This window comes from Mytilus californianus, unplaced genomic scaffold, assembly GCF_021869535.1.
Source record: "Mytilus californianus isolate M0D057914Y unplaced genomic scaffold, xbMytCali1.0.p SCAF_7, whole genome shotgun sequence".
Lineage (NCBI taxonomy): Eukaryota > Metazoa > Mollusca > Bivalvia > Mytilida > Mytilidae > Mytilus > Mytilus californianus.
In genome coordinates this window covers 52644366-52932723 of record NW_026262723.1, presented here as the reverse complement: position 1 = coordinate 52932723, position 288358 = coordinate 52644366, and the positions used below count along the sequence as shown (strand labels likewise).

Genomic DNA, 288358 nt, shown 5'->3' with positions numbered 1-288358 from the left:
CCTATATACATGATATATATTTTCCGTCTCTATTAACATAACTGTTTTCTCTTGCTAACCTTGTCTGTACCTTTAATTCATCCTTTAACCGCAGACAATTTATAATTATCTCGTTTATTTCATGTAAATTCTCTCTTGAAGCATCAAAACTAATCTTAAATATTCCAAATACTTTTCTTCACATCTCTTTTCTTTAACATTAATATATATATTTTTCTCTCTCAAAACTATTGATCATGCATGGACGACCCTTCATTAATCATTTTCAAATTAACCACATATTTTTTCACTTAAACGTAAAATCCTCTTTTCACAGTATTTTAGTTACCAATCTTGCATCCCAATTTTTTCCATTTGTTTTTCTTATCTATTGCCTCATTTTGACTTTTCCTAATTTACTTCATTTTAACATAATTATGACTAAATTTTCTCGTTTCCTATATAATTTTCCTTCTTTAATAACATATCTGTTTTCTCTAGATAACTACATCCACATCTTGTTTAACCTCAGACATTTCATAATTATCTCATGTATTTTATATTTATTTTATTTTTCTCTCTCTTGAATCATCAATAAAAATTTCTAATACACATTTCTCTCTTTTAGGCAGTTCGTTTCTTTCTTCTTTTTTTTTTGTATGCTAAAACTTAAAATCCTCTTTTCATCATTCTTAAAGACATTTTATTTTTTCTCTCCTTTTTAATTATTTTTTTTTCTCTCTTGCATCATCAATAAAAATCTTAAATATTTCGAGGAAAACTTTTCTTTACATGTCTCTCTTTCAGACATTTCATTTCTTTTCTTCTTTTTTATGTGCTAAAACTTAAAATCCTCTTTTCATCATTCTTAAAGACTTTTTTTTTTCTCCTTTTTAATTATTTTTCTCTCTCTTGAATCATCAATAAAAATCTTAAATATTTCGAGGAAAACTTTTCTTCACATTTCTCTCTTTTAGACAGTTCATTTCTTTTCTTCTTTTTTTTTTTTATATGCTAAAACTTAAAATCCTCTTTTCATCATTCTTAAAGACTTTTTTTTTTTTTTTTCTCTCCTTTTTTTTTTTTCTTTCTTTCTAAATTGCAACCTTTTAACAAAACTATAGCTAATTTTACTCATTTCATATATATTTTCCCTTCTTTATTAACAAACCGTTTTCCCTGGATAACCACATCTATACCTGTAATTCTTCTTTTAACCACAGACGATTTATAATTATCTCATGCATTTTTTCCTTCCTTTTTCTCTTGAATCATTAATAATATGTCTTTCCTTATGAATAGTAATATACACTTTTAATCTTTGTAAGAAATTCTTTAAATCATTTCCCGGTGATGTGCTAATTTGGTCATTAATAATCTAAGCCTTTTAATATATTAATACATTTTTTCTAATGTAACCGCATTGTCATTTATCCCATAGATCTGAACGTAATAATTATTTACAGCACTGAACAAATCTATAAATAATATATTCTTCCATTCACCTAAAAAATTTCATTTAAATAACCTCATTCAATTTTGAATGTGTACTTAAGGTAAATAACGCCAAAATTAATTTACGTTAACCAAAACCATTTATAACACGAGACTCTTTTCGCATACACTTTGACCAAATACACGATTCTGTTTAATGCCCGGATCAAATGAAATATGAGCATTTAACTTCTAATACCATAACAAAATTCCTCTTGCTTAACAAGAAAACTTTTTTTTTACTGATTAAACTGTTCTTACCCCAGTTGTATCATTTGCCTTTTTCTTTTTTTTAGGTGGCTCCGGACGTGTAGATGGCCCAGCCTCCTCATCATCTTTTCCCTCCTGAATCATGTCACCACACTGTAGTGCAAAATGCACCAGTTTGCAAATGTTTTCCCTGGAATCCTGGATTCCACCCAACAGCATAATTTCCTCCAGTTTGACACCTTTTGAATTTGCGATGTTGAACAGTTCTAGTTTGCTGAATGTTGGCAAACACTTCCCTTCATACTCCTCCATTTCAGGATCTTCTTCTTCCCGAAATTTCCTTAAAACTTTTACAATATCCATTTTGCGTCTGATTAGGACCGCAAACTCCAATCAACTGACCAGAACACAAGATGACCGCGTTATCTTTATATTCGAGGCACCCAAGGGTGAACTTGTAATAGTTCTTTAGTTTATTTATCATGTATCATTGTCATTTTGCTTAGTGAAGTGTCTTTTGTTATCTATTCTGACATCGGACTCGGACTTTCTTTTAAACTGAGTTTTACTGTGCGTATTGCTGTGTTTTGTTTATTCTACATAGGCTAGAGGTATAGAGGGAGGGTTGAAATCTCAAAAAACATATAAATAAAAGCTACAGAAAGGCAATATCATAAATATGACAAGATGTACATTACTGTCAATTTTAGATTTTATTTGATATGGATAGGTCACATGTATTCGATATTGACATTGTATAAGCCAGATGTATACTCCATGCTGAATTTTATTTGATCTAGGTAACACGTAAAATCATTAACACCTGTGGATTAAATTGTAATATTTTTCTGTCCACTAGGATCATAAAATTTACATAATTCACTACCCTTAATTAGACATAGATATCAGTAAATAAAACCGCAGACTTTCTCCTTAAAGTTTAGTGGTTTGTACATATATTGAAGGTGTGCATGTGGTCAGGGTTTAATATTTGCTCTTTTGGGAGATAGTTGAAGTTATTTTAAAATAACACCATGCATCTGCGGGGGCATCATTTGTGTCTCCCAGACACAATTAAATCTCAGATAAAGTTCTACATTATCTTTGTTATGATACAGTTACTTCAGAGTGAAGTGCGGGGCATCACTTTGTCTAGTTAATTTTATAATTTTTTGTTGTTGTAATTAATCTTATTTGAAAATATTCGTTCATATTTCAGCCGTATCTCAATTTTATTTTGACTTTATAAAATTAGTTTATATGTGTTACCCTATATTCGTATGTGTAGAATACTCTTAAACATAAGAATAGAGAGCAACATACATACATTATTATTGTTAAATCGCATTGATAAGAGTTTGAACACTTTAGACAAGGTAAAAAAGTTGATGTGAAAAGACTATTTTGGAATTATATATTGATATCAAAAAATAAAAAAGGGGGTCTCCCAACAAGCTCTTGTGCATGGACTACTATATTTTCAATATAATACTTAAATGATAAGATAAAATAGTAACATATGGTATTGAATAGTGATACAGCACCGGAAAGGATTTGCCGTGGCACCATGGGACGCTTATACAATATACTATGTAAATATTGACACATTCGTGTTTATATGTTAGCTAAGATCGATAATTATGGAGCTTTTCTTAAAAAGGACTTCGATGTTGTTCGTCATTTGTATTATTTAACGACATTTTATGAATATACTAAACAAGGATTTGTATAGTACTATACAAATCCTCCGTCCTGAATATGCATGAAATATTTGCCACTGGACGTTAAGCAACCAACAATCAATCAATCAATCAATCTATACAAATCCTTGTACTAAACAATAAGATTAATGTATGAAGGAGAACATAAAGATAGCATATCTAGCATCAGTTTTCAAAATCGCCGAAAAAAAGCTTTTAATGTGTTGAACTGATCGACAAAAATTGTTACTATCTCGTTTGTTTAACAGTTAAAATTTCAACATGAAACAAAAATCTGGGAGACATATGAATAAATTATAATACAAAAAAATTAACTTTATAGTAAAAAATTGTTTCTCTACAAGAAAAGTTGACCTGTGCGAATTATGCGACGAATTATATTGACATGATCGACAGAAAGTGTTCAAAATTTCTAAAATTTCAAAACATCTTTTTTTAAATTGAGATACATTTGAAATAAACTTATAAATTGTTTGAAACAATAAGTCCTATCCGTTAAAACTTATATCTTTGATCCCAAAATGTTGACCTGATTGAGTTCACCGGCACAATTTAGAAGTACAGATATTTAATTGTAATTGTAATAAGTTTATTGCAAATCAGCATATAAAATAATGCTATAGCATCAACAACATATAAAATATAGTAAGCGACATAATATAAATGAAAACAGAAAGCATAATAATAACAAAAAAAGACTCAAATTAAACAAATAGTACCATATAATCTACTTTATCAATTGTGACCGTAGTTGCCAGGAGAGCGTCTAAACACCACCTATGCCGCCTTGGTGCACTAAGATCCTGAAACTGCACTAAGCCCATGATGGGATGGTGTTATGAATAAAACAAACATACAATCGGATGTAGTTTTTCCTCAAGATAACATATCTGAAATTTTTTGTCAGTACATTTTGTTGTTTTGTCGTAATATGATTTTTTTCTGTCATCAAAGGTTTTGTCCGACGGCACATGCCAGTAATTAACAGGTAATAAAACCACTGATCCATGAAGAAATAAAGAAAGGTTATTATATAATAACGGTGTCTTCCTCAAATGCCAACATTTTATATAATACCTATACCTTAAATTTTTTTTAAAAAGTGATAATGGCAGATTTTGGGGTTAAAATTAGTATGAATTTTAAAGAGATAAAGAAAATCAAAACATTTTAAAATCTGTTAATAAAAAAAATTTGGAATGAAATTTTTATTCTGACACATAAGAAATTCGAAATATTAAAGACATTTAAGTTAAATATTTTAAACTTTAATTAAAGTGGGTTGTTCGGTGTGAGGCAAGGCTCCGTGTTGAAAACAGTACTTTGACCAATATTAAATGGTTTACTTTTATAATTGTGACTTGCGACTTCGATGGAGATTTGTCCTATTGGTTTTCATACCACATCATCTTATTTGTATAAAAAGGCCCGAAAATAAGAGATTTTTTTAATTCCATATCATCATGATTAAGGCAGTGGCTATTTTGCCGACTCTGATTAAATATATTTAGTTCGGTAAAATACAGGGAATTTGTTATTTTGCAGGTTCTTTGTAAACAGCTAACAACATTTAAAACACATATAATCGTTTAAAAACTGTTATCAGTCAAATTTACATTATGACAATATTTCCTTTAAGTTTTTAAACTTTTGGAACAAAAAATAAACCAATGAATATACATAAAGATGACTAGACGGTATGGATTTTCTCGTCGTTTAAGGTCGTACTGCGACCTGTCATTGCTTAAATCTTCGTCATTTCAACTCTGGTGGATATTTACATTTCTCAACGGCAATCATATCATAACTCCCAAATTATATCATGTATATAGGAAATACAGATTTAATTATAATTACATGTATCCCTTGTAGTATTACCAGCGATCTGTCATACTTGTTGATAACCCAAAGGACGCCACATTTTACACTCTTATAATTGAATTTAGTCTATTATATCTATAATTTTAAGTCTTGAAACAGTAAATTGAGAAGAATAAAAAGAAACAGAATACAATACACTTGGCTTCGTAAACAAGCCAATCTCCATTGTTTTTACTGTTATTTTCTCAAAATTTTATTTCCAACACTTTTTTCCCCCAAAAAAAAATTCTAACAAAACATCAAAGAAAAGATCAACAGTCCTTTTATCATTAATGATTATAAACAAAGAAGAATGATTTACTGGTGAAAAGTTAATCCTTCAAGATTGATTAGATCAATTATCAAGGTATTCATACATTACAGAGGGGGCATTACACAAGAAGAGCGCGTGTCATGTTAAAAATGTTAATAACTTTTAAATCTATCTAGATCTTCGAACCAACTTTGACCATAATTTTTTTTATCATAATAAGAAATCTTAATTTATGATCTTGGTGCATATTTAACCTTTCATTCATCTCCTTAGTGCAGTTTTTATGAATTCGTCAAGCTTCAGTGGATCCAATTAACACTATAATAACTGGACACATTAAACAAAAGTTGGCGCGTGCCACGTACAATGTAATACACGTAATAAGTCTTTAATTTCTGAATATATTTACACCAAAATTTAAATATATGCTCTTTATTCAAAACTTTATCGTACTGAATGACCTTGGTGCTTATATGACTGTTCCATCATGGGCTTAGTGCAGTTTCAGGAGCTTAGTGCACCAAGGCGGCCTAGGTGGTGTTTAGACGTACCGGTTTCCAGTTTTCATTTAACAAACAACAAAGTTTTAATAACAAAGTTTGCATTTGCGCCAATTTTGACAAAATCCAATCTTTCATTTGCGCCACAATGTTATATTTTATTTGCGCCATTTCACAGGTAACATATAACAAAGAAATTTGAAATATCCATTGCTACATCGTGAATAAGATGAGTTTCTTTAAGTATTCCTCCCTGTGTAACTAATTTAAAAAAGTTCATACTTATTGTTTAATATAAAACAGCGAGTTTCATTATGGTTACGATGACTAATTTCGGTGGAATATATTTTTTTATGCGATCAAAAACTATGTTTTAGAATTATTACTAAAAGTCTCTTTTGAATTAAACTATTTTTTTGTACTATTTACCTGTATTTTCCTGTATCATTGGCGCTAATGAAATGTTGTTTTTTTTGCGCAAATGAAAGACTTTTTGGAGCAAATGAAATGCCAATTGGCCCAAAAGCAAAGCATCGCTTGAACATGTTTGAATAAGTGATAAACATTTTGACATATTAGGCCAAGAACATTTAGTTAAATAATCTAATTTTGACACTTGTCGAAATTACCAATCAAGCCAAATAACATGTCATTTGAGTTTTCACACAAGAGATCAAATACATTTAATAATTAAATTGACTTATATAATCAGTTTTAACAATTCAGTTAATATTTTCATAAAATATCATTTTAACAATTATTCCTCATAAAGATTTATTAATTTCAAAATATTATTAGATATAAGAAATGTGTTACACTTATGTCGATCAGCTCATTATTGTTTGTGGCGAAATCCGTCCGCTCAATTTTTTTTGTTACAAAACATTTTTTTTTTCTAGTTTTAGTTTCATTAAAAAATATTGTAAAACAATAGCTATATTAACACTTTTTGTCGTTCATTTCAACTATTTTTGCTTAAAAATATTGTAACTTTATTTTGTTAGATTTTCATAAAATATAGTTATGTATCTCTAAGGTCTTCAAATATTGAAATAATCTATCAAATAACAAAAAGTTCTGACTATTTATATCTCATCCGGTCAATATATCCTGTCCCAATCCGGGTAATCGTCCTGTCGTTAGTGCAACCCGGATATATCGCCGAAAACAATGCAGGGTCAACAGGTGGACGAATTCCGATATATTGATAAATTCACTTATCAATTATGATTAATTGATTGTTTTATTTCAAATATAATAGTCCATAAAAAATTTTAAAGACTTAATTGATTTTCTTGATTTAAGATTTTTCCATATTTTATTAGCAATTGACCCGTCCCTGTTTTCAAATCATGTGACACGCCACACTTCCGGTTAATCACGGGAACCACATCCACATAATAGAAAAGCTCATCCACATAATAGAAAAGCTCATCCACATGATAGAAAAGCACCTTCGTATAATAGAAAACCACCATCGTATAATAGAAAACCACCTTCGTATAATAGAAAACCACCTTCGTATAATAGAAAACCACCATCGTATAATAGAAAACCACCTTCGTATAATCGAAAACCACCTTCGTATAATAGAAAAGCACCTTCGTATAATAGAAAAGCACCTTCGTATAATAAAAAAAAACACCTTATTATAATAAAAAAGACACATAAGACAGCTATGGCGTTCCATACATTATGGATGGGGGAGTGTTATATGCCGCCACTGACGTCCGAGGGCCTGTATCCTAGGTGTTAGATAATGGACCGCCATTTCACTGTCTTACGACATTGGTCCTGATAAAGCTTCCTGTCATCGTTATTACTATGTCCGAGACTCATCGACCAGTACTCCGTCATCGTGGTTAGCGGGCTGCACAGCTGACCAACCTGGCCCTGAAAGCAGCCGTTTTGAAGGAAGTAAACTAACCAAAATATTGAACAAACAACTGAAAAGATCATACCAAAACCAAAATGGCGGCCGTCCTTTTCAAATTTTCCTGCATTTTGTCAGCAAAATATTTAAACGCTCACCAAACGCCTACGGGCACCGAGCCGACCGTGCGAGGGCTTAACAGCCAGTCAAGGTCTTTAAAAACCACCCCGATAGATATATACCATTTTTCACTGTTGTAAGCTAGCTGAGACTACTATAAATTATTATAGTAGTCTCAGTTGTAAGTAAATATTGGTCTGACTAGTGAGTTAACTAAATGGTTTGAAAAAGTCACAGATGTTTGATAAATTGAATTACAGTATTTTTTTATAGAATACATAGTTTGCATAGATTTTTTTTACTAATTCTTGTGCAAAATGAATAAGATTTCAATTCTGACTAATGATATTATCAAGAAATTTAAACTTTTGCATTTGCTCTAATTTCTTACGATTATAATCAAAAGAATGGATAAGATGTTTCCCATTATTACTTGTACTTAAAATCATAGTTATAGTTGTTTTTACAATTTACTGTTAACTCTAACAAAGTATAAACATAGAATTTGGGCTATTTATATGATAAAAAATGTTATATTTAACATAAAAGTATCCTTTATACATTGGTGCATTTGCAAATGAAGTCCCGTGCTTAAATTGATTTGATGTAAATTTTAATTTCTTCTTCATCATGGTCATTCTTTTTTTTTAATCAAATCTTCATAAATTCAGTAAACAACTTATTCATCCGTTGATTTAGTTCCATATTAATTATATTTGTTTCTTATAATCTCATTTCATTTTATCTAGTCATGACAAGGACGTATTTATGTTAGTTATACGTCCTTGCCTCATGATAATTAAATTGAATTAAATTAACGATCGGAGTTGTTTATTTTCGACATTTTTATAACAAAAACGGGCTTCATTACTCTCCCTTTATTCTTTGCCTTATAGACGGTCCAACTTCTCTTCAGATACAGTGTTTTTCGTCGAAGACACCCATTAAATCATTTATATAGTCAAAACTCTCCCTTTATACTTTGTCTGATTTGGCATTTTAGACGGTCCGAGTTGACTTATAAGACAGTCCGAGTTAATTTATTGACGGTTCGAGTTGTCTTCATAGACGGTCCGAGTTTTCTTCGGGCCGAGTTGTCTCACACCCAAAAGGACGACATGGTCAAGTCGACACATAGACCAAAACAGTACAAATCATTCAGTACTTTTTTATACTTTTATTTAGATAGAGTTATGAATCGACCCGAAGACAACTAATAAGTCAACTCGGACCGTCTATAATGTCAACACAGACAAAGTATTAATAGAAAGTTTGGATTATTTACTGATTATAAGTGATTCAATGTTATATTTCATATAAAAGTATTCTTTAAATGTTGCTCATAATAATTTGTTCAATGTGAATCCAAATTTCTACCTATCTTTTATTTTAATTTATTGTAAAACTTAATGTATGCCCCGGAAAAAAAGTTGATGCTAAATATGTCTTATTTTTGTTGTTGTTGAATTCGTTCTTTATCATATTTTTAAAATATTCCAAACTCATTGCATATTTATTTTATATTTTACCTAAAGTCCGTCAATAAAACAACTCGGACAGTCTATATATATATATAAAGTAAACTCGGATCGTCTACAATGCCAACTCAGACAAAGTATAACCATAGAAGTTGTGCTCTTTCAATGATTAAATGTCACAGTCATTATTCCTATGGGTACTTATTGTGTTATACTCATATGAAGCAGAATTCACACAAAGTCGACTCAAATCGACTATAATGGTTTACTTTTATAAATTTTGACTTGGATGGAGAGTTGTCTCATTGGCACTCATACCACATCTTCTTATATCTATATCAAAGACAAAAAGAAAAAAAACATCTTTCAAAGTTTTAATTTCACCCTCAGATATAATATTAATGATGTTCTACTTCATAATCCACATTTCAATGAGCGCTAACATTCATATACTATTATCTTACTGAACTTGAGATTAAGGATACTATCGAAAGTATAAGGTCTGCTTCATATCTTGATATTTTTCTAGATATTGATACAGATGGACCGACTATGACAAAGGTTATTATTTCAACTATCCAAATGTCAACTTGCCATTTCTCAGCAGTAAAATATCCCAAGCTCTATCGCATGGTGTTTACATATATCTGTTAATACATTACGCTCGTGCATGGTCACACCATACGACTTCCTTAACAGGGGTGTGCTCCTTACACAAAAACCGCCCCAACAGAGTTATGAAGAACATCTACAGGAGATCGACATTACATAAGTTTTACGGTCACCATCACAACACGAATTTGGTTGAACGGTATGATGTGTCGGTGTCTCAACTCACTAGCGAAACGTTTTCGCGGTTTAAGATCTATACAATGTAAATACCAATATAGTCGACTGATCTGTATTTTACCGTTTGTGGCATTTGTACTGAGTGTGAAATCGTATGGCAGCCGATGCATGCATATCAAAAGACGCTTAACCTGTCGAATCACCCAGTGTCACTCAGTTGGGGACCATGCGATGCCCTCAGTTTTTGTTTGTCACTTTGATTTGTCTCTTCGTAATCGATTTACAAAATTTGAACATAAGTCAAACTACTGCCATCTTAATTTACTACAAATGGGATACCACATCCTTATTGTTACAGTGGCATCTTGGTAAACATGATTTATCTATTAGTTATTATAGGCTTAGCAATAACTTCTAGTACTCTTAGATCGGTACTTTTTGTCTTTTTTAGTAGTTTGATGTGCTTCGTGTCAATCTGTTGAGTCAATCCTTTCCCAACAGATTTTTTACATTTTGCTCTTATGTTGTGCTGTTTCCCCACTGTCCCAGGTTACGGGAGGTCTGAACATTCACAAACATGTTTTACCCAGCCACATTCTTTAGGCGCCCGTCTCAAGTCAGGAGAATGTAATCCAGTGGTTGTTGCTGGTGCATTATGCCAAACAATTGTTTATCTTTTTATAGTTTTGTTATAAATAAGGCCGTTGGGTTTCCATTGCATTCTTAAAAAAATGTACAAGTTATGTTATAGTATTATATTTTCTTTATTGATTTTATTGTTGTTTTTAACTCTGAATTGGCGAAAAGATTTTGTTTTGATTGATTGCAGTGCATTCTTCTCCCCAATAAAATAAACAGCTGCGCCACGAGCGCATGATACGCCCGTCGTCTTGTGTGTGAGGTTTTAAGCAATAATCATAAATCGTTTCTGAGATACGGTGCGACATGTGAAACCCCCCCTTTTTTTATAAAAAAAATCAATAACTCTTAAATAAAATTTTGAATCATCACCAAAAAGTATACAGATCTTTAGATTAATATAATTAAGAAGTGTGTAAAGTTTTAAGCAATAATCATAAATCGTTTTTGAGATACGGCGCAACATGTGAAAAACCCTTTTTTTTACAAAAAAAACTCAATAACTCTAAAATAAAATTTTGAATCATCACCAAAAAGTATACAGATCTTTAGATAAATATAATTAAGAAGTGTGTAAAGTTTTAAGCAATAATCATAAATCGTTTTTGAGATACGGCGCGACATGTGAAAACACCCCCTGTTTTTTACAGAAAACTCAATAACTCTAAAATAAAATTTTGAATCATCACCAAAAAGTATACAGATCTTTAGATTAATATAACTAAGAAGTGTGTAAAGTTTTAAGCAATAATCATAAATCGTTTTTGACGGATACGGCGCTACATGTGAAAAAACACCCCCTGTTTTAGTTACAAAGTCCCGTAACTCAAAAAGTTGTAATCTTATTTTCACCAAAATGTATACAGATCGTTTGACCATCATAAGAAACAACTATGATAAGTTTCATGAAATTTGGATAAGTCTTTCTCAAGTTACTGTGCGACATGCGGACGCCGGACAGACAGACCGACGGACAGACAGACAGACTAGACAGACAGACAGACAGACAGACAGACAGACAGACAGACAGACAGACAGACAGACAGACAGACAGACAGACAGACAGACAGACAGACGGACGGACGGACGGACGGACGGACGGAAGGACGCCGGACATTTGTATACCATAATACGTCCTGTCAAAATTTTGACGGGCGTATAAAAACCAAAACAAAATACATATTTGTCATTAATGTGTTTTTGTTTCTTTTGCAGTTGGAAATGTCTTTACATTTACCTTTATTGATTTCCCTTTCATGATCATTGAGTGCATGTAACGGGTTCCTCCCAAACTTAGTTGTGTATAAAGCAAAACAAAATCTCTGCTCTATAATAATTTATTTCTTCATCTAGAGCTTCATCTACCAATTACCAATTTCCTTGATGAGTACAAAGCAGTACACTACACATCTTTGCATCAAAAAGCCACAATTACAATTATGCATGCTATACAGTTACACGATAATATATGATTCGTTGCAAAACAATATAGTCATTGAACAAATCAGACAACTTAAAGTAAAATAAGGTTCCAAAAACGATCAAATTCAGTCTAACGAATTTTAATTTGTCCAAAAGTGTTTTATACCTTAAATTCAACTTTTGACATCCTCTTTGTTAAATTTAGAATTTAAAAAGAATACAAGTAGAACAGGGAATTTAGTAGTTGCGATCTTAAATTGACCGTATTGGAACCTCACAACATTTCAGTTGTTATTTCTCTTTCTTTACGGGTTCATCTAAGTATCCACCAAGCACGCCGTCTCTGATCTTCTCACTTGACAGTAAGTAACCAATAGGATAAAGAGCGGTGCTTCCTTTGGCGAACAATGGCGGAAGTGATGCAGCCAACATAGATACTTCCGTGGCATCAGTTATAAGTGACCAGCACATGAACATTCCATATGGACCCCATCCAATTATTACGAAGACAAGAAATCCGATGCAAATCTGAAACAAGACAACAAAACAATGCAGTCTATTTTGATGTGTGATATTTATTTTGTTTAGCACATTCTGTTATTTATGGAGAACAGTATTGATGCTTTAATATATTTTCCAACGGCAACAATATTTAAGTCAAATTAAGGGTAATATTCCTCGTTTACAGTGATTTATATTTGAATAAACCATACAATATTAAATGGGTCAATTTTGGGATATTACCAGATTTCTACTGACGCATTTGTTATGTCTCTGGTATATCGCCTTGGACGTGATGGTGGATACTAGTACAGCTAACACAAACGTTTTCCTCGAAAACGATCAAAAAGATAGATAAAAATCGTAGTGGCTTGAAGGAAACAAAAACGGATATATTAGCGACTTCATATAAAAACAGTTTCCGGGATAAGCCTACATCATTTTTGTTATATCTATAATAAACATATTAAGTTAGTTGATTACCTGTAGACGAGAATAGTAATATTTTTACCAATACCGATTCTCTATAAATGTGTCGGATGTGTCTGATCGAATAGATATACAATATTCGTACAGTGTAGGATAATACAAAATTAATATGACGAGCTCTAGAAACAGAGAGAAAGCAAGACTCGCCGAGCTTTCTCCTGTTTCGTAGCAAGTACAAATACATTTTATATATTACTACACTACGATTTTTTTTTATCCTACAATTTAACATTGAGCTTAAACGTATATATAGTTTTCCCCACTCAAATCCTTGTTGAATGAAACCGACATGACTTAAACACGGACTGCAATGAGTACTATAAATTGAACTGTTACGTAAAACATTTATTTGAACATTTAAAAAAAAAATTCAAAAATAATTTTTATTGTGACCTGTCAGTGGGTTCGGGTTAAAAAAAGCAACTTGTTTTTATTTATAAGTATAAAAATAAGATGTGACATGATTGCCAATGAGACAACTCTCCACCAGAGACCAAATGACATAGAAGTTATAAACTATAGGTCACCGTACGGCCTTCAACCATGAGAAAAAGCGCTGACAAACCGTGGCATACGATTTTTAATGTTGATTGTAAATACAAGAGTTGTCAGTGAACGTTACGAACGAATATTTGCCTAATAATAACCAGTCATGCAATGAACAACCACACTTAAGCTGTTTTGTAATTGATAATATAATATATAATGTATTGGGCTTGATTTAACTTGTAACTAAAAGCACCCAAAAAGCTGCATTTTTGAAACTAAACAACTTTTGGTAAGGAAAAACATATTTAATCGTGAAAGTAGAGTAAATACAAATATTGATATAGCATTACTTTTAGCAGGTCCTTAAGATACTCTATCATGCTCGACCGTACTTTGACCTATAATGGTTTAAATATATAAATAAATTTTGACTTGGATGGAGAATTGTCTTATTGGCACTCATTCCACATCTTCTTGTATCTAATCAATAAACTGGACCCAGTGCTACTCTGGGAATTTAGATTGGTATTTTAACCTCCTAAATCACAAACCGAAATATTAACAATGGGTCCAGTTTGTAACTTTGTGGTTTAACATTTCTCTCTAATGTCAAATATAGAAACTGATAAATTAAATACATACCCAACGTAACTGATGATTGCTCAGCCATTCATACTCCTGGCCACGGGTAACAACGATTGGCTTCTCTTGCTTGGTTCCGGAAATGCAGAATGCTGCGACAACGTACCAAAACAGACTTCCAAGACAAATACACATGCCATAGGTCAAGTGACTGGTATCTTTTTTTAGCCAGTTTAGTCCGCATGCTACACCAGAAGCTTCAGGAGCATAACTGTAAAACATGTTATTTGAAACGTTTGGTGGAAAAATCTACAGCCATTTTAAAAGTCTTTAAAAATAAGATTGTTTGCACATTAACGAATTTGAGTTGAATTTTTGATAATAAAAAAAGTAGTCACGAGGATTTGTGGTTGTTCTCAATTATTAAAAAAGTCTCATAACTGGTAGTAAATGGTTCTTATTACCTTCTAGCTCAATTTTAGGTACCGTATATAGCCTTCCCATTTACTTTTAAAAGTTGTCTCAGTCCGACACATGGCCAAAACAAGTCTCCTAAAAGGCCGTCAGATGTCATATGAATCTCTGACTAAAACTTCTTTGAGCATTCATGGCCCAGACAAATTGAGAAAATTGCATCGGTCTTATTAAAAACAAATATATTTAATTCTAATTCTCAATGAAAAATCGACATTTTCTTTCAAGACTTTAAATGCATGCTATCTATTTGGAAAAGCATGTAAAACAAAATTGAAGAAAAAAACCCGTGTATACCGATTTAAAAAGAGAGTAAGATAAAATTTCTAACTTTCCCTGGATCAGATTAGAAATCCAGAAAATGAATAAAAGAAGTGTGGTATACGAAAATGAGACCCGCAACACAACACACATATCAAAAGACTGTCAGAGGTCCACACACTGTCTTCAACAATTGACATGCATAATTACTATTGTACATAAACTTACGAACTCCATCCAAATAAAGGGAAGAGAGCCCAAAGTAGTGATGTAATCCATACAACGAGGGCCATCATCCACCATGTCATTGTAGAAGACGAATCGTCTGCAGAGAAAGATTGATAAATACATAATTTTTGTTACCCGACCCCAATAACAGACCAAGTTAAGAGATTTACTTGTACGACACTCTAACAACTTATTAGTTTTGAATTGCATTAATATGACTTTTTTGTATTATCTCCTCGACTGTTATCTCACATGTCCTTTCATACATATATGATAAGCTTTGGATGGTTTTTATAGTTTGTTCTTATGTTGTGCTGTTACAACACTGTCCCAGGTTAGGGAAAGTGTTTGCGCGCCCGAAAACATGTTTCATCCCGCCACATTCTGTATTTGCCTGTGCCAAGTCAGGAGCCTGTAATTCAGTGGTCAGTGTCGTTTGTTGCTGTATATCATATTTGTTTTTCGTTTATTGTTTTGTACATAAATCAGGCCGTTAGTTTTTTAGTTTGAATTGTTTTACCTTTATCCTTTCTGAACTTTTTATAGCTTGCCATGCGGTAAGGGTTTTGCTCATTGTTGAAGGCCGTACGGTGGCCTTTAATTGTTAACCTTCTACGTCATTTGGTTTCTAGTGGCGAGTTATCTCATTTGCAATCATTCCACATCTTCTTATTTTTATATTTTCTTACAAATAATAATATATTTTTAATCATATATACTCACAAAATTCTGTGTAACGCACAGAACAGTATCGCTCAATACAAAGGGCGATAACAAACCCTAACGCAGCATATCCAGCCGTGTAGGACTCTACTCCATAAGCCTGGCATCCAAACGTTTCAAACAGCCATCTTAAAAATATAACATAGAGATTTTCAGAGATACACGAATGTTTGAATGTTTCAAACAGCCAACTAAAAAACATAAGCGACACACAAATGTTTAAATGTTTCAAACAGCCATCTAAAAAATATAACATTAAGATTGTGAGCGACACACGAAGGTTTGAATGTTTCAAACAGCCATCTTAAAAATGTAACATTGAGACTGTGAGACACACACACATTGTATATATGTATACATAGAAGGTTTTCTCCAATAATAAGGTTTAATAAAATAAGATCTTAGACCTTGATAAGTGGGACATTTTAAAATGAAATGTATCTCATCTTCAATGTCATTCTTACAAATATAAATGGGGAATGTGTCCATATAACATTATAAAGGAATATTACTGTAAAAGTGACGCTACCCAAATTTGTACTTGATCTGAGTTTTGTGGTAATAAGTATTGTTTATAAGTTTCATATCAATTAGTTGGGGCAAACTTAAGTTAGAGAACAGAAACGAAAAATTCAGCAATTTTTCCATTGGTAAAGGTGCATAACTCTAGAACGGTAAAAGTGACACCATCAAAATTCAAACTTGATTTGTGTTTTGTGGTAATTAGCATTGTGCATAAGTTTCATTACATTTGGTTGAGGCAAACAAAAGTTAGAGAACGGAAACGAAAAACTCAGCAATTTTTCCAATTGTAAAGGGGCATAACTCTAGAACGGTAAAAGTAACGCCACTAAAATTCAAACTTGATCTGTGTTTTGTGGTGATTAGCATTGTGTATAAGTTTCATATTACTTGGTTGAAACAAAATAAAGTTAGGGAACGGAAACAAAAAAGCAATTTTTCCATTTGTAAAGGAACAAAACTCTAAAACGGCAAAAGTGATACCACCAAAATGCAAACTTGATCTGTGTTTTGTAGTAATAAGCATTGTGTATAAGTTTTATAACATTTGATTGAGGCAAACTAAAAGTAGAGAACGGAAACGACAAATTCAGCATTTTTTCCATAATGCGGCGGTGTTAAACATGTTTTGTGAGATCTCAACCCTCCCCCTATACCTCTAGCCAATGTGGAAGAAACAAATACACAGCAATAGGCACAGTAAATCTCAGTTTAAACGAAGTCCGATTCCGATGTAAGAATAGGTAACAGAAGAAACTATAAGCAAACTGACAATGATCAATATAAATTAACAAAGTACTACTAGCAGTTACTGACATGCCAGCTACAGAACTCAGTTGAACTGATTGAAATAGTATGTCTTCATCATATGAAAATCAAGCACAATCGTTAGGGGTTTAATATCGTACCATCATAAAATATACGAGAAAAACATAACCCGTATCATGCCAAAAGCACCCTCGATTCCCCATTGCCAGGGTAACGGCAGCCATTTTGAAAATTCCAAAGTCAAAGAGGGCATCTACACATGCCAATTAACACTATTCTAAAGTTTCATGGAAATTGGAGCATTTTGAAATTTTTGACATTTTTGCTGTTTCCATGGTAACGACAGACATTTTGGAAATTCCAAAGTCAAATGAGATATCTGCATATGCCAGTCAATATTTGTTTGACGTTTCATTAACTTTAGAGCATATTGATTTTTTGGACATTTTTGATGTTTCCATGGAAACGGCGGTCATCTTGGAAATGCCATACCCCGATTGCAAATCTGCACATGCTGGTTAACATTATGGTTAAGTTCCATTAATATTGGTTCATACAATTTCGAGATATAAGCTGGACAAAAAAAGTGGAAGAAAAATAAGAAAAAAAAGAAACGTAGAATAACAATATGTCACCCCAACTCCGTTGAGGGTGTCATAATTACTCAGTTGGCTGTCAAAACCTTGCTCAATATATAGAGAAGTATATGGGTTTGTGCAACGATACTGATATAAGATATATACCAATAAGTTGAATTAATATTGTATGCCAAAACGCTTGTCTTTCAATTCGATATATTTCATCATTTAAGTATATCTTTTATTAGTATCGGGGCACAAATCTTCAGACTTGTATATTTTTTCCTCTTTGTGTGGTGTTTTCTCAAAGACTCATCTTGTATATGAATGTATATGGCTATCTGTTGTATATATTCCTTATGCAATTAAGTATTAAACCCCCGTAGTATGTTTCTTTTAGTTTAAACATTTAAAGTGGTTAAAGAGTAATACAAAAGCGACTAGAACTTGTTCTTACTCTCATACCACGTGCTTATTGGGAAAGCAGCTTTGTCACATATGAAGCTAGATATGAGTTTTACTTTTCCGACTTTAAAATCTAATTAACTTTTCATCGGAATAAATTCCTCTTAAAATAATTGATATCTGATATGCAATTCTATCAGCTTCCAAGCAGCTTATTGTTCATGTTTTATGTTTTCCGATTATGTAAATTATGTGCATGGTGTTGTATAGCATTCATGTTTTAAGCAGATTATGAAGATCCGCTGCCTTTGTCATGCTTTAAATATTTATTTTGTATTTACATTGTATCATAGGTCAAATTTATTTGTTCAGTGTATGTTCAATGGTGTTAATATGTCCTTTGATTGAGTTAAGCTATTTCAGTTGATATTTTATAGTGTGTCTTTCTATGTTGTGATGTTACACTATTGTTTCAGAAAAAGGGTGAAGGTTTGGTACCATTAAAACGTTTAAACCCGCTGCATTTGTTTGCACCTGTCCTAAGTCAGGAATCTGATGTTCGGTAGTTGTCGTTTGTTGATGTGGTTCATAAGTGTTTCTCGTTTCTCGTTTTTTATATAGATTAGACCGTTGGTTTTCCCGTTTGAATGGTTTTACACTAGTAATTTTTTGGGGCCCTTTATAGCTTACTGTTCGGTGTGAGCCAAGGCTCCGTGTTGAAGACCGTACTGTGACCTATAATGGTTTACTTTTATAAATTTTGACTTGGATGGAGAGTTGTCTCATTGTCACTCATACCACATCTTCTTATATCTATTTGAATCTTCTTACGTTGTAAAAAGCCATATGAAGATACTATTCAGATGACTGGTATTTTAATTTGGCATGAATTGAATGACATTTTTACTTCTAATTTTCTGAATTGATTGATTATTATTAAAAAGTGCAAACACCAAGGTTGCTCAAGCAACAGTTGACCTCAGACTGTTTTGGCTGTTCTATTTCGACTCTCTTTATTTTGATGCTTCTATTAACATTTTTCGCATTTTTGGTATGTAGTGCACCTTTTGAAAATTAATAAAGAAACATGTGTCGTGCGTACCGGTTAAAGATTACTCAAGAAACACGTGTAGTGCTCTCCTGTTGAGGATTATTAAAAAAAAAACACGTGTCGTGCACATCTGTTTAGGATTATTCAAGAAACACACATCGCGCACATGCTGATGATTATTAGAAAAACACGTGTCGTGCACACTTACGGAAGATTATGCAAGAAACACATATCGCGCACATGCTGATGATTGTTAAAAAAAACACTTGTGCACACTTATTGAAGATTATTCAAGAAACATGTGTCGTGCACACCGATTAAAGATTATTCAAGAAACACATATCGCGCACATGCTGAAGATAATTCAAGAAACACTTATCTTTCACACTTATCGTGCACACTTATCGAAGATTATGCAAGATTTAAACACATATCGCGCACATGCTGATGATTATTAAAAAAAAACACGTGTCGTGCACACTTATTGAAGATTATTCAAGAAACATATGTCGTGCACACCAATTAAAGATTATTCAAGAAACACATATCGCCACATGCTGAAGATTATCCAAGAAACACTTATCGTGCACACCTGTTGAAGATTATGCAAGAAACACATATCGCGCACATGCTGAAGATTATTCAAGAAAAACTTATCGTGCACACCTGTTGAAGATTATGCAAGAAACACATATCGCGCACATGCTGAAGTTTATTCGAGAAATACGTGTCTTGCACCACTGTTGAAGGTTATTCAAGAAACACGTATCGTGCACACCTGTTGAAGATTTTCAAGAAACAAGTGTTGTGCACACCTGTTGAAGATTATTAAAGAAATAAGTGTTTCGCACACCTGTTAAAGATGAATCAAGAAACAAGTGTTGTGCACACCTGTTGAAGATTATTCAAAAGATGCTTCAAGAAACAAGTGTTGTGCACACCTGTTGAAGATTATTCAAGAAATAAGTGTTTCGCACACCTGTTAAAGATGATTCAAGAAACGAGTGTTGTGTACACCTGTTGAAGATTATCCAAGAAACGTCGTGCCTGCATTAATCGTAGTTGTTTGTCCTTGTTTGTACGTATTGTTTCTCTCTCGCAGGGATTAGATGTTGTGGTCTGTTTTACTATCATAAAATTTTTTTGTTTTTTTTGTTATCATTTTTCATGTAATATAAAAATCAATAATAAAAAAATTAGGTGTTATTTTGTTTGTTATCTTGAAAGGTGACAGTTTTTGGTTCAAATAAAACGCAAAACTTTGTTCGCTGGGTAACACATTCTGAAAATGTCTGTTTCATTTCATTTTTATTGATCAATAACATATCTTAATAATTCAACTAATTGAAATGGATGGCATTTTATTGAGACAAAAGAAAACTTATATGGATATTAATGAATCCAGTCAATAGTATTGTCTACCCATAACCGTGACAAGCTTAGAAATTAATATCAATATCAATTTCGAGGCGAAATGAATAAAGAATGGTGGTTTATACGTCAACGAGTCAGCAGCAGAAAATCAAAGACATCTGATCTGGTCAATATAGTTTACTGCCTTCAGCAACAGACAATTGTCTATACAATATGTTAAGGTCTAAATCGTCAGAGTCCAGAATATCAAGATATACAGAGATAAACAAGCATGTCAAAAGCAGATACATTTATCATTTTAAACCATGACATTTTTTTATAGATGCCGAGTGTAAACAAACTGGTAAAACAGGTGTACAGTCGTCCTTTAGTTACTCGTCCCATTTTTATGTCATAACTATGCATATTCTTTCAGTGGATAGTCAACAAAGCCGGGTTTGATATTGATATTATAGTTCACTGACCTAGCAAAGAGTCAACATTATTTTTATGTATATGTGCTGTAAATGATATATTGATTTTCTTACTTTCCTTTGAACGATGACAATCCAGCAAACGGGAATCCAAGGCACACCAAGACATTACTGAAACACAAGTTGATGTGCAGTACCTTCTTTGGTGCAGACACTACGTTTTCTCGAATGAACACATTCATTACCAAACAATTGGACAAGACTCCAATTGAACCTGAAAATAAAAAAATAAAAAAAAAGAAATAAAAGAAACAGTCAACCACAAAGTTTAGACGTGGTTGAGCACGGTGCCAAGAATTTTTGTTTGTAAAAGAGTTACAATTGTACTTCAAAAGAAAGGCGAAATATACCAAAGGGATATTCAAACTCATAAATCGAAAGAATCTTAGCAAAACACGAAAAGACAATAACAGTACACAAACACAAACACAACATGGAAAACTAAAAACTGAGCTACACGAACCTCACCGACCGACGGTAGTCTCGGGTGCTCCGGAAGGGTGAGCAGATCCTTCTTCGCTAGTGGCATCCATAAGGAAGCTATTGAACCAAGAGTTCCAAGTGGTGAAGTTGAAATCATCCTTTCGAAAATTTTACGGACGCCATCACGAGTTGGATGACAGTTATGAAATATCTGCTTCACATATGGCGACGAGTATGTACCATTTGTCGTAACCACTATTTCATCCTCTTTTCCTCGAATGCGACCTATCGAATAAGACTCATCTACGAGCTTGTACTTGTATGAGTAACACGATGGATGCCACATGTGGAGCAAGATTCGCTTACCCTTCCGGAGCACCCGACCACCCCGATTTTTGGTGGGGTTCATATTGCACAGTCTTTAGCTTTCTATTTTGTGTTTTGTGTATTGTTGTTTGTCTTTTCGTTGCTTTTTGTTTTTTACCATGGCATTGTCAGTTTGTTCTCGACTTATTTTTTCCCTTTGTTATATTTCGCCTTTCTTTTGAAGCTTTAAGGTACACCAACATTTTCAATTACTTTTGACTCGCGATAAAAAATTTGACACACATTTTGACACAAGCACGCAGTAATTGCTAACATTGGATAACCTTAAAAAGAAGAAAATCGATCTTTTGGGATACAAAATACAAAGAAAAACAAAAACAGAGCAGGGAAACCCAACAGCTTTCAAGATATGAAGCTTAATTAATTCTCTCTGTTCTAAAACTTCCTTAAAAATTCAGCGGGATTTCCTGTTATTCAAGCAAATATGACACGTGTTTTAATCATCATTTATAGTTTCTAATTAAGGTTTCCTACTTTGAGCAAGAAGTAAATAGGATTACATTTCCAGAACGTGATTAACCTTGCTGCCTGTTTAAAGAGAAGCGAAGCAATCGGATTCCATCGAACTATTCGACATAGATGACATTATGCATTGCACTAGGAGATGAGTTGACAGTGAAGCTTACTGCATTTTCCAGTAAATGTTAACGGATCGTTAGATATTTCATCTGATTATGAAGATTAAATAGGCGGAGAACATTACAACGATAGTCTTACTGTATGACTAGCTTTATGCCAATTAAGTACTTAGTATAGGTGCATGGCTAAAATTGGGAATATTCTACAAAAAAAAATATCACTCTTACATTTGAAGTGTTGTCAACATCTATTGAAAAGACATCTTCTAGTTAATTAAGGGTTTAAAACTGACCTTGATAAACAGCCAGTAGAAAAATCTTATGAAAATATCCGCAATCTTATATCTAGATAGATTGAATACTTTTACATAAAACCATTATCATAAAAGAAAGTCATACATTATATATATGCAAGGAATATATGAATGTTCAACTTTTATCAAAGATTCCTCACAAATAATATTGCAAAAAGTAAAACCCTGATGGGTTAAAATGCAAACAATGTACATGTACATAAGAGACATACAACCGACGAATAAAGTTTTAAACGAGTCAAGTTTAGTAATTATATATGAATATAGAAAATTGACCAATATGGACCTCATTTACGAAACTCCATGGATTGCTGTATATAGCCCACAACACTACAAAAAAATAGTTTGCTGTCAAACTATGAAAGAAGTAAAAATACTTGGAATACAAATATATAAAGCAACTTTGTAAAAGCATTAAAGTAAAACAAGATCAATAATTATATTTAAGATATCCAAATTCTGAAACTAGACACTTATTTACAAAAATAAGAATTAGGGATCATAATATAAAAGGGCAGATAACTCAATTTATCTCGAAACTTAAGAACGTGTCTTCCTATATAACTAGTTTTATATACTAATTGACTAGTGGTCCTGCTAAATTCATCAAATCAGAACTAGCTGAATAACATGTTCGTTTATAAAAATGTCCTTAAAACTAAGGATCGGCATTTACAATTTATCGATGGGTATAACAGATGTGTTTAGCTGTTCCAGACTTTGAAAGCTCGATCTCAATTGTATTTGTGATCAACCGTGGTTTCTCCTCGTGTTTGCTGTTATATATATTGCTGATTTGATACTCAGGTTAGTTAATGATTTTATAATAATCGAACAGAAAGTACATTTTGAAGGCACAGCTTAAAGAAAAACCAATTTTTTTACACGAATGAACAACTGACTGACGCATATATGTTATGTAACATTTCAAAATGAAAGTAATCATTAATGTAAAGTAATTAGCTGCAAACGTAGAATCATGAAATAGAAAATAATTAATCGGTTTAAAGAAATTTAATTTTATAAATTACCAGGATCTTTACACATGACAATAATTATCGTCATCATGGGCTCAACAATTACAGAAAAAAAAATTGTGCGTCATCATCAACAACATCCCAGGCGGCTCCTACAGATCCGTGTCATTATTTGGCAGGTAGTGGAACATTTTAATACTCTTATACCAACAAAGTTTTACAAAATATTGTTATAATCACAAATGAAGCAGTTTTAACAGAAACAATGTACATGGAATATACAAAATATCAAAACGGAGATAAAGTAGATGAAGGGGAACATTTGGTTCACAGTACACAAGGATATTGAACAAGACAAACCTTTAACAGTTTTCTATTATTTAATTCAAATCTTTTCATTATATGTCTGAATATTGAATCTAGAGTTGTACTGGTTTGTTTGAGACTTTTTCTGCGTTTCTGAACTCATTTTTTTTTTACCTCGCACATATAATAACATATACCGGTATAGTATTTAGCATATTCCTCTATATGTCAATAAATGCACAGTATAATAACTTTTCAGTAAAAAGGAGGCAGAAGATATACGAAAGGGACAATCAAAACTCATCAATTATAGAGAGACCTACACAACTATCAAGAGATTCAGTTTACCAGATATTGAGTTTGTTCATGTTTTTTTTCTCTTCTGTTTTTGCGTTTTGTTTGTTATTAATTTAGTACATCTTCAATAGCAATATGCATATAGAAAAGTAATAACAAAATTTGAGCTCCAGAATCCTCGAACACCTGTAGAGGAAGGAAAGTAAGATTACATTGGCCCCTAGGCGAAGGAAGTTCCTTCTCAATGCTGGTGTTTTTTTTTTCTCGCAAATTCCGCTCCTTAACATGATATATCTGTATTTTACCTCGAACATCAATGGGAATGGTTAAGTTAAACATTTGATTCAATTCCATTATTTCTTTGCTATCAAAACGCGGCATTTAACGAAACGCACAAATGATAAAGCGTCTCCGTGAAGTGTCAAAAAAAGGCATAACCATTTTGGCAAATACCACGACAGAGAGGGAAAAAAGGCATATCCTTGTGCATACTACTAGATCGGTGATATATGAACGATGCTCATTAGATAAAAGAAAACAAGAAAAAATACACCGACTATTAACCAATCACTTGTATCATCAGCTCAATGGTCAGTACTTTGGTACTGACTTTAGAAATTAATAAGAAACTACGGTTTAAACTCCGTCAAGCAAAGTTGACCGTCGATAGATTTGGCTATAAGTTTTATGTCTTTTTTGTTCACATTGCTTTTCAGCTGTTTCGGTTCTTATATATCATTGGCTGTCAAATAATCGGCTTTTAGCCTTCCTGATGAAGGTAAAAATAACATGTTCCTTTATAAAACCATCCTTATTACATTATTCTGACTCCGAGCCTACCAGGCTTTGACATACCTCAAATCTTAACCAACTGAATGACATAAAATTGAAAATGGAAATGGGGAATGTGTCAAAGGGACAACAACCCGACCATAGAGCAGACAACAGCCGAAAGCCACCAATGGGTCTTCAATGCAGCGTGAAACTCCCGCACCCGGAGGCGTCCTTCAGCTGGCCCCTAAACAAATATTTATACTAGTTCAGTGATAATGGACGTCATACTAAACTCCAAATTATACACAAGAAACTAAAATTAAAAATGATACAAGACTAACAAAGGCCAGAGGCTCCTGACTTGGGACAGGCGCAAAAATGCGGCGGGGTTAAACATGTTTTTTGAGATCTCAACCCCCTATACATCTAGCCAATGTAGAAAAAACAAACGTACAACAGTACGCACAGTAAAACTCAGTTTAAGAGAAGTCCGAGTCCGATGTCAGAATAGGAAACAAAAGAAAATAAACAAAATGACTATAATACATAAATAACAAAAGACTACTAGAAGTTACTGACATGCCAGCTCCAGACCTCAATTAAACTGATTGAAAGATTATGTCTTCATCATATGAATATCAGGCACAATCCCTCCTGTTAGGGGTTTAGTATTATACCATCATAAAATATATGAGAAGAACATAACCCGTGTCATGCCAACAACTGGTTTTAGAATAAATATGTTTAATTCCGATGCAAAGACCCTATAAGTGAATCAATATTAAAGCCAAAATATGCAATCTTTAATGACCTGACAACAGTATCGTAACTATATCCCTTCTTAATAAGTCTGTTTAAAGGTTTTGTTAGCTTTTGAGGTGAATACTGACATTTTTGTGCTTTGTAAAGAATATTACCATAAAAGAATGGATGTGAAATACCCGAACGTATAAGATGTCTGCATGTTGAGTTATATTTACGAATGATGTCCTTATACCGATGATAAAATTTAGTAAATGTTTAACTAGTTTATGATATCGAAAACCCTGGTGTAATAATTTTTCAGTAATACATACATGTAAATTTCTCTCATTAAAATCTAATACGTTGTTACATACACGAGCGAATCGTACAAGTTGAGATATATAAACACCATAAGATGGTGACAAGGGAACATCATCTTCTAAAAACGGATAATTAACGATAGGAAATGAAAAATCATCTCTTTTATCATAAATTTTTGTATATAGCTTCCCGTTAATGATACAGATATCAAGATCGAGGAAAGGACAGTGGTCATTGTTAGTATTAGCTTTATTTAAATAAGTTCTACATGATAAATTTCTTTAGTATACATACTGAAGTCGTCATTATTGAGAGTCAATATATGTTCCTTTATAAAACCGTCCTTATGACATTATTCTGACTCCCAGCCAACCGGGCTTTGACATGCCTCAATCTTAACCAACTGAATAACATGTTCCTTTATAAAACCATCCTTATTACATTATTCTGACTCCGAGCCTACCAGTCTTTCACATACCTCAAATCTTAACCAACTGAATAACATGTTCCTTTATAAAACCATGCATTCTTATGACATTATTCTGACTCCCAGCCTACCGGGCTTTGACATGCCTCAAATCTTAACCAACTGAATAACATGTTCCTTTATAAAACCATCCTTATTACATTATTCTGACTCCCAGCCTACCAGGCTTTGACCTACCTCAAATCTTAACCAACTGAATAACATGTTCCTTTATAAAACCATCCTTACTACATTATTCTGATTCCCAGCCTACCAGGCTTTGACATTCCTCCTAAATGTCACGTGTTTGATAGTGAAGCACAGATACCAATCTTCGCCTTTTGTCTGATCCGGTTGAGGATCGAACAAACGACCACCCGCACTCGGTGTGGTTGAAGGACCTTAGTGGACGGAGTTTCAATACTTTATTCATTGCAATATTCGTCGTACTTAAGAACCGTCAATGTCCTTTTATCTTTACAAGCAAATAAGATATAACACTAAGACTTTTGTCAGAATTTGAAATTCACGTTTTTTGGTTTTTTTTTTTTTTTTTGTAGTTAGGCTTCAATTAAATTATACAACATTTGTAGATTAAGCCAAGTTAAAAAAAAAATTTAAGATTAAATGTTTAAAATTTCGAATTGCAGTCGAAATAACTTTGTCTACTAGTAATATGCTTATGTAACAAGTTTCAGCTATGCAGTATAAGCATATCTTTTCATCTTTTATCAATCATACGTCAAAGATAAATGGAAATCTTGTATGGTAAACAAAATGTTGATTCTCTGGAAAAAGCAAACAATTCCACTTGAACATAATTATGAAATTCTGATACTCAAGGTAACAGTCGTCACCATTATTCATTTTATTGACCAATTAAAATAAGATATAGATGTACAACATAAACTGTAAGAAAAAAATATTAAAATTAATTAATGAAAAATAACTTACCAAGAACAAAATAAAGACATCCTATGCCTCGATGTTCCAAATCTGAAAAATGTCCACCAGATCTGACAATTGCTTCCATCTTTGCTGTTCAATCTGTAGTGTCAGTTGTATTTGGCTTTGTCGCGAAATCTGCTTAAGAGTCACCTGTCACGCAATTGGTTAACATCAATAGGGCTGTTACATACGGTATTTTGTAAGAAAGGACAGAACTGTGATCTGTCAACGAATAACTGTTATTCTATTTAACACCTTGCATCAAGTATCACAAATCGTTAACTATTGATTGCATGCTCGTCTGGACTATAATTAGTATTCGACTATACAGACACTTTCTTATAATTCCTTAGGATTAATGGATTCTGTAATTTTGTAATATTTCCTCTGATTTTCTACTTTAAAAATCGAAAAAGTCAAATATAAATTGACATAAAACAATTTAAACAGTCTTTGACAAATAATAAAAATAAAATATAGAACAATATACAGTTAGTATAACACAAAAAAAACCAAATATCAAATATTACTGGATTTTTGTAAATTAAGGAGTGAATAACATTGTTGTCTAAACGATTGATTGATTGTTGTTTGCTAAACGTCCAGTGGCAAATATTCATGAATATGCAAGACGCGAACAAATTATTGTAAATTCAATAGGTAGATTGTAAAATGAAGGTTGACTGGAAAGAAGAACAGTGCATTTTGATTGTCTTGTGGAAAAAAGGCCCGAATGTTGGATAGGGTCGAAAGTTTGCCTTGCAACAGGCAAATGAACAAGCATTGAGTTGTTGCAAGATTATTCAACGTGCAGAGAACTTCGTACTTTACCCACAAAATGCATCTGATTTTTAAATTCTCTTTTTGCTGACTACAAATAAAATCATTTATAACGATCTAAGTCTACCACACCAAGCACTCTTCCCAAGAGAACGTTTGATATAATAAACCATAATGATATCTTAACGGATATATATCTTTACAGTTTTATAAGCCTTTAGTGATTCTAGTAAATGAATAATGATTGTTTCTGTACGTTTTAATTATTTAAAGAACAACCGTTTTAGTCATCACACAATTATTGATTTGATCGATTTTCCTACATTTAAAACTCGAATTCTAAAAAAATACATACTGAAGAATAAAAATTATTTTAAAAATCAATAAAATAATAATAGAATCGGTTTGGTTTTTGAAACTTGAAAATGAAATGTTGACACATATGTCTTTAGTTGGTGGTTACTCATACTGTCTCATTGAGGAATATCCTATATCAACTTTTGTTCATGTAGAAGTCTGTGCCGACCAGTTGATCATTATTTATTCATTTGATAAAAATAAATTTACTCAACTTCTCCATATATAAACAGTGACTTTTATTAGAGTTCGGAGCAAAATATAATAATGTGAAAATAATGTATTCATGACTAAAAAAACCTTTTACAAGTGGGATAAAGATAACATGAATTGAATCCATCTAGCTACAAGAGTTAAATAAAAACCAGCATTTACGAAAATAGTATTTATAATGTTAGCAGATTTAGGGATTAAGCTTTTTAAAATCTGTCCGTTTTTTTAAATGTTATAAGCAGTTACACCAACCTGTTGTTTTCAATCATGCGTTTGTAATTTCTGTTACCTATTCTTCACGGGTGTCATTCAGTATATCGAGAAAAATGATCGTGAAAAAATAACTTAGTTACGGTGGTTAAGCAATGCGATCGGATCGTGAATTCAATTAAGTGTAATTCTACTTCAATATCTGTGACAAATCTGCTGTATTTTCAAAAGGTGGAACAAATCAGAAAAAAGAAATATGTCTGTCAAAATGATTCAACTTCCTGAATAATACCGTGCAATAAATTAAAGGGAAAATGCAGTACTTATTAAGAAAAAACAAAAGACGACACACAATCCTATGAGAATCATTAAGAATCAAAGTACTGAAGTACTGAACATCGGATGACCACAAGTTCTTGAGGATGGTCAAAAGCACTTGTCTCAGAAAAAAAACAACATATCTCTTTACCTGAAACTGAGGTTAATGTACAGAGATATATTTTTTTCTAGACAAGTGCGTGCGAGTATGATGAATAAATGACAGGAAATTCAACTTCACCGTAATAACTATTATATTGTAGTGATACAAATCAGTATACACTGATTTGTTGTTATATATTATATTAAAATAACAGTTACATATATATATGATTTGCATCCGTTTGTATATCATTCTATTCTACTGTTCTAATAATAGTGCAATGCAAGTGCATGGTGGACACTTTTCTGTAAAAATTCGATTTTTCTAAGATTGGATACGAGTAGGCATTCATATTTTCCCGCAAAAACAATTACAGAGTTACCGGTCCTGTCGCAAAACGTTCTTTGAGATATTCTTCCGCATGCTTTAACACAATTTTTCGGTACGTGTGCATTGATATTATCAATGATTTTTTACTTATATATATATATATCTAACTACAAAACATTTTCACATTATTAATTTATGTTGTAAACAAAAATATTTTTATCAGTATTCATTGAAGAGATGTATTTATATCAAATGACAAGGAATGTTATTTTGCACTCGTTTATGTGCGCATATTTATCTTTTTTATAGATCGGTTACAAACCCAAAACTAATTTACATAATGGAAATCTAGGCGATAGCAATACATCGGAATGACCTCAAGGTCATCGCGATGTAAAAAAAATCACGTTTTGAATCTAAGTATAATGGTTTCATTCCAATATATCAAGATATATTTGAAACTTAATCTAACTTTGTGTCAGATAGTCCAGTAAAATGGAAAAAAAAATATGCTATTACTTGAAAAAGTTCATATTATTTTTGAAAAAAGTATATTTTTGTTGATTTTCCATCAAAATTGACCGTGAAAGATTGTTCAACGCATTATTTTGATCGCGAAAGACAAGGCGTGACCAGACTTGATCAGAAGACAACATTTCTTTTGTAAATTGATATATATGTACTTGTAATTGGTTGAAGCGTGTAATTATGATATACTTGTAATTGGTTAAAGCGTGTAATTATGATATACTTGTAATTGTTTGGAGCGTATAATCAATTACTAAGAAACGTAAATTAATGCTTTCATTTTTGTTGTTGTAAAATATGTATCTTTATATATATATATCTTCATACAGACCCATATTTAGACCTGTTTTCATTTAAGAAACAATGCTAAATGTAACTAGGCATCCGAGATAATAAGACCTCCAGGAGCGTGAATTGTCGAAAAGTAAATATTTTTGTATATTTAATGCTAAATACATCCACGAATGAATGAAGTAAGAGGGGTCTGATGGTCTTTCCCTGGTAATATCTTAATGTGTACTTTTTTGTTTTCGTAAGTGTAAGCCCAAAGAAGCTGTATCATTTAGTTTTTACATAAATGTGTATCGAAGATGTTCTTTCCATTAGCAATACAAAATTTTCTGATTGGGTCCCATTAATAGTCATAAACTAGAGATTACAGACATCACATACTAGTATACAGCTTCCTCATTTTAAGACATATATCCCGAATTTGACTACAGCGGTCATCTCAATACCACTATTAAAATTATAAACTTTCCTCACCTTAGCAGCGATTTACCCATTTCATCAGCGTATATAGTATACATTTTTCAGTAGCTTGCAGCTGCTACTCCGAGTTTGTTAAACGTTGTCAGTGCCTGATCAAACAAAATAATGAGCCAAGGTTTTGTGAAAGAACGTATCGTCCTTTTTCTCAAAATGTCATTGGAAAGTTCCAACACTTAATAGATAAATATTCAGTGTCTGCTTAACAAATAATACAGGATGGTCTTTTGTTAGAGATTCCATGTTCTGACTTTGTGTAGCATTTTATCTACTTTACAGTTTTACCTTTATTTGTCTTTGTACTATTATGTTTCATTTAGTCGTATGCTTCTTGACGTGGGTAGGTATATATATGCATCCAGCTTTCAGGTTTTTGGCTTTTGGCGTTCCATTTGCGGGTGTGTCCAAAGTGCGATTCGGACGCATGAGGTTTTTATAGTGTTGTTTTCATTTTGTATACCCTTGTATTTATAATTTACTTATTTTGTATTTTATCGGGAAAGTGTATATATCATCACGTAAGGAGTCCCTTAAGTGCCTTGTTAATACTAATATTTTCGTTTGCGGTAGATTTAATCTGGTGCGTACTAGTTTGAAAAATCGTGCACACGACCTCGAAACTCGTGCGCACGACATTTAAAAGGTGGTGCGCACAACTTTAAAAACCTGGCGCGAACGGATTTCAATATATGTGCGCACGACTTTCAAACTGGTGCGCACGACTTTCAAACTGATGCGCACGAGTTGCAAAAGCATGCGCACCAGTTCTTGAAAGTCATGAGCACCATTTTTGAAAGGCGTGAGCACGAGTTTGAAAGTCATGCGTACCATTTTGAAAGTCGTGCGCGCCAGTTTGAAAGTCATGGGCACCAGTTTAAAACGGTCATGCACACAAGATTGAAAGTCGTGCACAAGAGCTGAAAAGTTTTTCAAACTGGAGCGCACCAGATTAAATCTCCGGCAAACGAAAATATTTATATTTACATTGCACCCAAGGGGCTCCGTAATTATGATTTACTATATTCTCTGTATTAGCAACTACAAAACTTTTTTGTTGGCGTCTTTGTTTGATTTAATTGTAAGTGTTTTTCTCATAAGTGTGTTTGAAAAATCAACAAGATATGACTTTGCATAAAAAATATTAAAAATCAGATAAGACAATCTTAACTTTTCAAAAGACATAAAACTTATGTAGGACGGACAGACGGACATATATTGTTATAACAAAACTAGTCGGTGTGGTATTATCAAAGAGTCAGATCCAATGACAATGAACCATCATAGCCCTATTCACAAACAAAAGTGAAGTGGAATAAGTTATGCAAATCCAATCTTTAGTTATACCAATTTCAAATATTAATTATCACGTGTTTAAAGAAAGATTTGATCGTTTTTGTGGAATTTTGCAATAATGAATAAGCGGAAGCAGAACTTTAACGATCCTTTTCACGATCATCAAAATGCGGTACCTAATCTTTCACGATCCGAAATATCAAATTTTCACAAATATTGTCATTTCTGCAAAGTTTCTGATTGAAATAAATCAAATAACTTTAAGAACTATTTTAAACAGTAATATTGAACGACATTTTTAATAGAAAAGTAGTTTATGCATTAAAAATTTGAAAAAAAATCATGTTTGTTTACATTTTCATTTCTTTGAAATTTCGATGAGCAATCTGTCTTTTGTAGTTTTGTAAAAACAATTTCCTTTTAAGCCTTGATTTTTCACGGATACTGATCATGATGTTGAACCACTTTGACAGACCGTTTTATTTTCCAACATTTGTCATTAATTTAATTTACTGACGTTGTATGTATCTTCTCGATAAGATTTCATTCACGATCCTATACTAGATCTTTTTCATGATCCAAATGCAATAATTGAGCACCGTTAATTATTCTCCCACTATCATTTTTCTCGATACACCGAATGACAGCCGTGTTCTTGGGTAGGGCATAGGCGGATCTAGGGGACCCTGGGGGCCCGGGCCCCCCTTTTGTGGAAAAAAAATTGTTGATTATATAGGGAATCACTGAAGCATGACTGGAGCGGGCCCCCCTTAGGTCAGTCAGCAGGCTTCCCTTATGAAAAGTTCTGGATCCGCCACTGGAGGGTAGCAAACATCAATTCGCTATATTTTGAAAATAAAGACATGTTTCTTTTATTTTTTTCAGCGTTTCCGTTTTGCACAACTTTTTTTAGTCGTTGCTCAAGATTGTTTCCTCCTGCATTGTTTATGTCGTTGCTGTATGAAATCTCTTCAGAAGTACAGCGACCAGTATAAGAATGTAGACCGGTATTATTTAGTTTCTATAGGTTAATTATTTACTTTGAGCTTGCCTTCAGAACTTTGAATTCGTAATTTCCATTTTATTTAGTACTAAATAAGGCATTATTTATTTCTGGTATTATGTGGAAGGATTGTTAGTTTTTCTTTTTGTTTTTAACAAGCCAGTTGTATGTCTACTACACAGGTTGTAATCAACTATATACATACAATCTATTTAATAGTATGTATTCTTTTTTATCAGTTTTCAGTTGTCGTCCATTCACGGTGACTTCAATTGTCCTGCGAAAGAATGTTTTCTGCTGGTGATTCGGTAATGGTTAACTGTTAAAAAATATGTAAACACAGACAATACTGATGATTTTTGACGTTTGGTGGGTTCTAATTTTGTTTCTTACGAGTTCACAAGCAAGCAACTTAAAATGGACCTTCAATATTGCTTCAGTATGAGTGACACAAATAAATAAAAATACTTTTGCAAAACCGGTCATTATGCCCTAATCAATCAACATACACATTGTAAAAAAAATCCAAGCGCACAAGTTTAAGCGACATTGAACTTGTGCTCTTCTTTTCTTTAAGCTGTGTCTCACCCAACTGTATACTTTTCCTTGGTAATAGATCTTACGATGCCAGAGGGCCAAAATACGCTAATGCTATCTACGAACTAGTGTCGCACCGGTTGTAGTGCAGCGATTCATTTGTCGGCGATTACTTCTACTAATTGGTCTATTCCAAATGAATTCAAGAGGCAAAAAAAAAAAAAACCGATACACTACTGTTTCCTCTCATTTCATCTTTGATATATATGTTGTCTAAGGTAAATGTCAGGACAAAACAACTATAAATAGACTTCTTTCAGTCATACATGACTGATAAGAACTGACTCATTTGCGACTTTCATACCAGAACCAAACATTATTTCAATACCGTTTCAAAGCTTTTCAAAATACTGGAAGTTTTTGACGATTATGAGCGTCAATACAAACATTTTCGAATTTAAAACCGTGTCGGGTGTGTGTGTGTGTGTGTTAAACGACCTGTTAAGCCCTCGCACGGTCGGGACTAATTTGAAACCCTTGAGAAACATTCCATTTCTGAAAATTTAATTGTTTATACATTATTGAATCTCTGAAAGAAATGCATATCTCTTTGAAACTCTAGATGTAAAGAAGGGAGACTCACCAATAAAAAATAGCTCTTTCTGATAACTTGTTGCTTTCACAAATTTTAATTTGAGAGCCAGAGAAGAAATGTAATTTAGAATTAAACTGTCAATTGTTCTTGAACAATTGAGAGGTCTTTCCTTTTCGTCATGTAAAATATATGTTTCAATAGGCGTAGAATGCATTGAAAAGCTCTAAAACACACATAAAACCCTTAGAATATGGCAAAAAACACATAATCCGCTATTTGGAACATGACCTTGACTTTGACCTTGTGACCTTTTTCAAGGTCAATGGTCTACGATGTCATTGCAAAAGACCCATTGGGTATAGGACCTTTGGTTCAAGAGTTAAAGCTAATTTTGTATTTCCAGAAACCGTTAATGGGGGTTATGCCCCTTACGTACAGGTCAAAACTCTTCTGTCAAACTATAACAAAGTTGCGCCTTAATGTCACAAACATTATTTACTATTCAAGATTTCTGTAAGTATAATGGTTTTTGAGATATCCCATGAAAAGTTGTAAGGTCAAAGGTCAAGGTCAAACCTAAAAAGCTTTAAAACACACCTTAAACCCTATAAACAAGGTCAAAACACATAATTCATTATCTGGGATATGACATTGACTTTTGACCTTATAACCGTTGTCAAGGTCATTAGTCCCCAATGTCATTGCTGAAGACCCCATGGGTCTAGGACCTTTGGTTTAAAATTAGTAGTAAAAGCTGATTTTGTCTTTTCAGAAACCTAAAACAGGGGTTACGCCCCTTACAGAAAGGTCAAATCTCTTCGGTCCAAATGTAACAAAGTTGCCTTAATGACCCAAACATTTCCCACTATTCAAAACTTCTATTAGTATAATGGTTTCTGAGAATATCCCATAACAAGGTGCTAGGTCAAAGGTTAAGGTCAACATACAAATTTAACCTTGAGGCATTTTCATAGTCACATGAATTGATGTTTATTGGTGAAGATCCTAGGTGGCTACGACTTACGGTTTCTGAGTTAAAGTGGCCAACCGACATCGGTTAATTTTGAATTTCAAAGGGCCATAACCGTTGGCCCTACCAATGAGTCGTTGAATCTTTTCGATCCAACTGTAACGAAGAACCAGGGTCTGGTCCTGAACAAATTCCACCCTACGGTTTTTTCTACCTATTACGGTTACGGTGTTTGAATGATAACAAGGTTTTTAGGTTTCGGGCAGATAACTCCGGACCGACAAAATTTGGAAAAGGAAAGACCTTAAATAATGCGGACAGCTTTTATTTTTATTCGCCGAACTTTTAAAATTAAGCACACAACACACCACAGTAAATTTTGTGTACACAACTGCCAATTTCATGCGTATACATCAGGCATTCAAAAGTCATGCGTAAAATTGCATTTAACAGTTCAACAAATTCAAAACAATTAATTCATCAAACGGATGAAGATTGTAGGTCTGATTTACATAGCCCAAGAAGAAATGATAATTATTGGTGCAAGACTTGTGTGAACAACCTTTAAAATGTCATTCTGTTACAGTTAGTAGTAATTACCTCAACAAAATATCTTGTTTAAGCTCTCCTGGCCTATGGGGCCATATAAACAATTAGCATCCTCATGTATCGATCGTCCGTAAACTTTGATCTTTTTGTGGCAGGGATGAGCAACTGAGACATTAACATGATTAAGTACCCCACCCTTTGTACATATTTTGAATAACAAAAAAAACATACCCTATCATATATTTTTTTACAAATAATATATCGATAGCTATCATGCTTTCGCTTTTTCACGAAGAGATAAATAGCTTTGACAAATATCCGATGCATTTACGACTGTAGCTTTAATCGCATAGATTTGTAAAAAAAAGTCGACATCTGATTGGTTTTAGATACTAATGATTCAATCAACAACCTTGTAATATTTTCATCTCGACCTTATAATTTATCATGAGGCTCAATAAAGTGACTTATTCCAGCGGCTCATCCCTACCATACAGTACATAGTAAGTGGTCCTCCTCCCCCCTCCGAGTAAGGTTTACGAGATTGAACTTCGAGATTAATCGGCTATACGACAACTGACACGCGGCAAAGCCACTATAATTCATTACAATTTACAAATTATTCAAGCTTAAACATAACATGCCGTTAACGAGCTTTTATATGCCTTTATGTCAGACTATACAATCAGACGCAAAAGGATATTTTTGTTTAAATTTTACTTTAAATGTAACTTAAAAATCTCTTTTGTTTATTCCTGATATTTCAGATGAGAATCACGTTGAGAAACACGAGACAAAAACTACTTTAAAATCAATTTCAGGATTGAATATTGGAAGCTTCAATAATTATATTTCCTTCTATGCTAGTGTGACAGGGGAAAATGCAGCTTCGTTTATTATTTTGGACTTTAATATCAAAATTGAGAATTTTATATTAAAGTCCAAAATAATAAACGAACGATTGCTCTGAATAGCAATGACACTTCTGAGACTGAAACTCTGGTGAAAACTAACTCTTGAGACTCTGGAACTAGCGATGAATAAATCAATAATTCAGCATGGATACTTTTATTACAGATGGACTGTGTTCAGTGTAAAGTCCTGAGTCCAAATCTTGCTTATAAAAATTATAAACAAGTATTTATACACAATTGAATTGACAAGTATAGACATAACAAATAACAATTAATTTGAGTAATATTGTTCACTGACAAGGATTAAACTATTTTTAGAACTTGAAGAATAAAGTTAATTTACTAATTTGATTATGATATTTAAAAACATATAATTATGAAAAAGGTAAAATGTCACTAATTAGCTAACGGAGTGAAACATGTCACTCAATGTCCAAACTGAGAACTAAATGCATATCAAAGCATATTGATTTAAGTCCTGGATATGAAATGTAAATAGAAACGAAAACATAAATTAAAAAGAATTATGAAACATAGAGAATTAAAGTCCAAAATATCAAAATTGAGAATTTTATATTAAAGTCCAAAATAATAAACGAAGCTGCATTTTCCCCTGTCACATATGCCTCTCCTCCCAATTAAGTCCGTCCTCGGACTTAGCACTATCTAAATCGGCCCCCTCTGCGGTTGTTATAGTGTCTGTTGTTATGATTGGGTCGCTGTTGGTTTTGGCGGGAACATACAAGTTGGTATTCGTGGTTAAGGTCCTGAAGTTTATAAGTCAGCTGAGAAATCGAATCAGCTTGAATTTGTACCTTGGAACATAGGTCTATCATTTCTTTTTTCAATGTTTGTATCTCATCCGTAAATTCGGTGGAACGTAAATAATAAAGATCCTGGACCATTTTCACAGTCTTGTCTTTTTCAATAACCTGGTCTTGCAATTCCTGAATTTGATGTACATATTCTTGTACGTTTATAGGCGAAGCAATTTGTTCTTTGTGTTGCCGAATGTTTTCAAGTTCTTGTTTTAACTGGTCTCTCTCGGATTTAACACTCTCTGTATTGTTCAATTGAAATTTTAAGTCCTGGATGCACTTTTGTTGATCTGAATTTTTACGTTTTTCCTCTGATAATTTCAGCTTAACACCATTTAGTTCTGTTTTAAGCACATTTGCAATATCCAAATATTGAACGAAAGCTGAATTTCTCATACCAGAGAACGGTAAGGCTCGGATAATATTTTTGCGCTCAATGTAGCTGGTCATTCTAGCTGTATCACGCTCCTTTTGCTTTCGAGATTTTACATGAACTAGTGTACTTTGTCTGTTCTTTGCTGCTTTTGAAAAACACTTACTCGAATAATGTCCGAATTTTCCACATGAAAAGCATCTCTGATTGATGGAATTACATATATAGTGTTTATGAAATTTACCGCATCTTCCACATGCTGGACTATAACCTGACTGGAGGTTCCATGGTCTCCATTGTGGTTGAAAGCTGTACTCCATCGCTGAATATTGTCTACGCTACTTGTCTGGGGAACTCGCTTGGCTGTTTGAGGTCTCTGGATCGTGTGCTGAGCTAAGAAGTCAGCACGCCGTCGTCGTCCACCAATCTGTCACCGGGGAAACTGGGTGACTTTTAAGGTTGTGTAACAAGAGCCGGACTGAATGGCCTCTTGTTACTGAAACTGTGTGATGTACCTGATCACACAACGAACGATTGCTATGAATAGCAATGAGAACTTTGGCACTGAAACTCTGGTGAAAACTAACTCTTGAGACTCTGGAACTAGCGATGAATAAATCAATAATTCAGCATGGATACTTTTATTACAGATGGACTGTGTTCAGTGTAAAGTCCTGAGTCCAAATCTTGCTTATAAAAATTATAAACAAGTATTTATACACAATTGAATTGACAAGTATAGACATAACAAATAACAATTAATTTGAGTAATATTGTTCACTGACAAGGATTAAACTATTTTTAGAACTTGAAGAATAAAGTTAATTTACTAATTTGATTATGATATTTAAAAACATATAATTATGAAAAAGGTAAAATGTCACTAATTAGCTAACGGAGTGAAACATGTCACTCAATGTCCAAACTGAGAACTAAATGCATATCAAAGCATATTGATTTAAGTCCTGGATATGAAATGTAATAGAAACGAAAACATAAATTAAAAAGAATTATGAAACATAGAGAATTAAAGTCCAAAATATCAAAATTGAGAATTTTATATTAAAGTCCAAAATAATAAACGAAGCTGCATTTTCCCCTGTCACACTAGTAGCATCACGAACCTGTTCACGTCGTGATATCGCCCGCAGAGAGTAAGATTAGATTTATCTCTATATGTCATGACGATGAACTCAGTGATTGAAATTTCTTTTATATTTCTTTAGAAATCAAAAAATAATTTCTTTAAGAACAGAATGACCATTTTCCCATGCAGTTTATAAACCATACTAGAAGGGATTTAGAGCCTGTTGGAATTAAATATTTTAACTCGTATTTTTTATGATCAGCATTTAATGAGGATAGTTTGTAGAGAGTCAACGTTGGGAAGGGCAACCTTCAATCCCCGAAGTTTTCAAAAACATTTCGCCTTGTACTTTTAAGAGGAGTTTGGCATGTAAAAATGAATGACTGATTTATAGGCCATCATTCTCATCTGACCGAAACGAAGTAAGAACCATTCAGTGAAGTTTATCGAAAAATAAGATTCGTCAAACGATGCCTAGTATTTTCTGAGAAAAAAAGGAAACTATGATTTTCAACACGGTTTCAATAGGAATTAGGTTCCACTTATGCCGTCACATCTGCACCCGATCAAAATTAAATGAGGATCGCTTGTAGAAGATTTTGTTACTAACCCCATAAAGTTTCAGGCATATTTATCCCTACAATTTGAGATAAGATGTTTTAAAATTGTCCAATCATAAAAAAGATTGCCTTTGACGGTTATTTTGTTTCCATGAAAGGCAAACCATATGAGGAATGTATCTAGAAGACTTTTCATTCATAATTCCTGATAAGTTTGATTAAGATTTGATAAGCGGTATCAGCTGAGAGGAAGTTAATATGTGAGAATATTTTGCACGTGATTTTTACTAAAACTCGCAAGATTTTTACTATAACTCGATCACATGATTTTTTGGCAAGGTGGGCTTAATGTAATATTTATTCAATTGCATGTTCCTACTAGTAGTATGTGAAAGACGTTTTAACAAGTTCCTTCAGAGGGAATTTCTATTATGAGCTAAGCACATGCATTACGTATTGTTGAGCATCGTGATGGAAACCTTTCTGTGTCGATTTCCTTAATTCTGTTGAAAACAATTTTTAGTATCTACGTTGGTCATTATTTTTAACACAATAGGCAATAGACTTTCCTTTTGACATGTCTTTAAAAATTAGGAATGCTTGCAATTGGCTGATATTTTTGTTCGAGCATATTATTTTTCTTAAATTGTTTAACATTTCATAGCGGTATAACATGTTACTTTTATTATTCTTCCCTCAGTTTATTTATTTTGTATTTACATTGTATCATAGATCAAATTCATTTGTTCAGTGTATGTTCACTGGTTTTAATATGTCCTTTGATTGAGTTAAGCCATTTCAGTTGATATTTTATAGTGTGTCTTTCTATGTTGTGATGTTACACTATTGTTTCAGAAAAAGGGTGAAGGTTTGGTACCATTAAAACGTTTAAACCCGCTGCAATTGTTTGCACCTGTCCTAAGTCAGAAATCTGATGTGCAGTAGTTGTCGTTTGTTGATGTGGTTCATAAGTGTTTCTCGTTTTTTATATAGATTAGGCCGTTGGTTTTCCCGTTTGAATGGTTTTACACTAGTAATTTTTGGGGCCCTTTATAGCTTGCTGTTCGGTGTGAGCCAAGGCTCCGTGTTGAAGACCGTACTTTGACCTATAATGGTTTACTTTTATAAATTCTGACTTGGATGGAGAGTTTTCTCATTGGCACTCATATCACATCTTCTTATATATCTATTGGATACTGTCGTGTGAGGATATAAACTTTGATTGTATGATCTTGTTGAAATTTATGCAGAACATATTCTAATGGTCCCTATAGTAGGAAGTTTCACAGTACCTCTGAACCTTGTCTTTAACTATTTTAGTAATGTACCAAAAGGGATGTATTGTTTATAAAAGATGATTTACACACAAAACAATTTTGGTTTCGTCTTTATCTGCAGGGACAACAACATGAGCCAGGCAGTAAAGGGGTCTAACAGCATTCTGTTTTTTGGAGATAGACGGAGCATAGTGTTCATAGACACGTTATTTTTTCAATTCTAACTTGTATCAAAGACCTTAAACACAATTGAAAACAGCATCTTCGTCTTTTATTTCACGTTTTTGGTCAACCTAATATATATGTACCTAAATCTAATTAGTAAGATCAAAATACAAAAATTACTGCAACTACACTACTGACTAGTCAGATTAGTTTTTGAATGCAGCTATATATATATACCAAGTATGACAAGTAGCAGATGCAATGGACTTCCATAGGCTAGACAAAATCCAAAGAAAAGCGCTTACTCTAGTCCTAGATATGCCAACAACCTCAGGAAGGGAAAACTCAGAAGTTAAAGAAAATGCAAGAATCGAGGAAATAGCTTTCCTAGAGGCTACAAATAGATAGCCAAGGTCAGTGCGAGAACCTATAAAATAGCGGTATGCAAAATATGAATAACAAAAGAGATAAGAAATAAAAATTACACAAATAGGTAAAGCAATGAACCAAGCTGTAGAAACGGAAAAGGGAACAGAAATAAACATAAACCTAATTGAACCAGAATTCACATACAGGCTAGACGAAATAGCCATGACAAAGACAAGAAATACTTGGTAGCTCTAAATCAAGATCATAGGAACAACAGAGAAATGCACAAAAGAGGTAATGCATGAGCTAGAGCAGAAAAATTGTCAAAATCATGCAGTGACATTCACAGACGGATCACGCATGGGAAATCCAGGACCAATTTGGTTCTGGTGCAATCTATACACTGAAGACAAAAGACCAGCAAATATGTTAGCTATAATGATGGTTTTTGAGTTTTAAGATTTAGTTCGTTGTCCTTTCGTGAATATTCATGACATGTGATCATTTGTTTGCACTTAAAACCAGTGCGGTCATCTTTTTGGCCATCAATATATAGCCCTAAGAAGAGACACGTTTATTCATGGACATTAAATGAGCATTTGTATTTATAATATTTATTATTATTATTATAATGTGTTGTATTTGATATAGTATAAAAAGTTTATAGCGAGTAGCACAGGTACATTGGATCTTTGATCTTTGTAAAGGCCATAGAATATAATTATACGTTATATTCGGAAGAACGTAGTGAGAGAGAATAAAACTTTTATAGCAGATCACATATATATATAATAGGTCACAGAACTGAAATTATTCTCAGGCAGTCAGTGCTCTTTCGGTCTCCTCGTTTTGAGCTTGGCAGCAAAGCACTATATCGATGTATTCTTAAAGTATACAATATACCATCAAGCAGGCTGCTGATACTGTTGAATGCGTGGCCAATTTACAAAAAATAATCAATAAAGTAAAATAAGGAAATTCAGTACTATTTTGTACAAATTATTGTGTAGTGCAGATGAACGAATTAATTGGTTTAAAATAATGTACAAGTCAAAGAGGTTTAATATTTTAAATGAGAGTTTAAATAACAGCAGCAGAGAGTTGTACGTTCTCTAAAGATGTCTACTGGGGGAGATTGAACTATTGAAAAGGGTAATTTGTTCCATTGCGGTATTGTAAACGGAAAGAATTAGTGCCAGTATGAATCTTTAGATATATATATACATTATGTGTCTAAAAGTAAATTGATGGAATGATTTAGGTAGCCATGAAGACCAAAAATTAGACATTTAGTTTTTTATGAAGAACTAATACTAAAAAGCCGTAACTTAGTATATTGATAATTTGACCACCAGAGCATGTGTATGTCCAGGGAATGACGAGACAACAGACATCGTGGCAAAAAGAGTAGAAGAAGCTAAAATATTACAACCAGAAAATAATGTTATTACGCTCCACGACATGAAAAACGGGAATCACATCAGCGAAAATAGAAGACAACTATATGAACAAGTACAATCGGTTAAGCAGACATAAACTACTAAACACAACTAAAACACATTTTTAAATATTGACACAACTTAAGACTGGATATGTGGATCTGAACTACTACAAATAGTGTGAAAGTGGAGAATGTGAAACAAGACGACACTTTCTCATAGAAAGTCTCTAGTATGACTGAACCATACAGAGAAATCATGTTTTAAGAAAAAATAACAGCAGAACAGGGGATACGAAACACCAACAATAGTGACGTTATTAATCCAACTAGATGGCCAAAAATCAAATCATACACATAAAAACTAGAAGCAGTTGCCGATTTCATTAACCAAACAGAAAAATGTTGACATCCGATACCACCTAAACCTCAATGTTTACAGAAGCCATATCAATAGTTATCAAAGGTATCAGGCTTATAATTTAATACGCCAGACGCGCGTTTCGTCTACATAAGACTCATCAGTGACGCTCAGATACAAATAGTTATAAAGCCAAATAAGTACAAAGTTGAAGAGCACAGATAGAAATCACATTCTTGTTTACTCCACATTCGCGAATGGTCACATTGATACCATTAAACCTTACTATTGAGGATCGATGATGATCTGTTTGTTCTGAAACGAATTGTTCTACTGTTAATTTCACCTAACTATTTTAATTACAGAATTTTGAAAAATTCACATACTCTAGTCAGGATCATTGAGACTTGGTACTTAAACTTTACCAGTATTTTCCTTTGCCAAGGATGATCTATTTTATTTATTGTTCACGGTATGCCTCGTGTGCAGTGGAAAATATTTCATGCAGATTCATGAGAACAATTCAACAATGAAAGTAAACAGATAACTTTTGTGAGTTTGTTTTCGACTTATGATATCTCAAGAGTATGGTATAAATAAGATGTGGTATGAGTGCCAATGAGACAAAGTAATCAATTACAGGTCAAAGTATGACCTTAAAACACGGAGTCTTGGCTCACACCGAACAGCAAGCTATAAAAGGCCCCAAAATGACTAGTGTAAAACAATTCAAACAGAAAAACCAACGGTCTAATCTATATAATAAACTGTTAACACAGAGATATGTCTCAATTAAAATAGCAATACTTTAAAATATAAGTTATGCAAATATTCAAAGTCAATGAACCATGACTGAAGGTACATGGCAAAACAATCTCCATGGAAATGAGATGTGTCAATGCTAATACAACTGCATACCAAATACCATAGACTTATCATAAGTCGTTCCCTTTCAACAAAACTAAACACAAACATTGACTTGTAAACTATGTAAAAGTTTCAAAGTCAATGAACCATGATGAGGGGGTCGGGCTATATAATCTCCATGGAAACGAGACTTGCAAATGCCAATAAATTTGCATACCAAATATCATTGACTTAACATAAGCGGTTCATCTTAAACTGATCTTATCACAAACTAATACATGTAAACTAAGCAAAAGTTTCAAAGTCAATAGACCATGCCTGAGGGGGCGGGACCAAATATTCTCTATGGAAATGAGATGTGCTAATGCTTATACATTTGCATACCAATTTACATTGGCCTACCACTAATGGTTCCCCTTGAACTGACCTAATCACAAACTAATACATGTAAACTAAGCAAAAGTTTCAAAGTCAATAGACCATGACTGCATGGGCGGGACCAAATATTCTCCATGGAAATGAGATATGCCAATACTTTTATACAACTGCATACCAAATATCATTGACTTACCACTAGTAGCGGGTTTAAACGTTTTAACAGGCGCCAACCTTCACCCTAACCTGAAACAGTAGTGTAACATTACAACATAAAAAGACGCACTATAAAATATCGATAGAAATGGCTTAATTCGATCAAAAAGACATATAAACAAAAAACAGGTAAACATACACTGAACGAATAAGTTTGATCTATGACACAATATAAATACAATAGTAATAAAGAGTTTGAATAATATCCCCTTGGGTATCTTTTGCCTCTCCTTTTCAGCTCAAAGTAGTGGAGACCATAATGAAGACCAGGAAATTCATACTGCTGCTGGAAAAAGAAGGCACGTTGAATAGCAGCAGAACTTTCGAGGCTTATTTTGGGGTGTGTGTCAGGATGAAAAATCAATCTAATAATACTACTGATGCTTCCTGATTATTGTTACTTGTATGTTGTCCGACGCTCTGTTTTCCCAACACTAAACATTAAAACTTGTTGGCTGTGGGGTGATTAAGATTAACTATTCTAGAGTATGTCTTCATATTCAGAAGTCTTATATGAACTAGCCAATCAATAATCCTAAGCTTTGAGGAAATTGCTGAATTTTGCACTAACAAAACATATCCCCCCCAAGCATTTTTTTATTCTATTGACAATATCCAAAGTACACAATTTAGTTCCTTTATATCAATAAATACAAGTTGAAAACCTAAAACATGAAGATCAATATAAACTTGGAAGGTACAGTTTTAAAACAGGATGCTCCAAAGAGCCCAAATCGCTCACCTGTTAAAGTGTAGCTTGTATAGATCATTTTTGATGTTTACCGCTTCTACCTTTAAAATCTATTATAGTTCTAAGAGATTAAAAGCCAAAACTAAAACAACTTGTCAAAAGTGGTCATTTGAGAACAATTACTATAAGAAGTCATTCAATGGTTTCTATCAGCATTTTTGTAGACCTTGTATTGCTGATCATTTTTGCTGTTTATAGTTTCTACCTATCTATCATAGTTATCAAGACAATAGGCAAAATGTTTTCATTAGTGAAAAATTGTCATTCAAGGGCAACAACTTCTACAATGATTTATGTCATATCATAATCTTTGTAGATCTTGTGTTGCAGATCATTTTTGGGTGTTTAAGGGTTCTACCGATCTATTATAAAGATTGAGAAAACAGGCAAAAAACTAGAAAATTAGTCAAAATTTGTTTTTAAGGGCAATAACTTCTGTATGGAGTCATATAATGGTTTTGGTCAAATTAGCATTTTTGTAGATATTGTTCTACTGATCATTTATCTACCTGTCTATTCTTTCAGTTTTCAAGATTATAAGCAAAGACTCAAAAAGTTATTTGAAAACTGTAATTTATGGGAAATAGCTCCTATAATGGTTTCGATCATGAATCATTTTTGTAGATTTTGTTTTGCTGATCATTTTTCATTTTTCACTTTCTTCCTCTCTAATATAATTTTCTAAATACTTGGCAAACGAATCCTGGTTCATACATACCAATGTCAAGGAATTCGTAAAAGTGATAATATGCTTGTTTTCCAATCCTAATTCAACTGTCTTATTTCTAATGTTTATGCTAAAATTTTCACAATAAAATATTTTTTTCACTACGTAAAATGATTGATTGATTGATGTTTGCTTAATGTTCAGAGGTAATTATTTCATGCATGTTCAGAACAAGAAAAGATTTTACAATAAAAACAATAGGTAGGTCCTGTAATAGAGGCCGTCTGTGATGGTCTGGGAAATTTGGATAGGGACAGAAATTTTGCCTTGCAATAGGCCGCCAACAGACCCTCAAAGAGTTGTTGCAAGGGTTTTTAACATGCAAGGAGTGTGGCACTCTCTCTACATAAGACATCAGATTTAATGTCCCCATTCTGAACAGACGTGGCTGTGTACTTATAAATCCTGCACAGCCAAATAGACACCACAATTTGGCAAGGGTTTTACTGCTGATCATTGACCATATGTCTATTCCCCTATCACCCTTAGGATGAATCCCCAGTATATCTATAGATCAATAAAATCCAAGGGAGATAATTGTGTTCTCAAACCTGTAAGTATCTGTTGTAATTGGCAGGTAATCATATTCACCAAGAAATACAACTAATAGTTTATCACACCTTTATTGCAAAAATAGATTTTATAATATAAAATAAATACACAGAAAAACTACAAACTAAATACAGTTTACTGTCAATGAAGAACTATAAAAGTATTGAAAATGTTTACACATGATAAATGCTACAAATTTATTGATACAATTTCTATTTATAAATTAACTTCCCATAAATTCCCCACACTTTTCTAATTTATATGCAATGTATATTTTAAATTATTCAATTATTATATGGTATCTATGGTTTTGAAAACAAGAGGGAGTTTCTTTGCTACAATCTCATTGAAGGGCTATAGTCCTGAGATGAGATGTAGCGCAGAAATTTCCTTGAGCTGAAAGATCATAGATAATCTGTCTATCACTATTTTCCTAGGCAATGTTAATGACCTCGGCATATGACGTCATTGTGTTCACACTCTGATTGAGAAAAAAAATCACAGTGGATCGAATAGCTTAACATTGAAAATTATCACACAAAAAGATCAAGCAAAATTTTTAAAAATAGCGATAAAATAGAACAAGTCAATTACTACTTTCCATATCACACTGTTGATTTCTTTGTCAACTTCGTTTTCTTTATCTTTCAAAATTGGTGTAATTCTATCAATTGGGGGAAAAGTCAAGGATATGATGACACAAAAACTATTATACAAACAATAAGAAATAATTCCAATTACACATAAAAGATTTATGTGACAGCAACCCAAAGGATTCATTAAACCAGAAGACTTATGTGACAGCAACCATAGGACAGATTAAACCAGAAGACAATGGATTCAGAGTTGGATTATAGAGTTATTGCACCAATGCTTGGGAAACTGGTAAGTGAAATTAATATTCTACCAGGAATATTGTTCAACAATACCGATGCAATAGCCCTTGCATTGTATATCACATCTTTTAAATTTACATTTTGCATGAATGTTATATTTGCCATTACTTTAAAATTGAATGCTTCTTTTTGCAATTTTATATTATTCATACTTTGATCAGCTTTCCTTAGAATCTGATGAAATTTGAAGAAATTTGTCAAATCATTTCAACTTTTAAAAGGGAGTGACATTTTAAATAAAGAAGAATGTGTCCTGAAACAAAGAAAACACTGCCAAATCAGATGAGAGAGTCAGACAAACTTAGCCATATGCAAAATAAGGTTGAGATTGAACTAGAACATAACTTTATCTATTTATTCTTATAACTCCTTGGAGGAATATCTGTGAAATGAAGGAAATTCAAACTGGACCTGTGTATAGAGGTTCCTTGTATTATGTATTTAAAGTTGTTTTCAGCAATTTCATTAATGTATAATAGTTTCATTAAGCATACTCAAGTTATTAATAAGCAGAAACATCAGATTTGGCCATTTTCTTGAACTTTTCGTCATTTTAAATACCTTATAATAAAAGAATTGATAAGAAAATTTAAAGCTTTAATCAGACTAGACAATATTGCTTGCGGATTAAAAAAAAAACATCATTAAGGGACATGTATCTGCACAAACAGTTATTTGCTGTAAAATTATATTCATAAAATAAAATATCACAATTTGTATCACCTTAATCATGTTATATGTAAAATATTTCTTTTAGATAATTTCTTGGTGTTTAAGAGAGACCGTATTTCCCTTTACTGCCTTTGGTATTTTTGTTAATATCAAAATATTGATAAGATCTTTATATTAATTATTGCCTTTGATATTTTTTAATATTGGATAAGTTATTTTGTCTTTAAAAAAAAATAAATTATTCCCTCAAGATTTATATTTTTCAAAAATCTACTTCATCCTAAAAACAACAAAAATTTTTAGATGTTTAAAATAAAAGACTTGCCGAAAATTTCATTGTCTTGCAAGGAGAAATATCTTATCACACTCAAAGCAGTGATAGAAACTATATATAACAATTTTATGACAGTATAATGTGTACATATAAATGCTCAGAATTTAGCATATATTCATTATCAACAATTAGGAAATCTCATGGTGAGCATGAATACCAATATGGTTGGGATTCCAAATACATTTCTATCTTTCATGGCCGTCATGATTACTTGTGTAGGAAATCAGACTGTCTGGATAAAATCATCAACACATTCTATTTCATAGATTAGTACACACTATTAGAAATCACCCTTCCTGGCATTTAGTGAAACACAGTGAAACAGGGTGCTTGTTGGAGATTTAGAGTGATAACACTTAGATTTATGACCTTGTCATATAATATCTATTGAATATACAAAGAGGTTTTTGAATCCCAACCAATCATGAGCATTGAATAATCACCACTAAGAAAGATTTTTTACTGAATCAACTTGTATGTACTGTACCAGTAGATTTTACAAAGTATACTGAATCAAGACTCTGACTTTATTTTGGTAATAGGCCAAAGTGATCTCAGAGTAGGTGTCAATCATATTCACATTTTTTTATCTTATGTCAAATCTAATGTTTTTTTTATGTTATTTGTAGAATTTGGTGTTGATGGCAGATGTTGGATATTTTCTTTTTAATTTATATACATGTACAATGTTTTAAACTCTGAACAATTTGGTTATTGATATTATTGTACAGACAACTGTTTATTGTTGAAGACTGTATTGACCTCTATATGTCTTTTAGTTATTTGTCTTGTTGGGCTGCTGTCTCAAAAATGTATACCCACATCTCCTCTCATTTGATTCATACTTTGACAATGCTGTCATGAATAAAAATTTATGTTCAAATACATGTAACAGCCAAAAATAGTTATGATGTCTTGCTATGTTGGTCAACAAGAAGACCAATACAATTTACAGAACTTTAAAAAACCCAATTAATTGATATTTTATGAAGATATTATACTTGAATTAAGTTTTGAGCTGCTAAATATGGATCTTTTGCATATGGTGGTCTAAATCTCAAAAAGTTTATAATGTTCCAAAACTTTTCCTCAGTTGTGAGAGCACTTTGCTTTTTAGTATAGACATGAATGGCAGTAAGCTGTCCTTTTGATACTACTGATAACTGGAATCGGATCAAATTCACCCCCCATAAAATTGAAACTGCATTAGCTAGTGCTAGACTAAATGTCCAAGCATCATCATAAAATAGAATATAAAGTATTCTACCCCATGTAATGTCTATTGTTACCATGGAGATGTATATTGAGATATGAATTTCATAAATGATCATTGATAAGACGCAAACAATCAGGAACCAGATGAACAGGACATGGTTGTTTTTAGCCACACATTTGAGAAGGAACAGGCAGTGATGATCCATCTCTTCAAAACATTGCTCACATAAACGACAGTGCTTTGTTCTCATTGGTTTAACAATCTAAAAATAGAAATGACAAAGGAATTTGCTATGGAAAATGGGAAATTTTCTTGTTGTTATTTTAATGTACATACCCCAAATTATAATATAATGTTATGATTGCTTGAATTTTTATTGATTGGAACATATTTAACAAATCATAATGCTTTCTTGTAAGTTTTTTTAAAATGTTTTTACCCAGAATGCTTCCGATTCTGAAATGGTAAAGTATTGAATTTTGCAAGTCATGTTTAAATGTCACACAATACAATTTTTTCAAATACTTGTTTGATTAATAAGTGAAACCTATTTACAGGACTGAAGAGAAATCAATTATTAACTAGGTATTAAAAAAAAAACAGAAATCAACACTTACTTAAGAAATGAAGCTCACCTTTTATCACTACTTAAGTTCCTGTTTTTTTTGTAATTTGATACTTCATTCAAATTTTTTCACAAATTTCTGTTTGATTGATATAAATCAATCATAAGGTCACCAACTTCATTTTGGGTGTATTAACGAATCTGTTACTTAGTTGGTCAAAAATGGATTTTTTTAATGTACTCATTACTGTATTTTCTAGATTAATTTCTTTCTTTAAGCATGTTAAGTGTATTACTTTTGCTAAAGATATATGTTTGTGGAAGATGGATCCCATTTGACCCTTTAATTGGGACAGTACAAATACATTTTTCAAAATGTAAGATGCGGGAAGAGTATTTTCATAACAAAAATAGGAGATATGGGATGAACTCTAATGAAAGATCAATATAACTGAACACAACATGATGCTTCTTTGAGCTTAAATCATTCATATGACAAAAATATGCCATTGAATTTCATTTGTACCTAGTTCACTATAATTTTCAGTTTATATCTACCTATCATTTTTGTCAAAAAAAAATCAAAACAAAATATACTGAAACACTTAATTTGATGAGAGAATTGTCATTAAAGGGCAATAACACCCTGGGTTTAAATATTCACAAAACATGACCCAGTTTAACAGAGTGCTGGTAATATGGTTTCAACATAACAACCGATACACATATTTTTGATAACATAAAAGAAAGAGGGTAAGAATATAAAGGTTTTAACAATGGTGAACACAGAAATGTTAAAATTATTTTGTTCTCCTGTCACTTTTATCACAGCCCATTATTCTCTATTCTTTATCTATATTGCCCATTATTCTCTATTCTTTAGCTATATTGCCCATTATTCTCTATTATTCAATATTCTTTATCTATATTGCCCATTATTCTCTATCTATATTGCCCATCATTCTCTATTATTCTCTATTCTTTATCTTTCTTGCCCATTTTTCTCTATTCTTTATCTATATTGCCCATTAGTCTCTATTCTTTATCTATATTGCCCGTTATTCTCTATTCTTTATCTATATTGCCCATTATTCTCTATTCTTTATCTATATTGCCCATTAGTCTCTATTCTTTATCTATATTGCCCGTTATTCTCTATTATTCTCTGTTCTTTAAGGAATGACTGTAATATTTTTTCTGTTTATGAAGAAATAACATCAAAAATGTGGTGCACACTGAATAACCCGCGTAGCGGGTTATTTTAAAGTGTGCACCACATTTTTTATGTTATTTTTTCCATTTTAAGTCGGAGTAAATCATGAAAAAACGTTGATGACGTTACAGTCACATGACAAATTTATGTCTATGAGCTGATAGACAAAACACTGTCAGCCAATCAGAAGACGCGTTACATCCAAAATTAAATTATTTATCTATATTGCCCATTATTCTCTATCTATATTGCCCATCATTCTCTATTATTCACTATTCTTTATCTTTATTGCCCATTAGTCTCCATCCTTTATCTATATTGCCCATTAGTCTCTATTCTTTATCTATATTGCCCATTATTCTCTATTCTTTATCTATATTGCCCATTAGTCTCTATTCTTTATCTATATTGCCCGTTATTCTCTATTATTCTCTGTTCTTTATCTATATTGCCCATTATTCTCTATCTATATTGCCCATCATTCTCTATTATTCACTATTCTTTATCTTTATTGCCCATTATTCTCTATCTATATTGCCCATCATTCTCTATTCTTTATCTTTCTTGCCCATTTTTCTCTATTCTTTATCTATATTGCCCATTAGTCTCTATTCTTTATCTTTATTGCCCGTTATTCTCTATTCTTTATCTATATTGCCCATTATTCTCTATTCTTTATCTATATTGCCCATTAGTCTCTATTCTTTATCTATATTGCCCGTTATTCTCTATTATTCTCTGTTCTTTAAGGAATGACTGTAATATTTTTTCTGTTTATGAAGAAATTTATCTATATTGCCCATTATTCTCTATCTATATTGCCCATCATTCTCTATTATTCACTATTCTTTATCTTTATTGCCCATTAGTCTCTATTCTTTATCTATATTGCCCATTAATCTCTATTCTTTATCTATATTGCCCATTATTCTCTATTCTTTATCTATATTGCCCATTAGTCTCTATTCTTTATCTATATTGCCCGTTATTCTCTATTATTCTCTGTTCTTTATCTATATTACCCATTATTCTCTATTCTTTATCTTTTAACTCCCTATGATTCTCTATTCTTTATTTTTTTGGCCAATTTTTCTCTATTCTTTATTTCTTTAGCCCTCTATTCTGCTCTTTTTGCCCATTATTCCCTATTCTGTAAACCCAATCCAAACCCTCGTAATACGGTCTTGATTTTCCTTTAAAAGTACTGAAATGTTAATCAAGTGTAATTTATAATATTGTAGTTTCAAAGGAGAGCAATAATAATAGAATTTATCATAAAGTGAACTCTTTTTATTTTTTTTAAGACACGAAACACATTTACTGGTATGGAAAAACACCTGAATATAACTTACCTTATATAACCCAGAGAAGTATACACAAGGGGCCTTGTGTTTACATAAATTCTTGTTAATTCAGGACAAAATCCACTGTAATTACTATTTATTTTAAGTCTTACTTTTATTAATTTAAAGCACATAGAACGTCAGAAATTTTAACTCCAATAAAAATCATTGCTACTGAGACATTCGGTGCAAATTATTACATATAAAATAAATTATAATTGTAATTCATACAAATGTACTATAATAAAATTTTTTGACTTATGCAAAATTTAACAATAATGAAATAATGAGACCTCTAATTATCTCCCTTGATAAACAACGGAATATTAAAATCAATAAAAGCACCGAATTTAGTTTTGATATGACTAGTATTCCTATTTTATGGCACATCTGAGACATATATTCTATGCAAGTGTTCAACTTTTAATCTTTTAATTCACTGCAAGATAGGAATTTAAGACGTTTAGGGGTATACATCAGTCATCAATGAGACAACTAGAGTTCAAGATTGGGTCTTCAACTAACATCAAACAGTTGTCTTTACAATGTGTTAAGCTTTATATTACCTTGGGTATAACTAAGCTATTTATAAATTTAACAGAAGCAATCAAAGTTCTGATATAGACAATAAACTTGTTGAATGAAAATAAACATTTATTTCAGGGCCTTTAATAGTTCACTACATGGTATGGGTTTTGCTTATTGTTGAAGGCTGTACAGTGACCTTTAGTTGCTTACATCAACATCAGTTTTACTCTGGTGGGAAGTTGTCTTATTGGCAATCAAGCTTACCACATCTCCTTATTTTCATATTAAGCCTATCCCTTTTATGAATTTAAAACATTTTTATCTTAATAAACTGTTTATACAGAGATATGTATTGCCTTTTTGTTATTTCCATAGTAAAATGCAAATGTTGAAATTAAAATAGCAATAATTTAACATTAAGTTCTGTAAAAGTTTCAAAGTCAATGAACCATGACTGAAGGCACAGGGCCAAACAATCTCATAGAAATGAGATGTGCCAGTGCTAATACAACTGCACACCATATATCTTTGACCTACCGCTAGTGGTTCCCCATAAACTGACCTAATCACAGACTAATAAATGTAAACTAAGCAAAGGTTTCAAAGTCAATAGACTAAGACTGAGGGTGTGGGGCCAAATAATCTCCATGGAAATAAGATGTACCAATGCTAATACAACTATACACCAAATATCATTGACCTACCACAAGTGGTTCCATAAACTGACCTAATCACAAACTAATACATGTAAACTAAGCAAAAGTTTCAAAGTCAGAAGACCATGACTGAGGGGCCGGGCCAAATAATCTCCATGGAAATGAGATTTACCTATGCTAATACAACTGCATACCATATATCATTGACCTACCACTAGTGATTCCCCACAAAACTGTCCTAATCACAAACTAATAAATGTTGACGACAACGCTGATGCCATGGGAAACAGCATACCTTTGTCTCCGTCAAGGCGAGACAAAAACCATGTCCAAGTTTAAACGTTTAAATGAGTGTAACATTGAAACAGATTGCATAGAAAAGTCTATCTTTGTTTGATTTAATTGACCATTTCTTAAACCTTTAACCACTTTTTGTTTTGGGGTGGGGGAGTGTATTTGTTTTCCAAATGGCATGTGACTTGACCAAAAATAACAAATTCTGCAAAAACAAAGATCAAGGAGTGTTGGTAGCAGATATATCATGTACACCACAATATATGGTGAAAAACAAATGCCTGTAATATTCTCAAAAAGTTGGCTTTTCAAAAAGTTTAATCTAGCCTATGTAATGACTGACACCATTTTATGGAAAACCTTCTAGTCATTGATACAATAAACTGCTTCGCTGAGCGCAGCTGGATACGCCCGCAGAGGTCCAACCCTGAACAGTTGGGGCAAAAATGGACACAATATTCAAGCTTGATACAGGTCTGAATTTGGATTGTATTAAATATTTTATGACATATTATAGGTTTCTGAATAAATGTAGTCAAAGAACTTGCAATTGGTTATATGAATTGAATTTATACTTAATTAAAGATTTCTTGCTGTTGTGCAATACACTGTCCTGTTGCGCAATACTTAGTAAATCTGTTGTCAGACTATAAACAAATAAAGTTCAATTAATTCTCAACGTCTTATTAGAAATTTATGAAAATGTAAAGGGAGCTTACATCAATAGATATAAACAATTCACCAAAGTTTCAAGAGAATTGCTGACAGCATTTTTGAGTTGTTGACAGAAAACTGAAAAATCCCCCCTTTTTTAATGAATAAAACCCCATAACTTAGAAATGTAAAATGTAAAATTTATAAAATTCTAAACGGAGCTTACATCAATAGATATAAACAATTCACCAAAGTTTCATACAAACTGCTGAAAGCATTTTTGATTTTTTGTCCGAAAACTCGAAAATCCCCCTTTTTTTATGAATAAAACCCTGTAACTCGGAAACGTAAAAACTAAAATTTATAAAATACGAAAGGGAGCTCAGGTCAATAGATATAAACAATTCACCAAAGTTTTATGCAAATTGGTTAAAGCGTTTTTGAGTTAATGTCCGACATGTTGACGACGGACGGACAGACGGACAAGGGTATACCATAATACGTCCCGTAAACGGGCGTATAAAAATGAAAATACAATATGTTGTCTTTTATGTCCAAAGGACACCTGCAGAAAATTGTGGTTTAAAGGAAAGGAGAGGGTGCAGTTAGGTACAAAAATTAATAAATTTATGTTTTTTAAATTTCTAATGGTCTATTTGATCAGGTTTGCTATTTGAAATTTAATTCAATATAGGGGAATAACTTTTTTTAATTTCGAGCAGCAGGTTTTGAACTAACAATCCCTATATTGGTAGCAGGTTTGAACTATTATCTCTGTGTTGGCAGCTCCAGAACTAAACCATTTGACTATTAAGGACACTATTCAATTGTCAATACTTATCTCATTGGGATGAGATGAGAAAAAAAAAACATACAAAAAAAGACCCAAACAATTAACAAAATATTAAAGTTAATTACATTTGGTTTAAATTGGAAAGTTAGGAGCAAACAAGCAGATTGTAATGCAGAATTTAACATTGTGTTTCATTATCCAATCTTTTCTTCACCAAATCATTTGTCCATGAAGCAGAGGTGGGATAAAAGCTTTTCAGTTTTGGTTACCGTACTATTTTTATTTTATTCCTCAGAATTTAATTCCTTTTGCGCAAAATTCAGGAGAAATGCGATCAATGTTTAAGAGGGTTTCAAATTTTGCATTAAACTAGAAGTTGTGATTAAAAAAATTGCATATGAATGAGTGTCAAATGAAAAGTAAAATCACAAAAATACTGAACTCCGAGGAAAATTCAAAACAGAAAGTCCCTAATCAAATGGCAAAATCAAATGATAAAACATATCAAACGAATGGACAACAACTGTCATATTCCTGACTTGGTACAGGCATTTTCAAATGTAGAAAATGGTGGATTGAACCTGGTTTTATAGCGCTAAACCTCTCACTTGTACGACAGTCGCATCAAATTCCATTATATTGACAACGATTCGTGAACAAAATGTCACAAATAGGGGTACAACAACAACACGAACCCTACCAAAAACTGGGTGTGATTTCAGGTGCTGCTCCACATGTGGCACCGGTCGTGTTGCTCATGTTATTACAAAGTCGGTAAATAGTCAAATTCGGTAGGTCACATTCGTGAAAAGGGAACAGGATTGTAGTTACGACATAAGGAACATATCCGATATCATCTGTATAACGGATATTCCATAACGGTCAACCAACTCGTGATGGTGTCCGTAAAATCTCTTTTGTCGTAAAGTATTGTTTTCAACCGACCCTCATAGTCAATTTCTAGATATAAGTCCTAATCAAATGGCAAAATCAAAAGCTCAAACACATCAAACGAATGGATAACAACTGTCATATTCCTGACTTGGTACAGGCATTTTCCCATGTAGAAAATGGTGGATTGAACCTGGTTTTATAGCGCTAAACCTCTCAATAGACACCATATTCATGAGAAAGAAATATCAATATACCAAAGGAAGTATTAATTTTTTTCCAGATTTCCAGTTTTCATTCACGACTTTCAGTGGATATTTTTGTTAAAAAAAATAAGACTTTTTAACAGAGATCTTATGTCTATTAATACACCAATTAATTAAAAAAAAACAGTGACCAACAGAAAAATGTTACCAAATGCTGGTATTCATAAAGTTAATTTGAGCTCGTTAGAAAAGATACTCTTTGTAAGACAAAAATTTCATGTCTATTCTACTGCCCATTCAAATAGGACACCTACTAACAGAAGGCATGGTTGAAATTGTCACTTTACTGAATTTTCTTATGAATCTTTTCAAATAATTGATTTTTTAGGGGTCAAAGATAATTTGATATATAATATTAACAGAATTACAAACAACTGATCAAAAAATAAATGGGGAATGTGTCCATGGGACACAGATGATGCCCACGCTTGCATACAACATTATAAAGGGACATTACTCAAGAACAGTAAAAGTGATGCCACCAAAATTCAAACTTGATCTGTGTTTTGCAGTTAAGTTAAGGTATGGAAAGACCTTTTTAAAATCTTGGAATCAGATTTGGCTGACTTGTATGTTGTTTTAGTTTATATAATTTCAAATGTGTTAGAAGTATGGGTGTCCTCTATTACCAACATAACCTGATGAAGAATACTCCAGAAACATGTATTGTGTTTACAGAATGCATCTTAAGTCAAAATTTGGTAGCAAAGGGCATTCAACACACAATTTTTCAGAGCTGGATTTTTGCGTTCTTTTTTCAATACTGTAAATTCAGAAATTTATTTGTGCATTTATTATTGCGATTTGAAGAATGGACAAGAATGCCAGATTAATTATTGTGATTTCAGGAAACTCTGTATACAGATGCATGTATCTTATATCAAAATGTGAGTTCTTATCATTATGAATCTCAGCCAGTAGCATTATTCGCATTAATAAAAACATTGCAACAATTCTGAATTTACAGTATCCATCCTTCCCTTCTTTCATAGCAAAAATATCTTACCTCACAAAATGTACAATAGTCGTCCAATTTTTGCTGTGGTATACACAAATCTACAATGGTCATCTTCCTGTTACCGACTGAATCAAACTTGGACTGTGTTACTACACCTAAATATATATAGATAAAACACCTTATTGTACATACTCAACTATCCACAAGGGAATAGACAAAGTCGCACCTTTCAAAATAGTTCCCAAATTCCAATTTGAAGTATGCTAAGTTCTGTCCCTAATAGTATCTGAGAAACAGATCAAACCATGAAAATGAAGTCAAGGTCATATGAACCCTGCAAGACAGACATGTACACCATAAAATCACTCCATACACCAAATATAATTGACCTATTGCTGATAATATCTGAGAAAAAGACCAAACCACAAAAACTAAACATTGTCCAATGAACCATAACTAGAGGCTCTCAAGAGCCTGTGTCGCTCACCTGTATTTACTGATGGTTAAAATTATAATTAATAGTATTAGATATTAGATATTATAACAATATCTAAGATAACAAGAAATGATTGTAACAGGATGCTGTTACGAAGTCTCCCAAACGAAGCTCCCATAATTCGTAATTCCCAGGGTCGCCTGACATTGGGCAACGTCCAGTGAAAATTGGTTTGGTCCAGTAAATTTATATGCATTAGTGATGCCTTGGGACTAACCTTGTATATCATTCAAATCATCTTGGCATGACAAACCAGAATATATATGGTTTAGGGGTGGGGATCTCGACCATTTACAAGATACTAGAACATTGGGGGTGGGGAGGAACCCCTGGGGATCCTGGCCCTATACATCATTCAAATGTTCATTACATGACGAACAGGAATATATATGGTTTAGGGGTGGGGATCTCAACCATTTACAAGATATTAAAACATTGGGGGTGGGGGGAACCCCTGGGGACTGACCGTATACGTTATTACAATGTTCGAGACATGACAAATAGGAATATATATATGGTTTAGGGGTGGGGATCTCAACCATTTACAAGATATTAGAACTTTCTCAAATGGCAGGGGGTCGGGATGACCCCTGGGGACTAACCCTGTATTTCATTTGATGTGCTTTATCATGGCAAACCAGAATATATGTGGTTTAGGGGTGGGGAATTCGACCATTTACAAGATATTAGAACTTTCTCAAATGGCAGGGGGTTGGGATGACCCCTGGGGACTAACCATGTATATCATTCAAACAATCTTAGCACAACAAACCAGAATATATATGGTTTAGGGGTGGGGATCTTGACCACTTACAAGATATTAGAACTTTCTTAAATGGCAGGGGGTGGGGGTGACCCCTGGGGACTAACCCTGTTTTTCATTTGATGTGCTTTATCATGACAAACCAGAATATATATGGTTTAGGGGTGGGGATCTTGACCATTTACAAGATATTAGAACTTTCTCAAATGGCAGGGGGTCGGGATGACCCCTGGGGACTAACCCTGTATATCATTCAAACCATCTTAGCATGACAAACCAGAATATATATGGTTTAGGGGTGGGGATCTTGACCACTTAGATATTAGAACTTTCTTAAATGGCAGGGGGTGGGGGTGACCCCTGGGGACTAACCCTGCATTACATTTGATGTGCTTTATCATGACAAACCAGAATATATATGGTTTAGGGGTGGGGATCTCAACCATTTACAAGATATTAGAACTTTCTCAAATGGCAGGGGGTTGGGATGACCCCTGGGGACTAACCCTGTATATCATTCAAACCATCTTAGCATAACAAACCAAAATATATATGGTTTAGGGGTGGGGATCTTGACCACTTACAAGGTATTAGAACTTTCTCAAATGGCAGGGGGTGGGGTGACCCCTGGGGACTAACCCTGCATTTCATTTAATGGGCTTTATCAAATAGAACATTTTCAATTAAAAAGATTGTGTCTATCACAAATGGTTTTCAATTTATAATCATTTGAAAATTTAAAAAAATAAAATCCCATAGGGTTCTATAGTAAAACCCTCTTTTCTTTTTGCCCCTCATAGTACCCCTTTATAAACCCCATTCCACAAACAAAACCCTGATTGCACCACTAGACATGTTAGTCTAACATATTGTGAAACCCTAAGTTAATCTGACAAGCGGTTTTGGAGAACGGGTGCAGACAAGTTCAAATTTAAAAGCGAAGGAAGAAGAAGAAGAAGAAGAATAATAATAATAATAACAAGTAATCCTGTGTTAGGATGCTTACACAAAAGTCGCCAAAACGGCCCCCAACCATTGTTCTGCTGTTTCCATGGTAAGCCAAGGGAGCCATTTTGAAATTTCAAAGTCGGATATCACATCTACACGTGACAGGTCACATTACTGTCAAGTTTCATAAAGATTGAACCAAATCTAGATTTTTCGCATTTTTGTTGTTTCCATGGCAACAGTGGCCATTTTAAAAATTCCAAAGTCGAAATACAGCTATATATGGTGCTACCTGTAATAATCTATCATTATATAACATAAAAAGTACATAGGAATAATTCAACACTATCACATGACTGATCACATGACTATTGTTCTAGAATGTTCCATGAAAATTGACCCCCTAAAATAATGCCAAGATGACCCCGGGCTGAAATAAAAAATGTGGAATGGACACCTGGACATCGGTCTCTTGTATTCCACAAAACTTAAAGGTTCTACCAGTAGCGAATCAATAGTCGAAAAATGACCCCACCCATGTTCCGGCCCCCAAATAGTGCCAAGTTGACCCCCATTTGAAATAAAAAATAGTGAATGCACCCCTAGAGATACTACCCCAACATCATACCAAATATAAAGTTTCCATCATTTAAGGCTTGGAAGAAAATGGTCTGACAAATTAGGGTTAAGAAGAATAATAATAATAACTAGATTTGTAATTGCTAGCAATAACGGATGGCACCCTTCCCCCATTGCCAGGCGAGCAGCAGCCATTTAGAAAATTCCAAAGTCAAAGAGTGCATCTACTCATGCAAATTATCATTTTTGTAAAGTTTCATTAAGTTTGGAGCATTTTGAAATTTTGGACATTTTTGCTGTTTCCATGGTAACAGTGGCCATTTTGAAAATTCCAACTTCAAAATGCAACTCTGCCCATGCCAGTTACTATTTCTCTAAAGTTTCACCCAGTTTGCATCATTTTCATTTTTTTGGAAATTTTGGACATTTTTGCTGTTTCCATGGTTACAGTGGATAATTCCAAAATTCTAAAAGCAGACATCTCATTGCCTCATGTCATGTTATATATCAATACAATTTCATTGACTTTGGTGGAATACTCCTTAAGAAAATGCTGATTATATGCATTTTCACATAGGGTCAATGTTAAACTTGCCCCCAGTTTCCATGACAACGGTGGCCATTTTGGACTATCCAAATATTGTCTTGACATCTTAGCATACTGGGTAACATTTTCATAAAGTTTCATCCAGTTGGTTCTTATAAAGAAAGAGTTAGAATTTTTGATATTTTAGCTGTTTCCATGGTAACGGCAGCCATTTTGAAAATTCCAAAGTCAAACTGCAAATCAGCACATGCCAGTTACCATTCCTGTGGAGTTTCTTCCAGTTTGGAACACTTTTGACATTTTTGCTGCTTCCTATGGTAACAGAGACCATTCCCAAAATTTAATGACAGATGCCACATTGGTACATGGGAGGGAACATACCATCAAAGTTTCATGGGATTTGACCTACCATTTTAAGAAAGTAAATGCTATTTTAAGGTTTTTGTAGCATTTTGACCATTTTTGCATTGTTTCCATGGTAACGGCAGACATTTTGGAAATTCCAAAGCCGAATTCCACATCTACCAATGTTGCTCATCGTTACTGTGAAGTTTCATTAATTTTGGAGCATTTTGATATTTTTGAAAATTTGGTGTAGTTTCCATGGCAACATAGTAGTTCGGATGTTTGCCAAAATCATCCAAAACCAGTATATAGTGGACACCTACATTGTATTAAAATCTAATGATTTTAAGTTTATGCATTCTCAAATAATTCACCAAACTCTAAAATTTTATTTTTTCACTATCTTTCGGTTTCCATGGTAACGGCAGCCATTTTTTAGTGCCAAAGTTCCACTGCAATGCAAAAGTTGGTGTTCCTTGTTATAGAGAACAAGCATTTAGATTGGTTCCATTGGCTCTGAGAAAAACTCCCGGACAAAATTAGGTGGAAGTATAATAATAATAATAATAATAATACAGAAAAAGAAACAGAGGAAAAGCAATATGTCACCTGACATTGTCGATCGGGTGACATAATAGATAACGGGACAAAAACATAAAGTCCCCAAAACTCCGTTTTGGCGACTTAACAAGTAATCCTGTGTTAGGATGCTAACACAAAAGTCGCCAAAATGGCCCCCAACCATTGTTATGCTGTTTCCATGGTAATGGCAGCCATTTTGAAATTTCAAAGTCGGATATCACATCTACACGTGACAGGTCACATTACTTACAAGTTTCATAAAAATTGGACCAATTTTCAAATTAAGGCATTCTATGTTGTGATGTTACACTATTGTTTCAGAAAAAGGGTGAAGGTTTGGTACCATTAAAACGTTTAAACCCGCTGCATTTGTTTGCACCTGTCCTAAGTCAGGAATCTGATGTTCAGTAGTTGTCGTTTGTTGATGTGGTTCATAAGTGTTTCTCGTTTCTCGTTTTTTATATAGATTAGACCGTTGGTTTTCCCGTTTGAATGGTTTTACACTAGTAATTTTTTGGGGCCCTTTATAGCTTACAGTTCGGTGTGAGCCAAGGCTCCGTGTTGAAGACCGTACTGTGACCTATAATGGTTTACTTTTATAAATTTTTACTTGGATGGAGAGTTGTCTCATTGGCACTCATACCACATCTTCTTATATCTATTCATGTTTCCATGGTTACGGTGGCCATTTTGGGAATTCCAAAGTCAAATGCCACATCTACATAAGACAGTCAACATGTGTGTAAAGTTTCATTAAGTTTGAAGCATTTTGAATTTTATGACATTTTTGCAGTTTCCATGGTAACGGCACCCATTTTGAAAATTCCAAAGTTGGATGGCACATCTACACATGACAGGTCACATTACTGTCAAGTTTCATAAAGATTGGACCAAATCTAGATTTTTCGCATTTTTGTTGTTTCCATGGCAACTGCAGCCATTTTGGAAATTCCAAAGTCAAATTCCAAATCCACTCGTTAACATCTCTGTAAATTTCATTAAATTTGAAGCATTTTAAAAAAAATTCACATTTTTGCAGTTTCCATGGTAACGGCGGCCATTTTAAAAATTCCAAAGTCGAATTACAGCTACATATGGTGCTACCTGTAATAATCTATCATTATATAACATAAAAAGTACATAGGAATAATCCAACACTATCACATGACTAATCACATGACTATTGTTCTAGAATGTTCCATGAAAATTGACCCCCTAAAATAATGTCAAGATGACCACGGGCTGAAATAAAAAATGTGGAATGGACACCTGGACATCGGTCTCTTGTATTACACAAAACTTAAAGGTTCTACCAGTAGCGAATCAATAGTCGAAAAATGACCCCACCCATGTTCCGGCCCCCAAATAGTGCCAAGTTGACCCCCATTTGAAATAAAAAATAGTGAATGCACCCCTAGGGATACTACCCCATCATCATACCAAATATAAAGTTTCCATCATTTAAGGCTTGGAAGAAAATGGTCGAACAAAATAAGGGTTAAGAAGAATAATAATAATAATAATAATAATAATAATAATAATAATAAGAAACGGGACAAAAACATAAAGTTTTGGCGACTTAAAAAAACATAAAGTCTCCAAAACTCCGTTTTGGCGACTTAATAAGAACTGAGCAAAAACAATAAGTCTTCCCAAACTTCGTTTGGGAGACTTAATAACAAAAAACTGCAAAATTTCTGTAAAATTACTAACTCAGGGGCAGCAACCCAACAATGGGTTGTCGGATTCGTCTGAAAATTTCAGGGCAGATAAATCTAAATCTGATGAACATTTTTGCCACCTTGTCAGATTTGCTCTAAATGCTTTAGTTTCAGAGATATAAACCCAAAACTGCATTTTACCCCTATGTTCTATTTTTAACCAAGTTGGCCATGATGGTTGGAAGGCAGGGTCATCGGACAAATTTTTTAAACTAGATACCCTAATAATGATTATGGCTAAGTATGGTTAAATTTGTCTCAGTAGTTTCAGAGAAGAAGATTTTTGTAAAAGATTACAAAAACTTTCGAAAAATTGTTAAAAATTGACTATAAAGGGCAATAACTGCTAAAAGGGGTCGACTGACAATTTTGGTCATGGCGACTTGTTTGTAGATCTTACTTTGCTGAACATTAGTGCTGCTTACAGTTTATCTCTATCTATAATAATATTCAAGAATATAACCAAAAACTGCAAAATTTCCTTAAAATTGCCAATTCAGGGACAGCAACCCAACAACAGGTTGTCAGATTTGTCTGAAAATTTCAGGGCAGATAGATCTTGACCTGATAATCAGTTTTACCTTGTCAGATTTACTCTAAATGCTTTGGTTTCAGAGATATAAGCCAAAATCTACATTTTACCCCTGTGTTCTATTTTTAGCCATGGCGGCCATCTTGGTTGGTTGGCGGGGTCATCGGACACATTTTTTAAACTAGATACCCTAATGATGATTGTGGCCAAGCTTGGTTAAATTTGGCCCAGTGGTTTCAGAGGAGAAGATTTTTGTAAAAGTTTACGGACGACTGATGCCAAGTGATGAGAAAAGCTCACTTTGAGCTAAAAATAATCATTACTTAAACCAAATTTGGTAGACCTATTGCTTATAGTATCTGAAATATGGACTTGATCACGAAAACTTAATCTTGTTCACTGATCCATGAAATGAGGTCGAGATCAAGTAAAAACTGTCTGACAGGCATGAGGACCTTGCAAGGCACGCACAAACCAAATATAGTTATTGTAATACTAATAATAAGAGAGAAATTAACATTACAAAAAAACTTTTTTTCAGGTAGTCACTGGACCATGAAAATGAGGTTAAGGACAATGGACAGACAGAAACTTCATAACATAAGGCATCTATATACAAAGTATGAAGCATCCAGGTCTTCTACCTTCTGAAATATTAAGCTTTTAATTAACAAGTTAACGCCTCCATTGCCACCGCCGGATCACTATCCCTATGTCTCGAGACAAAAAACAGGATATCACATCCTAATTTTTACGGTATGTTGTTAATAAAGCACAAAAAATTAATACAGTATATGTAGATTAATTCTCTTTTTATCAATAGACTATCATATCAAACAGCCATTTCTAACTATAGGCATATTAAACATATAGGCCAAACAGAGTACAATTCTGTTGTTAATGCATTTTTTGATGAACCAATCAGATTATACCTTAGCGATTATAGGAAAATCTGAGACGTAATATTGATAACAATTCGAATTCTCCTTAATATTGTCAATTTTAAAAACCTTGAACAAAAGTGAAATAAAAAAAGATTAGAAAATATATATATATATATAAATTTAACCCTGATATTTATTTATGAGCTTTCTCAATGTTAAGCAATATTTTCTGTTGGTCAAAAATATCTGACTTCAGTTTCAGTATCAATCCCAGATTAAACACAGGGGTCCAGGAAAATTATCGTGTTCCCACTGTTTTTTATTGGAAAGAGCAAATTTCGTTCCAAAATATAATTCCAGAGCCTTTGTGATTTAAAATTGCACTATAGCTAACTCTGGGACGTTTTTGGGGGAAATGCTGGAAAAACTGAAAGCTGAAAATGATGAAACAAAATAATAAAACTATGAAACAGAGGAATATAAGATTTATTGAATCCTGGAAATATATTTTGATGGAAATAGATAGTGTAGATTGGATTATTTGTAAATACTGTACAGGACAAACAATATTTCATGACAAAATAGACAAGTAATAAAATAAGAATGTGTCCATTGGACACAGGTGCCCCTGCTTGTAAATATGCAAGGTCAATTTACTAATTAATACCTTTTGACTTTTTGTTTTCTTTGAAACTTAATGACATTTGTTTCTGTATGTTGTCATTAGATTGCTTGGGTGTTGGAGTGCTCTCATTGTTCAATAATAAACAGTAATCTGGTAACTCGAAAACATTGTAAGCTACACCACCCAAATTTGAATTTGATCTGTGTTTAGTGGTAATAAGCAATGTGCATAAGTTTCATAACATTTGGTTGAGGCAAAATACCGGTAAAGTTAGAGTATGGAAATGGCAAATTCACCAATTTTTCCATTTATAAAGGGACATAACTCAAGAATGGAAAAAGTTACGCCGCCCAAAATGGGAACTTAATCTGTGTTTAATAGTAATAAGCATTGTATATAAGTTCTAGAATATTTCTTTGTGGCAAAGTAAAGTTAAGAGTGCAGAAACAGTAAATTTGCCGATTTTTTCCATTTATAAAGGGACATAACTCAAGAACAGTGAAAAGTGACGCCACCCAAACTCAAACATGATCTGTGTTTGGTGGTTATAAGCATTATGTATAAATTAAGAAAATTTGGTTGAGGCAAACTAAAGTTAGAGAATGGAAACCAATTTCTGGACATATGGATGTACAGATGGACAAGGGTAAGCGGGGGCATAGAAGTCGACACAGAAATTTATAACTTTTTCGGACAAGTTATAAATCATGGTGGCTTGCCCAGGTCAAGCTGTTAAAAAGTTAATGTCAAACCCTAAATGGTTGCAGTAAGACCTGCTTTACACAGCATATAGTTGACCTATTACTGATATCATAGCCTGGCATCCTGGCCAAACCTCCTATTCATGTCAGTAAGGCAAGGCATCATACAATACACTAGACCACTTTTCAGTGCGGAACCTGACTGAATAACTGTGCATGTGCATGTTATATAATCAAATCAATTGGTAAACCTAAGTAGAATCTGCTTCCCTACATCTAACTTTAGATTGTGACGAATGAACAATGAATATATTGATTGGATCATAACTGAACCATTGACCAAACCAGTAAGGTTTAGATTATTATTGCTGTATTCTTCATGAAAATTGCATTTTGCATGAATTTAAAAATAATTTCAACAAATTCATGGCTATAAAAACATTTCCTGCCATGTATTAAGAAATGATGTTATCCCACAATGCATCATTCTTACATCCAATAAACAATAATGTTTCCACCTGGCTCTACTGTCAAACAAGTGAGCCAGAATCCCAGGCTAATAGTATCTGAGAAACTTACCTTATCACGAAACTTAACTTAGACCAATGAACCATGAAAAAAAGGTACAGGTCAGATGAACTCTGTCAAACTAACTTCATTCTATAAAGTTTTATTAAAGATACCAGGCTTATAATTTTGTACGCAAGATGCCATTTCTTCTAACCAAGACTTAATATCAGTAACTCCCAAATCAAAATAATTGGAAGGCCAATACAGTGGTCTACAATTGCTTACTACCACTTCATTTTAACTCTGGTGGATGGTTGTCTCATTGACAATCATACCACATCTCCACATTTTTATATTGAAGAGTGTAGAAAACCAAAAGTTCCATAAAGGTAATACAAATCTGGCAAAGGCTATCTATAACAAATATACTTGACCGATTGCTTACCAGAAAGTATCTGAGCAATCACAAAAATAGTAAAAATCTTGAAATAAGGTCAAGGTCAGATGAACCTGTCAAATGGACAAATACACCTTACAATCAATCTATAATCCAAATATAGTGGAACTATTGCTAATATTATCTGAGAAATTGATTTAATCAGGAAACTTAACATTGAATAATTAAACAGACCAAATCATAATAATAATAATAATTATAAGCAGTCATTGAATTTGAACTATGAAAATAAGTTCAAAGACAATGGACATATGCAAAAAAGAAACTCCAGACCATAAGACAACTGTATACCAATTGGCCTTTTCAGAATCTAAAAGACTATGGGTAATCTCATTGATTATTCACCAAAGTGAAAATAACATTATATCACATCAATGATTGAATTTCCATTGTTTAGGATGTTTTAAACCAATCACAACGTCTTGATGTACCCTTTTGAAAATATTACCCAGAATGCATTAGATTCTGAAACAGCCAAATTCTGTATGATTACATAGATACATATCATCTGCTTACCTGGATTTCTGGTAATTAATAAATAATACATATAATATGTAATTATCATTAGTATTACAGACAGTATACTTAAAGTGGTGTAATTTCCAGTAACTGTCAAAAGGTTAAGGTCAAAGTTTATGTTACCATGAATAAATAACTACAAATTCAGAATATGAAAATAATCATCTAATAAATAGCAAATTACAAAAAGACACACTAAAATGATTGACTTCTGCAATATTGGAAACCTATATTTTTATTTGGAGATTACAAGATCTTTTCCTAATTTAATTATTGAAATAATTTGTTAAAGTTTTATTGATACTTTGTTATAATAAATTCTGACATGTATAGGCACTGATACAGTGGCATAAGCAATTATCATCCTTTTTTCACATATATCACCCTTCTTAGTCTCTCTATAATTCTCATATCATGACTCTGAGACATGAGCAGGAGTTATCAACATCACAATGACTGAGGAGAAGTTATAAGTGATGTCACAATGTGTGAGGAGACGTTATCAAGCTTACTTTTGTCAATCGTAAAACTCTCTTAGAATGGCTGCGGAGACCAGAAATCGTATGATAAACAAATAATTGGATTTTCAGCCACTTGACACAATGTGAAGGCTTTTCGCTCACTTGCCAAAAAAGGTTCACAATGTGGCTCCTGGCTGATATTTTACAATATCATTGTTCAGAAAACCTGATAATTGAGATCCATGAATTCACCTTATCAATACTTTAAATCAGGCACATGAGAATGCTTTCCTTTATTCTGGCAAGAACCTGGTTATAGAAATCATTTGGTAAGATAATGGTATTCCAAAATAGTCAAAGGATGATATGTGGTTGTAATTATCAACACTCAGATGAGAATTGTTTTGTCTTATCAGGTTTTTAACTATTACATACTTTTAATATAGAAATTATTGCAATGTTTTCATTAATGTGAATAATGCGACCGTATCATTCATAATTTCAGTAGTAATGTTCCGTCATCCAATTTTTGCAATAGCATTAATCAGATATCACATTTTGTCCGGAGGTCAAGGATTCTCAATAATAAATGCACACATTAATTCCTAAACTTTCAGTAATAACTAAGATTCTTTAACCAGAAAAAAAATCTGTGTTATATTTTCAATCATGATTTTACTAGCATTCTGATCAACTGTCTGGAAAAATATTTATACAGTTTCAGTCATTTTAAGAGGACTTTGAAGTTAGGATAATTGTTTTTGAACTGTCAAATTCATATCAGAAGATTTGTAGAAAAAATGTAAGGCTTTAGAATTAAAATCAGTTTAATGACTTAAAATAGCAACCATGCTAATTTTGATTTTATGAAACAAAACAAAAACAGAGGTTTCAAGTTAATCATAAATTATATATGAAACTGGATTCTTCTACATGTACTGGATTTGATGGCATGAAATCACCATTTCAATATAATATCCTGTAAAACTGTTTAAACATGACCAATACTTGTTTCACTTGTTCAATTTAGCATGTTAAGATTGTCAATAGCCTTTGCTGAAACATTACTATATAATGAAGTGACCAATCTGAACTTGATCAATATATTCTCCTGTCTGGTGTGAAAAAAATAGTGATCATTAGCAAATATTGCCCTTGGCATAAAAAAACATTTATTTTGAGAGCCCCTTGGATTATTTTACAATACTGAGTGAGAGTTTTATAACCAGAAAAGCAGTGCAAACAATATTAGTGCAAGATGGTGATTAATAAACCTGATCTCAATAATATAAATAACTTCTGTACTTTTTAAAAAAATCCCTAATACCATTTTAGTCATTGACCTTTCTGTTTCAGATAAGGTCTTGTCTGCCAAACATTGTCGTTTCCAGATCATTGATTCTGATATCTTATGAGGATAATTTAAGGGTAATCCATTTAGAACTTTGATGGACTTTGACAAAAAAAAAGTTAAAGTTAGCAACAACATAGTACCAGTAATGATATATGACTGGGAAAAAAACATGATACTGTGCATTCATTTATTTTTGTGGATACCAATTTTTTGTGGATTAAGGAAAAATTGTATTTTCATGGATATTTGATTTTGTGGTTTTACGACAGTCTGCATAAAAGCCTATAAAAATTTGTACTTTGTTAAACATTTAAATTCATGGTTGAACAGTACAGTCAAACCTGCCTTAACGGTCACCTCGTTTCAGCTGTCACCTGCCTTTAACGGTCACTTTCAGACCCTTCCAAACATATTCTCTATATAATTTAACTCTTATAAGCGGTCACCTGTCTTACGCCTTCAGTGGTCACCTATTTGTTACACAAAACCTTCATTTCAACTTCTGACAACGGTCATTTTAATGTTTTTTTAAAACTACTGAAATAATCATGACGAAAAATATATGTGTTCAGTACCGAAGTCAAAGTGAATATCGGAACCCGTTTGCAACGGAGATTCTGCTATAGGTGAATTCGTGAATTCCTCGTGTTCCACTCCTTTCCATTTCCATTGAAAACTGTTTGACTGATTATTTCTACAAATATTAATATATTTGAATGTTTTCTTTACGTTTACATTGCCAGAATCCACCATTTTTTATTTCATTGACACGAGAACCATAACTCTATCAATTGAAAAGACTAAATCAATTTGCCCCAATCTCAACCATAGTTGATCTCGGATTCAATATTTTTTTTCCGGAACCTCATTTCAAAGGTCACCTCTCTTGATTGGCTACTTTTAGTACTTCCCAAGAGTGACTGCTTAATACAGGTTTGACTGTATACATGAAATCCATGAAAATAGGTATCTCACGAATAATAATGAATCCACAGTATTCTACTCATCTTGCTTTTTTGGTTGAAACAATAAAGTTCTACACAGTTTGCATACAATTACCCACAACAATAATTGACTATAGGTTGGTTACTAAAGTTACTACCCACAACAATAATTGACTATAGGTTGGTTACTATATTTACTGTCATCATGTATTGGATTAAATAAAGGATACGAGGACTGAGATATAACCAGTAGTGTGCAGTTGTGTGTACTAAACCAGCACCAAATGCTCCAGCAAATATTGGATTAGGCATTCTGAAAAACCAAAAAATAACATAAAGAATTGTAGCACTGTGATCATTTTGTGCGTGTGTGTTTTCATTATCATCATATTTATGCTATACCTTTAAATGTGATCTACATTTTTGATATTATTCAATGGAGTTTAATAGTAGAATCTAAAACAAGGGTAATCTTTAATCACCTTTTTCTGCATAAAAGATGTAAACAATTTGTTTCAGAAGAGCAGGAATAAACTAGAACAATCAGAGCTGTCTGCAGAGCAGGACAGATACCGTTACTGCCTGCTTTAACTTTATGTAAGCCCCAAATAATGTCAATTCAGAAATTATTGCGTGCAAAAAAAAATGCACGTTTAATTATTACGATTTTTGCGATTTCGAAAAAAAACTGCATAAAGGTCTATGTTTCAGTTATCAGAATGCGAGTTCTTATTATTGCGATACCCACCCAGTCGTATTATTTGCATTAATAAAAACCTAGCAATAATTTCTGAGTTTACAGTATCTTTTTTGGTGGGGGTCAGGAGAGGTTATAAAAACCATTAATTTGTTTAACATTAAGACACATTAGTTTACATGAATATATATATTTTGTACAGTTTTTGTGATTTGAACTTGGATGTAAACAAGAGTGCACACGCTGAAATGTCTCGCCTTCTTTACTAATCATTGATATTATGTTGATAGTCCTAAATATAAAGCTTTACTACAACTTTCACAGACACTTAACATGATCCAAGAAAATGAGGTCAAGGTCATATAAACCAAACAAGAAATACATGTACACCTTACAATCATTCAATACACTAAATATAGTTGACCTATTGTTTATATTTTCTAAGATACAGGCTTAACCAAGAAAACTAAACATTGATCAATGAACCATGAAAATGAGGTCAAGGTCAGATGAACCATGCCAGGCAGACATGTACAGCTTGCAATCCTTCCATACAACAAATATAGTTGACCTATTGCTTATAGTATTAGAAAAACAGACCAAAACACAAAAACTTAACACTGATCAATGAACCGTGAAAATGAGGTCAAGGTCAAATAAAACCTGCAAGACTGACATGTACATTATAAAATATTTCCATACACCAAATATAGATGACCTATTGCATATAGTATTAGAAAAAAAGACCAAAACTCAAAAACTTAACTTTGACCACTGAACCATGAAAATGAGGTCAAGGTCAGAAGACACCTGCCAGCTAGACATGTACACCTTACAATCATTCCATACACCAAATATAGTAGACCTATTGCATACAGTATGGGTTCCACGGAACCCAGTGTCTCGCCTACTTTTGCTGTTAATCGCAGGCTCAACAAAAATGAGGAAAAAAATTAATAAAAATATTCCTCTCTATACTATCTTTTGATTGTAAGTAGCTTCTGTCCAAGTTTGGTAAAAATCCAGGATAGTTAATGAATCTTATAAATGTTTTAAAAACTTAAACATGTTAAACTGCAGACTGTGTGTAATGTTAACTGGAAGAAAAACTAAGTCCATTTATAAGTAAAATACGGAAAAAATGGAACAAAATTTTAACAAAATTTCCTTCTAGATACTATAGCTTTTAATCATAAACAAGCTTTTGTCCAAGTTTGGTACAAATCCAGGATAGTTTAAGAAAGTTGTTAAAATTTTAAAAACTTAAACCACAGAGTGAATGTAATGTTAACTGGCAGAAAAACTAAGTCCATTTATAAGTAAAATACGGAAAAAATGGATTTTTTTTTTACAAAAATTTACTTCTGGATACTATCTTATGATCTTAAACAAGCTTCTTTCCAAGTTTGGTAGAAATCCAGGATTGTTTAAGAAAGTTATTAAAATTTCAAAAACTTTAACCACAGAGTGAATGTAATGTTTCCTGGCAGAAAAACTAAGTCCATTTATAAGTAAAATACGGAAAAAATGGATTGTTTTTTTTACAAAATTTACTTCTGGATACTATCTTATGATCATAAACAAGCTTCTTTCCAAGTTTGGTAGAAATCCAGGATAGTTTAAGAAAGTTATTAAAATTTCAAAAACTTAAACCACAGAGTGAATGTAATGTTTCCTGGCAGAAAAACTAAGTCCATTTATAAGTAAAATACGGAAAAAATGGAATTTTTTTTTTTACAAAATTTACTTTTGAATATTATCTTATGATCATAAACAAGCTTCTGTCCAAGTTTGGTAGAAATCCAGGATAGTTTAAGAAAGTTATTAAAATTTCAAAAACTTTAACCACAGAGTGAATATTTGTGGACGTCGCCGACGGAATGTAGGATCGCTATGTCTCGCTTTTTCGACAAAAGTCGAAGGCTCGACAAAAAACAGACCAAAACACAAAAACTTAACTATAACCACTGAACCATGAAAATGAGGTCAAGGTCAGATGACACCTGCCAGTTGGACATGTACACCTTACAGTCCTTCCATACACCGAATATGCTACCCTATTGCTTCTAGTATCTGAGATATGGACTTGACCACCAAAACTTAACCTTGTTCACTGATCCATGAAACGAGGTCGAGGTCAAGTGAAAAACTGTCTGACGGGCATGAGGACCTAGCAAGGTACACACATATCAAATATAGTTATCCTATTACTCATAATAAGAGAGAAATTAACATTACAAAAAATCTTAACTTTTTTTTCAAGTAGTCACTGAACCATGAAAATGAGGTCAAGGACAATGGAAATGTGACAGATGGAAACTTCGTAACATAAGGCATCTATATACAAAGTATGAAGCATCCAGGTCTTCCACCTTCTAAAATATAAAGCTTTTAAGAAGTAAGCTAACGCCACCGCCTCCGTAGCCGCAGCCGGATCACTATCCCTATGTCGAGCTTTCTGCGACAAAAGTCGCAGGCTCGACAAAAACTAACCAGATTCAAAGAAGCAGAAAATGACTGGATGCTAATCTTCACTTCAAGATGCATCATTACACGATCTTTCTATGTAAAAATTAACTGAGACTTGAAGCAAAGGTTTCCCTTTTCTGAAATGTGTACAATAAGGTTTTTGACTTTTTGGTTTTCTATAATGGTGGTGGTAGTTTTATAAAAAAATTCAATTAGGATCATAAACCAGAGGAGTGAAACTACAGGATTCAATTCATATGGTATATTATGGGGTCTACTTGACATGGAAATCATAAGTTTTATACTGCAACCAATTTAATAATATCTAATAGCCTGAAAGACGAATACTCTGTTTATCATCTTAAACATATATTTAAATCTTCGAATGCTTTCAACAGCTGTTTGTATGTGAAATATTTGTAATGCTCCTCTAAGTTTCCATGGTAATCACTGACCCCCATTTACTATACCCACCTGCTTATATGATCAAGTCTGTGGATGTTTTTCGACATTGTCCACAAGAGATAACATATTCCCACTATCATTATGAAACCTTGGTACCCTTCACCATACGCTGCATCAAAAATAGTTATCAATATCAAGAGGAACAGATAAATCAAGAAAGGTTTTAGTAATGTCCAGTACCATAGCCATCTTGGATCGGTCACCATGAAATTTAAAGGTTTGTGTTTCCTCAGATCTCGTAGGATTGGAGCTATAACTTTGTGTCTGGAATAACAAAAATCAATTTAGTGGTTCTAAAATTATGAAAATAAAAAAATCAACGAACTAAATAATACAATTTCAATTACTTACACAGACCTGCCAACTTTCAAGATTTATAGGGGAAATCCCCAATGAGAGGTGTTGACATGAATTTTGAAATTCTTTATCATTTAAACTCAACACCTCAAAGCAGGCACTGCAATAAAATAAAACATTATTTAAGCACATACATACTCTTTCAAACAATATAGTAGTTGATTAAAAATACTTATGACAATATAAGAGGACAGTTCCTCTTGAACTTAAAATCCCCATAGAGATTTTGAAAAGTTGGCAGGTATGTTTACATTTGCACAATTTTTGTGGATTAAGGAAACAAGGGGCACACAAGTGCCTGTATTGCTCACCTGGTGAAAAAATTGCCAGTTGGCTAATAAGGTCTTTTATATGCACATTCTACAGTTACTGTTTGTTTTGCTGATCAATTTTGCAATTAACATGTTAAACCTAGCTCCTACAGATTTTAAGATAAAAAAATAAACTGTTGACACAGAGATATGTCTCGCCTATCGACATAAAATTCAGAAAAAGACAATCTGATGGACAGCAACATTGCTTATCAATTCAGTCACTGGACTATGATCTAGTGGGCAAGGCCTGAAAATGGTTGAAAAACTGAGATGTACAGGCGTTAATATAAATATAATACAGACAGTATAAACAAAGAAAAATATTGTTGTTTATTGTAAGTGTTTCCAATCAATATAACTTAAGCAGAAAAACTTAACAGTGAAAATTGGAAATTAATTAAGTCACTGGACAATGTCCAAGGGGGCAGGGCCTCAAGATAGTCGTCAAACTGATGTGTACTGATAGTAATGCAACTTTATACAAAATATCATTGATCTATCACAAGTAGTTCTTATCAAGTTGACTTAAGCAGAACAACTGAACATTGAAAATTGCTAATTAATTCAAAGTCACTGGACCATGTCCTAGAGGTCAGGGCCTCAAAATAGTTGTCAAACTGATATGTACTGATAGGAATGCAACTTCATAAACAATATCAGTGATCTATCACAAGTAATTCTTATCAAGCTGACTTAACAGAAAAACTGAACATTGAAAATTGCTAATTAATTCAAAGTCACTGGACCATGTCCTAGGGGTCAGGGCCTCAAATTAGTTGTCAAACTGATATGTACTGATAGTAATGCAACTTCATACAAAATATCATTGATCTATCACAAGTAAATCCTATCAAACTAACTTAAGCAGAAAACTTAACATTGAAAATTGCTAATTAATTCAAAGTCATTGGACCATGTCCTAGGGGTCAGGGCCTCAAAATAGTTGTCAAACTGATATGTACTGATAGGAATGCAACTTCATAAACAATATCAGTGATCTATCACAAGTAATTCTTATCAAGCTGACTTAACAGAAAAACTGAACATTGAAAATTGCTAATTAATTCAAAGTCACTGGACCATGTCCTAGGGGTCAGGGCCTCAAATTAGTCGTCAAACTGATATGTACTGATAGTAATGCAACTTCATACAAAATATCATTGATCTATCACAAGTAAATCCTATCAAACTAACTTAAGCAGAAAACTTAACATTGAAAATTGCTAATTAATTCAAAGTCATTGGACCATGTCCTAGGGGTCAGGGCCTCAAAATAGTCGTCAAACTGATGTGTACTGATAGTAATGCAACTTCATACAAAATATCATTGATCTATCACAAGTAGATCTTATCAAACTAACTTAAGCAGAAAACTTAACATTGAAAATTGCTAATTAATTCAAAGTCATTGGACCATGTCCTAGGGGTCAGGGCCTCAAAATAGTCGTCAAACTGATGTGTACTGATAGTAATGCAACTTCATACAAAATATCATTGATCTATCACAAGTAGATCTTATCAAACTAACTTAAGCAGAAAACTTAACATTGAAAATAGCTAATTAATTCAAAGTCACCGGACCATGTCCTAGGGGTCTGGGCATCAAAATAGTTGTCAAACTGATATGTACTGATAGTAATGCAACATCATAAAAAATATCATTGATCTATCTCAAGTAGATCTTATCAAGCTGACTTAAACAGAAAAACTGAACATTGAAAATTGCTTATTGATTCAAAGTCACTGGACCATGACTTAGGGGGCAGGGCCTCAAAATAGTTGTCAAACTGATATGTACTGATAGTAATGCAACTTCATAGTAAATATCAATGATCTATCACAAGTATTTCCTATCAAACTAACTTTAGCAGAAAACTTATTATTTGTTGACGCCGGATCAGGAGCAATCATTGACATCGCCGGAAAAGCAATCCCTATGTCTCACTTTCCGTGACTTTCGTCACAGGCAAGACAAAAACAGTAACTAGAGGCTTTAGGTATATGTGCATCTTCATCAATGGACACTCTCCAACATTTAAGACTAGAATATTATTCATGACTAAAACCTTTTTTTTGTAAGGAATGTGTATTGCTGATCATTTTTTTTTCTGTTTACAGTTTCTCTCTATCTTCTATAGTTTTTGACCAAACACAAAAAAGTGTCAATTAAGCCTATAAGAAAACAAGACCAATATTGGGTCTGGACCTGCACTGCTGCATTTAATTGATTGAGGCCACACAGAATACTGGAGCAAAACTGATCATTACCTTTCACAAAAGCCAATTAAAATTTGACAAAAATTTTCCATGTACAATGCATGTTTCAAACTTCAAACTATCGACAGGAACAGGTAGTGGCTAAACAGCAGATGTAAAAATAACTTACTCGCTACAAGTTAACATTATTAAGCTGCAGACCAAATATTAAGTTAATGCATTCAATAGGAGCCAAGAAAACTTTGACAAAACTTTCCTTGTACAATGAGTGTTGTAAAATTTAACTATTGGCAAACAGGAAGTGGATACATGGCAGATGTGAAAATAACTTACTCGGTACAACTCAACATTATCAAGCTGCAGACCAAATATTAAATCATTCCTTTCAATAGGAGCAGAGAAAACTTTGACGACACCTTTCCTTGTACAATGACTGTTGTAAAATTTCAAACTGTCAGGAAGTGGATACATGGCAGATGTAAATATTGCTTACTGGCTTATAAAGCTTCATCCAAATATTAAATCACTCCTGTTCATAGAAACCAAGAACACTTTGATGAAGATGAAGAATTATATAAATTCTCCACACCATATTTTGAATTTCTATGCCCTTGATCTTATCCCCAATACAATCTGCTGAGTGCAAATCTTTCTACTTTTTTGGGGTCCTCAGTGGCCTAGTGGTTAAAGTAGTTCAAATACTGTATCACTAGCCTGCCTTGTGAGGTTGAGTTCAGAATGTGGAAGGTGCGCTTGACTCCAATCTTAATTGACTTGGATTGTCAGTTTTTCAAAGATAGGTATTTTTCTCTGGCTTCCTCCACCAATAAAAACTGGCTGCCACGAAATAGCCAACAGTGCTGAAAGTGGCATTAAACATCAATCAATAAAAGCTTTTAGAATCCATTTTAAATGTTTTAACTTTGACATACTAACCCATACTTGTCCCTTTGAGATGCCAGATCTGCTGGTGTATAGCCATCATTGTTTTCAGCATGTATGACTTGACCGCATGAAGTTTTCAGGATATCCCAACATAATCCCTGGTGTCCCTCTCTGGCAGCAATGTGTAAAACGTTGTTTCCATCAGCATCAGCTTGTTTCAGATCACTTTTCTAAAAATTACATTTTAAATTCAAAGGAATTCTACAAAAACAGGAAACTTTCTCAGTGATTTATCTTCATTTGTTGTTTTAAAAAAAAATAATAATAAGACCTATTTAAAAATCAAAACACAAGAAAAGAAATGCCGCTTCATAATACAACACCATAAAAAATATTATCACAGGTAGCAAATAAAACTTCAAAAAAGTTCTCATCAAATCTGATATCCTGTTTTTATAATAGAATGCACCGTATGTATAAATACAGATTTGTTCTTAAAATTTGGAATGGAATAGTAATGCTAACAGTGTTAAAATATTCCCCACCCACCCCCCAACCAAAGATTTGTTTGAATTTTTTTGTCACAGGCACAACACATCTAATCAGAAAACTTTCACAAGAAAAACTGTAGAAATTGGCAATTCATTGAAAAATTATTGAGGAGAAAGCATTATATATTCCTTAAACATTTTAATATTGTAATCTTCATATTCAATGGACAAAACAGGTAAACATCTTTAGATTTTAGTATCGTTAATTTTATTACTGGACCAAATGTAAAATAAAATGTTTGTAGAGTTCAGTTGCTTTATTGGTGGTCCCGTAGAATTTTGTTTGGCCCAGTAAATACTGAATGTTAATTGGACTGAATGTCCTGTAAACCAAACCATGTTAAAGACGTGCATCCAAATGCAACAGAATATGTATATCAATGGACTATCATAAATATTTCTACAAAAACACATATACTTACTCCATCAAGTACTTAACACTTCAAAAAATAAAATAACATAGAGACCTAATGGGTAACTTATTTAATTACAGACCAAAAATTTTGAAATCAATAGTCAGAGTTCGTATATACTATATATTAACATACATCAATAAAAAATGTTGATTCAAAAATATGGATTTTAAAAAAAAATTTGGCAAATATATTGAAGTCAAATGGACAATACCTAAAATACAATTCTTTAAGGAATAAATTGAATTATTGCTGCATACAGAAGAGTGGATATTTATAAGGTGGTGTTGTATCCAGGTAAAAGGAAAATACTAAAAAGAATTTCAGAAAAATACAAGAACTTGTAGTATTAACAATTTCGTTTTATTTAATCTATTGAAAGTATAATTATAATTGTTGAATTTGAGATTCTTTGAAACTTTTTTGTTGGGATGCAGAAGATTTATTCTCTTCTGGTTGTGGTCTGTTCTCAATTTCCTGCATGAAGAGATATTTCTCGTATCACACTGCATGGAGAGTGATACAAAAAAGAGATAGGAAAATCCAGCATCATAAGACGTAATTACAACATTTTCATTGGCTATTCGTTACGTCATTGATTACTTTCAAAGGTTAAGACGATGTACATTTCGTGCATGGAAATGGAAATATGTGATTCCTTTAATAATATACATAACACTCTTTTTGTCAAGTTTTATTACATTCCGAGGCGTAAGAAAAGTTTCAAAATGTCTGATGTTAAAGTTTGACACTGTAATAGGACATATGCTATCATACTAGTATGTGCAAAAGACTAGATCAAAGATTCGTTGAATTTTTTAATTTAATACAATGAGAGTGTTGACCATAAAGGAAATTGGTTTAACAACTCGTGAGAATTGGATATCGCTTGATATCCATTTCTCACTCGTTACGACACCTATAATTTGCTAATAGTATATTCAAGTGGTGTCGTTACTTGTTTTCATTTCTACTTTTGGTATTTTCTCCAAAAACAGCTTTCAATTGTAGTGTAAAATAAATAAACAGCTGCGCCATGAGCGCATAATACGCCTGTCGTCTTATGTGTGAATTTTTATGCAATAATCATAAATAGTTTCTGACATACAGCCTGACCTGCGAAAACCCCCTTTTTTTTACAAAAAACTCAATATCTCTAAAATAAAATTTTGAATCAAAACCAAAAAGTATACTGTAACAGATCTTTAGATTAATATAACTAAGAAGTGTGTAAAATTTTAACAATAATCATAAGTCGTTTTTGAGATATGGCGCGACATGTGAAAACCCCCCTTTTTAAAAAAAAAAAATCAATATCTCAAAATAAAATTTTGAATGAAAACCAAAAAGTATACAGATCTTTAGATTAATATAACTAAGAAGTGTGTAAAATTTTAAGCAATAATCATAAATCGTTTTTGAGATACAGCGCGACATAAGAAAAACCCCTCCACTTTTTTTACAAAATACTCAATAACTCAAAAATAAAATATTGAATCATCACCAAAAAGTATACAGATCTTAAGATTAATATAAATAAGAAGTGTTTAAAGTTCTAAGCAATAATCATAAACTGTTTTTGAGATACGGCGGGATATGTGAAAAACCCCTCCCCCTTTTTTAACAAACTACTCAATATCTCTAAAATAAAATTTTGAATCATCACCAAAAAGTATACAGATCTTAAGATTAATATAACTAAGAAGTGTGTAAAGTTTTAAGCAATAATCATAAATTGTTTTTGAGATACGGCGCGACATGTGAAAAAAAACAAACACCTGTTTTAGTTACTAAGTCCTGTAACTCAAAAAGTTTCAATCTTATTTTCACCAAAAAGTATACAGATCGTTTGACCATCATCAGAAACAACTATGTTAAGTTTCATGAAATTTTGACGGGCGTATAAAAATGAATTTTATCTACAGATAAGGGTAATTGTGTGCTAAATTTTTTGTAAAATTGGTACATGTACTATATATTTTATAACCTAGTGGTGTAAATTAGTTGTGACGCAAACAGATTTCTCCCTCAATATCATGTAAACAAGCAAATAGATATACATTGAAGGGGAGAAAAGCAACAAAATATCATAGCACCTGTCACAATCACACATACATTAAGCATAAATATATTCAAAATTCACTGAAAGATCATCTTTCAAAGTTTACTTTTCTCAAATAAATTTCATTTCGGTACTTTTAGAAACAGCTATAAATGCAACTTATTTCATTTGTTAGATTCCATTTATGTTATTTTAATTCTAAGTTTTCATACTATTTTTCCTATCATTCCATTCAATTTCAATTAAATCTTATATTGAAAAAGTGATATTTCTCATCATCATGTGCAAAATAATTTTTACCTTTAAACTACCCATTTCCTAATAATAAAAATTTTGTTCTAAAACAACACCCATTCACTGAAATATCTATTCAATTTATTTTGTTGCTTTCGAGGAAGATATATTTTATCAAATGTAGGAATTCCATACACCATTATAATAAGCTAAGAGAAACATTTAACATTTGATATTTGATTTATGAACATTTTTTTATCATGTATACATACTTCTTTTTTCAAAAGGTATCTAAATGCATCTACATGTCCAAAGTGACAAGCTATATGGAGCGGAAGCTGGAATTTTTTGTTGACGTGTGGATAGCTTGGCCTTAACGTGTACAAGTAAATCAAAGCAAAGCTGAAAATAAAGCAAGTCCAGTTGTAATAATCATAAGACAGACATGCAATACAGACCAATGTACTTTGTCATTTCTATATCAGTCCACAGATGGTGGGTGTGAGCAACAAGATGAAGACAGACAATTAACAAGCTGCTTTGACAACTAATTTGAATAAAATAAAACATTTTGACAATAAATCTTAAATAAAAAGTTAATCATTGTATAAATTATAGAAATCCTTTAACTCAAAGTGCTGGTTAGCACTGCAGTGTAAAGATTGCATTCATTTTCCAGTGGAAACTAGAAATTAAACATTGCATTGGAAGGCAATACTATGAACTGGAGATATCTTCCTCTGTCTAATTGTAGCTACAATTATGGACAAAGGAAGATAATTCAAATTTAAAAAAAAAATATCAGTCCAAAGATGGTGGGTATGAGCAACAAGTGTGAAAAATAAAAGAAAGACAGTCAATTAAAAAGCTGCTTTGACAACTTATTTGAATAACATAAAACATTTTGACAATAAATCTTGAATAAAAAGTTAATCAGTATATAAATTACAGAAATCCTTTAATTCAAAGTGCTGGTTTAATAGCATTGCAGTGTAAAGATTGCATTCATTTTGCAGTGGGAACTAGAAATTAAGCATTGCATCGGAAGGCAATACTATGAATTGGAGATATCTTCCTTTGTCTAATTGTAGCTACAATTATGGACAAATGAAGATAATTCAAATTTTATATCATTTTATCAGTGACATCAGTGATTTTTAGAACAAATAAATATATGCACCAAGCACAGCTTATGTAATTTTCTTGACAAGGCATCATTTCGTATGGGGATAGAATGTATAGAATGTTGTACTCCATGTTGTTATTTTTATCTCCTAAGGAGTGATAAGGTCTGGCCTTGCGGTCATAAAACTTTTGAGCACGATTTTCGTACTCAGACTCGGAAATCAACCGATCAAAATCCTGGATTTGGTGTTTCGAGCACAAATTTTGTACTCTGAGTACTGAGTAAAGTTTTATGACCGAGAGTCAAGGTCTGGAAACTATCAAGCCAGTCACAAAATGGTTTTGATTGCATTAATTGCAAATGTTAAAATCAAAATGGCAATACTTTAACATGTAAACTATGCAAAACATTCAAAGTTCAGTTTCAAAAAAGGGAAGTCACTTCTCACTATGATTCTGAAGTAGTGTGAAACCTGTGTTTATGCATTTGATATATATAAGCCTATCTATATATAAGCAATGATTTTATCATTGCGTTTTATTTTTATATACAGTAAGCAATGATATTATAATTGATTTTTATCTATCTATAAGCAATAATGTCCAAAATTGCAGTTTAATCGGATGGACCTGACCTGCCATCTGATTTTAAAATTTACCTTGTTTTGCTTAGGGGGATTGATACTGTTTCACACTGTATTGTCATTTAAAAAAAAAGATATTTTAGAAACCAAAAGGAGATTTTAGAAATTAAACTAGATGTGTTGGAACGACACAAATGGCATAGTTCGCAAAAAAAGCTTTAGAAGTGAAATTTGAGAATGAAAGTCTGTATAACTATTATTTTCACCAAATTTTCAAATTCAAATGCCTAATATTTATGCAACAAGCATTCTGTGAGTATTGTCTGGCAATACATAGTCCCCTACCAGTTAAAAATTCTTTGTACTGGAACAAAATGCTAACTTGATCTATAAATTGTCATGGTGTAAACTATTTATCAAATATCAAGTCCATATCTTCAAACATCAAAAAAATGTGGAAAATTGATTATTTGATTGAATTTTCTAAGTCCAAGGACCATAACTCTGCACAAAATCATCAGACAGGAACAAAATTCGAACTTGATCTGTAACTTGTCATGATAAAACTATATACCAATTATCAAATCAAGTTCTTCAAGCATGACGAAAAAAATGTGAGGAAAACTAATTATTTGAGTGAATTTTCTAAGTCCAAGGACCATAACTCTGCACAAAATCATCAGACCGGACCAAAATTCTAACTTGATCTGTAACTTGTCATGATAAAACTATATACCAATCACAATATCTTCAAGCATGACAAAAAAAGTGTGGAAAACTGATTATTTGAGTGAATTTTCTAAGTTCAAGGACCATAACTCTGCATAAAATTGTCATCCCGGAACAAAATTCGAACTCCATCTGTAATTTATCATGATAAAACAATATATCAAATATGAAATCAATATCTTCAAGCACGAAGAAAAAGAGTGTGGAAAACTGATTTGCCGGATTGACGGATGGACAGACAGACGGACGGAGTGCAAACCTAAAGTCCCCTTCGACTTCATCGGTAGGGGACTAAAAATCAATGGAGCAGAACCAAACTAAACTCAATCTGTAACTCATCATGGTAGACTCACATACTAAAAATCAGCTCAATATGTGAAGGTATTCAGAAAAAAAGTCTGTATAACTGCTATTTTCATGAAATTTTCAGTCCAAAGCCCATAATTTTGGCAAAAAATCAGCGGAGCTACTGACCAAACGTAAACTTTATCTGAAACTCATCATAGTAGACTCACATACTAAAATTCAGCTCAATATGTGAAGGCATTTAGAAAACAAGTCTGTATACCTGTTCGTTGCAGAATGACATAATGACGGATAAGGGTAAAACTATATATGGTCCAACAACTTTTGTTGCAGGGCCATAAAAAGTAAAACAAAAGTTATTGTGCTTTTTTTTCAAGAAAAATTAGACTCAAAGCGAGAAATTTTTTAAATTTCATCAAAATTTTTAAACAATTTCAAAATATACTAAAACTGGAATATTTTGAAATAGAAGGTAAAATTTGGTTTGATTGAAAAGTTCTGGTAAATGTGCATTAGGGAAAAATAAAATCACATGTCAGCTATTTTATTTCACTTCAAAACTGGATTGAATTTACGTATTGCATAAAGGACAAGGTACAATAAGGGCCATTTTTGGCCCCCTCTTCAAATCAATTGAATTTTATAATTTCAATAGACTAGGCATAGAAGCTTAAAAAAATGACAATTTTTTGTTGTTATCATCATTTTTTGGTTGCCTAGCAACAGATTTAAAACCTGCTAATTATATGCTATTTTAAACCTTATTTATCAAAAAATTTGTCTTTTCTATATGAATCAAAATGTTTCATTGTATAATACTTATATGGAAATCTCAAACAACAATGTCTTTTTTATCTAAATTATTTAAACGAGTATTTATCAGCATCATAACCGCCAGAATGACCCTTAGCAACAATACTGTATTACTAAGCACCACAGACTTTGATATCTCTTCAAGGTTTATGCAATCAATAATGTGTTACCAAAGCTATGTTTCTATTGTTAGGTGATTAAATGACAATTGTAAATATCTTACAATTTGTTAGCTTTTTTATGCTTAGAAACTACCTAGCAACCGTACCCACTGCATAGCAACGACCTTTTTATATATGATTTACGTTGATATTGTACTTTTCTGATGGTATTTTGACATCTACGATATTGATCTTTTGTAGATGTATCTCTATCCGACTATGGATAGAAGAAGCTTGGTGTTCACTTGAAGAAAACACCCCCCCCCCCCCCCCCCCCCACCCCCAACCCAACAAAAAAATGGACTTACGACAAAGTTTTTACCAAAAATCGAAATTATAATGACCTTCATGCAAAGTTACTCATCATGACATCATAAGCATTATGATAAACCCTTGCCCCATAGCAGTTACGTTAGAAAACAGAATTCATAACTTGAACTATTGTTTTATTCTATGATCAAACAACAATTATATAAACAATGAACCTAATGAAATAACAGGCAGTTTTCTTTGACAAATATATAAAATTACACAATATTCTGTGAATGTTCGTCGAACCAATGAGAATCATTCTATATAAGGAGTTCAACTGGATGAATAAAGCTTCCCCCTATATATATATCATAAAAATAAAATTGAGAATGGAAATGGGGAATGTGTCAAAGAGACAACAACCCGACTAAAGAGTAAAACACATCCAAACATGTATAGCTTACTAGGTTTAGTATATATTACGCAAAAAAGGGTAAATAGCATCTTAAAAATATATAGTCTGATATGGACAACAGCATACACGCCATTAGTGAAAATCTGTGAAAAAAGCTAAAAGACAAGACTAAGAGTCTGAATCTAAACTGAAGGATGTCAATATTAAAAGTTAAGGTAATTAGATAAACCTATCATAGTGCATAATTATATATCAACCACATTCCATACAGTAATACTCGTGTACCACACAAAATGTTTAATCTCCAAAGTGACCAAAAGATACATAACATCACAAATCAATCAGTTCCAACTAGGAAAACCTTAACCACATTTGCTGACAATGTGCACCAACGATTTTTTATTTCAATATAATTGTCATTCATTATTTATATTTCTATACTGTTTTATGTAGAGTATGTTCAGTGAGAGTAAAAAGATCAAACATTGATATGTACAATGCACCAGACTGGAACCTAAGCTATGACTAAACTCACATGGATCGAACCTCTGCCATGTGACCAAAAAATGTGTGCAAACATATTCTTATCCTTAATTAGAGAGCAAATAATTAACAGTATATGTGTTAAAGTATGTGCCATCAGCGAGAAAAAAACGTATTTAACATTAAAAGCTACATTGTAAATAGAATTTCGCGAGACAAGAACAATAATCGTATGCTGAAGTCCGCAAAATAGTTTGTTTAGACAAAAATTAAAAAACCCACCCCTCCTTTTAAAATAAATAAACCACTACTAGTATATCAATGTATTTGCATCTTAACCTCTGTCAATAAATATATGTGAAAGAGAGTCACTCCTCAATGAAACCGTCACTATCAGAATCTGAATCTGTTTCAAGTGGCACATCTTTTGCATTCAAAATTGAATCTGAATATTTACACGAGCTTGGTGTCTCTAGTTCCCACCTGCTGTACCCAAGGTACCACATTGTAGATGCAATATGCGCACAACAACCGACCACCCGGGCGCCAACTTTACAGGTGCAATACCAGCCGGTGACTTCTTCTCGACTAAATTCAATCCATAAACTGTACACTCTTGAGGCGAATGTCTGGATATTAATTTTACTCGTAGTAAATTAGGTCGGTCACGGCAAGTCTGGAGCATGTAATTGTCATCAGACAGATGGCTTTCTGTATATCTTGGGGCCTGCTTCAGTTGATATACACCCATTGTTATATCTCTGATTTGTTGGAGCGTAAGTTTAGGAAAATCTAAAACGTTTTCCGTGCCATTAACTTCTGAATAGATAGCCTTTTTTCGAATTAGATTATTGTCCTCAACATACTTCTGGACATGGTTACCAAGCTGTGCTCTATCCAGCATAGTTTGGCCAAGCTCTTCATTGCAAAAGTCATTAATCAGTGGTGCGCGAAAGCAATTAATGAATGCAGAAACAATTCTGACAAAATCTCCAATATAGGGAACGAAGTGGTTTGAGACTACTTTGTCGAGAAAGCGCCACTGTTTAATGCGTCCATTGGCGCTTTCAACTACCCACCGAACTTTTGTTATTAGGCGAGAAGAATTTGCCTCCTCGGTAGTATGTTGTTTTTCTCCCTTCTTGATGAAACACGGCATCTCAACTTTTAAGTTCAAACTCTCGAGGAAAGCTTGAGCATCTCTGAAACCTCTGTCGACTACTAATACGTCATCATCCTTTATCCATTGCTTAATATCTTCTGCATTTGTTTTAAATAAATGTTTGGTAATTGATGCATCGTTGTTGTGGGCATTTGCATAATATGGACCTAAGACACTCAAAATGTAGCCATCTGATCCAACTATAATCATGGGCTTAACTAAAGGTCGGTTTTTGTGCATACTGTAGGTATTCTTCTGAAACTTGTGGTATGAACTTTTCTGTATGTATATATAAGTCCCATCTAGGATCAAAACAGCTTTGTCTTCATTGTTTCCTGTAAACAATGTTTTTGCTGTTGGAGTTGTATGGCTCCGGGCGAAGACGGAGTGGCTCATATGGTTAAATCCTAAAAATGAAGGAACAAAATTTTTGATGAGAGATTCACGTGCTGAGTGTACGGATCGTCGTATATTATATGACTTAAGGCTGAAAAGGGTTCCCAAGATTGAGTTTGATAATCCAGTGCGTAGTTTGACAAGAAGAATAGCTAGACAAGTTCTTATTGAACGTACTTCAGAGTTTCTCAAGTCTGTAACGTGTGTGGCAACAACGTCAAACTGTTGTTTGGTTAGTCCAGTGAGATTAACAAAATCGTCATCAGACATTGATATCTGAACATCAAAATTAAGTTTCCCGACATCTTTTAACATTGACCTGGTTCTGCCTAACAAGTCATTTATATCCGTGCGGTTGAAGAATGTCGATGGAGAAGTATGCTTTAATGCTTTCAAAGCCTCTTGCTTGAAGTATTTCCCAATAAGGTGATCAGAACAACACCTACTGTTCGTGGAAATAAAGATGCCCTTGTCTATAAATGTTTGTGTCTTAGCTTCATTTGAAACAACAATAAGTTTATGCCTTCATGAATTTTCCTTCTTACAAACTATACACCTACGGTGCGATTTTGTGGTACAGCATATTGGCAGTTGTATTGTTTTGGGACTAAGGACGCCTCCAGAGCTTGGTTGCTTTTTTTCATTGCTTTTAATATTTTCTGCAGCAGTAACATTGTTGACTAGTTTGTTAGCCTGAATTTCTCGTTGGATTCGTGTTCTACATTTCAAGCAAATTGTGTCATGTTCGTACACATGTCTCTTTAAAATGGACTCAACATAGTTTCGCAGACCAGAATTAAATATTGCTCGCCGATTGTTCTCTTTTAAGTGCGTTTTCATACATATAATGCAACTGAAATTGCGTGGGGTAGGCATCTTAACAGCAATGCTGCATTACCTAAAAATAAATAAGAATTTATTTTAATTATTCAATCAAAAATGACCATTCCTCTTTTATTCTCATTTAACCTTTATTTTCATTTGTATTATTGATCTAATTGTAAACAACAATGCAAACAATGTCTTGCTTAGAATACCCCCAACAGTAATCAAATGTATCGGCAAACAGGACATAGTTGTCAAACAATCTTAAAAGTGCACACACGTTACCTTTGATTAATGTCAAGCTGCTAACAAATTCATTATACTCAATAGCACTTGAGAAAAATGTGACGAAAATTTGAAGTTCATTCAACATATTGAATCAAATGCTCCGTAGGGTGCAGCTTGAAACGACTGCAGGACCACACCTAAAATATTTTGGTTTGCCCAAACCCTACCAAAAGGATGAGACAGCGGGTAGGTAGGTAGGCATTGTTTTTGCCACAAAGAAAAATTGAAGAATCGGATTTTTATGTGCTTCATGCCTTTCTGATTAAAAAGAAAACGTTTTCACATCAGGACAATAACAGATTTTGAGTAGGCAGCTATTTTTTGGGTAGGTAGGGTTAAGGCAAACGCACATATTCTTTTTGACAGTGGTGTAGCTAGACTTATAATGATCTGCACGCAGAAGTTGCTGAGCGTAGCCAGGCAAAAAAATTTCGCCGAGCGGAGCGAGGCAAAAAGAATTTGGACCCCTTTTCTACAGAAAATGAATCTTTTTTCGATCTAAGATGGTTAATTTTGAGGTGAAGTATGCACAGTTGAGTGTTTTGCTATACTAGTATATCAAATCAAAGACCTAAAACTGACTAAAAATTCTAAAAACTTTGCAATGCTCGCCAATTTATTATGCTTCAAAGAAAGAAAGGGCTAGAGAACTGGATCCTCTCATGACATATATGTCAACATACGAAAACAAAGCAATTCAAACAATCAATTTTTAATTTGGTGATATATGAATGTGACGTTCGTATGTAAGACCGTATGTAAGACTGAAGCTAACAACCGAGGTCCTTTAGGAGAGTAACATTTTCATTTGCCTAGCATTGTTAAACGTGTCAATAACTTCTTTAGTGTCAATGTCTTCTTTAGTGTCAATGTCAAAATCAGAATGAACGTGCAGCAGTGCAAGTGAAGAAAGTCTTTCTTGTCCCATGGTTGATCTCAGATACGTTTTTACGCGTTTCAGAGCGCTGAAAGAGCGTTCAGCAGTAGAGGTTGAGGGTGGCATGGTGAGAAGTATTTGCAGAATACAGAATATATTTGGGCAAAGTTCTTTCGGCGTCATCTTCAATGTTGCACAGAGATGGCCTGGTTTCTTAGATGGATAAATATCCCATCGCGCAACCCACCTTTTAATTTTGAGAAGAAACTGATCTTCTGATTGAAGATCGGACTCGTAGGCGCGAAATATGCGAATTTGATGGTCCCGATTCAAACTTTTCAGATTGTTTGGAAGAAGCATCTGGGCAAGAAAACGTTCTTCCGAATTGACAAGACGATCTTATAGTTCGTTTTAAATTAGTAGATGGTCTAAAAATTGAATATATCGATGAACGCACAACAAAACTGAACTGATAGAAAACACGGAAACCTTTCTGACAAGTTGAAACACCTATATATACAAAGTGACAGTCAATCGCACTCTTTCTTTTTTTGACTGCTATGATTTTTTAATTATGATTTTTTTTGGGGCCATTTAATTTGTGCACGCAAGTGCGTCGTTGCGTCAATGGTAGCTACGCCACTGGTTGGGCAAGTATGGACACAACTTTCAAGCTTGATACAACTCTGCATTTTTATTGTGATTTAGTGTTTGACACAGCATAGATTCCAGACACCGAATGAATGTGGTTTAAGAACTTAAAAAAAATAATGAAATTGGACATTTACCTAAATGGTCTGATATCCTAAATGTATATATAAGGTTAGATTCAGCATATCAAAGAACTCGAAGAATTTATTTTTTGGTGGAATTAAACAAAATTTGATTTTGGCCACTTTTTCTTAGCAATTAGGGTCATAACCCCTAAAATCAAGCCCAAACTTCCTTTTTTTGGTATTGAACCTTGTGGTATCAGAGGCGGGTTAAGGGGGAGGGGTAGCACGGGGTGCCCGGTCCCCTTTTTTGAAGAAATGTTGTTGATTATATAGGGAATCACTGAAGCATGACTACAGCGGGCCCCCTCTTAGGCAGTCAATGGGTCTCGCCTTATGAAAATTTCTGGGTCCGACACTGGGTATATCTTCACAGAAATCCATTGAGTGATACTCAAGTTATAGTCCAGCTAATCCTGTTTTCCCCTTTTGGCACCTGTTTCCTAAACGGTTCGACCCATAACCCCCGTAATCAATCCCAAACAGTAGTATAGTCCGGACAGTATGACTCCCAAACCTCGGACGCCCGATGCCGACGCTATATTTGGGCCTTGACGCCAACGCCATATTTAGGTCTGGACGCCGACGCCATATTTGGACCTGAAATCGGGACGCGAACCTAGGGTTGGACCATGTGACTCGGACTTGGACGCCGACTCCATATTTTTGCTGGACGCCAACGCCATATTTGGGTCTGGACGCCGACGCCATATTTGAACCTTAAATCGGGACGCCATACCCTAGAGTTGGACCATATACACCCTGAAATCGGGACGCCGACGCCATGTTTGGGCCTTAACTCATGACGCCAAACGCCAACGCCATATTTGGACCTGAAATCGGCACGCGAACCTAAGGTTGGACCATGTGCCTTGGACCTGAACGACGACGCCATATTTGGACCTGAAATCAGGACGCGAACACCATACCTTAGAGTAGGACCATATAAGACCCTGAAAACGGGACGCCGACGCCATATTTGAGCCCAAACTTTGGACGCGGATGCTGACGCCATATTTGAGCCCAAACCTTGGACGCGGACACCGACGCCATATTTGACCCTTATGTTGGACCAGAATACCCTCCAAGTTGGACACTATTAGTGACGTCATACCCTTGAAAGTGGACGGCAGACCCTCGAAAACGGACGCGAATTCTTCTTAGCTTAACCCTAACCCTTTAAACCCAACCCCAGAAATTTGGGTAATTCTGAAAAGGAATAATTTGCACATTAACCTGGCTAGTTCCCATACACCACTTTCTTCGCTTCATTAAGTTACATAGTGCCTTCGTCCCTTGCATGGAAACAGAGTAGACTTTCAATTACTACAAACTTCTGGGGTTGGGTTTAAAGGGTTAGGGTCCAAGTCACATAGTCCAACATTAGGTTCGCGTCCCGATTTCAGGTCCAAATATGGCGTCGGCGTCCATGTCCGAGTCACATGGTCCAACCCTAGGTTCGCGTCCCGATTTCAGGTCCAAATATGGCGTCGGCGTCCAGACCCAAATATGGCGTTGGCGTCAAGGTCCAAATATGGCGTCGGCATCGGGCGTCCGAGGTTTGGGGGTCACACTGTCTGGACTATACTACTTCAAACTTTCTTATCAGGTATGGAACCATGTGGTTCAATTTTATAAAGATCTATACACTTATATTAAGTTATTGTCCTGAAATAAATATTTTAGTATGACGACGACAACGTCATACCATTATACGGCCGCGGTAGTATGAATATTCAAAGTATTTACAAACGGAAAGAAGTTGTTCGACATATTGGATAAATCCTCACACATTACAAATGAACACTGTAAAGCTGCTGACAATATAAATTAATTCCAGGCAGCAGTAACAGAGAAAACATGTGACGTAAATATTTACAAAACGAACGGACAATGAGAAGGCAATAAATATAGTCCCCTTTTAGACTGGGGTACAATATGCTGTATACGACCAATTTTGATATTTTCTAGTATGACATACGAGATGCATCTTGATGCAGCATATTTTTTAACATACGGTATCATTCTTGGAACATTTTTGTTGTTTGAATGGTAGCTGTCTCATTAACATGAACCCAACATTAAATTTTATTTATATCATTATTTCTTTTAAATCTTTTCAATAGCGGGTCACCATAATTGCAAAGTTATTTCAATCCAAACGGACACCAGTGCTCATCGTATGTTCTTCTGCGCGAGGGAACCCTTACAACCGGTTTTATTTAGTATGCATAAAAATGAAAAACATTCTTGTATATTTACCATTCCTTATGTTTCTTCATTCTCAGTGATATATCAATTCTGTAATCTCTTATGTATCTAAAATAGATATCGAAATATATTTGTAATATATAATGAGCGGCTACAAAGTTATTTATCTATAATAAAAAGATTCATTCGGTATTCTTGTAAAATATATATTAAAAGAAGGTATTGGCTGCAAACATGTATTTTGCATTCTGAATTATAATACCCTTATTAAAAACGTGATCTAGAAGTACGAAATTGATGATGCTGATTTCGAATGTATACTGAGCCAAAATGAAATCTGAGAAAATTTTCATGAATCAAAACCGGTCTATTATCAAGTCTCTAGTGTCGTAGTAATGATAAACAACAAAATAACTATACCATTTTCGAGAACAGGCATAAGAATGTCCATGAATTTCATTATGTTGTGTCCATGGTTTACATAATCAGGATGTCAATGTTATATCTGTAATAAGACAGAAAAAATGTTATATATAATGTTTTACACTAAAACAAAAAGGATGGAAGTATCATATATATATTATATATTAACCTCACGCATCAGGTTGTCCAAGCATTTTGTTTACCTTTTAATTATGTTATGATTTTTTTTTCATTTTAACTTTAAAAACCAAGGACCGGAAAATCATTTTGTGCGAACATGTTACTGCTATCTGTTGACACAATTTAAATCTTGAGAACATTCGTGTGCGTCTGAAACACCTATATATGAAATCTATATATAGCAACTTTCTTTAATATTATTTCTTCGAATGACTTCTATTATACTGCTCTTGTTAAAAAAATGAATCAAACGGCAATGAAAAAAATTAGATTGAATGAAACTCGAACTTTGAAGAAAATCCTTTAACATCGAATGGACTAAAACTATATATTTAGACATCAGACTTAATAATTCAAAATGATACTAGTAAAAAAAATATTGAAAAAAAAATTCCGGTTTGAGATTCGAACGTCAGTCGTCAGGACAAGAAGCGGACGCGTTACCAATACACTACGTTGTCAACGTAAGTGAAAGTGTTAAAAACGATGTACTTATTCCTACTAGTACTGCTTTTCATACATTTGTTATTTTTCTCCTCTTTTCTATTTGTACACCGAAATCATCTGGGAATTTGACACTTTTTTTCTAGCAAAACTGTTTACTTTTCATGTTAACTCATAAGAAAAATCTCCCGTTAATAATAAGTAAAACTAGTTGTTTTCGGCGGTGCCGGTGGTCTGTTTCTCAAAGTCGTCTGCAACCGGCCAGATATTTTGTCCAGAATTTTCATATATTCTGAGTATTTTTTACTTGAAACGAAAAACAATTTAATTATTCAAACTATTTGTCGCTTCTATTTATATGGCGACTCAACCGGAGGGACAAATGCAAAATGGCTGTTTATCGTGTGTGCCAAATGGCATATCCATGCATACGTTTTCATCATGTTAGGTGTTGATCTAAATCGATAAACAAAATCCAGCTTGATAAAAAGAAAAAAAGGACAATTCGAAGAATGATGGCAAAATCTAAAAACTTAAAACCTTACCTATGGAAATATTCTTGATGTAGTTGATGGTGTCTTGTAATCACAGCCGAATGCGGAGATTGTTAGCCCTTTCTCCGATTTCGCTCCGATATTACTATTCCGACGAAGTTGTTGTTATTTAGGAGAGAGTTTTTTTTCATATTTGAGGGCCTCCGCCAACGTGAGCCAATAATTTCTTTTCTTTGTCAGAAAATCCCGTTTAAATGCAATCTTTATCACCATTCTTTTCTCTGGCTCACGTTGGCGGAGGCCTTTAAAAACGAAAGATTTGAGTCCAAAAATCAACATTTTGCTATCTTTTGACGTAATCAAACGACTTTAAGCAACCCAAAATCGTATTTCTGCTTTACTAAAAGATAAAATCCGCATGTGCTACTAAAGAACAGATGTATGCAAATTACTTCCGATATTAATTTCATTTATTTCATGAAAATTATTTTTTGACAAAAAAGGGGGCCAAATACGGCCCTTAGTGTACCTTGTCCTTTACATGCCAAAATACGTTAAATATGTTAACCTATATGGGAACTTTATTACAAGGTTCTTGTAATGTCTTTTTTTTGTTAATATCAGTACACCAGTTGGCTTTTATTGTGCATTTTAGGAAAAAGAAAAAAAAAAACAATACCGTGCCATGCTTGTTTATATACAGAAATTTTTTTTTACCATTTAAAATCTATGTTTTTTTGTAAGAGAAAATGCACAAAATCATATATAAGGAAAATATCTATTTAAAAAGTTCAGTCTTATACCTCTATATAGAAGCTTTAAAATGAAAATATTTATTTCTAAATGAGCACAATTGTTCTCTGATAAATGAATTCAGTTATTTTAATTAAAAGTTCCATTAAAAAGTACTACAAATGTTTTTTATATGTTGATCTATTTAATGCAACTCGATGGTGACGCTAAGTTGATATAATGCTGTTTATATAAAGCTGAGTACATGTACAACAATTACTAGCACTGAGTACAGTTTACATATGAACTATGTTATAAATTAAGCCTTAATGTACAATTTTGATATATAACACTTGCCAAACATACAAACCCTGGGCATCCCATAAATAATTGCCATGGAGTGATCTAGCATCTACCGAGCTCAGTAAAGAAAACATGTGAAATGATTAGAAATTTAAGTCACTTTTTTAAATTCAGTATGCACCTTCTAATCAAGTCTAACAAACTTTCAAAATGAGGTAGTTGATATTGTCATAACATATGAAAGAATGAATCAAAGCTTAAGACTTAAATGACCAGGTTGCACAAAATGTTTAGTTATCACAATCACACTGTTGCTCTGTCAAATTTTCAACCAGAAAAAGACTGATAATGAATCTAATCTCAAGTGTTTTCAAAGTTAAAAAAAATTTTCTCAATCACTAGTTTATTATATTTTCACTTGCACATCTTAACTTACACACTTCCTGTCTGAGCAGCATGATGACACATGTTCATTCCATTTTTATCCACACAATCCAAGTTACCTCCCTTTTGCACTAGCAAATGTATTACAGTTGGAACACCCCTTTTGCAGGCATAATGTAGAGGTGTTTCATCAAAATCGTTTGGAGCATTTGGATCAGCTCCACTGTCCAGTAGGATAAAACACATTGAGTAGTCTCCGATGAGACAAGCTTTATGTAATGCTGTCTGTCCATGCCAACCTGAAATAAAAACAAAATACTAAATTATACCAAATTCACAAACCATGATTTAAATTAAACTAAAGTTGTGTGTGTCTTTTCCAAGAAAACCTTAATCTAAATAACAATAAATTTTAAGTACATTTCCGACTCACCAATTTTTTATTTTCATACATTTTTCATTTACATACAACTAATCCATATTAAAGTTCATGACATTACCATTCTGCCAACCATTCGTAGGACATATTTCTGTCAATAGAGGGAACAGTCATATGTATGCCTTAGGCCAGTGGTTTACTGGCCTAACATGTACACTTGTTTCTATCAAACAGTCATGGGTACTACATATACAATTGTTTGTTTTTTTTATTTACTGGTAAAGGCAAAATTTAGAGGTAGCGTTATATCCCTTAGATATTCAGATTTTTTTTGAAACTTGCATGTTACTATCCACAAGAATTCCAAGCTTATGAGGGAAAGTCTAAAATGAGCTTTTTGCATGTTTATTCAAAACATTCTGTAGGAAAAAACCCTATCAAAATTATTATGACAGATTTGTTGTATATACATGGGCATCAAAAGTATTTGATGGCAACTTATTTTTTAATTAATTATAAATGCATTAATTTACCATTAATTTTTAAAGTACAAATGTATTTCATTAGTGCTGTTAAATCTTCAACAGCATGTTTGAACACAAATTTCAAATGTAGTTTTCAGAAAGCTTGTTGCCTATCTCATCTTTAATATGGATGTTTTTTTTTTTACATTTGTCTTAAACATATCTTTTTTAATGACAAAGTTTAGCTATAAAATACATGTACAACCAACCTCAATTTGACTAAATAATATATAATAAGGAGATAATTAACTATCCAAATATAATCCAAATGATGTTGATTTGAGCAACTATAGGTCATTGTATGGACTTTAGAACAACAAGAAAAACTCATACTGTCTTGTCAGATATATATAAAGACCTCAGCATGTCAAAATGTAAAACAAATCAATCGACAACCACTGAATTAGAGGCTCCTTACTTGGGACAGGCACATATAGAATGTGTCTGGGCTAAACATGCTTGTGAGAGCTCAACCTCCACCTAACATAGGACAGTGGTGTGACAGCACAACAAGATCAAACTGTAACAATTACCCGGTAACATGATTAATTAGAAATTGCTTGTCACATCAGATCAGCAAGAAGCACAATATACAACTAACTTAAAGACAAAAGACAAAAAGTACTTAACTGCATTCAGTTCATCAGTTGAGAACTTGTGACAGATATTCTTGAATAAACTGCTCTGTCGAGAGCAGCTGGATACGACCACAAAGGTCCAACCCTGAACAGTTGGGGCAAAAATGGACACAATATTCAAGCTTGATACAGGTCTGAATTTGGATTGTAATTAAATATTTGACACATTATAGATTTTTGACACAAAATAAATGTAGTCAAAGAATTGGTTATATGATTCGAATTTATATTCAATTGAAGATTTCTTGCTGTTGTGCAATACACTGTGCTGTTGCGCAATACTTAGTAAATCTGTTTTCAGACTATATACAAAGAATTAGCAAAATAAATTGTGACCCCCAATTTTTTTTGGAAAATTGACAATTTCTTTAATCTTGAGGGGAAATAATTGACACCCCCCCCCAAAATTTTTTTTTTTTATTTACCCCCCCCCCCTTCTTTTCCAAAAAAATAACATTTGAAGAAATTTTCTTTTTGTAAAATATGTTACAAATTAAGAGACATCCATACACTTAAACACAAGTTAATGTCTTAAAACTAGAAAAATGGTTGTTTTAGACCCTTTTTGGCCCCTAATTCCTAAACGGTTGGGACCATCACCACCATCAAACAATCCCAACCTTCCTTTTGTGGTATTGAACCTTTTGCTTAAATTTCACAGAGATCCATACACTTAAACTAAAGTTATTGTCCGTAAACCAGATGTCTTCGGAAGACGACAAGGATGACATGATAGCAATATACATGATATATGACCCCAAAATTTTTTTGCGGTCGTATAAAAATAAAACATACTTTTACCAAGTTTGAACAGCTCAATATAGGACTGTCTATCTTCCTTAATGATTTTCAACAAGCATTCTGAGAGTATTGCATGCCTACCAGTTAAAAACTCATTGTACTGGCACAATATGCTAACTTGATCTATAACTTGTCATGATAAAACTATATACCAATTATCAAATCAATATTTTCAAGCATGACGAAAAAAAGTGTTGAAAACTGATTATTTGAGTGAATTTTCTAAGTCCAAGGACCATAACACTGCACAAAATTATCAGTCGAGAACAAAATTCGAACTTGATATGTAACTTGTCATGATAAAACTATATACTAATTATCAAATCAATATCTTCAAGCATGATGAAAAAAGTGCGGAAAATTGATTATTTGAGTGAATTTTCTAAGTCCAAGAACCATAACTCTGCACAAAATCATCAGACCAGAACAAAATTCGAACTTGATCTGTAACTTGTCAAGATAAAACAATACACCAAATATCATATCAATATCTTCAAGGACGAAGAAAAAAAGTGTGGAAAACTGATTTGCCGGACTGACAGATGGACAGACAGACAGACAGACGGACGGACAGAGTGCAAACCTAAAGTCCCCTGCCACTTCATTGGTATGGGACTAACAAGTTTAACTACATAAATGTATCAGGAACTGTTAAATGTTTTAACTTTCCCATAAGAATGCAAGTGTTTTAAGAGGATTAGTCTGTTTATTCAAAAAAAGAAGTATCTGACTATATAGGGCCTGTCAGTTAATGTAAAATGATGGATTGAAGATATGTGATGTATAATAATTATTAGGAGTCCAAATCTTCAAAATATCCATATATAAGTTAACAGAAAAAACAAAAAGAAAATTAGATATTTAACCTAGAATTCCCAAGAAGTAGTAAGATACATTTACATGATAAAATTGAGAATGGAAATGGGGAATTTGTCAAAGAGACAACAACCCGACCAAAGAGCAGATAACAGCCGAAGGCCACCAATGGGTCTTCAACACAGCGAGAAAATCCTGCCCCCGTAGGTGGTCCTCAGCTGGCCCCTAAATAAAATTGTGTACTGGTTCAGTGAAAATGGACGTCACACTAAACTCCAAAACATATAAAGGAACTAAAATTAAATAAATGGAGAATGTGTCCCCATGGACACAGATGATGCCCCCGCTTGCATACAACATTATAAAGGGACATAACTCAAGAACAATAAAAGTGATGCTACCCAAATTTGTACTTGATCTGAGTTTTGTGGTAATAAGTATTGTGTAAAGGTTTCATAATGTTTGGTTGGGGCAAACTTAAGTTACAGAACGGAAACTAAAATTTTTTCGATTTATAAAGGGGCATAACTCAATAATGATTAGAGTGACGCTACCAAAATCCAAACTTGATCTGTATTTTGTGGTAATAAGCATTGTGTATAAGTTTCAGAACATTTGGTTGAGGCAAACCTAAGTTAGAAAAAGGAAACTAAAAATTTTGTAATTTTTACATTTATAAAGGGGCATAACTCTAGATCAGTTAGAGTGACGCTACCAAAATTCAAATTTGATCTGTATTTTGTGGTAATAAGCATTGTGTATAAGTTTCAAAACATTTGGTTGAGGCATACTCAAGTTAGAGAACGGAAACCAATTTTGGGATGTACATACGTACAGACGGACAAGGGTAAAACTTAATGCCCCCTCCGCTACGGCAGGGGCATAAAAAACATACAAGACTAACAAAGGCCAGAGGCTCCTGACTTCGGCCAGGCGCAAAAATGTGGCGGGGTTAAACATGTTTTGTGAGATCTCAACCCTCCCCCTATACCTCTAGCCAATGTAGAATAAAGAACCACATAGCAATACGCACAGTAAAACTCAGTTTAAAAGAAGTCTGAGTCCAATGTCAGAATAGGTAACAAAAGAAACTAAGCAAAATGACAATGATACATAAATTAACAAAGGACTACTAGCAGTTACTGACATGCCAGCTCCAGACCTCAATTAAACTGATTGAAAGATTATGTCTTCATCATATGAAAATCAGGTACAATCCCTCCCGTTAGGGGTTTAGTATCATACCATCATAAAATATATGAGAAGAACATAACCCGTATCATGCCAACAACTGGTTTTAGAATAAATGTGTTTATTTCCGATGCAAAGACCCAATTAGTGAATTAATATTAATACCAAAATATGCAATCCTTAATGATCTGACAACAGTATCGTAACTTTAGTACGATAGTAAATTTAAAATATAATGTACTTCATAACTTGAAGCCTTGTCAAATTAAAATATAAATTGAGGGTAAATCAAACATTCACAAAATTATAACTTAACTCTCAAATAGTTTCTTCAATTTACTTTCTATTTAATTGAATAATCTTTGTCGTTTCACAGTATTTGTGAAAAGAGTATTATAATACTAGACTTTGGTTTTATTTTTTGCTAGTACAAAAATGCAGAAGATGTTTTTGTTTGAAGAGGAAGTTATTTGGTCCTGCATAACTTACCAAATAAACAATTTTTCAAGGTCACTGGTGTTTAAAATTCATAATTCTCTGTCCAACTAGACTAAGAGTTTTCATAGATAAAACCTTTTTAACTGCAACAAAATCAATATACATCCATGCATATACATATGAGACGTCATTTGGTAAAAAAAAATGTTATGCTTCACATGTCATGAATTAAAGTCAAGCTTTAAAAAAAAAATACTGCATGCCAATTCATTGAGACAAACTTCATACTAACTTCACTGAATCAAGATCAAATTACATTTTTTTAAAAAAGAGCAAAGAACTATAAAATAAAATACTTAAAAAGATTTAAATCTTATTCAAATACAATAACCCTTAAAATCCAGACTATATGGAACGTGTATGACTGTATTCTTATTATTGTCTGTTCCCATGTTACACATCCTTTGTTTTGTGAATACACTGAAAGTAAAGTACATGTATCTCATTGGTGAGGTTTTAATGACCAAAACAATGTTAACACATACAACAACCTTTTTATAATCATTTTGAAAAGAAATGTATCAATAAACCTAGTAACTATTGAAGTGATGAAAGTGATCTCTTAAAATATATCAAACGTTTTGGAAAAGGGGACATGAGGGGATATGAGGGTCTAGATGGTGATCCTTCATGTCTTTATTCTTTAATATTTTAGATTATTATTCTCTATTCTTGATTATTTTGCCCATTATTCTCTATTCTTTATATTTCAGCACCCAATTATTCTCTATATATTCTTTTTTTCCCCCTATTTATCTCTATTCTGGTTTTTTGGGGCCCTTGATTCTGCACATTTTGCCCATTATTCTCTAATCTGTAAACCCCATTGTATTTTTCAATGATACAAACAGCATGTAATTCTTCCACATCTTATGTTTACTTAGGGAAAACATAAATTGCAGTGGCTGCAATTACTTATTGATCTTCAAATTCCAATTATTTTGTTCAAAAAATATCACATATAGTATGTAACATCTACAATGATTTTCAAAATAAGACAATTGCTTATCATAGAAAAGAAAGGAACCCAAACTGGTTTTAGACAGTTATCAAATGATACAGTGAGCATATTTCTATATTTTGCTGAAAAATGTTCACAGCATAAAAATAATCCCCTGCCTATTTCTAAGTACAAGTTTTACAGAATTTAATGCTTTCTGGACCCATCATTTAAAAATTTTAATCAACATGTAGTTGCTGATGATCTCAGTAGATGATTGGCTAAGTTAAAAGGTCATAACTTTTATCAGCTCTCTGGATGAACCAAAATGTGCTAACAGGTGTTAAAGAAATTGACATTATATTTGTATGACGTAGAAATCAGGAATTTGGAAGTTCTCAAAGGGGTTTTTCATCATTTATATCAAAAATGAAAATTCATTTGGTAATCATTAAAGAAACAGATTCTTGCATAGTTACTCATAGATTATCGGATTTAACCAATCTTGGATACTTGAATTATTGAGTTTTAAAGTCTTCTTTGAGGCTCGGACTTTAAAATTGGATAATTTAACTACCACGATTGGATAAATCCAATAATCCACTGGTACCAATGTAAGAATCTATATGTATATAATCTGGGCAGATATCTTTAGTAGAAACAAATTTGGGAATAATTTGTATAATGGCATTATTATTTTATGAAAAAAGTACAGAAATTCCAAGGAAAATTCAAAACAGAAAGTCCCTTATCAAATGGCAAAATCAAAAGCTCAAACACATCAAACAAATGAAAAACAACTGTCATATTCCTGACTTAGTACAGGCATTTCCTTGTGTAGAAAAATGGTGGATTAACCCTGATTTTATACCTAGCTAAAGCTTTCACCTGTATAACAGTCGTATAAAATTCCATTACATTAATAGGGGCCAGTTCATATTGAAATGAGAAATTTGAACTGACAGTATACAAGTTTGACTTAAAATACTGCGGTAATGTTTTATCAACAATGCAAGATTCCAAGCGCCATACTTAAAATTTTGATTTGGTGTGTTATTCAAGAAGTCATCTGAAGTGACAAGACAATGTCAGTGAATGTTGAGCAAATGTTCAGGGTCAGTCTGGGAATTGTAGTCAATGTTGGCACATCAAAGTAAATTGCCTAAATCTCATTAATGCTGTGTACATTCGATTATCAGACATCAAAAATAATTTTTGCATTTTTGTGTGTGTCCTATTTTTTGCTAATTTAGCGGAAGGCATTTTTATACGACGACTTTTACCCTACTGGAACATTTAACAATTTGTACAAAATCATGAAATGTGAATAGTGAACACTGTGTACAGATTGATATATTAGTCTTAGATACATGATTTCTTTTATTTATCAGTAAAATACAGAAAAATGAAAATAAATAATTTCAAAATTTTGCCCTGGATACTGTTGTTGAAGGCCATACAGTGATCTATAGTTGACCTACTTTAGTTGTAAACTTCTATGTCATTTCATCTCTTGTGGAGAGTTGTCTCATTGCCAATCATACCACATCTTCTTATTTTTAAACATGCACTAGTGCTAATTTGTTTTGTTATTTCTGTGTCAATTTTCAAAGTTAAAAATAAATGGAGAATGTGTCTGATGGAACACAGTTGACGCCCTGGCTTGCATATAATGTTATAAATGGGCATTACTTGAGAACAGTAGTGATGCCACCCAAATTCGAACTTGATCTGTATTTTATGGTAATAAGCATTGTGTATAAGTTTCATAACATTTGGTTGAGGCAAACCAAAGTTAGAGAATGGAAACCAATTTTGAGATGTACGTACAGAAGGATGGACGGACGTACATACAAGGGTAACACTTAATACCCCCTTCGGTGTAAAATTATTCTGGAACCGGTTAGAACTTCCTATTTGAATGGTGACATTCTCAACTGCATGGCAGACAACTTTAAGAATGACAGGTGTTTGAAAAGCCAGAGTTATTTTGTTTCTAAATGCTTTCTGTTGCTCACTTTGGTAACGTTCATTTTTGTATATTACCAGCAATAAAACCACACTTCTATTTTGAACGGTAGTTCACTGGGGCTGTCTGGTGACAAGTCCAAGAAATAAAAATCAAGAAACAGTTTTAGGTTTTCAATGATACTGTGTCCACCAGGGTTCTTGATATCCAACTCGGAGAGAACAAGAGCTATACTAAGGCTAGGTCCATAAAGTGTCGGTTGTTATTCAAATTGGGGCTTATTTATGGCTTTTTATGAAGAAAAGGGGGTAAAACATAAGTAGTCAAAATTTGAAGGAAATTTATATTAGGTGGGTATACATGTAGGCTTTAAGATCCTAAAAACAATCAGAACAGATGACATTGGCAGCATAGTATCAAAACATTAATGTTTGGGGGAAATCAAGCAAAAATGTTTATACTTTTAAATATTAATATACTTAAATTACTTATCTGAAGAAAGAAAAACGGTCAATATTGAGAATTGTCTCTTCTTTCTCAAACCTTCACACAGGAACCAAATTTGTAATTATTTATAATTGGTAATTAGTTACATGTTCGTTAAAATTATAAACATGGCCTTTACCCTAAAGGCTAAAGGTAAATCTATTGTATTGGAAATAGAATGACAACTTTATTATTAGTGATAGATTAATTCAATAATTGGTATAATAATCAAAATTCTAATTATACTCTATATCATGTGCATCATTTTAGCAAACTTCATCAAGTTCATGCATGGGGGGTGTTATAAAATGTACAACTACATGTAGGTGTACCCAACATGCCTAATGACACCCCTGCTTGGTGTATATTAGGGTGTTTTAAGTAAATTTGTGGAGCCTATAAGTGTTAAACCAACCTCTTTCATGGACAATCTGGGGATTCTTTTGAATAAGCTGTTGTACTAATTGTCCGGCACATGTACTTATTGCCTGCATAAGAAGCTGGTGCTCCGAGCTCCCGGTTGGTTTTGCAGTAACTCCTTCATTATACGTAACTTTGGGATAATCATCATTCTTTGATGTCATTCTATCTTCGTGCGTTGCATATGACCTAGCTTCAGTATCATGCCGTATCAGCGTATGCTAATAATTGTGCGATAGTTGATGTAGTTACGGGAATTTCATTAGGCGGACTCTATTCTGACCACAACGGTCGTCCTGTCACTATCCGGGCAATCGTCCTGTCATTAGTGCAACCCAACGGCATATCGTCGTGTGACCGGCGAAATACAAAATCAAGCAAAATCGGATAGAAAATTTAACCAAAAGTTTTGATAGGAAAACTAGTATTATACTTAAAGAATAATATATGCCACTTTGAAAATCCTTTAAATCCTTGATTTAACTGAATGTGGGCTACTTAAGAAAATTCCGCTTAAGCTGTGAGGGAGAATCGAGTTTTACCAGAGGTCCTTGTGAAGAAATATCAAATCGATGTTGATTGGTAAAAGAAGAAAATTAAACCAATGAAGAAGTGTTTAACATTTTCGTTTTTTGTACAGTTAATTCCCTTATTTTTTAGAAGGAAATTTAAAAGAAGGTATCTCATAATTCAATTGCAGTCAGCAAGGATTTGTATAGTGTACACCAGAGACATATATACACAAATACACTATATTACACAATATTATACATTTATTTCCCGTGCCGGAGGGAGATATGAAGATTTGTTCACCCAAGAATATTCATATTTCACGAGGGCTCTGCCCGAGGGAAATATGATTTTTCGAGGGTGAGCAAATCTTCATATCTCCCGAGGCAAAGGGAAATGAATGTTTTATTCCACTGCCTATGCTTTGTTTACTATCAATACATTAAATATTATTTTGCATACATTTTTTTTCTTATCCGCTTGTTTTTGTAAGTCAAACCGTAAACACGACTTACCCATTGATAAACAGTAAGGATCAAAATTTAATTATAAGTCTTTTTGTTTTATCGTCTGAAATAAATTTGAACGTGATCATGATTTTTGCTATCGCTATTTTAAGAAAAGAATAAGAAGTTCAAAACGTTATGTACATTAACCGCGCGTAACGTCGCACGAAGTAATCCCGACATTTCAGAGGGGAATATGATCCTCAGAATGGAATATGAAGATTTGTTCAATGACACGTGGGATAGTATCAACCAATCAAATATTGATTAAACTATCAATATGTTTAAACAGTGGAATAATAGAATTTGTTTTCCAAGTGAATTTTGCCACTCATGACCTGATGACTGCAGTGCATTTGCCCTAAAAGAGCACTGTATTTTTGTACGTGCTGTTCTGTTTTTGTAGCCCTAAACTGCTAAATAAACATATTTACACTTTTGGTATTTAGCTATATTTTGCCTCCGAATGACCTTAGATCTACTCCGAATCACCTTTTGACGTCAGGCAACAATCACTTTTTAATTGTGACGTCAAATGTTTTGAATTATGATGTCAAAGTTTACGGGAACCTGTGTGATTTTACGTAATGGCGGACGAATTTGCATACAAGTGTAAATATGTATATATAGAACCCCCTAAATACTCCTACAAATAAGTTATAAAATCACACAGACATTGAAATTTTAGCAATAATTAAAGGTCTATGTCAAACTCGACTATCACAGAAGAGAAAATCGACAGGAATGCAATGTATTTTCCAACTTTTTTGTATCAGCGGACATCTTTGTCTTTGAGTTTGATCGGAATAAACGCTATCCATCAATTAATAAACACACGATGCAGTCCGGTAAATCCTCCCACTTAAGGCTTTGACCGTATGTATTTCTGCTTAATTATATACAAATTGTATCAAATTTAGTATAAATCGATTCATTGACAAATCAACTTTGAGTAGTTTATCTCATTTCCCAAAAAATATCTGAAGTGAATTTTAAAATCAACAAAACAAGTGGGTCATCCGTGTTTTTATTGGAAATGTGTTTTCCGGTAAATCCGTCCATGCACAGTAAATATGTATGGAAGGCCAGTTTATCACAAATTTATGAAAAGAAAAGGTGATCTTTTTATTAATAGACCACTTATAAAGAGATTCCAGATAATCCAAAAAAAAATTTCAAGTCAGAAATGAGTTTTGTAAGCAATATGATTATCGTTAGCTTAAGGAACTGTATTATATATATCACTAGATATTTTCGTAATAAAGGATTTTTTTTTTAAATTTGGCATACAGCGAGTGATAAGTACAGTTCCTATGAATAAAATAGTAGACGAAATATTCACGGAAGTGACAATAATGGAAGAAATGGGAGTGGGCGGGATTACCGGACGTGTGGAATTACCGGACACTACTGTAGTTTTACTTCAATTATGGTCAGATTATATGTTGTCATACGTCATATGAATTCGTATTATGTGCAGGGCCTAATCTAGGATTTTGGAGAGGGAGAAGTGGTCAATTTCTTGGAGAAGTGAGATTCCATTACCGTTTCGGTTACATAGTGTTTTTGTGCTTATCAAATTAGGAAATTGTTTTAGATGCAATAAAAAATATACTTGCAGTTTTTTCATGTTATTATACAAAATGTATATAGAAAGTTCTTGATAAAAAGTTTTAGACAATATAGTTGTTATTTATTTATTGATACTATTTGTACTGTCAACAATTTTAAGTTTCAATAAAATTTGTTGCTTGGGACATGAGGGAGTAGCCTAGTAATATTATGATGCATTAAATTCATGTGCATCTGCCTCAATTTATTTTTAAATGTCCAGAAAAATATGACTCCCTGATGAATTTCACATGACTGGGAATTTAATTTATATCACCACTTGTCATTGTTTTGTAAAACATTATTGAATGTCCAGGACATCATGTTACATGTAGTTGAAAATTGAGATTCTTGTTAAAGATTGTAAGCCTATAAATGAAAATATCTGTCAATCACATATTAATTAACCGATAAAGAGCTAATTTCTATCATTTTTTAAAGATATCTTCCCTATCAACGAAATGGTTGTGAAAAAAAAAAATCCACTGCTGATCACAGCTGGTCGAGTGTTGTACGTTTGCAATCACATTATCCATAAGCTGTCTTTCTACCTTTTATATTTCAATTTTTATTCAATGAATATAATAAATCTACCGTTAATTCCCACCCTCAACCTACCGAATAGTACAATTGAATGACTTGTAATAAATAGAAATAAAACAAATCAGCTGAGTGATTACGCAACATCCTCAGATGAAAATCATCATAAAATGATAACTTTAGCAGACGGTCAGTTTTCCGTTTGAATAGTTTTGAATGTTATATCCGAGGATGTTCAAAGTCGCCGTTGTATTTATTTAATTTGATCGTCGACAGTATTAGTCCTGGGTTGTTTCGAAAATCTCGATTTTCCTTTTCAGTCGTCATTTTTTTTTACCTGGGAGACTTTTAATTCACAAGTTGTCTCCCTTTACCAATTTTGATAACGATTTGACTTCGCCATGAAGTCAGTCGGCCGGCGAGATTTAGCGATTTTCAAAATTCTTTGGTGACTTAAATTGTCATTTCACCTGCAAGATTATGGCCTGCTATGTGTACTTTTTCAATGAATATTGTGACGTCACAATGGGTTCTTAATAGCACATAAACCCATAACATGAGGATAACAACTAAAACTATGTTGCATGCCACTAATTATTCATTTTCAGCTTCTGTTTACGTCCTGACAGAACTGCAGATTTTCTATCACACTGAAAATCTTATGGATGCCAGTCCACACTGAATAAATCATGAATAAAATTGCATACCATCGACTATGTTTATTAATTAAGTGATAGCGTTTATTCTGATCAAAAAGGTTCCGATTCAAAAAAGTTGGAAAATATGTTGCATTCCTGTCGCTTTTCTATTGCAGCCATATTGAATAGGGGCAAATTTTTTGGATAGAGGTGGGAATAGTATGAAAGTAAGGGAAATCCTATACATGTTTCCAAGCAACTGTTCTGTTTCAATGATGTTTTCCCGTATTTTTTAAATCATTTTTACCTCCATTATGAAAATCTGCCACTATTCAACATGGCTGCATTAACCATTGAAGGGCATATTAGGTCATAGTTGTTTGGCTGCTAGTTCCACCATACATTGTAAAGTAGTTTTAACCATGTTTTTTTTTTTTTTAAGGAGGAAAATATAATGTTTCAACAAACAGACGAGATGAAACAAATGGAAAAATACATCATTTATATTCATTGATAAGAATTTATATCAATTTATAAATGTTATAAGAATATTGTTAAAAGGGTGATTATTAAAAAATAAAGTTTTTAAAATGTACTGAACAAAATAAGATTGTGAAGTGCTTATAGTTATTATCCCTCTGATATATTGATAATTGTTAATTAATATTTCTTTGATATATCTGAGGTTTTAATTAGGCTTTTATTAAGTGATTGTTGAGGAAATTACAAACAAGATACAATGTAACTACAAAACAATAGGACCAAGTCTGAGTTCAAGCGTATATATATATCTATATATAAAAGTCTAAATTGAGAACAACGTTCAAACATATCTATATATATGCACACATTCAGTTGGTGAATATATTCTTATGACAATACAAGCTGCTTGAGTAGCCTTTTGAAATAATGATTTTGCAGCATGAATGGGAACCCCAAATGACTGATTCAATCAAAATATCATTCACAGTAGATCTAATATATGCACACTTTTACATATGACAAAATGATCTTTTCAAAGTAATAGTTCTTTTCAAAACAAACATGCATTAAGATCTTAGGTAAAGAAAATTGATTCACAGTACAATCTCAAATAACAAGGCAAAATATCTAAATTCAAGATGTGAAGTATTTTTCAGACTGAGTAATCATTTTTGTTTGAAATTTTAGTGTTATGGAAGGAGCAGAAACATTAGACACAGAGACTACAAAGGACAAGAAGCCAAGGAAAAGAATGAAAGCTTTATATGGTCGCATCAAGCAACAGGTTTGTTGAATACACAGCTACTTTTGCATAGGTACTATTTCTGTACCAAAAATCTATAGTACTGGAAATCTATTTTAATATTCAGTACTATTTTGTTACTTTAAAATTATTGTAATATTTAGGTACCTGCATTTTACAGTACTTGATATGTACTTGAAATTTAAGTACTACAAAATTTTGGTTACACCGTTACATTTTCAGCATTTTGAAAGTATGTTTGTTTATTTCAAATCTCTTAAAGTTATGATTTTCAAACATGGAATATTGTTTTCACTATTGGTATTACTTCTGTACCAAAAATTTCAAGTTTAAATCAAGTAATGTAAAATATAGGTACCTAAATATTACAAGAATTTTAAAGTAAAGAAATAGTACTTAATATTAAAAGTAAATTTCCAGTACTACAGATTTTTAGCACAGAAATAGTACCTATGCAAATGTAGCAGTGTAAGTCTCAAGATCATAATAAATAATAGTATCATTTGAAGTAAAATACTCAGTCATAGATATACGAGGAATTCATAAAAGATAAATTTCAATGTTACCCAACAACACAAATAAACCAAAAAAGGTCAGCAGACAAGCTTTAGAATGAACCCGATCTAATGAGTTAATGAAATAAAGACAACCAATTATCTTAACAAACACCAAAGTTTTGATAGACAAAAAAAAAGGAGCATAAAAAGTGATTAAAATTTTTTGACAAAATGCATGACTTTGTACAAGCACATGGACTTATGGGGGTTAAAATACTGTTATAAGTATTTTATCCTCCCTTATTATCTTTAATAATGAAAGAACAAAAAATACATTCATGTGGCTTGATTGTTGGTCTTGCAGTCCTATTTATGTTTTTGGATAAGAAGGAATTGTTGGGTATACAGCAATGAGACAGCAATAGAATGACCCAAAAAGGAGGAAATATCTGTTGGAGATTTTTTTTTATCTAAACTCTTCCCTTTTTAATCTGTATTACCCAGGGAATTAACAAAGTACTCAAAAGACCTACTAAATATTTTTTTTGGGGGAAAAAGGGGGGAGGTGAAAACAAAATTGGGGGGGGGGGGGGTCAATTCGCAACAGCATAGTGTATTGCACAAAAGCAAAAATTGAATATAAATTCAAATCATATAACAAATTCTAAGTTCTTTGACTACAGTTATTCAAATATTTAATTACAATTCAAATTCAGACCTGTATCAAGTGCGAATATTGTGTCCATTTTTGCCCCAACTATTCAGGGTTGGACCTCTGCGGTCGTAGCCAGCTGTGCTCGGCAAAGCAATTTATTCATATGTGATGAACATTTATTTTAGATGGAATTTTACTTCAGTGACTCCAATTTGAGCAGGGACAGATACATGAAGAAACAGATCCAGGAAGCAGAAGATGGATGTAAGGAGTTCTTTATAGAAACATTAAAAGACACAAAAGGGGGGGATTTGGAGTCAAAAATCATAATTGGTAGAAGGACAGACACCACCCAAGGGAAAAGATGAAACAGTAAATTAAGAATAAATAGTCCTAATAACATTACCCTGAAATTTTAGTCAACGAAGAAGATACATTTTGTAGATTACCGGTATTAAAACACAAATAATAATCTGAGTAGCTTTGTAAAATATTCAAGACTTATCTTTCAACTATTTAACTTTTAGAGCCCTCATTCAATATGATCATTACTTTTACATGGTTTTTCACATTCCTTATTAAAAGTTTGAAATACATGAAGAAAAAAAGGATTATTTTTAACTTAAAAAATTACATATAATAATGGGGAAAAAAGCAGTTTTAGGTTATATCTTGAGAGAATTATGTTATTAAAAATGATTTTACTGATTATTTCCAGATATAAGCTTGGATATTTTCTTGAGATTCAACAAAATAAAGGATCTGACATTAGACTCTAGTGTGATAGCATCAGCTCTTAAAAAGTCTAAACTTTTACAGGTAAGTGTTATATGGAGTAAACGTTTACAAGTTAGTGTTATATGGAGTAAACTCTTACAAGTTAGTGTTATATGGAGTAAACTTTTACAAGTTAGTGTTACATGAAGTAAACTTTTACAGGTTAGTGTTATATGGAGTAAACTTTTACAAGTTAGTATTACATAGAGTAAACTTTTACAAGTTTGTGTTATATGGAGTAAACTTTTACAGGTTAGTGTTATATGGAGTAAACTTTTACAGGTTTTTCTGACGACCGCAACTGTATTGACATCAGTGGTCTCATTAGCCTAAAATAGAAGGGCGCCGCACCCTTGGCTGTTTCATATTAAGATTATTTTGCCTCTTTTAGTTGATAATGATGTGATGTATGGATGTTTATTGCCATGTATTATGACAATGTATGAATGACTTATCTAATGCAAATTTTATAGAATAAATAATCAAAACAACAACTTATGCATCTTTATTGTCAACATATACAGTAAAAAAGCAATGTGAACTTGTGATAAAAAGCCAAGATGGATAAACACAGAAACGTAGACTAAAAAATATGAGCAGTGCCTTTTCCTAACCCCAAAAAGTGCCCTGATATATATATAAAAGTGAATGCAAAAAGTGTTAGAAATAAATCCCTACAATATATAGATGTTTACTCTCCTTCTGGTAAACTGATGCCTTGTGAAACATACTTAACAGTACAGAAAAATATGCTGCATGAAATTTGTCAGTTTTTATAAAAGACTGAAAACATTTATAATTTTGATGTTAAATTTTAGGTCAGCAAAGATGGTACAAATGTAAAAAGAACTAAACCTGTCAGCAGTGCTAAGGATATTGATGATAGAACAGTTTATGTGGTAAAAAAATTATCAGAAAACATCCATTTATTTATATTTTCAAATTGTTATGGGCAGTACTCAATATACACTTGTTCAACATTGCCTTGTCTGCCAGTTCTTTGTATGTGCCAATCTGTCTGAGAATCAAACAGTGGTGAAAACATGGAAAACAAAAACCGTCTCAAGCTTACATTGATTTAAGTTCAAAATGTATAATGGTGCACAAATATAACATTTGTTTCCCTTTCCTGTTCTGGTATTTCAAGATATAATTTGGTTGAAATGCACTAGAAATTAATAATTAAGGGGAGATAACTCTGTAATTTGATATAATTCTTTCCAAAAGTTATCTAGAGATTTCTTGCATTACCATTTCTAACTCTCAGTAACTTATAGAAAAAAGGATGGTTAGGTCGAAGGTGTTTTTCCAACCATGTTTTGAAATTCTTCTACATTGCCCGATTCTTACAAAGACTGACGCTTTAGTAGCATTTGCTTTTGAAAACACAATTAGTTCCGTTATCTATCTGAAGTCTCCCATATATAAAATAAGGGTTAAAAATATCTTGTGTAGAAATTCTGAAAGGGAACATACTTTATATTATTGTAGTAATAAAACATTTTCACACATTTTGGTCTCTATCATTTTTTGTATCTCTGTTATCATGGTTATGTCTTGTCCTGAACTTGCATGAAATATTTGCCACTGGATGTTAAGCAACCAACAGTCGACAGTCTCTATTATGTCTCTAAAGTACATGGTAGTGTTTACACTAATTGAGCTTTCTCTCTTGAAATAAAAATTATTATTAATATTTTTCTTATCTCTCAAAAGGCATTCAGATATTATATATTTAGACAATGACTTAATAATACTTTTTTGTAACAGGAATGTCTACCACACAATGTAGACCATGAATATATAAGGAGAATCTTCGCCAGCTGTGGTTCAGTGCTATATGTTAGTATACCTAGATATAAATCTACTGGAGATTCTAAAGGCTTTGCATTTATAGAGTTTGATACTGTTGAATCAGCACATAAAGCTTGTGAGGTAGGTATATACTAATCTAATTTGGTTATGTTTTTGACTTTAAATGATTGAAAAATCTTTAATGCTGTGTCGGTGAATATTAGCTATAGTAGGGGGAAAATTCAAAAGGGTTCTGAACAAGATATTAATTTAAAATAGCAGACAAGGTGTGTTAGTGAGCAAAAATATTAATCTGAAAGAATTAGGATGATATGTTCAAGGCTGTACCGTTGCCTATAATTGCTAAAATCCACTTCATTTGAACTTTGGTGGATAGTTGTCTCATTGGCAATCATACCTCATCTCCATATTTTATTTTAAAATGATAAACAAGTGAACTAATAAAACATTGTCAACAAAAGAGTACATTTTAATTTCATAGTTATAAATTGTATGATCATTTCAGATGTCTTTTAAAAGATGAAAATATTTTTCCCTTAAAACTTTCATGTTTGGTTTGTTATTTTGATTTTGCTATTGAAAGCACATATTTACTTAAATTATAATAACACACAGAGGATTAATTCATCTGTTGTAGTGAAAATATTTACTTTAGTCGGGTGAATTCTTCTTTGATCATCACATGAACTCGTTTTATCTAATTTCCTAGGAACTGAATAACCCACCTGCTGAGGCTGGTGACAAACCTGGGAAATTCCCTAGGACCAGTAAACAGATGACTCATTTACAGAAAGCTCTTCAACTCAAAGGTAATTTACGAGACATTTTTTTGGATTGATTTGAGACTTAATGGTAAATTTGTACACTCTTGATTTCCCTTATTCCAGTTTTGAAAATAACCAGATATGAACTTTTATGTAATTATGTTTGTTTCACCTGTGAGGAAGGTTGGGTGAGTGGAAATAAGGTGTGCTGTTTCTAGTAGTATTATTGACAGCATCAATAATTGCTCAAATTTGTGATTAGGTCATTCAGGCGAGATATGTCTATGTGTTAAACTTTTATGATATCCCCTACAGAGACAATTTTTTTGGGGTATATAAGAATCACTCTGTCTGTCCATGTGTCTTGTCAGTGCATCTCCTCCCAAATGCCTACACAGATGGGAACACTACATGAAAATGTGCCTAAAGAAATATAATCCTGACCCTTCATATTAAAGGGGAGGTAATTAAGCTTATGTATACTAATGTTGCCATATGTAATAATACTAGTAGTCTATTGTAAGAGCAACTCCTCATAAACCACTACACAGATATTTCTACAACTAAACACAGTTGTTGAATATCAGAGGATGTGCATCAAGATTATAATCCTGGTCCAATCATATAGAGGGGAGATAATTGACTTTGCAGGGGGAAAAGGGGTGGGTGGGAGTGTTTTGTGTAAGTTTTATCCAATGTACATTTATTTCTCTTGTCTTGCATCAATCAATATTGAAAATTAATTGAAAAAGAATAATGCATAAATAAAATGATGTGGTAACTTCTGTAGATTCATGTAATTTTTAGTTGGTACCAATTTTCATGGATTGAGAAAACATTGTATTTTTGTGGATATTTGATTTTTCGGTTTTTGCCAAAATCTGCATACATGTTTATAGAAAATTTGAACATTTGAATTCATTGTTCCTCTATTCCCATGAAATGAAAGAAAATTGGTATCACACCAATAATAATAAATACAAAGTGGTAAAGAAAGAACTTCTATGTTTATTTAAGAGGATGTGCACATATCACCAGAAAAAAGCATCACAGAATCACCATCAAAATCAGCAAAAAAAAGAAAAAGAAGAAGACAAACTAGTGAAGGTAGTGTTGATGGAGGTGAAAACACAAAACAAATAAAGTTAGAATATGATAACAAAGACCAACCTATAGATGTCTCTCATTCAGAGACAGATAATAAAGATTTAAGTGTATCAAAGACAGATGAAAGTGGTGAAAAAGAATTAGTGAAGAATAAAAGTAAGAAAAGAAAGAAATCAAAAGGTGAAGGACAGATTTCAGTGACAGAATCAGAAACTTCAGATCAATGCTCAGAAAGTGACAGAGAGACACGCAAGCGTAAAACACTAGAAACTGTTGATGCAGAAATAGAACCTCCACCAAAAATTTGTAAAAAAGAGGAAACTTGTGACAATAAAGAAAATACTGAAAGTGAAATATCTTCAGTGAGTCAAAGAGATGAAAAATCAGTCACAAAAATTATAGAAAAGAAAAAGAAAAACAGACATCATAAAACTAAACATAAGGATATACCAGAACTAAGAGTGATTTCTAAGTAAGTTTTTAACAGAATAAGATATGGTGTATTGATTCATGTATAAAATACCTAAATGATATTGACATAACCATAAGCAAAGGATCAGCAGCCGGTTGTACGAACGTGTCATTAGTCTAATGAGTCATTAAGTCTTCATTAGCCTAATGCATCATAAAGGCTTAATGAAGACATAATGACCCATTAGGCTAATGCCAAGTTCGTACAACCGGCTGCTGAGCTTTAATTCCTGTTTTTCATCTCAGAAGTTTTAGTTTGGTTCATCATAGATTCAAGGTCATGATGCTATGACTTTAAAAGACAAAGTCTTAATTTAATAGCCTTTAAAATTATTTATTGGTTTTCAGTTCTTCCCTTTCCCCAGAAATCCCCCGGCTATAGGTGTGCAGAGACTATAATAAGATTTGCCATCAACATCAAATTATCTTAAGGACAAAACTCTTAAAGATATAACAACAAAAGATAGATGAGATTTCTGACTTGGAACAGGCACATAAAACATAAAAGTTTTTTCAGATAAGTTTGAAAATATTTTTGATTACCTGACTTTTTATTTAATGGTGAATATTTTAGGAAAGAATGGTTGGATTTGAGAACTGAATATCTTAAATTACAAAAGGAGAGCATGAACAAACTGAAGAAAACATTAACAAAAGTAAAGAAAGAAGAAAAAGACAAAGAAATGAAAGAAAAGGAAAAGGAAAAGGAAAAAGAAATGTTTGGTAATGAAAGGAGAAGTTACTGCTTTATTCTAATTTTCCTTTATGTAGAAATACATCCCCATGTTTGAGAGAACAGTCATTTCAGGTTGAGTCAAAAAGTTACCAGAAAAATTGTAAATGAATTTTAATGGGAAAGTCAGATAATTTACTGATGCTTTATGTATTCCATTTATCAACTAAAAGTGAGAGTAGATGGTGATGTTTAAACAAGAAACAGGACATAAACATAAACACTACCTTCTGATAATCTTACAAAGCAAATTTGTAACAGTTTCAAATACATGTACTTAAATACAAGCACCTCTTATATTGGGATTAATTTAAAAGAATTGAATGTCCAAGATTAAAAGATTTTTTTGTAATGTTAACAATAAAGTTATTTAAATATCTTCACAGTCTGTAAAAATAAATTCCAGTTTAAGCACTTGACTAGAAGTAATATAGAATAGAATATTTTCTTTGGTCTACCAAACTTATCAGAACGAATGGATAGTATTTTATAGTGAATTTAGATTTCAACAATCTCTAATGATCTTTCAGATGATAAGAAATCCACAAATAGACCAAAAATAGAGTTTGTAGCAGATGTGATAGTTTATATAACATCAGGACAGCCTCTTTACAGGAAGGAAGTCAAGGTATATATATTTACATGATAGTTTATATAACATCAGGACAGCCTCTTCACAGGAAGGAAGTCAAGGTATATATATTTACATGATAATTTATATAACATCAGGACAACTTCTTTACAGGCAGGAAGTCAAGGTATTTACATGCACCTTGTAGTTGTCAAATAAAGTAGAGTCTGCTTATATACTTTGATATAAAAATAAGAAGACCTGGTATGATTGCCAATGAGACAACTCTCCACCAGAGACCAATTGACGTAGAAGTTAACAACTATAGGTCACCGTATGGCCTTCAACAATGAGCAAAACCCATACTGCATAGTAAGCTATAAAAGGCCATTAAATGACAAATGTAAAACAATTCAAACAAGAAAACTAACTTGAGCTTGCTCTCAGTAAATGGCAGCATTTTTTTATGCATGCAGTATTGTTTATCATTGTTTTGCTTATACTTGTGTTTTTGATATCTTCTTTGCCAATGTTATACAGTTGTCTTTTCCTGTATTTATTTTTCTTTTACTGTGTTCTATGATTTGACTGACAGCCAAGCTGTAGCGACTTAAAGGAATGGTTTTAATTGTATTCCCCTCCTGTCTGTGTTGTCGTCATGTGAACATATTCTGTTATTCAAAAACTCATTGAAAAAGGTTTAGCAGAATTCAACGGAACATGCACTAATTTGTCTAGAGGATATGAGATTGTACATTTGCTATTTATGTCTCCACCTTCAATGAAAACAGTTCTTTCTACTGTGGATCCATTTATTTTCATGGATACCATTTTTCGTGGATTGAGGAAAAAATCTATTCATGGTTTCTCCAAAGTCTGGATTAAAGCATACAGAATAATTGTTCTTCATATAACATTTAAATTCATGGTTTACCTTTATCCATGAAATACACAAAATTTTGTATTCTTCGATTAATAATGAATCCACAGTAGTTTAATTTATGAACCTTTATTGGTGTTTGTTTTCCATGTTAAAACATGAACTTAGCCATGCTAGCCATCACTGCTTATATCAGTTTGTTAATCTGCAACTCTAATCCATATGAAAGCGGCTTAACAGAATCCCACTTAATTTGCACAGATTCTTGTACAATGCATGAAGTGTTTCACTTTTTATTGTGATTGTTGATTGTTGTATTTTGACGTCTATGACTTTTTGTCTTTTGTGTTTTTGGATGACTGTAACATATTGAATTACCAGTCAAGTTTAGGTAAAGCTAGGAAAGGTCTGAACATTTTATAAATACTTCACAATATATCTAATAGGGGATTAGGACATTACATGTAATACTGAAAAGATGTACCTCACAGAATGGTACTCAAACACATAAATGTCAACAGCTTCTTGTAACATTTTCACAGGCTTCAGTAACGTTTTGTATAATGGATCTGAAATCTAAGAAATGATCCATTATGTGCTGCATTTTAACATCAGACCCAATGAAAAATGCCTGTGAATAGCGTCCCCTCTGAAAACTACTTTACAGGATGCACAATTATGCATCAAAAATGATTTGAGTATTCCTAAATACAAATTTTGATCATGGTGCATATCTCAACTATTCCTATAAAAATAAATGCAGATAAGAGTAGTTTTATGTACGGATGTTAACATGATACTTTGTGATAATGTTGCTGATCTGAAAACCAACATGGCCATTTCTGTTGAACACAGTAAAAGACTGTTTCACACATAAATAAAACAGATTGCTAAATAAAATGCTATTTTTATATAATTTACAGGAAGATTTAGGTACATGTTACCAGATAGCCTATATTGATATTAAAGAAGGTGACAAGTCAGGTCATATTAGAATGGAAGACAGTGATAGTGCTAAAAGACTAGCTGAGGCTACTAGTGGATCTTATTTCTTTACTCTCTTAAAAGGTAAGAGATTAAACATGAAAAATAAAAGATGTTGTGTAAATGTCAATGAGACAACAACCCAACATAATATAAAACTACAAGACATCTTGAATTTGACATACAGTGTTCCATAATAAACAGGAAATAAAATTCATACAAAAGAAATAATTAAAAACATGTTTTTTCTCCAACCCTGGAATTGCAGGAATGGTTTAAGCACCAGTTTCAAATTTACTGAATCCATCAGTCCATCCATCAGTCCGTCCGTCCCATGAATATTTTTCTCAGGAACTACTTGACAAGGATTTCTGAAATTTGGTTTCAGGGTTTATATAAGTAAGTTACACCGTGTGATGCGTTTTCAGATTCATCACTCAACAACTTCCTGTTTACCAAACACTTTATTATTTTGCACATGATAGCCAAGTTGAAAATTTTCGTCACATTTTTCTCAGGAACTGCTTGACAAGGATTTCTGAAATTTAGTTTCAGGGTTTATATAAGTAAGTTACACGGTGTGATGCGTTTTCAGATTCATCACTCAACAACTTCCTGTTTACTGAACACTTGTATTATTTTACACATGATAGCCAAGTTGAAAATTTTCGTCACATTTTTCTCAGGAACTACTTGACAAGGATTTCTGAAATTTGGTTGCAGGGTTTATATAAGTCAGCTATACAGTGTGATGCGTTTTCAGATTCATCACTCAACAACTTCCTGTTTACCGAAATATTTCGGCGGGGTATCATTAGTGTACTTGTTAAAACTGTGTCAAAATGTAGTTTTCATGTGATTTTGAAAGTATGTCAGTGGACTTGTTTTGAAATGACAGATTGTTCAAAATTATGTATAGTGTTATGCCCAGGCTACTGCCACAAGCAATTTGAAAAAAAGGTAACATATGCAAAAATTGAGCTTGAGATGTTCTCACTTTTTATATTGATTTTACTTATTGACAGGACAAGACGAAAAAGACTACTGGAATAAGTTATTCATATTGTTGTTATTTATTGACAGGACAAGAAGAAAAAGACTACTGGAATAAGTTATACATATTGTTGTTATTTATTGACAGGACAAGAAGAAAAAGACTACTGGAATAAGTTATACATATTGTTGTTACTTATTGACAGGACAAGACGAAAAAGACTACTGGAATAAGTTATTCATATTGTTGTTACTTATTGACAGGACAAGACGAAAAAGACTACTGGAATAAGTTATACATATTGTTATTACTTATTGACAGGACAAGATGAAAAAGACTACTGGAATAAGTTAAACATATTGTTGTTATTTATTGACAGGACAAGAAGAAAAAGACTACTGGAATAAGTTATACATATTGTTGTTATTTATTGACAGGACAAGACAAAAAAGACTACTGGAATAAGTTAAACATATTGTTGTTATTTATTGACAGGACAAGAATAAAAAGACTACTGGAATAAGTTATACATATTGTTGCTATTTATTGACAGGACAAGAAGAAAAAGACTACAGGAATAAGTTATACATAATGTTGTTAATTATTGACAGGACAAGAAGAAAAAGACTACTAAAATAAGTTATACATATTGTTGTTAATTATTGACAGGACAAGAAGAAAAATACTACTGGAATAAGTTATACATATTGTTGTTATTTATTGACAGGACAAGAAGAAAAAGACTACTGGAATAAGTTATACATAATGTTGTTATTTATTGACAGGACAAGAAGAAAAAGACTACTGAAATAAGTTATACATATTGTTGTTAATTATTGACAGGACAAGAAGAAAAATACTACTGGAATAAGTTATACATATTGTTGTTATTTATTGACAGGACAAGAAGAAAAATACTACTGGAATAAGTTATACATATTGTTGTTATTTATTGACAGGACAAGAAGAAAAAGACTACTGGAATAAGGTATACATAATGTTGTTATTTATTGACAGGACAAGAAGAAAAAGACTACTGGAATAAGTTAAACATATTGTTGTTATTTATTAACAGGACAAGAAGAAAAAGACTACTGAAATAAGTAATACATATTGTTGTTAATTATTGACAGGAAAAGAAGAAAAAGACTACTGGAATAAGTTATACATGTTGTTATATTATTGACAGGACAAGAAGAAAAAGACTAATGGAATAAGTTATACATATTGTTGTTAGTTATTGACAGGACAAGAAGAAAAAGACTAATGGAATAAGTTATACATATTGTTGTTAGTTATTAACAGGACAAGAAGAAAAAGACTACTGGAATAAGTTATAAATAATGTTGTTATTTATTGACAGCACAAGAAGAAAAAGACTACAGGAATAAGTTATACATAATGTTGTTATTTATTAACAGGACAAGAAGAAAAAGACTACTGGACTAAGTTATACATATTGTTGTTATTTATTGACAGGACAAGACGAAAAAGACTACTGGAATAAGTTAAACATATTGTTGTTATTTATTGACAGGACAAGAAGAAAAAGACTACTGGAATAAGTTATACATATTGTTGCTATTTATTGACAGGACAAGAAGAAAAAGACTACTGGAATAAGTTATACATATTGTTGTTATTTATTGACAGGACAAGAAGAAAAAGACTACTGAAATAAGTTATACATTAATGTTGTTATTTATTGTCAGGACAAGAAGAAAAAGACTACTGGAATAAGTTATACATATTGTTGTTATTTATTGACAGGACAAGGCGAAAAAGACTACTGGAATAAGTTAAACATATTGTTGTTATTTATTGACAGGACAAGAAGAAAAAGACTACAGGAATAAGTTATACATAATGTTGTTATTTATTGACAGGACAAGAAGAAAAAGACTACAGGAATAAGTTATACATAATGTTGTTATTTATTGACAGCACAAGAAGAAAAAGACTACAGGAATAAGTTATACATAATGTTGTTATTTATTAACAGGACAAGAAAAAAAGACTACTGGACTAAGTTATACATATTGTTGTTATTTATTGACAGGACAAGAAGAAAAAGACTACTGGAATAAGTTATACATTAATGTTGTTATTTATTGACAGGACAAGAAGAAAAAGGTTACTGGAATAAGTTATACATATTGTTGCTATTTATTGACAGGACAAGAAGAAAAAGACTACTGGAATAAGTTATACATGTTGTTATTTATTGACAGGACAAGAAGAAAAAGACTACAGGAATAAGTTATACATAATGTTGTTATTTATTGACAGGACAAGAAGAAAAAGACTACTGGAATAAGTTATACATATTTTTGTTAATTATTGACAGGACAAGAAGAAAAAGACTACTGGAATAAGTTATACATATTGTTGTTATTTATTGACAGGACAAGAAGAAAAAGACTACTGGAATAAGTTATACATATTGTTGTTATTTATTGACAGGACAAGAAGGAAAAGACTACTGGAATAAGTTATACATATTGTTGTTAATTATTGACAGGACAAGAAGAAAAGAATACTGGAATAAGTTATACATGTTGTTATTTATTGACAGACAAGAAGAAAAAGACTACTGGAATAAGTTATACATATTGTTGTTATTTATTTATTGACAGGACAAGAAGAAAAAGACTACTGGAATAAGTTATACATAATGGTGTTATTTATTGACAGGACAAGAAGAAAAAACTACTGGAATAAGTTATACATATTGTTGTTATTTATTGACAGGACAAGAAGAAAAAGACTACTGGAATAAGTTATACATAATGTTGTTATTTATTGACAGGACAAGAAGAAAAAGACTACTGGAATAAGTTATACATTAATGTTGTTATTTATTGACAGGACAAGAAGAAAAAGACTACTGGAATAAATTAGAATCAGATAGAAATTCTAAATTCAGCAGCAAAGGTAACAAGAAAAAACGTGGCTCACAGAAGGTAAGATTATAAGTAAAGACACGAAATGAAACTTCTATAAAAACATAATAATAATAGTACCACCCAATGGACATTTAATCAGAAAGGAGTAGGGGCATTAAGGCCCAGTTTTGGCCCAATAAAATAAAGTATTTGAGAACTATTTCAAATTTGCACATAATGTTTGGAAATGCATTAATTCAAGAAATATAAATGAATCACACAATAGTTTTGATGTTATGACGTCACAATTACGTCATAAAATGTACCAATTTCATAAAAACAAAGAAAACTGCTACGTTGATACAGTTTACTGTCATTATTTCATTTGCGGAAACATTGTGCGCAGGCAAGAAACAACAAAATAATTTAATAGAAGCTTCATTATAACTTGACATATTCTAACCAAATATGAAGTTGTTTCTTGGGTGCGCACATACTTTTCCAATCTACTTTATACCTAAAAGTTGGCATAAAACAAGGAAAATCAAGAAATTCTACAAAATATACACATTTTGTCATAGTGTGTTGCCATGGTAACTTGTTATATGAGAATTTTGTTTTTATTTTCTGAACACCTTGTACCTTAGTGTAGTTTGGGCATATGTAAGAATATGTATGGTAACTTTTCAATTTGCACTAATATTTGGGCCAAATAAGGGCCTTATTGCCCCTTCTCCTTTTAGAATTTAACTATCTATCATCAGCAATTTTATAAGTAGCTGGAAAGCCAACAGTGTGTAGGAATGTTCAGGCCATTTGTTATGGTGCTGTTAGTTTATCTTAGACTGCGAGTTGGAATATCTCTTTGTTTTCTTCCGCCTCTCTTTTCATATTTTTCTAAAAATAGATAATATAAGAATTTTTTTTAAAGTGATTAGCTCTAACTCTTCACAGATTTAGTTCTAAGGTTTTATTCTCTCCTGCTACAACTCAAAAGGTATAATATTTGTATTGGATTGATACAAATTTTTATACAAGTGTTGTTTCTTTAAAACACTCTAAGGAACTTATAATACAATTAAATTGCGTTTCCACTGTTGCTTAGATGCCTTCTCAGATTACAGTGAATTCTTTTTATTTGTTTTATATAAAATTAGGAATGTGGTATGGTTGCTATAAATGAGACAACTATCCACAAGAGACCAAAGAACAAGGTATACTGTAGTGTCAATGAACAATCGGTTCTTTCTGTAACGTAATAACATAAGCATTGTGACATAGGAAATGAACGGGAAAATGCACAAATTTGAAAGTTGTCTATTGCTCATTTACCTCCCCTTTGTAGATAAAGTATATTTCACAAATTTAATCCACTAATGGAATATTTTTTCTCAGTCAGTACATATTGTAGTCATATTTGAAGTGACTATGTCTACATGTCAGATATACATCAAAGAGACAGTAACCAAACAAAAAATGAAAACAGTTAATACTATTTAAAGGTCGTACTTGGTCTTGGGCTTTGTTCTGATAAAATGTATACTTATATGGTATATTTGTGCTTTAACTGTTTGTTTTTTGTCTTTTTTCAGTTGATAGAAAAGGCACAGAGAATAAGTAAAGAGAACATCTGCAAAACTCACATTAAATTTGATGATTGAATCAATTTCGGTTTGATATTAGACAAAGACTAAAACTATTATCGCTTGATCAGAATCATTGACTGCAGGAAAAAAGACCGATTCCAAAAATGTGAACTTGTCATGTCAGTATTCAGATTGTTCAACAAGTGCGACATTATTTAACATATTGATTGGTCAACAAGTGTGACATTATTTGACAGTTATTGAAAAAATTAAATGTTGAATGGTTATTTTCTTTTAATACCCATACTCCTAATGTGGGGTCTTTACCTATAGCAGTCACTTTGTCCACCTGTCCAACAAATATTTTCTTCACAATTTTGTCAGGTACTCCTTAATAGAATAAATTGATATTTGGCAGGAGCTTGACAGTGATGAGATGGAACATGTGAGTACTAATTGCGTCTGTCAGACACCTACTTCCTGTTTTCCGATACTTTGAATTTCAAATATGTGGAATGAACTTAATATTTTCATCGCACATTTCTACAGAACAACTGATCTGGTCTACAGCCAGAAATTGATGTCTTGTAATGTGTACATGCTTTTCAGATCTATCAGACTCTTACTTCCTATATTCTGGTACTTTGAATAATAATTAGTGGTAAGCTCAGTACAACATTGCTCGAAACTCCTTGTTTAACGTTGCTTCCCATTGAAAAAAAGAGTTACAGTGCTTATTCAGAAGGTGCCCTATCTCAATACCAATTACTAAAAAAAATTTCCAAATTGCAGTTTGAAACACCTCAACAAACTGATCAACTGGTAAAATATTTGGGCTCATTGCTTCAGTGATAAGTTGTTAGTATGCAGTGAGTGCAGTGAAATAAAATTAATGCTTACCATCCAAATACAGATATCTAATGTCTGTGTCATGAAATTATTTATAAAATAAACATCTACTTTAATATAAGGAACACTGGTTTGATGGAGCCTTTACTAGTAATTATAAAAATAAGAAGATGTGGTATGATTGCCAATGAGACAACTCTCCACAAGAGACCAAATGACACAGAAATTAACAACTATAGTAATAGCTACTATAAGGTATGGGTTTTGCTCATTTTTTAAGGTTTTTATTTAACCTATTATAATTGCTTACATCCACATTATCTGAACTCTGGTGGATAGTTGTCTCATTGGCAATCATACCACATTTATATCAAAAGCAACACATGGAGCATTGACAGTCTAAATGATTTATAACTTTATTATTTTATAAAATGAGTTTTTGTAAATGATGTAAATGCACAAATAATACAATTTGACACTGATGGATCTATACCTGTTAGAATGTATAAAGTATTTGACCATAATTTATAACAGAAAGGAGGGTCACTTAATGTCCTAGTTTTTTTTACTCTAAATTGGTAAACATCATGAAAAAAAGACCTCTAAACAAATTTTTCAATTTTTAATTCAGTATCTGTTCAAATGACCAATCTGCAAGCTTAAATTACGGGTATTGTACTATAGCTATATATAGATCGTTGTGACAATTAGAAGGAAGTTATCCAGGTAAATTTGTCTGTGTTGATAACTAATTTCATTCAATCAGGCAGTTACAATAATCTCATAACATGAATAACTAAACTGCCGAATCTCCTTTTTAGATCATTCCATCTTGCACTGGTGTGAAGTCAGAAATATTATGCATGGGCAAACATGGACACTCCTAACTGTAACAATTATGGTCCAATATAATTACCTGATGAGGTAGTTTAACAAAGTTTAAGCCAACACCACTTCTTCATCAGTAATGTTAATACTATAATAATATCTCTTAATAACAACCAACATAATATATGTAAAAAAGTAAGAAACATTCAAAAAAATTCAATGCTCATTATCTGGAAAAGTGATATAAGTTAAAAAAATATATCCCAATCGCAAATGGTTTTTACAACTCAACAATATTGATGTAAAAGGCTCAGTTATCATTAAATATGTGAATAGTAAATCCATTGATATCTCTGCTTTTCCAGTATATATCTTTTATTGACATTTATTCGGTTATTGATGAATGTTGGCCAAGTGAAAACAGAAATGAGGACTGTATGAAACAATCCCTTGGTAAAAGGGGGAAATTAACAATACAAATAGAAAACACTTCATGCAACAAAGAGGGAAATATAAGTAGAAATACTCTTAAATTCACTTTCAGAAAGAGTATTATAACAGGATTTCAAATAACAGGGAATTAATTAAAACTGGTAAAATTTCTTTAAAAACCCCACAAAAACCAGTTTATTTTCTGTTCTATAAACTAACCCAACTAAGTAGAAAAGTCACCCATGAGCTAATTAAGGGTCTTCAAGGTTCTTTTAATTGGTTAACATAGATTTAAATATAGAATTAACTACTCTGAAAGTACTTTTATTTCGTGGTTATCAGTTTTTGTGATTTGGGCAAAAATTAGTAATGTTTGTGGGTTCTTAAAATTCATGGATTTTAGATACTTTAAAAAATCTAGTGAAGAATTTGAAGTCATCAGAAATGAAGATTCTTGAAAATAATTATTTGTTGTGTGGGACATTTCAAAATAAGGCGTTTATTTTCACTTACTTGTTTGTCTTTCATTACTGACAACATTCATCAAATTCCTGATAAAATAATTGCTTTCAGAAATAAGCTGATTTATCTATGTTTACAAATTGTCTCATTGAAGGAAATTGCAAAGTAAACATTTTAATTGTTGCACATGTAAAATCAGAAGTGAAGACAATAATTTACCTGGGATCGAATGATCAACAGATTAACGATCAAAAAAGGTGTTAATTGGGCCATAAACATGTCACTTAAAGAAAACGGTTACATACAAAATGCTACAAATGTACTGTGAATTGTAGAATTAATTCTTATGAAATAAAAAAATAAGCCCAATATGAAATCTTTTTTTTTTTCATATGAGAACTATGAGGAGATGAAATGAACTCTTCATCAGCGCATATCATCACTGGAAATCTGACTTTCATCGATCACAAAACTTTTTAGAATTAAAAGATTAAAAGTCATACACTTTTAAGTTTTTTAAAAGATTAAATGGGTAAATCCTGTCTGAAGTTGTATATACAGTTTAATTGAAGTCTGGAGCTGGCATGTCAGTTAACTGCTAGTAGTCTGTTGTTATTTATGTATTATTGTCATTTTGTTTATTTTCTTTGGTTACATCTTCTGACATCAGACTCGGACTTCTCTTGAACTGAATTTTAATGTGCATATTGTTATGCGTTTACTTTTCTGCATTGGCTAGAGGTATAGGGGGAGGGTTGAGATCTCATAAACATGTTTAACCCCGCCGCATTTTTGCGCCTGTCCCAAGTCAGGAGCCTCTAGCTTTTGTTAGTCTTGTATCATTTTTAATTTTAGTTTCTTGTGTACAATTTGGAGTTAAGTATAGCGTTCATTATCACTGAACTATTATATATATTTGTTTAGGGGCCAGCTGAAGGACGCCTCCGGGTGTGGGAATTTCTCGCTGCATTGAAGACCTGTTGGTGACCTTCTGCTGTTGTCTGTTCTATGGTCGGGTTGTTGTCTCTTTGACACATTCCCCATTTCCATTCTCAATTTTATATATAGCTCATAGTGCCTCTTCTGATATTCTATGTATTTTCTAGATTATATGCCCGTATCCATGTAGTCAAACCTACATGGGGATCTTTCCATGTCTTTATTTGGGCAGCAATTGTTATATTTCGTTGGACAATTAAATTCGTGGATAAAGCCATCAATGAAAAACCAGGAAAATTGGTACCCCACGAATACAAGTACTTTCACAGTAATCCCTTAGCCATGGCTAGCCATCCTTAGTTGGGTTAGTTTCAGAAATAAGTTTTTACAAAATATTTCAGATTCATAATATCTAGTTTCAGATAATTCCTTGTTTAATAAAAAAACAACAATATACTACTATTATAACTACATGAAAAAAACACATATATTGCACTAACCAATGAGTAAAAACTTGGCACCATATATAACTGGTACTTAATTTCTTTATCAACCTAGTAAGTTTCAAATCTTCCACTCCAAAAAATGGCACCTTAATTGATCTCAATTCAACACTTCTTATTGTTAATTATGAAATGAATAATTCATCCTCCATCTATACTACTTGTATCTGTACCTAATTCCAGGGAAACTGATGTAAACATGAGTTAAAAAATATATGCTTGTTAATCAGAGTTATGGAGTCGATTAAATGATGATTGGACAGTCCTGAGCTGTTCCACTGAGTATATTCAGTTATTTTATATCATGTTACATAAGTTACTAAAGTTCTATTGCACTGTATTTTCTGAGACATACTAAAATGGCAAAATAAATATCTTCAGAATATTTTCATAGTACAGTGTACAGTATTGTAACAGGAGTTTATAAACAAAGCTGATCATTCTCTCATTAAAAAAAAAACAACACGGTAACAATAATAATATCAGAGCCAATCAACCAATACATAATATTCAAAATGGTTTGGTACTAAATGTAAAAAAATAAGAAAATTTCAATAAATATGAGTTTTTGTTCTTTCAAGTACAACATGTATACACATATTTCATTAAAATAATACACACTTGTATCAGCAATATTTTTTTTAATTTATTTTTTCCTAAATGAAAAGTAAATTTACTTTTAATTTAAATTTTTCAAAGTAGAAAGTAGAAAGTTAAAAAAAAAGGTTCCAGAAAATATAAAATATAAAACAGATCAGAATGTCATCTTCCAGAGTTCACTGATTTTAAAACATTTTCAGATAAAATAAAAAAAGTATAAAAACATCATACTTCAGTTCCTTGTACTTTTCCCTGAGATTTAATATTAGTATTTTTGACCTTTACACTAGGTCTCCTGTCTTTCTCACTAGAGGTCACAAAACTGTCCTTGACCTCTGTCACATTTACATTGACCCTTGATCCTGAGAGTCTTAAACTAAGTCTGTTTTGATTTAGTAGAGGTAAACAGTTTTCTTTGGCAAATTCTAAATTGTTCTTCTTTGTTTCTATAACTTCTTTCTTTTTTCGTCTTCTTCGTTTGAATATTATAAAAATAATTATGACTAAAATTATGAGTATTATGAATACTGATACTATTGGAATAATATAAGTTAGAGTACTAATTTTTGTCTGTTTCAAAGTCCTATCTTCTTGTAATATATCACTGTTTATGGGAATGTGATGTATATCAGTTCCATTCTGAATTGAATTAGTCTCTTTGATTATATTTGGAAGCTGTGATTCACGTTTTTTGGGCTGAGAAAACATGGCTGATCTCTTTCTAATGAAACGATGACGAGGTGCTCCTGCTTCTGTGATTACATATATAACTTGTAAATACCACTGATGTCCTGACATGACCTGAAAAGCAAAAATAGAGCATTCATTGTCTACTAAAAATGAAAAACTTTTTAAAATTTCACAATCTCTTAGATTTTCTTTTAAAGTTTTCTCGTTTACATTATGATTCTTGACAAATAACAATTATGTTGGTCAGATAAAAATGACACTCATGCGTTTCACATCCCTCCCAAAATTTTTTTTTTTATATTGCTGTTGTTAAAATAAAGTTGTGTTAATGCTACAATCAAATTTTGGCATTTGATACATAGTGCAAAGTACATTTTTTTTATTTAAAAAAGAATGGTGGCAGCAGTTCTAAGAAGCCTGTATACACTATCTTCATGAAGGAAACTTGATAATCTAAACAACTAATTTTCTAAAAGTTTGATTGTAATTTACCATTCATATGATGTTTCAATGATTTTTTTTTATCATATTTTCTAGTTTTTGTTATGGCTGTCACTTATATTTGAAAGCAGTCAACAACAATAATGCTTAAAGAAGTTTAGAAATTAGCCCTTTTAAGGAATAAATCATAATTTCTAATTGATTTTTTCATCTTTTTTTGTAAGTAAAATTTTGTTTAAAAGTTTACAGATAATGGACACTATGTGATTGCAGTTACTCATTATGGCCTTTAAGGCATGAAAGATAAATAATGAATAAATTAATGGCAATTTGTTAAAACAATTGTTTATCAAATACAGTTTTATATGAAATTACAAATATAGATTAATCTTGCATGACAAATATTTTTTTCATTTTTGTGCAATTCTAAACTTTCCTCAATTTTATTTTCCAGGAAATATGGAATTATTGCTGATTATACAATTTCTTTGTTTAAATTTTAATCAATTACAGTAAATTCAGAAATTAATGCAAGGTTTTTCTTAATGCGAATAATGCGACAGGGTGAGTATCCCAATAAAAAGAACTCGCATTCTGATATCTAAACATATATATGTATGCAGCTTTTTCTGAAATCGCATTAATTAATCTCGCTTTTTTGTCCATTCATAAAAAATTACAATAAATAATAAATGAACGCAATAATTTCTGAATTTACAGTACAGGGTAATATATCAAACCTTGTATAGAGGATCAACGCTGAGAAAAAATCCATCTACTCCTGGAATATTGTTCAGATCTGTTGTAAATTTGGCATTAAAAGGGACACTATGAAAATGTCTTACTTCTACATCACGGTTTCCTTTATCCTAGTAAAACAAGAAGCATATTATTTCTAAAGAAATGAAGGAGAAGGTATTATCAGGCTGCTTTTGTGGCTTCTTTAATTCAAAATTCAAAAACTATAATAGATCGATTTAATAATCCCGCCCCCTTTTCCCGAATGTGACCTACCCAATTAGACTTATTACCAGGTTTGTACTAACATGAGCAACACGACGGGTGCCACATGTGGAGCAGGATCTGCTTACCCTTCCGGAGCACCTGAGATCACTCCCAGTTTTTGGTGGGGTTTGTGTTGCTCAGTCTTTAGTTTTCTATGTTTTGTTTTGATTACTATTGTTTGTCTGTTGGTCTTTTTCTTTTTTTTTTTCAGTTTATTTTCAACTTATGAGTTCGAATGTCCCTTTGGTATCTTTCGCCTCTCTTTTAATAACATTCTTCATATGTTAACAAGACATTTGTTTGTCTGACATTTCCAAGTCTGTAGATTTTTCCAACTTAATCATTTACCAATAAAAGTAACATAATTTTGAAAGGATTAAACAATTCAATTATTCTAACAATTCCAGGGCCAGATAGTGGCTCTGGTCATTTCTTTTCTCTTGATGTTGATTACTGGTAAATCTGTCAAAAAAGGTGAAGAAAATATCAAGGAGGTAATAATAAACCATGTTTAAAAGTAAAATTGTTGCATCATTGTCAAAAGATAAAGAAAGACATAAAAACAACAGTCCACAAATTATATACAGAACACTGAATATTCAGCAAGAACATCACCAATAATATACAATTATGGCCCGTTGAAAAGGTGAATATCCAAAATTGTCAACACGAGAAGGTTATTTCACTGAGGGCGCAGCCCGAAGTGAAATAACTTTTAAGGGTTGACAATTTTGGATATTCATCGCTTCTAAGGGGCCACAATTGTTTTATTATACCGAACTAACAGTGGAAGGGCATTTTGAATCATTGTAAAAGCACTTACCCTTAGTAACAAACACAAGTTGACGTTCAAAAATACATGTAATTTGTGTCTTAGAATTCTCGTATGTACAACAAAGGTAGATTCTTTTTGTAAAATATTGATGGCCCTGAAAAGGACCGTTATTAGAGATATCATCGGCACAAGATGCACGTCAAAAGCCTTATTTCCTCTTCTCTCGATCAATGGGCTTCCTGTAACTTGAACGTTGCCATTTTGTTTATTTACGTCTGTGACGTCATTTTCATGAGTACAAATCAACAAACTAAAAAGGTTATTCGCCGGTGAATAATAGGGTTATTCAACGCTGGTGTAAATTTTTAGGGTTATTTGTTCTTCCTTGCAATTGAATGAAAATTAACTGAATTATTCCATGTCACGTGATAACGTTTAACCCAATAGAATTGTTTGAAATATATGTAAGGTATAATAATAGGGATGAACTCAGATTTGCTGAAAGGATCAGAAGTTCCTGTTCCACTAATAATGATACAGCTTAAAAACAACAAATTATATGTCAAGACCACAAACTACATTAAACCAAGACATATTCATGATAGTTTTACTTTCACTTTCTTTTCAGTAAAATTTGAACTGTGAAAATCATACTGTTGCAAAATTAAACCATACACAAAGACAATTTTTAAATACAAATTTAAGTCTGAAAACATGAAATAAAAACTGCAATGAATTTTAAATATTTTACAGGATGTAACTGCATAGTTTGGTTGATTTTAATCTGCCTATAAAACATTTTGGTTGCTTTTAGTTGAAATTTGCAAAGCAAAATGCAATTTGTACAAAAACTTTTTCAACCATTAATCAAGAAATATATAAAAACAAATTGTCACAATATCTGATCATTTCCCATGATTATCTGTTCAAAAATGTTTCAGAAAAAAATCAGTTTGCTATAAAAATTTTAACTTTTAAGATGACAAATATACCGGTAATACATAACTATAATAAGAAGTTGGAATCAGGTGAGGTTGGAAGAAAGGCTCAAGTACAACTTGAAACTGAGCATATGAGGATTCCTGTTTACCCCCCAAAACTGTTAGTGAAATGTGTGGATGTTTAAGATTGTGAATTATCATAATTTTTTCAAATTTAATCATACCAGTATAAGAAATCTATACTGTAGTTTAGGACTTGGCTGTAAACATCCAAACTGTGGTCCATCACCATAAACCTCACCCTTTGGGTCAAAGGTTGGAATATATCCATCACTTCCTGTAATTGAAAAATCAAATACTTTTTCCAGGATGTGGTAATTCTATAGTAATGTTTTATTTTTAATTTCATGAGAATTTAATTTCAATACAATATATACATGTATGTCCATATGATCAATTATGTGTTTTCTGAGAATCTGTGGTCTTCAAATTATTCTATCATTTGGTGTAATTGCTGCTTTGAATAGACACCGGTCTATTTCTAAAAACTGTATGTTGACCTGTAGATGTTTTTTTGGTTTTTTGTATTGTTAAGTTGCTGTCTTATTGACACAGTGGTTGTCGTTTGTTTATGTGTTACATATTTGTTTTTCATTCATTTTTTGTACATAAATTAGGTCGTTAGTTTTCTCGTTTGAATTGTTTTACATTGTCATTTCGGGGCCTTTTATAGCTGACTGTGCGGTATGGGCTTTGCTCATTGTTGAAGGCCATACGGTGACCAATAGTTGTTAATTTCTGTGTCATTTGGTCTCTTGTGGAGAGTTGTCTCATTGGCAATCATACCACATCTTCTTTTTTATACATATCTCTTTTTAATCATGTAATAAGTTAAACCCCTTGCAGTTCAAATAACAATACCTGGATGATATGAATAAATTTTCAGTCAAAATGTGATTTAAGTAACTGGTAATGTGTTTTCAGATAATTTGAAATATTTCACCTGTACAAAGATAAACTTTCTCAATAGACAAACTGTAAGCTTCTCTCAGATCTTGTGCAGGATTCCATAAAACTCTGCCATACAGAACCTCACCTGAAGAAAAACAATTTTAAATATTTCAAATACAAAGATTTCAACATATACTTAATAGCTTTTACTTGTATGTTTCCTGAAATAAAATTGAGAATGGAAACAGGGAATGTGTCAAAGAGACAACAACCCGATCAAAGAGCAGGAAACAGCCCAAGGCCGCCAATGAAAGCCTAATTTTGACTCTAAAATCAAGATTTGATAACAAGATATTGTCTGGTACATGTATTCCCTTATTAGTCCAATAATTTAGTTCTTTTTCATTTTTTTCCAAAAAAGCACAGAAAAAACATCAGATTATGACATAATCTATTTAGAAATTATATAACTTAAATTGCCATTATTTTGGAAAGGATTAAGAAATTTATTATTTTTGTGATTTTAGGGGCACAAATAATGGCTCTTATTTCCTCCTTAAATCAACCCATTTTCAAACGATTTTTCCACACTTTTCATGTGATTAAAAATCTTTTACTTTACTTCTTTCATTTTAACTTTCATGGATTTCTAGGACAAGTGCAAACCCTGTTGTATTTTACCTGGAGCAAAGGATCTGTCATATTCAGGATCCAGGACTGAGGCACTGATGTATGGATTCTTTAGGAACACCTCTTTATTATTTGTTAATTCAAACCTTGTATCTAGAGAATACACCAATGGTACAGGTCTATTGGATTGCTGGAATGCTATTGGTACCTCAAATCTAAATTTAATAAATTGAAAATTCTGTAATTTGTAACTGCTGTGTAAATGGTTAATCAAAATTAAATTTATTTTGGCAATGTTAGCTTTTTACCACTATAAACATGTATTAAAAAAATAAGTTTACCCTTAACATGCTATAGGAAACAATTGGTCAATCAATCACATTCACATAACAGTCAAAAATAACATTTAACATAATCACATCTGTTCAGGTGTTACAGATAGTTTGCTGTTTCAGAATCAAATGCAACTGGGTAATATTTTTAAAAGCATCCAGCAAAAGTTGTAATTGGTTAAAAACGTAAAAAATAATGGAAACTCAACCAATGATCTGACATCATTTTTATTTTGGGCTACAAACAATGAAATACCTTATTCCTTTAGATTCTAAAACGGTGAATTACAAGAGAATGGATATTTTAGGTAATAATTTAACTGACATCTGTCCCAATATTTTCTTTGTGACATTTTAATTTACATAATAAGGGCTTACATTCCCTAATGAAATAGAAAACTTAAAAAAGTCCATAGAATTTTATCATCAGGTAATATCAGGTTAAAAGACAGAGTCTCAGTAATTGGAGCACTTAGTGGCACAAAGTGGCCATGAATCATCTATACATTAACCATTTCCATCATCCTCTGGATGGCCATGACTTTAAAAGACTGATCAAAGTTTAAAACACAGGTGATCTGGACACATTAATATCATTCAATTCAAAATCTTTGAATTTTACCTTCCCCTAAGAATCATTTAACAAAAATATCAAAAGTTCCTCGATTTCATTACTGAGTTCCCCATGTTTTCTTTCTAACAGTTTTTTTCTTCTTACATTTTTTTTCACTCAGGAGGGAAGTAGGAGATGGGAGGTGTGTTTAGATTTTGTAGCAAATCCACATATCTGAGTGTATGACTTTTTGACTGTCTCCAATAAACAATGAATAGTGAATCCCAGCTTTACAAACTGAACCATAGTGTGCTATATGCAACAATTTGTACAGAAATGGCTTTAATCAGAATGAAATGAATTTTACCTCCTCTATCAATGTATATTTTACATTTACCTCTGAGGTTTCTTAGCTGTGCAGGGTGTGTCTGCTGACATAAATATCTGTGTGGATTTGACCAAACAAGGAATAAGTTCTACTGTGTACCTTCCTGTATAATCCTAAAAATGTGAGAACTTTTCATGACATTTTATAATTATTATAATTCTTATCATCATCATGTTAAAGTAAAAACTTTGTATATATAAAAATAAGATGATGTGGTATAATTGCCATTGAACAAGACAACTCTCCACAAGAGACCAAATGACACAGAAATTAACAAACTATTGGTCACTGTACAGCCTTCAACAATGAGCAAAACCCATACCGTATAGTCAGCTATAAAAGGCCCCGAAATGACAAATGTAATACAATTCAAACGAGAAAACTAACGGCCAAATTTATGTACAAAATAATGAACAAAAAACAAATACGATACACAGAAACAAACAACAACCACTGAATTACAGGCTCCTGACTTGGAGATGGCTGTTTAGATAATTCCAACCTTTGCCCTCATGAAAATATCTTACAAAATTATCTTTCTAATTCATTTCATCTGAAAATGTTTATTTTTTTAATTCAATGCTGAAAATATTAAATTCCTCTAAATCCTTCTTTCATTCTTCAATAGTTCAGTCTTTCTTACTGCTACAATCTAAATCAACGTAAAATTCTTTTACATATCAGATTTCATAAATATCATATGTTCAAAATAGTTACCAACCTTCAAATTATAATCACTTGTGGCCCTCCATAGTTGATGTGGACTGTCAAATGTTTGCTGAGACCAAACTAAAGTTAGGTCAAAGGTCACAGGCATGCCTACTGGAGGAATGACCTTACTGGTTATGCCTTGTAATGTGTGGTGTTCTGGTACATACATTCCTATAAAATGGGAACAGATACTCTATACCTTTCAATACTTTGTTTCGGAACAATATGTATTGAATGAAATATTTAGCCATATTATCTTTATTTCAAGGTTGTAAAATAAAAAATATGTGCTTGGTCAATCTCAATCATTTATGAAATACAACCCAACTGACTGGAATACATCAAATCATATTTGATATAGTGCAGTTAACTTAATTTGCAAAAATAAAATAAAAATACTATAGGACTTATGGGTCTTGTTTTAATGACAATGTGCTTCTTTAAAAAAATCTATTTTGAGGGTTAATTAACAATATATTTTCTGTATCAATTAGTAACTTGTATGCTTTTCATTATTACTTAAATTCATAGGTTAAAAACAGGCTTATTGTTTTTATTGTTTTTGTCTTAAAGAATTAATGTCTGCCTATATTTTAGCTTAAATTTTGTGTTTAACAGTTTTTATGCTAGAATACAGCCCTGGACTTAATTTCAACTTTCAGACCATCAAGTTCACATATGAATGACCTTAAAGATAAACTACATTGAGCTCAAATGCTAGCCTACCTCTAAACTTTGTTTGTGTTTTCAAATCTATCACAAGTCTGCCATCCCTGCCTACCAGTACCTTGAGTACTTGTAAATCTCCAGCTATCTTGCCCTCACTCTCCAGACCAGTTTGCCACAGTATATTACTATAGTAGAAGGAGAATTCCATCTCTGTATGGTGCTGTAGCGAGCCCCAGCCTACAGGAGCTGTGGTATATAGGTAGTATACATACAAGGGAACTCTCACAGTCAAGTAGGTTTTTCCATTGTCTTTAACCTGCCAGAAAAAAAATCTTATAGTAAATAAAATGCGCATGTTGTTGTGCATAAGGACAGGGGAGTAGGGGTATAATAATGTTACAAACATAATGAACCCCTAAACAATATTACATGCAGGTAATATAAAAAAAGGAGCAGTGGTATGATAATTTAAACAAATATAGATGACCGTATAGTACAGCCTTCAACAATGAGCAAAACCTATGAAATATAGTACCAAGCTATAAAAGGCCCAAGCATGACAAAATGTTAAACAATTCTAAAGAGCATGATTTATACTAAGATGTTTGTTTCTACAAACCCCATTTGTCACCAATAAAACCTAGTACAATGTATAAATCTAATAAAAGAATCCCAAATGAAACTTCCACTTAGGGTTGTCTTGAACTTGAATTGATGTGAGCTTTTGCTACATGTTGAAGGCCTTGTTGTGACTTTGAGATTAAAAAATACTGATAACAGCCTTGTTCCTTTGATTTTAGTTTTTCTTTATGTGTGTACCGATTGGATGTCAAATTGATGTCATGAATAAATACCATATTCCTTTTTTTCCATCGTATTTCTAAGAATGAATGTTTTTAATATTTAATTGGTCATTAAATGACTATTTTATATTACCTGGAAGTCTTTATTTCACCACCTAAGTTCTTACCTGGAAATCAGAAACAACTTTTCCACCACAAAGATCTACCAGATTTGTCATGTGATACCACGCTTCAAAATTCCACATGCACGACTTCAGGTCCAAATGCCGGTATAAATCAATCGTCTCATTCTGTCTCATACTGGGATCAAACTGGTATGGGAAATTATGTGAAGGTGGAAACATGTGATTACTTTCTAAAAATCCACTCTCTACCACATTTGTTCTCTCTTTGTCTGTGATCAGATTTGAACAGACATGCTGTTGTCTGTAAACTGGGTCAGAAAGTACAAATCGTAGGTTATGAAGTGGATGGGTGGATATAAGTGGCAAATGACCATCTTGGTGTGGAATTCTGATGGAGATGCGGACTCTGTTTGGATGTTTCTCATCTTCAGGTCCAACATAATCAAGTTTTGCCAAAAAGGATTGTGCCCCATAAAAATTGTTTGTCCAACTGAAGACAGGAGACTTGCATATTCCATCTTCAATGCTGATAATAACTGGCTCACTTCTTGTTGGTATGCCAGGATTAGTATTTCTATGCAAAGGCTGGGCAACACATCTTACATGAAAATTGGGGTGAAAGTAAACACTATCAAGAACTTTTGTTTCCACACTGGTGAACACAGTGTTGTCTGTAACTGTAACAAAAGGTGACCTTGAGCTGTCATCTGTTATTGGCATGGCAACCTCCCAACTATACAACATGGAAGTCTGGTTAATTCCTGATTTTTGACACAGTGAATGTGTTACAGCATATGATGGGTAATGGATATCACAAGGCTGAAAAGAGAAATTAATCAAACTTTTTACTGTACTACCAAATATTTAAATGAATCTATGATGAAACGATTAGTTGTATATGATCATAGAAGTTAAGCATTACTTAGAAAAAACTGATTTAAAGAAATAATTATCTGCATTGTAATATTTTTGTTTATGAAGAAAGCCATTCAATTTGAAACATGTTAAAAATGCCAGGACACTTACAAATTCAGGACTGTTAAAACAAGTGAAACTGCGAGCTACTGCTCACTGATGATACCCCCGCCACAACTGGATAATTTTAATAGTGTAAAAATTTGTAAGTGTTCGGTAAACAGGAAGTTGTTGAGTGATGAATCTGAAAATGCATCACACGGTATAGCTGACTCATATAAACCCTGAAACCAAATTTCAGAAATCCTTATGATGTAGTTCCTGAGAAAGATGCGACGAAAAATATTCATGGGACGGATGGACGGACTGACGGATAGACGGACAGACAGAGGTTAAACAGTATACCCCCACTTTTTTAAAGCGGGGGTATAAAATTAAATATAAAAGAAGGATGTGTTCATGGGACACAGATGCCCCCACTGGTAGCAATTTAGCAATTTTTCCATAATAAAGCGATTTAACTTGAGAATGGTGAAAGTGACAACACCCAAACCTGAACTTGATGTGTGTTTGTTGTTAATAAGCATTGTGTATTTATTACATTTGGTTGCAGCAAACCAAAATTAGCGAATGGAAACCAATTTTGGGATGTATAGAAGGACAAGGATAAACCTCAATGCCCCTTTCACCTAGCAGAAGGGCATTACAAGAAGTTAGCAAAGTTCACTTACTTATTATGAAAGAGAGATTTCAGGGAAATTTCACTGAAATATAGTAGATGGGATATGGGTAAGAGGGAGTAATAGATAGAAGAATATCAACAAAGCAAAACTATTCTATTTCAATACTCCATTAACAAGAATGTGTCCATAGCACGGATGCCCCACTCGCACTATCATTTTCTATGTTCAGTGGACCATGAAATTGGGACCAAAACTCTAATTTGGCATTAAAATTAGAAAGATCATATCATAGGGAACATGTGTACTAAGTTTCAAGTTGATTGGACTTCAACTTCATCAAAAACTTTACCTTGAAGCGGGACAGACGGATGAACGGACGGACGAACGGACGGACAGAGGAACAGACAAACGAATGGATGCACAGACCGATAAACATAATGCCCCTAGGTGGGGCATAAAAATCTTATGCTTACTGTGACACAAACTAAAGGATAACCTGGACTAGGTGCTGTAATTATACTTACTGTGACACAAACTAAAGGATAACCTGGACTAGGTGCCTGTTCCATTCCAATGTCTACATTGTCATAATGAAGTAAGGACACAACCTTATAAAAAATAAACATTTATAGGTGATTATAACTGATGTTATTTTCTTTTTAAAAATGTCCTTTCATCTAATTTGTTACATTTAATTCAAATATAAAACATTTCTTTAGTTATAATTACCCTTCTGAAATTTTTGGTTTAAGGATTTAATTTCTGTAACTGTATAAAAACTTCAAAATTCCTCAAAATCATTTAGAATTAATTAAAACTTTTGAAAGGTTCAGTACCTCACACACAATTTTCATCTAACATAATGTAATATAACATAGAATACAATATATGTATATTATATAACAGTTTTTGTCATTCTGCTCTGTGCCCAAGAAATCTAATTTTGTAGCTTTTGGTAAATTTGACAGGCTCAGTGGCTACATATCTTGACTCAGGAAGGATATATCTCTTTATACTTACCAGTATATATACAGAAAAACTGTTAATATAGACGAATTTCAAATTTGTTGAAATTTCCCATGTTACATTTCTTATGTTATTACGTCACACATTGTTCAATGACGTCATTTATGCAGATTGAACTCTGGTCATTCAGTGCAACTAATTCATAAAAAAAACAACATGAGATTGGTCTATAGATTTATTTTTACTCACAACTGGAGGAGTAGGCAGTACAAGACTACCAGAGACTTCATCATCTAACACTGTAACAGTTGTAGACATAATGTCCCCAGGCTCAGCACCTCTCATACTTTTCTCATCTAACACAATATAGAATGACTCGTGCCATTCAGTGTTACTATTATATATAACATCCACAGAAAACTCAACAGATCTCATTCCTATAAAGAAATATGAAAGAAAAAAATAAACTTTTGAAATAAGAAAAAGAATTTTCAGTCATTATCACCAACAAAGGTTGTGGTGTCATTACTGCATTTTTACAGAAAACACAAATGTAAAACAGGAAACTCTTAGATAACTTAATTTTCTGCAAAAAAATATGAAATGTAATAAACGACACCTACAGAAAAACCCTAAATTCAATTCTGTAGAGAAACATAGAAAGTTAAAATTAAGGGCATAGGATACAGAAGAGATCTTTGGTTGATCTTTCTTACAATTTTGACGCATAATCAATTCCAATATGCGAAATATGAAAAGAAAAATATAACATCATGACTTACTTTTTTAAAATATTTTTGTTTGATTTTAGCCTGATCAAGGGAAAAACACAAATTTTATATTTTTATAAACTTTGCCAAACAAATACCATAGCTGTATACTATACAAATAAATTTATTTTGTTAACTTATTTTATACCTGGTTTAAAATCTAATACCACACTTTTAGCATTATAATCAAGTCCTGACAATGCTGATCCATCTCTAGTACTACACCTAACAACAGATGTACGGTTCAGATCACCCATTCTCATCACCATGACAACCAGTGTAGAAACAACATCCACAAAGACTGGTTCCATTATACTGTAGTCTGCTTGCTTGAACTGTATCCTAGGAACTAAAATATGTATAACTTAAGAAAAAGTTCATTGGGGTTTGAATTTATATTGATTTTACCATTGGTTGGCCCTTTATGCTAAATATCTTACCACCAGTGATAAGGAGTAAAATATCAGAATAAAGGGAAAACTAGTGATAAAATCAATATAAATTAAAGTATCAATGAATTATTCCAAGTCTTATAGGACAAAGATGGTAATTCTTTTGGAACGAAGTACTCTAGGTGAAGGCTAATACTTGCTGTTCATATTTGATTGCAATAATTAGATGAGGATATATTATTATTTGAAGTTTACATTTTATTGATTAAAGTGTGGCTATAGTTATATCATTCTGGTAATCAAGAAAGAGGATTAATTAACTGAAGCAAAAACACCTTTATATATTATGTGTTCTCATTAAATTAATGCAATTTTTATTTTTTTCTCATCAAATTAAAATCAAATATTATAAAGTTTCACTATTATCTAAAATGTTTTATTTTTATGGTCAATGTTTTATTGTGGTACTTTTAATTTAGGCAATTTCATCTTTGACTACAGCTAAAACATCCTAATTTACTGTGCATGTAAGGTTGGTTATACAAAAAAACATCCCTTAAAATATATTTTCCTTAAAGATGGCTTTGATAGTCTTTGTTAAATCAATTTACTACTTTTTAAGTCTCTGGACAATTTAGAACTTGAAATATTGTACACACACCTGTCTATTGTCTGTTGTTATTTGTGTTGTTGGATTTCAGTCTCATTGACATATACTACAAATCTCCTTTTTATGAAAAAAGAATACCAAAATGTTATTAAAATCATTCATCTTGGAAAAATTCGAAATCTATGATATAGAGTTGTCATGGATTCAATAGTCAAAACAACAGCCAACAATGATAATGTTGAAATGTGGATTGAAATTGTTTAATAATCTGTGTCATTGTGTAGGTGTATCAATGAGATGTATTTTTTTAGTCATACATGTTTAAATCATGTCAAAATAGCTTAAGGAATCCTGCTATCTTACCATCCTCATCATTGACAACAAAGATTGTTGCCATGGTAACCTGTCCTAATTCTGCTTTACAGAGTTCTGTCCCTTTAGGTTCTGCCAGTCTTAAATAGAACAGTTCTTTGGGTTCATAATCTCCATCATCAACTATATTAACTGAACAATTCTTAACCTGAAAAATATATAAATAATTGAGAGAAAAAAGTGTTCATGACTTGTATAAAGAGAATTTATATGTTCTTGTTACTTTGTTGACAGAAACAGGCTCAAATGATGTATACAAACAAAGTCATGCACATGTTAATATACCCGTTGCTAGTCAGTGCCCTTTTCACATCAATCTTATGATCAATAGTGATTGTAAGTATACTGAAATTTTTTTTTTGTGAAAATAGTTGCAGGAACTTCTTTGTTTTTTTTTAAACTGTTAGCAAAAATTGGATTGCATGTCTATGACAGTCTATGTTAAGTTTAATCATTATATATTAATTCAGAGTGATTAAGGATATAGAGAAATTTAAATTGATGCAGACCATATCTTGATGTTAATTTGATTTATGGCATTGTGATGCATGGGTTGAACAATAACAATATACTTAAAACCTTTATTGATTAGAAAAAAGATTTTAATGACAATTTTACACTAGACATGCATTACCATAAAAGACTGATGGTGATTTCATAGTTCTGTTATCATTGATTGGATTATTTTTGTTGCCTTTTTCTTGTTCTATATGAGTTAATTCTCATATTGTTATTTTCTAAACAAGAGGCCCTCAAGAGCCTGAATCGCTTACCTGTAATTTTTTGTTTAAATCTTTCATCAATGATTATTTTTGCTTTTCAATATATATTAATGAGTGGCTTAAAAATGCAATTTAAATGTTCTTTGTATCTGTCATATTTTCTTCAAAAGCAAAAAAATGCATTTTAGCCATAGTGGCTATGTTTCTTGACGTACAAGGAAATAAAATACAAAATTTATACTAGATACTCTGAAACTCATTAAGCCCAAGTTTGGCTGAAATTGATTCAGCAGTTTCAAAGGAGAGGATTTTTTTAAAGTAAGCAAACTAGATGAACAAATTGTGAAAAAATGTTTTTAAAGGGCAATAACTTCTTTAGGGGTCAATTGACAATTTTGGTCATAAAAGTTATTTATAGATCTTACTTTGAAGAACGTTTTCGCTGTTTACAATTTATCTTTATCTATAATAATATTCAAGATAATAACCGAAAACTGCAAAATTTCCATAAAATCATCAATTCAGGGGCGATAACCTAAAAATCAGATACCCGATTTGGCTGATAACATCTGGGCAGGTAGACCTTGACCTAATAAATACTTTAACTTCTTGTCTGATTTGCTCTAAATGCATTAGTTTTTGAGATACAAGTCAAAAACTGCATTTTACCTTATGTTCTATTTTTAGCCATAGCGGCCATGTTTTCTGAGGAAACAGAAAATAAAACACAAACTTTATTGTAGATAACCTAAGAATCATTCAGCTTACGTTTGGTTTAATTTGGTTCAGTAGTTTCAGAGGAGATGATTTTTTAAAGTTAGAAAACATGATAAACAAATTGTGTAAAATTGTCTTTAAAGGGCAAAAACTCCTTAAGGGGTCAATTGACAATTTTGGTCATATAAAACTTATTTGTAGATCTTACTTTGCTGAACATTTTTGCTGTTTACAGTTTATCTTTATCTATAATAATATTCAAGATAATAACCAAAAACTGCAAAATTTCCTTAAAATTACCAATTTAGTGGCAGCAACCCAACAATGGGTTGTTAGATTCATCTGAAAATTTCAGGGCTGATAGAACTTGACCTAATGAACAATTTAACTGTCAAATCAGATTTGCTCTAAATGCTTTAGTTTTTGAGATATAAGCCAAAAACTGCATTTTACCCCTATGTTCTATTTTAGCCATGGTAGCCATGTTTTTTGACAAAACAAAAAATAAAACACAAACTTTATTCTAGATACCCTAAGGATCATTCAGCTTGAATTTGGTTGGAATTGGTTCATTAGTTTCAGAGGAGAAGATGTTTGAAAAACTTTACACCGGATGGACGACGATGATGGACGACGACGGATGCCAAGTGATTGCAAAAGCTCACATTTCCTTCGGAAAGGTGAGATAAAAACAACTCTAATCTAAAAACCTTTTATGGTTATATAACTGCCAATGTATTTATACAATTTGGCAAACATTTGCCTCCAAGTTTTCCTGATGATTGTAAAACTAAATTGCAGCTATTCAGAATGTTTTCTTAAAAGTTAAATTATCAAACTGAAAATTATATAAAACATAGTTACCTTTTCCCTAGGAAGAAATATAATTCTGGAAGCATCTGTGAGTGGTCTTTCTGCATAGTCCATCATGACATGCGCTGTGTTTTGTCTTGTGTAACAGATTACAGAGGATTCAAAACTAAGATCACCTGACCTGTACACAGGAACATGGATTGAACTGGAACTTTCATCAACTGTGTACTCATGAGAAACAAAATGCATTTTTGGAACTGAAATAAAACCACATCTTTTATACATACTATGTATAAAAAATTTGTAAACTTCTATTTCATTTGGTCTCTGGTGGAGAGTTGTCTCATTGACAACCATACCACATCTTCTTATTTTTATATTTTTATTTAAGAAAACATCAAATATCATAAATTAAGATTATAGTAAATATGAACCCTTCTCTATAACAAAAACCAAATAAATAAGACAAGATATTCAGATAATATTACAAACATAGAACTCTGTTGTTTTGAATAATCACAATTCCATTGTTCCATTTTTGTTTTAATCTTCAAATGTTTTATTACTAAACTGTTAAGACACTGGTCCTGCTGAGTACTTAAAAAATATATTGAAACATTAAAACAGTCAGATCAGGGATGTATGATCACGATTTGTTACAATTTTACTTTTCACCTTGGAATCATGAAAAGATAAATATTTCTGACATTAGAGAGCTCAGGGCTTTTTCTGAACTGAATTTATCATAAATGCACCTTTGATTATGCTACTGTGATCATGATAAAAAAAGGTAGAGGGTTGAATACTAAAAACATTTTGTTTAAATATGGTCTTTATATAAATTACTGTAGACTCATTATAATTCTTGGAGTACTGAATTTCCTAGATTTTTAGGAAAAAGGTGAACCACAAACTTAATGTTCAACAAAAAAAAAATTTTAAAAAGACTTGTATACATAGTTTCTGAAAACCATGAATTCATGATTCCACAAAAAACAATTTTTCCTGAATCTGCGAAAATTGTTATCCATGGAAATAAATGAATTCATACTGTATCTCAGAGAATTTATTAGTTAAAGAATCCTGAAGATAGTTTGTTTCTGTCAAGTTTATTTAAAAGTTGTCAAGACAAGCAATTTAGAGCTTTGAAAATTTTATAGCCATTTGTCAATTGTTGAAGATCAAATGTTGACTTCAAGATATCTTTCAATGTATCTTTTAGAGTTGTTATCAGCCTAGAGAGCTGTACACTTAACAAAGTTAGTTTGTTTATAGAAAGTTTACTCAAGTATATATACAGTTGGTGTATTATATGAATGCAAATTTAAAATTATAATTTACTTGATATAAATTGTGTACTTTGTATCATTTCTTTCCCACTACTTACTGTCTAATTCATTGTCATAGATGCTAATACTGGCAAAATAAGGCATGGACAGAATACTGCCTATTGGTGTACTAAGGAACACAGCAAAGGTTTCATTGCCCTCTAACTTAGGTTCAGCAGCATCATCCAGTATGGTTATTCTACATTTCTGAGGGGGAAAAGTCATTGATTTGAAAAAATTATGACATGTCACCTCACATCTAAGAAAAGCTAAGAAATACACATTTTTAAAAACTGTCAAGTTAAAAATATGGAGACAATACCAAGGGGGCAACACACATAGCTAATGACAAGTAAAAATCATGTGTAACAGGTACTAGTAACATTACCTCAATTGGTCTGACTACAGTTTTTGTAAGACTGTTAATGGTTACACTGTTAATTTGATATAAAAGAAGCTTTTTTCCCCTTTACTGTCCTTGTGACCATTATTCCTCTGATCAAATTCCTCGACAAAGATTAGAAATACCAATTGAAATCCCATTTGAAGTCATTACCTGAATTGTCTCCCCTGGTGCAAATGTAATCTGACTTGAGCTAGGGATATAATCTTGTCTAGGTGTGGCGGATGGTGGTTCTGTCATTCTTGTAGCACACCAGACCATGGAATCATGTGACAGATCTGATCCACGACGTACAACTTCCACTTCCACATCCCCTGAGTTCTCATCAAAATGGTACTGAGACAATGACAAGTGGATACTGGATTCTGAAAAAAAACCAGTGAGCACAAAATTATCATTGTCTCATCTTTATTGTCAAAATCTTTTGTTTTATAGCTAAAGTAGCAGCACATTGCAAACTGGAAAAAAACTCCAGTTCTAAAACTTTGTTCATGTATAAATATCTATCATTTCTCTAAGTGTTAAAAGTGTCAAGATATTAACTGTGTCATGAACTTATGAAGAAATCAATAACTGTTTCAAAATACAGTTAAGCATATTTTTTAAAGCACAAGTCAACCAGGTTACTTAGGAATAGACATTTTTGTCATTAGCTACCAAAATCTGTTCTACAGGTAGAAAACTTCAGAATTTTTAATATAGATGTTTTAAATTTATTTTGTCAGAATGTTGTTTAAGATAAGAAAAAAAAAATATTTATGGTGTGAATCATTAAATGTAGTTCTTCTGCAAATATCAATAGAAAAATGTATCATTCCTACTGGTAAAGAATTATCTACATTACTGGTAAAAAAATATCTACAGTACTGGTAAAGAAATATCTACAGTCAAAAATGATGAAAATTGTGATTTTTTTTGGCTATTTGCATATGTAAAATGACATATAAAGTTTCACTTATAAGTTCCTTATTATTAGACGACATTTTAGAAAAATATTTTGTGTTTTAATATGTACTGTCTGGTAAGGATTTCAATTGTTTTTGAAAAAAATACTTTCAGACCATTTTGCATGGTTTTCTGTGAGACTTGCACTTAAATAGAACTATTTACACTTGATATGCAAATTTGTAAGCCATTTCCTATTACTTAAAACCACACAAGTTTATTGAATTTTTTCATTTGCAAAACCCAGTGTATTAATGTTTGTAGGAGGAAATTTAAAATAGTTCAAACAAAATATTTACCATCATTTGGTCCCCTTATAATGACTGTAGCCTTGTCAGATGAACCAACAACTGTGTTGTATGTAGGGGCTGATAACACTAACTCAAACTGCTCTGAACCTTCAAATTCACTGTCGTCTATTATCTGAAAGCAATAATAAAAAGGAATGATATCCACATTTTCTTCTCCTTTAATCAATGTTGGAAAGAAGGACATTTTATTTCTTCTCTTCCTGTTCCAAAGTGCTATTATTAACACTGTTTCAAGCAACTGGAAAATAAAGCAATGGACATGCATAAAGGATGAAATTTCCATTTACAGTGATATTCTATCTTTTTTCAGTGCTTTACTGTTTGTGCTTCTGTATTATTCTCTTTTCATATCTAATGATCCTCTTTTAATGTCTGTTCTAATATGACATGTTTTCAGTGTTTAGACAAAACTCATAATAGCACAAATAATTTTGACACATGCCCTCAACTTATTGCTTATGTTAATTATGTAGTCTGAGCCTGATTCATGAGAGTCCAAACTGGACACTTACCTTGACATCACAGTTAGCCATGGTCATCCCAGGTTGAAATGTCACTCTGTATACATTTGTCTTTCCTCTACTGATGTAGTCTGAGCCTGATTCAAGAGAATCCAGACTGCTTCCTTTGGCTGTTAGACTAGTAGTGTAACACACAACAGAAACACTGGAACTTAAGTCACCTGTAATCAATTCGACGAATAACTGTTGAAAATTCTACATGTTGTATACTGTAAATTCAGAAATTATTGCCTGTTATTATTCATTAGATTTTTGAAGAATGAACAAAAATGTGAGATGAACTAATGTTGTTTCAGAAAAATCTGCATACAGATATTTGTATCAGATAATATAATGCAAGTTATATTTATTGCGATCCTTAACCAGGAGTCACATTACTTGCAATAGTAAAAGCCCGCACTAATTTCTGAATTTACAGTAATTAATACATAAATAAAAAGACATGATCAGTATACGTCAATGTAAAAAGTAACTAAAGGACATGTTCAGTATATGTCAATGTGAAAAGGAACTAAAGGACATGTTCAGTATATGTCAATGTGAAAAGAAACTAAAGGATATGTTCAGTATATGTCAATATGACAGGAACAAAAGGACATGTTCAGTATATGTCAATGTGACAGGAACAAAAGGACACGTTTAGTATACCTGTATGTCAATATGACAGGAACTAAAGGACATGTTCAGTTTATGTCAATGGGAAAAGGAACTAAATGACATGTTCAGTTTATGTCGATGTGAAAAGAAACTAAAGGATATGTTCAGTATATGTCAATATGACAGGAACAAAAGGACATGTTCAGTATATGTCAATGTGACAGGAACAAAAGGACATGTTTAGTATACCTGTATGTCAATATGACAGGAACTAAAGGACATGTTCAGTATTTGTTAATGTGACAGGAACTACAGGACATGTTCAGTATTTGTTAATGTGACAGGAACTACAGGACATGTTCAGTATTTGTTAATGTGACAGGAACTAAAAGACACAAATAAGCAAGCCTTTTTCATGTCATCACAAATAGCAAAACTAGAGAACAGAAGAGACATGTCATCAGGAATAGTACCGTAGCCTTTTTGAATGCTGGTACAATGACAAAACCACAAAATTGAAATAAAATTTGTGGTGATAACTGAATTATGAGCCTTAATGGTTATAAGAAGCATGAATCTAATAAGAATTGATATAGATAATGTTATCCTTTGAGTATTTTTGAGAGCATTTAGAGCTTAAAGCACTGTAGTTGAGATTCGTTTCTGGTTGCACTGGCTGTCTAATTGTTATTAAAATTAATAAATATCTCTTGCAATATTTTCTCATTTTTCCTAGAAAAATGTTATTGAACTACACAACTGGCTCAAGTGATTATCACAATGAATGGGTTTATTGACACTATTTTTATATAATACCTGTTCTAACTAATGCAGCTGACACAACTCCACTTGTCTCATTCACACTATATACAAGGTCTTTGAATTGAATGGTAGGCACTGTAATGATAAGCAAAGACATGTAAATAAGACAATAATTTTATTGTACTTGCCGGAATGTTTTTTCTGTGCGTGTGAGCCAATGCTCTGTGTTGAAGGCCGTACCTTGACCTATAATGGTTTACTTTTATAAATTGTAACTTGGATGGAGAGTTGTCTCATTGGCACTCATACCACATCTTCCTATATCTATTGTGTGTGTGTATGTGTTTAGAGTGGGTATAAAAGAAAATATGATAAGGCCATATAATCCAAAGACATGAGTCTGTCCAACGTTAAATTCAATATATCAAAATTCCATTTTTATACCAACAAAATTTTTAAAAAATCACTTCTGGGATTTTGAAAAGGTAAACAATTTGAAGCTGAATTTAAACCAAGATTAGTCTGTCAATTTTAAACAAATTAAAGATTATTGGCCCCAACTCTAGGCAAATGCATTTTCTTTTTCTATGCTTTTTTCCCCTACTGCAATGGAAAAGGACAATATTCCCCCAAGATTTAAGAGAGCCTAACCATGTAGCATACATATTTAAAAAGAAAAGCACTTCATATAATAACTTACTGTCCTCTTCATCAGATATGATCACAGCGACCTTATTTTTCATTCCAATCAGACTATAAACTGGATGTATCAGTTCTACAGAGAACCTTTCTGGACCTTCAAATTTAGAGTCATCATTAATGATAATACTACACACTTTCATATCCTGCCAAGCATCAAACTGGACCTGTCCTGAATGTTCTCTATAATCCTGGTCGCCGGGTCTAGTCACTGCTTGGGTATAGGTGGCAGTGTCTGGGCTGGTTTTACATGTAACTACACTATACTGGAAACAAAAGTATGGTTAAAGTCAGGGTTTAAACTCAATTGTAGAAGAATTTATACAAAAAGAATGTGCATGAGTCAATACATATATATATAGAAATTGTTGATAACAGAAAATTGTTAAGAGAAAAAATAATTCTACCATAAGTAGACTTTATCTTGATTGTTTTAAAGAGTCTGCTTAGAGAAAGGACACAAATGGTGACTAGGGTAGAGAAATATGGCAACAGATTCTTCTTCATCTTGAATATGCATGAAAAATTTGCCACTTGATTTTAATCAAATCAGTCCTATCTGGCAGTAAGACCAGTGATAACCTGGGCAATTCTTTACAAATAAACTCGTCCTAGATACCAAAATTAAATTTTTGTAAGCCCAACATGTGTTTTGTCTTCAAAAGACTCATCACTGAAGCTCGAATCCAAAAAGTTAATATGCCAAATTAAGTACGAAGATGAAGAGCATTGACCTAAATTTGATTATATTGCATAAAAATGTTTTTTATTAGTAAATATGTATAAAAATGTGGGTCCTTTATGTATGTCAATGAGACAGCAACACAATAATATATTACCTGCTTTAAATTCCCTTTTTTAACAACTGGTATCCTGATGACTCCTGTCGACTCTGATACATTGTATTCAGGGGAGATAAACTCGATGACAGACCACATGATGTGGAATATGTTATTTGTAATTCGGTTGGGCTTACTATCAACGAGGTCAAAAGTAAACATATCTTCAGTCATATCATCCATGCTGGTCAGTACATAACTAATTACTTCATGGTCAATGTCATCTGAAAATTATGATAAAAGTCAATAAAAAGTCCAGTTTTTTTCTCTCGTTTGTATAATACTATTAGGGTTTAATCACAAGATTTAGAAAGCTAAACTTTTATTGAAATTTTGTCTAATATTTCACATTGTAGTTTTTAACTCTTCAACCTTCTCTATCCATATTGTTGTGAAACCATGGTGACTAAGCACTTTTTTTTCACAATGATTTTGTTACATGTATTGATTTTCTTTTTTTTCACTTTGTTATTGATTTTTTCTTTCTTTTCATATTGATTTTGTTACTGATTTTTCTTTCTTTTCACATTATCTTTTTCAGTCGTTCATAAAGTTATTTTTCTGATGTATGAAAACTGGAAACTGTGTGCCTATGATTGTTTACAAATTAATGAAAAAAACTCACCCTCCTTTTTGGAGACTGATAATGTGTAATCTAATAAATGTAAATTTATCAAAACTGTAATCACTTGTCTGTTAAATATAATGTTATACACTTTTCTGTCACATTATTTGGTTTGTGCAAACTTAAATTTTTATGCAGAAATAATTAATTAACCTTGTGTGAAAGAATATATAGCCACTGTAGGATTAGCAGTATTTTCTAGTCTTCCATGTTCTGGTCCCCTGGTTATCACAAAAGTCAGCTCATTTGGTGAAGTATCAACATCAGTGGCCTCCAGTTCTCTTGGTGTTATCAAATTATAGGCCTGTGAAGTATGAAAAAAAAGATTTTATAAAACTACAAAGATATATACATATAGGAAATTTTTACAGATTTTTAGAGACAACAGAAGAAATAAACAAATGTTTGGTGAATGGCTATAGAAGTGGGGTAAGACTATGGTTCTGCAGTCCTAAATCGTATGGGCCGATACTTTCAAAAAGTTGTTGTCATATCTTCAGGAACTAATTTTGCCTGAAAAGTAATCCAAATTCCAGCTGCACATGAAACCTTTATTTTAAACATGGAAGTATTTATCAAGGAAAAATATAGTTCTAGGAGCAAGCCCTACAGAAGAGGCATAAGATACCGAAGGGACATTCAAACTTGTTTAAAAGTCCAAAACAAACTGACAATGCCATGGCAAAAAATGAAAAACAACTAAAAGACAATCACCAATACACAAAACAAAACATAGAAAACTAAAGACTGAGCAACACGAACCCCATTAAAAACCGGGGGTGATCTCAGGTGCTCCAGAAGGTTAAGTAGATCCCACTCCACATGTGGCACAAGTGACCTGTTGAAGCTATTTATAAAGATAGATGTTCAACAGATACATATACCAAACATCATCTTAGACCTTATTCAAGAAACAAAAAGTTTGGTTAAGTTTATAAAAAGAATTTACATTTAATATGAAGTCATAAATTTTGAATAGTCAATCTGATATAGTGATCATTAATCACAATTATTCAAGAACTTTAGTGAGTTTGTACACATACCAATTGTCCCAAATCAATCTTCCCAAAATAGTTCCTCATTTTGGGGTGTTTTTCTGATAATCAAATCTATCCCTGAATGGCATTTACAAGTACACTGAGGCTGTGCCACATAATTAATAGGGATGGAAGCTAAATGTTTGCATTGGCCCATTTCAAACTCTTTCAAAATTTTCTTTAGTTAAGTTTAAATCAACTCACCAAATTTCCTGATTGTTCCAAGAACTGTAATCCTAAATTAGTTTTTAGAACAGGACTTCCATCATCTAAGGGCATGATATCAATTTCAAAATCCTACAAACATAATATGTAATTGTCACTTTAATGAAATAGTCTTGGTTCATGTCTGTCATATTTGTTTTTTTCAAAAATTGTTTTTTTATAATTTAGGCAGTTAGTTTTCTTGAATTGTTTCACATTTTTCATGTTGTGCCTTTTAAAGCCAACTATACGGTATGGGTTTTTCTCATTGCTGAAAGCTGTACGGTGGACTATAATGGTAACATCCACTTTATTTGAACTGTGGTGGATAGTTGTGTCACTGGCAATCATACCTCATCTCTTTATTTCTATACTAAAAGCTCATAAAACAGATGTATAAAATAGTATGCTGATAGTTTTGACAGTTTTGATACGGATCAGTTCAGACCATAAAAATATGTCTTTATTAGTTATTTTCAAAATCTTATTTAGGTCTTTCCACTTTTCCGTGGAAAGACCTTTTGCTTTTATTCTGATTATTTTTTTATTTTTTTTTTTTTCTTCCGCTGTATTGTTGCTTTCAAATATGTCACTTAGATTTTTGGTTTATGATGTCGAACCGTTAATACGCTTTTAAAACTGACACCGAGAGTTATCTCCCTGAACACTGTTTTCCTTGTGCACAATACTCCTTCACAACCGTAAAAGATTACGACAAACTTATTTTACCAAATTGCTCGCTATATCTTCAGGATGTTAAGTTTGATTTACACCGAAGCCTTCCGGAGACTCCATATGAGAGTTATTTCCCCTTATGCATTTGATATAAGTGATTTGCATTTGTAACTGGTAAACCATAAGTGATAGAGACCTAATGTCTTCGGATTTGAGGTCCTTGGTCCAAAAACAAGAAAATTAGGTCAAAGGTCAAGGTCAAATTCTAATTTTTTTTATCTTGACATATTCTCACTTCTTTTCATAAACCGTACAAAATATCGACAACATATTTTTATTAAATTGTCATTTACCACATGTCGTAATTCTTGAATTTTAGTTCAAACGGTACGTATACATTAAATGGGAGTTTTCGCCCCTCTTATATTTAGAACTATGTGTATAGTGATATAACTCATTAACCACACATTTAAAGACCTAGGGTCTTTTGATTTAGTGTCCTTGGTTTATGACCTTGATATTGGGGTCAATGTCATAGGTAAACTTGACGTTCTAGATTTTGACCTTTGCTTTAAATTCATATTTATACATCATAAAGCCATAGGACTATATGCATTAGGTTACAAGCCATATGACTTTGAAAAAGCAAACCGGAAGTGACTTTGTGTAAACCGGAAGTGGCTATTTTTTGTATTTATTTCATGTTAAAGTATATAGAACAATATATTTTTGAAAGCAATGTCAAATAAACTTTCAAATAATACCAGAAGTAACAAATTACCTCCCTTATTTCAAATAAAATTGTATAGAAACCATATATTTTGGGAAACAGCAAACAATTAGCTATTATTTGACACAATGAAATGACATTTTAAATGGAATTTTAATATTTTCATATCAAAATAAATCGTTAGAAGTGGAAAAGACCTTCAATTGTTCTCTGAACAATTGGTTTTTAATTTCTATTTAAATCTTTTCTTGAGGAAGGATTCTCATCCTTTCTTGAGGAAGGATTCTCATCCTTTCTTGAGGAAGGATTCTCATCCTGAGACCCAAAGACTAAAAATTACAAAATCCTTAATTCCTTGTAAAAGCTTTACAATATATTAATCCCAATACGTTTAAGAGTAATCAAAAATCCTCTATGCATAGATGGAAAATAAAGTATTTCATTGAATAAAATACTCCAATCTAAATGTTCTAAAAAGATCTCTGGTCTTGGTCTAAAACTATACTCAGTACTCAGAGTACAAAATCTGTGCTCAAAATGTCAAATCTAGTATTTTGATTGATTGATTTCTGAGTCTTGATTACAATAATCGTACTGAAATGTTTTATGACCTGGGAATGATTCTACATGTTAATGAACCCAATTGAGAATGATTGCAATTCTATTAATGACATGATGGATGATACAACTCATGTATCACAATTGTTTAGAGTCTATTTCATTCATAAAATGATAATGCTCAACTCATTTTGTCCAGTTGAAAAAAGTAAAAAGTTGGTACTTGTAAAGCTGAACTAACAATCCCCCTAACAAAAACTTATCCCTCTTTTGAGTATTCAAAGAGCTGACTGATAAAATTTCTGCCAAAAAAAAGTAAGTACACTTCACTGTCAAAATCTTATCGAAAAGGGCAAGTTGAATTTTATAAACTTCACTTTTATTATTACATAAGAATGTTCTTCACCAATAACAATTTTTTTCTGGCCATATAAACTGGAAGTTGTAGCATATACATATACTATACCTCAGGATCTCTTTTAACGCTAATGTCACCACGACTTTGATCTTTCTGCATAGCAAACACCTCAGTAGCTCCATCTGTCACAGTAAAGGAAAAGTTATCCCGAAGTGTCTCACTCCCATCATGATGATAACTGATTAGTCCATTATAGATATCAGCCATGGAGAAGGTAGTCACAGGCATGTAAAAGTCTCCTTGTTTTAAATCCAGTCTACCATGTACTGGGAGATTTATGACATGAAATATCAAAGAACTTTCCTACAAAAAAATAAAAAAACATCCTACCATAAAGTCAGTACAGTAAGTTCCATTTTATTTGTTGCTTAAATTGCACAGATATATCATTGAGATACCAGTTATTTATCCAATAAGAAATTATTTCCTATTTCTTTTTTTAATTTCAAGGAGTGCATGGAAAAGCAAAATGACTTTTCACACAACATAACTAACATCTAACAAATAACAATTACATGATAATGTTCTAAGTAAATGACTGTGACAATGGACCAATAAAGAAAATTCTAGTTCTGTCCTAACAGTTTCAGCTTCCCTGTAAATGACATCTAGATAAATCAGCCACACTCAAATTATGACATCATTCAGCACCACTTCTACAATGGTCCATTTCATTACAAACCATATGATGCATTTGGAAATGACTACACAATGTCATACCCTCCAAATGATAATGAAGAGAAGTAAAATATACTAAAATTCAAAATAATTTAAGGAAAGGAATCTTCTTCAAGAATTAGTTACTGTGGATTCATTATAATTTGTTGGGTACCAATTTTCATGGACTTCATGGTTTAAGATGAACCACGAATTTAAATGTTTAACCAATTCATATTTCTCATAGGATTGTATGCAAACCTTGAACAAACCAAGAAATCAAGTATCATCGAAGATATTATTTTTCTTCAATCCACGAAAATTGGTACCCACGAAAATAAATAAACCCTGTGCACAGTATTCTGACATAATTGTAAACTCTTTTTCTAGACTAAAGTAAACAGATAAATACTTACAGGAGTATCTTGATCCTCAGCCTTCAGATCATATTCTGTGATTGTTTTCCTGACCCCCTCCTGGACCCTCAGGCCATTATTAGTCACAATAGGTATTTCATCATCCACAGGAGTAATGGTTATATACAACTTCTGAGTGATCTGTGGAAACAAATTTCAAACAACCATAACATTAGTAGAATGACATCAAGGATTGTTGGACATTTTGTCAGACAAACTGTGATGATTCATCTGACTGTCCAAAAATCAGTCGGACCAAACCTTTAGGAGAAACAAAATCTGTTATTGAAAAAATCCACAATATAACTCGTTTTCCTGAAAGTAACACAAAATAAGATTGTTGATTGAAAAAATTAGTGACTTCAATATTCAAGATAATAAAAAAATTGGTGGTAATGAAACGATATTTTAACTGTTTTTATTTTATTTTGGCTCCAAAATATAAATTCAAACACTTTTGCTTTCTGCACATTAGGACTGGTGAAAGGCCAATGTTTTCCTGGCTACAGCATAATTGTCTGATTTGGCTGACGATCTGGCATATTTTAGGAAGTCTGATATCCGTGTTAGCTTTAGTGTATTGTTAATAATCTATCTTGCATTAAAAACATATCTTTCTCATCAATAAATGTTTTTTTTCTTACTTCTTCTCTAAATTAACTATCCTTTTTACCTGATTATTTCCATCAGTGACAGAGAATGTAAAACTATCCATGTATATTTCCTCTTTACTGGTGTGTATATAACATACACTGTTGGCTGCTAGGTCTGACTGCGTGAATTCAGATATTGGTATTCCTACAAAACAAATTAATGTAATTTTATGTTCAGTATGTATGTAATATACATTAAAATGCATATTTCATGTATTTCATAGCAATTAATGATATATCCCCTATGGACAAGAGCAAAAAGTCAGAAGCCAATATTACTAAAAAAAAAGAATGACATAATCAGTCAAAATCTATTGCGTCATTTAAAATATTTCAAATACTTTAAAAGTATATTTCAATACAAAATATGAAAATCATGAAAAATTAATAGCTGCAACGTTGGCCAGAGAGTGCTAAATGCTAAAGATATTAACAATGAAAACAAGTTGATTTATAGTTCAGTGGATTCTAAAGTAAAGTTTACAATAATCTATATGGAATTAAACAGTCAATCGTTCAATGGTCTACTGCAGCAAATTGTGCCTGTTAAAACTACTTTTAAATGCAATAGTCCTCCTTGGCTATTTTATAACAGCCTACCTGGATTACTGGTAAGTTCTAGGTGACCAAGATTAGGAGCAGAAAGGAGGTAGTAATGTAACAATCCAGGCTCAGAGTCTTCATCAGTAAAAGACAGGAATTCTGTAGTTATCTTGATCTCTGCTCCTTCCAGGACAACCAGTTCTTTGTTGGCTATTACCTTTGGAGGTATTCTGTCTTCTATAATTTACAAAAAATTAACATTATTTCACTTGAATTGGTTCTTATGCTATAATGTAGAAATGTTGATAATTTGAAATGTTAAATTGTACAGCTCTGCACTGAACAGCAGATTCATATGTTTTATTTTTTTTTTCAAATCAAGTGTTGTTTTGATACAATTCAGTTAAAAGAAATAAGCTGCATTTTAACAAAAATCATAATAAATAGAGGCTGAAGACCTTATTGCTGTAGATGTTTTTAAATTAAAAGGATAATGGTAATCGAAAATATATCTAAGAAAAATTTCTGTTAGAACTTCTAAAAATATGCATAAATCTGCATGCAAATTTATATTCATGCCTTTCATGATTTTTTGTAAAACATCATAAGGAGAATATGATATCCTAAAAAGTTGTATATCTGATCGCCAAAAAGTATGATGTCAATAAAATAAAAGAGATAAAATTTGTACATTTCCTTACCAATTTTTTCAGTACTTAGATAAAAAGCTATTACAGACTTGTTTTCTGTTACAGGTAACACCTTCCATATAAGAATTTTAGCAAAAGATTAGAAATTCATCATTTACCAATAACCATTTCTTTCCACAAATTTACCTGTTACAGTTATGTAGAAAATGTGATCTATCAACTTGTTTCCTTCTGGATCTGATACATCAAATTTAAATGTCAAAACACCAGTTATCTCCCCTTTAGGATGTTCAAACTCCAGATGACCTTGATCAACATCTAACTGAGTAAAACTCTTTATTGGGCCTCTTGTAGAAACAGGCACTTTTCTGTTTTGATTTGAAATTAACAAACGTCCACCAGTTGGGTCTCGGGTCAAAGTGTATGTCAGTTTTTTGTCATCGGAATCAATGTCTGTAGCTTTCAGGTCCTGAGACTTTATTGGAATTGTTGATCCTAAAAAACACCAAATAAACATGTCAAACTTCTACGTATTACTGTGGATTCATTATTAACCCTATGGTACCGATTTGGTGGGTACAGGAGATTCACGAATTTAAATGTTCAACAAATGACACATTTTCTATTAAGTTGTATACAGACATTGGCAAAACCGTGATATTAAATATCCAAGAAAATGCAAGTTTTCCTCAATCAATGAAAATAAGTAAGTATCACATTAGATATTAGCCAGGTAAAATATGATAGCTGACAATTTTCGATGTGAATAATCTTACAATGAGGAGATAACCCTACACTCAGAACAGAATCTTATTTGATAGCACTTTCTGAGGAGCATTGTCACTCAGGGATTACAGACCAACTTCAGTTTGGTACATTTTAATAACTATGGTGAAAATGTAGATAACTGATCTATTAAAGGGGCATTAGCTACGAGATATAAAAAAAAATGTTATTTTTTTTTGTTCAATAATTAATGAAAGTCAAATAGTGAAATAATAATTCGCTTTAAGCAGCCAGTTTTGTTTAATTTTGTCAAAATAAGCTAAGAAACATTGATGATGAATTATTCATTTGCAAGTGAATAATTCAACCTCATTCAATCTATATTCATATGACCATCAATTTAACCCCTTAGGTAGAGATGGGTTACGCCTAAACTAGGCGTGTTCAGCTATTAAAAGGAAAAGAATGTTAACACTGAAAGTGAAACAAGAGTAAACCATTTGGTTGACTGATTCGATCCACAAAAACTCATTCTGATACAAGTAAAAATGATGATTAACATATTTTTTTCACCTATATGAAATCGAACAGACCTAGAAAAATCCAATTGCATGTGTTCGTTATCTATATATATCGATATTCATGTTTATATCGGGTTATATGACCGTCCACAGTCTTCGGAGGTTGCCTCGATGGTTAATTAGATGGTATCTAGACTAATATACACACAGAATGCTGATACATATAATCGAGTACATGCATCGTAAATTGTTTATTTTAGACTTTTTATAATTTGGATATACATTTTAGTATGTTATAAATCTAATATGAGAATTTGAGTCAAATTGGTGAACATGAATTTGACAGCTAGTGCCCCTTTAACTAAAATGTAGTGTTTCAAAGCTATTGACAAATGTTTAAATTGGGGCATAATTTGCATATCAAAAAAACAAATGGCAAGATATTTCTTTTAGGGCTGAAAAAGGTTTGGGACCACCCTCAGAATGTATCAGTTTTGCTTATGACCTCTAGACTACTGATGTTTAAATCATGTTGTTGGGTTAATGTCTCATCGCTGTTTGACTTACAGCTACTGTAAAATTACCTGCTTTTAACATTAATCCTCTGTTAATTGAAAGTCTTGGTGTTTCATCATCTACTAGACCAATAACTATTTCTAAGGCACTTGTATCAGTAAAATCTCCATCAGACACTTGGATAGTTAACCTATCTCCATATGTAGCTTTACCATTGTGTTGGTATACTATCAAATCATCTAAAATTTCCTAAAAGTAGGCAAGCAAAAATTTGAAATATGTAGACATTCAACTTCTTTTTCTACATTCTTTACTTTTGAAACTTGGACATAACAGGCAACAACTTAAAAAAAAATTGGGGTAAATATTTTGATAGACTGAAAATTTATAAAAAAATTTCATAGGACATTAAGCAAACATCAATCAATCAATCAATCAAAAAAATAATATCCCTGATATGTGGTTATTTTCAAAATTGGTTGATGGATAGTCAGCAGACATGCTTGCTTGCTTCATTACATAAGCAACATTTTGGCTCCCCAAAAAAATTGTTGAAATAAACTACTGTGAAAAAAAGAGAGGCGAAGGATACCAACGAGACATTCAAACTCATAAGTCGAAATATATATTGAAAATGCCATGGCTAAAAAAAAAAAAGACAAACAGACGAACAACAGTACACAAAACACAACAGAGAAAACCAAAGACTGAGCAACACAAACCCCACCAAAAACTGGGGTTGATCTCAGGTGCTCCGGAAGGGTAAGCAGATCCTGCTCCACATGTGGCACCCATTGTGTTACTAATGCTAGTACAAACCCTGTGATAAGTCTAATTCGGTAGGTCACTTTTGGGGAAAAGGGGACGGGATTGTAGTTATGACAATTCGAAAATATCCGTTGTCATCAGTGAAATGGAAATTCCATAATTGTCAACCAACTTGTGATGGCGTCCGTAAAATTTACGAAGGGACGATTTCAACTTCGCCAAGTAGAAGATGCTGTAAATATTTGTTAGTACGTTTACCTGTCTCACCCAGACCTTGGCAATCAAAATCCAAAATTTGTGACACATTTTCATTGTATAAAGAGTTCAGGCCCTTAACAGTGGGAGATATGGATTTCTTGGAGGGCCTGAATGATTCTGGTAAGTATAACTGTGGCTTTTTCCACTGAAAATCCTAAGATCAAAATTGAGCCTAAATTATGCAGAAGTACTAGTGAGTTTGGTTTTTTTTTCTTGTAAGATTTTTATTACAACAGTAACAGATCTAAAAACAAAGGAACATATCAAAGTACCTGATATGTGAATGTTCCAGCTTGTTGTATTGGTCTGATTCTACTTAGTGGTTCACTGATATGATCCCTTCTACCCAAGGTACCTATAGAATAGATAAGCATATACAGAGCATGTCTATAGATATCAACATGTAGATGCAGATTCTACAAATTTATAAATATAAGTTTGGTTTTTTTTTTAATTCAGGTGATTTCATATAAACATGAAACAAAGAACAAAATACATATAAAATACAGGTAACCTAATTAATTTCACCATGCAGTTTTAATGTATTGGTGCTTATTACTATGAACTGAAAATTATTATGCAGCATTCTTGGTGCAGGAATAGTTACCCGTCATAGTACCGATTTTGAAATCTTTGGTTTAACCCATGTAGTTATTGAATCTAGGATATTCTGCAATCTAGGGAAGCACACTACAGCACATCTAGAGAAGCAGTTTCTTTTTCAAAATGTCTTGTTCTTGAACTATCCTAGAGATTTTTCTACTTTTGACTTTCCTTGTTAGAGTCTATACTTACCATGTTGAGGAGATACTTTCACTGTCAATAACAACTGATCAGGGTGAGTATCTATATCTATCACGTACAACGATGAATTAGTGACAACAGCAGCCTGGTGTTCCTGTACAAATAACTGTTCTGTCACCAGTAATGGTTCCTCATCGTTTATTAACTGTAAAAACATCAATAATATGTGGTGTACTTACAGAGTGATGGAAAATTTTACAAAAATACAGCACCCTCCATTCACTATTATGGGTTGTTAATAAAGTGTTGGTCCATAGATTTATGAACATATGGCTACAGAATTTAACCCTAACAAATAAATATTATTCTTTAATTGAACAATCAAATTTTGTGGTTTTCACTTAAATCAAAAATTGAAATTCTAATTGACATATTCCATCAAATTTTAATACTCTACCAAATTTTTTGTTCAAGTCTTTTGCATATTAAAAATTTCCATTTTTCAATCTAAAATTTAAAAATAAATCTGACAAGCTTCATGGTTTTTTTTAACTTTTTGTAAGAAGTTTTATTTTTCATATAAAAAAATATACATAGAGGAGAAATGTTTTGAATGTACGTGAAAAAATAGAATTATCAGCAATTTTACAAAACTGTTTAACTGACTGACTCATAGTTAGCTTTTGAATATCATCTTTTGATATTTACATATGAAATGCAAATAATTCACTTTTTTATTCTGCAATTAGTTTTTGAATTTCCTTTTATGGAAAGCATTTCAATTTCTAACCTAAAACATACAGTTTATTTAAATAATGATTTGATATTCTTGCAATTTGCCTTAATCAACCAAATATGAGATTCTCAAAACAGTGAAACCTACCACAATACTGACTCCAAATCTTTGCATGGGTGATTTGTTTACACCATCAGTAACATGGAATAAGAAATTGTCAATTACTGGTTCCTTGTTCTTGTGATCTGACTGACTGTAGTGAATAAAACCATCCAGTAGATCCTGAACAAAGAATTGGGTGACAGGTTCTCCGACAGTCTTCTCTGATCCGCCTACATCTATAAGCAAAAAATCATAAAGCTTGAAGGTTGGGAGTGTGAATGCATATTCTTGTTTCCTTCTACTGAGATGTGTTTGCAAGTAAGGTTATTTACATTTAAATGTTCCAATCTTTTGTCCTAAAAGGTTGTTGTATGTTTTAAAATATTCAATTCAGGCAAATGGACCAAAAGGAATTTTCTATTATTTTTAGTTTACACTTTATTCCATGGTATTTTGAAACTAAGCATTGCATATGCTTTCTATTTACACTGATTAAAATCTTCCATAATTTTGTATGCACTGACTTGATTATAAGCTTGAACCTCTCCCTATTGTAATTCATGAAATATCTAGCTTATCTGTTGAATTTGTAATAAATGTTACTTACACTTGGAACACTTTGACCAAGTCTCAAATGTTAGTAATGAAGTGACAGAGAAGATTTATTGGTAGTTGCCTGCATGTAATAAATGTATGTATACTACCAATTGTTTTGCATGAAGTCAATTATGATTTCTATTTTGTAAGAGCTACTTTAAAAAATATCAGATGTTATAACCAAAAATGACAGAATTAAGGTATTTTTATACAAGGTTTAAAATAGAAAAAATTCATGTGTTCTACCTGGTTTGTATGAGAGAATATTTCCAAACTTTGGAAGTGATTCTATCTGGACCAGTAAATCTGACACGGCTGTGTCTTGGTCTGTCACCTTAATATTGTCTGTTGTAAACAGTATTTCACTACCCTCATCAATCTGAAATCAACATTAGATTTTATTGCAAATAAAAAATAAATTTACTGTCAATTCAGAGCATATTGTTTTACTTTATGGATATGAAAATATAATATAATAATTGAACATGAAATTTAAAATCACCAAAAATATTGAAGATCCTACTTCTATATCTCACAGGTGGCCTATTGTCTATGGTTCTTCAGTCAGATGAGATCTGATTTGATAAATGTTATGTCTGAAATGTTAGATCAACTAGTACTGCTAGTACTCTATTGTCGACTTGGATTTATAATAACATACAGAATTTGATGATGTATAATTAAAGGATAACAGTACTGTAGTTGATGATGATGGATAGCTGCTTAACGTCCAGCGTCAAATTAATATGCATATTCAGGACCGATGTTAATGTAATATGAATATTAACCCTGCTTTGTACTAGACCGACATTCTGAGCCGGATTTTAACGTGCTAGTACACAAGGTAACATTTCGCAGGAAGACATGTCACCTTACCCGGACACATTATTCCGACTCCGAGCAGACCAGTCTTTGCTCTTACTCCTTAATGCTGTGTGCTTAGCGGAGAAGCAGCAAATACCAATTTTAAAGTCTTTGGTTTGACCCGGCCAGGGTTCGAACCCACAACCTCCCTCACTTGAGGAGAACACTCTTCCCCGAGACCACTGAGGCTGTCGTACTGTAGTTGAAGAGCTGCCTCTGTCCAAATTGCAAAATACAGTTTTACTGGCGACGTGTAGCAGGGATAGTTAAAACAGATATTTGCAATCGTCAAATCCCAATTGATTGTGGCAACTCTTCAACTACAGTACTGTTATTCCAATTCTAATGCATCACAGATGAAAAAGTACATTAGAGCTTGTAAAAATGTATAAATTCAAGATAAAATAAAATTTCATCAAACTTTATAAATGAGTTTAGTGCATGAACATCATGGCAAAACATGACGTCATACAAATGAAAACATTCTCAAACCAAAGGTTATTTTATTACTTGTACTACTCAGATTTGTATAATATATCAATGAAACATTATTTTTGAGGGGCTTTTGTTTGTTTTATTTTCAATTATACTATATTAATTGAACCTTCGTTAATTCCAACAATTCAATATTGCGGTCCAAGTAATATCAGTTATGGATTTGATGGTAAATTTTGGCAAATGAAAAAACTGTTACATAAAGATTGCAGCATTAGAATGTCGGGTATGATAGTTACAACTGATGCCCTGTCTATGGTAAAGGATGGAATCTGATAATGTAAGTACCTGAATTATAGACCCTGAGGCTACTAAAGATCTATTAGTTTTGTGGTCATAGACAGAATCTGAGTAAGATGCTAGACATACCTGAATTATAGAACCAACAGTAACTACTGATGCTCTGTTGTCTACTGGTTCTATGGTTACAGATAGAACCTTATTGAGTATTAAATATGTTAAACATACCTGAATTGTAGGACCAACAATAACTGCTGGTGCCCTGTTGTCTACTGGTTCTATGGTTACAGATAGAACCTGATTGGGTAAGATGTTACTACTGCTATCCGTAACATTAAATGTGAGAATATCTGAGACTGGTTCACTTCCTATCTCTTTGTCAGCCATGTATCTGTAAACAATACAAATATTATGCTAAAGCTGTCTTTCAGATTCGAAAAGAAATACTGGAAAATTACTATATATCCAAGGAATAGTGCTTTTATTGCTATACTCTATCTTTATGGTACTGAAGATCTTCAAGCCATCCACGTAAATGGAACTTTTAGATATTTAGCAATAGATGCTACATGTGTTTTTAAGATAGTTGTTCAGGAGTAATCTAGAACTAATATAAAACATATAGCAAAATCATTTAGCAAAGACTTTCATTATTTGCCTTAAAAAAAGATACATATTTTCCATTTATCATCTTATTTAAATGGGAGATGCAATATTTATAGTTTAACATATCATATAAGGGAGAGGCTTTATCTTTCTGATCGAAATCAAAATGTCAACAGCCAACCATAAAAACATTTATAAACAAATACAAACCTAATAAAGTTGTTATTTATGTCTTCTTGAGTTATGATGTTTCCTCCCATCACAACATTCAATTCTTTATAAATCAGCTGTCCATGTACTGGATTAGCTATTAATGTTATTCTCAAATGGTCATCAGAATCATCATCATCCATAAAACCAAAATCATTACGACTAATAAGAATTGTCTCCCCTGTAAAATATTTCATTATGATAAAATAATAGTCTTTCACTGCTGAAATTAATTTAATTAAATAAGTATATCATAGGCTAAGAAAAAATGCCTAATGTTGAAAATCCCTATAAAAATACATGTGTTTTTAATTCTGGAATTCTGCAATCTGTAACCGTTGAAAGTGCAATTCCAGTACAGTATTCTTTCTTTGGGGTTACAAACTATAGGAAAAACTGATATTTTGTTTTAAATGATCGATTAAATTAATTTACCAGTAAATGAAAGCCTATTGTAATTATCTAAGCATAACTATTGGATTCCAAGAAGCAGGATAAAAATAAGCAAAAAAAAACAGAAAATAATTTCTATGCTCAAACTGTTAAATAAACTTACAGCCATAGTTATGAAACTAATTGCAATCAACTAAAATTGGATTTAATGAGAACAGAAGTAATTGCATGGAAATTACATTGATGAAAACAAGAACAGTGGACCAATTAAAGTAGACCTTAACTAATAGCAAATTCATGCATTCGAACAAGCTTACTAACCTTCTCTGACATGAATCCTACAGACAGCAGTAGGTAGAAGGATTGGTGCTGACTTGTCTACATGTAACACTGTGATGTTGATGATCATTCTGGTCTCATGTTTCCCATCACTGGCAGACAATACAATTCTGTCATAGAGTATATCACTATCCCTGCTGTGACTATACTGAAACACACCCTCCAGGAATTCTTTGTAGTTAAAGCTTTCTCCTAAAGCAGGAAACATAATTCAGTAAAATATAATCTTCACAAATTAATAGAAGATTCTATATAAAATTAAACTGTTGGAACAGATATATGTCTGGCCTTTATGTAATTATGATAGTTTAATGCAATTGTTGAAATTAAAATGGCAATACTTGAACTTGTAAAATATGCCAAAAAATTCAGATAATGAACCATGAATGAAGGTGCAAATAACCATATAACTTCTATGGAAATCAGAAATGCCAATGCTAATACAGCTTCATATCAAAATGACATTGAACTACCACTCTTGGTTCCCTTTAAGCTGACTTAATCAAAAACTAATACACCACTGATACCTCTGCCAATGAAAAAAACAGCATGCCTAATTCTAGATTTTTCGGTTTTGTTGAGAAAAGACTATAAGGAGATGTGGTATGATTGTTAAAGAGACAACTATTTATATTTAATCAGTGCAATATGCTATAGTTTTAAAAAGTTACTGTGATGGTTTTAACAAAGGTTGTATGTCTTTAGTGCATTCTTTTCCAAAGGGAAGCAGGCTTGTGTATTTGCATACCTTGTCTCAGGATGACTTTTGAATTCTTAAAAACTTTCTCAAAACTCCCCCTCTTTGGAGCCTCGTCTAAAGTCAACACTAAATCAGCAGCAGATGTATCAGGGTCAGACAACATAACTGTAGCCCTGTCTAATGGAATTTTCCCTCCCTGTGCTACTGTAACATCAGCAGATGGATGTAAAAAAGATGGAGGCAGATTGTTTACTGGTAGGATTCGGATGTTGAATTTATATTCTGTTAAATCTTTGTAGACTCTGCCATCTGATACTGAAAGAAATACATGAATAATGTACAAATCTTCCTTCAAAATAAACAATTTTAACATGATTTTAACAACAACAAAAGTGATGCTTTAAAAGCATTTACTTAAAACAAGACCACACACATTGAATGAACAGAATGACAAATGGACAGACAAGATGTAGGTAATATAGCCATCACATAAGAGTGGGGTATAATCATTTAAACAGTTAGTAATTGGGAATTTCCCCAATCTGAACTCAGATTTATCATAAACATTCATGTTTTTTTTCAAAAGTTTTAGAGAGATATAACTAATATTACAGAAATACATATTAACTCAAAGATTCTGTATTTACTTTCAAACTCTATGGGAATCAAAAATATTCATCCATTGAAAATTAATTTTAGAGACAAACCATGAAATTTTAACCCAACCAAAGATAAGTGTTTCTACTGTAAAATATCTATTCATTAATTTGTAATAATTTTAACATAAATTGTACATTAATTTGGAAGCTCAATTTCCCATACCTGTAAATTTAAATGACACTTCCCTTTCCTCCTTGCCGACGTCTGACTTTGGTGGATGATAAACTATCTTGTTATGCATCAAATCAGCCTGTGTAAACTGTGAAAAGGGTTGAAGAGGAAAATTTTTATTCTCCAAAGTTCCCTCCCCTTGTTTCAGAGGAACTGTTATTGTGTAAATTATTTCTCCATTATGTGTATCTGGGTCATGGAAAAACAGATCAGAGATGGTAACTGGAACAACATGATCTTCAAATACCTGAAAATTAGACGTTCATTTAATATTATAAATCATGTAATGTAAGAGTTATGTCCCTTTTATGTTGCAATCTTACTTCCAACCTGTATGTAAACTAGGAGATAAATCTAAGTCCTATTGAATATAAAAATAATGCGTTAATAGGATCGACACGGTCTGAAAATGTTATGGTGATTTAAGCCTCAATTTATTCATAATAATAAATATGAATTATATCATTCACCTTTATTTTCCTATTTGCCAGATGTCATGGTTAAGAAGCTATTAGGAAAAATTTATTGTGGTTTATTTTAAAAGGTAAGTACTTATGTGAATATAGAGACATATGAAATTGGTTTAGTTCAAGCAGTTTGGTTTGGTTTGATGGGATGGAGGTTCCTATATTATACCTACCGACATGCCAAGCCTGACACCAGGTGCTATAGTTGGTATGGCCTCATCTAATGGAGGATCCATTATATTTATATGTAGAGTCTGTTCTTTTAAAACATTTGGTGGATCAAAAGAGTCTCTAACCTGAAATAAACAGACATGCAAAATATAACTATAAACAGAATTTAAGGGAAATAATCTTTACTAAGCACAACAATACTAGTTTGTAGTATTTAGTTTATTGTTTCAAAATTCCAATAGGGAACACATATAATTATTACTACAAAAGTACTTAGTTTAGTATGTACAACCATAACCATGGTGAATAAAAAAAGTTGCAATTGGGAACGTCTGCTCATAAATGATAAGGCAGCATTTGGTAAACAGGAAGTTGATAACTGATGACTGTGAAAATAGATCACACATGAAGCTTGTTACCATATCTAAGGGTTCTTAAAGTTAAGTTCCTGAGAAAAAATACAAAGAAAATTTCATTTGTCTGACAGAAACACAAATAGATGGACAGATGTTAACCAGTTTACCCTGCTTCAGAGTAGGGTATCGTAGTGTCTGATAAAAATGTGACAAAATGTGCATACACTGCCATTATGTGTAAGATGTATAAGTATTCTGTAAGCAGGAAGGTTACGATAGATGAATATAAAAAAGTACCAACAGAATAGCATGCTGACATGAAGCTTGGTACCAAATTTCAAGAAGCTCTAATTTGAAGTTCCTGAGAACAGTCATCAATGTTAAGGTATATGATTTGAGTTTTCGAGATACTCATGCATTCTTAGGTCAGTTTGAATATATTCGTAAGAATTAAATTCAAATGCATAACTTAAATGATCATAGTACCTCAAAAGTAACAACATCTGATGTGGACTTTGAGCCTGTATTGTGATACCATATTCTACCCTCGTTAATATCTCTCTGCAAAAACTGAAACATTTTGGCAGCCATTTTCCCACTGCCCATTTCTTTCCAGCCTTGACCTAAACCATTTGGCGGAACTGGTACTAGCATTAATATTTCTCCTGAAAAATATGGTCTATTGAATAAGTCTGCCAATTGCCTTTTTGACTTTTTGATTAATAATTGTATACTACTTTGGGAGTTTTATGTCTTGTCAGTTTTACACATGTAGCAAAATTTACCACTGGCTTTATATTTCAATTTACGCTAAGTTAAGTACCTTTTTCTTTCCTTTTTCTGCTCCTTTATGCCTGGATCTGAACAAGTAACTACCTGTTAATTTCATTACACAATTCCAGGCTTACTATCTTCAATAAAGATATATATTGCCAACTTAAGGAATATTCTTATATGATGTGATACCTCTTCAACCAAATTTCATAGAATTCCAGGAGTTTATTTACAAGGTCAATATCATTTGTTTAATAACCCATATGGGGAGAGTGACACAGGTTTCTCCTATATATTGATGAGATATATATATAGATTCTAACCTGCATCTGATCGAACCAGATATGGTAATGGCATCTGCTTTTCTACTGATTTTTAGATGATATGTAGGCAATTTTATCTTTCTTTTTCAATGATCTGTAAAAAGACTGTTCTTTCTTTGTGACATCATCAGACATGGTTGCCTTTTTTGTAAATTAAATGCAACAATAGCAAAATCAGATGAATGTAAGAAAATTATATTAAAGTTAAAATTGAATTTTGACCAATGAAGAACTGGGGTCAAGTGTAGGGAAAGTATAAATCATCTAAGAATTAGAGACAATTAAGATTATCAGGTTTTCTTCCTAACATTGATTTTGTAAACTATCAGTTGTGAGTCACAATATAAATTTTTTGCGAGTAATCACAGCTGATGAGTAAAAGAAAGATTAACATCTGAAATTTTGAAGTATTTAGATAAGACAAATTTGATAATACATTTATCAGATATAATTTTTGTGATTTTAATGATAGAAACAATTTTTCTTAGTTCTACAAGCCTATGTTAGAAGACTTGATAATAACAAGTTTTACTTACCAAAATTTATCAAACATTATGACATTTGTGTTGAGTCAGGGCTTAACCTAGTGAGGCCAAGTCAAACAATTAAGATGTCACAAATCTGTAAAACAGAACTGTTCACAGATTTGTGACAACAGCTGAGAAGGTGATACAGGCCCAGAGAATAACTAGAAATATCTCACCTTGTTGTGGATTATTAGTGGTAGGGTTCAGGGTATATATGATCTCTTTGCCATCAGACATTGACTTAGCCATCAACATGGTGGGTGTTATCCGTAACATATCCTTTGCATATACATGTCCCACTTCATTATTGACGATCAGGGGAGATAAATTCTCCTGGAAGTAAAAACTGACATTAAGACAAGGAGGCACTGTAAATGACAGCTTACTGACATCAGATGTAATTGGATCTATTCAATAACAAATATTAGCTTAAACCATCACTATTTTAAGTCACAATGATCCAATATCTAAATCTTTGTTACTATACAAGAAGCATCAACTAATAAAATATACTTCCTTTATAATGTTTAATACTGTATTGTAGGAAAGTGTGTTTGGTTATTTGTCCTGACTACATCTATAACTTTTCATTCTTTGTTAACATAAGTATCCCATTTAAAGGACTTTTCACATAGAAATATTAACCTAATTGTTTTCCTTTAATATTCAATGTTTAGTATATTTAGGTCTTTCCACTTTTCCATGGAAAGACCTATTGGTTTTGTTCTGAGATTTTATTTTTTTCTTCCGCCACATTTTGTTCTTGCGTAGTATTGTGGTTTTGCAAGATGTCGCTTAGATTTTTCGCATATGATATCGAACAGTTATTGCACTTTTGGAACTGACCCTGTTAAACCGTACACTTTACATTGTAAGATTTATCTCCCCGAACACTGTTTTTCTTGTATCCACTACTCCTTCACAACCGTAAAAGATTACGACAAATTTATTTTACCAAAGTGCTTCCTATATCTTCAAGATGATGAGTCGGCTTGCACCAAAGTTCTCCGGAGTCTCCATATGAGAGTTATTTCCCCTTATGTATTTGTTATAAGTGATAAGCATATAAACTCATAAACCGTAAGCCGTATAATTGAAGGTCCTTGGGTCCCAACTTAGAAAATAAGGTCAAGGTCAAAGGTCAAGGTCATGTTCTAAATTTTGACATTCACTTCAAACTGCTTTTACTCAGAAAAAAGTTAGGGGTAAAATTGAAAAAAATGTGAGCAAAATGTTAGTCGCGACATTATTTATGTTGTGAATATTTGTCGAAATAATACGCGTAGTATTTTGGGGGTTTTCATGCCACTGAAATGGAAAAATCAACAAATTGACTAATTATAGCTTCAAACTTTACAGCTCTCATGATGCGTACATGCAATTTATCTTTGTAAATCATCCAATGCCCACAACTACCCATTTAGCACCCCCCCCCCCTTTTTTTTTTTTAGGAATCCCATTTCTATTTTATTATAAAAATGCTAATCCTTCTTTTTTCATGAATAAATTTCTTTCTGAAATACAAAAATACCAATCTATTCCTGCAAAATAAAATATCTGCTCCAAATCATGTACATGTATTTCTGAAAATTAATTGATAAACGTTTTGTTAAAGTACTATAACACCAGCATTGTTTTTGTGTGCATGCAATGAATGAGTCGACCAGTGGTCAGCGATTGGACAATAGTTTACCTGTAAAAAAAATCGAAAAAATATATTTTCCGTTAGCAGTATAAATCACGTGCAGTCCGCTTAACGTTCCAATCTGGATTGAGAAATTAAAATCAATTACGTAGAATTCCCTCCAAAGTTCGTAAATAGTAGTAAAATCCTAGAATCAAATGTCTAAACATGCATTAAAATGAAATCTGTGTTCCCGTAAATATGTGTATGAAAAAAGCATGCACGATCAGACTTCAATGACCTGTAAATGAAAGAAAATTAAATCCATTTGCACATTCTTTATACATAGGTGTGGTCAGAACGACGTCTCTCTCTGCAACTAAATTAAATAAACTGTCTTTCTGTGTATATCAATCAGCTTGGTGACGTCACAATCATGTCAACCATCCGGTGCAACACCTGCTACCTAAAATAAAATAGGGGTTTCCCCCTTTTCGGAAAGAATTAATCACATAGGTTAAATACAAAAGATCCATGCAGGTCAGGTTGGGCCATTTTAAATACAAAATTGAATACAATGCACACACAATAAGATCAATAAGTAAAAAATAAGACACAAATTCCGGGAAGCACTATAAAAAAAAAAGAACATTTATAAAGAAAGATGCAAGGATATTTTTGAAGGCCTGTTTAAATCCTTGCATGTTCCTACAAATATCATAACTTGAATATAACTAAAATGTTGCACTGACCCGTTTTCGTGTGCTCCTAGAGCCTAGGTCTCAAGTGTTTGAACACGGGCACTAGGCTCTCAATGCCTTTTTCACGTGTTCCTAGAGGCTAGGTCTCGAGTGTTTAAACACGAGCACCAGGCTCTAAATGCCTTTTTCACGTGTTCCTAGAGGCTAGGTCTCGAGTGTTTAAACACGGTCACTAGGCTCTCAATGCCTTGTTCAAGTGTTCCTAGAGGCTAGGTCTCGAGTGTTTAAACACGGGCACTAGGCTCTCAATGCCTTGTTCAAGTGTTCCTAGAGGCTAGGTCTCGAGTGTTTAAACACGGGCACTAGGCTCCCAATGCCTTTACCACATGTTCCTAGAGGCTAGGTCTCAAGTGTTTAAACATGGGCACTAGGCTCTCAATGCCTTTTTCACGTGTTCCTAGAGGCTAGGTCTCAAGTGTTTAAACACGGGCACTAGGCTCTCAATGCCTTTTTCACGTGTTCCGAGTTTAAACACGGGCACTAGACTCTCAATTCCCTTTTTGCGTGTCCTAGTGGATCGGCCCCATGTGTTTAACCAACCAACCAAACCACCTACCTACCAACCAACCAACCATTACATGCTTGTTGTGGTCCCTTGTGTTTAATACAGGTCCAAGATATCATTTGTTTCGTGTTTGCTTGTTTTAAGCGACCCTATCCTACGTGTATATTCAATCAATCAATCAATCAATCAATCAATCAATCAATCAATCAATCAATCAATCAATCAATCAATCAATCAATCAATCAATCAATCAATCAATCAATCAATCAATCAATCAATCAATCAATCAATCAATCAATCAATCAATCAATCAATCAATCAATCAATCAATCAATCAATCAATCAATCAATCAATCAATCAATCAATCAATCAATTAGTCAATCAATCAATCATCATATTTCGGAGGGGAAAGACCGTTAACAATTGTTTTTTAAACAATTGATTTATATTATTTGTTGTTATTGTTTTAACACTAGTAGTAACACCCATGATATTAGGTTTTCAATTTTCTTACTGTACTTTTGTATTTTTATGGCTTCTTTTAAAAAATCACTTTTTCATAATAATATAGCCACAAAGTGTTGCTATGAAGCTATATAATACTATTGATGTATTTCATACAGTTGCATTATCAACAAAAAATGAAAAGTATGATCTTGTAAATAAGCCATAGCAAATTCTTCCTGTTATAATTTATCACATAGTAATTTAATAATTTCAATTAGAAGTCCAACCTTTTGCCTAATTTCAAAATTGACGATGAAACTGAGGACATGATAGCCATCTGTGACTTGTATAATGCACATGTCTGTGTCTGCCTTTACTAATGGATTTAACTGGTACCCTATAGAACTGGTATGTAGTTCCTCTACTGAGAAAGAGGTAACAGGTGACTGTGTCCCTTGATCAATGAACTTCCCATGCAGAGGACCTGAAACAAATGTAATATTTAAAATTTAGATACATCAAATCAGAGCCTTTCCATTTGTGCAAACATTCCTATTATGGATATAATATAGGTAAAATAAAATTTAAAAGTAGCTTCATTAAGGACAGAATTCACCTCCTCAGAATCTAAAGAACCATGGGTAATTTCATTGTTCCTATCCCAAAACGAAAACAACAATGTTGTAAGCTAATTACAGCGTTTTTGGTGTAAGTTTTTGAAAATATTACCAAGAATGCAAATTAGGAAACCATGATATTTGTCTATTGTTAAAAGACTATGCTGTCTTCAAGATTTCTTTTTGTTTTTTATTGTGCTGTTGGTTTGCTGTCTTATTGACAATTCCTAATTATATTCTTTAAGTCATCATGTTTCTTTCTAAATATCACAATTTCCTACCTTCAATAACATTAACCAATGTTTTCACAGGATCCAAAGTTTTTAGCTCTAAGATTTGATTATCAAATGGAGTTATCTCCCCTACAGTGGCCAGAACATGTTCATTTCTGACAAGCTGAGGAGGGTGGTCATTGATAACTTGTATATGTAGAACTCTCTCTGTACTATATAACTGTCTGTCAAATGCTTTAAATGTTATCCTTCCTGTAAACATAAGAATGTTTTATTTAATGAAAGTCATCTTACGAAAAAGAACTAACTTTATTTTATATTTTTTCAAATTAATATTGTGTGTATACTGATTAAGGTGTTGAAAGATTAAACATTTAAACCTATATTTTCAGAAGCAGTAACATTGTTCTTTGTGGAGTTCATACATAGCAGGTTTGATTTTTTTTTCAGACATCACATCCAGGTCTAGTATACATGGGGGCCTCAATGGCCGAGTGGTCTAAGTAGTCAAACTACTGTATCACTAGCCTGTCAACACTGAAGTTGTGAGTGTGAATTCCGCACATGGCAATTGCATTCCACTTCAATTTTAATTGACTAAGATTGTCAGTTTTCCTACTGAAGGTTGTGGTTCTCTCCAGCTTCATCCACCAATTAATACTGACTACCATGAAATAGCCAATAGTGCTGAAAGTGTTGTTAATCACCAATCAATCAATCAATCTTGTATACATGGTCTCATTCAATTTCTGATTGCTACCAATTTTCATGCACTGATGAAAAAAAAAATTCATGGATACCAATGACTTTGCAGTTTAGGTAAATTCTGCATTCAAGCCTCTAATTTTTTGTTGTTGTTTAACACTAACCATTGTTTTTGATGAATTCCTTTAAAATTAGTGTAGCATGAGAGATTGAGATTTTGATAAATTTTGGATTGAATTGTTTCCCTTTGTATAGTTATTGAAATTTAGTTTGGAAATTATTTTTACTCTAAAATAATTACTATTTAGTGATTAAGATATTCAAAGAATATATAAAAAGAAGATAAAGATAAAAATAAATAGATTTTAATTTTATTGTAAAAAGAGATTTTTGATACTCTCGTAGGTTAAAGTTGACTGCGATTGCACAGATAATAGCGTGGGTAGTTTAAAGAGGTTGACATTTATTTTTGTCACTCACTGACAAGTTTTTGGGAACACAATGTGACGTGTGTAATTGGAAACAGAATTGTGAACATTCAAATATTGTAAGTTGAATTATGATTATTATGAAGTAATATTATTGTTTTAAAACAAGTTTTTATCATAGTAAATTTTCGAGTGAGAAGCATATCACATGTAGCATGTGGTTTAGGTGAAAAGCGATAATTTAAGTTGTTACACGTTTAAGACAGTTTTAGAATAAAGATATAGAAGTTATTAAAGTCATAATTCATTCACAAGTTGTAAGTTTAGTTATGGAGAAGCTATTTAGATTTTTATGACAAGTCCGGAATAAGGTTCATTGCGTTTTGGAAAGCGTTATGCAAATATTTTAATATTTAAGAGTCTTGATCAGTTGTGCGTTTTGATGAATCAAAGTTATTTTGATGTAATGATGTAATAAAATGAGAGCGAAGAAATAAAAGAGAATCGTTGAAAATCAGAAATAATATCTGCATTACTCTGAAAGAGAGAACTATTTAGAACTATGAATGTTATTTACAGATGTAATAAGATTATTGTGATCAGCTATGATTGTCAGAAAGATTGATAAAGATTGTGATTATCAGCAATGAGACGTCTACTCTCACCTTACTTAGGGTATGTGTAGTAATTATATTTATCAACCATGAGTTCCTAGAATTATTAATACAGATTAAATTTACTGCTATTAATTGTGGATGCTTTGTTAGCTTAGCAGTTGTTAATTACTCCACTAATATTAATGAATCTAGTTAGCAGTAGGATAGCTATAAGTCTTAGCACTTTTTAAATATTCACTGTAACAAAAAGAATAGATCTGATGAAAAGTAATACAAATAGGTTTATACTATGTAAATTTTATGGTGAGAGTATGGTTAGTAAGAAAAGATATTCTTAAGTTGTTTTACCAGCAGAAACAACAGGAGCATTGTGAATAAATCTGACTTTTCCATCTTTTAATTCCTGTGGAGTAATAGTATCTCCAGCCTCCAATATGACATCCATTCCCAAATTAGCCTTGACTATATGATTGCCATTTGTTGGAGGTTCAGTTACAATGATAACAAGGCTATCCCAAGGTGTGTCTGGGTCATTCAAGTTGAATATAGAGGCAGGTATTTCAGTGATATCTTTCTCCTCAACTTGTATGTGTCCTGTTAACTGTATCATGGGAGGTTGTTCATTTCCTAAAACATAAAATAAGGTTTCATAAGGATTCCATTACTTTTTTTATTGGCAGACAACAATTACATGTTATTAGGAAGGAATATTCTAAATCCCAATACAACCCAACAATTGAACATCCATGATTGTACATGCTCTGCGGGACAACATATAAATAACAATGAGTTACAGAAATATTTAAAACAATATGTATTTTCATGTTTGTTCATATATGTCAATATGATTTATCTTAATACATCAAAATCTTAGGTCATGTCTGCTGAATCTCCCCCCCCCCCCCCCCCCCTATTATTTTTAGAATTAAGGATCTCATTTCATATAAGGATAATCTCTAGAGTTCCATGATAAATGCTTTAAAGTAATATTTTCCCCTTACATCATAATAATAGTTCAAATAAAAAAACAGCTTAAGTATACCTACTTTCACATCTCCTTGACTTTTTATTTTGATAGTATCCCTTTCCACAGCTTGGAACACACTGTCTGTTTAACAAGAAGGTCTGACCATTACACTGAGAACAGTCTGTATTAGACATACACTCCATACAATGCTCTGGACAATCTACAATCAACAAATTGATCTGATAATCATACTTAAAAAAAATTTCCATAAAAGGCCATACCCATAGGAGACTTCCCAAGTTAGTAAACTAAACATCATATGGCAAATTAAGTGTATATTTAGGATGAGAACATGTTAATGCTATATGAATATAAACTCTTGCTATGTACTAGACCAACACTCTGAGCCATATTATTTATGTGCTAGTTCGCAAGGTAACAGTCTTCAGAAAGATGTGTCACCCTACCAGGACACAATACAAGTATTCTGACTCAAGTCAACCAGTCTTTGCTCTTATTCCTTAATGCTTCATGTTTAGCAGAGGAGCAGCAAATACCAATTTTAAAGTCTTTAACGGTTTGACCAAAAATACAATTACAAAAGCACAAATGTTTAACTGCTGTAAACCAACTTATTTTTGCGCATACTTTATTTCACTTTAAGTTCTTTCTAGCCAACTTTCGTGGTGATCTATCTTTACTTGAATGTACAAATGACAAAGTCCTTCTAGAACTGCCTACCTTTACACTGCCGTCCATCTACATACTGTGTAGGTTTACAATGTCTGACACATATCCCATCAGATACAATCTGGTTAGGTCCACAGGCATGACATATACTGATTGATTCACATCGAAGACATCCACTTCCACATACTGAAAAAAATCAATTACCTATCAATGCAACACATATTATTAAATGATAAATGATAAAAGTTTTCCCCCTCTTTATAACTGTCAACTGTTAAATTTGACATGTTTTAAATTGTTTGGAATTTTCTACTAAAAATAATTGAGTACCAGTACACATAATGAAAAACAAACTCACTAAATATGAAATTTGTGGACATTAGGTCTAAGAGGAGGAGCACTCTTAAGTTGTCATTATGCTACAAAAGGAAAAAAACAGTCAAATTTCATACAGATGTCATCACCATGACAACACTTACCTCTACAAATATCAAGCACTTTTATCTTCCAATAGGACAAGCCCTCATACACACATGTATGTCATCACCATGACAACCCTTAACTCTACAAATACCCAGCTCCTTATATCTTCCAATAGGACAAGTTCTCGTACATATGTCATCACCATGACAAAACTTACCTCTACAAATACCCAGCTCCTTATATCTTCCAACAGGACATGCCCTCATACAAATGTCATCAAATGCCACCATTGAAGGGTTCAGACATTGTAAACATACTGATGTAGTTCCATCCCTTGATGTGTGACATTTACCACATCCAAATCCACAATCTGAAGTTAAAAATATAGTACATCAGTGTTCCAATCTCCATGTGAGTCATGCTAATTATAATAAACTTTTTTCCCTCAAGATTATGACTTAATTAAGTGATATACTCATAGAGAATATTTTCATTGATTTTTCAATATTGCACCTGTTTAAACCCAAGACACTAATATAGTCTCAAGAGCTCTGCTGGAGGAATCAAATTGGTTGAGGGTTGATACAGTGTATGATATTGAAAAGGCCATATCATATACACTTTATTATACATGTACCTCAAGTAAAACTTATGCAGATGTTTTTCAGGGGATATGAAGTAATACATATAAGGGGTTTGATAAAGACTTTGTAAACATGACTGATATCGATTATGTGATGTCATGCAGATTAGGGTTTGATAAAGCAAAAATTGAACACACATTTTGTAATTCAACCATAATTGCGTAAACCCCTGAGGGTTTACGCAGTATATATTGGACGATGTCCGTAGTCTTTCGGAACACCGGATGTTATTCGGAATACATCTGTTTCTTTCTATGGCCACCTTTCATATACATGCGCAATAGCTTATCATTTGCATGACCTGTTGAATCATTAGCATCTTAAAGTTGCTATAGAGATATGTTACATATGATGCAAAATTTATTATAACGCAAGCTACTTTAATAAGCATTTGAATACTTCCTTGCACGCAATTACAAGCTGCTAATATTTACCTTACATATATGCGTAGTTATTCTAATTAGAGTCAAACGTTGAAACCAGCTGTGTTTAGATATGAGATAAGATTTCACGTAAACAATGCGATTTATATTCGAAACGAGATTTGTTAAAACTAAAATCTATAAAAGAAGTATTACTAGCATTTCACTTAAGATTCCGAGTCTAGGGAAAATGTACATAATGAACGAAGCAGGCTATTTCATAATTTTCATACCTCAACGTCCTTGTGGGACTAACTAAAGGACAATACTGAAATTAAAATGAAGTCTTTCTTGCACTTTTTTGAAATTTTACGTCTAGGATAGACCAAGGACGTATGTAATCTAAATTGATATACGTCCTTGAATAGTTTTTATTTTCTTTAAAATTGCAATTTTCTTTGTTTAAATATTGCAACGTTATTTCCTTATCGAATGTCTATTAATTAATAGACTCCGAGTGATGACAGATGCAGGCAGAGATAAGAAAAATTAATTTCTATTTATAGTTATCTTGGTCAAGGAACAGATTATCTAACTATATGTTCGGCCTGTAGTAAGTAATGCTCTTCAAAATGTTCGTCAAAATAAAAATAAATAATTATTATTTCATAAAGACGATCAGATAATGAATTTTCGGTTTTAATATATTAAGTACGAAAATGTAAAATAGTGTAAGAAGATTTTGAGCCATCTCACTGCTCAGTAGGCTACACAGTGCCCCCAAATGACCAGTATAAAACTATCCAGCAAGAGAGAAAAAGGATAGCCGGGTTAATGTAAGAAACTTACTAGGCAACTTCAGTTCAATTTCAATATCTCGATTATTCTAATGGATTTGTCAAATGTCAGGGAATATATTTTTAAATGTGGTAGGAAGACAACTCTCCATCAAAACACAGTGTAGTCAAAATTAATATTAGCAATTATAGGTTATAATTCAGTCTTCAACACAAAAGCTTGGCTCACATTGGACAGCATCCTACCGAGGGCCCCAAAACACTGTTATAAAACAATTTAAACAGGAAAAAACAAACAGATCTAATTATTTAACTTCAAACCAGAAACAAAAAGCAAATATGAACTGCACCAAAAAAAGACAACCACTAAACAACATGCTTCGGACTTGGGACATGTGCTTATGAATACACTTGGTTTAAAAGAATTTACATACATACCATAAGACAGTAGAGTAATTTTACCATGTAAAAGACACCCTTTGATATTTAATGAAAAAATCGTGTTCAGATAAAAAAATCGTAAGGGTTCCGCGGAACCCAGTGTCTCGCCTACTTTTGCTGTAAATCGTAGGCTCAACAAAAATGAGAAAAAACATCAATAAAAATATTCCTCTCAATACTATTTTTTTTTTATTTTAAGAAGCTTCTGTCCAAGTTTGGGAAAAATCCAGGATAGTTTATAAATCTAAAAAATTTAACTTCAGACTGTATGTAATGTTAACTGGAAGAAAAACTAAGTCCATTTATAAGTAAAATACAGATAAACAGGTACAAAATTTTAACAAAAAAATTTCCTTCTAGATACTGGCTTTTAATCATAAACAAGCTTCTGTCCAAGTTTGGTACAAATCCAGGATAGTATAAGAAAGTTATTAAAATTTTCAAAAAAACTTTAACCTCGGAGTGAATGTATTGTATCCCAGCAGAAAACTAAGTCCATTTATAAGTAAAATACGGAAAAAATGGAATTTCATTTTTACAAAATTTACTTCTGGATACTATCTTATGATCATAAACAAGCATATGTCCAAGTTTGGTACAAATCCAGATTAGTTGAAGAAAGTTATTAAAATTTCAAAAACTTTAACCACAGAGTGAATATTTGTGGACGCCACCGCCGACGACACCGACGGAATGTAGAATCGCTTTGTCTCGCTTTTTCGACTTAAGTCGAAGGCTCGACAAAAAGGAACACCTTACAACAGTTCATAAATGTGACCTTTAAACAAACTCATATTTAGGTGATGGGTATACCGATCGGTGGTAATTTCAGGTTTGACCATGTTAGTTTTGTTGTTGTTTTCAATTTTGTTTGTTTGTTTATAAGTACAAGGTGTAAGCTGTTTTGTCTAGGCTATAAATATCTTTTTTAATGAATTGGTTTCGGTCATCAAGGTGAAGAGGATACAGTGCTATTCAAATTGTATATATTTACAATTAAACTTGCAGGCCTTTTTTCATGACCCACAATTTAAAATATAAGAAAACATCAAAATAAAAAGGGACATCCGGAAAATATCTTCAAAGCGAGTCAAAGGTTTTAAAAGTGTTTGTTTTTAACAAAAGAGGTTTGTCATCTAAAACTTTTAAGAGCATACACAAAGCACAGAACTTAAAATTGCCAATGCTTGCTACCCTAAGCATAAACAAACCTTGCAGAGCAGGTGTAAGGATCTAAATAATGATCAATATCAAGCCATTGTTCAATAACCATGAACATATCTCAAATTCCAATAAAAACGGCTATTTTACAGGTTCACGTATTGCATTTCTTAAACACATATAATCATTAACTGATTAAATTTCTTCACATTTGCATTTGAACTTTAGCCTAAAAACTAACTCTAATTTAAAAACAAAAACCAGCATCTTAGAATGGAACGTCAAGTGGGTGACTTAACATGATGTCTTTCGGGAGAGAGGAGAGAAAAAAATATTCCTTTAACAAGAATATTTTACCCCACATTGAACAGTATTTACTTTAAGTAAACAGCCACTGTCAGTTTCTAATTCTTATATAACAAAAATGATATAAAATAATAAATCTTTTATTTTAAACAATTATCTTATATCTAATGCCAAGCAAGCATTTGGGTTTACGATTGCATTTCTTTTTTTAAAAAAAGCAACTTGTTTATCATAATTCATCATTATTCTTATCCAATCAGCAGACTGATTTCACTGAAACGATTACCAGTACATTTTTTTGAGAAAGAAGCAAATGAAAATTTCAATAATTACTATCTGGCCATTCATCAGATTGAAATAAATCATTCTTATCATTAAGAACTAGATATTACATATCTGTCCAGTCAAAAAGCTTATATTTTGACTTTTTTTTTAACTTGGACTGTTATATATGCTTCTTTAACTTTAGAAAAAAGGTAAAAAATTGAAAATAAGAAACATAAGGGGATTTCTTGATGGATTATGTGAGTAAAGGTGAACCATGAATTTAAGTGTTTAACAAAAATACAGGTTTTCTTTAAGTGTGAATTAAGATTTTTTCTTTAAAAAATCCATGAAGACATCATTTTCTTAAATCCATGAAAACTGGAACCCAAGAAAAATCCACAATATTCTATAGAACTTACCTTTACAAGTACCGTCTTTCTTCAAATATTGGCCGTCCAAACATGGCATCTTACATCTTCCTTTCTTACTAAGCTTCGAGCCATCTGCACAGCTACGGCAGTTTGTATCAGTTGGTCCAGAGCATGATTTACAGCTTGGATGACATTCATGGCAGGCACCATATGATGGGAAATACTGCTTTGGACACTGAGACAAACACTGACCTCTGCGTAGTACAAGACTGTCATAACAACTAGTACAGGACTGACCATCACTAGAGCATGTCTGACATGTAGCTGGACATTCTAAAAAAATAGAATCAATTCTGATAAATTCTGAGAAAAACTATAACTGTGAGTTAACCCACAAAAAGATACCCTCACCCCATAATTTTTTTTTATTTCCCGTTTCACATGTTGGATCAGATAAAATTCCTTCTTATTTTAGAAAAGTCAAGTGCAGATATTTTTTTAAATTCTAGTTATTTAGCCTTCAAGCAGTCAGATCAAAAGGTGGCAATGCATGTGACTATACAGTTTTTGAGATCATGCTGAAATTAATTACCCAAACATTCTCCATTTTGCAGGTAAAAACTAGATGAACAGTGGTCCATACATCTGCCAGACTGAAGGACCAGACCATTCTGGGAACAAGCTAGACACTGGTTGTCTTTAGGTCCTAAACACAAACTGCAGCTTGTATCACAACCTAAATATCAAAACAGAAAATTAGTCATTTGCTGATCTGCAACAAAAGTACATCACAGGACACACTTATGCACATTTATCAGAGCTTCTAAACAATACCAAACTGACAATTGTATTGTTAAAAATATAAGTATTTTAATAATCTTAATATTGGCAGAAAATTGAATAGAAATTTTCAAAATTGCAAATTTTTCTCATTTTTCTCAAAAACCAGCACAGTAACAAATGTTTTTATTTTATGATTTTTCAAAGCTACCAAATATCTCAAAGTCATAAAAATGACAATATAATGAGAACTGTATTCACTTGGAATATTGTTTTGAAGGTACTGACAACAGATGACAGAATGATCACAGGCATTTTTGATTGATTGATTTTAGGTGATTTTCAGCACTTTTGGTTATTTCATGGAGTCCAGTTTTTATAAGTAGAGGAAGCTGGAGAACTGGTAGAGAACCACGACCTTCATCAGAAAAACTCAATGACCTTTATCTTTTACCTAAAGTTAAAAATCACTGAGTATCATTTAGGAGATCTCCAATATGCTTAAACTAAAAGATTAAAACTGTCTTATATCCCATTTAAAAAAAGATTATCCCCAGGAAATATTATGAAATATTCTGTATCTGTTATATTTTCAAGGGAAATAACTCCAATAAAAACAGAGTGATTACTATAGGGCGCCCCCAACTAGTGAATGGGGCCTTAATAATTGATCCCCAATACTTTTTAAATTTGCTGAAAATAAAAAAAGGTCTTACAATGTTGATTTACCCTATTATTTTCATTTTTTCATGTGGCAAAAGCTCCCCCACCGCCACCAAATAATCCATCAACACTGTTTTTGGAATTCTTCCAGTGTATTGCTGAGGTCAATTGAAAATGTTGGCAGTAGAGCATCTTAATTTACTGTTCACTTTCCTGAATGTATTCCATATCACACCTAGATTCATCTCCTCTATTTTACTACATAGTGTCATAATGTGTGGTCTCCACATAGTACACTATTCAATGTCTAGATAAATAATTATTCATCTCTCCGCATTTACCCACTGTTACAATGTGTTTTCTGAAAGTACCCTATTTTAAAGCTGGATACAGGTAACCATGTCTCCACATAACCCTGGTTTACTACTTACTGTAACAATGTGTGGTCTCCTGGTAGTACCCCATTCCACATCTGGATACACATTCCCCCTCTCTCCACAATAATCCTGGTTTACAAGTCTGACAATGAAATCTTGTTATATCAACACATGTCTTACAACTATCATGGCAAGCTGAAAAGAAGAAGAATAAACTATTTCTTATAACAATGAGATTTTGATTCTATTAGGGAACATCTCCTTATTTTTATATGGTAACGAAATTCATAATACAGTTGAACCTCTTTGTGCTGAACTCGGTTGTGTTGAAAACTCAGATGAGTCAAAGTAATTGCTTTGTCCCGCAATTTAATCTGCTGACAATCTTTTTTTTTAATACACCAAGATATAAAGTGTTAAACCTACAAGATATTCATCAGATGAATTAAGGTTTAAATAGACGGAAAGACATTGTAAACAAACTAAATTTCAGAAGCAATTGATTTATGATAACTTTGGCAGTAGAAAAATAATGTGAATATAAATTGCACATATTTCAAACTTGGATCTTACCTAATATGAATACATCACCAAATTTAGAAAATAATGAGTATAGATTGCTGTGAAAACAACAGTTTTTTGTATTATATTCAGCACAGATTATGAGGGTGTCCCTTTATGCAGTCTTAATCAACTTTGACCTACCATGACATTTGTTCTTCCTGTCTGCATAGAGACCATCTTTACACTTTTGTACACATATCCCCTCCTGTAGATACAGCCCTGAGATCTTACATTCTGTACAGTAATTAGAGTCTGTCACTTTACAATGCTTACATTCTGAAGCACAGGACACTGAAATGAAAGGACACAGATTACTTTAAGTTGCATCAATTACTTTGTTTAAGGTCTTTTAATTTAATTCTTGATCTTTTATCAGTTTTTTTAAAACTTTTTTTAACTTGTTCTAGTAAATTTTCACAGAGCCTGTCAAAATCACAAACAAGTCTGACTTAATCTTTTTGTTCCTTAAAATTTTCCATTTCATTTTGATTTGATAAAACATGCTTTTCTTTTTTAAATATCTAGCTGAATTATACACTCAATAATAATTTCCTTTTTTTTTGAAGCAAAAGTAAAATAACAATTACTTCTGAATATCTAGGGTACAAATAATTTCTTACTTTTCTGACATTTCCCACAACATTCACCAGGCTGTGGTACACCTATACTTCCTTCTGGACAAAGAGGGCAGGATTTACTGAAGCACACCATATCTCCGTGTCCACATTGACATAAGGTACAACTGTTTGGCTGCCAACTATCTCCAGTCTATCAGATACAAATATTAAGTCATTAAAATTTTAAATAGATATCTAGCAAGTTATCAACCTTAAGTTTTAACTTGGTGGTGTGTTTTCTTCATTTTTTTTTATGTTAATTGCTAAAATTTAAAGAAATTTGTTATATTTCTATTAAAAGATTTTGCAAAACAATTTCATTATAGGCATGAAGAGTTATATAACTGAGTTCGCGAATTATATGTAGTATATCAACAGGTAAAGAACAGTAAAATGGAAAGTTATTACTAAAGAGTTAAAAACGAATTTGGTCATTAAAAAATAGGTAGAAATGCCTGTACCATAAGACAATAACAATACAGACATTGTCATGCAAAGCATACCCTCGCTTGTACTGTAGATTCATTTATTTTCGTGGGTACTAATTTTTCGTGGATTGAGGAAAAATTGTATTTTCACGGATATTTACATTCACGGTTTTGCAAACACTATGAACCTGTCTCACAGATCTGCAAAATGTTCACACATTCCAACTCAAAGTATCCTTGCACATGGAGTAGAGGTCCCACAGGTATGAATTGTGCTCACACTTTACAATTTACCACTGTTAAGCTGCTGAGTAAATATGAAGTAAGTCTGTTCAATATTACTGGAGAAATATGATGTATAAATTTAAATTTTTAATTTCATTCAACACATTCAATATTGAAAAATTAAAAGTATGCCCGAACAGGAAGTAGGTGTCTGACAGATCAAAAAAGCACACTACAACTCAACACTGCCCAGTTGCTGACCAAATATGAAGTCATTTTATTCAACTGTACCTGAGAATAGTGTGAACAAAAATGTGTTGGACAAAAGGATTAATGGATGGACAGACAAGGTGACTGCAATATAGCCCCTACTCCTAGAGTCATTCATAATTAGAGCTAGATATATTGTAAAGTCACTTGTTTATTGTTTGAAAATCATATGTTTTTGTTCTTTTTTGTCTTTGGGTTACTGTCTCATTGATGTATACTGTACATTTCTTCTATTCATACTTTAACTTGCAATTTCATCAGCTTGAATGGCCTTCCCATTTAAAAATCTGAGTGCAGATACTGAAAAACTAAACTCACATGGAAAATCTCTCCTCCAAAATAACATGTTGGTCTTGGTACACATTCTTTACAGCATTTACCAGGCTGATGTATCAACATTTCATTCTGAAACAAATAAATCAGATTAAAAATGGTTTTTATCACTTTTTGCATAAATTACATTTTCTCAGTGATCAATGTGCTTAAAGAATGTGCGACTCTTTTCACAAAAAAACTGAAGATTAAAATTGATCGTAAGTTATACTGAAATGTATATGACTTAATACTAGTACTTTTTCTCTTAAGATTTTTGGAGAAAAGAGCCACTGTTTCTAGTGCTATAAATAAGACAGTCATAGCCTTTTCAAATTTAACTGATGAGAAATAGATGTATTCGAGACAACTTCCCTGTATATAGATGAAAAACCAAACAAATATGAAGTATGTGGTTTCAACATAAGCAATAAACACCCACAATACTGATGTCTTAAGATGACAATATAAAGTCAGGTGCAAACAATTAAATAAACCAAGACAAAGTCTGTAGCATTCATAATGAAGAGACAGAAAAGTTTGTGATCAAAGTAATGGAAGAGAAAGAAAATGGATTATTAAGGCCACACCAAAAAAATAAATTGTTCTTCAGATTTTTCAGATGAAATTGAGGGGCGGCGAGCGAATCTGAAATTTTTCTTTTGAATGAATCTGATGGAGATGAAGTTTTTTTTGTGTCTCACATTGGAATTTACAATATATAAGCAGCAATACTAAGAATTAAAGTCATCCTTGTTTGTCATGTATGCCTGTGTTTATTGTTAAATTTATTGTTTTTATATACGTGTTGCAGTGCCTGTAGAGTCTCTCCTGTTTTAGTTAAGCAAGTTTAAAATTTATCGGAGCTATTAAGGAATTTCCTATTCTTCAATAAAGCAATGGGTGACACCTTTGATTTTACAATAGGCCTTGAGTTATATAGAATAGCTTTAACATTTAAATAAACTGTTGACACAGAGATATGTCTCGCCTATCCACATAAAATTCAGAAAAAGACAATCTGATGGACAGCAACATTGCTTATTAATTCAAAGTCGCTAGACCATGATCTTGTTGGCAGGGCCTAGAAATGGTCAAAAAACTAAGATGTACTGATAGTAATGCAACTTTATACAAAATATCATTGATCTGTCACAAGTAGTTCTTATCAAATTGACTTAAGTAGAAAACTTAACATTGAAAATTGCTAATTAATTCAAAGTCACTGGACCATGACCTAGTGGGCAGGGCATCAAAATAGTCGTCAAACAGATATGTACTGATAGTATTAATGCAACTTCATACAAAATATCATTGATCAATCACGAGTAGATCCTATCAAACTAACTCCAGTAGAAAACTTAACATTGAAAACTGCTTATCAATTCAAAGTCACTGGACCATGTCCTAGTGGCCAGGCCCTCAAAATAAGTCATCAAACTGATATGTACTGATAGTAATGCGACTTCTTACAAAACATCCTTGATCTATCACAAGAAGATCCTATCAAACTAACTTAAGCAGAAAACTTAACATTGAAAATTACTTATTAATTCAAAGTCATTGGACCATGACCTAGAGAGCAGGACCTCGAAATAGTCGTCAAACTGATATGTACTGATATTAATGCAACTTTATATTAAATATCAATGATCTATCACAAGTAGTTATTATCAAACTAACTTAAGCAGAAAACTTAACAACTGTTGACGCCACCACCGCCGTAGCTGGAAACAGGAAAAGCAATCTCTATGTCTCGCTTTCCGCGACTTTCGTCGCAGGTGAAACAAAATAAAAATAAAAAAATTCCAGCTTTTGTGTTTTGAGCCTATGATTTAAAAGGCAAAAAATTAAATTTGTTAAAAAATTTGCCATTCATTTACTTCAGAGGATCCATTCATATAGCCATCTCTCTAAATTAACCCTAAACTTAAAATAAACCTTAAACAAACTACTAAACATAAAATACATAAACCAATTGCACACTATATCAACAAGTTGGGCAAAACAGGAAAAAATATTCAAACACTTCCATAATAGCAGTTTCAAAGATCTGGATTGAAAACTGAAGGAGTATTTGGTTACACTAAAGTGTTTTGTAATTTTGCTGAAATATTACCATGTTCCCAAGTCTGGATGAAATGGGAAAACATTCCTCAAATAATTCAATAATAGGAGGTACACTTCAACATGTGTGTCCAATCTTTCTGTGAAGTTTCAAGGATTTGGTTGAAAACTGTAGGATATATTGATTAAACAAATAAGGTTCCACCTTCTCCCTGCCTCCTACATCACATACTTTAAACTGGTTTTGGACTCCTTCCAACCCAGGCAAAAATATGTAATAAAATTCCTGATTAATTATATATAACCTTTAGCATTCATGCCTCCAACAGACAAATTTACTCTTTATGACTAGTTATGAAAATTCCTTTGATATGAAAAGTATATTAAATAGAAATATTTAACAAACCTCTAGACAAATAGCAGGTTCACATACAGCTGTAAAGCACTGAACTTTACCCTGTCTACATGAGCAGAATTCACAGTCAGTTACATTCCATATGCCATGGTAACGTGGTGGACTCTCATTGGTACAAGTATCTAAAAGATTATAAGGAAGATTTCTTAAGGAGGAGGTACAAAAAGAGCCATGACTTGACCTTGGAAATCGCCAAAACAATTATATATTTCAATCCTTTGAAATTTAATTTAAATTTTATTGATAAATGATAAGATAATATAGTCTGGCCACCTTACTGCAGAATTAAGAATTGTGATGTGCTGATCGAAAAAACTAGCAAAGATGAAAATGAAGTATTTATATAAACTCTTACACAAAATTATATATTTAAAAAAGAGAATAATGTAAGCGAGTCAACAAATCCATTGAAATACAAAGAAATAAACATATATGTATCAGTGGATCAATACTTCCATTGCTGATTACAATGCACATTTACAAGACATTTTAAAGATCTACCAGAATTTTCAAAAAAAATCTTTTAAGTTAAAATACTCATGCCATGAGCATTTCAATATTATTTACACACAATCTTAAATCAAAACTTTTTTTGTGAGACGAGTCACAGTCTGTATCCTTACATGCTGTAGTGAAAATAAAATCCGTTATTTACAGTTACTTTCACTTCAAACAAAAACTAGCATTATTTTTCTTGATATCTGTTTAATACAATGTATAACTTAGAATTGATATCAGATTCTTTATGCCAGGAAGTGTTATTGTTTCTCTTCAGTGTTCTTACCTTTAGGGAGTATACATTCTGAGCAACACTCACTTTCCCTTGTAATATTCATTTCTTTCTACAAAATCCAGATAGAGAAAATTATATAAAAATCATTCCAATAACTCATCCAACTTATAAAAACAAGCCATTTTATATTTGCTTACCTCATTGTTAACCGACATACAAATAATAGACATTTGGTCATGATGGACTCAAGCTCCTTTTATATCTAAATCATATTTTATAGAACGAAGAACAGAATAACTGACCAGTTACTATCTCAATCACCTTTAAACCCAATTGACAACTTTTTATTTCTTGAACAACAATTCAGAAATTATAATTAAACAAGTGTTACAATGTTATTTAGACCACAAGAAAACAAATCAATGTTCCATTCCCACCATGTTGGAAGTTAGAGAACTTAATGTCAAGGGGTCCAGATAATTTAACCAACATGTGAACACAATGATTGTGCTGTCATTGTCACAGAGCCAAATAAAACTCTGTTCCTATAGAAAACTAGAGGCTCCCAAGAGCCTGTGTCGCTCAACTGTTGTTTTCGAAATCTTGTAAAATAAGGTTAAAATCATAATTTATAGTAGTAGATACCCTAATAATGATTGAGGCCAAGTTTGGTTTAATTTGGCCCAGTAGTTAAATTAAAAGCAGGTCATCCCATTGTAGTCTTACAATAGTTACTGAAGACCCATTATCATTATTCAAATAAGTTTTCAAGTTGTGACCATTTGAAATTGTCTTTTTTTACAATTTTCCCTTAGACTTTTATAATAAAGCCCTATGTTCTATTTTTAGCCATGTCGGCCATGTTGGTTGGATGACAGGGTCATCGGATGTATTTTTCAATCAAGATACCCTATTGAAAATTGTGGCTAAGATTAATTCTATTTGGTTATGTTGACTTATTTGTAGATCATACTTCGCTGAACATTATTGCTGTTTACAGTTTATCTCTATCTATAATAATATTCAAGATAATAACCAAAAACTGCAAAATTTCCTTAAAATTACTAATTCAGGGGCAGCAACCCAACAACGGGTTGTCTGTTTCGTCTGAAAATTTCAAGGCAGATAGATCTAAACCTGATGAACATTTATACTCATGTCAGATTTGCTCTAAAAGCTTTAGTTTCAGAGATATAAGCCAAAAACTGCATTTGACCCCTATGTTATATTTTTAGCCATGTCGGCCATGTTGGTTAGCAGATGGGGTCATGGGACAATTTTTTTTAACTAGATACCCTAATGATGATTGTGGCAAAGTTTGGTTGAATTTGTCTATGTAGTTTCAGAGAAGATTTTTGTAAAACATTAAAAAAATTTACGAAAAATTGTTAAAAATTGACTATAAAGGGCAATAACTTCTTAAGGGGTAAATTGACAATTTTAGTCATGTTGACTTATTTGTAGATCTTACTTTGCTGAACATTATTGCTGCTTACAGTTTATCTTTATCTATAATAATATTCAAGATAATAACCAAAAACTGCAAAATTTCCTTAAAATTACTAATTCAGGGGCAGCAATCCAACAAGGGGTTGTCTGATTCGTCTGAAAATTTCAGGGCAGATATATCTAACCTGATGAACATTTTAAACCCACGTCAGATTTTCTCTTAATGCTTTAGTTTCAGAGATACAAGCCAAAAACTGCATTTTACCCCATGTTCTATTTTTAGCCATGGCTGCCATGTTAGTTGGCAGGCAGGGTCGTCGGACACATTTTTTAAACTAGATACCCCAATAATGATTGTGGCCAATTTTGGTTAAATTTGGCCCAGTAGTTTCAGAGGAGAAAATTTTTGTAAAAGTTAACGGACAGACAACGGACGCCAAGTGATGAGAAAAGCTCACTTAGCCTTTCAGGCCAGGTGAGCTATAAAGACGGACATTTTGATTCAATGGCTAAATATCTAATTTGATTAAAAATAACATTAATTATCCTTTAAGTAATATGACCTCAATTCTCTTGTACACTGCAAAAGTGCAATGTTTTAGTTGTTTTTAATTCACATAAATTTGTATGAAAAGGGTGACAACATCCTTGTGACATTTTTGTATATTTGGTCCATTTTCAACACAATGGCCTTTCAATGTTTCACACTTGACTTCTGGTATTTATATATACAAATAACTTAAAACTTATTTATTTTTGGAGAATAAATTATTAATAATATACATCATTCAAATTTCTGTGTATTGCATAAATTTAAATGTCAAAACTTTCTTGTTTAATTTCTTTACTTTAAAAAGGGATATTCTTGCTGAATCATTTAGAATATCTTTGATAAAACATATGACCTCAATTTACCAATGCATTTATATTTCATAATAAATTTGTAATTAAATTTCATAACATTTCAAGCTACTCCTTAACTTAATTAAGATGAAGACAAATCAAACATCAGGGGCAGACTCAGGCGGGGGCCCCCTAAAATTTGCAAAGCATGGGTTGTCCTCAGCTTAATAAAGAATATTTCGATAATTTTACCTCAAAAAAAATTAAGTTTGCGCCCCCCTAACCTAAAATCCTGGATCTGCCCCTGAACATAACCTGGGTTTATAAATATTTCTAGAATAATGTCCCTTTTAATACAGCAATTTAGTGAAGGATAAATACTGTGGATGGCTTCATTTCATTCAAAAACATTACATATTTCCATGTTTCATACATTTTCTATAAGGGTAATTGATGATTTTGTAAGGATGATGAGACTGACAAAAATCAATTCATGAAAAAATGTATTCAACTTTGTTCTTTATTCATGATAATGTCCTTACCCCTTCGCACTCAAAATCTATCATACAGTCTTTCCTACTACACACTATTTCTCCTTGTATACAAGTACATGTAGTACAACTGTCTCTATCCCAATGGTCACCATTCTGAAAATTAAACAATTATTTTTTTAATTAGTTTTGTAGCTTACAAAAGTTAATGATAATCTTAATTGCCGTAAAGCATAAGTATAACGTACAAAATGCAAATTACATATATATGCAACAAATTTTACAGCAATCTGTATATATTGTAGTTTTTTATGTTAGTGAAACTCATAAAGACAGTATTTTGAGAGTCCAATTAATAACATGATAATGTAGTTCATTTGCAAATGAAAAATAGCCGTCAACATTGCATTGTTTATAACAAAGTTTCCTGGGGAAATTCTGTTAGGTGGAACAAATATATGTTGACAGAGCTATCTTTCTTTTTCAACATATTTTATATCAAATCTCGAATGTCATAATATTATTATTGTTAATTCAATTTGTATCTGTGTTATTATATATGTAAAAATATTTAATTAAAAGTCATATCTGACATTTTTTTCTTATTTTTTAAGCTTAGACATTTGTCTACATTTAAATTAATCTGTCATCTATAATTTTAAACTTACATTACATTTGTAAACGAAGTTTTAAACACACCCAAGAGCATTTAATAAAAACAAATTTGGCATGAAAATATGCTTATCATATGAGCATTACATCAACAATATAAATTTAAACACCCATGAGTATTTAAATATTTATGCAAAAAGAAGCTATACAAAAATGTAATCAGAGGCATAATTTGACAACTAATTCACATAAATGTCCTGCATAAAACTATTACTATAAGCTTTATTTCTTTATACAGAATTATTTTTAGCTTTATTTCTTTATACAGATTTATTTTTAGCTTTATTTCTTTATACAGATTTATTTTTCTCAAATTTGAACACATAAGGAAAGTACTCAAAAGTACTTGACTACGGCAAACTTTGGTAAGTTGTTGTTTCCAAGCCAATTCTGAATTCCTTTAACTTAAACAAAATGTTAATACAATGTATTACGTCAGAGTTATTTTTTTGCTTATATAAAAAGATGTGGAATCCATACTCAGGTATACTCCCCCTTCTTTAAGGTCAAAATTTATCATGCAATTATTTTATCATATGAAAAAGAAGTTACACTTATATGTATGAACGGAACAAAATCATTGAAATTGAATACAGAAGTGCAGAGATAATTACTCTTCTATCGTGACAGTTGGACAGACCGTGCATATCAATTCTACCCCTTTTTCACATATCTACTCGTTAAATCACCTGTCACCTATGTGAACCCATAAATCATATTTGTCATTTTCTTTATACAAAAACTGTGTTTGATATACCAGAATTTTCCTTCAAATATAGAAACTTTATTGTAAAATATAATACATATGAACATATTAAATATTAGCATGGCTTATGAATTACAACTTTAGCCATTGTTTTTGGCAAAACAGATAGTAACGGACATGATTTTTGTCAAAACTTCAGACATAAACATAGACCAATAATCATTAATTGTAGCGGTCATAAATCATATAAAATTATTGATAAAATATATCTGATAGTCTTCAAAAATGTTTGGCTCTATAGAATCAATTATTTAAAAGGTCGTAAAAAGCCAGTCTTTTGAAAGAAAATTCAATAAACAGTTATCTTAATTTGTTTCAGGACAATACCTTGTCCGCCAATTACCTCATTTAATAGAAATGAAATATTTGAATTATTATTAGTCTACATGTAGCAAGGACATTAAAATATCTTAGTGGTTATTTTAGATTTATCAGTTAAGAAAAATATACCAGATTTTTACAACGCCTTTCTATCAATTACATATTTATACTAGTATAATGCAGTACTTAATTGTATCTGTCTTAAATATAGTCAGTCGGCAAAGGTTTTATTGAATTTTTTTTTTTTTAAAACAATATGTTTGGTATAATCATTTTGGTGAGGTATGAAATTTACATTTGATTTAGGTTTGACTTTGGCATTTTTACATTGATTTTAGCTAAATAATACATCTCCACAATCGTCCATTGTTTATGACACCCAAAAAACATAACATTTTAAACAATTGACAAAAAATGTAAGATACTATATACATAATATAATATATTCATACTTAAAGACCCCACTGCTAAAAAAGTTGAAATTTTAAACCATTTCTATGTTTGAGCATTAAAACTGATACTATCATAAAGTATACATCTATTATTGTATCTTGTCTATCTCTTTACTTATTATAACATTTGATCAATACACACAATATAAGCTTCTGACAACTATATCATTAAATTGAACTGTGATATGAATTGACGACTGCATGAGAAGGGCAGACAGAATGTCATCCAGATAAAATCCAAAAATTACCCCGTTTTATAAAACTGACATGTATTGTACAGCTACGTGTGGTGACTTCGACATAAATCTAATCTAAAACTGGGTTAGTTTGCACTAGTTTTATATCCTACAATTTATGCTAAAGAATATATTCAAAATTTTGTACATCTTATTTTCTAAAATCTTTAAATTTAAACTTAAGGAAATAGCAATAACTCTCCTAAGACACAGCTGATTTATATATTCATTAGAAATCAGCTTTTAAAAAATAGAAAATATGTTGATAGTGAGGGATTGATCAAATGACTGTTTAACATCCAGTGGCAAATATTTCATACTTGTTCAGGACAAGAACAAATTAACAATAAATCCAATCGAAAGGTTCTGCTAAGTGGGTAAATGGGGATAAATGGCTAGAAATGTGGACTGCAACTGAAGAAAGAGGATATCCTGGAGTAATGCCACCTATGGCCCTCTTAATTGTGCATGGGTTCTTTAATGTGCATACAGTGTGACATCCCCATTCTGTCTGAACTGATGTTGCTGACTATGTATAAATCATGTTAACTGTCACCCCCTCAAAATTGGTTTATTGCCAGAGTGGAAAAGTCCAGGTGACCATACTTCTATACACTGGTCAAGTCATGAGGTTACCTTGAAAGACCTATCAAATGCTTACAATGTCAATTACAATTCAAGAAGCACAATGATTGCAGAATGTACTTGAATCGTAAACGTGGAATCCCGAAGGAATCGATGTGCAGTGAAACTTTAAGGCATTTCTTACTGACAAGGGAGATGACTCTTCTTACCTTGTAATGTATCATAGCATCAGTACAATATGATCCAACACAGGAGGGACAACATGACCCTGGTCTTCTCTCCATGGATTTTCCCTGTAATGAAACATAACTAATGATCAAACTATAGCTAATAATGTTTGACATTTTAAAATACAAGAAATATCAAATTTTCTTCGGAGTTTTGCATCCAATTACTTATTTTTCAAAACAAAAAGTGAGATTAGTGTATCAAATATATAATAATTTGATATACTGACCATGCAGTCAAGGTCATTTAACGCCTCCTGTAGCAGTAAAAAATCAGTGTCAGAATCTCAAATATTTTGCTTTTTTTCTTATTGGCTTTATTATTGTACCCATAAGCAAGATGAAAATCTTATAATTATAAGTATATATTTTGGCAAGGAGGTGCTAATGTTTAATATTTAAGATTCCAATCTTACAAATTTCCTTTTAAAATGATCAATTTATTCCTTAATTAACCATGCTTATTACAAAACAAATTATCCTGTCAATTTAATTTAATGGCAGAACATAAAAAACTCTCTGTAACATATCACAAGTATGAAGCAATGAAAATTATACTGCACTGAAAAGCAGAGGTGTGAGTGAGCATAATTATCCCAAAAATTACTGGACGTAATCTACCTTTAGTTTATACCTGGCTGGATGATAAAGCTTAACCGACTTTAATTGACTTTTAATTTCCATTTAATATACAAAGGTTCCACCTATAGGTACATTTAGATGCTCATTAGAAGTTAATTTGCCACTAAATCTTACACACATCACTGGTTTAATAGTGAAATAATCTTGTTAAATTATCGTCACCTTATACAGAAGTTCTGTGTCTTGATATTTCAGATTTTCCTGACAGCATATGAAAATGATAGTATATAAATAGTTTTTCTATTTACATTTTTTTATATATTGAAGAAAAGAGGGATATTAAGATACTAAGAGAAGAAAGAAAATGAAATTCTATTGTTTAAGATGAAGCATATTACAGGATAAAGATGTAATTACTTTTTTTCTTGGAGTTATGCATTTTGAATCAATTGCATGACTTGCAGAATTTGTCTTTATTAGACATTAACAATATAGATGCTTTTAAACTTATAATACAACTAAATGTGATGATTGTTTTTGACACTAAATTATATGTCTCCCCATCCCAATCCTGTCCTTATCAATCAACCAAGATCACAACACTGTATATTTGCACAATTAAACCTATTGAGTTACAATCTTAAATTAATCATTTATCCAACAACTTCTCGTATTTCATATCATATAGTTTTAACATAAAAAAATTATCAATGAAGCAAGTTCTAAAGCTTTTCAGATTGACCTTAAGCAAACTTGTCCCTCTCATGTGTATGCATGACTTTGTCTATTCCTTTCTAAAACTGACCTAAGCTTAAGGTGACTCATAGATTGGCTACATTCTAAATATGGAAAAATCAAATTAAACTTGTTCAATGGTTTATATATGTGACTTTTTTCACTAGAGCAACATATAAATATGGTGTCTATGTAGTGAAAGGTCACAGACTATCAATCAATAGGCAGATAAATATTACACTATTTTACAATACATATTCAGTTTCAGAAAGAAAAAAAGTTATCCGGGTTCAGTCAGTCCTCTAAATTAGAAGTTACATATCTGACCTTACTGAAAGTTGTTGTATAATTCTACACAACTTTAAATTATTGAAAAAATAAAAATAAAAGAAGAATATGTCTGAGGACACAAATGCCCCCGCTCAAGCTTTGCAATTTTCCAAGTTAAAAAGAGGCATAACTTTTAGAACGGTAAATGACTCACTGCCCAAATTCGAACTCTGTCTGCATGTTGTGATTCTAAGCATTGTGTATAAGTTTCTTAAAATTTGTATGAGTCAAACTTAAGTAAAAGTGCAGAAACGAAAAATGGGTTGGACACAAGGACGGACGGTTAAGGGTAACACATATTACCCCCCTTAACCTATGTCAAGGGCATAAAAATGACATGCCAAAATACTTGTTAAAAGTGAATTACTGTCAGAAGATAAGATGTGATTTAGTAATAGGGACTGCCATATCTAACTTTATTAACACCAAGATGTCATCAAATGAAATTGGATACCCTTTATTTATCATGCTTTTCAATAACATATGGTCACATCGCTGAAAGACCCTCTTCCTAAAATATTGAAAACTATCATTCTGCTTTGATGATAATATCTTGGTGTAAATTAGATACACTCATTCGGCTAACCTGTCAAGGTGTATCTAATACAAATGTTACTATCATGTAACAAGTAGCTTCCATAGTTTCAATCCAAACTACAGTTAGATGGAGCAGAAGGTATATTTTGGGCTTCTTTGGTTGCGTAAATTCACAGAAAATCAAAAAATCAAATCCATAGTTTGAATAATTTCACTATGGGAAAAATGGTTATAGGAGAATGTAACTTCTCTAAAATTGTTGGTTGCTGAAAGCAGTTGTAGATGGATCATTTCTAAAAAATGTGTGTTTCCATGGTTTAATTAAGAGGCCCTTCTTTTGATTTCTTTATTCTCTCTGACCCAGAGGCATTGGTATATAACTAAATATTGTATAAAATATACAGCGGCAATCTTTTAAAACATCCACATGAAGAAAACATCAAGAGAATGACAATGTGCAAATTTATTTAAAGTATATATGACCCTTAAGAATTCAAGGAAGCATGAAGTAGGATTTCTTAAAAGATTCTTACCTGAGGACAAACAAATGAAGGACACTGTATTGGATAGCAGATTGTCTGTCCATCACGACAAACACACATAGTGCATGGAATGGGAGACCACTCTGTAGCATCTTGGAAAACATGATGTGCATATTCACAGGGTCCTGAAAAAAATTGCAAATATGCACTAAATGATACTTTACATTAAAAAAGTTTTCTGAATATCTAAACTATACTCTTTTTTGCTTCAATTACAAGGTTGTTTTCTTCTATCAAACTGAAGTACTGCTTGGATTAGAAGGGGGCCTCTATACAGGTTAAAAGTCTAAAAACAATACTGTCCTATGGTTTAAAATGTCAATGAACACAGGTTTAATTTTTTCATGGTCAGATTTTAATAAATTACACTTCTGTTCTTGTAAAACGGGGTGATTTTTTTATATAGTACAGAATAAATCATTTTTGCCAAAAACAGTTAAATAATCATGACACAATCATTAATTTTATGTCATAAAATACAGATATAGCATTTTCCATGTAAGCTAAAAAAGGTTAGAGATAATCTGCCTAAACTTCAACCACCATATACATTGTGTATCAAAATTAAAAATTAAAACTTTATGTTAACAATGTTAGTATTGTAAATGACTTCTATCTAACAGCCATTCTGATGCTGACTTAGTATATATTTGTTAAAAGATATAAAAATAATTTTGATGGACATAAATTTCATGGCATTTAGTCCAAACATGACACAAAAGAAATTCTTGAACCATTACTCTGTACAATATTAATTTCATAATTCAATATCAAGATGGTATATTTCATATAAATTGAACTCTGCATAAGTTTAATAATTAAAGTAAATGACAAATTGTCACTGTTGTCAAGCTTCTTGTATACATGTGTCATCAGCACTCATTAATTGTCGCACCTTTGTTGACAAACAATTGACTGCTGACGGCTATGGAACATAATAATAATTAATTTAGGTGACAAATTTTATATAATATCAGCAAGTATTTGTACCCTTTGGGAAGCAGGCAGATGTTGACCTTATGAAAATTTATTAAATATCTATGGACCATATTTTAATTGGGTACTTTGAAATACACTTTATTTACTATAATAATCAATAAAACATACATTGAAATTACTAAAACAAAAAAAAATTGAAATCAATTACAACCATGATAATTTTATATATATTGCATTATAGAAATTAATATGTACTGAAATAGAAATGCATTTTGTAACTAATAATAATTTGTAAAATTCTTGCTTACTCTAAAAATAGCAAGCTACTTTCATTCAACTTTTCTGTCAGAAAGATAAATATTAATATTGCTTCTTAAGACTATAGTTCAAACAAAACTGTTGATCTATAAATATTTGATGGAAGAATTTAATCCATTCACTGTGTATTGGATGACATAAGATAAACATTTAATACAAGTGAAATATACTGATATGGGGATTTCATTACAATTCTATGATCAACAGTTAATTGAGTCAAGTTCCCCATTATAACTTTAATGTGAAGATGAATTGCTAGAGGAAACAACCAATAATTGTACTTCTTATCGTAGTTTCCCATGCATGTAAAAATAATATCTAATAATTCCTGCTATTATAACATTCTTCATTCTTTACATACATTAAAAGTCACATTAGGAAATTAAGTAAATTATTCAATATTTGCCAATTAGACAGCAACCCAACAATAACTTAAATAGAAGACAACAAGAAGATAAAATATGATCTTCCACTATAGACAAGATAAAAATAAGAAGATGATGTGGTATGATTGCCACTAAGACAATTTTCCACCAAATACAAAATGATATAGAAGTTAGCATCTATAGGTCACAGTACGGCCTTCAAAAATGAGCAAAACCCATACCTCAAAATGACAAAAGTAAAACAATTCAAACCAGAAAAATAAAGGCCTGCTTAATGAACAGAACAATAAACGATAAACAAATATGATATACAGCAACAAACTACACCCAGTGAATTACAGGGTCCCGACTTGGGACAGGCAGGGTTAAACATGTATGATCTTAATATCCCAGAGTCCAGAAAAGCTGTGAACAAATTAAACAGAGACTATCAAGCGTCTGTCATCAACGCTAATATAACAAAAACCTTAAGATATAACATAAGACAAATACTGATATGGTTCCTTATTGAGGAAAAGAACATGAATATGTGGGAGGGTTAGACTTGTGTTTTGCAATCTCAATCCTTCCCTTGTTTAATTTCTAGCAGTGGTATAAACCAAAGTGTGCATAGAACCTACAATAAAGACACAATGGTAAAAATCACCAACTAGAAACTCATTCAAGAAAGAAAACATACCAGTAAAAACAAACAATAAGCATATATCCTATCTTGACCTGGTAAAGCACAATAGCTGTTAATGTTCAAAATATTTTAAGGTTTTTTTAAATTGAAAAAAAAAACTGTTGATTAAAACATAATAATAAGGTGCCTCATACTTAGATGTATTGTGGACTTTAGTCTTCATCCTTGACAATGCACCACTACAAATGTCAATGCACCCAGGAGACAATACAGTCACTGTACTGTACATAGTATACAAAGTCTTTAGATAAAGCAGAGTTATCTCTTCAAATTTGCCCCATAAAAATTAAACTGAAGAGTTCAAATTTCTACACTTTTCTTTTATCCTTCTTAAACAGATAATAATAATGGACAAGGAGTCGCCCAGCGTGAAATTGATTTTTCCACTCTCTCTCCAGGACTTGACTACCATTATCATTACTGATGACAAAAGCAACAATTGTGTTAATTTGCATTTTCCGTTGACAATAATTTTTAAAGAATTATCCACAAAAGCACAAAAGCCTGGATATGTTTGATATTGGAGGTGTCTGAAAGTAATCGGATCATTAAAATTGTCAAACAAACATATCATTACTACCATTGTTATCGAACACTCAAGGTGTCACCGAGATGTCCAATAGTGAACAAAAATGAAAGCACCGATAAATATGATGGTGTTTAACCAGACAACATTTTGAGAAACACCTTTGTGGTCTTTTAAGGTAGATTAAAGTTTAAAGGTTCTCCGATGAGATAATTGATGTCATTGCACTCAGATTAAAAATTTTGTAATTCATCAAGATGTAATCAGTTCCAATTCAAAATCAAAGTGCCGCAGTAGGGTTTAAAGAAGCATGCTTATTGATGACTGAATAAATTCAGAGGAAACATTCAATATACAACCCATCCTCATTCAAAATGTAATAATGATATCAAATTTTTAGTAAAAGGTTATAAATCAACTATTCAATTTGTATGCTAAATTTCTGACATTTGCAAAATTTGCATTCAATTGCAATTTATTTGTTGAAATGAAGATTATGACTTCACATTCCTTTAAGTATCTAAGCACTAATGGATGGAAGGCCATTTTCTCATTTCAATTACAAAAATACATGTAAAGGTTAAATACAGACTTTGTGAGGTCCTGGCCTGAATCATTTTCTGGTAAACCCTTAACATAATCAGTAGATCAACTTACAGTCCATTTATTTCCGCAATGTGTGCATCATCAATTTTATTCAATGAAAAAAAAAACACAAGGCAATGCACAAAATAACTGTAAAGTTCAACCAAAGCCATTTTCAAATGCCTGTCCTAAGTCAGGGCATTGTTGAGTGGTTGTCTTTTTGTTTTATGTTAATTTCTTTGTCATTTGGGGGATTTGGTGTTGATAACTCAAAAACTTAATGTTGACCAATGAAGCATGATGAGAGGTTAAGGTCAGATGAACCCTATCAAATGACATGTACACTTTACTATAATTTTATAGACCAAATATAGTTACATACTTATTATATTAATATTCATAGTAGCTGAGGAACTGTCTTTATCATAAAAACTTAATTTTGATCAAGAGGCATGTACATCTTGCAATGCTCCTATAGACCAAATAAAGTTTTAAAACTGTGTGTTCTTGTAATATAATCTACTCTACACATTTATAAAATATACAGTTAAATTAAATCAATTATATATCTATAATTAGTTGATGAAGCAACCTAAACATCTCAATAAAAATTAAAAATAAAATAGGGTGGGTGAGGATGGGATTTTAAATTCGCTAATGCCAAATTGCAATGCGTCTGCTTCATGCAGTTGTATTATCTAGAATGCCTAAATGAGGCGCGCAGTAATTAAAACAAAAGGATGATAATTAATTAATTATCTCTGCCGATTGGATAATTTGAAATAAGGGCCTTGTTCTCATTGGTTCCCTTCCCACATCTCACAAAGCAATTAGAGAGTGAGATGTCAAGAGTGGCCAGTAGGGAATTCCTTATATCATTGGTTGTTATTAATAGATATAAGCTGAAATAAAATACCCAATCGGCAATAAGGACAGGTAATGCATGTGCGATGATACATGTCAACATGCTGTGTATTAATAATCCATTTTTCTTGTTAATAAAAATATCACATTAATCCACATCACTTTGAAAACGGCCCCACCCATTTCCCTCCCCCCTGTGTATGTGTATAGTGTGTATGTGTATATATGCTGTTGGAATCTAGACCAGTCTCAGATCAGATGCATGTTAATGTCTAACTCTGATCGGAATCCAGTCAGGAAACCTGTGAATCCAGATGGTTACTAGTGTAAAACAAAGACATGTTTGGGAAAAGAACCACAGTTTAATGCTTAAATTTCATATTAATAAAACACAAACAACAGTACAGTTTGAAAACAATACACAAATTAATTAATTAATAATCTGTGGTATTCCAAACTTCCCAAACATGTGTGGTGTAACCAGTAGAAGGTAGGTTAAATGGTTTATTATTTCCCCAGGGCAACTGCAAATTTGTTCATGACTTCCTGTCTGTGTGCAAAAGAAGGATCCAAGTATGATTTGTATGCATTAGATTTCCAATCACCCTGTGATTGTATGAGATCAGCTGGAACCCCACATTCTAAGGCAAAGGAGGCCCCTCCTCTGCGAAAACTATGTCCCGAATATTTGCTGCTGTCATAACCCAACCTAGATAAGTTCTGTTTTAGCATTTTTACAAAGGCTGTATATGTAAGAGGGGTAACCTTGCCTCGTACTAAATACAGGAAGACAGGTGAGGGGGCTGACACTGCTGGCACCTGTTTAAAATTTAAAAGAAGCGCCTTAGAGGGACATAAATGAGAATTCTTCACTCTAGGAAGGGGAATTTCTAATATACGCTCTGGAAATTGAATTGTTTTGGTTTTGCGTACTTTTAAACAGACACCATCTGAGTGAAAATGGATTTCCTCACGAGTAAAATGTCGCAAAGGATCAAAAGCTGAAATTGAAGGGGCAAACAAATTTGACTTCCTTAAAAAGGAGAAAAAAGCCACTAAGCAGGCTGCCCAAAAACACAAGTCCTTACTACTGCTGACTGACAGTAAAGTAAATATCTCATTCAAAATTTTTGGTGTAATAGGCAATTTTCTATGTATGGCAGCACCTAACACACGTTTAGCACCCTTGAGTACTGACTCCATAAAAAAGGAATCTATCGGAGATGCAACTCCTGATTCTAAATGTAACAACCGCACAATTGACAAATAATTTGTTATGGAATTAAATTGTAACCTTGAAGATAAATAGGCTACATATCTGGCTAAATTCATAGGACTTAATGGAACAAGGGTAATATTTAATCTTCTACAAAATTCTGCGTATGACTTGAAATAGTTTAAATATGTCTTTTTGGTAGATTCAGCATAAGTATGACATCTAAAGTTAGCAACAATACTATCCAGTGATCTCACCTCCCTCGATACCAGTGAGCCTAAATAAAAGAAAACGAAGGGCATTACTAGACATGTGCCTAACAAGATCCTGTAAATACAGTGGCGGTCGAACATAATCACGCAAAAATTGTTCACAGAAAGGTAGATCATGCATCCGTGAAATACAGTCTGCTAGTATATTCGTTTTGCCTGGAACATGCTTAGCTATCAAGTGAAAATTATACGTTGCTGATAACCAAAAGAGCTCACGCAAAAAGGACATCAAAATAGCATTTTTTGATGTACCTTTATTAATGCAACTTACAGTTACCGCATTATCGCAATGAACTATAATACGCTGACCACGCCAATATGGGGCCCATCGCTTTACTGCTAACGCCACTGAGAAAGCCTCTAATTCATTTATGTGAAGTTTCAAAGCAAAGGGGTGATCTTCTGCCCAATTTACATAAAACCAATCATTTTGATAGACACCCCCTCCACCTGATTTACAAGCATCAGTAGCTACAGAGGTGATAGGAACCTTTGAAAGTAAAATTGACTTCCCATTAAAAGTTGAAATAAAGTTATGCCACCACTTTATATCTTGCAATATTTCGCCTGTCAGACGCAATTTATGCCAATCTAGCTTTAATCGCATGATGCCGTTTATAATTCTACGGAGAAAAACTCTCCCGCCTCGAACCACAGCAGACGCCCAATTAAGCTTTCCCGCTAAGGATTGCAATTGCTTTTTTGAAGCACGCTTACGCAATAAAAATTCAGCTAATTCTGATTTCAAATCATGCAATTTTGCAATAGGAAGTCTAGTTTCTAAAGTAGTAGAATCTATCTCAACCCCTAAAAATACAATCTGTTGGCAGGGGTCTGTTACTTTAGACCAGCTGATACAAAAACCTAACTTCCTGAGCAGCGCAATTAAAATTGCTAACGCCTGAGCGCAGCGCTTCTTTGTCTTCTCGCAAATAAAAAAATCATCTAAATATGCCACAATGGTGAAGCCTCTACGTGACATCATTCTGCGAATTGCCTGAGATAATCTATGAAAAATACCAGGTGCTAATTTTGATCCAAACGGAAGTTTTTTATCTATGAAAGTATAATCATGACCATCAGGAAAAGTCCATGTAAGCCCAGTGACCTCTCTACTTTGTTCACTTATTTTGACAGATCTGTAAGCGGCCTTTAGGTCCACTTTTGACATATAAAAATTTTTTGAAACTAACTTGCATGCATCATCTACTGTTTGAAATTTTTGTTTATCAAATTCTCCTGCAAAATCATTTACTGCAAAACCTATTGGTCTGCTACAATCATGAATAATTCGAACTCCGCCATCAGATTTAGGGATAACCCCAAGCGGACTGATAATTTTGGGGGGGGAATTGACAAAAATATAGTTTCCGTTATCAATTTCTGTTAAAATTTGTTTATGTGCCTGTTTGTAAAAAGGGCTACTAGGCTTTGCAGAAGGATGATTTTTGGAGCGTACATTCTCTGGTAGGGGGACATTAGTGACAATGTCAAATCCATGTTCTATGCCAAATAACAAAAATTCTTTGTCAAAATCATCACTTAACTCATTAGTCCATGAAATTAGATCAAGAGCACGCGTAGGCTTCACCATTGTATCTAGTTTTTTGTATGCTGAAATGCTGGGTGCTTTTTAGCACATGCAGGTATAGCACATGAATGCTCAAACTTACAGTGTGGCATAAAACAGCCTCTACGACTATTGAATTTCTTGCAAATCATCCTTCCCCCCGGAGAATGAGAAGCATATGTAACTGCATGTTTATTAGCCATTACTTTCGAGCTCTGAGTTTGAGGTGCAATGCGGGAATTCTGACTCTGCAAAAACTTTGGCCTCAAAAATACAGAATGGAGATGGGGAATGTCTGTACCCCATCTTAATTGGTGTTGCTTTTGCAGGCGTCGGTATTCCCGATCAAGGAAAAAAACAGACACCAACTCACAGCTCGAAAGAAAAAGATAAATGCGCATAGTATAAGATAAATAATCCATAACTTGGGATGATTGTAACTCTCCTATAGCTATCAACTTATGCATTATGGACAAATTAGCCATAGACCATTGTGTTACCGACAATGTTTCTAATTTAGGCTTGACAGGCCCCGATTTGAAAACTAATTTGCCCCCTGACGATTCCGAAACTAATTCCTCTGATTCTGAGTGCCCCCCTAAAGTATTAGGTACAAAATCAGTTATATCAAAGAAATTCACATTAGGATCAAAATTTGTAGACTTTAAAAATATTTGAGGGTCTTTCCATGAGTAAATGTCATTGACCAGCAAATTGTCTCTACCTGTGGAAGAATTATGAGAGTCATTCACAAATTGTCCTGTAATGTTCTTCTCCCTCGAAATCATCTTTAGGATCTCTTGCACATAGGCATCCTCCGATCGGGGGTTTGACGTATGGGCGCCGCCATCTTTGTTGTTTACATCGTCGCCATCTTTGTTGTTTACATCGTCGCCATCTTTGTTGTTTACACCGTCGCCATCTTGGTTGCTGGTGCCGCCATTTTGTATCCTAGCGGAAGTTCTCTGTGTAGCCTCGTTTTCATTTCGGTAAGGGTGCGTGTCCGCCATATTCCCAGCTTCAGCGCGACCGTCCTTGAAAGTTTTTCCAACTGCTCGTATCAACACTTTTTGCTGCCCAAGCGGAATATTAAAAGCTGGCATATCCTCTTTTTCAATCAATGAAATCGCTTCCATAGAATCGAAGCCAAGTCTAATTAATTCGGAAGCTGTGTTTGGATTCAGCTTCATTGTGGATGCCCACATCTGTACCTGCTCGACATTACGTGGAAAATCTACTTCGCCTTCACTGTCGCTCACCATATCGCCTATAGTCGCAAATATACTATTTGGTACAAATGTTAAAAAAGTTTAAAGCAGAGCATTTCTGACTCGGATAATTCCGTCGCCGGAGCGTGCAGGACAAAAACTACAAAAGTCTACAGAGAAACGCAATAAATTCCATCACCAGAACACGGTATGCAAGGATTACACACGTCAACAGCAGATCTCAATAAATTCCATCGCCGGAATGTGCACAAAAGTCTACAGTGTATCACTGTTAAATATCATTCTCGGGAATTCAGCTATTCAGACAAAAGTTCTCTATACTTTCACTGGTTTTAACAACGTTGCCGAAATATCCATTTCCAAGGAATTAAACCAATTTTTCCCGTAAAATTTTTCGATGTTTAAAGACAATATATATATATATTTTAAATTCGCTAATGCCAAATTGCAATGCGTCTGCTTCATGCAGTTGTATTATCTAGAATGCCTAAATGAGGCGCGCAGCAATTAAAAAAAAAAGGATGATAATTAATTAATTATCTCTGCCGATTGGATAATTTGAAATAAGGGCCTTGTTCTCATTGGTTCCCTTCCCACATCTCACAAAGCAATTAGAGAGTGAGATGTCAAGAGTGGCCAGTAGGGAATTCCTTATATCATTGGTTGTTATTAATAGATATAAGCTGAAATAAAATACCCAATCGGCAATAAGGACAGGTAATGCATGTGCGATGATACATGTCAACATGCTGTGTATTAATAATCCATTTTTCTTGTTAATAAAAATATCACAATATTCATAGTAGCTGAGGAACTGTCTTTATCATAAAAACTTAATTTTGATCAAGAGGCATGTACATCTTGCAATGCTCCTATAGACCAAATAAAGTTTTACTCATAGCCATTGAAAACACATGTGATAAAAAACTGAACATTAGAAATTAGAGTTGGATGACAAAAGATATATGCCAGATGGAACTTCAGATGATAAGCATCTGTATACTAGATACCAGTATGGACTATCAAGTTCATCTACCATCTGAAATATAAAGCTTTATAAAAGTGTTAACACTATTCCTATGTTTCACATTCTGTAACATTGATCACTCAGATGAGACAAACACTGTTTATAGACTACAGTCCCTTTCCTCGATCTTGATATCTATATCATTAACGGAAAGCTTAATACTAAAATATATGATAAAAGAGATGATTTTTCATTTCCTATCGTTAATTATCCATTTTTAGATGGTGACGTTCCCTTGTCACCATCTTACGGTGTTTATATATCTCAACTTGTACGATTCGCTCGTGTATGTAACAATGTTTTAGATTTTAACGAGAGAAATTTATGTATTACTGAAAAATTATTACACTAGGGTTTTCGATATCACAAACTAGTCAAAACATTTACTAAATTTTATCATCGGTATAAGGACATCATTCGTAAATATAGCTCAACATGCAGACTTCTTACACGTTCAGGTATTTCACATCCAATTTTTTATGGAAATATTCTTTATAAAGCACAAAAATGTCAGTATTCACCTCTGAAGCTAACAAAACCTTTAAATAGACTTATTAAGAAGGGATATAGTTACGATACTGTTGTCAGGTCATTAAAGATTGCATATTTTGGCGTTAATATTGATTCACTTATAGGGTCTTTGCATCGGCACTAAACACATTTATTTAAAAACCAGTTGTTGGCATGACACGGGTTATGTTCTTCTCATATATGTTATGATGGTATGATACTAAACCCCTAACGGGAAGGATTGTGCGGGAATTTCTCACTACATTGAAGACCTGTTGGTGACCTTCTGCTGTTGTCTGTTCTATGGTCGGGTTGTTGTCTCTTTGACACATTCCCCATTTCCATTCTCAATTTTACAGATATCTTATTCTAGTTTCAGTAAGTTTTTTACAAACGTTTTAAAGATAGCATGGTTAAAAAGGTCTGCAAAGTTCACTCAGAACTAAAGAATACATTGTACAAGTAGAAAAGAAATACGAACACATTTCTAAACAATATCTATCCCATAAGCCTTTGTACTTACTTCCTGTCGGGATGCACTGAGGACAACAATGGTCAGCTAAAACTTGCAAAACTTCACCAGGGCGACATCGTAAAGCTGGACATGACTGATCTGTACAGGTCACCTCTCCATCATAACAATGACAAAATTTGCATCTGTCTGGACTCCATACAGAATTATGCTGTAGAATAAAATAACAGTTTTCCAAGAACATATTTTAAATAACCTATCAGTCCCAAGGGTATCATCAGCTCAGTAGTCAGTACTTCTGTACAACATGATTTATAACAAACCTTTCTAAAATTGTCCGTTTACAAATTTTGAAATTATAAAGAAACTAAGGTTTCAACTCCCTCAGGCAAAGTTGACCTAAGATAGATTTGGCTATTTTGTAGGTCCTTTTTGGTTATACATGTATAGCTCTTCAACTGTTCTGGTTCTTATACATCCTTGGCTTTCAAATATTCGGCTGTGAGCATTCCTAATGAAGGTAAATCCAGAATATAATTCCAGAATTAATAACATTTTGAAGCTGTTTTTTTTTTTCAGAAAAATTCACTGCCCCTCAGGGAAGATAATAGAATGAATTTTGTATCTGGTTTATTGCGCTCAATATTTTTAGTTACAAATTTTGTTTATTTTAGTCTGCTCTTTTTCGCAATTATAAAAACATTTCTTTCTGTTGTGTGGGGTATATGAATAGAAGTAGCAACAGTGTAACTGTGTTAAAAAATGTTATAAAAAGTTTTTTATGATCAAAGTTTTGTTTATAGTTTGTCTAAAATTTAAATACAAATGCCCAAATGTCATAGGAAAAGATGTGTATGGTCTCACTTGTGAGATTTAGTTAGACAGGAATCTCAGTCCAATGTCACCACAGGATAGTTAACCAACTTGAAACATGGTGTGAGATATTAATATTTTAAACCATATATACAGCACAGGGTCTGGATGAGGTTTACAGAATAGAGACTAATTGGCCAACGCTACAGAAAAATGGGTCAAAAAAAAAAAGAAAAGAGAAAAATAGCACAATAGCAAAACAAAAATTTAAGATAGAGAATAATGGGGTGCTAATTAAAATATAAAGAATAGACCATAATGAGCATCATTATTGAGAACAGAGAAAAATAACATCAAAAAATAAAGAATCCCCTACAGACCCTCATAGCAACCACAAAATTGTCAATCAAAAACAGGAAAAACATCAACCACTGATTTCTTTTTTTCAATTCATGTATCATGTTCAAGTGAGTGTTTCAAATCATTATTATTTTTTCTGCAACAGTCAAAATATTTTAGAATAAAAAATCCATTCAAGATCATTTAAGCAGATATGCCTGTCTTTGATTGATTTTTGTAATACAAGCAGTGTTTCTTTGTAGAAATATACATGTACAGACAATTAAAACAATTGATATAAATTCACAAGAGTGCACACGCTGAAATGTCTTGCCTGCTTTATTGGTCATTTATTTTATGTTGATAGTCCTAAATATAAAGCTTTACTACAAGTATCACATAAACTTAACATGATACAAGAAAATGAGGTCAAGGTCAGACAAACCAACCTGGAAATACATGTTCACCTTAAATTCATATATAGTTGACCTATTCCTTATAGTTTCTAAGAAACAAACTTAACCAGGAAAACTTAGCATTGACCAATGAACCATGAAAATAAGGTCAAGGTCAGATGAACTATGCCAGACAGACATGTACACCTTACAATCATTCTATGCATTACATATAGTTGACCTATTGTTTTAATAGTATCTAAGAAACAAACTTCACCATGAAAAATTTAACATTGACCAATTAACCATGAAAATCAGGTCAAGGTCAGATGATACCTGCCAGACAGACATATACACCTTGCAATCATTCCATACACCAAATATAGTTGACTTATTGCTTATAGTTTAAGAAAAACAGACCAAACAACAAAAAACTTAACACTGAGCAATGACCCATGAAAATGAGGTCAAGGTCAAATAAAACCTGCATGAATGACATGTACATTGTAAAATATTTCCAAACACCAAATATAGTTTACCTTTTGCATATAGTATTAGAAAAAAAGACCAAAAACAAAAAAAATAACTTTAACCACTGAACCATGAAAATGAGGTCAAGATCAGATGACACCTGCCAGTTGGACATGTACACCTTACAATCATTCCATACACCAAATATAGTAGACCTATTGCTTGCAGTATCTGATATATGGACTTGACCAAAACACTTAACCTTGTTCACTGATCCATGAAATTAGGTTGAGGTCAGATGAAAACTGTCTGACAGGTATGATGAACTTGCAAGGTATGCACATACTAAATATAGTTATCCTATTACTCTCAATAAGAGAGAAATTAACATTACAAAAAATGAGGTCAAGGACAATGGACATATGACAGACGGAAACTTCATAACATAAGGCATCTATATACAAAGTATGAAGCATCCAGGTCTTCCACCTTCTGAAATATAAAGCATTTAAGTAGTAAGTTAATGCCGCCGCCGGATCACTATCCCTATGTGGAGCTTTCTGCGACAGAAGTCGCAGGCTCGACAAATCCCAGATTCACTTTAACATATCTGACTGGTATCATTAAACTATACTTTAGCTGGTGATCCAGTATCTGACTGATACCCTAAAACTATATGCATATGCTGCTGAGAGTGTCTGACTGAAAGCCACAAAGTATACATATCATAAGCTACTGACTTGATATCGGACTGGTATCCTATATGCTACTGAACCAGTATCTGACTGGTATCTTATATGCTACTGACCCAGTATATGACTGGTATCCTAAAATGACTTACTGGAGTTGTTTGGGATTCATACTGACAAGGTGACATTCTCCTTACACACTCTGGACAACATCCTTCTGCCGGTATCTGTAAATATTCTCCCTACAAAATATCAAATGTAGTTATTGTATAAGTTTTACTCTCTCAATAATTACAATATAAACATCTCTAAGCTTGTACATACACACTAACATAGTATCAAACTTAATGCATAATGTTTTTAAAGTTTTGTTCATTCAACACAAGAGTGCACATGCTGAAATGTCTCGCCTACTATACTGACCATTGATTTCATGTTGATAGTCTTAAATATAAAGTTTTACAAGTATCACATTAACATTTATGATCCAAGAAAATGAGGTCAAGGTCAGATAAACCAAGCTGGAAATACACGTACACCTTTAATACAATCATTCCATACACTGAATATAGATGACTCATTGCTTATAGTATAAGAGAAACAGACCAAACCATGGAAATTTTATATTGATCAATGAACCATAAAAATGAGGTCAAGGTCAGAGGAACCCTGCCAGACAGACATATACACCTTACAATCATTCCATACATCATATATAGTTGACCTATTGCTTAAATTTTAAGAAAAACAGACCAAAACACAAAAACTTAACATTGAGCAATAAACCATGAAAATGAGGTCAAGGTAAAAAAAAACCTGCCAGACTGACATGTACATTGTAAAATATTTCCATACACCAAATATAGCTGACCCATTGCATACAGTATAAGAAAAAAAGACCAAAACACAAAAACTTAACATTGAGCAATGAACCATGAAAATGAGGTCAAGGTCAAATAAAACCTGCCAGACTGGCAGGTACATCGTAAAATATTTCCATACACCAAATATAGTTGACCTATTGCATACAGTATTAGAAATACAAACCAAAACACAAAAACTTAACTTTTACCACTGAACCATGACAATGAGGTCAAGGTCAGATGACACCTGCCAGTTGGACATGTACACCTTACAATCATTACATACACCAAAAAATTAGGTCAAGGTCAAATGACACCTGCCAGTTGGACATGTACACCTTACAATTATTACATACACCAAATATAGTAGACCTATTGCGTATAGTATCCGAGATACCGACTTGACCACGAAAACTTAACCTTGTTCGCTGATCCATGAAATGAGGTCTAGGTCAAGTGAAAACTATCTGACAGGCATGAGGACCTTGCAAGGTACGCAATTACCAAATAAAGTTGTCCTATTACTCATAATAAGAAAGAAATTAACATTACAAAAAATCTTAACTTTTTTTTACATGTAGTCACTGAACCATGAAAATGAGGTCAAGGACAATGGACATATGACAGACGGAAACTTCGTAACATAAGGCATCTATATACAAAGTATGAAGCATCCAGGTCTTCTACCTTCTGAAATATTAAGCTTTTAAGAAGTTAGTTAACGCAGCCGCCGCCGCTGGATCACTATCCCTATGTCGAGCTTTCTGCGATTAAAGTCGCAGGCTCGACAAAAAAATGTAACATCAAATTTTCTGTTTCAATCCATTAATTTCATTGTGGAAAAAAATTACAGGAAAAATCATATTGTAATAATTGTCATATCTAAATATATAATATACTAATGTTGATCTTAAGATGTTAGTTGGTTATTTGTGTTGTTGGGTTTTAGTTTCATTGATATATAACAACATCTATTATTTATATGGACCAATACAAGTTTGTCTGAAACTGAAGGAAATTACATGAACTTCTGAATTTTTAGAGGTCAGAACTGAAAACATTTGACGTTATATAATTTGTTTTTCAAACTTCATACGTGCGGTCAAACAATGGAAAATTTGGGTTAGCCAAAATAAAATCTGGAACCTGAATTTAGTGTATGACGGAGGCTTCATGGCTAGGAGTATACATAGCTGCATGTTCCTGTAAAAATTATAACTGCCTCTCACCTAATTTTAAAACTTCAAATTTCAATCTTTTCAACAGCAAAAATTTAAAAATACACTTGATGTAACATTTGGTCATTTGACATATTTTGCTCCTAACTCACCAGTCACAGGTTTATATCTCTCTCTCACCGGTAAAACTGGTTTTGAAAGTTGTGAATTGCATTTTGTCAATCAAAGTTCAGAAATTTGGAAGTTTTATAGGTCTTTCATTTTGTTTTTGCAGAAGGTTGAATTAATTTTGATTAGATTTCAAAAGAAACCTGTATGGATCTAATCTAATTAAGAAACCTCAATATAATATTTTATAAACAAACATCCTACTTTGAGTTTAACACTTACAAAGACAGGTCTAATTATTTGGCTGACACAAGAATTTTTCATAATGTACTTAGCCACTCAGCATAATGTATGTTGATAAATGATAAAAATGTCAGTTTATAATGTTTTATAATTCTGCAAAACAAATTTATAAATGATAACCAAATCTCAAAAGAATCATCACCTTTATACCAACCATCTTGGCTTCTACCCAGATAGAGAAAAGAACAAATCTTGTTATTTCATAATTTACTGACATTACATCTGTTGATGTAACTTTGATTAAATGTTTTACCAGAAATTTCGCCTTCTAATTGCCAAAGTTCTGAATTTACAATTGTCTTTTCAATGGAATACATTCATACGTAAACTTCAATTTGCCATGTGTGCATTTATGCGGCAAGCTTCTATTCTCTGTTTTGTCTTGTTTATTTTCATTCTGATATCTGCATTTTACTTATTACAAATAAAGATATACACATATAAACATATAAGTAAATTGTGATGTAATTTCAGAAGTAATCAAGGTTATTCCATTTAAAAATAACTTATGCCAATGGAGGCCAGAAATTTTACTGCTGATGCAGCACTAAGTATAAATGTTTCAACTTTTATATATAGAATAATGTTACGAAATTTAACATTGAAATATCCACTAGTACAGATAGGAAACAATTTGTGATGACTTTCACCATGACCTTGACAGTATGTACATATACATATGTGGATTCATGGAGTGTCCAGGTTCACCTTACTTATGGACAACAATCATCAACGACCCCCAAGGGGATTTAAAGTTGGACAACAGAAAAGATTTTTTGTGCATAAGCACAGAGGTGGCTAAGTTTTTTAGCATGAATTTTAATGTAGGCTTTTCTTCCTTGTATGTGACAAATTTTGCATCTTCTGATTGTGTTTTAAGGTCACCATTCAAGCCTTCAGCACCTGTTCATATGACCATATATATATATTAGCCACACTGTTAATTATTGGAGGCCTACTGCTGTCCCTTTTGGTCTTATCATCTTTTTTGGCTAAGTTTGAGTGAGAAAGACGGGAGAAAATTGAAATATAGAAGTTTAAGTGAGAAAGACGGGAGAAAATTGAAATATAGAAGTTTAAGTGAGAAAGACAGGAGAAAATTGAAATATAGAAGTTTAAGTGAGAAAACCAGGAGAAAATTGAAATATAGAAGTTTAAGTGAGAAAACCAGGAGAAAATTGAAATGTAGAAGTTTAAGTGAGAAAGACAGGAGAAAATTGAAATATAGAAGTTTAAGTGAGAAAACCAGGAGAAAATTGAAATATAGAAGTTTAAGTGAGAAAGACGGGAGAAAATCGAAATATAGAAGTTTAAGTGAGAAAGACGGGAGAAAATTGAAATATAGAAGTTTAAGTGAGAAAGACGGGAGAAAATTGAAATATAGAAGTTTAAGTGAGAAAGACGGGAGAATATTGAAATATAGAAGTTTAAGTGAGAAAGACAGGAGAAAATCGAAATATCGAAGTTTAAGTTAAAATAAGGCGATGAAGCTGATAACTTTCTGCACTTAACTCAAGAGCTACTTCTTAAACAATGATTATAAAACTTATTCTCATTTCTCAAATTATTACCAAGACAAAAAATCAAAGAATATAATTTGAATGGAAACACTGGAACTATTGACTTACCTTTTTAGAATCACAGTTTGGACTTGAACATCTGACATTCTCACACATAACAACAGGATCTTCACATGTACATATGGAACAACTGTTAGGTGACCATAGTGTGTTCCTCTGAAATAAATAGAAAAAAAGGTTAAATGAATCAAGACAATACAAGTTGATATCAGTGTGTTTCTCTGTGTTACATGTTACAAGGCAAGATTGTTCTACTGGAACAATGTTTTAAAAAAACGCTGATTTTTTTCAACTCCTGAAAATAAAGATTAGATCAATGGCCAGGCACACTTTAAAGTTTTGTTTAGAAAACCTCAGTATGTATAGGAAAATCTAACGTGAGAAAGTGGAGACCATCTAAGTACAACGGTTTTAAAAGTACATTATACAATAAACTGAATGTGCAATTGCAAAGTAATTAGATCTAGATAGATGGTTGGGAAATGATATGCCACTGGAAAAAGAAGGCATGTTAGTTAATCACTAGACCCCTGTTGCAAGAATGCATAGAGAATGAGAGTGGAATTCTCCCAATATGGGACATATAATTAATACAACACTTTCATGTATAAAATCATGTTGATCTATCTAATCAGAGTAGAATTATCTTGGAATCCTTGCCAAGTAGTGCAGTGCACCTATTCGTTGTTAATCTAAAATGAAACAATCAAGCTTATTCATTGCATTATCACACAGTCAATCAATACAAGATAATCTATGTAGATACATCTACTTTTTTTGTACTATTAAAACACATGAACATTCATTACTTATGGTTGACCTAAACATCTTTTCTTTTAAATCATATTAGTTTAGTTCTATCAATGCGTAACAATACTTCTTTTTCATATTTTAGTGACTTTGCCAAAATCTGTTTTTTTCTGAAATACAATTCAATAAATGAAACTGAATGATTTTAAAATAAGAAATTTCAAAAAGGTATAATTGATTTCAAGAATGATAATTGCTTTAAAGATGTTCAATTATATGAATAAAAGGAGATGTTGGGTATTTGTCAATGAGACAGCAACCTAACAAAATAAAAAACCAAACGATATTTGTTCTCTGTGTTCATATAAAAATAAGGAGATGAGGTATGATTGCCAATGAGACAAATATCCACCAAAGTTCAAATAAAGTGGATGTAAGCAATGATAGGCAACCATACGGCCTTCAACAATTAAAAAATTCATACCGTATAGTCAGCTATAAAAGGCACTGACATGAAAAATATGAAACAATTCAATTGAAAAAACTAATGGCCTAATATTTAATAAAACAATTTACGAAAAACAAATATGACAGACATGAACCAACGACAACCACTGAATTACAGGCTCCTGACTTGTACACTAGTGGTTTTTTCTAAATATTTTACTTTTTCAAATATAAAGGACAATGCATTTTTTTTGGGGGGGAAGGGGGGAAGAAATATTAATTAGCTCAACCAAATTTTTTTTTTATGTCTGCTTTTTTTATCATGTCCTTCAGAAAATAAATGAGATGTGGACTCCAGTCTCCCTATTGTCAACTGTGATATTTTGTAAACTGAAATCTTTAAAGTCTTGTTACTGGAATATTTATGATTCCTTCTGACATTGTCCTATACTGAGACATTTTGACAGTCAGGTACAAGGTATTTTCAGTACATGTACATGTATACATGTAATTCAAACTAGTGAAACGGACCAGATAACTTGTTCAGGTCATATTACACAGGTCGTGTTACACAGGTCATGGTGACACACCCACTATTGTATTACAAGTAATTAATTCATAGCGATTAGTGACTTGAATAAAACAAACCAAACTTAACTAAAGTTATGCAATACAAAATGACTTAAGATTGTATAGACTTGGGTGGGAAGACTTCCAATTTACATATTTATGTGAAAAAACTTAATAATTATCAAAGTATTTAACAATCTTGACATTTTTCAACTGCTTTTTTACATATGCATGTATATCTTTAATATCCTTGATCTTCTCTTACCTTAAGGAAATAGTCCGTTAAGGTACCCTTAAGTTTTAGTCGATATAAATAGAGTTAGCAATAGTAACCCTACATGGTAAATAGTCCACTTAAGGTAAAAAATGCACTGATCTCAGGATTTGGCTTTTTGTACGAATATTCTGACATGCACATATTCCATCTCTCATGTCAGTTTTTTCAATTTAATTTTGTCATGCCCCTCCTACTATTTTTCATGTTACCTATTCAAGTGAAATGAGAAATGTGGTCAAAGTCAATGAAACAACCACTAAACAACACCAAGAAAAATGTAAAAAGACACCTAGACGTCAACATACAGCCTCAGGCAAAGTTGGCCTTAGATGGATTTGGCTATTTTGTAGGTCCTTTTTGGTTTATAGCTCTTCAATGTTTTCGGTCCTTATACATCCTTGGCTTTCAAATATTCGGCTTTGAGTGTTCCTAATGTAGGTAAATCCGAAATAAAAATAAAAGCGCTTTGAACGTATGAAATTTATAACGTGTTGTTTTCATTATTTTTCTTTAACACCATACAAATGTCTTTACCATTATTTTATAACAAGCTTCCCATCATCTCAATCTATATAAAAGTAGGGAGATGTGGTATGAATGCCAATGAAAAACCTATGCCCTGTGGACCAAAGGATGAGGATGTAAACCATTATAGGTCACAGTACAGACAAACTGTGAAACAATTCAAAAGAAAAAACCAGCAGCCTAAAGGCAGGTTGTCAATAAACTAAGCAAAGATGACAAAAGTTCAGACTCATTAACACCAAATATTTCACAAGAAATTATAAACTGAGATATATCTGAAGACTCACATTCATCGACTTGGGACATACACATGAACATGCACTGTGTAACATTGTTAACATGAAGAGGTTAAACTAGATGTTTTAGTATTCAACCCTCCCAACTTATTATGTTAATCAATAAACAATACCATATCAAAGAATGTTTGAAAGTACTACAAGCACTGGAAAACATTATCTTTAGCAATACTCAATAGAGAAATAAATGAAACATCTGCAATAAAAATGTACTTTATCTTAATTTACAAGTCTATCAAACCAAAAAGAAAAAATTTGAAGGACAAATCTTGTCCATCTATTGAGGAAAACTGCACATGCACCTTTGACCTTGTGTGCATGCACACTCAATTTTTGAAATTTCATGCCATTTCACTGAAATATTGGAAAAATATAATATTGATGGGGAATAAAACTCAAAAACATATTTGAGGGAAAATTAACTAGTAACAGGGCTATTGTCAGTAAACTTTTAAAGGGATATAGTTCAACCAGCTTGAACAATTCAATTACTGATTTAATTACATTTCTTACATTTATTTGTGGTAACTGCTCAAAATTTTGATAAATTTAAAACTAAGAGTCTTCTTTTGTATCAACTGTTTATAAGTAGATGAGATGAATATTTTATCATGTATTGGTCCACACTTAATTTTATCATGATGCAGCATGATTTGGATTTTTCAAATTGCTGTATGATGATATGTCTTACATTATATTAGTTTTCTTTAAAACTATTGAACTGATTATGATAAAACTTGATAGTAATGCTTAAAAAAACAAGCATTTCAAAGGAAAAAAATCAGATTCAATTATTTGACATTTACGACTTCTTTAGGTGTAAATTACCACCAAAACATAGTATGTCATATCCAGTTAGATATGAGGAACTATGTTTGGTGGTTTTACACCTATAAATAATCAAACGTTGGGTGTGAAAAACCCATTTTTATTAAATTGTAAAACTTTCTTATACTTTAAATCTCTATATTTGTGATCAAACATAGTAACTATTTCAAAATCTTTGATTTTCAAACCACATGGTTTGTGATTCAGCAATTATTAGAAAGTGTAACCCATCTACTAGGTTGCATATCAAAACAAAAATATTTACAATCAAGTTTCAATATTGAGAAATTAAATCAGCATACTATAAACTAAATCTGACTTTCACATAATCTTCAAAGGCCTGCATTGAGTATATTTGTGTAAACAGTTGCATGACTTTGCATTAATGTTTACCTAAAAAAAAATCAAACTGCAACATCACTTTAATATACTTCTGTAGAAATTTAACTAGCTAGGTCTTTGATCTCATACATATACAGTTATCATGTTGATAAATTACATTTGAACATTTAAAAACCTTAACCTAAAGATTATATAGAAAAAAAGTAAAGCAATTTCCAGAATTTTTGACGAAATATATCATTTAAGTTATTTTTATACATGCGAGTGTATTGACAAAATTATGATGAGAAAAAAAATCCCCTTTATAAAACTATTAACCCGTACTTCCTTTTGATTTTGTTTTTCTACATTGTATTTTGATTCACAAAATAGATTTTTTCTTTTCAGAATGGACATAGTAAGCAATAAAGCTTTACAAGTTTATTTTAAATGGTCACCTTTTTCGATAATTGAAGTGCGATATATAAACGCAAGTGAAATCACAATAAAACAATTCCAACAATTAAAGAACAAAAACAACATTAAACCAATTTTTAAAGCGAAATAGGGCCACACATTCAAAGCTGAAATGGAAATTAAAACAAGTCCTCTCAATTAAATCTCTTATACAACTGTTGTTCGTAAGCTCAATAGGGAAAGTACAAATTAATAAGCATGACAGATACTGTGCTGTATATAAGTTAAAATATTATTAAAAGTCTTTTTTTTGGCTACTGACTATGAACTCCTAATTACTGGTAACTGTTTTTTTTTCATACCTAAAAGAAAAGGTGTTTTTTCATATCTGATTAATATTTCCATAGGTCAGTCATGAAGTGTTTTTAAACATTTATCTGATTTCCAAATACTGTGTCAAACTGAAGCTTAGTACTGTTAAAAATTTTAAATGGTGTACAGATAGAGATCTTTGGAATGCCAAAGTCACATGCCACCAATGAGTTTCATGTATTCAATTTACGACTTTTTAACAATAGCATAGAGTAATTTTATTCCAATCTTTTATAGTTTTGCTAATTGGCTTTTTCAGACAAATTAGTTTCGTGTAAGAGCAATGTACAATGGGAGGTGATAAAAACAGCTAAGTATCTATAAAGATCTAAATTTCAAAAGAAATGTTTGTATTTTGACATTTTTTCTTTTCTTTCTTTTACAAGCATTTTTATCTTACACCATATATGTAAAGTCACTTGTCATATTTCAATACATTCTGACATACATTTGAAATGTAGAACACAAAATGTTATAATGGTATCAGCAAAAATGTTTGAACTGTGAAAATGTTAGTATGTTACCAAATATGCAGGAGGTGTGTAGGTAAACAGGTTAATAGTTTGATAAATGGCTCCAGCTCAAAGTAAAACAATAGGAAATTAATTACAATTTACATTCAATCTGCTAATAAATCTGTAAAATTAAATTGGAATACTTGACCAAAAAAGATTATCTCTTGAATAACAGCATGCAGTTGTGATTTGGTTCAGTAGCAGCATATGAATAATTGTATAACTGATTGATTGCTGTTTTCTTAATGTCCAGTGATGCACATTTCATGCAGATTCAGTATGAGAATAAATTAACAATAAATAAATTGATATGTTCTGCAAAGTGGTTTGACAGCAATGAAAAGTAGAAAAATGGGATTGTCACTGGAAAAAGAAGTTGGATATATAGGGGCAGTTTAGCCTTGCAACAGGCCACCCGCTAACCCCTAAAGGAATTGTTGCAAGAAAACTATAATGTGCAGAGCATGTTGAACTCTCCCTACATACACATAATAGAGATATGTTAATAAGACAGCATCCAAACAATGCAATAAAACCACAAAAGACACTTGTGTCTTGTTTTACATTTGTCATTTCGGGCCTTTTTTTAGCTGACTATGCTGTATGGGTTTTGCTCATTGTTGAAGCCCTTACTGTTACCTATAGCTGTAAACTTCTATGTCATTTGGTATCTGGTGGAGAGTTGTCTCATCGATAATCATACCACATCTTCTTATTTTTATAACTTTGCAATATGTACATTTCATGTAATGATATCTTTTAAATTCTAAAATCTCATGCATAATTTTGAAATAATTCAAGTTAAAAGTCATTATTTAATGTCTCATAAACTTTGGACTAAATACAAGACCACCAACAGGGTATAAAAACTGCTACTTGTTTTCACAATATCAACTATTACATTTCAGAAGAAATCTTGAAATAACACGTAAATCAATACAGATTTTAAATAGAGATTTTCAAACAAACAAACTGTATTTACAAGAGGTTTATGGACAGATTGTGAATCCTAATGACTCTAAAATTGTATTTTTATCGATAAAACAGCACATAAATTGATGGAAATCTTATAATCGTTTTATTATTTGTTCCATACAAGTAAAGCTGCCCTTGTTAAGTGTTAAAATGTATAAATCTCACCATATTTAAAGTACAAGTTACTCAGTGAGCATTAAAGCCTTTGAGGCTATCTGCTATAAATAACAGTTACTGTCAATGCTAGCCTTGTGTTGTAGGACTAAATGGATACATTGGAGAAATATGGTGAAATTAATATCACGGTCCTATTTTTTAGTGAACTTCTTGTGAATAGAGTTTGTTTGTTTGAAAATCTGCTTTGCACAAGACCAGGATGCAGTATTGGATAATTGCTGATATATAAGTAAATTATTATTGATCAGTAAAATTTAGAGCAGTGGTTTCCAAAGACTTTTCCTTTTATACTTCTGTTCTCCTTATGAAACAAGAATACGTTTCTATAGGAATACATGTACCATGCCAGGCTGACACTCATATTTCCATGGTTATTGAACAATCAAATCAAGGTCAAAACCATAATTTTGCATAAATTTTCAAAAGTTCACATTACAATGAACAAGTTTATAAATATCAGACTTCTGAAGCTCAAGATGACTGTCCAATAACTCAGTTATTATAGAAAAACATTTGAAACTTTTAACACTTCACTTTCTACAAGTACAATTCAAAGGTGGACTTTTGAACTTTATTGGAAATATATCAAAAATAAAAAAAGCAGATACTACATTCCTTGAATTCATTTCGAATAATGTTGAACTTTTCAAGTACTTAGACTTCACTTCAAATGTAAGAGGACATTTTTCAAATGACAGATTGATTGCATCTTTCAAAATTAAATAACCCTTGATCTAACCTACAGAAATCAACATTATAAATTTCAGTATAAAAATACAGAGAATGCAAACTTTGTACATGTACAATTTTTGTTTTCTTGTTAAGTTTATAATTATTTGTCAAATATTTCTCTATTCTTATGTTTTCAGGTAAAGTAAAATAAATGTGTTAAAAATCTGGGTAGAAAAATTTGCAACTTTGATAAATTTAGAAATTATCAAACCTAGGTTCCAACTCCCTCAGACAAAGTTGACCTTAGATGGATGTGTCTACTCTATTTAAGCCAGAAATAATTTTGCCGCTTTCGTTCTTTGTACAGAAATGTATGAAACACTGACTATCTTAAAATTAATGACTCTGAAGAGATCATTGGACTCGCAGTAGTATTCAGCTGTGCTCTTATGTTTTGTTCCTGTAAATTTTTCTATCAATGAACTAAAGCTCAAATTTTACTTATAAATGGAAAAAACTTGAGGAAACCTCCCTCTAATTTCATGTATAAAAAGCTTATTCTTCTTAATTAAACAGAAATATTACAACAGGTGTAGGATTTAGTTCAAACAGAAACAGATTAAGGTAAAATGTCAACACTTCTGTATTATGATAGCATAGATTTCATACAAGATTGTGTCACTTTCAAGTAATATATTTCTATGTTTGATTGACACCAATTTAACAGATAAATATCTAAAACATCTCAGTGATCAGTAAAAGTTACCTTTGAAGTGATAGGATTATTTGGAGATGAGGATTTTATATTTTTGTAGATATTATTATTAAACCAGATCCTTTTAAACTTAATATAAATGAAAAAAATAATAACATTCCAAGAATTGCTTTGATTAGTTCATTTGATCTGTAAATGATGAGAAACTGATGAAAGCAGGGATTATTACAATTATCATTTATTATGGTAAAAGAATATACATCTACAGTTTTTTGCATTTTTGTAGATCTTGCATTACTGATCACTTTTCCTGTTTACAGTTTCTGTCTATCTACAACAAATTAAGAAATTTGTGTGTGCATTTAATATTGCATTTATTAAACAAAGGACACGAATGCAAGATTTATTATTGCTATTTTAGAGTTTTTATTTTTGTGAAAACTTTCCTGTCGAAATATTCACAATAATAAAATCATCACAAATATTTTCTGAAAAAAAAGACCAATGTAACTTTGTCAGATTTAACTGAAGATTTCATTGTCATTGTAGTTTAAAAGTGTCTCTCGATCTACTGTCATACAAGACAACAGAGCTAATCCAAATATTCACCTACAATTCATTTATTGATAAATCATTTGAACTCAATGAAGTTGTGGTCACTTTTGGTTCACTGACCAGTCAAATAATAAAGTCTGTATATCTTAAATCTCATTTAAACTTGTCCAAGATATAAGGCGTGACAAATTATTACCTGTCCCGCGAACAATTAGCAAGGTGACAACCTCATACTAGACAATGTAGTTTATGACAAAATCAAATAGTATGGACAATTGACAAATTCAACATGTCACATAGCTGGAAGAGCAACAGATGACCACGATTAGAAAAAAATATGTGTCTACTATAGCTCAATAATAACTCCGATTTCATGACTTTGGAAAAAAAGGGAAACTTGGCCCACCTCTTGTGAAGGAGGCATCACATTGTATTTGCAACTTATATATATGTATACTAAAAACAATTGGTTTTTTTAAATATATATGGTTTTAGTTTTCAATATATTTAACTTGTTTACAAGAATCAATTTTTTTAGTGTTTTTTACAATCAACAGTTTTTAAAAGAAGATAAAATGACGTAGATATAAATAACTTAAAATTTCAAATCCATTTGAAGAAGGTAAAGTATGTGTTTTTGAGAGCTGAAAATGGTTTAACTGACTTTCATCTAAGCTTCTAAAGTTATCATTTAGTCAATTTGACTATTTTCATTGCAGAGAATATATTTTACTCTAAACAGTTTATATATGATGGGATAACGCTTTTCATTTTTATGCTAAATTTACTATCAATTGAAATGAAATCTCAATAAAAACTTTAAAATTACAGGACTTCATTTCAAATTTTTCATATCTAAACAGCTGACCCTCTCATATAGCAATATATTTATAATATATGACTTTAAAGTAACACTATCAAGTAGCCAGTGTATCATATTATCGCTGACAAGTTGACAGTGTCCAGGCTGAAATTATCTACTCAGATTCTGGCTATCTAGTCTATCTGCTTCAATATGCAATAAATTCTGTTTGTTTTTTTTTCATCCTACCTAGACCAAGGACTTACAAGGGACATAAAAAACTCCTTTTAACAATGCTATGGACATGAAATATGCAACTTAAATGACCACTTTTATGACTGGGTGAAAGTAAGATTTATAGCCAGCAATGTTGGAATAACAGGTTAATAATACCTAATATTATACCTCTGTTTGTTTATATCTGAATGGCCATTAATATTGTTGGTATTCTGAACTTATCATGACACTATACGTAAATAAATGGAGAATGTGTCCATGGGACACAGATGATGCCCCCCGCTTGCATATAACGTTATAAAGGGGCATAACTCCAGAACGGTAAAAGTGATGCCACCCAAATTGGATCTTGATCTGAGTTTTGTGGTAATAAGCATTTTGTATAAGTATCATAACATTTGGTTGAGGCAAACTTAAGTTAGAGAATGGAAACCAATTTAGGGACAGTCTGACGAACAAGGGTAAACCTTAATGCCCCCTCTGATACAGCGAGGTATAAAAATATCTTTGTTTGTTTTTTAATCTTTCATTCAATGTGCATCTTTTTTTCTTCTGAATTTTATCCCTTGTAAAATGCCTGGACTGGATGAGTCTATAGCCAGTCAAATTCATGTAAGGGTTAAAACCTTGTGAACATTTTAATTAAGAAAATCCTAGCTAATTTTTTTTTATCCTTAGTTATATTGCATTGTAAATTTTCAAAATCAGGTACAACAAGAGCAAGATCTTCACCAATGATCATTGGTCCCCTATCAAAATTTCAAAATTTCCATGAATCAATTATGAATTATAGAAACCTAAAATAATACAATGTTTTGCATAATCATGAGTCAAAACTGAGGAAAAAAACGAGTCAAATATATTCTTTTTTGTCTTCCTGTACTGTTCATGAAATGGCTGTATGAAATCTTTTATGAAGTACAGCTACTAATGAGTATAGGACAGCATGATTTTGTGACATCCCATTAAGCATTCTGAGCTTGCTTTCAATATCTGCAGTCAGCAAAAAACTACAGTTCTGAGTAATTTCTACAGACAAATAACAAAACATTTGATTCAAATTAAAACAATTACATGCCTTAAAATGTAATATTTCAGTATTATTTTGTTTTGTATCTCAGAATAAATTTGTTTATCATAATTACAGCATTGTTTTTACTTATGGTCTTGTTATCTATTACACCACTATTTTACAATTACAATAAGTGCTTTTCCTGAATTGAACTTTTTTTGTATGTTCTTTCGTGTACCTTTTTTATGGACTGATTGAGATTGAAAGGGGGAGGGTTGAGATTTAAAAGGAATAGTTTAACTGTCCCTTTATGTAAGTGAACAGAAGCAAAGTTTCCTACTTTCAAATGTCAAACACCTTTTTTGCATTATAAACAATACGGTACCTCATAAATCTATTAAACCTATCTTTTCTTGACAAATAATTGTCAATTTTGTCAAAAACTGTTGATGTGACTAATTTCTACAGACAAACTAACAAAACATTTGTAACAAATTAAAACAAGAACATGCCTTATATTGTATAATGTCACTGCACCATGTGCCCAATGGTCTAATATTAAATTTCAACTGAATGCAACATATTCATTCAATCGTAATGACACAAAGCCACATGCATTTACTATACATTATAAACTATTTCCTGAGTTTAATCGAGCAAACAGATATTTTTATTCTGTGCAGACATTTGTCTATGTTTTATTTTAAAGCTTTGCATATTTTTATGAATGACAAATTTGAGAACAATCATTGTTGTGTCATATAAAATCTAGTTCAGTGGCTCATATGTATAAATTGATATTTAATAAGCTTTATGATTATTTTTTTTGAAAATGTAAGTTGATGGTTTACAGCATTCATTGAAAAGCTCAGTCATTTACTCTTGTCAACAAAGAAGTACACATTTTAATCTACAGACAAACAGTCTTGGTGGTCTTTTGGTCACCTCAAGTGGCTTGATCCAACCAAAGACTTTAAGATTGGTATCTGTTTTAGTCTGCACCAAGCTAATGCCATTTTGAAGTTTAAAAAAATGGACACTGATTAGATCAGAAGAGGAATAATTGTGTTTTAGGTAACAAGGGTGTTCATGTCTCCCTTCAGTCACTATTTACTTGTGAGCTAGCACATTTTAAATCCAGCTCATTATGTTGGTCTAGCACAAAGCAGGATACACACATCTCTTATTTTACATCTTATCCTCCTGCATATATATAAAAAGAAGATGTGGTATGATTGCCAATGAGACAACTCTCCACAAGAGACCAAATGACACAGAAATTAACAACTATAGGTCATCATACGGCCTTCAACAATGAGCAAAGCCCATACCGCATAGTCAGCTATAAAAGCTACATATATATGCATGTCATATTTGCAACTGGATAGGCAGTCATCAATCAATCACTTCTACTGACAAAAATTATGATATTATCTGGTCCTTAATTGATGCTGATCTTTCAATGACTCAGTGACTTGAGATAAATTATTTCACTTCAAGGAAAAAACTATGGTTTTCATTTTCTTCATAAGAAAATTTAACTATCAAATTTCTTAATTGGACATGTAAAACTGAAATATTTTTTTTCAGAATCGAAATAAAATTTGCAGATTCAGGCTTTTCTGTATTCTCCTTTCATTAATGTTTATTTGAATATTTGTTATGGATCTATACATCCATCTATCTATATCCTGTCCATTTGGTACTGAGATATGACAATCTGTTAAAAAATATAGCCTTTTAGCTAAGATTTACCTGTAATAGCAATTTCATTTTTATTATGAAAGGATCAGTTTTTAAATAGCCTCAATAGCAATTTAAATAAGTTGACAACTTGCAAGAGAAAAATGGTTTTTAATTTGGTCTCTGCTGCAAGTTGGTAGACAAAAGATCAACTGTATGTAATGCTTCTGTTGTACAAGTATAAATTGTCTTTTACAGCAAATCCAATTAAACCAAGACGTGAACTTGATGACCCTGAGTTTTACCTATACTATGCTATCTCTTATAATTTAATCAAACAGACTCCAGTGGAGTCTGTGCCTTTCATTGTCAATATGAAAGGGGCTATTTACACTCAGGCACACCCCCAATGTTGTAACTATATTGGAGCAAACAGTTAGTTAAATAAACAAAACCACTTTGTTCTCTCTCTATATCTTAAAGTAAATTAAAAAGGGTGTAATCTGGAACTTACTATTGTCCTTAAACCACTTCAACAATGAATCTGTATTTTGAATATCAATAAAAATTCTTTGTATTGTTAATTTATCACTGAGTCCCTAACAATGCTAGACAATTCAAACATAAATTTATTACAACTAGAACTCGATCATGATGTAACAATATTGACTAAATTTACAAATTCTAACAATTTAATAGCTTAAGTTAATGGCCAATGACTGTTTACATGTACACGTATACAACTTATATTGCTTAGAACAAGGGTTTAACAAATGTAATTACAATGACACTATGTATTAACTGATCATCTGTCAAATTCAATCACCACAATATTGTTTGAAAAATAAAATATTAGGTATCCTGAATGTTCAACAAACACTGGAAAAAGACAATAAAATAGTTTTATTAATCTTTCTTCTTTTAATTAAACCATTAATGATCACTAAAAATAGAAATCCTATCAAATCACTAATTTGTAAGTCAAATACCATACACAGCAATAAAGCAAGGTTCAAATAAAGCTGTTATTTACTGAAACATTTAATTGTTTCAGAATTAAGTGCTGACTGGGTAATATTTTCATAAGTGCATATCAAAATGTTATAGGATGACTGATAATGTTCTATGATTATCCAACCAATGACCACCAATGATACTTTTTCTTTTGGTGTATGAAAGTTGAAAATACACACAAACCTTCACATTCTGACAGGACGAACTGTTCCCATATTTACAGATTTTTGTATAAAAAGTAAAAGAAGATATAGGGTATAATAATTCGAGTCTGTACAAAAATCGTTTCCTAGTCCAAAGACCAATATTCCATCATTTTTCTTATGTGTCTAACAAAGTTTTGCAAATACTTACTAGTCTGAATAAAATTTTACTAGTCAGGGGCATCAGACTAATGGCTAACTGTGCAGACTGAATTAATATAAATGAGACAGCAACCCAAAAACACAAAAAAAGTAAAAGACATCTTTAAATTAGCATACTCTATCAATAGCATTAGTTTCTGTTTACAAAGTTTTTCTGCACTAAAAGTAATGTGATTCAAACATTCAGTTAAAACAATCATTATAACATGAAACAACTTGAGCTTAAATCAAAACTTGTCAGATTACACAATTTTAATGTTTAACAAGACAAATAAAACACTTCCTTAAAGGATTAAGTCAACATTCTCTGTGTACCAGTACTTGCTTCTTTCCTACCTGTAAGATACAGGCTGCTCTGTATCTACAAGCAGTTACATTTAACTGTTAACTAGGAATGTTCACATGAAAGCTGGTAGAAGATTACAACAATATGAATATTATCAGTTTTTAAAACTGATTTTAACCTATCCCTCATAAAATTTATTAAAATATAAATCCATATTCAGCATATTCTTTTTTTATAAATACTAGTGTATTTTTTTCTGTCTACAGTGAATCAAAACTCAGCAGTCTTCCAAAGCATTTATAGATACCTTTCATTAAGACTTAATTATATTAGATATTCAAAAGTTGAGTTTAAATGACATGTCAGCTCATATGGAACTTATTCTCCAGTCTAAAGTTTCCTATATACATGTATTGCTTTGTATTGTTGTTTGTATTTTTTGTCTTTTTTATGTCATTGTCGGTTTTTCTTCAATATACTGTTTTTTTTATTGTCCCTTTGGTACCGTCAGCCTCTTTTGTCTTGCAAGTTTATAAGGATTTTTTTACTCTGTTATTTCGGCCTTCTTTTACTTCAGGGGACTCAAAATTCCTAGATTTTACTTTAGGGGACTGTGTCTATACAAGATTTTTTTTGTCTTTTTTATGTAAACAAAATATGGATACGTTTTCTAAAATTGTTTTTTATAACATATTATAGCATATTCTTTATGATTTTTGCAGATTTTATGGTAAAAAAGGTAAAATTTTAAAGCTTCCAATTCAGCCCCCTTAAGTAAAATAGTGCTAGTAGTATGCCTTCTTTTACTTTAGGGGACCCACAACCTATATACACATTTAAAGAAACAATTACTATAAAACTGTATGATATTTATACAAGTCCCTTATAGTTAAGAAGTGCTATAATGCCTTATTTTACTTTAGGGGACCCACAACCTATATATATAGCAATTATACTACCAAAAAATCTTATTTTTTTATGAGTCCCCTCATTTTTTTCACAACGTTTAAAGTCCCCTAAAGTAAAAGAAGGCCATTATTTCAATGCCCTTCAAAATTGAAGCTTTTTTATTTACAAAAGATTTGAAATTCCTTCTGCATGGTGGATAAAAAGAAAAAAAGAAGACCAATTGTCACAAAGTCGAATTATAAAGTAAATGTTTGCAGACTGTAAGTATTAATAGACAACTTTTGTTGAAATAAACATTACGACCTATGTTAAAGTGTCGATCCTTATAACTTTATCATCTTAAGGTGGTAGTTTTTACAAATTAATGTCTTAAAGGTGTAAAATGTTGACATAAAATTTATAGGGACCTAATGAGGCATACCATATATTCTATAGGTCTAATTCCTTGTACAACTATAAAGTCAAAGAAAGTGACAAACAATAAAATCTGTGTCAAGTTTAATATTTTCTTCTATTTCAACCTAATCCTCTACTAAAAAATAAGGAATATCCAAATACTCCTGTAAAAGTACATCCCATCCTCAACACCACAGATTTTTTTGATTCATTTTGATAAGTCAAAAACACATGATTGACAGTTGGCCAGTAAAAGTAAATCCCATTTTTTTAGGTCAAACTTTTGCTGGCCATTAAAGGACAAGTGACAATATGCCCCAGAATTTATGCAATGATTTTTGCATATAAAAATAATTTTCCAACAACAAATGTGCTTTAGTTTTTACATGTATGTGTGGAATTAAATGTCATCACCCTGTTAACCAATTATTGTAACCTTTTTATTTCAGGATTAATGGCAGACTAAATATCTATGGAAATCTTTTGCTTTTTTCTTATATTACTTTTAACCAACAAAGAACTTGCAGATAAGTTTATTTTTGTACAAGGTTTGGCACTGTAAAGCCTGGCTTAACCCATCACTTTCTTTAAATAAAACAACCTGTTCTAGTCATTTTCCATGCCGATAAGTTTGGAATTTAACTTGCAATTTCCTAATCTCTTAATATACCTATGGATTAATATATGACATGGAAAAATCATCCTGATTTTAATTTGATCGCCATGATCAATTTTTTACACCACCTTTACTAATTCAAAAGTACAATTATATTGATTCATTGACAAGTATTGAAGATTAGCATCTTTGAAAGTCAATATTTATAACATAAGCAAAGACATTTCAACTTCAACCGATGGAAACTACTCAAAGATATGATAATAACAATAGCTTTTCCTTTTCTTTCCTTTTTCTTTAATTATCAAATTGAAGGAACCAGTCAATTTACAGATCTCATTTTTATTCATATTCAAACATAATTATTAGGTATAAGTTTAAATTGATTGATTGATAGGTGTTTAATGCCACTTTCAGGACTTAATTGGCTATTTTGCAGCGGTCACTTTTTGTTGGTGGAGGAAGCTGAAGTGTCCAACGGGAATTAAATTAAACGTATTGTATTGTTCAAAAGACAAATGGATCAGTCACAAGTTTGGCAACATCTCCCTCTTCAAAAAGGAATAGTTATTGAAATACTGACAGCCCATTGGTAATATTCAAGATAAGAATTTGTAAACTCTTTGTTTATTGTGGAAATATCATACCCTCTTCAAAAAGTAATGATGTAATAGCATTATCAATATTAAAGAAAACTTGAGGATTTAGACACTTGAGAGTTTTGTTTGATGTCTATCTTCTGAACCTCTTCTGACTAACAAGTTGACTTATCTCAGGTGCTGAATGTTTGGAGTGTTAAGATTTCAATCTGTCTCTCATCTCTTCCTAGTGTATTTCACAAATTACACTTTAAAACACTTTTGAGAGGATGGGGTGCATGCAATTCTATATGAAATAAAGACTTCTCTCACAGTTTTACAAAGATTTCTGGTTCCTCTACAACTATCATTTAAATAAAAGAGATGAAATAAAACAAGCTGTTATTTTTGGTATGCCAAACCTCACCTCTTAGTTTCATAATGAAATTCTTGATTTATAATTACAATTCCAATTACAATTGCAACAATACATGAAAATTAACATTGATGGATAAAAATCTGCATTTGGAAACTGAAATCAAATCAAATTTAAGAACTAAATCCTTAGAAAGCAGAATATCTTTCTAAAATACCATCACTTACTTTTACTTTGGGGGGCTTTTTAGAAATTTCTGTTCAAAAAAAATAATTCAAAGATTCAAATTGTTGATTTCAATACTCATGAATTGCAATAAGTAAGCCAATTTTGGTTGGTAGAGAAACCCCTAAACAAAATAGTTTTATATTTTGTCCTTACCAAGTGCACAATTATACATCTATTGTATACATACAATTCAAATGAAGAGACATGCATATTTCAAAAATTTAACCTGCACCTTGTGTAATGCAAGGTGTAATCAAAGACAGACATCTTCAATATGTATTACATTGTGGTGTAGATGGTCATCTTCTTTCAAAAGAGTCTAGTCAACCTTAATCATAGCTAACACATCATAAATATGTCAGTTTTAATCTTTCAATGAATAAGCATGTTCTGAAAATTTAAAAAAAATTGCAAATATAAAGTAAAAGACAGTCTTTCAGATAAGTTTAAACATAAATAAAGAAAAGAGCATGATAGGTGAAAATTCCTTAAAGAACTCTTCTATGCCATGTCTTAAAAGATTGAGTTTCCAGTCCTTCTGAAAGAATGTATAAACATAAATAACAAATAATTTTATCCAAAAATAAATTTGAATTTATAAGTTAGCAGTTCTAACATTTTTGGGCTGGATTCAAGACAAACATCGAAATTGTCCACCAAGTTTGGAATAATTGAAAAATGACTTTCCAAACAATTCCATACTTATGAAAGTGAACAAATTTAATATTAATGTAAATTTCCAGTTTTGATCTAAAAATCAAACAATGCTGAGTGAGGTTGTATTTACATTGTTACAAGATTAAGTGAAGGTTAGAACAGGATTATGCAAATATAATAAAGAACTGTGGGAGTCTTTAGTATAAGTTATCATTGTCTCCTGATAAAACTGTGAAATAAATAATTCTATTTAATAGCATCAAAGTGAAAATATCAACACTATTATGTGATATACATAAATTCATTAGCCGATAATTAAAATTCATTACTAAGGTTGACATTACAAGTATCCGATCACAGGTGATTCAGTTCAAAGTTAAAGGTATCTAGTTTTTATTTAACAGCTTCTGTTTAAAAACCTACTTTGCATAATGCACCAAAGCGTAATGTAAAATATGTCATTAATTTTACTACGGGCTAATAATTTTTTGCAATTTGAAATTATAATTTATGGGTAGAAAAATGTGTTTTGAATAAATCTACAAATTATTTAAGTATACAGCATTGTTGTGCATATATTTCCAATAATCCTAAAGGTTAGTATTTGAAAGTCCAAAAATACTACAAAAATTACAGAATAAGTATCAAGACATCATGACACGAACTATGAGAGGTATTTATGTCAAGCTGTTTTTATAATTTCTCATTTTCAAGATATCTTATAAAACTAAAAAGATATCTTATAAACTAATTGAGATTTCTTATAAGGACTTTAATGGTATAATTCATTGACTAGCTAGGCATTCAGGCATTGATGTAGCCATCATATAGCAGCGTATAACAACCGAATTATTTTAGGGTTAAAAATATCCTTTCTCTTAACAATGGGAGGTAACTCATTCAATGTATTTTGACTTACCTTGTATGTATTGCCTTCATATAAACAATCTCCTGAAAATGAAAACAAACTTAAATAAATAGTTCTAATGTGCTGTTAAAAATGCAAGCTCTACAAGCCTACAGAGAATATTGACCAATATGAATATTAACTGACAAACTATATACATTTCCATTCTCTATTTTATTATATACAATAATAAATTCATGTGCAAAATATAAAATGTAAAATTGAGAAATGTATCTTTAATGTCTTTTTACCTAGTGGCCTAAAAGCTAAAATTTTCATTTAACTGTGCTAATCTGCTGAATTTGTAATCTTTACAAAAAGTATTTTTGCCTACTGTAGGCCAATGACGACTTCTAAAGTATTTTATCTATCTGTATAAGGGATTTAAAAAATGGTTAACAGGAAAGCAATACTTCATAGTGATTTTGGAACCCAGTATAGTTGATTAATCCTGATAACTTTAAAAATTCCAACATTGCATGAAAAGAGGTAAAACAATACAATGTGAAACTAGCCGTTTAGACAAGCTGAATGACAAAACATATTTCAGAGGTTTCATGAGGTGTTGAATTTTTTGCTCTAATCAGCTCAATTACCAAGGTGCTGACCTTAAAGTTAATTAATTAATAAAAGTTAAATGTTGTAATGTTTTAGAACAGAATCATTTAACTGGTGATTTAGACAATTTTAATTTAATTCAACACATTTAAGAGTTTACATGACTAGCTGTTTTCTTTGCTTTAATAAACTTGATTGTCAAGGTGATGACCTCTAATTTAATTCAATTTAAAAAAAAAGTTAACAGTTTTAATGTTTTAGAAGACTAATTACTTTTGTAAGGAATCAATTAACCAAAGATCAGTTTGTCAATGACCACTTAACCAGGTGTGTCACAATCTTAATTATTAACTAGAAACTTTTTAACCTACTCTCTTCACGGCAGATTTATTATTAAAAGGGTCCACATAAGAACAGGGTATCAAACCTGTAGAATATTGAGTTCAGATTCTAACCTGTACACTGCTTAGACAAAAATGATAAAGTTATCAATTATTGATCATAATTTGAGGTGTATAATCAACATGTAATTCTAATATATGCCACTGGACATTTAGCAATCAAATAAGAAAATATCCTATAATTATATTCTAAGACCTCATTTATTATCATCACTGGCCGCCTGGCTCCCATATTTTTCTTTTACAATAAAGCTTTGATACTCAAAGTTCAAAGAACAATTTCCCAACAGCCCTTTGTATGGTGCCCTGTAATTTCAATAGTTACAAGTTGCCATTAAAATCATTTTATGAGAGGACATCATTCAAAATTGATACTTTGGAGGACTGAAAATGAAGACAAATTGTAATATGCATCTTTAATTTTCCTTTATAAGATTTAATAAGAGCCCTACAGAATGAACATAGTTCAATATAAAAATTGCTGCATGACATTTTGAAAGTCCACTGGCTGGTCAAGATTATTAAAGGTTTTGTGTAAAATTCATCCTTCAGATGTTATATTTACATTTCCACGTATTGTCCTATAACGAATTATCTCGCTAATAAGTTGTGCTAATATTATTAAGTACTATAGAAACCCTAACATTTCTAAGATAACAACTGTTTAATGTTTTTCCCTTTTTTAGACTTTGAGTATTTTTTAGATATTGACATATGGTATACTATAGACAATTTTCTATTGTTGAAGGCTGTATAATGACCTCTTATTATGTTTCTGCCATTAGGTTGCTGTCTCATTGATATATACCAAAGACTTCCTTTGAAACTCTACTTAAGAATCTTAACGTATGCTACAAATATTATTCTTAATGTCATGTCATGTGATGTCCCCATTTATAATTACCAATAGTTCAAGATTACTTTGGTGTCTCTGGCTATTTGTAAGTAATCATATTGTAATGAAATGGCAAGGCTCCAAAATTGCCAGCAGGAGATCCAGTATTTTTAAAAGAAGATTGGGTGCATGGCTATTCAAACAATAAGGGGTAGGGACCCAGAAACCAAAACTAAGAAAAATGTACAAAAAACTGATTTTGGGACATCAGCTAAAAGGGGCTTTGGCATTCCCCCCCTAAACACCCCTTGGTCCAGCCCCCCTAATTGCTATGACCAACCTTAAAATCTAATCTGAATTCAAAAATATTTTACAGAAAGAATTAACTGATACTCCTCCTCAAACTCTGTACACCCCTGATGTATTTACTCATTCGCCCCCAAGAGATTTCTGGAAAATCAGGCATTTTCAAAAATTTTCTCGTGGGTTTGAACCCACCCCCACTGAAAAATGTTAACTTTCCGTCTATTTTCCGATTTTAAAACGACCTTGAGAGGTGAACATTGACCAGACTGTTTTTCTTTGTCATTCAAGTATTACCCTATAGTTACAGCAGTCCATTCATGCTAACTGGGAGTATATTGGACTTAAGTGTCTTGCTAGGGAATTATTATTGTCTAGTCAGGTCTGCCTAAATGTCCGTTTTTACGGATTTTTGACAAAACGGTGACCTAGATTTTACAGACTAGATTCCTATTGGCCATATTATACCTCGTTGTGTTCCTGTACCACCTATGCATGCATTTATGATAATAGTTTATACCTACAGTCACTACCAGTTACGTAGTGGCCATCAAAAGATGCCCACCTCCACCTGATTTTGGCTACTTTTCACGTTTTTCCTATTTTGAACTCTTAAACGGCTTTCAAAGTGCCATATTTTCATGAACAGACATCTGAGAAGAGTTTATGGACCATGAACTGCTTGGTTGAAGTCCCTGCTATCATGACAGTTCAGCTGGGGCAGTTCAAAAAAGGTATGGAGGGTCATATGGGCCATCAAAGAATGGTTGATGCCATCACGCCTACAGGCGGGATTGGGGGCTAAAGGGTTAAGCACAGAGTATAAAAGACGTTTGTTAATCAAAAATAGAAAATCTCTCTATAACCGTTAAATTTCAAATAAATCAACAAAAATTGTTAATGTCTATTACAACCTCACACATTTTGAACAGGAAATTAAAAGACTTATTTCAAGTGAGTAGCACCAAAAAATATATTTGAAAAAATAAGTTAAATATCTCAAATATATAAAAAAAAAAAACAGGTCAACAAATGTAGACATCAATAAATAAGATAGCAGAGATTTTCAGACATAAAATCAGATGTTAAATCAAATTGAATTCCATCCAAACATTAGTCAACAGAGACGTTCTCAGTGCACTTTGTCTTAGAATACATTTAAATAAATCTATATCATGTTGACCTGCTATTTCAGAATATCCGTTACAATGCTCACATACAATTCTAATCATTGAGATATCTTGGATTACTTATTTATGTCTTATTTTCTCTGTATTCTGATCTTATCTCCATGTTTGACATAGTGGATATTTAATTTTTGTCTAATGCAGTTTTGTTGATTCTGCAAATATTTATACCTGTAATTGATCATACAATTCAAATTTCAATCAAAATTAAAGTCAGGACAGAAATCTGAAATTGTATAAAACAATTTATGAGAATTGTTATACATGTGTTTTTCCAGAAGTTTAGTTTTTCATACTTGGATAAAAGTTTAAAGGGATTTGGTGTAAAAAAAATGACATGTTATTTTATGACTTAAAAGAAGAAAGTTTAGTGTTCCACAATGGACCCAGAATGAATCTATGTCAAAATTTCACTGCAAATGACAGCTTTGAATTACGATTTGGATAACAATAGGATATGAAAATTTTATGCCAATCTTGTTTTTAGGAGGCTTGCTTTACAATTTTTGCTAACTTGGAAAGAAACATGATGAAGATGCACTACAAAAAAAAATTCAGTTCTGCCTTCACAGTCTCAGGAATTTTTGAAGTTACACATACACTATCTTGGTGGGCCCTTTTTGTTAAGTATGATAAGCCCCCAAAAAGGGGTAATGTTTGTGAGAAATTCCAATACAACCATTCTTTAAAAAAGTTTAACTAGGCAAATAGGAAGTTTTAAATTCATGATTATTCATTTCAGTCTAAAAAAATGTCTATGAATGAACAATACTCTCAAGGATTTACTTCTTTCTCAAAAATCAGACTCATTGTTCCAGCTGTAGGACTTCCTTTTAACCTGTATGCCAATTAAAATGAATGGCTCACAAAAATATCTTTTTAGAACATTTTCTTTTGTTATTAGGTGAAAAAACTTTCATGCTCAACTAATTGTAAAGATGAATGTTTTTTGCTCCAAAGATTTTTAAAACATAAAGATATAGATAGAAGATAAAGAAAGTTTATATTAGATAGTAAAATTCTTAACTGACAGTCTTCATTCATACATGATTTAACAAGTAAAAAACTAATATAAAGTCAAAGTTTAACTGATAAATTAACCATGATAATTTTAAGTATCATAAAATTTATTCATGGGTGGAAAGAAACTTCAAAAGATATTTTAAAGACAGTCAAAAACAAAACAAAAGGATGAATTTCTTCCATTAATCTGTAGTTGGTGTAGTTGGACTGCAATTGGTATCAATTTTTGTGGTGCAACAAAAGTTTTATGCTTCAAGAATATTTAATTAATTGGTTGTATCAGCTACAGCTTCCTATCCGTGCAACTGAAAAATTGAATTTAAAATTACATTAGGCTTGACCTTAAGTTATTAGTTGCTAGTCCCTACTCGTGCACTACTCTAGTCAGAAAAAAACTATAAAATCAAATTTTAAAGGAATTTTAAGGTGGTTTTGAGAGTGACATCCCCAAAATAATCATTTATTATTGTGGTTATAATTTTCATTTTGACTTTTTTTTTTAACCACAGTAACTAACAGACTGGATATAGTATGGTTTATCTGTTATTTGTGGGGTCCTTTTTGCATGGTTTCATGAGAACAGGTAAACCACAAATTTAAGTGTTCAACAAAATACAAATTTCCTAAAGGTTTGTATGCAGAACATTGTTAAAACCACCATCAAATTTCTGTTTTCCCCTCAATCCAGAACAATTGGTAGATAATCCAGAACAATTGGTAGATAATCCAGAACAATTGGTAGATAATCCAGAACAATTGGTAGATAATCCAGAACAATTGGTAGATAATCCAGAACAATTGGTAGATAATCCAGAACAATTGGTAGATAATCCAGAACAATTGGTAGATAATCCAGAACAATTGGTAGATAATCCAGAACAATTGGTAGATATGAAAGTAACAGAAGAATGTAGAAAATCTTCACAATTTCAATAGGACTTGTCTATTAATAAAAAAAAATCTTTTTAAATACAAGATGTACTATCTTAATGAGATTTTAATGTACTTAGCTTTTTTTCACACCTAAAAGCCTGTCACCTATATCTTATAATAGGTGCACAGACGCATGTAATACATATAGGTAAAAATATCTGTCTCAAATCAGCTGATCGACCCTGTATAGCAGATTTAATGCTTATATAATAAAAGATCACTTATTTAGAGGTGAAACCTCAAGTACAACCAAGTATTCTTGTCAAAAAAGATTTGTCTCACATTAAAAAGGCAAACTTTTGGAATGTATAAAACATTTTCACACCTGGTCTGAAAAATATGAATTTGAAGAGAGAAGAAATAGGGTCTTCAATATTTTATTGTAAATAAGGATTGTAATATGAATACGAGAGATCAAAGGTATATTTTAAAGTGTAATTAACCGTGTTTTGAGTACTTTATTCACAAAATAAAAATGAAATTTGAGTTATATATGCATTACAATTTATGTTAATATATGAGGTACATGGCTTCATGCTTCAACTTAAAAAAAATGCCTATGAGATCCCTCAGACACCAGCCATCGTAGAAGTATAGAAGAAACATCTTCATCAACTGCCAAATATTGGACTAAGACAATGATATCAAATAGCTATTACTTCAAACATTCAAATTTCAAATTCTTATGGATGATACAGTGATCTTTTGATCCCAAAGAACTGTAACTTAGTGTCAATTTTTATGAATCAGAGAAGCTCCCAAATAAAATCAGATAAAACATTTTCCCAATTATCTCACTGAAGAGGATCATACAATTATGTTCAATTTTGTCTTAAAATATTTTTTTACCTTTTCAGAAATTTGTAAAAAGATTTTAAGGGAGGCTTTCAATTTTTATTGTTCTAAAGAAAAAAAAATGCCCCCCTCCTCTGAAACTTTACTTTTGTAAAGGCTTAGATAGCTTGATTTTCCATCTCACCAGAGCAATCAATTACTTGTTACTCCTTTATGATTGTTAACACTGTTCTAAATAGTTTCAATGCATATGAATACATTTTTAAGTTATTACAAATACTGTGAAATTTTATTTACTACATTGCACATACAAATTAGCAGAATACACCCTTTCTTTGATCTCGCATAAAGTTTTCAGTTATCGGATATTTACCTTTAGTTTTCTGCATGAAGACACTTAGTACAATAATCAATGCTTTTAAATGCACATTCCTCAAATGTAAACATTTAATCTGCATTTTCATATCTCATCTTTAGAAACTTAAAATTAGTTGAAAATTTAAAATTCCACACCAAATAACATTTCCATATTATATATAATCCAATTCCATGTCATAATCCATGTAAATTAACATGCATGTTACAAATGAATTAATAACAATAACAACCTGATGTAACAAGCTGAGTGAAATGTGACATCAGGTTCATTTCAAACCATGTGGATTTTTTTACACCTGGTAAACATACCTGTAACCAGTCCAGTGAACCAGTCATAGTAGATGGGCGGTCCTTAAATCAATAATGGGGTGGAACCCTTCTTTATAGATTAAACATCTAATGTCAACAGGAATAATTGACTTAGTTGAATTGATCTGAAATGGAGTATGTATTGTCAATACTTTCGAAATTTAATATCTTCATCTCAACAGATGATGTGTAACAGGCAAAATGAAATAAAATTTTAATTCAATCTAGTATTGACATTTGGAAATTTTGGCTATTTCAGTTTACTAGTTTGTGCCATTTTTTTCTCTCCTTAAAGTAGCTCTGAATATCATAAAATGGCTCTACTGCAGTATGTAATATCAAGGAGGTTGAATAATACAACATCCTTCATAATATGAAACTATCTTCACCATGGCACATGCTCCTTAGACCTCTACTTGTCTTTTGGTTTTTATTGTTATTGGGTTGCTGTCTCATTGAAGTTTATACCACATCTTAGACTTTTTATTCATTAATAAATACTTTTCATACAAATTTATACCCGATTTACTTGTATCATCACAATAATTTTGCAACGACCACTGACATTGTAAGACGAACCTCATTTTCATTCACTTTTTTAGTGAAAGGCTATAACTGTGTCAAAGGTACACCAAAATGTTACGTTCACATGTAATCAATAACAACTTGTTAAGAACTGCATACTAAATACACAAAAAATAGATAGAAAGCCATGAAAAACTATTATAATAATTCCTGTTTTAACCCCAAGTTTTATTTTTAGTAAAGGCAATAATTTGGTTTGTTTAAATAGAGGCATCAATGTATACAATTTTGAAACTACATCTCTTCTGTAAGCATTGTGGTAAAATTTGTGTTCCAATTGGCCATGTAGTTTTAAAGGATACTGCTATATTTCTGTTCAAAATTTCATTGTATGTTCTTTTTTGTTAATTAGGGAATTTGGTGTACATGGCAGCTCTTTGATGTTCTATATATATTTACAAATAGAATTTCAAATTTTGTATCAATACTTGTTAATTGTTAAGACTGTACGTTGTGCAGTTGGGTCGCTTGACTCAATCAGTATTCCAAAGCAACTTAATGTTGGAAAGTTATATTAGTCTCAATCCAAGTGATTGTCAGTTCCAAGTTATTGTCCAGAAACCATTTGTTTACACTTCTGCTTAGGATATCTTGTTGATAATTGCTATAGAAATCAAATAAGTTTCTCCACTTAAGAAGCTCTAAAGGGTAGATTGTTCCCAGTTTTCATAAATTTCCATGTTCTATGGCAATATGGTGGATATTTGTTTGGGTTTCTTGGGAGTAGGGTATACAAATTGCAAAATTGATAAAGATAATGATAGTCTCTCAATAGCTACATCAAATAGTCATACCAAAATCACTTGATTTGGATACATGTAGGTCTAAAATGTTTTAGACCTTGAAGATCAGTATATCTATAAAATATATTTGTAAAAAACATGGTGTTGTGTTCTTTAATATTAACTTACAGTTTTGCATGGCTCTTTTGGTATCTTCTTATTTTTACTGCAGAAATATTAAAGATTGATCTGGTAGAAACATGCTTTACCATCTCTGCACCCCAATTAGAAAAATAATAATGAATTAGGTAATTGAAGTTAGTAGGTACATCTTTAAATCGAGTTTTGCTTGCTTAATTCTTTGGCACCTAAAATCTATAAAGCAATACCATTATGTCAAGCTTACCAAATTATGTGCTGTCTTTTTTTGTCATGAAGTTAATGGTTACCCTGTTGGTAGCTGCATGGAATCATTTGTGTGTGGGGTTTTGTATGATATGGTCTTAATGGACAGAGTATAGTTATTCTTTTTATTTCATCGACCTTTAATGTAAATAAAGTAAAACTGCAAATGAACTATGTCTTTTTTTCTTTTCATTCTCACATCTTTGTTTCCTTTATAACATCTTAGTACTTAGTAAACCTTTGTCATATCAAAGGAGTGAATATACAGGATTTGTTTTACATGTAAAATGGAGGTTTTTATTCTATTTTGAAAATTTCAGATTTCAATGCAACCAATGCTTTAAATTTGTTTTAAAAATTTAAATAACTACAAGAGCAGATCTACATGTAGAACAAATGGGTTTCATATAGAAAGGCTGGAAACTACATGTGACAATTCAATAAACCTTTGTTTTCTAGAAAATATTAATCCCACAGATCTAATAAACCCAGTTAAAATTTAATTTTCCTTTTTCAATTTTAGCTAACAATATTAACAGCCTATCACCTCAACAATGGATGCCTTTTTCTTGATTTAAAACAACAATTTTTAAGCAAGAATCAATTTATTTCCATTCTCATTTTTATAAATGAAGCATACATTTAGCTGTAATTTCATAGTATTCAATTTCAAGATCATGAAAAAAAGAGAAAGTTTTCAAATTATATTTAACCAGTCTAACCTGATATATATAATACATATACATGTGTTTTCTGGCATTTTTAAGCTGTAAATCCAAAATGCAAGTGCTAACTGTCTTGTTAATGTAATCCTGGCCCAAATTTATAAGTATTATATAAATAAATTTCAGTACATTTGTATTATAGATGATTAATTTTGTTCATTTGAGTTCAACAGTTTTAAAAATTTTACTGGAAAGAAATACTGAATAAAGGGAGGTAACTCTAGTTATTTGTTTATAGTAAATCTTCTATTAACATCCCAAACATGTACTGTTCAAAAAAAATATACTGGAAGGCCAACTTGAACTTATGGTAGCATTTCCAACTCTGAAATATTGTTTAAACAGAAGTTGTATTTGCAAAGTACAAAAATGTATGCTAACATGGTGGACAAATTATATACATGAATAACCCATACTAAATTTTTATGTCGCAGATATAGAAATTTATTACAGAAGTTTCATCATTCATTAACTCCTGCTAGATGATGTTCCTTGTTTATTTTAAGGAAATGTTTGTTCAAACCTGTTAATACAGACTGGCAGGCAAAAAAGAAAGAAATAAATAAATGATTGATCATATTAATGAACAACAAAATTATGCAAACATTATATTAACATACCGTACATGTATTCCTTTTCAACACTGACCTGGTTAAATAGTTATGCATGTTTTAGAATCTTAATCCACATGTCTAAATGTTATTGACAAAGATCTCAAAATGATGCCATTTTAAATCCACTGAAATTTGGTTTACCAGTACGATTTGCAGTTTGAAGACGCTTATTAGATGCTAAATTCAAATTCACCCCAAAACAGATGTCTGACAGACCATAGATGTATATTTATAAACCATAGGCAGTTGTCTCTAAAAAGTTACCGGTAAATTTTTTTCAGAGCCAACTGCCTGTGTTGAACCAAGGTCATGGGGACATATTTATGTCTTGTGAACATCTGAAGGATGTTATTTGATCAGTTGATTATATCATTGATCTACAATGCATTACTTTTGATTTCTAATTCCAAGGGTTAAAGTAAAAAGTGGGCATCAAATCTTCTTGTTAGTTATGATCAGTTATGTACCAGTCCTGTAGTCCTACATATAACCCCGTATTGTCCAACGTTCAAAAACATTTACAGTCGTTCACGAGCATGTGCTTTTTTGTTGTACGACCTGTATATTAACCCTGGTATTTATGAGACTCACGTGACGAGACTACACATGAAGACTAATATACTCAGTATCAAAAATAACGCATCACTGCTTGTCAGATTCAGAAGGGGGTGTATGATTAAATATTGTCCGCCATGAAACTATGTCCACCGGACACTATTTCAAAGTAAATTGTGTCCACGGACTTAATGTTATTATGAAATATTGTCCGGACGATATTTACCTATGAAATTGTGTCCACAGATGTGAAAAAGTGTCCTTCAAAGAAAGGACAATACTTCATATGAAAAAGTGTCTTTCTTCATTTGGCATTTCTTTTAATAGGGGTTGTGACAGTTGAGGCTGGTGGATACTTTTTGTCGACATCTTTATAATTGAAAATGCTTTGGAATTCAACACCTAGCTTCCATTTTGTGTTTTTATCAAATTATAACAGGTTCTTAATTGGTTTGTTTTAGCATAGATGTACATGTATATGGGTTTATACATCTATGGTTTTAGTATATAGAAAATTAAATATAGCCAAAACATTTCAGTTACTTTTTTATTATCTCTCTTTAAAGGACACTTTTTACTGTGAAAAGGTGTCCTCTAATTGAAAATCAACCTTGCAGGACGGAATGTAATAGTATTTTATTATGAAATTATGTCCAATTGAATGGACACTTTTTCACAGCATCGGACACATTTAAATATACCTTTTCTGTGAAAAATTGCCATGATGGACACTTTTTCAGAGGACACTTTTTTGGCTCACAGGGGCACCTGTAAGAAAATAAAACTGACAAGTGCTACCCGTTATCATTACCAAGTAGTTTACGTACGCAAGTACTCATTGTAAGTACTTAAACATAATACAGTCAGCATGGTCAGGTTATCTTCAAATTGTTTATTAAAATTATTATCTTTATCCAATCAGTCAAAAGATACGAGATAATTGATAGAAGTGGACAGTAATTCCGGCGTCGTTTCAGAATCTAAAGGACTGTGGGTAACTTTATTGTTAGTACCCAAAATGAAAATAACGTCTCGTTATTGGTCGATTTTCATTGTTTATGACATTATCAACCAATGACAACGTTTTAGTGTACGCTTTTGAAAATATTACCAAAATCCATTAGATTCTGAAACGGCGAATTGACAAACGCAAAATCGCGAAAAATGCAAAAACGCGGCGAAATCGCATAATCGTGGTTTCGCTTTTGTTTTTTCGTGTCAGTTTCGCTTTCACAATTTCGCCTTCGAAAATACAAAGGCGATAACGCGAAAACGTTAAAACACGAAATTGGCCGTATGGATACTTAATATTTTACTTGTGTTCAAGCTTGCAAATCTATTTCAAATTTATTCAAAACAAAATAAAACAATCATCTGAGGGAATCTTAGTAACTCCAAACCATGGGGCTGAAAATAGTTGTGTCGACATGGAAAGAGTTTCATAACATGGATGCATCATCCGCCATGCGAATCTGTACAACCACAGAGGATTGTCTACAGGTCAGACAAATATAATTATCGATTGTATACATGCATCCCCCCCCCAAAAACAAAATCGAGGTGTTGGAAGAAGCCGTAGGACTCTATTTTTTAAAAAGCAAGTATAGGTGGTAACGTGCTATAGTTCTGACCTGTACTAAATCCCTTGGATGTGTTTTAATTGATTTTAGCAGAAACACATACAATGTATTATATGTCTCTGCTTTTAGTCTTTGATGCATGATTTTTATTGTTAATTGTTTTTGGCTTTTAACTAGCTCTCAGTAACTGCGAGCTTTCAAATCGTACTTCCGTGTTAATTTGACCTGTTGACACAATTTGTAATGTATTTCTGTAATTCAATGTTTACTTATTTTGTGTTATATCTCGTCTCACTATTTTAAATATTACCATCTTTGATAAGTATTAAGTATGACGATAAATTTTCACTTCTGTACTCGTACTCCGAACAACAAATTTATTAATTTAGTAAAAAAATTGTTACCTTCGTACTCCTTACAACAATTTTTTTAATTTTTTTTTAAATTTACCTGTGTACGTTGCTTTATTAAACGCCATTTTGTCCCAGGTAAGAGTTGTCTGATTGACACTCTGAATTTCCTACATCTTTTTTTATTTCTACCTGTAACGTCTATGTTATATAGGCACCTACGTTTTAATATTGTATTTATAATGTGTCATAGATCGAACTTATTCGTTCAGTGTATGTTTATTTGTTTTTGTTTAAATGTCTTTTTGATCGAGTTAAGCCGTTTCAATTGATATTTTATAGTGTGTTTTTTATGTTGTAATGTTACACTGCTGTCTCAGGTTAGGGTGAAGATTGGCGCCTGTTTAAACGTTTAAACCCGTTGCATTTTTATGCACCTGTCCTAAGTCAGGAGCCTGTTGTTCAGTGGTTGCCGTTTGTTGGTGTGGTTCATAGGTGTTTCTCGTTTCTCGTTTTTATATAGCCGGATTAGACCGTTGGTTTTCCTGTTTGAATTGTTTTACACTAGTCATTTTGTGGCCCTTTATAGTTTGCTGTTCGGTGTGAGCCAAGGCTCTGTGTTGAAGACGGTACTTTGACCTATAATTGTTAACTTTTTATACATTGTGACTTGGATGGAGAGTTGTCTCATTGGCACTCATACCACATCTTCTTATTTATACGTTAGGCAAACACACCCTGCCCTGCGGATAGTTCTGAGGGTATGCGACTATTGATTATTGAGAAATGGTAAGAAAACTTAAATCGTTATGTTTATCATAGATTTCAATTTGAAGTTTTGAGTGACAGGACGCGAAACTAAAGACTTTTCTTTTTTCAAAGTTTTATTAATCATGATAAATTCAAAAGACATAGTTTCTAACCTCTAAAGGCAATGTTGACCTGAGATGAATTTTTCTACCTTCGTTTTACGTTCCTTTCAATCATAAAGCTATCACGTGTTCAAGTACTTATACCTCCTTGGCTTTCGAATTTTGGGGTTGAGCGTTCCTGATGAAGGTAAATCTAGAAAATAGCTTCGCACGCATGCATCAAATTGATAACGTGTTATTTTTACTAGTCCCCTACCGACAAAGTCTATAGGATTGCACTCTGTCTGTCTGTCCGTCAGTCCGGCAAATCAGTTTTCCGCACTTTTTTCTTAATGCTTGAAGATATTGATTTGATACTTGGTATATAGTTTTATAGAAGGTACAGATCAAGTTTGAATTTTGTTCCAGTCTGATGATTTTGTGCAGAGTAATGGTCTTCAGACTTAGAAAAATCACGCAAATAATCAGGTTTCCACACTTTTTTCCGTCATGCTTGATGGTATTTATTTGATATTTCTTATATAGTTTACACCATGACAAGTTATAGATAGGTTAGAATTTTGTTCCAATACAATGAATTTTTAACCGGTAGGGGACTATGTATTGCCATGCAATACTCACAGAATGCTTATTAATTTTGATTTAAAAATATATAGCACTTCGCAATAATTCCAGTTGTGATAAATTTGAAAGGGATGATGTCACCTTAACTTAATTAATCTACTTATTTCGCATATGTTTTTATTTTGCGTTTAGCCCTCTTTGGTTGACTCCACGGAAATTTTTTTGGCGATTTTTGTACTATATTTTCATATTAGAGAAGATCAATGTTTATTACATTCGCGGTTTTTTTTTTCTACTAAAAAAGTCTCGTAAATAAATCGCATGACAAAAAAAGTTGGTCTAAAGTATTTTAAAAATAGACCAAAAGGGAATCCGATAAAACTTTATCCAAAACACAAATGAAATCGCTATTTTTTACATTATAATTTTACATGCTGTCATTTGTTCTTTTGATTTGCTAAAGGTTCAAATCTCATTACTCCAATGAGTGCCTGATATATATCGACACAAAACAATTAAAAAAAATGTATGTATAAATATGAAGACATATGTAAAAAAAAAAGAGATCACTTAGGAATCAGTTGCAAGTCTATTATGATTAATTTGAATTGCTGATTTATTTATTTCCGTGGGTACCGATTTTCGTGGATTGAGAAACTTTTATATTTTCGTGTATATTTGAATTCGTGGTTTTGCCAAAATCTGCATACAGGTCTATAGAAAATTTGCACTTTGTTTAAATTGAAATCGTGGTTCATATATACCCGCGAAATATATGAAAATTGGTATCCCACGAAAATGAATGAATCCACAGTAAAATGTGCAGTTTAAAATTATGAACTTCCACTAAGATCTACCAAGCGATGTAGGCGTAGTATTACTTATTACAAAGTTTATAGACTATTGGAAAGCCATATGAATGGAAAGATTAAAGACAGACGGGGACGAGAGTGAGAGTAAGGCCAAGATAATTCCTCCATTTTCGCAGAAAACACACTCACACAGTCCCATTACCCAATTGTCCCAGTCACATAACTTTAAGAAATTGCAAACAAATTAGACATTCAAAGTTCTATAAATAATTCTATAAGTATTAGCAACAAGCAACAAAAAAAAACTTGGAAAAATCTTTAAAGATACCCACCTTCATATCTTAAGTATATAACCATTGACAAAGTTACTGAGTGAGTGAGCGTGAGAGTGGTCGGCATGTATACAGTATTTGAGGGTACATTGAGGGCATGATTATATATATGACAGTGCATTTACTAAGTGAAAATAATTGAACTTGGAGTGAGAGGGAAGAGAGAATACAATAGCAAGTCGCGATCTAACCCCCGGTTATCTTCCTTTGCACACCAAGTGTTTACATTATGTAGACAGATGATATATGATGAAGTATACTACTTTTACGCTTTGAAATTTGAGATGAGAGCATGCAGCGATGTCTTGTTGTGAAGAGAAACAAGCAAACACATACTATTATTGTAGACGAAACGCCGCCGTCTGGCGTACATTTTTTTATACTGGTATCTATTTATGGTGAGTTTATAATTTATTGTTATACAAATCATACAGATTTGCGAAACAATTATAATTAACAACAAGCTACAGGCTACACACCGTACTGGACAAAATATCAACTTTTAAGGGTTTGTCTAGACACACTGAATGGTTATCATTAACCTTTATTGAAACGATATATCTTTTTGTGTATACAATTTAATATGAATACTAATATAATTGTCATCATTTTGACTATCATATGTGCTTATTTCAGGACTGTCGGCTACAGGCTTTACCACCTTAAGAGATACGTTTGCTTCAAAGTTAAGTTACAGTAAATGAACGCCGCATAGGCTAGCGGACGCCGGAAAATATTGATCACGATTTACAATGTGGCGGCCATGGGAATACACAGTTGCAATAACAAATTTTCAAAGACAACGAACGACAAAACGTGTGAAAACTGTCAGATATGTTAATAAATAGTTTGTAGAAGATATTTAAAGATGATGAAAGTGTGGAATCGAACAGGCGAAGAGGATGTATAGTTTCGGTGATAGAACTTGGCTTTTTCGCCGATCAGTTAAAAGAAAGTATGTTTTTAAAGGTAGCCCTGTTAGTTTTTCTCTTAACTGTGAATAAGACAAACCATGTAGTCTTGGTAGCATTGTTATATCCATTGTAAAAACTATCCTTATCAAACATTTGTTTCCACCGAAAAATAACATACACATAAGCTTGCTACTAATTTATTGAAGGGGATACAATATCAAATATAAGCGCTAGATTTATAAGAGTAAATAAATGATACTTTAAAAACTTATTTCTACATTTTTGTAATAGTGTTTTCTATCACTTTTGCAGTTTTTGTGGAATTTTTTGTGACTTAGAATAGACAATTTCTTCAATAGATACATATGTATATTGTTAAATAATTCAGTCTTTAGTTTTCTATGCTGTGTTTTGAGGATTTTGTTTTGCCGTCGGTTTCACCATGGCGTCGTCAGTTTGTCTTCGACTTATGAGTGTTGAATGTTCCTTTGGTATCTCCCGAATCTTTTTTCGATATGGTTAATTAAAAAAAATTTCCATATCAAAAGAATGCGACCCGTCAATAAGATTAGGTGTTTGATCGATTTGCAGAATAAAATATTATCAACAGAAGCATATATAAGAACAGATGCGGCATCTAAGGGTCGGACCACTTTTGTTAGGACTGCCTTTGTAAAATAACAGTATAAATGTACGGAGTGTCTATTCGTCCGGCTAGCCGGACGAATAGTTAAAAATCTCTATACGTCCGTCCATTCGTCTGCGGATGCGCAAATCTTCAATATCAATAAAAGTGTCATGTGACGCGGAAAGTGTCCCGGATGAGGTATCGGATAACAAACGCGCGTATGCGATGGACGTTTTGAGAATCGGAGATCGTGATTTATATTTAACGATGTCATAAAGAAAACAAGAGAAAATGTGATTTATTTATACAAATTTCTATAGGAGTGATTCCAGAACAATAGCGTATACATGTTAACTGTGAGGAATAAGCCTGAAATCAAAGTGAAATTGATGATTTACCCCCATTTACCTTATGGAGGCAAAACGCATTCCGAAAAATACTATATCAAACTTGCTTGGATGCATTATTTTTAAGTTATACTACAACGGAGATCTATGAAAATGCACTGATATGCCTGGACTGGGAATATGACACCAGGGTTGGGGTATCCCCCATTTTTTTCTGTTGTATCTAATATTCATTTTTTTTTAAATTCTATCGAAAACCCAATCCTACTTTTGGGGACATGTTACACGTGCCTACCCTTTTCTCTAATTTCCTATGAATTAAAAATCGCCGAACAATTCAAATGAAGAATCGTGCATAATCATTTCAGGACCTTAATTAAATCAAACTACACAGAAACAATAAATTCAGGATCTTTTGGAATCATAGATGTCTAATGAAGCCAATAATCATTGGCCCGACTATTTACCTTACAGGAAATTCATAGGCAGAACAACAAAAGAGAGAATCATTTTTGCCCCCCCCCCCCCCCATCCCCAAATTCCTTTAGAATAAAAAAATCTGAATCAAAGCGGGTATAGTTTATTTTTTTATTTGAATGAGTTTTTTTTCATAAAACGATGTTGGACAATATATTTTAAAACTACTCATGCATTATCTATCTCCTTCAAAACACGATGTTATATCTTCAGCATTATATTTTGGCCGGACAAATAGCGAAAAACCGTAAAAATGCTATTTGTCCGGCTTGCCGGATGAATAGACATTTTTGACTATTGGTCCGGCTAGCCGGACGAATAGCCACTGCCATAAATGTAAATACATAAAAAGCAAACAACACGAGAAAAAACAAAATGAAAAAAAAAACAAATAAAAAGACGACACCAGCAAACGAATATCCTGGTTGCAACATAAATTCAGTAACTATCTACTTATTTGCATACTTTTCGTTCTTATAAATCCAAAGACTGAGGAGGATATTAGCAAGATAAGCTAAACATATAGATTCATACTAGAATGTTTATTTTCCAGATTTACTTGTTTATGCAGGTATACCTTGCAAAAAATTTATAGAACAAGAATGTGTCCATAGTACACGGATGCCCCACTCGCACTATCATTTTTCTATGTTCAGTGGACCGTGAAATTGGCATCAAAACTCTAGTTTGGCATTATTAAATTAATTAAAATCATATCATAGGGAACATGTGTAATAAGTTTCAAGTTGATTGGACTTCAACTTCATCAAAAGCTATATTGACCAAAAACTTTAACCTGAAGCGGGACAGAAGGACGGACGAACGGACGCACTGACCGAAAAACATAATGTCCCTCTACTATTGTAGGCGGGGCATAAAAAGAAAGAGAGAAAATCAAATGAAACAAAAGAAAATGAAAAAATGAAAACAACACGTTACCATGCGTCCAAATCCCTTTTCTGGATTTACCTTCATCAGGAACGTTCGAAGCCGAATATTTGAAAGCCAAGGATGTATAAGAACCTGAACAATTGAAGAGCTATATAACCAAAAGGACCTAAAAATATAGCCAAATCCATCCAAGGTCAACTTTGCCTGAGAGAGTTTAAATCTTAGTTTCTTTCCAATGGTATAGATTGAAGCATTCAATTGTTTTAAATATTTTTTGAATTTAAAATAAAGGATATAAAGGGAGAACAGAAATCGCTAAAAATATCACAGTTTATAACAGACTTTTTAGTATTATGGAAAATGATCAGTCAAAATGTGTTTTATAAGGATCACCAGTCCTTCACATTTCATTTGATACCTAAATTACCGAAATATATTCTATATAGTATGATATTTACAACTATGCGTAGGAACCAGTTTGTTTTAAATATGTACTACTGTCCAGTATGTTCTTTTTGACCGGGCCCGATTTGGTGGTATCACATCTTACAAAGTCCATCCTAGTTATTTTTGCAAAGAACTCCGCTCAAGCCGGTGCTATAGCGTCCGTCTTAAACTTAAAGTGAGGTGAGAGTATTTTTTGCTCCGTGTTAATGAAGGCGTCATTATGACTTTGAGATGAAAAACAGCAATAACAGCGCCGTTCCTTTGCTTTTTGTGTGTTTTTAATGTGCATGTTCTGATTTTGTGTCATGGATGGATACCCCATATCCTATGTTTTTCTGCCTCATCTACGATAGTAGAGGGGCATTATGTTTTTCAGTCTGTTCGTCCGTTTGTCCGTTCGTTCGTCCGTCCGTCCGTCCGTTCATCCCGCTTCAAGTTAAAGTTTTTGGTCAAGGTAGTTTTTGATGAAGTTGAAGTCCAATCAACTTGAAACTTAGTACACATGTTCCATATGATATGATCTTTCTAATTTTAATGCCAAATTAGAGTGTTGACCCCAATTTCACGGTCCATTGAACATACTGGGGCATCCGTGTACTATGGACACATTCTTGTTCTATAATATCATCCCCAACACAAGACTCCCCATGCAGGTACAAGTCAAACAACAACGAACATCAAACACGGTTAAATAACCTTGCTACTACAGGAAGCTCGAGATGTTAGTTTGATACTAAGGTTTGGGGATAAAAAAAAAAGCCACCCTAACAGGTTTCCTGAAGACCTGTAATAAATGATTGGCAGTATGTGAATTTGTACTGAATTAGTGAGTCGGTAGCCCATTGCTTTTGAAATAATTAATTGTAAATTCTCTTTTGAACTGTTTATCAATAATAATTTTCCACCAATGCACCAGCTATGCTTTATATCAATAAATAATAAAAATATAATTCTTTTTCAAAACGGGTTTTCTAAAATATATTGATTTAACCTTTTCTACCTGAGTAAATCTTGAAGTCATTATTTTATTTTTAAATATCTAAATATCACCTTTTATTTGTGAAGAAATTATTTTTTATCCGGGTTTGAGTTGTCTTCCTGCTTTGCGACCATCTCCCCTACTTCCCTATTGTAAACGATACTGGTGCGTGATGAGGCTGTATCTTATGACGATACTTGGTCAATATGCAGGTAAGCCTCAATGTTGAGATTAGTCTAATGATCACAAAACAAATGTATGCAAATATATACTCCTTATAGATACCACCTTAAGTTAACTTGCCACTGAATGAGTTGGTAACATGATGAGAGTTGGAATTAATTATTGTTGTACACCCAGTAGCAAATATTTGAAGCTTGTACCAGACTGCTTACTTAAATACTGAGTTTATATAACACATGTATTATGTGATACAGGAAGTTCTTTATATAAAGAAAAGATAATTCATCTACAAAAATATATTAGTATAAATTGTGCGGTTACGCTTGGAATGGAATCTGTATCAGTACACACAGAAATGGGAATTTGATATGTATCTTCTCCACAAGGCTAAAGTAAAATCCAAATGTTTTTTGTTTGATTATTATCTATATGTGTTTTGTAAGTTTTTTCAAAATGTCTACAGAAGAAAATCATCCAACACTATAACATCTTTCAAATACTCGAAGTAAATTGTTTTTTTAAATGTATGTCACTACCGCCAGTTTCGAACCTGTACCTCTTTGAGCATACCAAATTTACAAAAATAAGGTTTACAAACAATGTATTTATCATGTTGCTGTGTTCCATTCTACGGAAGTTTAGCTCTATTCAATGGAGTAATAATTCGTCTGTTTGTTGCTGTTTACTTTCTTGTTTTTTGTTTTGTTTTTAGTAAAAATAAGAAGATGTGATATGATTGCCAATGAGACAACTGTCTAACAGAAGTCAAATGACGAAGATATAAGCAGATATAAGCAACTATCGGCCTTTAACAATGAGTAAAACCGTAAGCTATAAAATGCCCCGACATTACAAAAAGGTAAAACAATTTAAACGAGAAAACCAACGACATTTTTTATGTACAAAACATAGCTATGCGTTCAATACTCATTTTTACAGTAAAAAACAATTTAATAGCAAAATCAGTACACTGATTTTTAATCAATGCCTGAAATATACTAAGAACTGTGAAAATAACTCAATAGGTATCCCTGTACAGTTATAAACACTAAAGGTCCTACATCATGTCAATACTTATCTTTTGGTATTGCACAAGGGCATGTACTTTTCTGACTATTAATGACGTCTTGACAATAAATCCATTTGATGTTGGATGTGCATTGATTGATATTCAAGTCTAAGGTACATGATTTTTATAAGCCCGTTTATGATATACCTTTGTCCGTCCGTCTGCCCGTCCGTCGTCAACATGTCGGACAATAACTCAAAAATGCTTTAACCAATTTTTATGAAACTTTGGTGAATTGTTTATTTCTATCAAAATAAGCTCCCTTTAGTGTCTTTTAAAATTTCTGATATGACGTTGAGGAGTTATGGAACTTTACTCGTTGAAAAGGCGACGGGCGTATCATGCACTCATGGCGCAGCTCATTATTATTTTATTAGTTGTTATTGGCTTTATTATCTTTCAATACATGCGAATACTCTCAGATCTGTACTTTGTGTCTTAAGTGTTTTTGTTACCGGTAATTGTGTTGTGCTTTGTTCCGATTTGACGAGACAAGCCATTTTCAACTGATGTTTATAGTTTGTTCTTTTTTTGTGCTGAACATAACGACACATTCCAAGGTTAGGGGGAGGATAGGGGGCCCGCAAGGTTTAACCCTACCACATTATGTATGGGCTTGTCCAAAACCAGGAGTCTGAAAATCAGTGGTTGTCGGTTGTTGTTGTATATCATATTTGTAATTCGTTTATTATTTTGTACATAAATCAGGCCGTTAGTTTTCTCATTTGAATTGTTTTACATTGAAAATTTTGTCATTTCGGGTTCTTTTATAGCTTTTATATCTTTACTAGTATTGGTTTTGCTCATTTTAAAAGGACGTACAGTGACCTATAGTTGCTAACTTCTACGTTATTTGGTCTCAGGTGGAGAGTTTTCCAAAATCCTTGTATACAAATCCTTGGTAATATAATCGTTCAATATTGTTATAAAGACCAGAAGAGCCAATCAAGTTAGTAAGTAAGATATGCGTAGCGCTCCAGGTCCTCCAACATTTTACAGAAACAAAATTCTATCTGCACTGCCGGTCACACTGTGTTTGTTGTCTCCCTTTTCATATCTTTGTATTGTTAGTTTATTATTGTTCCCCGATAACAAAAATGATAATTTGAACTTTGGTGGATAGTTATCTCATTGTCAATCATACCATATCTCCTTATTTTCATAATAATCATTTGAACACTGTAGTTATACTTGTAACCACTCTGCTCCTTTAGGGCATCATAATATTGTTTTGTATTGTACTGAGCTCCCCTCCCTGAAACAAGGACAAAAAACAAATAAAAACAATACAAACAAAACACGAATGGTCGGTGCCTTATCAAAAAAAAAAAGAAAATTGAAATTTGGTAAATGTTGCATTAGTGTGTAACTGAAAGATTAATTTATGCATTGCCATTTCTTTACGTTCAATGTTAAAAAAAATGAAACCAACACTTAATATATTTCCTGTGTCCGAACCACTTTTAGTAAGGATTTAGTTTAAACAGTAGTTATTATTGAAAATTATAACATTGTCGATATAATAGTATAATTTATATAGTAGTCAAATATGGAATTCGGAAACAAGTTTGAACCACTTTTTAAAAATCCGTCTCCCGAGTTACCTTCATTAGAAACGCTCAAAGCCGATTATTTGAAAGCCAAGGATGCCGGTACAAAAACCGAAACAGCTGAAGAGCTATATACCCACGTCCTTTCTGTTCTATTATTTGATCAAAAAGAGTTTTAAAATAATAGCCAAATCCATTTAAGGTCAATTTTGACAATAAACATTGACACATAGAGGACAATACACAATCATTACAAATCAAAATCAACGAGTTTATCTGATAAACACTGTATTATACTTCATGTCAAAATGCCAGATTTTGATTGGTTAATACGAAGGAGACAATTTACTCTATCCTATGATAAATACTCTATTACCCTTCACGGAGACGCTTGATGCCACAGCTGTCTTATGTGGAACTCTGATATTACTTTATGTTGTTTTATTATTACTTGATGATATTTTGTCTTTACTTGATATGGTTTTGACATTACATAATGATGTTTTGATATAACTCAATATGGAATAGTCATTACTTAATGATATTTCGATATTACACGATATGGTTTCGTATTGACTTGATATAGTTTTGTCATTACTCAATATGGTTGTGTCATTACTCGATGTGGTTTCACCATTATTTAATGTGGTTGTGTCATTAGTCAATGTGATTTTAACATTACTTGATGTGAATGTGACTTAACGTTACGTAGTTGTTTCATTACATAATGTGGCTTTGTTATTTCGTAATGATGATTTGCCTATTCTTTATATGGTTTTAACATTACGCAATGATGTTTCAAAATTTGACGATTTTACACTACATGATGTGTTTGTTTCATTATTTGATGTGGTCCTGTCATTCTTTGGTGTGGTTATTCCATTACTTGATGAGGTAAAACCACGTGACCAATTCGGAAAAAAATATGTTCTATTTTTAAACAGATTTCAATATATCGTTTGTTTAATGTGCTGTATCGCTATCCATTGAGTTAAAGTTCATATTAAAGTTCGAGTGGTTGTTCAGAGTAATTTGGTATTAAAATGGGGAACGGCAGACAATAATAAGAAAAAAAGTATTCAAAAGTTTACAGTATTTCGGACATAATTGGGATATCCCCAAACCACTTGGTCCTGTTGTTTTTATCCTAATAAATTTGTAAAATATTCCACGGAACCATGTGTCTCGCCTGATATTGCTGCTGTAAGTGTAAAAGCTTCATGTTGATCGGCTGTACATTTATCTATACATTTATCGGTAAAAACAAAATTAAAAAAAACAATTTTTTTCTGTAGATGCTTTTTCTTGAAATTGAGGAATAACTCCTATACAAGTTTTAAAACACTTCATGGAGGTTTACAAATTTATCATGTCAAAACAGTTTAATTCGGTTTTATTTAACTAAAACAAAACTGTATGGTTTTCAACAATGAGCAAAACCCATACCCTATAGTAAGCTATAAAAGGTCCCGAAATGAAAAATGTAACTAGAAACCTAACGATCTATAGATAGATACATAGATACTTTATTCTCTAAAAACTAAATACAAGTTTACAGAGAAACATACAATATAAATACAGATACAATAGTCGAGGTAAACAAATACAGTATGATATTCTAAAAGTACAAATTTATGATGGCATACATGTTTAGTAACATGTATAATGAAAGGTTAAACTCAATAGAAATTAAAAAAATGGAGATGGAGACGCCGACGCCACTATCGACGACGAAATATAGGTTTGTTGTGTTTCACTGCCGCTACATTGATGTCGCAGGCTCGACACAAATCAACAGACTTGAACTTTATTGTTAACAAATGAAACACTTCAAATCAACTCACACTAAAGTGATGGGGGCTCGGACTAAGCGACAAAGCATCAATACTATAAAATAGAATTCTCCGAATTTTTTTTTAGCGTAAATGATCATTTGAACTTATACGAATATCAATCTTTTATTTGTAATCAATTGAATTCCCTGATCTACCTCGCACTAATTGAAAAATAAACTTTTTGGAATATCTGTTTCACATGTGACGACGGACATGTTCCAGTGGTCGTAACCATAATACCGTCATCTTTTCCTTGAATGTAAACTACCAAATAAAACTAAATCACTGGGTTTGTACTTTCTCGAATAACACGACGGGTGCCTTTCTGACGCATCCGAGATCACCCCGATGGATTTATATTACCCAGTCATACCGATCTATTGAATCAGCCAAATGAAACTGTTTTGTATGCCACCGCAACTGAAAGTTGGGGGCATATTGTTTTACCCCCGTCCGTCCGTCCGTCCGTCGGTCCGTCTGTCCGTCCCATTATGGGTATATAGTTATTCCGCATAACTCCTCCTACAGTTTGAATACTAGGAAGTTTTCTCTTTACTGGCTTTTTGTACATATATTGAAGGTGTGCATGTGGTCAGGGTTTAATGTTTACTAATATTTGCTTTTTTGGGAGATAGTTGAACTTTGTAATTTTTTGGGAGATAATTGAACTTTTTTTTGTCATTTTTGGGGTATAAGCGGTTAAATGAGTTGAGTGCAGGGGCATCACGTTGTCTAGGTTACATTTTTTTCTCGTGTTGTGCTGTTACACAACTGTAACAGTCCGATGTAAGGTTAGGATTTAGCGCTCACATACATGTTAAACTCGGCCACGTGCACTTTCTTTATGTACCTGCCCCAATTCAGGAGCATGAAGTTCAATTGTTGTCGTTGTATAAATGTGTGTCATTTTTTTTTTTTTTTTTGTAGATTCTTTATTTATAAATAAGACCGTTTGTTTTTTCGTTTGATTTTTTCACATGGTGCATGGTGGCCTTTTGTAGCTGACTATACGGTGTGTTGAAGGCTGTACGGTTGCCTATATATGATTTCTTACATCCACTGCATTTAAACTCTGGTGGATAGTTGTCTCATTGTCAATCACACCACATCTAGCTTTATTTCAACTTCTATGTTGCGTTTTGTATACTGTAACATTGTTTATCTTTTGTACGCATACCCCGGCCGGAGCCCTCTTTTCGGAAGCCCGAGCAAAAGTCCTTGTTCCGCGATAGAAAATTTAATTACGAACTCATATAAGATAGCTCGAATTTCAACTCATAATCTTAATTAATCTAAATGAGACTTAAATTCGAATCTTACTCAAACTCTACCTCAAAAAGTGACTCAAAGTCATTGTTGTAACTAGAACTCTACCTTTAAATGTGACTCAAACTCGAAGTCCAACTCGAAACTCAATGGTAACTAAAACTTTAATTCTAATAATAACTTGAATTCGAAATCGAAGACTAACTCAAAGTTTAACTCAAACAGTAACCCAAACTCTAATTCGATGGATGGCCACACTCATCCAAGGCACATACAACATGGAAATCTATCTAAAAATAGAACAGGGTTTTCCGAATTGGTCACGTGATTTTACCTCATCAAGTAATGGGATAACCACACCAAAGAATGACAGGATCACATCAAATAATGAAACAAACACATCATGTAGTGTAAAATCTTCAAATTTTGAAACATCATTACGTAATGTAAAAACCATATAAAGAATAGGCAAATCATCATTACAAAATAACAAAACCACATCATGTAATGAAACAACTACATAACGTTAAGTCACATTCACATCAAGTAATGTTAAAACCACATTGACTAATGACACAACCACATTAAATAATGGCGAAACCACATCGAGTAATGACAAAACCATATTGAGTAATGACAAAACTATATCAAGTCATTACGAAACCATATCGTGTAATATTGAAATATCATTAAGTAATGACTATTCCATATTGAGTTATATCAAAACATCATTACGTAATGTCAAAACCATATTAAGTAAAGACAAAATATCATCAAGTAATAATAAAACAACATAAAGTAGTATCAAAGTTCCACATAAGACAGCTGTGGCGTTCCATAAAAAGACGTCGTAGTTTATTACTTTGAATTTGAAATTTAAGGTAGATTCACTGTATACCGCCATCTTGGATTGTACAATAGCAGTACACAATCGGTCTAGTTTTTTGCCTAAATCTGCAAATTTTGAGACAGATTTGCAATTTATGTGTAAGACTGTTTATTTGTATAAAGAAAAATAAGTGATTTATTGCTTTATCTAAAATGTTTGAATAAATACCAATATTTGTGTTTATTAGAATCAATTTTTTTATTTGGCCGTTTAAGGGGAGATAACTCTTATAGTAAAATTTTTATACTGGAATGATAATGAAATTTTCATTTTTTTGCCTGTAGCAAGAAAACAAGTTCAGTGACACCATTTTTTCTTTTTATTTTCTTAAAGCACATTAAAAAAACCTATTTTCTCATAATTTATTTCAAAAATCTATCTCAAATGTGTTTTTTATGAACAATCTATGCAAATTTGGGCACTTTTTCACGACTTGTAGCTTGAAAAATAGCACGGTGACCCATACTTTTTATTATTTTTTTTAAAAATCATAGTAAAATCTTCGTTTGGCAAAGTATAAGAAAATTCTATCTGAGGAAATATATACCGATAATCCACCTTAATAGACAGTAATAACAGAACATTCAGTATAATAAATCAAATAACACATATCTGAGAGGGTGATAGAGCAGATTGTTACCCATCGAAAAGACATTGTCAACCTTGACTTCGCCTCAGTTGAAAATGTTTTCTCGGGGTAAAATGTGCTCTATCACCCTCTCAGCTATGTGTTATTTATATAATATTGCACGGTAAATCTATATAATAGTATGTTAAATCAATATTGCTATAATTTCAATCTATTCCTCTTCACTCGTAACTCTTTCAGAATCAGCTCGCTTAAAATATTCACTCATGTTGTTATAATTTTGTTCTTTTCATTGAAGTTGGCAATGGACAAACTTTGACAGTCGTAATTTTGATCTGACCCGATTCAATCTCATTTCTTTAAATTAACCGTACCTTGTAAAGTTCCATTAATTTCTGCTAAATTTATGATTAAAAGTTACTGTAGAATTTTTCTAACCATCAGAGTATTTGAGGTATAACATAAAATTTGTGAAGGGCTGCTGTTGTAAAATCATGTGTAAGTTTTTCGAATTTAATGTTTTCTTCATTAACTTTCTGCTGGTATACTTATATTGATAGCACATTGTTTGATAAAACTGTTCGTGACTATGATGCGTGATAGTTATGTTAGTTCCAAATCCGGAAGATCGTCATTTGAATAGTTGTTTTTGTTTGTATTGCATGTTACAATAACGCATTTGTTTTTTTTTTCTTCTGTAAAACTTGTGTAAACGGCGGATCTTTAATAATTCTTATGCTCTTTAAAATATATTCACAACTTGTCCAGATTCCGGAACAATTTAGAGCTAGGAGTATGTTATACACATGTCTGATGTCCTGTCACAAAGCTGACCTTAGATGGATTTGGCCATTATTTTTATGTCCTTTTTGGTCATAAAGCTCTTCGACTGTTTCGGTTCTTTACATCATTGGATTAAATGAACGGCTTTGAGCGTTCCTGATGAAGGTAAATCCAGAAAACCATTTTGGTCATAAAGCTCTTCAACAGTTTCGATGCTTTACAACCTTTGCTTTCAAATGTTTGGCTCTGAGCTTTCCTAATGAAGGTAAATCCAGGAAAGCGCTTCGCACGCATGCAATTGTGTTGTTTTCATTTGTTTTTGTCTTGTTATTGTGTGTTTGGTTTTTGTGTCATCTGCATTTATTCAGATAGAGACACTTGTTCATTGCTGATGACTGCACGTTGACCTCTAGATGACATTCCATTTTATTACGCGTTTGTTTGGGTTTTCGTTTTGTCTATTCGAACCATCTGTTTACGCAGAAAAAAAAAGTTATTTTGACTTTTCCCTCTCGGCGGTGAGGATGAGAGGCGTCAGCTTTGCAGGGCTTGATGAACAATTAATGAGCAGTTTTTGGATCACACGACAAATGTTTCGGAAATGTTGCACGTGCTGGGTGTTGGAAGAGCTCACTGAATAAACGGATCCTTTATCCTGTAAATCTCCACACTCGTGTTTGTGAAACTGCTAAGATTGAACACTTATTTCTTTGTTCATATGAAATATTGATTTAGCATTTAATCTATCAGATACCTTTAGGATAAAACGATTGGAAAGTCAGATTCTATTCAGAATTAACAAATGCATGAAAAATGGGACCATTGGCGAACAATTGCGGTAAAAAAAACCTTTTCGATTAAATCATAGCAGATAAAAAATATTGGCGTATGATGAACGGGTAATAACCAACGAAACTAAAGGCATATATATAAGCTTAATTACGAACATTGGGTAACATTAAAATTATCCCCCTGATTAATTTGCTGAATTTTCATACAATTTAACTATAATGTATTACTCTTGATCTGAACCACGGTTAGCAAATTTAAACAAAGTCGTTTTAAATACAGAAAGTAGATGACTGAAATCTAACATTAATTGCGTTGTTTTGCAAACAGGATTTTGAAAGGGGGCACCAGCAAGGCAACGTTCGGAAAGGAACTTGTTTATACATTCATCATACATGTAGCTCCATTAAGAGGGGGTGGTTGCCCCCTAAATCCTCCTCTGTTTGTTTTGTTTATTTGTATTTAAAGACTTGAAGGCATGATTTTGTGTATTACTAGTAATAAAACTAACGTCTATCAATCTTTAGGAATATTGACAAACGCCTTAACAACAAGAATGGATACTTCTACTGAAACACCAATGGCAACTTTTACGACTACTGCATCTACAGATCCATCAACGGCGTCAGCAATTACCACGTCTCCACACTCGACATTTAGCACTACGGATGCTACATCTTATACGACCACTACATCTACCGATCTATCAACGGCTGCAACAATTACAACGTCTTCACACTCGACATTTAGCACCACGGATGCTACAACTTATACGCCCACTACATCTTCTGATTCATCAACGGCGTCAGCAATTACAACGACTCCGCATTCGACATTTAGCACATCGGAAGCTACAACTTATACGACCACTTCATCTACAGATCCATTAACGGCGTCAGCAATTACAATGTCTCCACACTCGACATTTAGCACCACGGATGCTACAACTTTTACGATCACTACATCTACTGATCCATCAACAGCGTCAGCATTTTCAACGACTCCGCATTCGACATTTAGCACCACGGAAACTACTAAAACATCGAGAGAGTCATCACCAATGTTAGCTGATAGTAAAACAACTGAAATAATATCAACAGCAATGGAGACAAGAACGATGAAAATATCTAGTTCGACACCAGAAAGCACAATGTTAACAGAAACAACAATGGAACCGAATAAAACGGGCAGTCCCACTGTAACAGAAAAAACGAACACATCGAATGACGGTAATATAGTACTAGTGTCCCTTTAATAAATTTAGAAATATAGATATGATTTGTAATGTGGAGGAACAGTTAAGGCGAAGTATCCGCAATTGGGCGGTATTTCAGATGTGTTTTTTTTATATTTGAATCAATTTAGATTTCGCTAAATTGCATCGAAATGATAAAAAAAAAAGATAAATGCATATAATTTTTGTTTATAATCAGATGCAGTACCGGTAACGAGTTCTAAATGTAAACAAGATATAAATTTTAAATCTGAAAAAAACCACAATATTATAACGTATATTTTGCTTCAACCAACAAATTGTTGAAATGAACGTGAAGTACCTATTACAATGTAGCCGACACGTACTCGAGGAAAGTTTTGAACGAGAAAATAAGAATCTTTAAAGAGCTACCAAACACATATGGGTCTACACAAAACAGACAAAATTCAGCAAGACAGATATTTCCTGGAAGAGTTGCATTCTTAATCAAAATGAATTTCATTTAACCATAGACAAACAATACAATTACTACATTAAAGGACCATTGTATCATTATGTCTTTGATATAATTTATAATTTGAACATATGCTGTAAGAATTTATCATTTATAATCATGTAATGACAAAAACGCTCGTCAGCTAATGCATACGGTGCACTTTAAAGTCACGAGCATTTCAGTTCCCCAGCAGCTGTACAGACTTCACATTTAAAAGAAAATATAATTCAAAAGGAGATACATGCCTGTCCGTTGCTCAGAAAGGTCTATACAGCAAACCCCAAGTCGGTAACCTAAACACATTGTCATCAAGAACAGAGAAAAATAAATAATCAATAACATGTTTTATATTGAACATTTGTAGAGCATTTGTAGAACATTTGTAGAACACATATTCGAAGAATGGCAGTTTAAAATATTGGCTTCTAACACTTTAACCTTAATATGTTGTAAACACGCTGGATTTGTCATACCATATGCATTCGAAAGATTTGCCAAGACCCCATTATTTCTCAATATTTTCTTCAAATCTTAATTCTCAAATTTTGGTAAAAGCTCTAAAAATTCTTGTTATATCAAATTTTTTTTAGTGCAGTCTAATATTCATTTCTTCTCATATTTTATATTTTTAATGAAAAAATCCAGAGACTTCGATTTTTTCACAAAGTTTTAAGATGTTTCGAAAACAAGCAAATAAGCCAGTACAGTTATTGCAACATAATTTATGTGTAATACATCATTTATTGTATATGGTAGGGTCTGAGTGATGAAGCAAAAATGTACCACTTGCCTAATAAGAAATGCTTTGTCTAACACAAATTTGGACATGCCTGTTTCGTAACCGCTCATCATAAATGACATAACTTCAAAGAATTACTTTCGATCGACCTAAATAATCTCGTCTCATATGGATATTCCCTTGATTAATGATAATACATAATACGTTTTATAAATTATACTTCATGATTTAGTTTACTTACAAACTATTTACCTGAGAAAAAAACAGTGCAGAGAAAAAATTCGATTCCAACTGAGATCATTTTTAGAACCAAGTTGATAGGCAAATATCTAATATTTTTTGTTGTACGTGTGTGTGTGTGTTGAATTAATTCTGGTTAATTATCAATTCATTACAGTGATAATAGCTGTGGTTGTTGCTGTGTTACTTATAGTGCTGCTGATTGCAACGATTGGTGGTTTTCTTCTATTTAGGTAAGCATTGCTTTGAATGGGAAGAGACCCATATATATAGATAAGAAGATATGGTATGAGTGCCAATGAGACAACTATCCATCCAAGTCACAATGTGTAAAAAGTAAACAATTATAGGTCAAAGTACGGCCTTTAACACGGAGCCTTGGCTCACACCGAACAGCAGGCTATAAAGGGCCCCCAAAAGACTAGTGTAAAACAATTCAAACAGGAAAACCAACGGTCTAATCTATATAAAACACGAGAAACGAGAAACACTTATGAACCACACCAACAAACGACAACCACTGAACAACAGGCTCCTGACTTAGGACAGGTGCATAAAAATGCAGCGGGTTTAAACGTTTTAACAGGCGCCAACCTTCATCCTAACCTGAAACAGTGGTATAACATTACAACATAAAAAGACACAAAATAAAATATCAATTGAAATGGCTTAACTCGATCAAAAAGACAATACACAAAAACAAGTAAATATACACTGAACGAATAAGTTTGATCTATGACACAATATAAATAAAAAAGATGTTTCAATGTCAAATAGACAACTTTAACCTAGGACAAAGTGGCGTTAAATAAAGTAACGTACACAGGTAAATTTAAATATAATAATTTTGTTGATTGGAGTACAGAAACATTTTTTTACAAAATAAATTTGTTATTCATAGTAGGAGTACAGAAGTGATTTTTTTTTCGTCATACTAAATACTTGGTGGTACATATTAAAATAGTAAGACGAGATATAACACAAAATAAGTAAACATTGAATAACAGAAATGCATTACAAGTTGTGTCAACAGGTCAAATTAACACGAAAGTACGATTTGAGAGTACTCGCAATTACTGAAAACTAGTTAAAAGCCAAAAACAATTAATAATAAAAATCATGCATCAGAGACTAAAATGAATTAAAACACATCCCAGGCAGGGATTTAGTGTTTTAACGCCATGGACAGTCAAAGAAGACAGGACTTGTGCAATGCCAAAATAAAAGTAACGACAGACAGACAGTAGGATAGTAAGGATTTAACTTTATAATTAATATGTATGATGTTATGTATAGATAAAACAATTTCTAAATAGAAAATAAAACGTGGATGTGTATATATACATCCCAAAAAACCATTCGAAAAGAAATTTAGTTATGTTTTAATTTGTTGATGACAAAATCGATGTTAGTGCCAATGAAAACAATATTCAAAGATCTTATTACAACATTAATAAGATAACCTTTACTAATAAGTTTGTTTAAATGTTCGATAAGTTTACACGGATCACATAGTGATTTCCGCGCTTTTAGTACAATATTACAGTAAAATTTAGGATGTGAAATACCATTTTTAATAAGATTTCTACAGGTACAGCCACATTTACTAATCAAATCTTTGTATCTATGAAAGAATTTAGTAAATGTTTTAAGTAACTTATGGTAACGAAATCCCTCACTTAATAATTTACTAGTGATACATTGATCACTTTCGTTAAAATCGATGACATCACTACACACACGGGCATAACGAACGAGCTGGGATATATAAACACCGTATGATGGAGCCAAAGGAACATCGCCGTCCAAAAAAGGAAAATTAACAATAGGGAATGAAAAATCGTCTCTTTTGTCGTAAATTTTTGTATGGAGTTTCCCTTTAGAAGTTGAAATGTATAAATCTAGAAAAGTACAACTACTCTGTGCTGTTTATGTTAGATTTATTTAAAGTAAGTTCCGTTGGGTAAATTTCGGTAGTGTATTTAGAGATGTTTAGATTAGATATCAAACGCTAACCACGAAACAAACTATATGTATCGGTTATTTTTCTAGGTTATGATACTTTGTAATTCACGTTGTGTAGGCTGAATAATACTTTTCCCCATGACGGATCTAGGTTTTTGCGCTAGGAGGAACGTGAAAATAAGCCACTGCCAATGGTCCCTAGCAGGTCACTCGGAGGCTCACGACACTTCATTTTCTTTTCAGATCAGCTATTTTTCTTTTTGTATCTATCTCTGTTGTAACCCATGCCAAATTCAAAGTTCATCTACTAATGTGGATGTCTGCCTCTAAATACTACAATATCGGAATAATTTTCACACAGAGCAATTTTCTAAGACTCAATCTTTTTTTTTTGATATATAGTGTCAAAGATTTGAACTAGTAAAGTAACGTTTTGGTGTAATTTGGTGTAACAATTGATCAAATTATCAATGCCTAAAGATGACTCACAACTGCAATTTGCACAATTGTAACAAAATTTGAGTATTCATCCAAAAAATGTACAAGAGGAGCATTTTTATCCAAAACCAAAATTATATGGGAAGTAAAGCTATATATTGCTTTTCGAATTCAAAACAATTATCTTTGGTTAGAGATGTCATTCGGTGCAATATTGTACAAAAACGGATAACATTTGCAATATGCAGTTTAATATTCGAATACCAGTAGACAACCCGCACTTTGGCCCTGCCAACGAAACAAATTAAGGAGCCCTATCTCTTTGGGAATGAGGGTTACCATGGTATGATGTAGGGCGATTGTCCCCCATTTTGTTTCACTCACAGGGTAAAAAGCGGTAAGATGTCAAAGCTTACTGGAATAATTTGAATTTTAAAAAGATTAAATCCCCATATTTAAATAACTTTTTCAGCAACTTTTCATATTTCCATAGAATAAAATTGATCCAGTTTATTCCAAAATTGAAAATTTGCACCAAAGGATATCTTTAACGAAAAGAAATAAATTTGTATTTGAATTTTTGTTTTAATTAACAATGTCTTTCTGAAACATTTTTTTATAAATCTGTAAAATTGTCAATTTGCAGTGAAAGGTTATCTTACAGCATTCATAACTTGTTTATATGTTTAGGAGTATAGGAGGTTAGGAGAACAAATCGCAATCAGAGAAAAATTCGTACTTACAATACAAATATTTCGGACCTAATTACTATTTAATTGTTATTCTAAACTGTTTCCCAAAATTGATCGCCCTGAAGATCATAAAAAAAACATTTCATTAAAATCAAATATGTCAATAAAGGTTTTGATTTTGTAAATATTGCCGGTATTCTTAACGATCATTCCGTAAAAGAACAAATTCCTGGTTATTTTGAAAATACTGAGCTCCCTCTTATTTGTTATGTTACAAAAAATCGACCCGGAGATATGTGTTTAATTATAGCGAGGTGTGTAAAGATGTTTATATCAGAGACAATACACCTACGTCATGAAATTGCAGTAATTCAAAAAACATTTATGACCCCAGTTCCCATGTTATAACAGGAGACCTTAACATTGTCCAGGACCGAGAGTTGAAATAATTTCTTAGTAAAGGACGAAGATATCGTCCTTCGTCAATTATCAATTGGAATTAGTGTCGTAACATCATCAACGACTCACTTACTTACTGTGTGAAATGAATAAAACGAGAAAAAGCTGACAAAAATTCCTTAGATTCTTTTTTTAATTCAGTAATGAATATAGTTGATATTCGTATTAAACATTTCAAAGAACATTTCACTCCTAACAACAACCATAATAGCCATATTTATCGTATCAAACATAAGCTAAAAGAACTCGCTAAGGAATTTGTTTTTGTCCCGGCTGATAAGGCCGCCAATAATATCAGTATTGTTTGACGTAAATTTTATATTGAGGTTCTGCAAAAGGAAATCACGAATTCACCTACATTCCAACTGACTCAATTTTTAGAAAATGACATCTGTAACAAACAAACTTTTAGCTACCTCTTTACAAGCAGAACCGAATAAGATGAAAGTTCCAACTATGTGCTTCCGAAGCTGCACAAAACACCTTACAAATATAGATTTATTTCGTCTTCAAGCCATTGTTCCACAACTAAGCTGTCTATATTCTACTTACTAGTACACTTGGTACAATCAAAAACCTGGTAATAAACTGTTAAAATAATTCCTTTGAAAATATTGGAATTAATAACTTTTGGAGTGTCAAAAATTCGTTGGAAGTACTTGATAAATTGCATGCTCATATTGGTGATTTCGAATCTGTTCAAAGTTTTGATTTTTCTACCCTACATACCACTTTACCCCATATTCTCATTAAGAGAAAATTCACATACCCAATTAAATGGGCATTTCAAAAGTCGGAATGCGAGTATATATGTTCAAACTCTTTTAGATCATTTTTCAGTAACAACAAACAAAAGAACTATGTCAATTGGACCTGCTTTGATACGATAACTGCACTTGAATTTTTACTCGATAACATTTTGTTCGCTGTGGAGAGTCCGTATATCGTCAAGTTATCGGAATTCCAATGAAAGAACATCTGAAACAAAAATTTAATAATACTTTTAGAAATTTGGATGATATATTGGCTCTCAATAATGACGACTTCAGTATGTACACTAAATAGATTTATCCTGCTGAACTGACTTTAAAAATAAAGCTAATACTAACAATGAACACTGCCCTTTCCTGGAAATTGATATCTACATTTTTAACGGAAAGCTTGGCACCATCCTATGGTGTTTATATATCTCAAATTGTTCGATTCGCTCATGTATGTAACAACGTATTTGATTTTAACGAAAGAAATCTCTGTATTACTGAAAAATTATTACACCAGGGTTTTCGATATCACAAACTTGTCAAAACATTTATTAAATTTTATCATCGGTACAAGGACACCATTCGTAAATATAAATCAGAGTGCAGACATCTTATAGTTCAGGTATTCACATCCCATCTTTTATGGTAATATTCTATACAAAGCACAAAATTTCGTCATTCACCTCAAAAGCTAACCAAAACTTTAAACAGACTTATCCAGAAGGCATATGCGTAACGATACTGTTGTCAGGTCATTAAAGATTGCATTTTTTTGGTATTAATATTGATTCACTCATAGGGTCTTTGCATCGGAAATAAACACATTTATTCTAAAACCAGTTGTTGGCATGATACGGGTTATGTTAATCTCGTATATTTTATGATAGTATGATACTGAACCCCTAACAGGAGGGATTTATGCTTGATTTTCATATGATGAATACATAATCTTTCAATCAGTTTAATTGAGGTCTTGAGCTGGCATGTCAGTAACTGCTAGTAGTCCTTTGTTAATTTATGTTGATTATTGTCATTTTACTTAGTTTCTTCTGTTACCTATTCTAACATCGGATTCGGACTTCTTTTGCACTGAATTTTACTGTGCGTATTGCTGTGTGTTTGTTTATTCAACATTGGCTAGAGGTATAGGGGGAGGATTGAGATCTCACAAAACATGTTTAACCCAGCTGCATTTTTGCGCCTGTTCCAAGTCAGGAACCTCTGGCCTTTGTTAGTCTTGTGTGTTTTTTAAATTTGGTTCATTTATATGTTTCGGAGTTTAGTGTGACGTCCATGAGCAGAACTAGTATATATTATAGTTAAGGGGCCAGCTGAAGACCGCCTCCGGGTGCGGGATTTTCTCGGTGTGTTGAAGACCCATTGGTGGTCTTGGGCTGTTTTCTGCTCTTTGGTCGGGTTGTTGTCTTTTTGACGCATTCTCCGTTTCATTCCCAATCTTATTTGATATTGTAAAAATCCCGGAGTAAGCACGAAAGCTTATACACTGTAAATTTAAGTATTAGCAGATTGAAAGACTTTTCCAAATGAGAAATGATTTCAGATATTAAAAGAGTAAGAGTGGGTTTAGGTGTATAACTTTCATTTGTTTATTAAAATAAATCTGCACTGTTAACAAAAAGGGTATTTCAATAATAATATATATATACATGTATATCAATTGGTGTTCAGTTAGGTTTTTATGAATATTCATCACAAACTGGGATTCATAACATTAAAGGAATTAACACAATGTGCAGGAAGAGGGGTACAGTTAATACCCTAGGGAAAACCGATCACTTGGTGGTATACTTTTGCAGAAAAGTTATAACTGAGACATCTTAACGTGAAATTGCTGTAATCATCTAGAAACAGAGGCCAAGCTTTATTCCCAAGTCTATTGAGTGAATAACAAAGATTGTCAAAGAGCTGTAACCGACACCAAATTGTATAAAAGTGATAAACAATGTAACATACGTAAAAATACAACAACTGAAAATGTTCCTAACTTGCGACAGAAACAGGAGCAATTTGCCCCTATATTTAATGATCAATTCTTGTTGATGGGTAAAAGTTTTATTCTATGTGTGTATTTATCTTTCTCGTTTATAGATACTTCAAGAAAAAAAGAGCTGAAAGAAAAAAGAAATTTTCTCATGTTGATTTGTATATAAACACGTCATATGTCGAAGATGAGTTTAATTATGAAAAATTTGTGAACGATGCAATAGGTGATCATGACAATTACGATGACTTAAATCTCAGAACGAGTCCACCCGGAAGTGCAGCTACTGAAATTGAGCAGTTGGATTTTAACCCGAGAAGATCTAATGTTTACGACAATTTAAAAAAAGACAAAGAGACAAATCCATATGCTAATACAGGCACAGTTCAACAGGACACTAATCCGTATGCTAATAGTGACGTTACAAAGGACAGAAATATTCCACGCTCTAAATATCCAATGATGTCATCGTTTAAAGATGATACAGTATAGATAACAAATTTATGCATTGTAGGATTTATTGTCATAAAAATATGGGTATTTTGTAAAAACTTAATCCGTCGAAATGTATATAGTTCGTATTCAGTCCGTAGTGATTATCATGTATTTCATTATTTTAAGAATAAAAGAAGATGCAATCATTTTGCCAGCAGACTTATATGCGACAACCTCCTACTATATTCTAAGTTGTTGCAAAAGTTGTGTGCTTTTGCGATTGAAAGACCAAATATACAGTAATTTTTTGACGACATATATTGATTTACTGAACATCAACTTGATGAATATACAAGTTTTTGCTTACACCGCTTAGCATATACAATCAAGATGCAGATTTCGAAATTACTTGTAATCACAGGACACATTTATCCTTTTTATAATCAGATATAAAATTGAGAATTGAAATGGGGAATGTGTCAAAGAGACAACAACCCGACCAAATAGCAGAAAACAGCCGAAGGCCACCAATGGGTCTTCAACACAGCGAGAAAATCCCGCACCCGGAGGCGGGCTTCAGCTGGCCCCTAAATAAAAATGTGTACTAGTTCAATGAAAGTGGACGTCACACTAAACTCCAAAACATATAAATGAACTAAAATTAAAAACATACAAGATTTACACAGGCGCAAAAATGCGGCGGGGTTTAACATGTTTTGTGAGATCTCAACCCTCCCCTATACTCTAGCCAATATTGAATAAACAAACACACAGCAATACGCACAGTAAAACTCAGTTTAAAAGAAGTCCGAGTCCGATGTCAGAATAGGTAACAAAAGAAACTAAGCAAAATGACAATGAGACATAAATTAACAAAGGACTACTAGCAGTTACTGACATGCCAGCTCCAGCAGACCTCAATTAAACTGATTGAAAGAGTATGTCTTCATCATATGAAAACCAAGCACAATCCCTCCCGTTAGGGGTTTAGTATCATACTATCATAAAATAAACGAGAAGATCATAACCCGTATCATGCCAACAACTGGTTTTATGATAAATGTGTTTATTTCCGATGCAAAGACCCTATGAGTGAATCAATATTAATACCAAAATATGCCATCTTTAATGACCTGACAACAGGTATGTTTATGTTGCAATAAAGTAACGAGAATAAAGGGGAAAAAGTAACCAGCATATGAACTACAAAAGAATTAGAAGCAATTAATTTTAAAAGTTCGGAATATTCCTCATCCCATTCAGGGATATAGGATCGGCGAGGGGGTCTCTTGGGGATCTCGCTGTGTTGAAGACCCATTGGTGGCCTTTGGCTGTTTTTCTGCTCTTTGGTCGGGTTGTTGTCTCTTTGACGCATTCCCCGTTTCCATTCTCAACTTTATTATCATAAGTTCTTATTTACAGAGTTGTCAACAATTTGCTGTAATTTCTCATTTTTTGAACACCTGTATACACACTATGTAGGTAAGTAAGTAAGTAGATGATTTATTATAGTGACATGTGTAGAATAACTAATATTACATATTATCAATACAATAATCCTTTTGAGTTACACCTGATCTTCATATATTTAAAAACTATATGCACATATTTTCAATAAGCAATTGTGAATATTTTCTTGTAAAGAAGGTCTATCCTTTTGAAGATTTTTTTTAAATATTTGACAGTTTGTCTTTGGTATAATATCATCAAATTAACAAATGTTCTATCATCAATATTATTATCCTCTTGCCGACTTGTTCCTTTATTCATACAGGAACTTCTTAGGAAGAATAAAAGGAAGTAAGCAGTGTCCTTTAACTTCACTTTCCGCTATATATAGATGATGTTATCTCCACGGTGGGTAAGGTTGTCCTGCGAGAGAACGTTCTGTGCTGGTGATTCGGTCCTGACTGGTGCTGGTGGGTCCTGATTCTGTGCTGGTGGGTTTGTTTACATTGTACCAGAACGGCAATAAAACAACCGTTCTGTTGCTAAATTTTTCTCTGTACTTCCTAAGTACCATGCGAGGAATATTACAACGATCTTTTATTGAAAAAGTTGTGCAAATTCGCCAAACAAAATTGTCCTGACGATGTGCTGGTGATTAGAAAAATGGTCCTGGTTCTGTGCACCTATGTCCTGGTTCTGTGCCTTTATATTTTAGTTAAAAGTGGCAAATATTCAAGATCATTGATGTAGAAAATTTGTATAATTAATAGAAAATATACCTTGCATGTATTTGGTGGATATTTCATATGAGCTAAGTTAAGTCTGTTTTTTTTTTTATTTGATTTTTGAGAGGGGGTGCAAAATCTTTCTGTTGAGGTGTTTTGGCCTTTTATAAACTTTTGTTAACTGTTATTTTGAAGATATATGTGCTGTTAACTGTTATTTTGAAGATATATGTGCTGTTAACTGTTATTGACTAATTAGCTGTTATCTGTTTTCTTAAAATTGACATTGTTGTGAACTGTTATTATGAAAAAAAAAATACCCCTGTTTACTGGTTTTTGATTTTTGAATTCACTGTTTTCTCATTTAAGATGATTTAAAATGCTGTTATCGGTTTTCAATATTTTAAATTTACTATTATCTGATTTGAGCAAAATAAAAAAATATTGACCTGTTAATTGAACCCCTCTTGCCCCCTTTTGAGATAAGAAAATATGCATACGATTTGCAGGATTACGATCCTTTTGCATGACCATCAAAATACGGTGTGAAATATCCAATACCTATATAAAAAGATTATCTGGTATGTTTGCCAATGGACAAATTTCCATCAGAAACCAAATGCACTAGGTGTAAACAACTATACGTCACCGTACGACCTTCAACAATGACCCGAAAAATCAAAATGTAAAAGGTTTTGCATAAAAATGGAGAGCATAAATATAGAATAAAGGACTTTTTTTCTAATTAAATTGAGAATGGAAGTGGGGAATGTGTCAGAGACAACAACCCGACCAAAGAGCAGAAAACAGCCGACGGACACCAATGGGTCTTCAACACAGCGAGAAAATCCCGCACCCGGAGGCGGGCTTCAGCTGGTCTCTAAATAAAATGTGTACCACTTCAATGAAAATGGACGTCACACTAAACTCCATAGCATATAAATGAACTAAAATTAAAAAAAACATACAAGACTAACAAAGGCAAGAGGCTCCTGACTTGGGACAGGCGCAAAAATGCGGCGGGGTTACACATGCTTTGTGAGATCTCAACCCCCCCCCCCCCCTATATACCTCTAGCCAATGTAGAATAAACAAACACACAGCAATACGCACAGTAAAACTCAGTTTAAAAGAAGTCCGAGTCCGTATCAGAATAGGTAACTAAAGAAACTAAGCAAAATGACAATGATACATTAATTAACAAGGGACTACTAACAGTTACTTCCATGCCAGCTCCAGCAGACCTCAATTAAACTGATTGAAAGATTATGTCTTCATCATATGAAAATGAAGCACAACCTAAGTTGATCACGGCAAACTATCAGGTGAGTCTGAACATTTCATAGATGAGTTTAGATAATACATTCAGTGTAGCCTAAGCATCCTGGATATTGTTTCTCTGACAAATTTGTACGATACTGTAGATACTTTTCTTTTGATTCAACCAAATGAATCTCAGCCTTGTTTCTGCGCGTAAGAATCATGTGTCCTCAGCAGCTAAAATCAGATTTCTTTGTAACAATTTAGTGTTTATTAAAAGGATGACAATAATATTGCGTTTTTTTTTTATTAGAATAAGGAAGAGGGAGGTCACGGTGAAAGTTATTAAGCTTGGAATAGTTTTGAAATTCTAAAATTGTTGATAAAAAATAATTTGATGCAGATGATCAAGAACGATTTTATTACTGCAGTTGATAATTTTACCATTAAAACATTTTCCAAGAGGGGAAGGGGGGTTCCCGTAAGATTTAAAAGTTGTACTTTAAAAGAAAAATGTATCTATTAGCTATTAAGCATCATTTGCTATACCTTTAAGCCTCTGGTCAACATAAAATTATTGTCTGATCGGTTGTCAGGTGGAATTTTCGAAAGTTCAATAAAACATTAAAAAAATATTTAAATATTTCATGGAAGGGCAGACTAGAATTTTTCAGAAAATGAAGACTAGATAACCTAGATAACACACAAAAAAAAAATTTGTTTAAGTTATGCATTTTAAAGATCCAAAAGTAAAGTCTTGTCAAGGAATTTTGATAAAGAATTAAGGGGGAGTAAGTGAACGATGTGTCCTAATTTTCTTTTTACAAATATATTTCCTGAATAAAAATAAAATATGCCTAAATTTTAATTGAAAATGAGTGAAAAATGAGTGAACGAAAAAAAAAAAAACACCAGACTAAGAAGTACACTTTTAGTTAAATATTTGTAATAGCACGAAGCTTTTAATTTTTATGTTTCAAACACACTTTCTCTGTAGTAATGACTCGTTAAAAAGGTATTTCACTTCATCCATTTATTTCATTTTTTGATAAGTACTGTGAATTCTCAGTATTATTATATTAACATGTAGCCTTAATAAAAAGAAAAAATCGAATCTAAAGCCAGATATATCAATCAATATATATTATTTTATACGTTTTCAGGAAAAAACAATCAACGCAAACACGCCTTGAACGTAAAATGTGTACTCGACTGTCTCTTTACGATAAGATAATTGCCCATTTTTAGACCCCCCCCCCCCCCCCCCCCCCAAAAAAAAAGAAACTGTTGCCGGGGGCAGAGATGCAAATTAATGCTTTTTAAGATCAATATTTTATCTTTTCGTGCATGTTTTTTTTTCAGTTGAATTTATGCTTATGCATCTTAAAAACCCAGAAGTATTTGCACCTACCGAAATCGGCTGTTTTTTTAAATGTGCAAAAATTACAATATCTCGTAGCTTCATACTACCAATTGAGTATAAACAAGTATATAAGATGCACAAAATCTTAAATTATACATCTACATTTAACTTTTAAAAGCCATAAAAACATTTTTTTAACAATCCAAATATACAAATTTTGTATTTACAACTGGTTATCAACTCGTTTCGTTCTAAGCTCACCTGTACCAAGGGTCCGTGTGAGCTATTGACTTGGCGTCCGTAATTAAAAAAAATCTATTCTGAAATTGCTTGACCAAATGTTACCAAATGAATTTTCCTGAGTGAATCTAGGAAAAACAATATTCATCAACAAACATGACCACTGTTTGTTAAAATATATTCGTGTTTTTAGTTTATATCGCAAAAGTTCAAGCAGTTAGCATGGTTAGAGCAAAACTTACCGAGTAAAAATATTCAACAGGCCAATGTCTATCTACCTTGCACTTTTCAGAAAATTCAGATCAGATGCCGAAACTTGGTCCAGCAACATTTATCAACAATACAAGATTTTGACACACACAGTTTCCATTCAATACAAATATTCTTGTTGCAATGATTCATTTTAAATGCAAAAATACCAGTTGCAGCCTTTAGTTTGTTTATTTATATATGTGTATAGATTATCGGGTTTTCTACACATTAATATCGTAAAATATCAACCGCGAGCCACAATATGAACCTTTTTGGCGAGTGAGCGCAGCGAACGAGAGAAAAAGCTGCACATTGTGTCGAGCGGCAGATATTTTACGATATCTATACGAAGAAAACCCGATTATCTGTTTACCGTTCTATAACTGATCTTTTCCGCCTCCTTAAGACAGTTTTACGCTTGACGAAAGCAAGCTTGATAACGTCTCCTCTCACATTGTGACGTCGCTGATAACTTCTCCTCAGACATTGTGACGTCGCTGATAATGCCTGCTCTCGTCTCAAAGCCGTGATACGAGAATTACGGAGCGACTGGGCAGGGTGATATAGGCGTAGGGAAGGACGATAAATATGAATATATGAAGGGAAGCAGGGTCACCAGGGTGTGAAATCCATGTCATCTGAAATAAATACTATGCATAGATAGAAATCGACAGATAATAATGACATTTAAAAAAAATATTCTCTTGTATTCGAAGTTTTTGCAGTTTTGTTTTGTATAAACAAATTGACACACAAAATGAATATAGTATTTTATCGATACATTGGTAACACCGGTTACTAGGATAATAATCCTGTCACGTATGAATTGGGTAAAAAAAATGGAAATGTGAAAGTTTACGGGCAGTAGGTGCAACAGGATACCGACAGCTCACATGGCTCGTCAGGGTGGGAGCTAAAAAGTGGATCAAAGTCCATGAAAATTTGATTTTAAACCTTTATTCATTCCAACAAATTATTGAGATTTTGTTGAGGTTTTACCATTTACGGCAACAAGAAAACGTTCAGAATTTAATGCAAAGAAGGTTTAAAGTCTTTCGCCAAAAATACTATCAATTTCTTCTTATCCTATGTTAACCTCCATGCAATCTTCATCACTTTATGATCAATAAATTGAACTGTAAAATACTACTTAGTATCTTCCACATGCCTTTATAATGTCTGATGTATACATATTTATGACAATAACTGTTGTGATCACAAGATTCACTGCACAGTTTTAAAGTTTTGCTAACACAAAAATTCAAAATGTAAACTTAAATTTTGTGAAATTTGTTTGATGTGTACCGATTGAGATTTTAATCTAAGAGAACATGGTTTATCTATTATTTGAACTAGCTTTCAGTAGCTGCGAGTACTCGTGGTTCAATAATTTGTGTCTTTATGTTATTATTTTGTGTGCTAAGTGTTGTGTTGTTACACCACTATGCCAATGAAGGAGGAAAGGAGGACGGGTTGAGTGGGGTGTGGAGCGCAAACAAACATGTTAAGCCATGTCACGAGTGCCCAAAACCATTGGTTGTCGATGCCTGCTATCTGTCATGTTTGTTTTTTGTTCAAAGTTGTATCTTAAATCAGGCCGAAGGTCTTCATTTTTAATCGTTTACCTTGGTTTTTATAGCTAGTATTCGTTATGGTTTTTGCTCGTTGTTGAAGGTCACACTTTGACTTGCAATTGTTCACATCTTGTTCCATTCTAGTAAGTTTTTATCAGTCATGTATGAAAAGCAAGTCTATGTCGTTTTTTTTATCCAGTCGAAATGTATTGGAGACAGTGTATATATTAAGGAAGAAATTAGAGGCACCAGTAGCAAGATCATCTAACCTTGTATATTTAACTGAAATAAACCAGTCAAACGTTTATTGTCGTTATAATATACATGTCGCTTAACCTTAAGCACCTTTTAAAACTGTTTTAGTTAGCATATTATGTAGAGAATCATCAATTTTATTTTAAGGGCATTTAATATCTTAAATAAAACTTTTCTAATTAGATATATTTTCATCTGATATTGGACGGAAGATGTTGCCCTTTTATGTAATATAAATTACAATTATTTGAAAACGCTTATTAAACAGACAAATGGATGCACAAAAGTAAAAATAGGAGTCACAAATCCGATTAAATACAATTATCTGCCCAATTTTATTGATTCTGTAACGTTTGTTTCAAATATAACCAACTGTTTACCCAAAATCACCAGCACCGTATCAGGACCCACCAGCACAATGACAGTACCCACCAGCACAGAACCAGGACATGTCTAAACTGAGAAAATGCACAATTTTAATAAATTGCACAGGTTTCTCACAAAATAATTTTGTCGTGTGGATTTGGGTATAGAAAGCGGACTCCAGGAGCATTTTTGTTTTATTTTTTCAGTTCTAGATTTTCTAAAAATGAGCACTTTTGTGTTACGCTTACTGAAACAGTTTAGAGGGTCACATTTGTAATTGTTTGCATATGAACCCATAAGAAACAAAATTAAAACATCTCAACTGTTTCCTTCCAGTTTTTATGCGAGAAAACGTCAAAATTCGTCATTTTCGTCTTTGTTTACATATTTTTAATGATCACCAGCACCAGTCAGGACCGAATCACCAGCACAGAACGTTCTCTCGCAGGACAACCTTACCCACCGTGATCTCACCAAATAGTTCAAAATTTGGTGACTATGTTGAATGTATCTGTTCCATCGAACTTGAGAAAAAGGATACAACAAATACAGTTAAGTCTGACTCATATCTTGACTTACATCTAGAAATTGACAAAGATGGTCGGTTGAAAACAAAACTTTACGTCAAAAGAGATGATTTCAGCTTCCGAATTGTCAACTTTTCATTTCTATGTCGCAACAATCCAGCAGCGCATGCATACGGAGTATATATATCCCAGTTGATACGATATTCCAGGGCTTGTATTTCCTATCGTGATTTCCTTGATAGAGGGTTGCTGCTCACAAGAAAGCTATTAAACCAAGAGTTCCAAGTGATGAAGTTGAAATCGTCCCTTCGTAAGTATTACGGACGCCATCACGAGTTGGTTGACCGTTATGAAATATCCGTTTCACAGATGACAACGGATATGTTGAAATTGTCTACAACCCCGTCCCCTTTTCCCCGAATGAAACCTACCGAATTACACTTATCACCGGTTTTTTACTAACATGAGCAACACGACAGGTGCAACACGTGGAGCAGGATCTGCCTACACTTCCGGAGCACCAGTGATTACCACCGGTTTTTGGTTGGGTTCGTGTTGCTAAGTCTTTGGTTTTCTATGTTGTGTTTTGTGTACTGTTGTTTGTCTGTTTGTCTTTTTCTTTTTTAGTCATGGCGTTGTCAGTTTATTTTCGACTTATGAGTTTGAATGTCCCTTTGGTATCCTTCGCCTCTTTTCTGTCAATGTTAACTAGTTTTGAAAATCGTTGTACATAAACTTTACAATAAAGTAGGATATGTTTCTCATCTTCGATTAGTCCATCATCGCATATGGTGCAGAAACGTTCATCATATGCCTCACTTCTAAATCGTCCTGTTTCATGCGCATATGTACCGTAGTATACTACAGCGAAATTGTGCCATAAATGTTCGTTCTTGTTTCTTGATGTTCATTTTGAAATTAAGATTAGTCTCGTACTTTTTTTTTATCGTAATGTAATTCCTTAGTTGCTAATTTACCAATACACTCGTTTTCACAATAATCCATAAGTTTCGTTTTAAATAGTTGAATATTGTTTACATTTTAAATTTATAGCAACTGCCCATGTCGACTTTGTGAAAAATTTCCCTTATCTGAGATCTCCACCATATATAGATAAAGAAAAATCTTTTTTCGTAAATCTACCATGGTCCATTTTTACAAGGCGGTTCCATCTTCTTACCATACATCGTCTTAAAAAATGAAAAGAACACGTTATAAATTTCATGCGTCCGAAGCGCTTTTCTGGATTTACCTTCATCAGGAACGCCGAATATTTGAAAGCCAAGGATGTATAAGAACCTAAACAGTTGAAGAGCTATATTACCAAAAAAGACATAAAAGGAAATCACGAATTCACCAACATTCCAAATGACTTCATTTTCAGAAAACGATATCTGTAACGAACATAAACTATTAGCTACTTCTTTACAAGCAGAACCAAATACAATGAAAGTCCCAACTATGTACTGGCTTCCGAAGCTACACAAACCACCTTACAAATATAGATTTATTTCGTCTTCAAGTCATTGTTCCACTACTAAATTGTCTATTCTACTTACTAGTACACTTGGTACAATCAAAAACCTGATAATAAATTGTTCAAATAAGGCCTTTGAAAATAGTGAAATTAACAACTTTTGGAGTGTCAAAAACTCGTTGGAAGTACTTGATAAATTGCATGCATATATTGGTGATTTTGAATCTGTTCAAAGTTTTGATTTTTCTACCCTATATACCACTTTGCCTCATATTCTTATTAAGAAAAAAATTACACACCTAATTAAATGGGCATTTAAAAAGTCGGAATGCGAATACATATGTTCAAACTCTTTAAGGTCATTTTTTAGTAGCAACAAAAAAGAACTATGTCAATTGGACATGCTTTGATACTATATCTGCCCTTGAATTTTTACTTGATAACATTTTTGTTCGCTTTGGAGATTCCGTATATCGTCAAGTTATCGGAATTCCAATGGGGACTAACTGTGCACCACTTATTGCGGACCTGTTTTTGTATTGTTATGAGTTTTATGAATTTAACAATACTTTCAGATATTTGGATGATATATTGGCTCTCAATAATGACGACTTCAGTATGTATACTAAAGAAATTTATCCTGTTGAACTTACTTTAAATAAAGCTAATACTAACAATGACCACTGTCCTTTCCTCGATCTTGATATCTATATCATTAACGGGAAGCTTAATACAAAAATTTATGATAAAAGAGATAATTTTTCATTTCCTATCGTTAATTATCCATTTTTAGATGGTGACGTTCCCTTGTCACCATCTTATAGTGTTTATATATCTCAACTTGTACGATTCGCTCGTGTATGTAACAACGTATTAGATTTTAGCGAGAGAAATTTATGTATTACTGAAAAATTATTACACCAGGGATTTCGATATCATAAACTAGTCAAAACATTTACTAAATTTTATCATCGGTATAAGGACATCATTCGTAAATATAACTCAACATGCAGACATCTTATACGTTCGGGTATTTCACATCCAATCTTTTAGGGTAATATTCTTAAAAAGCACAAAAATGTCAGTATTCACCTCAAAAGCTAACAAAACCCTTAAACAGACTTATTAAGAAGGGATATAGTTACGATACTGTTGTCAGGTCATTAAAGATTGCATATTTTGGCTTTAATATTGATTCACTTATAGGGTCTTTGCATCGGAATTAAACATATTTATTCTAAAACCAGTTGTTGGCATGACACGAGTTATGTTCTTCTCATATATTTTGTGATGGTATAATACTAAACCCCTAACAGGAGGGATTGTGCCTGATATTCATATGATGAAGACATAATCTTTCAATCAGTTTAATTGAGGTCTGGAGCTGGCATGTCAGTAACTGCTAGTAGTCTGTTGTTATTTATGTATTATTGTCATTTTGTTTATTTTCTTTTGTTTCCTATTCTGACATCGGACTCGGACTTCTCTTAAACTGAGTTTTATTGTGCGTACTGCTGTACGTTTATTTTTTCTACATTGGCTAGAGGTATAGGGGGAGGGTTGAGATCTCAAAAAACATGTTTAACCCCGCCGCATTTTTGCGCCTGTCCCAAGTCAGGAGCCTCTGGCCTTTGTTAGTCTTGTATCATTTTCAATTTTAGTTTCTTGTGTATAATTTGGAGTTTAGTATGACGTCTATTATCACTGAACTAGTATACATATTTGTTTAGGGGCCAGCTGAAGGACGCCTCCGGGTGCGGGAGTTTCTCGCTGCATTGAAGACCCATTGGTGGCCTTCGGCTGTTGTCTGCTCTATGGTCGGGTTGTTGTCTCTTTGACACATTCCCCATTCTCATTTTCAATTTTATAACAAATAGCCAAATCCATCTAAGGTCAACTTTGCTTGAGGGAGTTGAAATCTTCGTTTCTAATAATTTCTAAATTTGTTAACGGACAATTTTATAAGGTTTTGTTAAAGTAGGATGTTACCATCTTAGTTCACTGTTAACAGAAAACAAATAATGCTAATTTGTGTAACCCCAAACAGTATTTAACAGCACATTTTTTGAGCTTCAATGAAGTGATATGTTATAAATCCCCAAACACCTGCACAGTAGTCAATAACTGGTACGACGCAAGACACGAAAAGTGTTTCAAATGTTTTAAATCCAATGTCCTTTAACTGTGATTTTTCTTATATCATCATTCCTAGTGCCCGTCCTCCAGCAACATTATATTCCATTTTATCCTGAAAAAACTACGCCTGCACATAGGTATTGACTTACAATTTGTAAACATACCTGTTAATTCCAATCTTAAAATCAAAATTGTTTTGTGGGACATGTACGCTTTTTTACAAAATGCATGATAAATTGATTTTAAACAATACCCTAAGTCTCCAACTTGGCACCGACTGTACAAAACACCTAAGCAACACTGTATTACTTTCGTTCTTTGTCAGTATAACTATGTCGTTTGTATATAAAGAAGACTGTTCTTTTCCTTATCACGCGATATTCCAGTATCTAGATCTCTAATTTCAGTAGCTAAATCGTCAAAAAAGGAAACAAAGAACGCGACAAACTATGTTTTTTTTGTAGATCCCCAATGAATACTGGACTAATTTGTAAGATGCTTATTAACGCAGACACATGATTCTGTGTGAATATAAAAACTTACTTTTAAAAGGGAATTTTTATCAATTCAAAAATGATAATTCACAAAAAACCTAAACCTCAAAATTTGCCAACATTCGAAAAGCTAAATAAAAATGATGTTATACTACGGATACTTAAATAAATTCGATTATGTAATTTTTAAATTTTAACTACATCAACCGGTGTTTATGTGTCAGTTTTATAAATGCGAATTATACCGATTATTTCTTTGGATGTTCCAATTTAATTTCAATTATCTATACTAAGCAAACATATATGATTCTATTAGGCTGTTTGAGAAAAATGCACTTAGTTATTTTTAAAAAGAGGACAAAAAAATATCAAAGTCTGGACAGCTTTTATGTGAATTGTTTGTACACAATTATGTTAGCTCGCCCCAAAGCTAAACAATCAACTTTTTGTTGAAATGCACTCACCAAAGGATTTTTTCCACATTCAATGGTTATAATTTAGTATTGCTGAACTACTGTGCACTTATTTTTATCTTTTCTTAAAAAATTGACTTCGAACCATTGTATTATTGCTTTTGTTGATAGTATCCCTATATATGGCAATAGAAACATATGTTTCCTTTTAAAATGTTGAATAATGAAGTATTCAAATTGGCGGTAACTAAATCGATAAAAATTATTCTAACTAGAGTTTGAAAACTTTGATTCTTGCAGTTTTCGTTACTGAGAAGAAGTAAGTAACTTTCTCCTATGGGGTCGATTTGGGTAGTCGAAATAATGTTCGTTCTATCTTTCTCGGATATGTTGTTTCTCGTAACTGGTTAATATTAAACGATATTACGTATTCCATCTTTTCTTGTTATGTCGTTAATGGTACTAAAAAAATATAAAATATTAAATTCGAGATAGACATTTTCAACAGCAAGAGCTTAATGCGTAACATGCTTTTTAGTATGATTTAAATGGGGTTTTCTACAGTGGGAGACGACTTCAAATACTTTCTGGGCTCTCACAAAAACTGTTCATTTAAATCAAATTTCATAAGCAGACTTCATGAAACCAACAGCTATGGCTACCTTATTTATTTTTTTTCTGTTAGTGGGCACATTGACCCTTATTTCAAATTAATGTGCCGTCTTTTTATTTCCTTGCTGAAGTTATTCGGAATCCAACAGGCAGCTGGCCTGTATAAATTTATCATTATTTTGTATTTACGACATATTGTCTAAATGACGAATGTTTGTGTGGTTACAAAATATTGGTTAAACCCGATCATAATTTTAGCCTTTAGCAAATTAAGACAACAGTAGTTTATCGATGTTCAAATCTCATAAATTGGTTGAGAAGATAAATCAAGGTATCAAACAAAAACGAAGGGATCGAACGAACTCACAAGCGGTCGAGACCGAAAGGTCACAAGGTAAGCGTTTCGTGTTTATGCGAGTTTACACTCAGACAAAATTTCATAATCGTCAATAGGAAGTCAGATTATCTTGATGTTTTGTTTATGAATGATTTGGCGTACATTTTCTCAGATGTTGGTGTTGATGTTGTCTTTTGTTCAGTTCAATATTTGTGGTTATTTCTGTTATCACTTTTGTAATTGTAATTCATTTTCAATGTCTGTTGTTCCTATATAAACTCATCATAAATGCCAGGATTGAAATTTTGTACGCCAGACGCCCATTTCGTCTACAAAAGACTCATCAGTGACGCTCGAAAAAAAGTTAAAAAGGCCAAATAAAGTGCGAAGTTGAAGTTCATTGAGGACCAAAAATTCCTTAAATTTTTGCCATATACAGCTAAGGTTATCTATTACTGAGGCAGAAAAGCCTTAGTATTTCGAAAACTTTGATTGATAATTATGACTATATCAATGATAATTCTTGTCAACACAGAAGTGCTGACTACTGGGCTGGTGATACCCTCGGAGAGAAAATCTCCACAAGCAGTGGCATCAACCAATTAACTCGTCATAGATACCAGGATTTAAATTTTGTACGCCAGACGCGTGTTTCGTCTTCGAAAGACTTATCAGTGACGCTCGAATAAAAAAAAGTTAAAACGGCCAAATAAAGTGCGAAGTTGAAGTGCATTGAGGACCCAAGATTTCTACAATTTTTGCCAAATACAGCTAAGGTAATCTATTTCCGAGGTAGAAAAGCTTTATTTTTTCGAAAATTTTAAGTTTTGTAAACAGTTAATTTATGATTATGACCATATCAATGATAATTCATGTCAACACAGAAGTGTTGACTACTGGGCTGGTGATACCCTCGGAGAGCAAAACTCCACCAGCAGTGGCATTGATCCAGCGGTGGCAAATTAACTCATCATTGATATCAGGATTGACATTTTGTACGCAAGACGTGCGTTTCGTCTTCAAAAGACTTGTCAGTGACGCTCGAATAACAAAAAAGTTTAAAAGGCCAAATAAAGTACGAAGTTGAAGAGCATTGAGGACCCAAAATTCCTAAGTTTTTTGCCAAATTCAGCTGAGGTAATCTATTAGTCGAGATCTTTTATATCTACAATTTGCATGTCCATTTTCTAAAAAAATAGTAATTTCAAACTAACATAT

The 288358-nt window shown here is 32.4% G+C and overlaps 6 protein-coding genes across 29 annotated transcripts in view; 2 read left to right on the top strand and 4 right to left on the bottom strand.

Moving 5' to 3' along the window:
* Positions 1–2146, bottom strand: part of LOC127708068 (uncharacterized) — an 8781-nt gene extending 6635 nt beyond the window's left edge. The window contains exon 1 of the mRNA XM_052212862.1: positions 1735–2146. Coding sequence (XP_052068822.1) covers positions 1735–2046 — 312 coding nt within the window. The 5' untranslated portion in view covers positions 2047–2146. The remainder of the gene's footprint in view (positions 1–1734) is intronic.
* Positions 2147–12258: 10112 nt separating this feature from the next.
* LOC127708803 (visual pigment-like receptor peropsin) lies at positions 12259–28080 on the bottom strand. The gene is made up of 6 exons (XM_052213927.1): positions 27819–28080; positions 21332–21491; positions 16107–16234; positions 15384–15480; positions 14481–14691; positions 12259–12887 (listed from the first exon to the last, which is right to left on the bottom strand). Exons 1-6 carry the CDS (start codon positions 27895–27897, stop codon positions 12651–12653), a joined length of 912 nt encoding a protein of 303 aa, XP_052069887.1. The 5' UTR covers positions 27898–28080; the 3' UTR covers positions 12259–12650.
* Positions 28081–47271: 19191 nt separating this feature from the next.
* On the bottom strand, positions 47272–105434 carry LOC127707634 (uncharacterized). Of its 4 annotated transcripts, XR_007984974.1 has the most exons (10): positions 105145–105434; positions 96540–96786; positions 82400–82529; positions 78919–79097; positions 75104–75358; positions 71694–71776; positions 68702–68794; positions 58544–58650; positions 53135–53316; positions 50515–50596 (listed from the first exon to the last, which is right to left on the bottom strand). XR_007984974.1 is itself a non-coding variant. In XM_052212268.1 (9 exons), exons 1-9 carry the CDS (start codon positions 105311–105313, stop codon positions 50114–50116), a joined length of 1746 nt encoding a protein of 581 aa, XP_052068228.1. In that variant the 5' UTR covers positions 105314–105434; the 3' UTR covers positions 47272–50113. The 4 variants fall into 4 exon arrangements, 3 of the variants coding, with proteins under 3 accessions (XP_052068228.1, XP_052068229.1, XP_052068230.1); XM_052212268.1 differs by lacking the exon at positions 53135–53316 and having other exon boundaries at positions 47272–50596; XM_052212269.1 differs by lacking the exons at positions 53135–53316; positions 105145–105434 and adding an exon at positions 101326–101468 and having other exon boundaries at positions 47272–50596.
* LOC127707632 (la-related protein 7-like) lies at positions 101755–125206 on the top strand. Of its 21 annotated transcripts, none has more exons than XM_052212246.1 (13): positions 101755–101782; positions 110125–110221; positions 111538–111616; positions 112071–112171; positions 112948–113028; positions 113900–114064; positions 114654–114753; positions 115726–116287; positions 116861–117009; positions 117550–117647; positions 119394–119538; positions 123317–123411; positions 124926–125206. In XM_052212246.1, exons 2-13 carry the CDS (start codon positions 110129–110131, stop codon positions 124992–124994), a joined length of 1737 nt encoding a protein of 578 aa, XP_052068206.1. In that variant the 5' UTR covers positions 101755–101782; positions 110125–110128; the 3' UTR covers positions 124995–125206. The 21 variants fall into 21 exon arrangements, with proteins under 21 accessions (XP_052068206.1, XP_052068219.1, XP_052068218.1 ...); XM_052212259.1 differs by lacking the exons at positions 101755–101782; positions 123317–123411; positions 124926–125206 and adding exons at positions 105693–105827; positions 121408–121436; positions 123171–123242; XM_052212258.1 differs by lacking the exons at positions 101755–101782; positions 123317–123411; positions 124926–125206 and adding exons at positions 105693–105827; positions 121408–121436; positions 122825–122914.
* A 953-nt stretch (positions 125207–126159) lies between these two features.
* LOC127707630 (extracellular matrix organizing protein FRAS1-like) lies at positions 126160–242439 on the bottom strand. Its single transcript, XM_052212243.1, has 63 exons — positions 242152–242439; positions 235756–235787; positions 217314–217421; positions 213386–213475; positions 210578–210737; positions 199919–200052; positions 197184–197267; positions 193994–194098; positions 191211–191268; positions 190418–190548; positions 187951–188037; positions 186713–186860; positions 186234–186383; positions 185583–185723; positions 184301–184444; positions 183757–184041; positions 179577–179729; positions 178988–179122; positions 178326–178466; positions 177628–177906; positions 175578–175781; positions 174967–175163; positions 171518–171674; positions 170204–170382; positions 169364–169486; positions 168715–168970; positions 167941–168207; positions 167175–167384; positions 166461–166641; positions 165873–166035; positions 164292–164424; positions 163494–163684; positions 162662–162815; positions 162139–162221; positions 160909–161089; positions 159264–159572; positions 158485–158664; positions 157905–158029; positions 157232–157372; positions 156207–156461; positions 153778–153870; positions 152690–152840; positions 151912–152135; positions 151074–151338; positions 150428–150508; positions 149006–149175; positions 148482–148605; positions 147391–147602; positions 146894–147041; positions 145558–145763; positions 143246–143402; positions 142029–142229; positions 141360–141547; positions 140669–140752; positions 138589–139365; positions 137676–137934; positions 136960–137120; positions 136248–136351; positions 135017–135180; positions 134388–134480; positions 133609–133721; positions 131404–131532; positions 126160–130333 (listed from the first exon to the last, which is right to left on the bottom strand). The coding sequence occupies exons 1-63, from the start codon at positions 242240–242242 to the stop codon at positions 129758–129760; spliced, it is 11025 nt and encodes a 3674-aa protein (XP_052068203.1). The 5' UTR covers positions 242243–242439; the 3' UTR covers positions 126160–129757.
* A 12892-nt stretch (positions 242440–255331) lies between these two features.
* Positions 255332–276124, top strand: LOC127707636 (uncharacterized). Its single transcript, XM_052212273.1, has 4 exons — positions 255332–255476; positions 264745–265446; positions 267066–267141; positions 273333–276124. Exons 1-4 carry the CDS (start codon positions 255437–255439, stop codon positions 273715–273717), a joined length of 1203 nt encoding a protein of 400 aa, XP_052068233.1. The 5' UTR covers positions 255332–255436; the 3' UTR covers positions 273718–276124.
* Positions 276125–288358: the final 12234 nt, after the last annotated feature.

Bases quoted from the DNA above. Each gene is read 5' to 3' on its own strand.
- LOC127708803 (XM_052213927.1), bottom strand. From the start codon at position 27,897: ATGGAAGCAATTGTCAGATCTGGTGGACATTTTTCAGATTTGGAACAT. The intron at 16,235-21,331 runs GTAAGAAAATCA...TATATTTTTAAG, and splicing joins TTGTCATCGTTCAAAGGAAA to ATGGCTGTTTGAAACGTTTG. The intron at 12,888-14,480 runs GTATGTATTTAA...GTCTTGTTTCAG, and splicing joins GCAATCATCAGTTACGTTGG to ATTTGCATCGGATTTCTTGT.
- LOC127707630 (XM_052212243.1), bottom strand. From the start codon at position 242,242: ATGAAAATGCAGATTAAATGTTTACATTTGAGGAATGTGCATTTAAAA. The intron at 235,788-242,151 runs GTAAATATCCGA...TTTCATTTTCAG, and splicing joins CTTCATGCAGAAAACTAAAG to GAGATTGTTTATATGAAGGC. The intron at 184,445-185,582 runs GTAAGTAGTAAA...TTTGATATTTAG, and splicing joins GGAGACCACACATTGTTACA to GTTGTGATACAAGCTGCAGT.
- LOC127707636 (XM_052212273.1), top strand. From the start codon at position 255,437: ATGAGGCTGTATCTTATGACGATACTTGGTCAATATGCAG. The intron at 255,477-264,744 runs GTAAGCCTCAAT...ATCAATCTTTAG, and splicing joins GATACTTGGTCAATATGCAG to GAATATTGACAAACGCCTTA. The intron at 265,447-267,065 runs GTAATATAGTAC...AATTCATTACAG, and splicing joins AACGAACACATCGAATGACG to TGATAATAGCTGTGGTTGTT.
- LOC127707634 (XM_052212268.1), bottom strand. From the start codon at position 105,313: ATGACATCAAAGAATGATGATTATCCCAAAGTTACGTATAATGAAGGA. The intron at 82,530-96,539 runs GTAAGTTAAGAT...CTTTATTTTCAG, and splicing joins GCTGCTCAGACAGGAAGTGT to CTTTGCTTTGATTTACTTGT. The intron at 68,795-71,693 runs GTATCCTTTATT...ACCTTTTGACAG, and splicing joins CTGGTTATATCTCAGTCCTC to TTACTGGAAATTACACCACT.
- LOC127707632 (XM_052212245.1), top strand. From the start codon at position 105,754: ATGAAGAAGTGTTTAACATTTTCGTTTTTTGTACAGTTAATTCCCTTA. The intron at 117,010-117,549 runs GTAATGAAAGGA...ATGATCTTTCAG, and splicing joins AAAGGAAAAAGAAATGTTTG to ATGATAAGAAATCCACAAAT. The intron at 119,539-123,316 runs GTAAGAGATTAA...ATTTATTGACAG, and splicing joins TTTCTTTACTCTCTTAAAAG to GACAAGAAGAAAAAGACTAC.